General features: G+C 45.9%; 86 protein-coding genes across 86 annotated transcripts in view; 47 read left to right on the forward strand and 39 right to left on the reverse strand.

Moving 5' to 3' along the window:
- Positions 1–5,701: 5,701 nt before the first annotated feature.
- F5Y00DRAFT_96270 (uncharacterized protein) lies at positions 5,702–8,013 on the reverse strand. Its single transcript, XM_048014377.1, has one exon. The coding sequence runs from the start codon at positions 7,766–7,768 to the stop codon at positions 5,852–5,854; it is 1,917 nt and encodes a 638-aa protein (XP_047863906.1). The 5' UTR covers positions 7,769–8,013; the 3' UTR covers positions 5,702–5,851.
- A 906-nt stretch (positions 8,014–8,919) lies between these two features.
- Positions 8,920–12,803, forward strand: F5Y00DRAFT_270426 (uncharacterized protein). Its single transcript, XM_048012610.1, has 4 exons — positions 8,920–9,541; positions 9,609–9,801; positions 9,870–10,109; positions 10,179–12,803. The coding sequence occupies exons 1-4, from the start codon at positions 9,263–9,265 to the stop codon at positions 12,629–12,631; spliced, it is 3,165 nt and encodes a 1,054-aa protein (XP_047863907.1). The 5' UTR covers positions 8,920–9,262; the 3' UTR covers positions 12,632–12,803.
- Positions 12,804–12,856: 53 nt separating this feature from the next.
- On the reverse strand, positions 12,857–16,818 carry F5Y00DRAFT_270428 (uncharacterized protein; the record flags this gene model as incomplete). The annotated part of the gene is made up of 4 exons (XM_048012611.1): positions 12,857–13,191; positions 13,285–13,308; positions 13,359–15,631; positions 15,695–16,818. The coding sequence occupies 4 exons, from the start codon at positions 16,816–16,818 to the stop codon at positions 12,857–12,859; spliced, it is 3,756 nt and encodes a 1,251-aa protein (XP_047863908.1).
- A 245-nt stretch (positions 16,819–17,063) lies between these two features.
- Positions 17,064–18,712, reverse strand: F5Y00DRAFT_239531 (aromatic compound dioxygenase). Its single transcript, XM_048008086.1, has 3 exons — positions 18,225–18,712; positions 18,008–18,157; positions 17,064–17,955 (listed from the first exon to the last, which is right to left on the reverse strand). Exons 1-3 carry the CDS (start codon positions 18,448–18,450, stop codon positions 17,192–17,194), a joined length of 1,140 nt encoding a protein of 379 aa, XP_047863909.1. The 5' UTR covers positions 18,451–18,712; the 3' UTR covers positions 17,064–17,191.
- A 2,326-nt stretch (positions 18,713–21,038) lies between these two features.
- On the forward strand, positions 21,039–22,938 carry F5Y00DRAFT_270430 (polysaccharide lyase family 4 protein; the record flags this gene model as incomplete). The annotated part of the gene is made up of 6 exons (XM_048012612.1): positions 21,039–21,131; positions 21,194–21,231; positions 21,282–21,714; positions 21,779–21,966; positions 22,030–22,675; positions 22,735–22,938. 6 exons carry the CDS (start codon positions 21,039–21,041, stop codon positions 22,936–22,938), a joined length of 1,602 nt encoding a protein of 533 aa, XP_047863910.1.
- Positions 22,939–23,297: 359 nt separating this feature from the next.
- Positions 23,298–25,096, forward strand: F5Y00DRAFT_270433 (FAD/NAD(P)-binding domain-containing protein; the record flags this gene model as incomplete). The annotated part of the gene is made up of 3 exons (XM_048012613.1): positions 23,298–23,862; positions 23,919–24,316; positions 24,385–25,096. The coding sequence occupies 3 exons, from the start codon at positions 23,298–23,300 to the stop codon at positions 24,727–24,729; spliced, it is 1,308 nt and encodes a 435-aa protein (XP_047863911.1). The 3' UTR covers positions 24,730–25,096.
- On the reverse strand, positions 24,903–26,338 carry F5Y00DRAFT_239535 (isoflavone reductase family protein). The gene is made up of 4 exons (XM_048008087.1): positions 26,087–26,338; positions 25,751–26,032; positions 25,372–25,698; positions 24,903–25,304 (listed from the first exon to the last, which is right to left on the reverse strand). The coding sequence occupies exons 1-4, from the start codon at positions 26,177–26,179 to the stop codon at positions 25,059–25,061; spliced, it is 948 nt and encodes a 315-aa protein (XP_047863912.1). The 5' UTR covers positions 26,180–26,338; the 3' UTR covers positions 24,903–25,058.
- Positions 26,339–26,477: 139 nt separating this feature from the next.
- F5Y00DRAFT_239539 (NAD(P)-binding protein) lies at positions 26,478–28,031 on the reverse strand. The gene is made up of 4 exons (XM_048008088.1): positions 27,740–28,031; positions 27,024–27,677; positions 26,871–26,957; positions 26,478–26,778 (listed from the first exon to the last, which is right to left on the reverse strand). Exons 1-3 carry the CDS (start codon positions 27,845–27,847, stop codon positions 26,940–26,942), a joined length of 780 nt encoding a protein of 259 aa, XP_047863913.1. The 5' UTR covers positions 27,848–28,031; the 3' UTR covers positions 26,478–26,778; positions 26,871–26,939.
- A 160-nt stretch (positions 28,032–28,191) lies between these two features.
- Positions 28,192–30,847, reverse strand: F5Y00DRAFT_96356 (glycosyltransferase family 90 protein). The gene has a single exon (XM_048014378.1). It carries the CDS (start codon positions 30,453–30,455, stop codon positions 28,587–28,589), a length of 1,869 nt encoding a protein of 622 aa, XP_047863914.1. The 5' UTR covers positions 30,456–30,847; the 3' UTR covers positions 28,192–28,586.
- Positions 30,848–31,386: 539 nt separating this feature from the next.
- F5Y00DRAFT_239543 (exonuclease V) lies at positions 31,387–33,544 on the reverse strand. The gene is made up of 2 exons (XM_048008089.1): positions 32,920–33,544; positions 31,387–32,851 (listed from the first exon to the last, which is right to left on the reverse strand). Exons 1-2 carry the CDS (start codon positions 33,317–33,319, stop codon positions 31,608–31,610), a joined length of 1,644 nt encoding a protein of 547 aa, XP_047863915.1. The 5' UTR covers positions 33,320–33,544; the 3' UTR covers positions 31,387–31,607.
- A 224-nt stretch (positions 33,545–33,768) lies between these two features.
- F5Y00DRAFT_239546 (uncharacterized protein) lies at positions 33,769–34,971 on the forward strand. Its single transcript, XM_048008090.1, has 2 exons — positions 33,769–34,517; positions 34,631–34,971. Exons 1-2 carry the CDS (start codon positions 34,204–34,206, stop codon positions 34,863–34,865), a joined length of 549 nt encoding a protein of 182 aa, XP_047863916.1. The 5' UTR covers positions 33,769–34,203; the 3' UTR covers positions 34,866–34,971.
- A 381-nt stretch (positions 34,972–35,352) lies between these two features.
- On the forward strand, positions 35,353–36,344 carry F5Y00DRAFT_239547 (transmembrane protein 6/97). The gene is made up of 3 exons (XM_048008091.1): positions 35,353–35,588; positions 35,744–36,133; positions 36,189–36,344. Exons 1-3 carry the CDS (start codon positions 35,516–35,518, stop codon positions 36,266–36,268), a joined length of 543 nt encoding a protein of 180 aa, XP_047863917.1. The 5' UTR covers positions 35,353–35,515; the 3' UTR covers positions 36,269–36,344.
- F5Y00DRAFT_239550 (uncharacterized protein) lies at positions 36,345–37,638 on the reverse strand. The gene is made up of 2 exons (XM_048008092.1): positions 37,324–37,638; positions 36,345–37,270 (listed from the first exon to the last, which is right to left on the reverse strand). Exons 1-2 carry the CDS (start codon positions 37,473–37,475, stop codon positions 36,523–36,525), a joined length of 900 nt encoding a protein of 299 aa, XP_047863918.1. The 5' UTR covers positions 37,476–37,638; the 3' UTR covers positions 36,345–36,522.
- A 160-nt stretch (positions 37,639–37,798) lies between these two features.
- F5Y00DRAFT_239554 (S-adenosyl-L-methionine-dependent methyltransferase) lies at positions 37,799–39,369 on the reverse strand. The gene is made up of 3 exons (XM_048008093.1): positions 38,541–39,369; positions 38,398–38,485; positions 37,799–38,345 (listed from the first exon to the last, which is right to left on the reverse strand). Exons 1-3 carry the CDS (start codon positions 38,898–38,900, stop codon positions 37,870–37,872), a joined length of 924 nt encoding a protein of 307 aa, XP_047863919.1. The 5' UTR covers positions 38,901–39,369; the 3' UTR covers positions 37,799–37,869.
- Positions 39,370–39,459: 90 nt separating this feature from the next.
- On the reverse strand, positions 39,460–44,780 carry F5Y00DRAFT_239555 (nucleoporin-domain-containing protein). The gene is made up of 3 exons (XM_048008094.1): positions 43,975–44,780; positions 40,756–43,913; positions 39,460–40,665 (listed from the first exon to the last, which is right to left on the reverse strand). Exons 1-3 carry the CDS (start codon positions 44,303–44,305, stop codon positions 39,937–39,939), a joined length of 4,218 nt encoding a protein of 1,405 aa, XP_047863920.1. The 5' UTR covers positions 44,306–44,780; the 3' UTR covers positions 39,460–39,936.
- Positions 44,781–45,321: 541 nt separating this feature from the next.
- F5Y00DRAFT_239557 (NAD(P)-binding protein) lies at positions 45,322–46,744 on the reverse strand. Its single transcript, XM_048008095.1, has 2 exons — positions 46,437–46,744; positions 45,322–46,356 (listed from the first exon to the last, which is right to left on the reverse strand). The coding sequence occupies exons 1-2, from the start codon at positions 46,578–46,580 to the stop codon at positions 45,502–45,504; spliced, it is 999 nt and encodes a 332-aa protein (XP_047863921.1). The 5' UTR covers positions 46,581–46,744; the 3' UTR covers positions 45,322–45,501.
- Positions 46,745–46,892: 148 nt separating this feature from the next.
- On the forward strand, positions 46,893–47,678 carry F5Y00DRAFT_96438 (transmembrane domain-containing protein). Its single transcript, XM_048014379.1, has 2 exons — positions 46,893–47,019; positions 47,111–47,678. Exons 1-2 carry the CDS (start codon positions 46,957–46,959, stop codon positions 47,567–47,569), a joined length of 522 nt encoding a protein of 173 aa, XP_047863922.1. The 5' UTR covers positions 46,893–46,956; the 3' UTR covers positions 47,570–47,678.
- Positions 47,439–49,213, reverse strand: F5Y00DRAFT_96443 (galactose-1-phosphate uridylyltransferase). The gene is made up of 4 exons (XM_048014380.1): positions 49,033–49,213; positions 48,911–48,962; positions 48,722–48,857; positions 47,439–48,661 (listed from the first exon to the last, which is right to left on the reverse strand). The coding sequence occupies exons 1-4, from the start codon at positions 49,131–49,133 to the stop codon at positions 47,787–47,789; spliced, it is 1,164 nt and encodes a 387-aa protein (XP_047863923.1). The 5' UTR covers positions 49,134–49,213; the 3' UTR covers positions 47,439–47,786.
- Positions 49,214–49,846: 633 nt separating this feature from the next.
- Positions 49,847–52,417, forward strand: F5Y00DRAFT_239563 (transcriptional adaptor-like protein). The gene is made up of 2 exons (XM_048008096.1): positions 49,847–50,336; positions 50,426–52,417. Exons 1-2 carry the CDS (start codon positions 50,244–50,246, stop codon positions 51,917–51,919), a joined length of 1,587 nt encoding a protein of 528 aa, XP_047863924.1. The 5' UTR covers positions 49,847–50,243; the 3' UTR covers positions 51,920–52,417.
- Positions 52,418–52,722: 305 nt separating this feature from the next.
- F5Y00DRAFT_239564 (uncharacterized protein) lies at positions 52,723–54,312 on the forward strand. The gene has a single exon (XM_048008097.1). It carries the CDS (start codon positions 52,802–52,804, stop codon positions 54,206–54,208), a length of 1,407 nt encoding a protein of 468 aa, XP_047863925.1. The 5' UTR covers positions 52,723–52,801; the 3' UTR covers positions 54,209–54,312.
- A 194-nt stretch (positions 54,313–54,506) lies between these two features.
- Positions 54,507–55,782, forward strand: F5Y00DRAFT_239565 (Rhodanese-like protein). The gene is made up of 3 exons (XM_048008098.1): positions 54,507–54,769; positions 54,950–55,409; positions 55,464–55,782. Exons 1-2 carry the CDS (start codon positions 54,643–54,645, stop codon positions 55,303–55,305), a joined length of 483 nt encoding a protein of 160 aa, XP_047863926.1. The 5' UTR covers positions 54,507–54,642; the 3' UTR covers positions 55,306–55,409; positions 55,464–55,782.
- A 1,906-nt stretch (positions 55,783–57,688) lies between these two features.
- F5Y00DRAFT_96502 (aldehyde dehydrogenase) lies at positions 57,689–59,712 on the reverse strand. Its single transcript, XM_048014381.1, has one exon. The coding sequence runs from the start codon at positions 59,434–59,436 to the stop codon at positions 57,934–57,936; it is 1,503 nt and encodes a 500-aa protein (XP_047863927.1). The 5' UTR covers positions 59,437–59,712; the 3' UTR covers positions 57,689–57,933.
- An 811-nt stretch (positions 59,713–60,523) lies between these two features.
- On the forward strand, positions 60,524–62,589 carry F5Y00DRAFT_96506 (putative GMC oxidoreductase). Its single transcript, XM_048014382.1, has 2 exons — positions 60,524–60,894; positions 60,949–62,589. Exons 1-2 carry the CDS (start codon positions 60,651–60,653, stop codon positions 62,364–62,366), a joined length of 1,662 nt encoding a protein of 553 aa, XP_047863928.1. The 5' UTR covers positions 60,524–60,650; the 3' UTR covers positions 62,367–62,589.
- Positions 62,590–62,742: 153 nt separating this feature from the next.
- F5Y00DRAFT_239569 (DEAD-domain-containing protein) lies at positions 62,743–65,380 on the forward strand. Its single transcript, XM_048008099.1, has 2 exons — positions 62,743–62,951; positions 63,026–65,380. The coding sequence occupies exons 1-2, from the start codon at positions 62,823–62,825 to the stop codon at positions 65,315–65,317; spliced, it is 2,421 nt and encodes an 806-aa protein (XP_047863929.1). The 5' UTR covers positions 62,743–62,822; the 3' UTR covers positions 65,318–65,380.
- Positions 65,381–65,594: 214 nt separating this feature from the next.
- Positions 65,595–67,427, forward strand: F5Y00DRAFT_239571 (adenine nucleotide alpha hydrolases-like protein). The gene is made up of 3 exons (XM_048008100.1): positions 65,595–66,137; positions 66,275–66,731; positions 66,858–67,427. Exons 1-3 carry the CDS (start codon positions 65,932–65,934, stop codon positions 67,056–67,058), a joined length of 864 nt encoding a protein of 287 aa, XP_047863930.1. The 5' UTR covers positions 65,595–65,931; the 3' UTR covers positions 67,059–67,427.
- A 393-nt stretch (positions 67,428–67,820) lies between these two features.
- Positions 67,821–71,344, reverse strand: F5Y00DRAFT_96552 (uncharacterized protein). The gene has a single exon (XM_048014383.1). It carries the CDS (start codon positions 71,304–71,306, stop codon positions 68,133–68,135), a length of 3,174 nt encoding a protein of 1,057 aa, XP_047863931.1. The 5' UTR covers positions 71,307–71,344; the 3' UTR covers positions 67,821–68,132.
- A 1,890-nt stretch (positions 71,345–73,234) lies between these two features.
- F5Y00DRAFT_253588 (UDP-glucose 4-epimerase) lies at positions 73,235–74,604 on the forward strand (the record flags this gene model as incomplete). The annotated part of the gene is made up of 4 exons (XM_048010068.1): positions 73,235–73,263; positions 73,399–73,633; positions 73,687–74,137; positions 74,201–74,604. The coding sequence occupies 4 exons, from the start codon at positions 73,235–73,237 to the stop codon at positions 74,602–74,604; spliced, it is 1,119 nt and encodes a 372-aa protein (XP_047863932.1).
- A 1,042-nt stretch (positions 74,605–75,646) lies between these two features.
- F5Y00DRAFT_239578 (uncharacterized protein) lies at positions 75,647–81,959 on the forward strand. The gene has a single exon (XM_048008101.1). The coding sequence runs from the start codon at positions 76,094–76,096 to the stop codon at positions 81,638–81,640; it is 5,547 nt and encodes a 1,848-aa protein (XP_047863933.1). The 5' UTR covers positions 75,647–76,093; the 3' UTR covers positions 81,641–81,959.
- A 64-nt stretch (positions 81,960–82,023) lies between these two features.
- F5Y00DRAFT_96602 (uncharacterized protein) lies at positions 82,024–83,645 on the reverse strand. The gene is made up of 2 exons (XM_048014384.1): positions 83,051–83,645; positions 82,024–82,863 (listed from the first exon to the last, which is right to left on the reverse strand). The coding sequence occupies exons 1-2, from the start codon at positions 83,452–83,454 to the stop codon at positions 82,434–82,436; spliced, it is 834 nt and encodes a 277-aa protein (XP_047863934.1). The 5' UTR covers positions 83,455–83,645; the 3' UTR covers positions 82,024–82,433.
- A 119-nt stretch (positions 83,646–83,764) lies between these two features.
- F5Y00DRAFT_239581 (uncharacterized protein) lies at positions 83,765–85,610 on the forward strand. Its single transcript, XM_048008102.1, has 3 exons — positions 83,765–84,499; positions 84,562–84,684; positions 84,731–85,610. Exons 1-3 carry the CDS (start codon positions 84,159–84,161, stop codon positions 85,347–85,349), a joined length of 1,083 nt encoding a protein of 360 aa, XP_047863935.1. The 5' UTR covers positions 83,765–84,158; the 3' UTR covers positions 85,350–85,610.
- On the reverse strand, positions 85,602–86,875 carry F5Y00DRAFT_96635 (Mss4-like protein). The gene is made up of 3 exons (XM_048014386.1): positions 86,251–86,875; positions 85,964–86,087; positions 85,602–85,885 (listed from the first exon to the last, which is right to left on the reverse strand). The coding sequence occupies exons 1-3, from the start codon at positions 86,527–86,529 to the stop codon at positions 85,854–85,856; spliced, it is 435 nt and encodes a 144-aa protein (XP_047863936.1). The 5' UTR covers positions 86,530–86,875; the 3' UTR covers positions 85,602–85,853.
- A 449-nt stretch (positions 86,876–87,324) lies between these two features.
- On the reverse strand, positions 87,325–89,230 carry F5Y00DRAFT_96607 (uncharacterized protein). The gene has a single exon (XM_048014385.1). The coding sequence runs from the start codon at positions 88,946–88,948 to the stop codon at positions 87,434–87,436; it is 1,515 nt and encodes a 504-aa protein (XP_047863937.1). The 5' UTR covers positions 88,949–89,230; the 3' UTR covers positions 87,325–87,433.
- Positions 89,231–90,177: 947 nt separating this feature from the next.
- F5Y00DRAFT_262910 (carbohydrate-binding module family 1 protein) lies at positions 90,178–93,220 on the forward strand (the record flags this gene model as incomplete). Its single annotated transcript, XM_048011454.1, has 11 exons — positions 90,178–90,226; positions 90,281–90,480; positions 90,534–91,382; positions 91,435–91,927; positions 91,988–92,109; positions 92,166–92,259; positions 92,319–92,367; positions 92,414–92,505; positions 92,553–92,785; positions 92,835–92,877; positions 92,931–93,220. 11 exons carry the CDS (start codon positions 90,178–90,180, stop codon positions 93,218–93,220), a joined length of 2,514 nt encoding a protein of 837 aa, XP_047863938.1.
- Positions 93,221–93,866: 646 nt separating this feature from the next.
- Positions 93,867–95,314, forward strand: F5Y00DRAFT_239595 (uncharacterized protein). Its single transcript, XM_048008103.1, has one exon. The coding sequence runs from the start codon at positions 94,118–94,120 to the stop codon at positions 95,294–95,296; it is 1,179 nt and encodes a 392-aa protein (XP_047863939.1). The 5' UTR covers positions 93,867–94,117; the 3' UTR covers positions 95,297–95,314.
- Positions 95,315–96,868: 1,554 nt separating this feature from the next.
- F5Y00DRAFT_239596 (uncharacterized protein) lies at positions 96,869–99,575 on the reverse strand. The gene has a single exon (XM_048008104.1). The coding sequence runs from the start codon at positions 99,133–99,135 to the stop codon at positions 97,582–97,584; it is 1,554 nt and encodes a 517-aa protein (XP_047863940.1). The 5' UTR covers positions 99,136–99,575; the 3' UTR covers positions 96,869–97,581.
- Positions 99,576–99,885: 310 nt separating this feature from the next.
- On the reverse strand, positions 99,886–101,890 carry F5Y00DRAFT_239599 (HD domain-containing protein). Its single transcript, XM_048008105.1, has 3 exons — positions 101,270–101,890; positions 101,028–101,205; positions 99,886–100,970 (listed from the first exon to the last, which is right to left on the reverse strand). The coding sequence occupies exons 1-3, from the start codon at positions 101,295–101,297 to the stop codon at positions 100,388–100,390; spliced, it is 789 nt and encodes a 262-aa protein (XP_047863941.1). The 5' UTR covers positions 101,298–101,890; the 3' UTR covers positions 99,886–100,387.
- Positions 101,891–104,293: 2,403 nt separating this feature from the next.
- Positions 104,294–105,826, forward strand: F5Y00DRAFT_239601 (ferric reductase like transmembrane component-domain-containing protein). The gene has a single exon (XM_048008106.1). The coding sequence runs from the start codon at positions 104,542–104,544 to the stop codon at positions 105,808–105,810; it is 1,269 nt and encodes a 422-aa protein (XP_047863942.1). The 5' UTR covers positions 104,294–104,541; the 3' UTR covers positions 105,811–105,826.
- A 348-nt stretch (positions 105,827–106,174) lies between these two features.
- F5Y00DRAFT_270447 (uncharacterized protein) lies at positions 106,175–108,272 on the reverse strand (the record flags this gene model as incomplete). The annotated part of the gene is made up of 1 exon (XM_048012614.1): positions 106,175–108,272. Exon 1 carries the CDS (start codon positions 107,933–107,935, stop codon positions 106,175–106,177), a length of 1,761 nt encoding a protein of 586 aa, XP_047863943.1. The 5' UTR covers positions 107,936–108,272.
- A 1,170-nt stretch (positions 108,273–109,442) lies between these two features.
- F5Y00DRAFT_239606 (uncharacterized protein) lies at positions 109,443–110,526 on the forward strand. Its single transcript, XM_048008107.1, has one exon. The coding sequence runs from the start codon at positions 109,635–109,637 to the stop codon at positions 110,265–110,267; it is 633 nt and encodes a 210-aa protein (XP_047863944.1). The 5' UTR covers positions 109,443–109,634; the 3' UTR covers positions 110,268–110,526.
- An 821-nt stretch (positions 110,527–111,347) lies between these two features.
- Positions 111,348–113,148, forward strand: F5Y00DRAFT_253595 (putative MFS transporter; the record flags this gene model as incomplete). The annotated part of the gene is made up of 2 exons (XM_048010069.1): positions 111,348–111,764; positions 111,829–113,148. The coding sequence occupies 2 exons, from the start codon at positions 111,348–111,350 to the stop codon at positions 113,146–113,148; spliced, it is 1,737 nt and encodes a 578-aa protein (XP_047863945.1).
- Positions 113,149–114,634: 1,486 nt separating this feature from the next.
- F5Y00DRAFT_239607 (uncharacterized protein) lies at positions 114,635–115,890 on the forward strand. Its single transcript, XM_048008108.1, has 2 exons — positions 114,635–115,425; positions 115,515–115,890. Exons 1-2 carry the CDS (start codon positions 115,095–115,097, stop codon positions 115,859–115,861), a joined length of 678 nt encoding a protein of 225 aa, XP_047863946.1. The 5' UTR covers positions 114,635–115,094; the 3' UTR covers positions 115,862–115,890.
- A 295-nt stretch (positions 115,891–116,185) lies between these two features.
- F5Y00DRAFT_239608 (uncharacterized protein) lies at positions 116,186–116,777 on the forward strand. Its single transcript, XM_048008109.1, has one exon. The coding sequence runs from the start codon at positions 116,212–116,214 to the stop codon at positions 116,518–116,520; it is 309 nt and encodes a 102-aa protein (XP_047863947.1). The 5' UTR covers positions 116,186–116,211; the 3' UTR covers positions 116,521–116,777.
- F5Y00DRAFT_262919 (uncharacterized protein) lies at positions 116,617–116,931 on the forward strand (the record flags this gene model as incomplete). Its single annotated transcript, XM_048011455.1, has 1 exon — positions 116,617–116,931. The coding sequence occupies one exon, from the start codon at positions 116,617–116,619 to the stop codon at positions 116,929–116,931; it is 315 nt and encodes a 104-aa protein (XP_047863948.1).
- A 648-nt stretch (positions 116,932–117,579) lies between these two features.
- F5Y00DRAFT_270451 (FAD/NAD(P)-binding domain-containing protein) lies at positions 117,580–118,735 on the forward strand (the record flags this gene model as incomplete). Its single annotated transcript, XM_048012615.1, has 3 exons — positions 117,580–117,960; positions 118,025–118,085; positions 118,143–118,735. The coding sequence occupies 3 exons, from the start codon at positions 117,580–117,582 to the stop codon at positions 118,673–118,675; spliced, it is 975 nt and encodes a 324-aa protein (XP_047863949.1). The 3' UTR covers positions 118,676–118,735.
- Positions 118,736–119,203: 468 nt separating this feature from the next.
- F5Y00DRAFT_239611 (uncharacterized protein) lies at positions 119,204–122,471 on the reverse strand. The gene is made up of 5 exons (XM_048008110.1): positions 121,866–122,471; positions 121,657–121,775; positions 120,890–121,594; positions 119,765–120,831; positions 119,204–119,714 (listed from the first exon to the last, which is right to left on the reverse strand). The coding sequence occupies exons 1-5, from the start codon at positions 121,928–121,930 to the stop codon at positions 119,352–119,354; spliced, it is 2,319 nt and encodes a 772-aa protein (XP_047863950.1). The 5' UTR covers positions 121,931–122,471; the 3' UTR covers positions 119,204–119,351.
- Positions 122,472–123,295: 824 nt separating this feature from the next.
- F5Y00DRAFT_239614 (histidinol-phosphatase) lies at positions 123,296–124,806 on the forward strand. The gene is made up of 2 exons (XM_048008111.1): positions 123,296–123,745; positions 123,809–124,806. The coding sequence occupies exons 1-2, from the start codon at positions 123,584–123,586 to the stop codon at positions 124,583–124,585; spliced, it is 939 nt and encodes a 312-aa protein (XP_047863951.1). The 5' UTR covers positions 123,296–123,583; the 3' UTR covers positions 124,586–124,806.
- Positions 124,807–124,908: 102 nt separating this feature from the next.
- On the reverse strand, positions 124,909–129,878 carry F5Y00DRAFT_239616 (folliculin-interacting protein N-terminus-domain-containing protein). The gene has a single exon (XM_048008112.1). The coding sequence runs from the start codon at positions 129,190–129,192 to the stop codon at positions 125,551–125,553; it is 3,642 nt and encodes a 1,213-aa protein (XP_047863952.1). The 5' UTR covers positions 129,193–129,878; the 3' UTR covers positions 124,909–125,550.
- A 6,762-nt stretch (positions 129,879–136,640) lies between these two features.
- On the reverse strand, positions 136,641–138,564 carry F5Y00DRAFT_96944 (putative cation diffusion facilitator family metal ion transporter). The gene is made up of 7 exons (XM_048014387.1): positions 138,328–138,564; positions 138,222–138,271; positions 138,119–138,163; positions 137,903–138,050; positions 137,597–137,850; positions 137,228–137,542; positions 136,641–137,140 (listed from the first exon to the last, which is right to left on the reverse strand). Exons 1-7 carry the CDS (start codon positions 138,410–138,412, stop codon positions 136,736–136,738), a joined length of 1,302 nt encoding a protein of 433 aa, XP_047863953.1. The 5' UTR covers positions 138,413–138,564; the 3' UTR covers positions 136,641–136,735.
- Positions 138,565–140,208: 1,644 nt separating this feature from the next.
- F5Y00DRAFT_239627 (uncharacterized protein) lies at positions 140,209–141,376 on the forward strand. The gene has a single exon (XM_048008113.1). It carries the CDS (start codon positions 140,608–140,610, stop codon positions 141,193–141,195), a length of 588 nt encoding a protein of 195 aa, XP_047863954.1. The 5' UTR covers positions 140,209–140,607; the 3' UTR covers positions 141,196–141,376.
- Positions 141,377–141,467: 91 nt separating this feature from the next.
- F5Y00DRAFT_96978 (vacuolar membrane-associated protein IML1) lies at positions 141,468–147,694 on the forward strand. The gene has a single exon (XM_048014388.1). It carries the CDS (start codon positions 141,598–141,600, stop codon positions 147,145–147,147), a length of 5,550 nt encoding a protein of 1,849 aa, XP_047863955.1. The 5' UTR covers positions 141,468–141,597; the 3' UTR covers positions 147,148–147,694.
- A 2,878-nt stretch (positions 147,695–150,572) lies between these two features.
- Positions 150,573–152,426, forward strand: F5Y00DRAFT_262927 (Calcium/proton exchanger; the record flags this gene model as incomplete). The annotated part of the gene is made up of 3 exons (XM_048011456.1): positions 150,573–151,255; positions 151,311–152,332; positions 152,398–152,426. The coding sequence occupies 3 exons, from the start codon at positions 150,573–150,575 to the stop codon at positions 152,424–152,426; spliced, it is 1,734 nt and encodes a 577-aa protein (XP_047863956.1).
- Positions 152,427–153,850: 1,424 nt separating this feature from the next.
- F5Y00DRAFT_262928 (uncharacterized protein) lies at positions 153,851–154,839 on the reverse strand (the record flags this gene model as incomplete). Its single annotated transcript, XM_048011457.1, has 3 exons — positions 153,851–153,994; positions 154,166–154,309; positions 154,630–154,839. 3 exons carry the CDS (start codon positions 154,837–154,839, stop codon positions 153,851–153,853), a joined length of 498 nt encoding a protein of 165 aa, XP_047863957.1.
- A 1,277-nt stretch (positions 154,840–156,116) lies between these two features.
- Positions 156,117–157,997, forward strand: F5Y00DRAFT_239634 (MFS general substrate transporter). The gene is made up of 2 exons (XM_048008114.1): positions 156,117–156,540; positions 156,607–157,997. The coding sequence occupies exons 1-2, from the start codon at positions 156,279–156,281 to the stop codon at positions 157,929–157,931; spliced, it is 1,587 nt and encodes a 528-aa protein (XP_047863958.1). The 5' UTR covers positions 156,117–156,278; the 3' UTR covers positions 157,932–157,997.
- Positions 157,998–162,324: 4,327 nt separating this feature from the next.
- F5Y00DRAFT_270460 (polyketide synthase) lies at positions 162,325–169,554 on the forward strand (the record flags this gene model as incomplete). The annotated part of the gene is made up of 3 exons (XM_048012616.1): positions 162,325–162,520; positions 162,575–168,633; positions 168,687–169,554. The coding sequence occupies 3 exons, from the start codon at positions 162,325–162,327 to the stop codon at positions 169,539–169,541; spliced, it is 7,110 nt and encodes a 2,369-aa protein (XP_047863959.1). The 3' UTR covers positions 169,542–169,554.
- A 4,107-nt stretch (positions 169,555–173,661) lies between these two features.
- On the reverse strand, positions 173,662–175,796 carry F5Y00DRAFT_262931 (uncharacterized protein; the record flags this gene model as incomplete). The annotated part of the gene is made up of 3 exons (XM_048011458.1): positions 173,662–174,201; positions 174,355–174,555; positions 174,612–175,796. 3 exons carry the CDS (start codon positions 175,794–175,796, stop codon positions 173,662–173,664), a joined length of 1,926 nt encoding a protein of 641 aa, XP_047863960.1.
- A 5,533-nt stretch (positions 175,797–181,329) lies between these two features.
- F5Y00DRAFT_239644 (RlpA-like double-psi beta-barrel-protein domain-containing protein-containing protein) lies at positions 181,330–182,148 on the reverse strand. Its single transcript, XM_048008115.1, has one exon. The coding sequence runs from the start codon at positions 181,963–181,965 to the stop codon at positions 181,633–181,635; it is 333 nt and encodes a 110-aa protein (XP_047863961.1). The 5' UTR covers positions 181,966–182,148; the 3' UTR covers positions 181,330–181,632.
- Positions 182,149–184,340: 2,192 nt separating this feature from the next.
- F5Y00DRAFT_270464 (uncharacterized protein) lies at positions 184,341–185,838 on the forward strand. Its single transcript, XM_048012617.1, has one exon. It carries the CDS (start codon positions 184,564–184,566, stop codon positions 185,821–185,823), a length of 1,260 nt encoding a protein of 419 aa, XP_047863962.1. The 5' UTR covers positions 184,341–184,563; the 3' UTR covers positions 185,824–185,838.
- Positions 185,839–187,894: 2,056 nt separating this feature from the next.
- On the forward strand, positions 187,895–188,421 carry F5Y00DRAFT_262934 (uncharacterized protein; the record flags this gene model as incomplete). The annotated part of the gene is made up of 2 exons (XM_048011459.1): positions 187,895–188,326; positions 188,389–188,421. The coding sequence occupies 2 exons, from the start codon at positions 187,895–187,897 to the stop codon at positions 188,419–188,421; spliced, it is 465 nt and encodes a 154-aa protein (XP_047863963.1).
- Positions 188,422–188,746: 325 nt separating this feature from the next.
- F5Y00DRAFT_97059 (glycosyltransferase family 59 protein) lies at positions 188,747–191,473 on the reverse strand. Its single transcript, XM_048014389.1, has 5 exons — positions 191,080–191,473; positions 190,921–191,009; positions 190,300–190,868; positions 190,109–190,249; positions 188,747–190,051 (listed from the first exon to the last, which is right to left on the reverse strand). Exons 1-5 carry the CDS (start codon positions 191,299–191,301, stop codon positions 189,123–189,125), a joined length of 1,950 nt encoding a protein of 649 aa, XP_047863964.1. The 5' UTR covers positions 191,302–191,473; the 3' UTR covers positions 188,747–189,122.
- A 181-nt stretch (positions 191,474–191,654) lies between these two features.
- Positions 191,655–193,623, forward strand: F5Y00DRAFT_97087 (FMN-linked oxidoreductase). Its single transcript, XM_048014391.1, has one exon. It carries the CDS (start codon positions 191,765–191,767, stop codon positions 193,301–193,303), a length of 1,539 nt encoding a protein of 512 aa, XP_047863965.1. The 5' UTR covers positions 191,655–191,764; the 3' UTR covers positions 193,304–193,623.
- Positions 193,445–194,441, reverse strand: F5Y00DRAFT_97077 (ubiquinol-cytochrome-c reductase complex subunit-domain-containing protein). Its single transcript, XM_048014390.1, has 5 exons — positions 194,313–194,441; positions 194,149–194,198; positions 193,940–193,993; positions 193,655–193,802; positions 193,445–193,594 (listed from the first exon to the last, which is right to left on the reverse strand). Exons 1-5 carry the CDS (start codon positions 194,319–194,321, stop codon positions 193,586–193,588), a joined length of 270 nt encoding a protein of 89 aa, XP_047863966.1. The 5' UTR covers positions 194,322–194,441; the 3' UTR covers positions 193,445–193,585.
- A 235-nt stretch (positions 194,442–194,676) lies between these two features.
- F5Y00DRAFT_239653 (uncharacterized protein) lies at positions 194,677–196,197 on the forward strand. The gene is made up of 2 exons (XM_048008116.1): positions 194,677–194,890; positions 194,991–196,197. The coding sequence occupies exons 1-2, from the start codon at positions 194,743–194,745 to the stop codon at positions 195,836–195,838; spliced, it is 996 nt and encodes a 331-aa protein (XP_047863967.1). The 5' UTR covers positions 194,677–194,742; the 3' UTR covers positions 195,839–196,197.
- Positions 196,198–196,407: 210 nt separating this feature from the next.
- Positions 196,408–199,126, reverse strand: F5Y00DRAFT_239655 (Nonaspanin). Its single transcript, XM_048008117.1, has 3 exons — positions 198,933–199,126; positions 196,909–198,809; positions 196,408–196,853 (listed from the first exon to the last, which is right to left on the reverse strand). The coding sequence occupies exons 2-3, from the start codon at positions 198,785–198,787 to the stop codon at positions 196,786–196,788; spliced, it is 1,947 nt and encodes a 648-aa protein (XP_047863968.1). The 5' UTR covers positions 198,788–198,809; positions 198,933–199,126; the 3' UTR covers positions 196,408–196,785.
- Positions 199,127–199,368: 242 nt separating this feature from the next.
- F5Y00DRAFT_239658 (FAD/NAD(P)-binding domain-containing protein) lies at positions 199,369–201,575 on the reverse strand. The gene is made up of 3 exons (XM_048008118.1): positions 201,165–201,575; positions 200,135–201,111; positions 199,369–200,074 (listed from the first exon to the last, which is right to left on the reverse strand). The coding sequence occupies exons 1-3, from the start codon at positions 201,363–201,365 to the stop codon at positions 199,702–199,704; spliced, it is 1,551 nt and encodes a 516-aa protein (XP_047863969.1). The 5' UTR covers positions 201,366–201,575; the 3' UTR covers positions 199,369–199,701.
- A 34-nt stretch (positions 201,576–201,609) lies between these two features.
- On the forward strand, positions 201,610–202,764 carry F5Y00DRAFT_270468 (S-adenosyl-L-methionine-dependent methyltransferase; the record flags this gene model as incomplete). Its single annotated transcript, XM_048012618.1, has 3 exons — positions 201,610–202,174; positions 202,239–202,343; positions 202,399–202,764. Exons 1-3 carry the CDS (start codon positions 201,965–201,967, stop codon positions 202,762–202,764), a joined length of 681 nt encoding a protein of 226 aa, XP_047863970.1. The 5' UTR covers positions 201,610–201,964.
- A 1,585-nt stretch (positions 202,765–204,349) lies between these two features.
- F5Y00DRAFT_262942 (MFS transporter, MCP family, solute carrier family 16, member 6) lies at positions 204,350–205,892 on the forward strand (the record flags this gene model as incomplete). The annotated part of the gene is made up of 5 exons (XM_048011460.1): positions 204,350–204,526; positions 204,586–205,458; positions 205,519–205,612; positions 205,694–205,736; positions 205,790–205,892. 5 exons carry the CDS (start codon positions 204,350–204,352, stop codon positions 205,890–205,892), a joined length of 1,290 nt encoding a protein of 429 aa, XP_047863971.1.
- A 382-nt stretch (positions 205,893–206,274) lies between these two features.
- Positions 206,275–207,867, forward strand: F5Y00DRAFT_97158 (uncharacterized protein). The gene has a single exon (XM_048014393.1). The coding sequence runs from the start codon at positions 206,379–206,381 to the stop codon at positions 207,513–207,515; it is 1,137 nt and encodes a 378-aa protein (XP_047863972.1). The 5' UTR covers positions 206,275–206,378; the 3' UTR covers positions 207,516–207,867.
- A 352-nt stretch (positions 207,868–208,219) lies between these two features.
- Positions 208,220–210,077, reverse strand: F5Y00DRAFT_253603 (FAD/NAD(P)-binding domain-containing protein; the record flags this gene model as incomplete). Its single annotated transcript, XM_048010070.1, has 4 exons — positions 208,220–209,104; positions 209,196–209,271; positions 209,325–209,662; positions 209,736–210,077. 4 exons carry the CDS (start codon positions 210,075–210,077, stop codon positions 208,220–208,222), a joined length of 1,641 nt encoding a protein of 546 aa, XP_047863973.1.
- A 756-nt stretch (positions 210,078–210,833) lies between these two features.
- On the reverse strand, positions 210,834–213,505 carry F5Y00DRAFT_262945 (P-loop containing nucleoside triphosphate hydrolase protein; the record flags this gene model as incomplete). The annotated part of the gene is made up of 5 exons (XM_048011461.1): positions 210,834–211,483; positions 211,536–211,846; positions 211,899–212,806; positions 212,863–212,904; positions 212,960–213,505. 5 exons carry the CDS (start codon positions 213,503–213,505, stop codon positions 210,834–210,836), a joined length of 2,457 nt encoding a protein of 818 aa, XP_047863974.1.
- A 1,287-nt stretch (positions 213,506–214,792) lies between these two features.
- F5Y00DRAFT_239671 (putative protease inhibitor) lies at positions 214,793–216,117 on the reverse strand. The gene is made up of 2 exons (XM_048008119.1): positions 215,522–216,117; positions 214,793–215,457 (listed from the first exon to the last, which is right to left on the reverse strand). Exons 1-2 carry the CDS (start codon positions 215,643–215,645, stop codon positions 215,039–215,041), a joined length of 543 nt encoding a protein of 180 aa, XP_047863975.1. The 5' UTR covers positions 215,646–216,117; the 3' UTR covers positions 214,793–215,038.
- A 1,796-nt stretch (positions 216,118–217,913) lies between these two features.
- Positions 217,914–219,328, forward strand: F5Y00DRAFT_270475 (glycoside hydrolase family 61 protein). The gene is made up of 2 exons (XM_048012619.1): positions 217,914–218,901; positions 218,961–219,328. Exons 1-2 carry the CDS (start codon positions 218,272–218,274, stop codon positions 219,174–219,176), a joined length of 846 nt encoding a protein of 281 aa, XP_047863976.1. The 5' UTR covers positions 217,914–218,271; the 3' UTR covers positions 219,177–219,328.
- A 604-nt stretch (positions 219,329–219,932) lies between these two features.
- Positions 219,933–220,625, forward strand: F5Y00DRAFT_270477 (uncharacterized protein; the record flags this gene model as incomplete). The annotated part of the gene is made up of 1 exon (XM_048012620.1): positions 219,933–220,625. One exon carries the CDS (start codon positions 219,933–219,935, stop codon positions 220,623–220,625), a length of 693 nt encoding a protein of 230 aa, XP_047863977.1.
- A 462-nt stretch (positions 220,626–221,087) lies between these two features.
- F5Y00DRAFT_239673 (amino acid transporter) lies at positions 221,088–223,462 on the forward strand. The gene is made up of 4 exons (XM_048008120.1): positions 221,088–221,491; positions 221,592–222,103; positions 222,175–222,336; positions 222,392–223,462. Exons 1-4 carry the CDS (start codon positions 221,152–221,154, stop codon positions 222,959–222,961), a joined length of 1,584 nt encoding a protein of 527 aa, XP_047863978.1. The 5' UTR covers positions 221,088–221,151; the 3' UTR covers positions 222,962–223,462.
- Positions 223,010–224,797, reverse strand: F5Y00DRAFT_270478 (P-loop containing nucleoside triphosphate hydrolase protein; the record flags this gene model as incomplete). Its single annotated transcript, XM_048012621.1, has 3 exons — positions 223,010–223,405; positions 223,480–223,688; positions 223,747–224,797. The coding sequence occupies 3 exons, from the start codon at positions 224,795–224,797 to the stop codon at positions 223,010–223,012; spliced, it is 1,656 nt and encodes a 551-aa protein (XP_047863979.1).
- Positions 224,798–225,656: 859 nt separating this feature from the next.
- On the reverse strand, positions 225,657–227,133 carry F5Y00DRAFT_270479 (Clavaminate synthase-like protein; the record flags this gene model as incomplete). Its single annotated transcript, XM_048012622.1, has 5 exons — positions 226,637–227,133; positions 226,491–226,588; positions 226,136–226,429; positions 225,836–226,083; positions 225,657–225,764 (listed from the first exon to the last, which is right to left on the reverse strand). Exons 1-5 carry the CDS (start codon positions 226,984–226,986, stop codon positions 225,657–225,659), a joined length of 1,098 nt encoding a protein of 365 aa, XP_047863980.1. The 5' UTR covers positions 226,987–227,133.
- Positions 227,134–227,584: 451 nt separating this feature from the next.
- Positions 227,585–229,414, forward strand: F5Y00DRAFT_270483 (MFS general substrate transporter). The gene is made up of 5 exons (XM_048012623.1): positions 227,585–227,884; positions 227,941–228,341; positions 228,396–228,549; positions 228,614–229,097; positions 229,153–229,414. Exons 1-5 carry the CDS (start codon positions 227,673–227,675, stop codon positions 229,303–229,305), a joined length of 1,404 nt encoding a protein of 467 aa, XP_047863981.1. The 5' UTR covers positions 227,585–227,672; the 3' UTR covers positions 229,306–229,414.
- A 422-nt stretch (positions 229,415–229,836) lies between these two features.
- F5Y00DRAFT_253606 (uncharacterized protein) lies at positions 229,837–232,117 on the reverse strand (the record flags this gene model as incomplete). Its single annotated transcript, XM_048010071.1, has 3 exons — positions 229,837–230,725; positions 230,792–231,664; positions 231,723–232,117. 3 exons carry the CDS (start codon positions 232,115–232,117, stop codon positions 229,837–229,839), a joined length of 2,157 nt encoding a protein of 718 aa, XP_047863982.1.
- A 3,255-nt stretch (positions 232,118–235,372) lies between these two features.
- F5Y00DRAFT_97240 (NAD(P)-binding protein) lies at positions 235,373–236,759 on the reverse strand. The gene is made up of 4 exons (XM_048014394.1): positions 236,556–236,759; positions 236,191–236,457; positions 235,689–236,090; positions 235,373–235,625 (listed from the first exon to the last, which is right to left on the reverse strand). The coding sequence occupies exons 1-4, from the start codon at positions 236,634–236,636 to the stop codon at positions 235,395–235,397; spliced, it is 981 nt and encodes a 326-aa protein (XP_047863983.1). The 5' UTR covers positions 236,637–236,759; the 3' UTR covers positions 235,373–235,394.
- Positions 236,760–237,288: 529 nt separating this feature from the next.
- On the reverse strand, positions 237,289–237,591 carry F5Y00DRAFT_262955 (uncharacterized protein; the record flags this gene model as incomplete). The annotated part of the gene is made up of 2 exons (XM_048011462.1): positions 237,289–237,393; positions 237,475–237,591. The coding sequence occupies 2 exons, from the start codon at positions 237,589–237,591 to the stop codon at positions 237,289–237,291; spliced, it is 222 nt and encodes a 73-aa protein (XP_047863984.1).
- Positions 237,592–238,653: 1,062 nt separating this feature from the next.
- Positions 238,654–240,262, forward strand: F5Y00DRAFT_262956 (HAD-like protein; the record flags this gene model as incomplete). The annotated part of the gene is made up of 3 exons (XM_048011463.1): positions 238,654–239,369; positions 239,438–239,490; positions 239,553–240,262. 3 exons carry the CDS (start codon positions 238,654–238,656, stop codon positions 240,260–240,262), a joined length of 1,479 nt encoding a protein of 492 aa, XP_047863985.1.
- A 306-nt stretch (positions 240,263–240,568) lies between these two features.
- F5Y00DRAFT_239679 (U-box-domain-containing protein) lies at positions 240,569–242,328 on the forward strand. Its single transcript, XM_048008121.1, has 4 exons — positions 240,569–240,910; positions 240,971–241,163; positions 241,224–241,773; positions 241,832–242,328. The coding sequence occupies exons 2-4, from the start codon at positions 241,063–241,065 to the stop codon at positions 242,003–242,005; spliced, it is 825 nt and encodes a 274-aa protein (XP_047863986.1). The 5' UTR covers positions 240,569–240,910; positions 240,971–241,062; the 3' UTR covers positions 242,006–242,328.
- A 113-nt stretch (positions 242,329–242,441) lies between these two features.
- F5Y00DRAFT_97365 (putative aminotransferase family protein) lies at positions 242,442–244,422 on the forward strand. The gene is made up of 4 exons (XM_048014396.1): positions 242,442–242,498; positions 242,557–243,621; positions 243,703–243,738; positions 243,860–244,422. The coding sequence occupies exons 2-4, from the start codon at positions 242,712–242,714 to the stop codon at positions 244,276–244,278; spliced, it is 1,365 nt and encodes a 454-aa protein (XP_047863987.1). The 5' UTR covers positions 242,442–242,498; positions 242,557–242,711; the 3' UTR covers positions 244,279–244,422.
- A 1-nt stretch (position 244,423) lies between these two features.
- F5Y00DRAFT_97361 (drug resistance transporter EmrB/QacA subfamily) lies at positions 244,424–247,028 on the reverse strand. Its single transcript, XM_048014395.1, has 8 exons — positions 246,553–247,028; positions 246,363–246,496; positions 246,178–246,301; positions 245,900–246,106; positions 245,470–245,838; positions 245,057–245,418; positions 244,933–244,996; positions 244,424–244,881 (listed from the first exon to the last, which is right to left on the reverse strand). The coding sequence occupies exons 1-8, from the start codon at positions 246,774–246,776 to the stop codon at positions 244,623–244,625; spliced, it is 1,743 nt and encodes a 580-aa protein (XP_047863988.1). The 5' UTR covers positions 246,777–247,028; the 3' UTR covers positions 244,424–244,622.
- A 1,141-nt stretch (positions 247,029–248,169) lies between these two features.
- On the forward strand, positions 248,170–250,810 carry F5Y00DRAFT_97396 (Pkinase-domain-containing protein). Its single transcript, XM_048014397.1, has 5 exons — positions 248,170–248,248; positions 248,395–248,589; positions 248,708–248,842; positions 248,904–250,459; positions 250,522–250,810. Exons 2-5 carry the CDS (start codon positions 248,568–248,570, stop codon positions 250,726–250,728), a joined length of 1,920 nt encoding a protein of 639 aa, XP_047863989.1. The 5' UTR covers positions 248,170–248,248; positions 248,395–248,567; the 3' UTR covers positions 250,729–250,810.
- A 1,267-nt stretch (positions 250,811–252,077) lies between these two features.
- Positions 252,078–253,864, forward strand: F5Y00DRAFT_262961 (glucose-6-phosphate isomerase; the record flags this gene model as incomplete). Its single annotated transcript, XM_048011464.1, has 3 exons — positions 252,078–252,562; positions 252,642–253,175; positions 253,237–253,864. 3 exons carry the CDS (start codon positions 252,078–252,080, stop codon positions 253,862–253,864), a joined length of 1,647 nt encoding a protein of 548 aa, XP_047863990.1.
- A 2,792-nt stretch (positions 253,865–256,656) lies between these two features.
- Positions 256,657–257,379, forward strand: part of F5Y00DRAFT_270490 (uncharacterized protein) — a 1,954-nt gene continuing 1,231 nt past the window's right edge. The window contains exons 1-2 of the mRNA XM_048012624.1: positions 256,657–257,235; positions 257,336–257,379. The exon at positions 257,336–257,379 is cut by the window's right edge and continues 1,231 nt beyond it. Of these exons, the coding sequence (XP_047863991.1) occupies positions 256,689–257,235; positions 257,336–257,379 (591 nt within the window). The 5' untranslated portion in view covers positions 256,657–256,688. The remainder of the gene's footprint in view (positions 257,236–257,335) is intronic.

Genomic DNA, 257,379 nt, shown 5'->3' on the forward strand with positions numbered 1-257,379 from the left:
TATAATTTTAAAAAATAAATATATAATATTAATAATTTTTTATATATAAATATATAAATAAATAATTTAAAATAAAAAAAAAATATTTATAAAAAGTTTTTTATTTAAAAATAATTTATTATATATAAAAAATATTTATAATATAATAATAATATTTTAATAAAAGAATTATAATTTAAATTATAAAAACTAATTAATTTTATAATAAATATTTAATTTAATAAATAAAAAAATAATATTAAATTTTTAAATTAATTATATTAATTAAAGTAAATATATAAATATTTATTATTATATTTTCGAAAATTTTAATTAATTTATTATTATTATAAAACAACATTAATTATATAATATACCTATTATTACCCGTGTAATATACGAGGTTACGTATTAAATAAACTTAAATTATTTCTTATACTTTTTTTTAAATAATTTTATAAATTTTTATTTAAATCTTATATAATTTATATTATAATATAAATAAAAAAATTAATAAAATTATAATTTAAAGTATACATGATTTAAATTAAAATTAATTTAAATATGTTTAAAAATATAAATTTTAATTATAATAATTATTATAAAACCTTTTTTAATAATTTTTATTTTTTATAATTTTAATATTTTTTATTTTTAATAATTTTATAAATATAATTTTAATAAATTTTAAAAAAATCTTAAAATTTAAATAATTAAATAATTAATATTATAAAAAAAACCGGGAATTTTATTTATTTATTTTATAAAAATATAAATATTTTTATTTTAAATAATTTTAAATTAAGTTTTAATATTAATTTAAAAAAATGTACTTTTTATAATTACATTAATCTTTAATTAATTATAACTTATATAAACCTTTTAAAATAATATTAAAACTTTAATTTAAAGTTATTATAAATAACCGTTTAATAAAAAATTAACTTACGGTAAAAAACATTATTAAAAATATTAATATTATTAAAAATAATAATATTAACATATGTAAAATAAGTAATAATTAATTATATAATAATTATTAACTTTTTTATTAAATTTATTAATTAAATTTACGCGTTTTAAACCTTTTAAAAGTATTAAAAATGGTTATAACGGTCGTAACGCATTAACCGTAATAACGGTTATAACACCGGTCGCGTTAACCGTAATAAACGTTAAAGTTTAATATATAAAAAAACGGGAAGGTTTAATTAATAATATTATTAAACTATTAAAATAAAAAAAATTTTATTTTTATACGTTATATTAATTATAATGTTAATTATATTATTAATTATATTATTAATTATGTTATTAATTATAATGTTAATTATAACGTTTTAATATTTTATCGTTAATAAATTTTAACGTAAAAGCCTCGTATATAAAAACGCGATACCGTACGAGTATATAAAAAAAATAAAAAAATAAAGAAAATAAAATATTAATCTTAAATTATAAAAATAAAAGGTATTTTATACGTTATTATTATATAATAAATCATCGTAAACTTAATATTTGATTTTTTATTATTAAATTTTTATTATTAATAAAATGCGGTTTTATAATAACTTTAAACTTTAATTTAAAAAACGCTTTATTTTTAACTTATAAATATAAACATATAAATTAAAAGTTTCGTGACGTTTATAACGGGGAAAAGAAAAAAAGTAAACGAAAACGAAGCTTGTTTTTTAAATTAAATTTAAAACCATTTAAAATAAAAGTATTTATATATAATATGTTAAAATAAATTAATAAATATTAGTAAAAAAATTATTTTATATATATAAATATTTATTTTTTAAATATTTTAATTAATTTAAGATTAAATTACATATATTTTAAATTATAATTTTTATTATTTTTTTATATAAATTATAATATAATTTATTAATAATTTAATTAAAAATTTATAAAATTATTAAAGTAAACGTTAAAAAAAGAAAAGAAAAACAAGGTATATACTTTATTTTATTACATAAATAATAATAAACATATTATATAATTAATATTATTTAAAAAAAATTCGTAATATTTTAAAATATAATAAATTAAAAAATTATAAAAAACTTTATAAATAAATAAATAAAAAATTTAATAATTAAAGTTTTAATAATTTATTATACGTTTAATATTTTAATTAATTTTATATAATACTTTTAATTAAAATAATATTTAAATTATTTTTTTAAATTAAAATTTTTAAAATATATAAAATAATAATAATTTATTATTATTATTATAAAATTAATTTAAATAATAAATATTTTATTATTAAAAATACGTAATAAATACGATTTATATAATATAATTAAATTTAAAAAATTATAAATTTTATAATAATTATTTTTTAATTAATTTATTAAAATTAATTTAACGTAAAAATATTTTCGCGTACGTTATACGTAAATATTAAACTTTATTTATACGTTAACGGTTTTTATAAACGTTTTTTATTAATTTTATTATTTTATATTATTTAAATATAATTAAATAAATATTAATTAATATTAATTAACTTTTATATATTATATAATTAATTAATATATTATTTAACGCGTATATAAATACTTTTATATTATAATATATTATTATAATTAATAATATTAATAAATTATATATATATAAATTAATTAAAATAATACGTTGTTTTATACGTAAATTAATCACGTGTAACCACGTGATTAATTTTACGTAATTATTAATTTAACATTAATAACTTTTTATTTTTTTTATATAACGTAATTATATATAATTTAATTAATTTAATAAAAAGATTTATTATTAATTTTATTTATATTATTATATTATATATAAAATAATTAAATAATTTAATATTTATTATTTTTTTTAATTTAATTATATTATAACGTAATTTTAATAAATTAATTAAATTATATATTATAAATTAAAATAAACGTATTAATTAAATTATATAATTTTTAATATAAAATAATTATTTATTATAAATAATAATTTATTATTAAATACTTTTTAAAAAAATTATTAAAATTATTAAAAAATTTATTTTAATATATATTAAATTATAATTTATTAAAATGTAAATTACGTTTATTATAAACGTTTTAAACATATATAATTTATATATTTATATTTATAAATTATAATTTAAAATTAATAATATATTATATTTATTTATTTAAACTTTTTATATATTTATATAATATTACGTTATTATATCGTAATTTTAAACGTTAAAATTATTTTACGGTAAATAATATTATTAATTATTATTATTATAACCGATAATATAATTAATAATATATATAAAATAATTTATTTTATATTTAAAAATAATAATATTATTATTTATTTATATTTTTTTATTTTTTTTATATTTATATAATTTTATTACGTGTTACGATTAACGCGTTACGACCGGTATTATTACAACCGTTATTATAATTATTATTATAATTAATATTACGGTTATTTTTAACGTCGCGAAAAATATAAACATATAAATTTAATCGATAAATTTAATAATAAAATTAATATAATTATATAATTAATTAATATTTATTATAAAATAACACTAGTTACGTAATATGCCCATTATTGCGTGCGCAGTAAATGGGGTACGTACTTATTACTTTTTCCCCTTTTTTTAACGTTTACCTTAATAACTTTACGAATTCCGGTCCGATTTATATATAATTTACACCATAGTTTCAATAAGAAAATGAGCAAAATTCCGCTCTAGGGTGCACGTGATTCGGCCCCGAATTGGCCGAAATATTAAAGAAGTAAGAATTTATGTATATAAAGTGACTTTTTTACTAGTATTTACTAGTTTATTTTAGCTTATTATATAGAAACAGCCGTATCTTTACGAAATAAATCGTTAAAAATCTCGGACTTGCTTTATAATATTGACCGTTTAGTTATTTAAATATTGAAACTTTTCCGGAATTTATCCGGGTTGTATTGGTAAAGTTATTGAGGTTAAAAGATGTTGAGATTACAGGGGATAAAAGCCATTAAAAAGAGCCTTAAAACAGCCACTATAGTTAAAATTCATACTTTCAGCCGTATCCGGGTCAATATTGGTCCGAATCACGTGCGGCCGGGTTCATATTTTTGCTGATTTCGTTATATAATTTATAATGCTTTTTCCGAGAGATTTAGACGAGAATTCGTAAAGTTATTTAAAAAAGGATGCGGGAAGCGATTTAAAGCTACCCGGGATTATACCCCGCATATTGCGCACTTAATAAATAACACATTACGCAATTAATGTTGCTTTTATTATAAACGTATTAACGTTATTATTTTTAATGATTTTATTAATTAATTAATTATTACGGTTATTATTATTCGTTAAAAACATTTTTTACGTTAAAACTTTTAAAAATTATTATACGAAATTAATAAAAAAATAATAAAAAAATGATAAAAAAATGATAAATAATTAATAAGTAATTTATTAATAAATAATAAGAAAATTAATAAAAGATTTAATGTTTTCGATAAATTTTCACGTGCGAGTTTATAAACACGTGAAAACGTTTACGCGAACTTATAAATACATGCGTTTTTTTAAATTTTAATTAATGTTACGATTAATATTATAACCGTTATAATTACATTTAATATTTTTAAAAAATTTAAAACGTATAAATTAATTAATAAATTTAATAATAAAATTAATATAATTATATAATTAATTATTATTTATTATAAAAACGTATTAACGTTATTATTTTTAATAATTTTATTAATTAATTTAATTAATTTAATTAAATGATATTATTTTTTATAAATTAATTTTTTAAAAAACACGTGTTTAAAATAACTTTAAATTAAAAGTAAAATATTTTAAAAAAAAAGTTTTATAAGTTATAATTAATTAAAAAATAATATTATTATAAAAAATACATTTTTTTAAATTAAATATTAAACTTTAATTTAAAATCATTTAAAATAATAAAAAATATAAAAAAGTATTTTTTTATATTAAAATTAAAATTTATATATAAATATTATTATAAAATAATTATATTATAAATTTTATTAATTATATATATAATTATAAAATATAATTATATAATTAAATATATTACTTTTTTTATATATTTATATTAAATTTAAAATTATAATAAAATTAAAATTTAAAAAAACGTATATATTTATAAATTTATATAAACGTTTTTACGTATTTATAAATTTATACGTAAAAATTTATCGAAAATATTAAATTTTTTATTAATTTTTTTATTATTTATTAATAAATTATTTATTATTTTTTTATTATTTTTTTATTATTTTTTTATTATTTTTTTATTAATTTCGTATAATAATTTTTAAAAGTTTTAACGTAAAAAATGTTTTCGACGGATTATTTTTAAATTATAATAAAAAAGTTTTTTTTAAAAATAATGTTTATTTAATTTTTATATTATTTAATTAAACGGGATAATTATAAAAACATAATATAATTATTTAATTTTTTAATTTTTAAAAATAAGTTTTTTTTTATTTATACATTTATAATTAATTAAACTTTAAAATAAAATTATTTATTAATTAAAATATAAATATATAAGTTAAAAGTTTCGTAACGTTTATAACGGGAAAAAAAAGGTAAAAACGAAGCTTACTTTTCGAATTAAAGTATAAGCTATTAAGATAAGTCCCGAGCCGTGTCGATAAATGTTAAAAATGCCAGGTACTTAAAGTGTTAAAAGCGAAGGTGCCGGGGGTATCGAATGTGCTAATAAAAGTGCCCTCCAATTATGGCATGATAGTTCGGGTCGACTCTCCAATCTAAACTAAAATTCATGACAACAAGTACTGGGTTTAATGTTAAAATGTACTTATGAAATCAATAACTATATTTTCAACTGGCTTAAAACATTACACCTGCTCCTATCGACTGGAGAAGTGTGCGCTGGAACATTAACGCCAATTCTGTTTGTTGGTCATTATCAGAAGAAATCTGGAATTCTCCCTCGATACATTTTGCAACAGCCGTTGCATATCTAGTTCCCATCGCACTTGGTAACTTCCGTTTAGCCCATTTCAGAAGCACACTTTGCCACCCGAAAGGCGTAAAGTCTTCTCCCGGCGGAAGGCGGCCTCGGACGTTAGCATAAAGCTTTTCAATGAGCTCACCGGTACCTATTTCTAAGAGAACGAGCCCTAGGGAGTATATGTCATATCCCTTGTTGAACTTCTCTAACGGTGTCTCTTGCCTGTCCGGGTGGCGGTAGAGTGTATTTTCGTCCCATTCTCCTGAGAGACTCGACTTTGCAAGAGCCTCTCGAGAGGCCTCGAAGCCCTTGATGTATAAGTCCCAATGGGTGACCCTCAAAGTTTCGTCCCTCTCTTTGGCCACGGCGCATAGGATATTAGATGAGCAAATATTTTTATGCACCCAACCGGAATTGTGAATATTGAGGAGTCCAACGCAAACCCGATAAGCCAAACTGAAACGGACTTCTAGAGGGGACCTCGCAAGTTTCTGAATGGCCTGTTTTAGAGTCATAAATTGGGGAGAAACCATGCCATTTGGTGAACAGTACGCTGATGGGATCTCATACAAGAAAGAAAGTTCGCCTAGCTTGTCGTTGTCAACGAACCCTAGACAACGTAAGCTATGAAGGGAGTCGATGGTATTCGGATCCTTATCTATTTGGCTTAGAATTGCCGCAAGCTTCTGAGTTTGGACCTTAACATCCATGGCACGTTGTTTTTCCTCCGATGAAATCTCGTGAGTGCCTTGTTTCGGGGGATTGTATCGCCTATGTTCTACAATGACTGTCTGGCTTTGGAGTGACCCCGCTCGACCATCGGGTGTGTATTGGCCCAACGTCAAGTCTTCTCTGAAGCATGGATCGGAGTGTTTGGAAAATAGACGAAGAGCTCCCGGAAGAGGGGTTGCCGGTTGTAATTGCTTAGCAGAACGAAATAATTGTTGCTGGCGAGCGATATGGGCGAGTCCCGACTCTCTAAACGATAGCCCTGAAAAGGATGCGGCACTTGAAGTCTGGAGCATTCGCGACGACATCGTCTGCTGTAGTGTCTCAGTCAGGCGGAAGACTTTAGAGCCAAATTGGACGACAGTATCCAGTGGTTGAGCTTCGTCGTTCGTCATGTCAAAACTCAAGTAAGTCTGGATGGTGTGGGCCAGTTCTTCGATATCCCTAGCTATTAGGTCGACGTATTTTGAAGGGGCCTGAGTTCCGAGAAAGAAATCACCGAACTGATCATGAAGTAACGTATCACATAATCCAGACATCCTGACCAGCCCTTGTTCTATTGACCCGCGGACGTCTGACTCGGAGCTTGTCGCTGACTGCACGGCGTAACATAGAGTGGTTGATGTCGATGCTATGTTACGCAGCTGTTCGCGGATGTTGAAGTTCTGGAAGAGTCTCGGGACAATGATTTGGGCCTCTCTAATCGTATCAGCGATGGCATCTTTAACCCTGTGGTATGCGCTTCCTTCTTTGCGTGTTAGCTTGGCAATCATCGAATGATTCTCATTAATTGGTATCGTCTTCTCGTTGTCCCAACCCAAGCACGCGGACCCTTCGCGTACCATCATCGCCGGAGGACCACAGCGCTTCAAAGTCCCATTTTCTTGCTTTACTGCGGTGGGTGTTTCGCGGCGCTCGTGGCAGCTTACTATTTTGATGTCTTTATTTGCTTTCGTAAAGTCCTCCCTGAGGGCCTTCATAGTTGGTGAATCGGGAGTGAGATCCCGCACTAGATTTTCTGGCGGTTCGTCGATGACGGCTTGTAGCCAAGGCCCTGTTACCATACCATCATGTGGAGTGCCAAAGAATACGAGGCCGTATATCGCACGCCGAAGAAAGTCGAGGTTTTGGTCTTTCGCACACTTTGACCATGCCTTCCAGCGCTCTTAACATAGTGTAGATTTGCTGGACGAGAATTCAACCCACCTGTTTTATTATCAATCCGCCGAGGCTATGGCCGATGAGAATGAGTGGTAGATGCTATTGAGCCAAGTTAGGGCATAACCGCGCACGTTGTTGATATTTACTTGACACCGTCATACTCGTTCGTGGGGGTTTTCCTTCCTCCTAGCCACAAGACACCCCAAGAATTCGTCCGTGAAGTCAGACAGTACGGCCCTTGAATTGCTTGGCGATAACTCGGACTTGTATCCAAAAACAGAGATCCGAATGCCACGGATATCGGATGGTAAGTGGTCTCGCAACCACATCGATCCATCATCACCTTGCCATGATGCAAATGCTTTCCCTGCCAAGCCGGTTACGGCTACAATACTATGCCGCAATCATTAGATTCGGAGGGTATTTTACGGGAAGGTTACCATACTCAACAATTTTGTTCGCTTCGACATCATTATCGACGGATAGGGGTGTCCAGCCGTAGAAGTTACTGTCAATATGAGCGAGGGCAAATCTTTGATCCGCTATGTCAAAGAATTTCCGAAACAATCCATCAGTTCCCGAACGAAGGGACTTCAATTGTGGGGGTTCAGATGAAAAAGTAATTGTTGCGATCTTGCTGGAAATGCTGCCAATACCTATATGAGCATCAACCAACGAGACCCGTTCGATTTTCCCTCGCTCAGATAAGGGGAATAGCTGTCGGATTTCTTCAAGATCGCATTCACCAGGCAAATTCGTCAATCGGTATGTCTTCTGAGCGAGCTCCGGGGATGCCATAATTGCTCATAATGGGGTGGAATCGTAATACAACACGAAATGACTGAAATCTTTTTGTTTTAGGCAGACCTGCAGTGCCTTGTTTTGGCGCGGCGGAGCAGTGTGCTTAGATCACCTCCTTTTCCTCCTCTCCTGGAAGATGTTCCTAATACTCATGCACACGCCAAGTTTGATATGTGACATACGGATTTTACTGGCGGGAAGAACTTACCGTGCCGAACCGAATAGGGTGTCCCAGTAATATCTGGCGAGTAATATTACGCATAGGTAGCTCTTCTCCAAGGATATCTTGCAGCGTCAGCATAGCCACGACTGGTGCGGAGCCTTGGTCGAATAATTATCTATCGCTTTCGGTGAAAACATGAAGCCTCACTTGCTGGCTGGCATAGTCATCCTCTAGCGGAGGGGCTATTGGTAGACCACATTCGACCGGAGCTAAGTCGATGCAAGAGAAAATACCTACATATTTTATTCACACCAGCCCCGATGCTTATATAAATCATGCTACACCCCTCTGGGTTCAAAATTGTCTTAAACATGATTTTACTGAGGTAATATCTTGCAGGGTTTCATAAACTAAAAATCATGAACACCTTGAAATGACAGGGACACTTAGTATAGATTCTAGGTTATCAGCCATGAAACCCAAACCTCTTTATGTTGAACGAGCCCAGCCCTCGATCTCAGTCGATGTGATTTTGGAAGAGATAGAAGCCTTGGAGGCTAGTCTACATCGCCGCCCGCCGGGTGAAGCTATTCGTATGCTAACGCCACTCCTAAGTTTCATAGAGCGCTACTCGACTGTTGTAGATACGATGACCCAATATCAGGCCAATCCATCCAGTCTTATATGGGGTGCTCTAAAATTGATTGTTTTGGTATGTTTATCAGCCAAAGTTACGAGCCGATTTGGCGTAGGTAATATGGCTAATGGCTTGTTTGTAGATGGCGCGGACTCCAAATTCCTGGTGGAACAAGCTACTTATGATGCTTAAGAAGCTAGGAACCCAATTGATGATCTTTCGCGAATACGAGCAGATTTTCGGCGAATCCGAAGCGTTAAAGGGAGCATTAGCTTCCACGTACATGGATATTTTTATGTTCTTACGAGCAGCCAAACAAGAAGTTGGGCAACGAAGTCAGTCGTCTATACTATTGGACAACGATTCGATCCCGGATCAAGATCTAATGACTAATCTTAGATAGACACTCTTCAAACAATACTACATTGGAGCGCGAGTAGCTTTGTTGGAGACTTTGAAGAAACTTCTTCAAAACTGAATATGCGCCTCCAAAGCCTGGGCTCCCTTACGACCCTTTTACATCGCCGGGCACTTCACGAGGATCTGAAACTTCAGAAAGATTTTCGGGTCGAAGCTTCGCAGGCTCTAGAAAGAATATCAGCTTCGTTGCCGCCTTCACGAATAAACCATGTAGAGAATCAAGGTATGAACTCCTCCCAGCATTCAATTCCAATAGGCATACGAGCCACTACTAAACGATAGAATCTTGAAGAGCTCGCCAAGTGTATATCCTGGTTCTCGCCCGTCGACGTGTCTCTGACGTACCATCGGAACTTGATAAAACGAGCAGAGGGTACCTGCGGGTGGCTAACAGGCGCCAAATTTTTCCAAAGCTGGTTTAAGCCAAAGTTGCAAGAGGATGTGGCCCGTACACGTTGGATCTATGGAAACCCCGGAGTTGGCAAGTCTGTTCTCTGTGCCTCTGTTATTAGGCACATCGAAAACTGCCTCGGTGGAAGGGAAGAAGATCTGAGCATCGCGTATTTTTTCTTTGACCACTCTAACCAAGAAAGCCTTACTATTTTGGCTCTCTATCGGACTCTATTAGGCCAACTCCTCTATCATACACCATCTTTTATTGAGTACATCAAACCTATCATGGATTCGGCCCTGAAATACGGAAGGAACCGCATATCGTGGCAGGACAATCCGTCAGAGCTTCTGAAGCAAATAATACGTAAATCTGCCCGCGAAACTCTCCTTATTATAGATGGACTCGACGAGTGTGAAAACCTAAGCCAAGACCTCCAGGGCTTCCTCGAAATACTCCGGGTGAGCAACTCATGCCGCACGTTATTCTTTAGCAGGTCGAATCCAAATCTTCACGAATTTTCGCAGTCATTTCCCTCGATGCGAATTTCGTCGACGTCAACTAAACTCGATATCAACACTTATCTAGTGAATGCTGTCAGCAAGCTTCCAAACTTAACCCTTTCGACATGCAGAGAAGTTATAGCAGCGTTGAACCATCAATGCCAGGGAATCTTCCTCTTGGCGACAATTATGGTTAAGGAACTGGAAAATGCTACTTGTTTAGAGGATGTTGAAGAGGTTCTGCAAGGGCAGCCGAAAGAGCTCCATCTCCTTTATGACAGTATCGCCCAACGGATAACTCGACAGTCGCCGCAGTGGACAAAATTACGCCAAAATATATGGACGCTGTTATGTTGCAGCCCACGGCCACTTCTGTGGAGTGAACTACAAGAGGGTTTAGCGATGTTGAACTCAGGCCGTGTGCCGTCGAAGCAAGACCTAGCTAGGCGGGTCGTATACAAGTCGGTAGTACTCAAAGCCTGCCCTCCTCTTATCGAGTACGAACGTGAGACGGATACATTCCGCATAGCCCACTCGTCAATGTACGAATATCTCACATCGAATAAGAAACCCACGCGCGATTATAAACCTCGTGTTGATCTGGGCGTTGGCCACTATAAGATAGCAGGGATATGTTTGAAATATCTTGTTATGCCTGGAGTGTGTGAACAGCTAGAACTGGACCAGATGAGCTTTCCATATACGAGTTATGCTACGTCGCATTGGTGCTATCATCTGCTCAACTCAAAAGTCGATCACGAACTCCAGGCCAAAGCTATTGCGCTAATCTCATCTCCCGAGCATCGACGTCTGTCGTTAGCAACATGGCTTGCACTCGATAAGAGCGGATTTCCCTTGCAATCAATGCTCAAATCAATCAGATCGGCACAGCGATTAATACAAAGCCTAGAACGGACGAGACACCTCAAGATTGATGAATTAGAGGATATCCTAGAAGTTCTGCTTATTTTAGATTCTCACACGTCCGACAGCGGCATGGGGCACAGGATTACCAATTTTGAGAGGAATATACTTCTGAGGGAATTGGCAAGGGAATACTCTATAGCCGACCGGTTGGAAGAAGGGGTAGAAAAATTCAAGGCCGTTATCGGAAGGGTTAAAGAGGAACAAGATATGAAACCTGAAATATTGTCGTGGGTGATGAGCGGGCTTGGTCTTCTATACGACCAGCAAGGCGATGTAACCCTTGCAATAAGTACTCAACTTGAGGCATTAGAGTCGCAGAAGGATGCAGATGCCAACAGCGGCGTCGATGAGGTCTTGATCGTCAACGAGCTCGGACGCCTCTACAGGCATGATGGTGACCTCGAGAATGCAGAACTTATGCATTTGAGGGCACTTGAGTCGCTTCGCTCCGCGCTACCCGAGACGGACCCTCAAGTCATATGGACCCTGAACACGCTAGCGAGATGCCATCGTAGGCAAGGTCGGCTGGAAGATGCTATCAGACTTCACAGCCAGTCGCGAGAGGCCCAAAGCCGAACCTTGGGAGACGAGCATCCTCATACGCTATGGACTCAAAGCGACCTAGCTAAATGCTTTCGCGACCTAGGCCAGCTTGAAAGAGCCATTGATCTACAGGCGAAAACAACGAAGACCCGCGAGAAGGTACTCGGGCCATTGCATAATGACACACTATGGTCTTTGAATGACCTTGCCCTGATGTATGAACTCTCAGGTTGCTTCCAGACGGCGTTGAAGATTCACGAGCAGGCATTGGATGGCCAACGAAGAACCTTGGGGGATACCAGTCCTACGACTTTATGGTCCGAAGAGGTCGTGAGAAAGCTTGAGTGTAAGGTACGCTCAGATGTAGGCGGGGAGTGTTAAATTGCACCGTGTTCGCAGATGATCGACGCTTATGAGCAAGATTAAGTATCGATACCATCTAGCAAGGACTGAGACATTATATGCATCGTGGAAAATTTAACGTTATACGTATGATAGTTATCTTTGATACAGGTTTCGGTCTTATTTTCATTAGAATTGGCACCTTAGCCACCCAGGGCCTCTCTCCCTCATTAGGGCTTTCGTGCGTGAGCTACGTACCCCTGGCTAGGATGTAGGTAGCCTTTCAATAGTTGCATTTTTCATATACCGAGACAACAACGTGCTATCAGGATCAGACTGTGTCCAAAAGCACGAGCGGATTTTCTTAAAGACCCTATCGCAAAAATCGACCAATATCCATATCCACTTATCGTGTTCGTATAGTGGCTTCCATAGATCGTAAAATGGTTGTTTGTCCCTCACGAACCAGTCCGCTTTGTAAAGCTCAACAAAGTTCCTATCGGCGCTCCTAGGACTCCTGACCCAATAGCCGTGTCCGGTCTTAGCTCCCGCGTCAGCGAGGATACGAATAATATTTGGGTATGCAAAGTATCTTTCCCCTAGTATCAAAGTCAGCACGTCGATTTAAATTATTACTACATATCGAAGATAATCTGTAGATATTACTTAGGGAGACGGGCCTAGGCACTTACTGCTATTCGAAACCAGTCCTCTTACTTTTGCCACGTTTAGTACGTTTCTCAAACGAACAAGCTGGTAAACTCACCAAAGTGATCTTCCCACTCTGTCTCCACGTCAAACAGAAAGTTCTCTGAAAATTTATCCTCGGCCGATGGCTCGCCGATTCGATGCATCGCCCAGTTCCTCAGGAGTCGGCACCGCACCGCATTTCCCGATTCTAAAGCGTGATCAAGTGCCGTCCTCCCTTTTTCGTCTTCGGCGTTTAGGTCGACTTGGAGATCCAGCGCGAATTTCAAACATTCTACTAGAGAATTTTTCGCTAAATTCATTAACGCCGTAACACCTGTCACTGAACACCTCGACTGGTCTAACATGTCTTTCTGGCTTTGGGTCGAATAGCCGGACATGTACTGTCGCAAGAGGAATAAGCATTGCGCATCAGTGATGCAGTAATTATTAGTTAGCCACCAAAGGAAGTCCCTGTTGTAGGAATCCCGGAATACCCTTTGAGCACCTAACTCAAGAAATAGAGTTGTCAGAGCAACGCTTTCTTGGCCACCATCTCGTACATTTTGCAATGCGTGCGCAATGGGTGGGCAATGGTATTCGTCGAGGGCATTGATGCTCAAATATGGACCACCTGCTTGTAGCAAATTCGCGACTATCCTCTTGACGACTGTTGTTTTACCGCCATTCACTATAGCACTACGAAATAAGGAGTGTTGTGCTTGCTCGTCTAGAGATGCCCAATCAGTGCGTTGGATCAGAGCTGTCAGGACTTCAAAGTAATGATCAGGATAAGTCGTCATGAGTGGATTCTGGCCGCACCAAGTATGCAAGGCGGATTTCTTCCATGATATCGCGTCATCAACTAAGCCTGGAGTAACGCCAAGCTCTAATAGAGCAATAAGAGTAGCTCCGTCACCCGAGTCCGCTGCGTCAATTAGAAGCCGCTTACCATCAAAAGTCGCCCCGTATTTCCGGCATACTGAAATACAATTCCGAGATATACCTAGTGATCTTTCCCATCCGCCACGATAAACCCAGTGGCGGAGGAAGTTGCTTCGAAGCAAGTCACCAAAGGCAGAGGATTTAGTTAGCCAGTGGAGCGCAGTGGTTCCTGTTATGATCTCCTTATTGGGGTCGGCGCCATGCTCCAGAAGGAAGGATACCATTTCAAAATCGCCCTGGTATATGGCGGAACTCAAAGGGGTATGCGCATTGTTCAAAGGGAGTACGTCTCCTGCATCCACATCCGCACCTAGATGAAGCAGAATTTGCGCCATCTTTAAAGATCCAACGTGAACTGCCCAGTGTAGCGGGGTACCATGAGGCCAATAAAATGGGAAATGATCAGTGCTAATAGTTAGAGACCGATCCCTTCTCGAGTTCCAATCAGTCCGGCAATTCACACAGCCACCGCTCTGAATTAGCAATACAGCGATATCTTCCGCTTCGTTCTCCTCCATCTGAAATAACCAATGTAAGCAGGATATTCCGAATCGGTTTTCATTAATAGAAGCATCCGCTCCCAGTTTTAACAGCTTCCTAACGGTCAATGCGCTTCCATCTGCACAGGCTTTATATAGAGGTGTTTCTCCAGCATTGTTAACCTGGTCAATTGAGACATTGCCCTTCTCAACAATGCAGCCGATTAGGTCATGTCTACCCAACATCGAGACAAGGTGAAGTATTGTGTTCCCGCCATCATCGATCGGTTGGTTGCTAAGCTCGAGGGGGAATGACCGAGCAAAATCGACGGCCTTCAGGCCGCGTAGAGCTACCATTGGGATGTTCACGAATCCGTTCTCGGCCGAGATTCCCGGGAACGCTTCCATGCCAGCAACCCGCGCCAAAGAGTCAAGGCGCTCCTCGTTATAGCCGCCGCTACCTCTATGTAACTCACGACAGCTAGTTGATCGGCGGTTCCCCTCCTCTTCAAGCTGCCTCACTGCAAACCAGGAACCCGCACAGCCCGCTTTAAAAAGGATATCCTCAACGTCAATTTCAGCCTCCAAATTCCACTCTGGCCTTAGAGCGGCCGCCAGTCTGGGCAATACCTCGCAGGCAGCGCTACTAGGCGTATGTACACGGGTGGCAGCAACGCAACAATCCATAGCAAGATTGCGAAAGTCTGGCTGCAAAGTGGCGCTGTGAATAAACCCTATCGCCATTCCAAATAGAACATCGCCGGCTAGCTGGAGCGACGGGGTGTTAGGAGCAGTAGTCTTGTGATCTTCTATGAGCTGTCGGAGTACAGCTCTTCCCATCTTGGTCCAAAAGACATACTTGTCTTGCCCAGCAGGTGATCCCATTCTCTTCAAGTCTTTATACTCCATTGTAGAGGTAGCAGTTACCCTATAATAATATATAAGCCACCTTTTTACATGAATTATGAGATATTTTATCTAAAGATCTTACCAATCACCATATCCCCGGCAAGACGTATCCTCCAGAAGCTTTATTGACGCTAGCGACCGACAGCGTGGCTCTTCCGGAAGAAGTTTCGCGAAAATACGTCCCGAATGCCTCTCTAGCAGCTCCCTTTCATACAGTGATGTACTTTTACACTGACTGATGGCAGTTGAGGCCTCAATCAGTATAGCATCGGTGCCTCTCCGATTCGAGCCTCCTAGCGGCGATTTCCCATCAAATATTAACGTGGATAACGCAACTAGGCCATACGAGTAACTGTCACATTTGTATAGTAGTTCAGGTCCCACTCGACACCCTTTTAGACTAAAGTCTGTTATTTCTGGAGGCTGCCATCCCGGTGTTGAACGGTATCGCGAATACGTAAGGTCTTCCTTTGGTTCTATCGTAATGCAAAGCCCAAAATCGGCTAATTTAGCAAGATACGGGACTTTGTCGTGATTCCTCATGAAAATCAAAATATTATCTGGCTTCAAGTCCCCATGGACAATATTGCATTGATGCAGGCACTCTAAGCCGGACATGATATCCAGGCATAGCTGATATCTAGACATCGTGGAGAGGCCATTTTGGCACAATATATCCGGAGACTTTAGGAGGGTTGAGAGAGTACAGGCGGCTTGCTCAACGATGAGGACCGGGCTAGGAAACTGAGGATCTCGAGTTGGATAATCATAGCCCCAAGCCTTTAGAGAGACAATATTGGGATGCTGGCGGATTCTGTCGTGGCATAGAGCTTTAACTTCCACCTCCAGAGTTTTCAATCGCCTTCGGAAATCTTCTTTAATCTGAAAAGGGGATCGTTCAGTGATTTCTGCGTCGTTGAGGATTGCGCGCTTCATTACTACGTTACTCGCTGCTCCCCAGATGGGCTTGAAAACGGTAAATTGCGCCCCGCGGCCGATGTGCTTGAAGTAAATAGGGTTATCCAGATGCACCTCGTTAAAGTTGTCTGGACCTTTGATGTTGAACCTTTGCAACACCGAAACGAATTGAGAAACCGAGGTCATAACCGGTATAGATATGCCATATTGGTGGAGGAAAAAAGAGTCGCTAAAGGGGTTCTCTGTGGAAGAATTGGTAATACGGAAACTAAGACTGCCGAAAGACATGTTAAGGGTTTACTAACATTCTTAAGTAACATACAATACGAAATGACCATTCGGTACGGTGAAGCAATCAACGATTAAGAATCTTATGGGTTCGATCCTCGCCCGACCGGCGGTTAGAAGGTCCTCGCGTTTAGGGCGGCGGGGTCCGCATAAGCAACAAGGGGCGTGTCATTATAGGCGTGAGAGAGAACTTTCAGTAAAGCGCAACCAACTTCATATACTACGAAGAGGTAATTTTATTTAAATACATGTACTAAAACGAATGTGAACGCGGCCATACGTATGTTTAAACCGACCCTAGAGCGCACCTCATGAATGCATCTCTCCACGCCGAAATCTGTTTATCAACCCATTCGAATGTTTGTTAAATTTCCTACGCAGAGGTCGAAGCAGGCTGAGCGGATGTACCGCTGGGAATTCCGCCCGGCACGCCGCTTGGAGGAGCACCGCCAGAGCCGCCCGGACCGCCGGCACCAGAGTTGGAGTTGGCGACACCACCTTCCTTGTAGTAGAAAGCAGCCGGAGTAACTGACTGAGACTCAGTGGCATTGATACCGAAAGCGACCCAGGCAAAGAGACCGTCAGTGATGCTTTCGCCAAGAAGCGTGTATTCAAAGAACGGATCGACACCCTCGGTAGCCGTCTCCTCGCTCAAGATGCTGTCATCAGCATTCACGGTCAGCTCTTGAGTATTGGTATTGTAAGGCGCATTAAGCTCGACGGCAGTGATCAAATCCTGGTCAAAGAATGCCTGACCAACATGGCTGGCACTCACGTTGTTGCCAAGGGTCGAGTTGTCGAATAGCACAGCATTCTGGTGAACCATGATATGGATGTGAGTGGCGCGGCTCACATAGTGTCCAGGGAATATGGACTCGAACTGAGCGACGCCGTCAGAATCGGTTTTTTGGATGCCGCGGAGCCAGGTATTATTGATGTTAGTCTCATCCGAAGAGTCTCCGTTACCGTTTGCGACGATACCGCTATATACACCGGTAGCGTTACAATGCCACATCTCCACGTAAACCTCGGGAACAGGCTCGCAAGTATTAACGTCGATCACCTGATAGTCGAGGATGGTGTCAATTCCGGCCTGGTCCTCGATGATGTTCTCCCGGATATACTCGCCACCGACGTCTTGATGTGATATTAGTAACTATGACCCATTGGTACAACATAGGGTACTTACAGTAGGGACCCTGAGTGACATCGGGGGTTAAAAGGCAAGAATTATACCCAGAGAAAAGGGTGGTAGCGCTGGTAGAGGGCGTGTAGCCGAGGTCGGTAGCATTGTGGCTAGTAGCCAAGACGGAGCTGAGGTCGCGCTTTTTCAAGCCTCCTATAGGTAGTTCATTAGCATTTCTAGGTCAGAATAGGCGCTCAACACCCTTTGTTTATCTACGTACTCTTAGCCCGGGCCTTTTGAAGCATGTCAGCTCGGCGCTGGACATTACGATCTGCGACACCGCGCGCTTTCAGCTGAGCAGCGCAGTGGCTTAAGCTAGTGCGCTTAACAGAGCCGAGAAATTCGCGACGTTCTTTGATCTCCTCAGAGATGTCGTGGCCGGGATGGGCAGCAGCAGAGCCGGCTAGTAAGGCTAAGCCAGAGACGATAGAGGTATTGAATCGCATTTTCGCTGTAATCTGTAATAGGTCAAAGAATGATATAAATACTAGTAAACGAAGGGAGTATGTCTGATAGTCTTTTCGATACGAGAGAGCGATGGATGTTGGTGCTCATATTGTGTTAACAGAGTCGGCATCGTCGCCCTCTTATACTACCGCGCTTCTACTCCATGATGATATCTCATTCTTCTCAGAGGTTCTCAAACAACCTGTGGGTCAAGATTCATCATCGCGAGATCTTGGCGGTTGAGGCTTACGTATGTATTGGCGGTCTTGCTATTGGTCGCTCCATAAGGCACAGGGGTAAACATTTGGTTACACTGTTCCCAGAACGGCCTCGCCCGTGATGAGCCCGGCATTCGACATTCTGCAACCCACAAGCTAGCAGCTAGACCGGGGGTTATCCCGGTCTCCTCACAACGACTGCCGCCGGTTCCTACCAATAATAATTATTGTATATCAAATTCCGTCGGAAGAAATAACCCACTTTCTATCCTTAGACCAGAAACCCCGTAGAAGCTGCGTAAGCCTATCTTAAGGACTTTAAACCCACTTTCATGGACTAGCACTTTGACTTCTACTCTGGCTTCTTGTACGAAATATGAAAATGTGGGGTATAGACGCGCGTAAATATCCTCTTGCCAAGTCAATGTTGTCGCGTCAGTCAGCCTCTCCGTTCTAGACATCTAATATTACATGCGCTCCCTACTATTGATTTCCCCTTAATTGTAAATCATTCCCTGATGTACTGAGTCCCGTATGAGATGAGGTAGGTACATATTACCGCGTCGTGACACCGAGTCGGTAGTTAAAAGGCGTTATACCAACCGAGGATGATCCCTAAGAAAGGACAATAGCATAAGTTGTGACATCATAATAAATGCATCGGCAAGTCTAGTATATATATAACTATCCGTTAGAAAGAAGCAGCATTTAACTTCCCTGCTTTTCTTGCTTGGTCTGGTATTTGAGCTCTTCCTACGTTACATGTGGAGGGATGATAGTGCTATTATTCGTGACAAACTCGTTTCCGGAAACCGTATTCGTAATCAATAACCTGTTAGAATAGATATTTAAGTAGACGTCGTATTGGAGATGTATTTTTAGCTAGTATATGAGGGATGTATGAAGATAACACGATGTATCTATCAGGATTCTAGATGAGACATCTAAGACAAAGAACATATATGTATATACGAGCTGTAGGCTCACCAGATAGGTTAGGGTTCCTCGCGGAACTACGAAGTTGTTTCCATGTTGCTTGGTTCCACCTCGTGACAGTATCAAGGGGGGCCAACATGCTTGTTCGTCTTTTTTAATACCAGAGATTCTTCATGCCTTGTTACTTACTAATGAAACTAAGACTTCGAGTTTACTCGATTGAGCCATTATTATACCATAGTCATTGCTTAAGCGTGATACGTGGCTGCTGCCGTCATAGTAAACGAAGACGAAAACGAGGTGAGTCCTAAGGCCCAGTTCATCCAAGCTAAGTTCAAGTGGGAGGACATTGCAGCTAGTTCTTAAACTATTGTTAAAGGATGGGGCTTTAAAGAAGGGCTTCGGAAGCCTTCATGTCGCTCTCCACGTATGTTCACCGACATGTTAGAAATGCGCGCCCTACGATGCCTTCTAAGGATGCGTCCGAATTTTACTAAATAATAATCCGCTATATGCCTATCTTTATTGGTTCATATAGCATATGATTAGACATGTCGTCACACAGGTACCTAACTAAAGTACTTTCAGAACTCATCGAAACAAGAACTCTCACCGCATATCTTTCTCATATGTACCTAGTTAATGTATTACGTCCCAAATTAGCATGGTAAATCCAAGGCGTCATTATGCAAGACGATTTGATCACAACTTCACTCCGCGTTACCTACTAGTTTCTATAGAATCAGGTGGGTTAAAATACTGGCACTTGAGGGGAAAATTCCAGTTAGTTATTTCTTGGTTCCCATACCTCAATTTCTTTCCCCAAATCTCCTAACCTTGGAAGTGCTCAGGTATTCTTGGCTCGCAGAACGGCCCCATACTTTATAGTCTTAGAACTCCTCACGTTATCCTCGATTTCCACCCAGTCCTTTCCAGTCTCTTTAGTAATCGCTACCTAATGTATAAACGCAAACATTCAGTCTTAATCCAACACGTTCAGTTATGGTCCTTTCGGTCACTATTACCCCGAAAGAACATTTATGTCCGGTGGATACCAGGGTTGTTCGTTCTGCCGCCAGGTGAAGAATTCTGCCGGGCTTGCCGCTCTCCTCGATAGGTCAGGATAGTTGAACTCCGGTAACAGGATATTTTCCGTATTGGGGCGGAGGAAGAAGGGACCTAGTGTTCCCGGATATTAGGGAATTTGATTTTACACGACAGGATTTGTGCGATCTTTAAATCGCGTGCGCCGTAGCAATACCGCCCCGGTTTGATTGCCATTACATAGCTTCAGGCATGAATATATGCACTAGGTAGAAAGTCGGGATTCGAGTATATATGAATTTGCGAAGGCTGGAATATTGTGAACATCAACATACGCCTTATATGTATCTCTGGCTCTCTTCGGCATCTTAGTTGATATACCGGTTACAATGTTAGGCGCATCCGCCGTCCTGGCCTTAGCATGCCTCAGCAAGGGCGCCCTCGCCGCATTCGGACTCACTACTACAAGTAACAGATATAAGGTTCGCTAATTATTATTTTTAAATACCTTATATTATACAATACCTGATTGTTGCTATACTAGGTTGACACAAATGGCGGATTGGTATTCGAGGTCGACAGGTCCTGACCACTACTCTAGTGATATGACCAGCAAAGCTAAATAAGTACAGAGCCAATGGAGATATTACCAGTTTGGTATTCAACGGGGCCGAGTACCAGGGAAAGGGAAAGGCTTCGGGTATCAACTCAGGCCTCGGAACGTCGCAACTTTCCGCGGAGACGATAAGCGACCAGTATATCAAGATAACAGCGAAGGCCAATTCACTGCCTGTAACACAGTACTATATAGCGAAGCCGGACGATCCGACTATTTACATGGCAACTTATATCACCGGGGAGGTTGACCCGGGAGAGCTTCGATGGCTTGCCCGCTTACGGCAGGAAAATTTACCCACCGGTGTGCATGGAGACGTCGGCAACACCATCGGCTGCACCGCTTTTGAAGGCAAGGATACGTTTCGATGCCCGAATCAGGAAACTCGCTGCAAGATGTACACGAGCGATCGTTTTATCGACGACCAGATACATGGTGTCTCAGGATCTGTGAGATTCCCCGTATAATATACGACCCGTGTAAAGAATCCTACTAACTTCGTACCTACTGCAGAACGCGGCTGTGTGGATGATCATGCCTGGTGTTGCGTACGAGACTTCGTCGGGAGGGCCATTCATGCGTGACATAAATAGCCAGACCGGTAGCAGCGATCAAGAACTATATTGGTACATGAACAGTGGACATGTTCGAACGGAGGCGTGGCGCTTTGGACTGATGGGACCATACGCCATGAGGTTTACGTATGTTTCCAAACCTTCTATCCGAAAAGGAAAAATTATCTTATAAACCTAACAATTTTACAGCGATAAGGCAGATATGCCTTCTTCTAACTTAGACACGTCCTTCTTTAGTACTCTCGATATCCAGGGCTACGTACCAGATAACCAGCGCGGCTCCGTCTCCGGTACAGCTTCTGGGGTTCCGAAAGATTTCGAAGCTGTCGTCCACTGGTACAACGACAAAGCGCAGTATTGGACTAAAGCTACTAACGGAGCTTTCAAGTCCCCTTTGATGAAGCCGGGCACGTATACTATGAAGCTCTACAAGGGTGAGTACGAGGTAGCCAAAGACACAGTGAATGTTACGGCCGGGAGCGATACAGCCAAAAATATCGCCTCGGCGGAACCAAATCCTTCGGTCGTGTGGCGTATCGGAAATTTTGACGGACAACCCCTGGAGTTGAAGAATGGAGACAAGATTGAACGGATGCATCCCAGCGATGCTCGTATGGGATCTTGGGGAGGTACTTATACAGTCGGCCAATCCTCCGCGCGCGATTTCCCTATGGCCCTCTTCTCAAAGACCGGCGGCAACGCGAAGGTGAACTTCAACCTTGCCGCCACCCAAGTTCGAGATCTCACATTGAGGGTGGGGACCACACTTTCATTCAAGGGTGGTCGTCCATCGGTCGCTATCGGAAGCTGGACCGGAGAGGACCCAGGCGCTCCGGTAAGTCCGCCCAGACGAGATTGCAGAGTGTTCTTGGCAAAAGCTAAATGGTATCTCAGAAGCTAATCGATTCTCGCGGGGTCACTCGCGGAGCATATCGCGGGTACGGCGAGGTCTACACTTGGACAGTTCCTGCGAGTGCCTTGAAAACGGGGCAGAATACCCTCACACTTGGTGTATATGGCTCCGGTGATAATGACTTCCTCAGCGCAAATTATATTGTCGATGCCGTTGAGCTTCAAGGCCCGGCAGAAGGTAATTGAACTATTATTATTATGAGGCAGATAGCAAGTCAACCATCCATTGAACTTTCTTCATGTTCACTTCTAATAATTTTGGGAAATAAAATACCAAGTATTTGAAGATGAAATTCTATTGTGTTTTTATGCTCCCTCCGGTAACAATTTGCGTATTCTTATTGTCCATAACGGAACAGCTAAGTGGCACTATGTAGGATATATTACACAGGCCGAGGGTTCCCCACCACAAGAGCAAATATGCGGTCTTGATGGCGTGCTTTTCTCATCGTAGAACGACCCAGCATCACATGATTAGTATCACTTACAAGTTTATTCGGACAGGAAGCTAGCCTTCAATTACATCCTACGTGACTATGGTTGAAATGGCTAATCCCGAATCTTTCAAAGTTATCATAGCTGGTGGAGGCATTGCTGGTTTGGCCTTGGCCAACGCTTTGGAGAAGGCCGGTGTTGACTTTCTTCTGCTAGAAAAAAGAGAAATTGCTCCTCAAACCGGGGCCTCTATCATCATACAATGCCACACTGCAAGGATATTGGAGCAGTTGGGCATTTGGAGAGAAATATGTGCGGCAACATTTTCGCTCGAAGGTCGCCTCCATTTCGATGAACGTGGAAATCTGTTTGACAGCTCACCCATTTTCAAGCTGGTAGAAGAAACGACGAGACGACCAATCGTGCTTATTGAGCGTCGTTTCTTTCTTGATACGCTATATAATTGTCTTAAGGACAAGTCTCGAGTTCTCACGAATATCGGCGTGGCGTCTTTTTGGGAGGATGAGCATGGCATAACAGTCATAACCGACCACGGGGATAGCATCAGGGGTAGTATTCTCGTAGCAGCTGATGGTGTTCATAGCACAATCCGCGGTCTCTTAGCTAGCGCGGTATCCGAGACCGATCCTGAGAGATTCCAATATCTTACTAAAGGTACGTCAACTTGTTCTCGTAGGAAGGGGTCACCTTTAGGTAACATATCCCATAAGGGTTCACTTCTAGCTACAGGGCAGTCTTCGGTACGTCGGCAAATGGTCTAAGGGACGGTTCGACGAGGCCGCTACTACCGGAAGGAATAGTTCACCATGTTTATCACAGGAATGTTTCAGGACTCGCAGCAGCAGGAGCAAAAGGACTCCTTTTTTGGTTCCTATTCATAAAAGAAGAAAACCCCTCAACAACGCCTAACTGTCCGCGGTACACGGAGACTGACACTATAGAAACTATTGAGAAGTACGGAAATCTATTTGCGTGTCCAGGGTACACATTCCGCGACCTCTGGGGGGCTAGGTCTCATGCAGGCATGGTTTCCATGGAAGAAGGAGTGGTTCAAGGGCCTTGGAATAACGGCGGTCGGGTTGTACTTGTTGGAGACTCCATATGCAAGGTAAGACTCGAGTCACTTTTAAAGTCTACCTGCGTAACTAGTAGATATCAAGTTGACATTTGTTACAGACAACAGTCAATTCCGGGTTTGGGGGTAACCTAGCTGTTGAAGGGGTCTGCAACCTTGTTAACAGGCTAGTGTCATTGCTGCAAAGAAATCAAACGCCCACAACCAAAGATATCGTAGCTACCTTTGATAGATACGAGCAAGCACAACGTCCGAGGGCCGATATTTCTGTAAAGATATCACACTCTACTACCCGGTATGAGTCAATGGACTCACTTTGGTTACGATTCTTGCGGTGGCTTTCTCCTTGGGTCCCTCTAAGTTACCAGGTTAAGAGATTTCTAAGTTATATGAATCCAGCACCTATTCTAGAATTTCTGCCCGACCCCGACTCGGGCAGACATTGACTTTGGCTAATTCGTTTAAGAATGAAGAGTAGGAGTTTGAGATATAGGTATAACAGACTAAGGCTCGAGAAGATAACAAAGCCAACCCACAAGAATCTACCCAGTTGGGAATGTTAAAGACCTCTTCACTAAATTCATTTTCACGAGTTAGCGGATACACCATGAGTGAAATAACTGATTATTATTATCAGCAGCTCTGATTCCGGTTCGCGTAGTCTTTCTTACAAGGACCCATTCATCTAGATGTCTAAAGAAAGCATATTGAGAGACTACTTAATCTACTCAAATTATCCGACCTAACTGCGGGATAAATCATCCGTATCCAGGTATCAATTTCCATTCAGGATCTCTTGAAGACGAGCTCGTACCGTCTTCCCTTTAACATCCGGATACAACTCCTTGAAATCCAGGTATCCTAGATACGATGCCATCTCAGGAGTATTGTCTCCTCGAAGTCCCCATGAATCTATGTATTGATTCAGAATGAGGTTGAACTTAGCAGTTGGTTCGCCAGGGTTCTTTTGTAGGGAAGATCGCGCCGAAGCAATGGCCTTGTGTACCTCGTCTGCGCTCAGCTGGGGCGATGTTATATCAGCTTCACTATTCGTAGAAGGCTTCTGGCCCTCAGCCCATTTGACTCACATAATTCCTTGCGACTTTTTCTCCGCTGAGCTCCTCCAACAGGTCCCTCATTTGGATTGCATTGATTGTTTCAGTATGCGCAAAGACCTTCTTGTTGAGAGTTCTTGGGTCGGCAATAATTTTTGCCACATACGTTCCGACGTCTGGCAAGTTTGTATACGCCACGGGTACCGATCCGTCGCCAGGAATTATGTCGAGCACTTTGATACTTACGTGATCTGTTCGGCCTGAAGGTATGGCCGGTACTGACTGGTCGATCCACCACCCAACATCTATCACAGTGTATGGCAAATACAGGCGTTGGATAGCCGCAAGGATATCATCTTTCTACGACCATGGTCAGTTTGCCACCAAAATTACTGTTAGTATGGGAACATACCTCGTCATACATATCCATTACGCCTCTTGGTGCTGGAGTGCTAAAATTGCATGGCACAAATCTCTTTACGCCAGCTTGTTTCGCTGCCTCGGCCAAAGGTATCTGATCACCTAGGCTAGAGAATACTATGCACGATATTACTATATCAATGCCTGTGACCGCTTTAACAAGATCATCCTTCGGACCGGTCAAGTCCGCAGCTACGATGCGAACGCCGCGGCTTTTGAGTTCATTATTAGCCTCGCTATTGACGGAGGTAGGCCGTGTAAGAGCAGTAATATCCTGAGGATTCTGGTCAGCCAACTGGAAAAGGATCATTGTATGAAGGCTTCAAACAAATTGCGTCTCGGAAGCCAGCAACCCGTTCAATATTGAGCTTCCTGTTCGACCAGTGGCGCCTACTATGCCAACCCTGATTGCTGTAGACATTTTTGCTAGGTTCAATTCGACGATTTCGGGTAGAATGAGAAACTTGGTACCTAAATATCATGTATCAATATAGTTCCAAGATTCTTCCGATTTCGTGGATCTCCTCGGTACTTTATATTCCGATACAATCCTGACTTGGAGTTCTCAGATCATTATTAATTGATGGCTTGTATGAGTGCGAAGATAATGGAACAATTTGATGGGAACCCCTTAATTGATAAGCAACACGAGAAACCTCACAGAGGGCATTTGTCAGCAAGACAATGTAAGTTAGGCGGCAAGTAGTGAGTTTCTAATCGACGGAACTATAGATGACAGAATAACGTCCACATCTCCAAATATGATACGCTAAATAAATAAAAAAGCGGTACAGTCAGACCTTACCATAACTACGGAAGTCCCCTTCAAAAGTTCTGTCCATATCAAGCGCCCGTCAACCTAAAGACTTCGAAAATAACCCTGTCTGGTTTGGAGAAGATAGTTCAATTCCTCCCAGACCCATATCATTGACTCATTAATGGCAAGATCAGATAATCATGTATTCCGAGCGCCTCGAGATAAAAAGCACGGATTAAATGATAGTAAATTTCATGAATTACCTATGAGAAGGTCAATATCTCCGTCATAGATAGCAACAATAATGCCAGTAAAGCGAGCAGGTGGAGTAATTGCAGGAAGAGAAAATGCCTACCTAAAAGATAAAATATATTGAGCAGCTAAACTGTCCTCGCGAGGAATTCGGAATGCCCAACTGGTAAGTCTAATACATGGCATAGCCCTACGCGAATGAGTAATTAGTACTAAATAAGGCCCAGAATATAACGCAGGCAATAAGTCAACCTACTCCAGAGGCGCTGATCGTTTGGCCTGTAATCCAATCCCCGTCCTTGCCAGCCAAACTCGCAACTATATTTGCAACTTCAGAAACTGTTCCTATCCTGTTTTCGACCGCCGTCAGAGTCTTCTGGAGTTCCACGAGATCTTTTGGGATATTGTCTAGCATGTCGCTCTGGACGGGTCCTGGATTTACACAGTTGACCGTTGTTCCATTGCCACCTAGCTCTTGGGCCCATGTCCGAGTCAAACCCTCCAGTGCCGCCTTCGAAGAACCGTAGAGGCAAAATTTCTTGAAGCCACCTCTCGAGGCGACGGAACCGATGTTGATAATACGTCCATGGCTATTCAGGTGAGGTAGAACGGCCTGAGTCAAGAGCAATGGACCGCGCACGTTCAAGTTGTAGACGGTATTATAATCGTCAACGGTCAGCTCAGCTAGGGTGCTCGAATTTTCCACACCGGCGTTATTAACGAGTATGTCGACCCTGAGATTTTGCTCGCTCCATGCGAGAAGGTCGTTAATAAGAATTTGGGGGCCTTCAAGGGTACTAAGGTCAACTCGACAAGCGTGAACGCGAGGCTTGTGCGGAAAAGATTCAATAGTTCGGCGAATTTCCTCAACGAGGTCCTCGCTGCCTTTAGACACGTAGGTCAAAACTACCTTAACTCCAAATTAGTCATTCTATATTCTTTCAACGAACCATGATTCTACGAAGATCATACTGTTGCTCCTCGGCGCGCGAGCTCCACTGCGATTCCTTTCCCAATACCCCTGGATGCTCCGGTCACGATAGCAACCTTGTTAGAAAGCGGAAGATTAAATTCTGACATTTCAGTGATTTTAGATGCCTAGGGTAGCTACACTTCTAAGCTGTTTTGTACTGTTTAGAGAAGGACTTTTATCTCCTAAAGCTAACTTAGAATGCCCCCCTTCTAAATATACACTTTGGAAAAGATTGCCGTCATATTCTGATTCGGCTTTGATGTACTAAACGCCGATCAGTTCCAATATCCGAATAAAGTTTATTGCCACCAATGTCCCTCGTTATCATGCTCTATCGTAGACATCGAATAGGTGATAACTAAACTTATCTCCGCGTGGCCAAACACACCGTTGACTCATACCTAGTATCATATGACGTTATACATTATGAATAGAAACCTGAGAATTGACAGTCGTGAGAGAAAAGAGCAAGGAAAATAGACAAGATCATATTTAATTCTTTCTCTACCTCATTTGATACATAGACGTGTCCACTATATCGTGCTTTCTGTGAGTGGGCTACCCACTAACCTGGGTAGTAGTTCGAAGACGACGCAGCTGGGCAGATAGAAGGTGCCTAACCTAGGTATTCAGTGATTCAGTGAAAACAGCACACAGAGAGCAAACTTAAAAGGGTCGATTTCATCTACAATTTCCATGAACAGTAGTAAAAGATAGAGATATAATTTGAGCTGAACGTGTCGCGCCACGGCACCGATTATCCCAATAAAGTCTCTAGTTAAGATACGTCAAGAGGAAATAAATATACACAAGCTATGTCTACACACATATATATACATATACTCATTACACCGGTCTTAAATCATTTATATATCCAAGCATATCCCGTTTCTCATCACATACGCGTGCAAATTCGAGCAGTAGTCTCCAAACATAAAGCAACATGTCTTCTCTCCTGAGTACCTTTGAGCCCCAAGATCTACCTTCTTCGGCAATGAAGCGCGCAGAGACGTCGCCTTTTCTATCCCGAGTAAAATAATCGAGTATGGCGTATAGATCCTGAAAGGTGTTATCCATAGGAGCAAAATGTAGCCACGGAACCAGGCGGTCGTCATGCCATTCTGAGTATATGGTAGCCTTGAGCGGAAGGGATGTTGACAGCAGAAACCCTCTAAATCTCGCACTGAAACTGTTCCCGTCGACATCGGGCATGAACTTATACTTATATTGCTCCTTCATGGGAATACTCTGCACTTCAGAGAAGTAAGGTCGGACATAAGTGCAGTTGGAATCCGCTGGAAAGCAAAGTAGATTGACAAAACCAGCGTCGGAAAACTCTTGTAACCAAGTGCCAACGGTTCCCTCGCGTCGTCGGGGGAAATCATACTTTTGCATTGATGGCATCTCGAACGTCATGGCGCGGGAGCTGTGCTCCTCTATTCCTGACACAGTTGTTCCGTTTAGCATCTCTATAAGTCGATGCCGCTGAAAATGAAACCAGTTCTCTTTCTTGTTTCGACCCCCAGATGCGACACCTCGCCATACGACTCCATTAGTCTTCCTCCGCCAAGACGGCCCGTGAGTATCTCCGCCGGAATAGAAAGGGTCGTCTGTCAAGTACATAGCGCCAGGGATAAGTATCTCGTTATTTACAAGTAGCTTACATCCACCAAATAACGGGATAAGCTCCTTGCTCGTTGACATCGTGAGGGGCTCAACGAACGTGCCGTGCATGCCACGGAGGTGGGGCTGGACGCAGGGATCCGTAGCGGCCGTAAAGTTTCGGACATATCCTTTGTATGAGTACTCAGGTTCCCAGTCTTCTGGGAACACAGGCAGTTCCTCCAAATTTTGAATTGGTGCCACGTTACGCGATGGAGAATCGGGAGCACAAGCCACTCGTGTGAGGTCCCAGTAACTTCCCCCAAGCCAATTCGGATTATAGGGTGAGGCATCGTCGGCCTTAGCATCAACCTCAGCAAGGCCGCTATATTTCGTCACCACCTCGCCAAAAGGCTTTGCCAAGCGGCTTGCCTGCTCTTTCTCCATCAGAGTCGCCATGTCTTCCCAAGGAACAATCAACCGAGATTCGTCCATATAATTGATAGGCATATCGACGTCCGGCAACCACGGCGCAGCTTCGGCCACCAAGCCAGTCCATAGTTGTAGCCAAGGAACCTTGCCTTGTGTGTTGCCTACACCGCTAGCGACGCCTTTGCGGACGCGTACGACGTAATCCCACGACGCGGCTCGTTCGGCAGTCGTCCGGGGGTCGAGTCCCCAGAACGGCGCAATGTCAGCATATATCCTATCGAAGAAAGACTCGACGATTATCGCCTCGTGTTCTGTCGCATATTGAAACCAGGCATCAAATCCCGGAGGGGGATGTCGCCCTCGTCTCTCGCGATAGCGGGCTGCAGCCGTGGGAAGGTCGAAGCTCCGCTGCTTGAGCAAGTTCTCGTGAAAAGTGTGCGCATCGCTGATAAGATGATCGATGGGATGGTCCGCGGTGCGATTCCAAAAGTATTCAAAGTAATGGGATCCGGTATTACGGAGAAAGCCCTCGGGACGGCGGAACAAGAAGATACCGGATAGGGTTATAGAGACGACAAAGGCGACGGCGGCATAGCGAAGTATAGATTGCCATCTTAGAGAACAGATGCGACCGTCTGGGAGGCTAGCTAGCCTTTCGCGAATATTATAAGTGCTTAACATCGAAACTTGTCGGTATGGGAGAAATTTTTTCTTTTTCTTCTTCTTTCGTTTTTATTTCCCACTATCTCGACTAATTAATCAAAATAGGTATAGACTTGGCAGACCTCATGATGATGGCTACAGTTCGAAGCGAAGCGAAGCAATTTATCAAGTGGAAAACAATATACAAGATCGTTAGGAGTGAAAAGAATGGAATGAATATTTCACGTGGTGAATCAAAAGACACAAAAATCCCAAGCTCTCATTAACGCGCCTCGTCGATGCCACCATGCCACCCCCTAGTGGCAGTACTTACGTATGCCTAACCCATCAACCAAATTTCATGCCGCTCGTTATTGTAACTACACTACTAATGATGATGTTAGTCTAGCCCAGATAGACTTTTGAGCAGCACCAATCGAGCTGGACCGTTGTGGTCTTGGCTGATTCCTTTACCCCAACTTCATGATAAAGAGGCATGTACTCACTACACTCGACGAGTTCAAAGCTGCCGATCATCGATCAGATAACGAAGGACCATTAGGTATTAGGTACAAAACTATTGACTCGGGCGAAGCGAGAGGGATGGGAACCATGTTTAAAGTAACCTATTTTAGAATTAGTCAGTCGCCATCTCCGCAGGCTTCTCTCATATGTATGTACATTCCTAGCCACCTTGGCTGATCAGCCAGTTGTATGCTGCCGTTCAGCTATTTGTTTGCTCTCCACTCTCCAGTCTAATCGTGGTGACGGAACAGGGGTCTTCGTGAAGAGTCCCCACCCCTTTTATTCAAACATACCAGATACTCGGAAATTAACTAGATCTTATAAAGAAGCATATCAGCGTGCATTATCATATCGATTACGAATACATTTATGACTCTGTGGAATCATGGAGCAAAGTATGACGGACGCATACAAGGTACTTGGTACATATCAGGCGTATTAGGCATTCAAAATACTCATTTCCTTAATATCTATTTGCGGTATGTTCGTTTTAAGTTTTAAGCTTCGTATAATAGAGTTAGCTCAAGACTGTCAAGCTCCTAGGGTCTTGGAAAGTTCGTCTGAACTTTTAACTTAGTGAAGCTGCTATATATACGTTGAAGTTTAAGCTATTATACAGCCCACCAAATTAAATACCAACGTCAGGCCAAGCTAAAGGCCAAAATGTTAGGTCCTAACACCTGTGGTGGCGCCCCTTTTCTTCCGTAAAAACTCGGTCTCTTTGTCCTTTCGCCATTGACAACTTTCCGCAAACTCACATGACCTACACTTATAAGTTTCTTCGATGGAGACACCTTCAGCGTCCCTCTCGCCGCGCCACCACTTGAGATTCTGTTTGAGGTACCCTTCTAAAGCCTCGGGATCGTTAGGAAACGAATTAATACCGAGAATGCGACTATCCTCCCTATGGCGATACTGGACAGCGAGAAGTTCGCCGATAGTGGCGGCGCCCTGCGGGAAGGTTTCGCGCAGTTCCGACTGTAATAGCGGAAGTATCTGTGTAATGGATCGATATCTGATTAGATCCTGAGGAAGCTGATCTGAAGATGAATCCGGCCAATCGGTATCATCCCCACTACGCGTAGAATAAGACGACGAAGCGCCACCAACATCCGAATCCGCGTCGTAAAATATTTCATCGTGTAAGTCGCCTACCTGAGCCATGAAAGCATCGGAAAACAAGGCATCGGCTATAAGGCCATATCGATCCAAGATAGCAGTAAAATCTACCACGCCGGAGGCCATTTCGCCCAAAAGTCGATGGTACAAGAATAGCTGGACCCTGGCGGGCCTGAGCGCGACGCCGGTAGGCAGTCTATCCGAACCTCTTGTTTTGACATCAGTCAAGTAAAACTTTTTACGGGGCGGTTCCAAAAAGTCTGTCATGGACGTCTGCTGTTTCGAATAGCTTGTGGTGAAGCCCTTGGATGATTCGGATTGGCTGAGCTCTTGCTCAAAGTCAGCATTCGGACTATCATGGCTCACTTCGTCTATGATGCCGTTTACCACTTGACCTTCGATGATCCCCCATACTTCAAGCTCTCTAGTCATGCCAACATCCCGGAGTGTACGTAGGCCCTGGATGACGTTCCATATTCGTAGTGCAAACGCCTCTTCTTTGGTGGTAATGCTGACTTGGACCGTGGTGTGCACCTGATCTTCTAAGGTTTGATGGACACGAGTGCCACCCCGCATTGCCGCCGTTCTCGTCTTCCTCCCTCCGGGTAGCAGGGTAAGCGTGTACCAGTACTGTAGCTCGCACCAAGCACCAGAAGCCAAGTCGGAGACCGTGAGCGGCTTTTTGGGAAAGGAACGAAAACGCTGCAGGGGAGAAGGGGCATCTTTCGGAGGCTCGGTGGGTTGTAATTTGGACGTTTTATTAGATCTAGAATCGGATAGGATACGACTTACTGGGCGCTGGTAGTTAGTTAGACGTGCCATGTACTAGATACGAATATATATTGCTCGGAGAACTCACGATCCGGGTATTGGACGCCACCTAATGGCAAAGACGATGTTGCATACGGGTTCGAGTCGAGAGATTTGTGAACAGTGGCGGGCTCTTCGATCTTAGTGGGAAGGGAACCGTTGGGGCGAGTACATATACTCGACGCATGATGCTTATCATCTTGAATAAGTAGCACGGGTGGAATATCTAAGCTACTAGCAGTCGTTACAGTGGTGCCAGCGGGTGAGGCGATGGGAGAAACGACGAGAGAAACAAGTTGTGTAGAATTGGGAGCGGTAGTTGTAGTGTTGCTTTGCAATGGTGTATTATCCCCCAAGTCCTTTAATAGCTTATTTACAATATCTTCCTCTCCTATCGAAAAGTCAGATCCGTAGTCGCTCTCGCCGTCGTCGCCCAAGGTTGGAGCCATGAATATCAGCTATTCGGCAAGTAAACCGACCATCACGATGTATTGAGCGTTAAAGTAAAGTAATAAGTAATATATAAGCTATTAGCTAGTGCGGTTATAACATAGGAAGTCGAAGTCGAGTCATGGTTGACTCAAATTCTTTAGAATGTTGACAACATTTAGAGTCAACAACAATTGGAACACGTTGATGATTTGATTGTTTTGATGATATTCCAGGTATTGTACTTAGTACCTAGAGTGGCGGGGTTAAGGTACCTGTAAGAGAGCGATAAAACATACCTATGAGGTACATATGTATTGTACTTTATACACGTGGACATTCCCCCAGGCTCTCGACGCGCTAAAGCAGCCTAGGAGGTAGCCAGTTGCGCAGTCGCGTCATCACATGGCAATTAGTAGGGCCATTTAGGCAGCTACCCGGAGCAAGAGGTAACTCTCAAGTACTACAACCTTTAAACTCATTTAGATCTCAAGTTTAATCCAACTAATTTTCAACTCACTTATCCTTTCGAATAGTCTTGTTGCCTATATTGCATCGACGCCTAGTGATTATATCGCCACTTAAACTATACGTCTACTTGCGCATCGAGCGAACAAGCCATGCTGGACCCTCAAAACAAAATAAAGCTAAGCATTTAGGCAGCAGGATGATACAAAGCAATTGAAATTTCTCCTTCGTGTTCAGATGCAATATCCAGCAGTTTCATTGGGAGCGTATTACAATTGTCTTCTCTTTTTTTTCCTCTCTTTTTTTTATCGTCAACCGGTTGGCTACCTGGGTCTATACGGGTATCTCTTGGCAGGCTCATACTCCTATGGCCACCTAAACACGCCAATCCGATAGTAATCTAACCTTGACAAGAGAATTACAACCCGTCCAAACAATGGACATTACCTACCGTGGTCATACGTTCCAATTAGGCCTAGATGGAAAACCTGTTACTAGGTCTCCCTCTAGCGGGGCAAGAAGCTTTGAAAATTTACCACCAGAGATACATCTTCTAATCAGTCGACACCTCACGTATCCCGATGCCTTATCTCTAAAACATGCCAGCAGATACTTCTACTGCCTTGTTGATACCGGGCTTAAGCTCAAGGTGGATTGGCTGATCGAGCGTCGGAGCTTGCACTTGGAGTGTCCGAACGATCGTCGCTGCGACCTAGGGAGCGACTTGAAGTTCTGCAGAGGTAGCGTCAGGTAAGGATTGTGCGGCGAACTTAGGGACGAATGCGCCAAGGCAGCAGCCTCATATCGTCCTGGGTGAAGAAATGGCGTTAAGAAGTAGCGTTACTAAATAATATTGATCTCAGGTTACTCATGCAGCGGCGTCGCGAACACGCAGAATGCGAATCTCGTCCCGGTTTAGGGTGCCTCGTATATGGGACGGCAAAATGTGCACATCGGCGCCAGCTGAAATGGCGCATCAAGCGATGGCTCCGTTCCCGTCTTACTATCGAACTCTGGTGGTGTCTAGTGCCTTTAGTTCCCGTTCTCTTGGGATGCCTATGGGTGGCAGAATTCGCAAGATGGCACGCCAAAGAATAAGTTATGTTTAGAGGTTTAGGCATTATAATACTGAAATGGCTATTTAGCTATCTTATATAATTTCAAAGTCCGATACAGATATTCTGTATGTGGGAGTAAACACTAAGTAATGAAGGTTACAAACTTACGCCCTGGTGATGTTAATATGATATTAATGAAGCTACTCGAAACATATAAATGAGAAGCTACTTGACCTTCCACCTATTTTAACATTTCAAAGCCTCGACAGTGAGAGAGCTGACTACCCAATGTGTATTAAGTCACCCTTAGATTTAACATCCCGAGATTGACAGCGCAATATATACTTGTCTCGGTAGATATCATAGAGAAATTCTAGGTTGATTGAGGGGTCTCCGATGGCTCATTATACAAGGCTACTCAGGTTGGCTCAGTGTCTTGATATCACTCATGTTCATGAATAGGGGATACATTACACAGTACGAACAGACAGTAAATGTACCACCACGCACATGACATTGATATGTATTTTCTAACCTATAATTTTAGCTACAGTCTCAACGATGTTCCCACTCAAACCTGCGATTTATACCTGAACTAATATACCTTTATTTGGTTTATATACCGTGGCATGCACCTTTATTGCCAATTGTATTGCTAACAACTCCAAGGCCTTCGCCTACTGCTCCATCATGTCTTCAACGAGGCACTGGTTGGACAAAGTCTACCTTGTGTATTTCCTTATCCATCTACCCGTCTTGTTCTGTAAGTATATGATCAAATATTTTCACGTCTCGTTTCTGTTGGATTGTTTGGATAAAAGCCAAGGCTTTCAAAATAAATATTATGATTTTTAGCAACACGACAACCAGATACCATGTGTTCCTCCAGCTTATGATCCTCCCATCTAACATCCGCAGGTGTTGACCTCGTACCACTCTACCCAACATCTCTCTGGGTACCACCTTCGTCCCCATTTCACTTTCTATACGAGTTGCGGGTTTATTACATAAATACGTATAATGATCAGTTCTTCGCACCACCGCCGGCAACCATCCCGAGCTTCTTCCCGTTATTCGCTTTCCTAGAGCTCGTCTTCCATCTACCCGTGTCACTATGGGCAGTCCGTGCGCTCTCTACCGGCGGACTAAACGGTAATGCCGAATTGCTGCTCCTCGTATACGGAATCGAGACGGCATTGACTACCGCGACTTGCATGTACGAAGCATTCCTCTGGGACCCAGCCGTGGTGACCGCTGAGCAGAAGGTGGTACTACTAGGTGGCCTGTACGGAGGATACCTTGCCATTGGTAAGTTCGATATTAATCAATTGGATGTGCCCAAGGCATACTAACTGCAGAGTAGCTGTCCTGTTGACTGTCGACATGTATACACGCCTGCTGAAACGTATCAACTCGCTTGAGACTAGGAAGAAAATCCAGTAGTAACCAGTCTAAATTCGAAACGCAAAGGTGCTAGTATCACGAGTGGACATTGCGGAATAGAGGATATGGGTATTGACGTTGTTTATCAATTGTAGCTACCTTTTCCCTTCATTTGGTATCATCGCCGTAACTATATTTTAATACAACCGATAGCCCTCAAGGTCATACATAACGACGCGCACAGCCCCTCGTCGTCTTCATGATATTTACAAGATTCCGTAATTTTCCGAGTCGAAAAGCTATGCTAAACGACTTCAATCCATTCTTTTTGAGTAGCCCCATCCGTTGCCTACGCCGTTTAGCCCGTAAGCTAAAGGCGTAGCACCACCGAGGCCGCGACCCTTCAGTCGCTTAGGCAGGATAACGCCAAAGAAATAAACGCCAGAAACCAGAACGCCGGCAATAAATGATACGAGGGCATAAAATACGGTGCTAGCGTAGATATGCCCACCCATGCCCTGCCACTCGACTTTACCCTCAGTCTTGGGAAGTGATGGGGTTGGGAACCACCTAACGCTAAAACTTAGGGGTAGAGGATCTCCAATGACCAGTCTCTTGGTAAAGCTACCATCCATATGGCTAAGTGGGCTCGTGCTATATGCGGCGCCGCTATCTAGGACACCGCTATCATGGGGGTGGATGTGATGCTTTGGTGTGCTGTGCAGGAGGATATTGAGATGGGTGCTGATATGCAGATGGCTAAGCTGCAAAGTGCCGGCCAAGGCGAATACGAGCGGTATATACTCTTGCTCGTACGGCTTCTCGCCGACTATCTCAATGTGGGCAGGAGGCCGAGCAGGAAGACGACAAGCAAGGGGAGCGTCGCTATGGATATAGAACTCCAACAGATGGAAAAAAGGGTCATCTATCATAGGGATAGTACAGTTCATCTCGTCTTCGACACCGTAACTGAACTCGAGAGACTTGCCGGTCTCGTTGCAGGTTGGAAAAGGGATCCATTGGATCTCGTCCTTAGCATTCTGGATATGTTCGCCGGTCTCTCTGACGACGTTGGGTCAGCAAGTGTCGGTCGGGTCGCGCGCAAATAAACTTACACGCTCCTGTTCATGCATTCGACGGCGATCGGTGCGCCATAGTGGTAAGATGGTAGACCACCTTCTTTAAGACTGGCGCTCGCTGTGACTATGGAGACTATGGGGAAGAAGAGCGGCAACGCGCCTAGGATCAAGCGCGCAATTGAAGGCATAATTCGATTGCCTCGGTATTAATATTTCAGCCGTCGAAAGGACATGTCGAGTTTTAGACTAATGGCTGTCTACGCCTATCGGGCGAATATAGAAATCATAGAAATGGAAAAAAAAAAAGGACAAAGGGCTAACTTTAAGTATGTATTAAACGGCGATCCGCTGCTACGGAGCTGCTGCTGCTATGTACGACGAGTTTAACGGTCTTATCGATAGATATCCATCCGTTTACACGCATATATTTTAGGAACTATTGAATGCAGGATGTAAGGTACGTAGGTACGTAGGTAGTCAAAGTATAAAGATCAATACATTGTTACTTCTTCATCTCATACCTACTAATACCGTTAATAAACACACACATAATCATACCCTAACCATCAACACTCCATCGTCTCACAATTCAAGACCTCCTTTTCGCGAACCCGGCTTCAGACAAGTAGCTAGAATCGCTGTCCAACTTAAATCCCATCCCTCACCATTATACTTCTCTTTAAGATGATTCACGATGTGCTCATCTAAAATGTCTTGCGCTTTTCTCTTACTCTCTTCGCTCCAGTACGTATTAACCATCCAATCCTTCATCATTCTATAACTGTAGAGATAGTCCTCGGCACTATTCACACGAACCACCTGAGGCACAGTTTTAACTTGAACATTATCAAACCCATACGCTTTCAGTTCCTCCTCTATACCCTTCGGATCCGTCCACTGGAGCTTCCCGTGGATTGCCATGGGTACCGGGTCAGGCATAGGCGCGTCGAATGGCAGCGCCTTGAAGCACGACCTCATATCAGGGGTCCATCCCTTAGTGTCTCTGTGCCAGGTGCTAAAAGCTAACACGCCACCTGGTTTAAGGATCCGCATCGTGTCTGGAAGTTTGTTAGAAACAATTCTACCGTCTTATCTTCACTAAGAACATACCCGCTAACACGGCCTCCGGCTTTGGGATTACGTGCATAGCAAAATTGAGGGTTACATGAGTGAAAGACTCTTCCAGAAAGTCCGAACGCTATTGGAATGAGTCAGGTATCATTTGTTACGAATACGGTCGTGATCGAACAAACCTGAGCATCAACGACGGCTGCCTCAACGTTTGTCCAGCCATACTTGGTAGCACGCCTCTTCAATATATTCACAAGGTTTTCATTGAAGTCGGCACAAATCACCTTGCTCTCTAGCAACACTTTACGGTCAATATGGTCCTGCAAGTGCGCCACAATAGGACCGGTCCCGCAAGCATTGTCGAGTAGTGTGAAAGGCTTGCTTGTCGACTCGTCGAGGCCCGCTTGTGTGAGCAACAGCCCAGCAGGACCTCTCATGATTCGTTCCGAGCCTGCAATCGTCCGCTCCAAGTCATCATCGGTAAGGCCTCCGGCAAAGCTTCCGTATAGCTTCTGTAGCTCTTTCTGTTCAGCACTCGTCATGATGAGCAACGGATGGCTAGTGATAAGGAGAAGTATACACGCTTTGGGTACTAATAAGCAACGTTCTTAGCACAACAAGTCTACTTTGCTCTGGGTCATATTATTTAACGACCGTTCCTCGTGTCTAATTTATAAACGCCGGCAGGCTGTGTCTACCGGGATTATGTCCCCGGAAAGTCTCCGAGTTGGGGCATTGGTGGAAAACCTTGAGGGCTAACAGTTAATGAAGTTTCTTTATTGGAGTCCTAGTTCTTCACGTGTTGGGGGTCGGTATATAGCATTTAAACATGTCTCATTGCTCATTATGTGATACGTGGCAGCTATGACCCATTGGCGACAATGTATACATTTTTCATTATATTCATATTACCTACGCTGATTAATTATGAATCAATACCTAGCATTGGGTCATAATCGCAACACGAAGGGTCGCTACGTAATTAGGAATATATCCGACCTACCCTGTAGCCATATGTTTTAAGTCTTTGGAACTATATCATGATAAAGCCATTTATTTACGGGAAAACTTTTCGACAACGCAACTCTGGTGAATTCTTGATAATACCTGAAAACCACATGCCCAGGTTAACCCAGAATGTAATTGATTGCAGATTTTCTCAACTAAGAAGCTCGAATCGATCACTTAGAGTTGAGTTATGCGTGCCTCGCGGTATATTCATCCATCCAAAGAACGCTACGGAAACATGCTCCGCGGGATCCCGTAGCTACTAATGCTGCCTATCCTACTCCCCATAGACACTAACCGGCATCGTAATATCACCACTGGAATATCTCCGCCTGTTGATTCGATTGCATCACCGACAACAACTCGCTTCGGCCAAACCAGGTCTGACCTTGCTAACAACACGTTGAATGCACAGTATTCGTATACTAGAATGCCGAGACGCCTATTATCACTTTCTTTTTAACCCCATTGTATAGAGCCTTGCTATTCAAACACCCGGCACATAACAAGCCGCCTAATATCTCGAGCTTCCAAATTCCGAGCAACCCCTCAGACTAGGATTACCCTTTCTCAATAGAAACCCATACTCCTATTAGCTATTGGTGATGCGACGAATCCCTCCACAGCTCGCTTTATTTCTTTCACGCTGCGTGCAATATCTCTCATGTCTGCACCGCCATCATTGCTAGTTCGTAAGTTCGTAGACACCCAGCTTTCGCATTCCAGAATCAAGTCATTGATCCAAGGTTCCAACCTCGCCTCTGGGCGACCATTCCTATTTAAATCGCGGATCCACTGACTAACAGCAAACGTAATCCATTCGACGATTCGTACGCGACCAGGGCCCCGGAAGGGCACTTCCTGTGCCTCGAACATTTGTTCGAGGACGCGAACTACGAGGTCGAAGCTCACTCCCAGATTAAGGAAGACGATTACCGGCCAGTTGACATCCGCGGCGATTCTTCTATCCTGTGCATTCTCAAAGGCGTAGCGACAGATCTCCGGTAACAGAGTAGGGACGGGGAATATGAAAGAGTCGTTGGAAGAGCGGTGACAGATGTCCTGGATCTGCCCAACGAGCACTTCGTACGGTTGAGGAGGTGGATCTCCTCCCTGTGCTCCACGCTTGCGGCGCTCTATGTTATATGCTGACCACTGTTCCGCGACGTTCTCGTGAGTTTGCTGAATAAGACTGCTCCACGTCTGAGCGATGGTGGTGGAGTTTCGGAAGTCGGCAACGTGATAAATAAGAAGGCATAGATCGTAGTAACCAGCTTGGTCGGCGTAGCCGTTGAAGAGCTAGGTAACAGATGTTAGCGACCCCGAAACCGATTTGTAACCTTCAAACAGCGCGTATATCTGCACACAAGAGGAAAGAAAAATACTTACTTCGGAGAGAGGTTGAATTTGACCATCTAAGGTCTTCTCAATATCTGGTTGGCGTTCCGCTGGGATTCTGCTATCCACTCTCAGCCTCTCTAATAGGTCGTCCTGGATGTGAGCCACCTCGAGAAGCTCCGTCACCTCATGATTGAGGAGCTGCTGTTCTTGCCGGCTAACGCCAGCGGTCATAACACTAGCGTTAGTCTTCGCTTTACTGAGCAGGGTAAGACGATCTTTAATAGAAATTGGGAAGTCGGATTGCGCGAGTTCAGCCTGGACCTTAGCAGCGTCGAAGTACTGCTTGCGCATGGTGTAAAACCTGCAGAGGAGGTCTGCATGCTCGACATCCTTGGAAGCTAGACGGCGGAGGAAAGTTGTTACATGCGGCGAGTCGATGTTGAGAAGGCGATCGGTCCACCCTTGCTGTATATACCACTCATATAGGTCAAAATGGAAAACCTCGTCTGACGAGCTGCTGACGACATCATAAGCCTCTGCGCGCTTGGTTGCTATCAGTGTCGGTTTTCCGTCGATCATTTCGGGCTCCCGGCTGGAGGCGGCATCCAGATCCTGGAGAACGTGATGAATTAAGTTGTAGCAGACTTTGCGCTCGTCAAAGAACCTTGCCCTGGGGTCGCCGACGGGCTTACCATCGTTAACCCAAGAAAGTGCAGCGTTGCCCCGATCCTTTTCGCTGGCAACGACAAGACAGAGCTGAATAGCTCCGGCGTAGTATCTCAAGCTGACATATTGTTCGATCGCATACTCGAGGTTTGCTTGCGTGAGGCTTTTTGCAACTTTCTGGAACAACCTCAAGCTCTCGTGAAGAAGTGTACGGGAGGTGTTCGGATTCAGAGTCGGTTCCGACGCTCTTTTTAATTGCTCCTGGGCCTTAAATATGACTACGTCGTCTGGGCTGCAAAAGCTACCGCATTTACGACGTAGCGCATCTGCTACGGTTTCGACATTGGATCCGTTCTCAATGTTCCGATTGACAATAGCCTTGACGAGGATCTTGGCGAGCTCCTTTCCACTGTCCTGGGAGAATAGTTGCTCATACGTGAGATCGCGAAGCTGTTGCCGCGATGTGTCATCAAGACGAGCGAATATATCTGTAACTCGCTCATCGAATAGGGTCGTAACGAAAGATATGCCTTCAGTAATACCCATCATCAATGTCTCCAAGGCGCGCATAGCTTGATGCTCACCCTGAAAGCCAAGTTCCTCCTGCTTGCTTCCAGCTCTGCGTAAATCTGCGGGACCCGAGAGACCTTGGATAAACGACCGGTTCGCATCTAGGAAACTCCTCAGACCCTCTACGCTCGCCTGAACTTCCTTTAACTTATCGATTGGAATGACGCTGGTTATCGCCAGCGCGCCGCTCGCATCGGTCCCCAATCCGACGATTCTCGAGTTCCATAATAATCGGACAAGCCGGCTAAGGTATAGAGTTAAGGCTGCGTGCCGGGTCGAAGGCTGTACCATCTCAACCGTCGCTGGCTGTCCATCCTGCTCGGGAAGCCTAGGGTTCCCGCCGAAGTTGATATAGACTTGCTTTGCTCGGTCTTGGGTGGCTTGGTCGATGGCGCCACGGGCTATCCCAGGACGCCCATTATCCCCTTGGCGACACGCAACGGCTAGTGCAGCAGTGATAGTCTCGACATGGCCATAAGCACTGCGAAACTTGCTCACCTCAGTCTTTACACCTTCATCTCCTGCAGCCGCCCTAATAGCTGAGGCGAAAATGTCTACCAGTCTTCTGCGACGCACTAGATGTATTCCTGTATTTGTCAGAATAGCAAACTCGCTTCCGTTCGGATCGTCGAATTGGACCGCTAATTCATTCCCAAAGCCTTGAGGTTGGTTGGTCGCAGCGAAAGGCCTGGTAACAAGACCGACATCTTCAGCTCTACTACCAATTTCGATCCAGTTGGCATGCTCATAGTACCGCATATTCTGAGTCTGGCGTCCATGATTGATTCGACCGCTGTCCGGGGCCGACATGAACAAAAGATCCCCGTTGGGTTGTTCCGTTTTAGATACAAAATCAAGAAAGTAACCCGGAGCGAAGCGGATTCCTCGCCGACTCGTCTCGAGAGATTTTGAGTGAATATCGACCTGGTCAGCAAGGCCCCCAAACCGGTCGACCCTAGACCTTCGTTGGTCAGCCGGAGGGAATTTGATGCATTGGAGCTGCATGCTCTGAGGCGCCTGTTCCGAGGAACCCAACATATAGGAGGCAGCGCTAGTAGCGCTCATAAAGAGACGGCATCCCGTATTTGTCAGGGCCATAAGGTGAACCTTGAAATCTTCAACGGCGGAGATGGGGCTAATCGACACGATATCGATGCGCTCGTTAAGCAGAGGCGACACAACGCTAAGCACGTGGGCGATATCGCGCAAAAAATCATCCTTGGTCTTTTCGATAACCTTGGTGAGCTTATTCGGCGGCTCCATGTGATAAGTGCGTACGGTCGACGTATTAGAAAGGGAGTAGAGAAGGCTTCTACTATCATCCACCACGATATCCACGATGTGCTCATCCGTAACCTTACCCCAAAGTATTTTTGTCGGATTAGGGACTGCGTCACGCCATGGACGATATGAGTGGTTGATCTTCTCCGTCCTGTTGGTAAACCATTTCTCTTCTTGCTGGTATTTAAGCTCATAAATATCGCTATCCGACTGACCGGAGAAAAATATGCGGCCGTCTGCGGAACCGGCTATAACACGCGCTTCTGTACCTTTTAGGGGTAACGACATCTTCGTACCGTAGAGATCAATGCTCTTTGCGCCACCTGGAGCATCTTTGGCCGCGACCCCTAAGAGGAATATCTCTGAGGTCGTAGCTACAACCAATATGTGCGTAATGACCTTATTGAACACGTCGGGCTTGGGGGCGACGAGTTTCACGGCGGTAATGCTATGCTGGCTGTCTTCGTAGCCAGTAAGCTCCGGATTTGGGTGAGTATAATCCCAAAGGTAGAGACAATTGTCAATCGTCACCCAGGCGTGGTTCAGCTCGGCGAACAGCCCCATCATCGTGGATACTTCGGCCCTGTTATACTGTTCGAGAACGTTTTGAGGAATGGGATACATATTCGTTTTCTGGAAAGGTGCCCAAGCGGAGTCATCTCTAGTGACATCGTAGTCGGAGGATATTTCTGCGGTAGGTGTACTCTTTAGAACTAACCCTGTTAATAAGAATGTATAGATATTACTCACGTCTACAGTAGGAATCAAGCTGTGGATAATCGCCATCTTTAGCCAGAGCATTGTTGATATAGGAAGCAGCCTTAGCTAGTGGAGGCTGAGGAGTCGTGTTTTGAGCTTGTAGTCCTGCTCGCATGATCTGTTCTTCGCCGGGCTGGGTGGGAGCATTAAGCCCGAGGCCATGCTCTTGACCGAATCTAGCGACTTCACCGCTAGGAACTGAATTATCCCGAAATAAACGGCGACGAACCGGATCTTGCTGGGCGTTGAAGCGCGATGCAATAGCAGGAGTATGCAAGAAAGCGCCGGGCAGTGCATGAGATGGCGTCTGCGGAAAAGCCATGGCGACGATGCGTATGGGTATTCGTATGCGCCCGAATATAATAAGTCAGGCGCGGCAACGAGGAAGGATGAAGGGATTGGTCAATTAAGATTGAAAGGAGAGAGAGGGCCAATGCAGGCGGGCAAGGCACCGAGCTGCTATCGGATCATCAATGGCAACGTCGAAGCTTGGTTTCTTCTAGAATGCTAACAGACGAGGGCGCAAGAAGATGAGAGAAGGGAACCACGGTTATGCTCCCTCTTTTTAAATTCCGTCCCTAAGTCGCCCAAATTTCCCAAAGTTAAGAGAAGTTTATCTTGGGGGGGAAAAGGGAGCTACCAGCTATTAGCTATTAGCTGTCAGCTTTGGACGGGGCTTAGTTTTGAAGATGAGGTATTAGTGTTAGAGAGGGAGAGAGAAAAAGGCTGGAGTTGGAAATATGCTTCTTATTTTTTTCGAAATTCGAAAGCGGGAAGCTTTGACGACACGCGCTTCAAGTTTCGTTGCTTGGTTGCTGAGGTTGTAGCTTTGTCCATTTTTTTCCCATGTCGCGACTTAATCGTTCTAATCCCAATCAAGCTTCAAGCTGGGCTAATAAGTGGGACTACATGCTGAGTACTGCATACATGTACCCTACTTTACGCAGGTATCTAGATACTCTGGCAAGCAAACAGCAACGTCATTGGCTCAAATCATTCTTTGACATTCACTTCTATTTTCCAAGCACAATGCCATTTAAGACATCAATAACTTTGTGTTACCATAACATAAAATTCCTGGCTGCAAGCTGATAATATTTAGGCTACCCAAGGTAGTTAATGCTTAGGTATAAAATAGCTATAGTGACTAAATGATAGGTAATCTTATGTTGAAAAATATTGAAGCTTATTACATTAGGTACAGACCAGGTAGCAAGTCATTGAATATGCATATTAATACGGTAATGACGTATTAACTCCAATAGAACAAGCCTAGACGTACTCAAGGCAATAAAAAAATGAGCCTTCTCTAAGGCCTAAGAGCGAAAAATAAGAATATCAAGTGAATATCAAGTCAAATATAAATTAGATACTTAAAGTACGATGCCAGTCATCTCTTTACCTCTATAAACACAGGCAGCTCCAACAGCAACTCTTTCCATTAGGTACCTAGTTATCCCTACACCAAGCCTACGACTGTTCCTTTTCAGTTCCTGGAGAGCTTTGCCTCGGACTTGATCATTCCTTCTTAGCGTTCCGGGCTGCTTTCTTCAGATAACGGTCCCGGATATCCATTTCCATCTTCAAATTTACCCAGATGCAAAGCCAGTGACCAACCCCAAGGGTATTCTCAATAACCCAGGCCATCAGCGCATGACTCCAATGCGGTGTATAAGTATATGCCACGCTTTGCCAGCCTCCTAGTCCCACCTTGCCTAGAGCAGCCCGCACAAATTGTTTTTGGCTAGGGATAAGTGCGCTAGCCCGTCGTACCTTGCTCATTGCTGTCGTGACAAGGTAGCTGAGACAGAGTTGGACGTCGACGTTGCTCGGCTTAAGCTCCGCCGCAAGAGCAGAAGACCAATACTGCAGGAATGCCTTGCTACCCGAGTAGGTGGCCAAATAAGGGGTCGGGATCCATCCGCCGAAGCTACCCATCGTAAGAATCAAACCACGTTTACGGGCCTGCATTCCCGGAGCGACAAGCTGTGTGACCTTGAGAGTGCCTAGGCAGTTGATGGTGACAATATCTTGAAGCTCCTTCGGCTCGGTGAGTAGGAAAGGAACAGCGGTGTGGTGACTCTGGCCGACATTGTTGATCAGAATGCCTATGTCGAGAGCGGTGATCAGGTTGGCGAGACGAGCATAGTCGGCCTCGTCGTCGGCGGAGAAGTCCATGCCGAGTACCTTCGTCTGTAGTCCCGCATATTTTGTTTCTAGCTCTTGCGATAGTGCTTCTAACTTGGATAAGGTACGGGACACTAGGACGAGGTTGAAGCCCTTGGCAGCGAGTTGAGTAGCAAATTCTTTTCCTAAGCCATCAGATGCGCCCGTTACAACAGCCCAGGTACCTTTCTTTCCATATTTCTTAAGCTAAATCATGGGGTGCCCAGGCGTTAGACGAAGAGATAGCATACACGAAGGAGTAAAACAGTATATAAACAGAGACTTACGTTGGTCCCACTAAGGATGAATGTGCTTGAGAGTAAACGGAGAAAGCTTAACGCTTTGAATGTTGTAAAGAGAGCTCCCAGTCCCGCAAAGGTTAACAGCACACTCTGTGGAACAGAAGCGAGACCATCGCTAACAAAATCCATATTGGATACAATGAGATATGACAGGTACCTCCAGTATGTATCAGTATGTATGGAGCAAAAGTAGGAAGAAAGGAAGAAAGGTAAGATTTAGGTAGAGTCGATAGTGTGCTAAAGTAAGTGTGCTGTTAGGGTTTTCCGAGTGCGAGTTATAATTAATACTAATTGGAAGCTAAGGTGTTAAGGTGCTACGTTAATACCTGATAGGTTAGTGGCGGACCTCGGAGCTTGGTGGAAGCTAGGATGTACCTAGTCGATATAAACACCTATAAACTGCCCATACCTGCATCTTGACGGCCTCTCTCTATATTTATATTTATATCAAGCATCCCCCGTTTACCGACCGGAGTTTTTAAGATCCACAAAAACATCAATCATCATGGATTTCTTGAAAGACTATCTTCCGCCCGCCAAAGGCTATCTCCCGTACTATATGATGCTGGTATGCGAAATTCGCTTTACTTTACCTTTCTAGCTCTCCCCCTTTTTTCTTCTTCTTCTCATTGTTTCTAGCTAACCAATCGAAACCATAGACTTCTGTGCTCGCTGTTGGGAATGCCTTTCAGAATTATATAACACTACACTTCTCCCGACGCCTCTACAACGGCCAGTTCGTACCGAACCCCTCCCTATCTCCCAAGTCGGCTACCTTCGATCCGGAAGACTCAACTCGGAAACTTGTACCTGCATCCGCAACGTCCAATCCTAAAGCCGGACGTACCCAGGACCAGGTCACCCCCCTCGCTGCCAGATTATTCGGTACTTATACTATCGTTTCGGCTATCGTGCGCTTCTACGCTAGCTACAATCTTCATCTGGCTCCCGTTTACCAAATCACCCTGTGGACCTACGTCGTTGCACTTGCGCATTTCGGCTCCGAATTCGCTATCTATAAAACGGCGCACATGGGTCCAATTGCGTCAACCTTCTTCTTTGCCACCGTTGGTATCGTATGGATGACCAGCCAATATAACTTCTACGTCGAAGTATAAGCCTGAAGGGATAGACTTTTCGGGGGGAGAAAGAAGCGTAATGGGTATAATATCATCAATAATATAAGTAATCAGCATACATAATCGACGAGTTTGATGTGGAACGCATCTATAATACCAAGGCCATGAAGTTCTGCCCATGTATGTTGCCAACTATCCGGTATAAATACCTCGTCTATTGCTATATTGTCTTCGCCATTCGCTATACGCCCCCCTATCATTGGAGTTTTTTCCGATATAACTCTCCCGCGCAATCCCTCAACCTCGCCGAGGCTTGTTCGGGGGTAATGTCTCGTTGCGGCTCGGCCATCAATTCATATCCAACTAAGAATTTTCGCACGGTGGCCGACCGTAGTAGAGGCGGATAAAAATGCATGTGGAACCAACTGTTCTCGATTTCCTCATCTGTTCCGTCTAGCGGAGCTTGATGAATACCAGAGCTGTACGGAAAGCTTGTCTCGAACAAGTTGTCATATCTCCTCGTTACCTCCTGGATCGCATCCGCAAACCTAAACCTCTCTTGTTCGGTCAGGTCTACTAACGCTCGCACATGCCGCTTGGCGATTATCATAACCTCAAACGGCCAGATAGCCCACCACGGACAGACCACCAGGAAGGACTCATTCTGGTACACGATACGCTCCTGTTTCTCTAATTCTAGCTTGACATAATCCTCCAGCAGGTGTCGCCCTTGGTGCTCGGCTCTGTATTTGGTCAACTGAACAATTTCTGCGGCTGGTTCTTCCGGCAGTGTACTGGTTGTCCAGATTTGGCAGTGCGGGTGAGGGTTTGAGCATCCCATTGCAGCGCCCTTATTCTCAAAAATCTGCATATATCGCAACTGCTGCGAGGGCGGCGGCACGAGTGACTCTGGAGGTGCTTCGCGATTTAGGAGATCGAGCTTGGCGGCGACTTGAGAAAGGGGGTTGCTCGGCGCGAGGTGGACAGCATAAATCCTTGTCCACGTCTCAATAATTGGGAGAGTCTCGGCCGCAGGCATGTCGGCGAGGGTGAGGTTGTGCTTGGGTGAAAAGGTAAGGACAAAGCATTTGCCTTTGACACCCTCAGCGCGAAGCAGCAGTGAGGCGAGATCTACTCGGATTAACTAAGCTGAACCATAAGTTAAGAGGCGGTAAGGGGCAAGCTTATTACCATGACTTGAAGGCTCTGCCTCATAATCTTGCTGTTGTTCCTTTACGGCACTATAGTCATTTACAAACACAAAGGTTTGCTTATAGTCGGGGTTCGCATCGCCTTGCGCTCGCGGGTTTCGAGGACAGAGGTAACACTTGACTCTATTAGCGACCAACGTCTCTAGTATTATGGGGGAGTATCGCTTGCCTTCGGGTCGTATTCAGGCAGTGTGATGATTCCTGGGGCTTCTTGCTGACCCCTGGCCAAGAACCTGGTGAGCAACTCATTTCCTCCTCATACAAAGCATAGATATATCACAGCACACTTACTGCCAAGGTCTCTTCGTCCTGTGAGGGGAGACTAAGAGCCATGACCCCCTCAGTGGATTGTAGCGCCGATGGGAGATATCGTCGAGAATCTTGTCAGGCATAGCGACTGGAGGAAAGATTGAGCCAGGCTATAAGGACGAAGTTTGATAGATGTATATAATAGATGAGAACGCCCTTATCGCGCAGAAAGCGACGCAATTCGAAGCTTGAACTAACACGATGGAGGAGTATTATTTATTCTATGAGGAAGATATGCAAGTAATTACCTCACAAAAAAAGAAAAAAGAAAGCAAGCAGATGTGAGAATGCGAAGAGGCAAGGAGACGGATAGCTGCGGTGTATATTGTATTGTATGTACCTGATTATCGGTCCACATGGCATTACATACCTCATGTATGTAGTGGGTTAAGAAACTACAACCCCGCCTGGGGTATTCTACATAGTGTACCTGGGTAAGTGCTATGATGCAATTGGACAGCTGCGAGGTATCTCGGTGGTTACGTCGGCCGAATAGCATGAACAACATTTAAAACTACATAGAGAGGTAGTTCCTACCTTTTACATCTTGGGAAAATACCGCGCTTTCTTCACTCGTACCTTCCACAAAGGGGAAAGGAGAATTACGAGGTAACACAATAGACGTACACGTGCACCTAGAAATATTGAATTTTCAATGTTTGCAAATGCATTAGTTTAGGTACCTAAATATGTAGCTTGCATGATACATCTTCCCAATATTGGGGTACTTCGTTAGGTTAGGTACTTCGTACTTGCCCGTCAAATAAGTAAAGCATATTCACGTGACTAAAGAGCCTCAGCCTTTTTTGCGGGTTAAAGCAGATGATACTATTTGTCAAATCGGTGCGACGCACTTCGCATCTGCAACCTCTGATTAGGTACCTACCTACCTACATACCTGGTAGTAGGCATCCAACTATTATCCACTATCACCGACTGACCTCCATTACTCGTCGCCCAACATCAAATCAACAATACTCTTCGTCGGACACTTCAAATAAAAAGAATAAAATAAATTATCATATCTTCCGCTCACTTCAAGTACGATATCCTGTTGATACCCCTCCTTGGTATCTTTCTCAGTCGTCGGCCGGCGTGCATTTATCAGTCCATCTCAACCACAATCTGATAATTAATTTCGAAGTCCTTCCAAACCGGACTTCGTCATCCCGAACTTCACACTGGACGACAACATGGGTGTCATCCGCAAGAAGACGGCCACCAGGGGTGGTGAGAGTGGTGTTAAATATGTTTGCGATGTTTGCTCGGCAGACATCACCTCTACAGTACGTCTTCGTCGCGTCCCTACTATTACTACTTCTCTCTTCACCTATCTAGCTTTTCTATCAGTGCTAATTGAACTCTATTCCTACAGGTCCGAATAAGATGCGCTCACAGCGCATGTAACGAGTACGACCTCTGTGTCCAGTGCTTCTCCATGGGCGCCGCGAGTGGCTCTCATCAACCAGCTACCCATCCTTACAAGGTCATCGAACAGAACTCATTCCCTATTTTCGACAAAGACTGGGGTGCAGACGAAGAGCTGCTGCTTCTCGAAGGTTGCGAGACTTACGGACTTGGATCATGGGCCGATATTGCAGATCACATTGGCGGCTACCGTCACAAAGATGAGGTTAGGGACCATTATCTCAAGGTATACGTTGACTCGCCATGTTTCCCGCTTCCGGAACGCTGCAAACCATCAGACATGGAACTAGCGCAAGATATATCCCGCGAAGAATTCCAGGCGCGCAAGAAGCGACGCATCGAAGATCGCAGGGAGGCTCAGAAGAATGCACCCCCGATGCCGCCCAAGACGAAGCCCACGGCCAGTGTGCCTTCCTGTCACGAGATTCAAGGCTATATGCCCGGCAGACTCGAGTTTGAGACTGAGTATGCTAACGAGGCCGAAGAGGCAGTCCAACTGATGCAATTCGACCCTGGTGACGGTATCAATCCCCATACAGGAAACCTAGAACCGGAAATGGAGCTCAAACTCACGGTCATGGACATCTACAACTGCCGATTAACCCAACGCGTGGAACGAAAGAAAGTGATTTTCGAGCACAATCTGCTAGAATATAGGGAAAATAGCAAGCAGGAGAAGAAGAGAACCAAGGAAGAACGAGACCTTTTGAGCAAAGCCAAGCCTTTTGCGCGCATGATGAACCATGATGACTTTGAGGCGTTCTGCCAAGGTTTGGTTGACGAGTTGAATCTTCGGCAGGCCATTGCCCAGCTGCAGGAATGGAGGAACATGAAGATTGGTGATCTTCGTAGCGGGGAAAAGTACGAACAGGAGAAAAGTCAACGCATCCAGAAGGCTATACCGATGGGTTCGATGGATCGCGAACGACTAGCTTCGGCGCAACGATCTAAGCAAAGCATTCAACCGGAACCACCCAGTGGAGCCGCTCTGCTCGTAGCGCCCGAGCTCCCATTCAGGCCTGCTACAGCTGGGACGATATCTCAAGACGCCCCAGATGCATCAACAAACGGCGAGCCCAAGCCGCTCGCAAATGGGCACATGAACGGAGTTCCTAACGGAGTTACGACCAACGGGACACTTGCATCGGGGAAGCAGAAGTTCATCTCGCAGCCTATTTCGGGCGTACAGCCACTAGCACTGACCCAAGACAACGCCCCAGACTTACATCTACTTACACCGGAGGAAGTAGAACTATGTAAGGTTTGTCGACTACAACCGAAGCCGTATTTGATGATAAAAGAACAGGTATTCAAGGAAGGTCTAAAAGGCAACGGAGCCTTAAAGAAAAAGCAAGTGAAGGAGATTTCTCGGCTAGACTCTCAGAAGGGGAGCAGGATATTCGATTTCTTTATCAACTCGGGTTGGATTGCTAAAGCTTAAGCTTTTCCGGCAGCAAGTGTAGGAATACTATCAGATGCTACCGGCCCAGCATCCTATAATAATTTGGTGGGGCTTTCCCTGCGAGCATGTTGGAGTAAGGGGTGTATATCCTCCAACCCTGCCAAAAATAAAGACAGAAGGGGGAGGGGGTGCAAGTTGGCTGATGACATATGCAGCACATTCATCGCTTCAGCCAGGCAGGTTCTACTCCGTAGAGCTTGAACTACGGTAGAATCCGTGATTAATACAACGGCCTGGTCCTTTGCATTCATATGGGCGATGATTTCAGTTAGACAAGCTCTTGCAGCACGAGTCACCCGAATAATGTAATACAACGTACCATACGTTAGGTACCTTAGGTAGTTAATGATGTGTATTTTAACTGCGACCAAAGAGCAAAAGAGCAGGAATAAGTGCATGACATGATAGTAGCTTATGCAAGGTTACAAGTCCCTTCGCCATGTCTCAATACAGTTTTCTTTTATAAGACAACTCTCGGTGCGTGTTCAGCACAGCGCGAAATTACCCGTGTTAATGTATATACCTTATGTTAGGTAGGTACCTGTTAATGCATTACATACACAGGTTACCTAGGTACCTAGCCCGGTGTAAGATACCTACATACAGGTACACAGTGTATGGGAAGAACATTAGTTATGTACCTAGGAGGCAGGTACGTAGGTAATTTTAGCTAAAGTTTGGACTAACATGTTCCTGGGTTCCGAAACAAAGCCGCAAACATAAGCCACAACCTACACTCCACCCTTCCCCCTCCCCCCCCCCCAATTCTAATCGCCTTAACCGCGTTCTAACCGCGCCTAGACCATTCCTATTTCTACCTACCGGTCCGCGCCCTGGTGCGACCGTTTCCCCCCTCCCACGATGGTAATTGGCTATCAAACAATCGTAGGCTTCATGCCGCGCCGAAACCTCCTCCTCCCGACCATTTGTATAGTCCTCCTCATTGCGGCATGGACCTTCCGAGCTCCAAGTCCCTCTATTGAAAGATGGCTTGATACATCCACCATACGAGGTACTACGCCGACAATACCACCGAACTCATCGCCTCCCCTTTCATCTTCAAACAGTCCTCCGACCCAACCCCACAGCGATGTCGACCTATCCTCTCCCGACGCTCCCTTTATCGGCTGGCCGTTACAAAGGGTATGCAAGGAGGCCATATGGGTAGAAGGGTTAGTTTACATCTGCGACAACAATTCTGGTGGGATTGGTAATATACGAAATTACATCCAGACCTGTATACGGTACGGTCTCGAAGCTGGCGCCACGGGTCTCGTTATGCCCAAGATCCGAAAACGCAATGAGACAGATCTAGCCGACCTCTTCACTGACTATCTACCACTCGATTACATGTTTAACGAGGAGCACTTCAAAGATGCCTTTGCCCTCAGCTGTCCCCAGATCACGCTCTACGATAATATCAAGGATATACCTGGCATAGGCAGCAAGCCTAATATCGAGCATATCACACCCAAGAAGTTTGGAAATCGCGAAGGCTGCGATTGGCGAGATCAAAATCGTCATACGGATCGTTTCGGTGATAGATTCCGCAGGTGGTTGAACGATCCTAAGAATGGACAACTCCCACCGTCGAAGGATCACCCGCGCTTAATACGTTTTAATTGGGGTGTTCTCTGGGACTGGCAAATCTATCGTGATGGCCCCGAATTTGCGAATACGTTCGGTAACATCTTAAAATTCAACGACCAGCTACTCCGCTTAGGAGAGGTTACGTTGCAAAAAATGCATGCGTATGCGAAGGCCAACGGAGTCGAGAATGGCAAATTCCTCGGCGTACACTTGAGAACAGAGAGTGACGCCCTAAGTTTCTGGCCGACGTACACTACTCAGACAGAAGCCTATCTAAAGCAAGCCACCAAACGAGGCTTTGAAGCAGCGTATATAGCCACGGGAGACCCTCTCGAGGCGCAAAATTTTGCAGGGGCCGCCATCGAAATGGCGCAGATGAGAGTGGTTAGCAAGACAGATCTATTAGAGGACGAAGATCTGGAAGAACTGGAGTCATTGAGCTGGGATCAACAGGGCCTAATCGATTTGATCGTCCTCCTAGGAAGCGACTACTTTGTAGGCACAATGCCGAGTAGTTTCTCGATTTACATAGCGATGAAGCGGCACTTAAAGACGGAAGGTATCTATACGAGACCTTATAAGGTCGGATCGGAAGGGGATGGGCTGTCGTATCTTGTGGGCAACTATGAAAAGTACTGGGAAGGTTGGCTTTACATGTGGGATGGTATGTGGCCTTGAGACATGTCTTTAGTAGAGTAGCATCTGTTTTAGATGCGAGTATCGTATAGAACAAATAGAATCATAACAAAGGTACCTTGGGTACCTACAATTTACATGTGAAAGGGGTCCCTTAGGTACCTGCATGCGTATCCAAAACATATTCTCTTTATGTGCATATGCCTACCTACATAATGAATTATTTAAGTTACCTACCTAAGGTACATACCTAGTAGGCATAACCGTACTCTAGTAAAGACATATAGTTACATGTACCTAATCTTCATGGTTCTAATAAGCAGAAACTCAAGCAAGAACTTAAGCAAGAACTCAAGTTTACAACCTCGACATCAATTTTAAAAATTATCTTGACCAGCAATCGTTTGGCTCCAAGTTCACTCTTTAGACAACTCCTAAGCTACTCTACACTCAGATAACTTTCCACTACGTTCAAGATGTCAATGGTAACCATCTCTAGCCTACAACGCATCACTGCGTCAAAGCTAGCTGAGATGTTACTTGTCACCGCGAACCCACCGTCTTCAGACGGAACCATAGCCATTGTAGACGTGCGAGACGACGGTATGTATTGCTCTCACTTTATGCCACATCGTACCCCGGCTTCCTTTTTAAGGCTTTGACTTTTTGACGAACCTAGAGGAATGGCCCGTTGACTAAATTTGGCTTGGTTTGGCATAACCTCCCCCGTCTCATTTATTATACCTAAGGGCATACTAATATAAACTCTATACCGGCGCACAGATCACATAGGCGGGCACATCAAGTCATCGCTGCATTTCCCTAGCCGCAGCCTTGACGCTACCATGCCCACCCTATTGCGCAAGCTCGCCGACAAGGACATAGTTATTTTCCACTGCGCCTTGAGCCAGCAGCGCGGTCCTAGCGCCGCCCTCAGATATATCAGAGAAAAGGAAGCGGCAGCCGCTGCAGTAAAGAGGGCTGCGGAGGAGGTAGAGGCTAAAAAGGAGGGTAAAGCGGCCAAGCAACAGCAAGTCTACGTTCTAGATAGGGGCTTCGTCGGCTGGCAGGAAGTCTATGGCCCTGATGAGCGTCTCACAGAGGCGTATAGAAAGGAGTTATGGGAGAATGGGTATTAGACCAAGGCCACGACCAGAAAACCGTAGCGTTAGAGATTGGCGTTTTTGTCAAGATGGATCAAGAAACATGTCTAATTGGCGAGTGTGGTTGTGGGTTATATTCGGTAAGCCTGTTCTATCACCTACCCTGGCAACTTCTTCCACTCACAAATGCTCAGAGGAGGGGCCAATTCCTTCACGCAGCTACATGCAGCCCTCGGGATGGCGAAATAGAGTTCTAGACGTCAAGATCAAGACGTGACATTCCATTGTAGATCAAGCATAGTTTATTTAGTCAAAACTTTGAACCTCAGTACGCATTGGCCCCTTCAGGTGGCGCTTAGCTCTGTACAGGGTTCGTCTTTTATCATAAAACCAGATTTTTGGGCCTTAACGCTCGGGGCTTTATACCTTGTATAGCCCTTATGGTGCGGACATACACAGTGATTCTCTTTAAGAGCTGTGGAATAAGATTTGATTTTACGCAGACAGTTGAAGTATATTTGAAGTTTATCATGTTAGCAGATCATAAGAGAATATATAGACGTTGTTTATATAAAGTTGTTTATATTTTCCATGTTAATATAGTATTATACTTTTATATTTGGAGCATACCAAATGGCTCTATAAGCAACCAGCCAAGGTTGTCTCACCATATGAGTTCAATTTGAATTTAAGTAGGTCTCGGCGTGTCTTAAAATCTACACGATCGTTTCATGCTTGCCGAGAGGCCAGAAGCTTTTGGCCAGAGAAACCCCATTCTTAGATATACAATAAAGACATAGTTAAATAAGATCGAGAGGATTTGAGTTCTCACATTGACGCAAGGGGAATTCTCTAATATAGGGCAGAACTTTCTTCGGTAGGGGATATACCAACATATATAGAGCAGCAATTGTCTTTAGATATACCATATACTTCCATCTAGTAGCTATTTCGGATAGCCCATCACTCCCTTCCTGATCCAGCTTGGAAAAAAGAAAAGAAAATACCCCGATAGACTCCCAGCACTCAGCATCTCAAATCTGAAGTCATGGTTCGCTCACCCACCGATCGGGATGAACTACGCCGTCGCGTATCCATTAGTACACTTCCAAGGTTAACCCGAGCGGGTACATTCGAGATCGAACTGCATTATTTCATGAAGCACCTCCGCTATCGAGCCCGGAAACTTACAAAACTCTGCAAAAAGCTTGCTGGGGTTATGGGTAGAATCCTCAGATATCTCGCGATCGCTCCATACCTTCCTTGTGTATGCTTCTTCATCATTGCAGATAAATTCGGAGCGTCTACGAGACACGAATCTGCAACAGAGCCCTTAGACAAAATTACCTATTTTCCACATCCGAAATACTCCGGCGACGACAATTTCAATGTGGTGGTCATAGAGACATGGGAGGTTGAAGGCTGAATGGTGAAGCTTTAAACCCACAAGGCAACAGCCGACTATCTCGAGCTTTAAGACAATGGTGTCCTCGCTCTATGGGGCCTAACTAGGACCCAAATGGGGATTGATACCGAGATTTATGAAGTTTGAGATATGGAATAAATATGCTTTATTTCTCTCTTTACAATGTACCTAATTAACCCCTAGAAATAAAAATGTCAGATATTTTCACCACCTCTATGATAGACTTAGTGTATGTGATAATAAACCATAACTATACTTAGGTATATAATGAGGTTTCCAACATGATATTAATGTGAGTTAGTAGTAATTTAAAAGACTCAAATTATATGCATAGGCATTTTATGGAAGCTCGAAGACGATTCTCATGATAGAATAGCTCGGAGACTTGAATTATATATACCTGCAATCTCTTCACTCTGTAGTTTTCTGGTCCTTTGAATATTTATTAATTCTTATAGGCTAAATTCTACGTAGAGTGAACTTGTGAGGCTAGGATGATCTTTAAAAGTACAGAAATCAAGCCCGGCATTAATACCTTGTACCTTTCTACGGAGTAGTTCCTATATAACGCTATATTAACCTTGACCCCAGGCCTCAGAAGTTTTTTAATGAATGATATTTTACGGCAAAAAGTAGAAAATGTGTTTATGTTGTTATATTAAGTATCAGGGAATTACCTTAAAGTTGTTCAGTGATTTGAATCTGGCCCTAAAACTCCACTGCCTATTTCACTTACTCTAGGTTTTAGCACAATACCAGGGGTTATTTATTAGGCCACCGATGTATACGTAGGTTAAGCAAAGAGTTGATCTAACTGTGCTATCTATAAGGGTTATGATAATAAGGGATGCAATCTTAGGTACGCTGAGGTATGTACTGTTACGACATTAATCTTGTGCCCCCCCCCCCCCAAAATAATGTACTAGAGCCTACGATATGGACACGGGCAACTATTTCTTTAACTGAGCTTTGAACCCAGTTGTAAGTGATCAGCCCTTTTTTATGTTCAATAATATCTGAGAAGACGGCTCATTGTGCTTTTCATTAAGCTTTGGCCTGGTGGTAGCAATAAGAACTGGTTGATATGTACAAGAATACCACGTAATGAATAAATGTCTCCTTTTCAAAATGTCCCTCATAACCCCTATTTACTTCCAATCCCGAATAATCAATGTTAACCGCCCTGTCTCCGCTCGTATTTTCACATTTCACGCATAACCCATTTCATCATTCGATGCTTACAGTTTCGAGAACGAAGTCGGCACGCTCCCGCCCATCTCGACCAATGTGCTCTTATTCCTAACCCACGCCTCGAGTCCTCTCTTCCCGTTTTCGACTCCGATGCCGCTTAGCTTCCAGCCGCCAACTGCCATCTCGGCAGGACTCTCGCCCCAAGTATTTATCCAAGTAATACCAGCCTCGAGTTTCGAGATAACACTGTGGCATAGGTCGATATCGCGACCCACCACGCCGGCCGCAAGTCCCAGATCTGTTGCGTTGGCGCGCTGGACCGCCTCATCGACTGTGTCGTACGCCAGGATTGTCATCACAGGCCCAAAGATCTCTTCCTTCACGATGGTCATCTCATCAGTGCAGTCTGTAAATACTGTCGGTTGGACCCAGTAGCCCTCTTTTAATTCGGGAGGTATGTTGGCTGGCTGCTCTAACCCGCCGCTTAGTAACGTCGCCTTATCTTGCTCGATGCCCTGGCGTATGTATCGAACCACTTTGTCGTAATGGATCTTGCTACTAAGAGGTCCGAAGTTGGTTGTCGGATTAAAAAGGTCGCCTGCTCGGACGAATTGTATCTTCTCGAGCAAGGTGCGCTCAAACGATTTTTTTATCGAATTCGGAACAAATACCCGCGTGCCGTTCGTACAGACTTGGCCGGTACTGAAAAAATTTGCCATCATGGCTACATCTACGGCTTGGTCCACCGCCGCGTCTGGGAGAATAACTAACGGGCTCTTGCCACCCAGCTCCATGGTCACGTACTTCATCCCCCCGGCAGCAGCGCCGGCTACCTTCATCCCGGTGCTGACCTGTCCAGTGAAACTAACCTTCGCGATGGCAGGGTGTCTCGTCAGATAGGACCCGACGTCGCCGCTGCCATATACGACGTTGAAAACGCCGTCCGGAAGACCAGCCTTACGATAGAGATCAGCTAGGTATTCGGCGTGTAATGGCGTGTACTCGCTCGGTTTGTAAACCATGCAATTTCCCGCAGCCAAACAAGGCGCAGACTTCCAGAGTGCGATTTGGATTGGGTAGTTCCAGGCCCCGATGCCGGCGCAAACGCCTAGAGGTTCTTTGGACGTGTATACCATAGCCGACGGCCGAAGGCGGAAGGATTCGCCATTTAATCCACCGCTGGCTACTAAGCTTGCGTAATACTCGAGAACGTCCGCCCCCGTGGTGATATCCACTGTTGAAGTTTCCGAGAAAGGCTTCCCGGTGTCGATGGTCTCGACACGCGCGAGAGCATCGTTGTACTCACGCAGAAGAGCGACAGCTTGGTGTAGAATACGTGCCCTTTCTACGGCGGGAGTGCGAGACCAGGAAGGAAATGCTTCTTGGGCCGATTGGATTGCGGCATCAACAGATTTTGGTGAAGAGCTATGTATCTTGCAGACGGCCTTCCCGGTTGAAGGGTCGATAGACTCAAAACTGCCCGAGGATGGTGCTAAAGGCCGCGGGTGTCCCGCGTAAAATGCGTGTCGGTCTAAATCCCTGAACTCCATGATATATATAGACACGCGACTGACTTGATAAGAAACAGCAGTGAATTTGTAATTCCGGTTGAATCTTTAGGTGGTTAGTAAGTCGTCTTCTCTCCTACGAGTAAAATGTGAGGCTTGATATGAGTGGCTGGTAGTGATCGAGGGCTTGATTAAGGCCCGGGAGTAGGGTGTGTTTCTATCTTGGATATCAACAGGGAACCCCTTGATATAAGATATTGCTAGAATATAAACTAAAGTAAATTCGGTGCGTAGATACGAAGCTATCGGTGTAACTATGTAGGACTTGAAACACGAACTTCGGACGTGGATATTTATTGGGTCGGCTCCGGGTAAAATTCACGTCATCAAGTGGAGATGGAAAACACGGTGTTGGCGGGTATTGGGCAGTGTTGGCAATTTGCGGCTCCCGAGCGAGGCTCCGCCAGTTTGTTCGAAGCTGACGCCTCGTGACGGTAGAAGGTTTACTATGTATTAGACCTTAGTTCCCTATGCACTAGATAGCCCCGACTCGTTGAATCACAAGTCTCAGCTGGATCTCGGCTGTTTTCGTATCTAGCGTAGATTGCGCCTTTGATATGTAGACTCGAGATAAGAATCGAGGGGTGGCAAGTAAACGTTCGAGCGCGGGTAGGTTAACTTCTTAAGGTATGTAAGTTGGTTGTTAGCCAAGTAAAGTTGGTGGGTTGGCGAGACTAAGAGGACTATCTTTACCCAACTTAGGATAGCCCAAACCACCAGATCGACCTTGTTCTGCTTGTTCCGTTTTGTACTCCTCCATAGCGTATGTGTTCTTTGCCCGGCAGCCCGGCCACGATTCGGACGAGTCAGATAAGTCAGGCCATTTAGCGCATTCACCGCTCTGCACATAAGATTTTTTGCTGCACGTATACAACTCATGTAACCGTGGACTAGCAATACTAGTGGGGTCGATTGTGAAGGATCAAGCTTGTCAGGGTCCATATCTCGAAATTTGTACAGCGCTTGACCGAGTCCCGAACCGCCTTGGCAACTTTGTTATGGAATTCGCCGAGGGGTCTGAAAGATTAATAGACCCTGACTGCCACATGGCAAGGTGCTGTCTCGCTGACTTGTAATATCACAGGATCTGCAGCTAAAGATACGTGTTTTAGTTGATCTCCAGTTGTTCCAAGTCGTTCCAAGTAAAAAGAAACGTTTACGGGGAAAAAGCCACAAGAAAAAAAAACCCCCCCAAGATGACCACTACGCAGCTCCCAGTATCGGATTCCGACAAGTATGATTATGTAGTTGTTGGTGGGGGTACCGCGGGCTGCGTCGTTGCGGCAAGGCTGGCGGAGTATCTACCGCACAAAAGCATCCTTCTCATTGAGGCTGGCCCTAGTGATTTTATGGATGATCGCGTGCTCGACCTTAAGCAATGGCTAAAGCTGCTGGGTGGTGAGCTCGACTATGATTACGGCACTACCGAGCAGCCTATGGGTAAGTTCTTGTACTCTAAATTAAACTGGTCTCTTATCTTACCGTAACTTATAGGCAATTCTTATATTAGACATTCGCGAGCCAAGGTTTTGGGAGGCTGCTCTTCGCATAATACCTTGATCTCTTTCAGACCGTTTCAGTATGACCTGGATATCTGGCAGTCATTGGGAGCACGGGGCTGGACTTTTCCCATGTTCATGAAAGCGTTGGATAGACTGAAGAATACTATTCAACCAGTTCATGCGAGACACCGCAACCAATTGTGTCAGGATTGGGTTGATTCGTGCAGCTCTGCCCTGAATATTCCCGTCGTTGATGACTTCAATAAGCAAATTTCGCAAACTGGTTCCTTAAAACCTAGCGTTGGATTCTTTTCAGTAAGCTACAATCCGGACGACGGAAGACGATCCAGCGCTTCCGTCGCATATATCCATCCCATCCTTAGGGGCGAAGAGAAGCGGCCAAATCTGACGATCCTGACACATGCGTGGGTGTCGAAAATCAACGTTAGCGGAGATGCTGTTAGTGGAGTAGCTCTGACGTTGAAAGATGGCTCCTCACGTATTATCAAGGCGAAGGCCGAGACGATATTGAGCGCAGGGGCTGTAGATACCCCTCGCCTTATGTTGTTATCAGGTCTTGGGCCTAAGAAGCAACTGTCAGATCTTAATATCCCCGTCGTCCGCGATATTCCAGGAGTCGGTGAGAACCTTCAGGATCACCCCGAAAGTATTATCATGTGGGAATTGAAGAAACCCGTGCCGCAAAACCAGACAACGATGGATTCCGACGCGGGAATCTTCTTGCGTCGCGAAGCACCTGGTGCCGGAGCTAAGAAGTCAGCTGCCAATCCACAGGGTCTTTCCGATGGAGATATTGCGGATGTCATGATGCATTGCTACCAGATCCCATTCACACTCAACACCCTCCGATTGGGATATCCTGATATCCCAGACGGCTATGCTTTCTGCATGACGCCGAATATCCCGCGGCCGCGCTCCCGAGGTCGACTATATCTTACATCGGCGGATCCCAAGGTTAAACCGTCGCTTGATTTCCGATATTTCACAGACCCGGAAGGCTACGATGCGGCTACTTTGGTATACGGCATGCGAGCAGCACGCAAGGTAGCAGAGCAAGCACCGTTCAAAGACTGGATCAAAAAGGAGATTGCACCTGGGCCGAAGGTTCAGTCAGATGAGGATCTTAGCCACTACGCGCGTAAAGCAGCGCACACGGTTTACCATCCCTGCGGAACAACCAGGATGGGAGACACAACGAAAGACGAGATGGCTGTTGTTAACGAGAAGCTAAAGGTCAAAGGACTGAAGAAGCTGCGCATTGTCGATGCTGGAATATTCCCAACTATTCCTACTATCAATCCTATGTTAACAGTATTGGGTGTTGCCGAGAGAGCTGCTGAACTGATTGCCGAAGAAGCTGAATCCGAAAAGGAGAAGGCTAAGCTATGATCGGATATAAATGTTGATTTATATAAGACGGGATTCCAGCGTTATGGAAGCTGTATTGAATTGTTGCTGAGGTTGGGCATGTAATTAAAACATCTAGAAACTGATGATTTTTGAGCCGGGTTAGAAAGACCGTTGTAAGAAAATATAGATGCTTAAGAAGGTTAAGAGAAGAAGTTGCTCTTAATAATTTCCAAGATCTCCCGAAATTTGATTTGACATGATGGTTACAGCGATGGTTACAGCGATGGTTACAGGCACCTAGGTAGGTAAAGCCTCTGTGGCTGAAAGGCGGTCAAGAGATAGCGCGGTCAGTGGATCAAAACGCGCTAAACCGTACGGAATATGTAGCTTGGGCAGAATCCCCGCCAAGTCCATTTTTTTTCTTCTGAGATTTACAAGGTGCATCAAGTTCAAATTCATATTTTTGTTATAAGTCATCGGTAATTAAAAATCGCAATGCCTGCAGTTCGTGCTGGGAATCGTGCGCCGAAAAAGCAGCAACTACACAAAGAAAATACAAAGTCGCTAAAGAGGAAAAGGGATCAGGAAGATGTCCAAAAACTACAAAATGCCGTAGACGAGCTTGTAAGCGATACTCTTACTTGAAATGTCGTTTCGAAGAATAGAGCTGACAGAATCTTTTTCTTTTTCCTTTTTAGGACCTGAAGTCTGACGACACGTCTAAGTTCTCAACGCTGCCACTTTCGAAACCCACTGCTTCTGGTCTCGAAGCGTCACACTTCCAAAACTTAACCGATGTCCAGGCCCGAGCGATTCCCCTCGGCTTAAAGGGTCGCGATATTCTCGGCGCCGCGAAGACCGGTTCCGGCAAGACTCTTGCTTTCCTAGTTCCCGTCCTCGAGAAGCTTTACCGCGCGCAATGGACCGAGTACGACGGACTAGGAGCTCTTATTATCTCTCCTACGCGCGAGCTTGCCGTGCAGATTTTTGAGGTGCTACGTAAGATTGGGAGATACCATACCTTCTCTGCCGGTTTGGTCATCGGAGGCAAAAGTCTACGCGAAGAAGCTGAAAGGTTGGGGAGGATGAACATTCTAGTTTGCACCCCGGGTCGTATGTTACAACATCTGGATCAGACGGCCGGATTCGATGTCGACAATCTACAGATACTAGTCTTAGATGAGGCCGATCGAATAATGGATATGGGGTTTCAATCTGCTGTGGATGCACTTGTAGAGCATCTTCCCAAGTCGCGGCAGACGATGTTGTTCAGCGCTACGCAAAGCAAAAAGGTCTCGGACTTGGCAAGACTAAGCTTAAAGGATCCCGAATACGTAGCCGTTCACGAAGCTGCTGCTGCCGCAACCCCTACGACACTAACACAACACTACCTTATCACGCCCTTAGCAGAAAAGATGGAAACTTTATATGGCTTTATAAAAGCGAACCTCAAGAGTAAGATGATTGTATTCCTGTCGTCAGGAAAGCAAGTTCGTTTCGTATATGAGAGTTTTCGCCATTTACAACCTGGTATCCCGCTGCTACATTTACATGGAAGGCAAAAGCAGGTGGCGCGGCTCGAGATTACGTCGAGATTTTCCGCGGCTAAATATTCCTGCCTCTTTGCTACGGACGTGGTTGCACGTGGTGTGGATTTCCCCGCTGTTGATTGGGTAGTACAGATGGACTGTCCTGAAGATACTGACACCTACATTCATCGAGTTGGGCGAACTGCGCGTTACGAAAGAGATGGAAAGGCGGTACTATTTTTAGACCCGAGCGAGGAGAAAGGCATGCTCAAGCGATTAGAGCAGAGGAAAGTGCCGATACAGAAAGTTAATGTACGGGATAAGAAGAAGCAGAGCATCAAGAACCAGATCCAGGATATGTGTTTCAAGAACCCGGATCTAAAGTACCTTGGGCAAAAAGCCTTTATCAGTTACACCCGTTCCGTTCACCTACAGAGAGACAAGGAAATCTTCAATCTGAAAAAACTGGATTTGGATGCGTATGCTGCCAGCTTGGGATTGCCCGGTGCGCCGCAAATCAGATTCCAGAAGGGTGAAGATGTGAAGAAGTTGAAGAATGCACCTCGTGCTGGGTTGTCTAGCGACTCAGAATCCGAACTCGACGATGACAAGAAAAAGCGAAAGAAGGGCGAAATCCGGACGAAGTACGACCGCATGTTTGAGAGGACGAACCAAGACGTGTTAACAAGTCACTACAATAAAATGATTGGCGACGAGGAGCAAGCGGCGAGCGATGACGACGACGACGGTCAAGATTTCCTTTCCGTAAAGCGAGTACTGGAAGGAAACGATTTAGACGAGGCTGAGGAGGGCAATGGACTGGCTCCCGGAAAGAAGGTCATCACAGGTCTTGGCGGCGAAGAGCCATTCGTGGTAGATTCTAAACGTAGGGAAAAGATGCTCAAGTCTAAGAAAAAGATGCTCAAATTCAAGGGCAAGGGAGATAAGGTGGTATTTGACGATGAGGGGATGGCACATCATCCGTACAGAATCAAAGGCGAAGAAGACTTTATACAAGACGGATCTGCAGAGGCTCAGCGACAGAAATTTGTGGAGAGTGAAGCGATTAAGGTCAAGGAAGCGGATATCAGCGATAAGCAGCTCGCCAAGGACAGGCGGCGGGAGAAGAAAGAGAAACGGAAAGCTCGGGAAGCAATGGAAAATGATGAGGCGATGGGTGGCATGCCCAGACTCTCGGGTGGCAATGACGGAGAAGATCCCCTCGCTCTTATGTCATCTCTACCGATGGCAGGGGAAGGGGAAGGGGAAAGCAGCGGTAGCGAAGCGCCCGAAGAGAGGCGTCCAAAGAAGAAAGCGAAGAAGTGGTTCCAAGACGACTCAGAGGACGAGAGACAGAAGGCCAAGAGTAGAAAGGGCAAAGGGAAAGTTATCGAAGTTGGCGAAGCACCAGATACCCTGGAGGATTACGAGGCGTTGGCTGCAGGACTGCTCGAAGATTAATGTATTTAGGAGGAGGTATATAAATATTAATATATTAAATAGGACGATGCGGTTACAGTTCTATGAAATTGTTTGGGTTAGATTAATTATTTCTAGCGGTGTCCAAGGTTTTAAGGATATCACAAGCTACATGTAGCAGGAGATGTATGTGATTATCGATAAGTCAATTGAACTACATAAGGTATGTACCTTAGGCACCTAACCTAAGGTATATGTACTACCCCGCGACCCCTCCATGCCCCTTCCCTCCATGCTTAGCTGCCTTGACCCATAAAATTGTCAAGTCGTCTTACTGTAAGGAACGTCGCATTCAATCATCCAACTCTCTCAACCCCCAGCTCTCGTCAGCCGCGACAACGAGGTTCCACATTTACATAGTACTCTACTCTTACTCATATAATCTCGTCAGACCATAGCTTGTTTGTGTCCCCGTCGTCTCGGTCCGATATGAGAAAGACGACCTTCCCCTAAGGTTCCTAAGGCGTGGCATGGCAAGCGATATTCCATGAACAACAACAACCCCTGCCGTTCTCAGCCTCGAGGACATCTAATTCTACAAACGGTCAAATTAGAAATAATAGAATAGTAGACAGCCGGAGTATACTGAGACGGATATGTCGACGCTTGAGAACGGGTCGGCTCCGTCCCATCCCCGTACGAACGGCACGACGTCGAATGAACTAGAGATTCTATGCCACGGGCTCAAGGCTAAGGTGGACAGCTTTCTCGATACACCCACAGAGGATGATATACTCAATTCCGTGAAGAATCAAATAATTATCGCAAGAGGTGTTATAGACGAGGCGCTACGGCGATATAGGTGCACAATCCCCCTTTTCCTTTTTTTTTCTTTTTTTTTGTTTAATCTTCTTTCCTTTCCTTTGCTTTGCTTTGCTTTGCTTTTCTTTCCCTTCCGTTTCCAAGTCCAATTTTCCCGAGCTGACTGCCATACGATAGACCCGAAGAGCTATCTCTATCTTATAACGGCGGGAAAGACTGCCTTGTCCTATTAATACTAATTCTCGCCTCTCTTCCCTCATCCGTTTCATTACAACCATCCTCGTCACAATCCTCGGCAGTCGCCCAACCCGAATCTTCCTCGCCTCTGTCGTTCCCGCGCCGACTACAAGCCCTTTACATCCGGCCGCCTCTCCCCTTTGCTGAGGTAGATGAATTCGTCACAACGACCTCGTCAGTTTACCACCTCGATCTCACGACGTCGAACCAGCCAATGAAGCCTGCTTTGACTGAATACCTGCGCGACCGCCCTGAGGTCAAAGCCGTGTTTGTCGGAACGAGGAGGACCGATCCACACGGCGCAGACCTGACTTTCTTCGATGAAACAGATGCCGATTGGCCTCGCTTCATGCGCATACATCCCGTCATCGATTGGCATTATCGCGAGGTTTGGGGCGTAAGTTCCTCCCTTCATTTCCCATCAGTTCCTCTTTCCATTCGGCAGTTTCCTTAGGTAATGTTTAAATCGGAATAAGACAGTAAATCAGTTAGCTTATAGACAAATACTAAAACGAGGGATTAGTTTATACGAGCTCTGGATATTCCATACTGCCCACTTTACGATATGGGATATACTTCGTTAGGCGGCATAGACGATACGCACCCGAATCCGGCGCTAAAGGAGGACGGGAAAGGGTCCAGCAGCAAGGTAGACGGGGAACACTTCCGGCCGGCCTATGAGTTAACGGAAGATAGAGAAGAAAGGCTAGGTAGGGATCGATAGCGTTGTCATGTTTTTACAAGGAAAATAAGTACCAAAGCAAACATCGGAATGACTGTCGCTTGTATGGTTTACAATTTAAAACAGCGGATAGCCCACACGAAATCCTGGCGATGACAAACATTAGGTTGGCGGATTCAGGACAGCATTCTACATAGGTCTATATCTATACATACATATGTAGGTACTCCCACGCGGAGGCAGGAAAGCTTGAGGATTCGAGCAGCGCGGACGGGTTGGTTAGATAAAGAGAGGATTGGTTACTTACTTACTTACCTTAGGTACTTATTTAGTTTCCTCATAGATATTTATCTCCTCTTACTTTCTCTAGAGTTACTGGAAGAAGCAATAGATAGGCATATGCGCTCTTTATGAGATTTGGTTGACTTAAACGTAATAGATGGGTTTTATGTGCTAACAGTCTAGTAGGCGTAGGGGATAGAGAGGCCTATTAGTTACGGGCGATATAAGACGGGATGCTGATTATGTATGAGAGGTTTGTCGGGATAAAATGGAAAACGTCCAATATTGAACGATCTTACGTGCGGAATTAGTATTCAAAGGCTTACTATTACCTCTTTTCAACACCCCTTTCTGTCATAAATAACATGCCGTACTTGGAGAAAGCCGCCGCCTTCAAGGGAGATGCAATTTAAAGCAATTATGTGGATTCGAATGGACTAAGACAGCTACCTGTTGATAGCATTCGTTTAATTAAAGTATCAAAATGTGCATGCACGTTTTTATGATCGATAAGAGAAAACATCAAGAGAAAAATAAAAGCTAAAATTGAGCAAAAGATGATATATTTACAGCTTGGTATCATCACATCAATCCCTTTGACCATTGTCAGCCCTTCTTCGCTCCGACTCCCTGCCGTTCGTGCGAAATACCAAGAATCGATACCGAAACTCCTTAAGCTTTCTTTCTTGTTGGGTCGTTGGCTAGATAAGCTAACTTAACCCGTCTATTGTGTCTGCGTGTCCGTCTTGTTCACTTTCACTTATATCGTGCTTGTGTTGCTACCTCCTTTCCCCACCAGCTGACACCAAAATAGGCGTCTCAGACTCCTTATTCTTAACGGTTTACCCCCCACGATGTCGCTTCCACGACCTCGCCGTAAAGTCTGAGGCGGTAGAAGCACGTGTGATCCGCGCCGTAGTTCGTTACCGCCTTGACTATGATGTGGCTGGTAGCGGCGCGCATGCGCGTAAGCTCGCTGCTCATCTTAAAGATCTGAACGCCATCGCCGTAGTTCCTCTGTTCGTACGTGAAGTGGCCAATCTTGACGAAGCCCTCCGGTCCCGTGGTGGCCTCGGCTGCGAGAGGAATGGGCATGTGGCTCGCTGAGAAGGCGCGTACCTCGTCACGCAGCGTTACCTCTTCGATATACGCCCACACCTCGATATCCTTGGGCATCGCGCCCGGGTCTAGCGTCGAACCGGGCAGGATATGCTCTACAACTAGGTGCTGTGGGATGACGGTCCGGCTTGTCATGACTCCAATCGCATTAGCGACCTGTGGCACCCCCCTGACGGTCTTCCCGGCGCAGAAGCATTCGCCTTCTTCGCTCCAGTAGGTTACGGCAGACGATTGGGGCTGGGGCATGTAGCCGTCGCGTCGGTACCACTTCTTAGATTTCAAGGGAAAGAAGTCGCTGGGGGGTTCCCAGATTGATGAGCTGGTATGCGGATCAATAACTGCGCCGGAGCCCATGCCGAAGAAGTTGACCTGGTTTAAGAGCATATCATTCGCGTGGCCGCGTATACGGCCGCTGGCCAAGGCGTCGAGTTTAGCGTGCTCGATGGCTTTCCGTATAGCCCCATCGCAGATGGTCCTAACTTCCCTTTCGGTCAAACCTCCATGTGTATTGATGGCCGAATTACGAAGCTTGGTCACGGCATCCACGAGCTCTTTGATCCGAGCATCCTGAGCTACGAGCTCCTTGCGAATTTCTTGTTGATAAGATTTAATTTCACCTCGGAATAGTTTCATGAATTCTTCCCTAGAGACGGCAACCCCACCCACCATTCTCTTCAATGCTTCCTCATTCTGACTCACCCAGATATCCCAGGACCGTAGGAGTGATGCCTTATCACCTGGTGTTCCTGGTGCTGCATGCTCTCCCGAGGAAGTATTTGGCCCAGTTTGTAACCCGAACCCGTCCTTGCTTAAACGTGATTTTATCGCGAGCCAGTGCGCGTTCGAGATTTCAGGGGCCGCATTTTTGACATTTTCCAAAGTCAAAATGATATCATCTTCCCTAATCAAGTCTCGTAGAGCGTGCCAGAAATCTTGTGATATCTTAAACTTACCCTTTGCATCCTTCTCGACGAAAACTTGATCAGGGATTTTTGGTGTGAGGTTATGGGCGAGTTTTGTTTGCGTATCCCCCGACTTGAAATCGATAGAACTTCCGCCCCCGTCGACATTTGAAGATATAATCTTACCAAAGCTATTCTTCATGCTATCCCAACTAGGCCATCGTGCACCAGTGTCAGAAAAGACGTGGTCTCGTGATGGCGTGGAGGCTCCACCGATAAGAGTTAATAGAAGCCAGGCCCAGAATAAGATGGTTAGAAATACGAAGACCGTACTAGCCCAGGCATTCGGGCCTCCAAGTGTCGTCCAGCTAAACAACGAGCGACGTTTCCGAGGGTGACGTCGTTGTCTCCGATGCTTTTCGTGTCGATCGAAATCTGATTTGCGAGTTTGTCGAAAATCGAGTCCCGAGTCGCTGAATGAATCATCTACGGCTTCGTTGGTAAAATTCGGATTATGCCCTTGATTACCATGTTCGTCGTTGGCTACTTCTTCATATTCAGCCGCATCATCGAGCCCGTTACTGAGAGGATCCAAATCTTCCGTTCGTTGGGCCGGAGAAAAAATCTCCTCGGGAATTGGATAATTATTATTTTCATCAGCGTTTGTGACAGTTTCCTTATCGGCCGCATTGGAGGCATCTCCGTCGGGAATAGTTTTAACGGTAGGTATATCGTGGGTATTGTTTGCATCGTTAGATTTGGCAGTAAACGTTTTTGCCTGTTGATCGCGCTCGGCGCGCTCGGCAACTCTGTTAAACTCGGCCATGATTTTTGCCGTCGTTGCCTGATCGTTACCCATATCCTGTATTAAGGCCCTTATCGCCCGGATTTCTCGTGGCGTCAGATGGTCTAATGTGTAAGTAGGGGCGGAAGCCGTGTCGAAACTTGGGTGCCGTGGCGACGTTCGCATGTCTCGGATGAGATTTTCCACCCTCTGCCATTGAGCTGGGGTCAGACCTGGCTCTTTAGAAGGTTCTTGCAGCCCCGAAGGTGTAGGGTTATCATTTTTAGCGGGAGGATAGACGGAGGTCGTGGGATTATTCCCATTCGGAATCACTGTATACCCCGTATTCTGGCTCGTATAGTTGTCGCCCCCGCTAGGAATAGGCTTAGTTTCGTTTACCGAAAATCCAGGCGCAGGTACCTGGCCGTCTCTGCTTGAGGGTGTCGTGAGCGTTGCGTCACTATACAATACATTCTCGGTAGTGAAGCTCCTTGACGAGTCAAGACGTATAGGAGCGCGTGCAGGAGCAACAAATGATGATGTAGAGGGAAAGGGGGCACCTCGCCCTGTTGGCACTCCGTAGAAAGAGCCTCCAGGTGGAGAGGGTGCCGATGGATGTGCATTGTGGATAAGAGTTTCAGGATCAGGGGATCTATACTGAATAGGAGCATACGGTGGTTTCTGCCCGTCCCTCCCCTTGGCCGTGAACATCCGGCCTAATTTAGTAACATTAGGACCCTTGTAATCATCGACGCGTTGAGTGCGTGGTTTCAACCCGTGCTTTGGATCGTATTGATAGGAATCATCCACAAGAGCCATGCTTGCCCCTAGCTCATGTCCTTCGTTGTTCGTTCCCTCGTCGATCCCGTTGTCTTTTTCGGCTTCCTCAACCGTTTCCCCGACAATTCTTTTGAGATCGTTCTCCATAGTATAACGCTTACCGTCTTTACTATTTATCCGTCTGGTAAAGCGCTTATCTTCGTCATCCTCATTAACGAATCCGGGTTTGGTCTTTCTACCCCGACCCTTCTTTGCAGAGTCGAGGTTTATATGCGTATTGACGCCGTATGAACCATCATGAACTGGATATAGACTAGGAAGATCTGCTGGTGGCGGTTCAGAATAAAACTTTTGGCGCGAGGTGTTAGGAGTACTGCTTGTGCCAGTAGCACGACTTCTCGCACGAGTGCTACGTCCAGACATGATAAATTAAACCGGAATGATCCCGGCGAGAATACTAAAGAGGACCAGGTTAGCAAAGTATAGGAAGGGCTTGTAATAATGCGTAACACTCTATGTGCGAAGGAGTCAACGCAGCGGGCTTGAATGAGACGATGTGAAATATAACATGATTCTCCGCCTCAGCCCTCTTCACGTGAGAAATGATAAGAACTCGCGAGGTAACAATTAAGACAGAGATGAAAATTGCGCTGCTAGAACGTACCTAAGCTCACCCCTACCCCAGAATTTATAATATAGGTTAAGTCACTTCACAGATCATACGCAACTAGCCTATCGCCGAGACGGTTGGTTGATCTGAGGGATCACGATGAAAGATGAAGGGATAATGTAATGTTGATGAATCCTTTTTTTGATGGAGGTAGATGTAGATGAATGGATCTGGATCTGGTCATTCTCCCGTTGTCCTAGCCACCTTGCCCAATGCCTAAGACCTCACGCGATGATGTGAAGCTGAAAGCGTCCGGGCGCAAAAGTAGTACTATGCTTTGTTAAGGGCTACTAGGGTTACTAGAGCTACTACAGCGCACAAGGGCGGGAGTCTACCGGGTCCGGCGACACTCTGTAGGTGTAGTACTGGATGCATAAAGATTGCGGGCCGGAGTTGTTAAGCAGGGAAGAGACTTGATATGAAGTTTCCGAAGACGGCTTTTGGGTAGACGGCTTTGAGCATGAGGTGCACAATGCTTTTCTTTGCCCTTTGCTCTTTGTAGTATATCTAATGGTGCATTTAGAATCGTCAAAGAAACGATCGGAATGGAATTGTCGAATTGGTCAAAATGCAGACGACATAATTGATAACTAATCGTAGATTTCAAGATCGGGAATAAATTAGGAAGGGGGATTAGGGTATCAGAATTCCAAGTACATGTAGAATTCCAAGCTTGAAGTCATCCGGTCGCGTCGCGCCGCGCACATGGAACAGGAACAAACCTATTTAGGTAACAATTTAACAATGTACCTACAAGGCGAGAGAGCGAAAAGTCGGGGCTTCCATGAAAATTCACGGCGCCACACATAAACGATAAACGCGTAAGCCACGATTTCTTGGCGGGCTATATTCGAATATTACCTAAGCTGCTAACCTTAGGTACAGGTACCACTTAGCATTCCCGGCCGGATGGAGCAAGTGGGGTGAATTACCTAAAGTACATTAGGTATGTACCTACCTAATCCTCTAAGTTTAGCTGTGTACATATGTAGTTCAATCATTGATCCTTGGTTTTTCATCTGATCTATATATGTACATAGTAGACGAACGGTTTGGATTTCCCTTGCATTAATTATAATAGCATTAGAATTTATTTTTAGAAGCTACTCTCTTATTAGATCAACTGTTTATACCCTTGCTTATGCTATGCGACTGTTGGTGATAAGCGTATCTCATATTACTGGTAATTATCCAGGAGCTCATAGATCGTCGACGCATCGTCATTACAAAAAGCTTATGCGGTATCAATAAATTACCAGTCAAATTACCCATGTTAATGGCGACACAATGTATGGTGTTGATCTGACCCGTTTGTGTGATAACTTCTAACAGACTACCGACTGACTGATGGTTAATAACCCATGTCCTCTAATGTTTTCATACTGTGCAATTCCAACCCCGCTACTGCATCTTCTACAGTCCCAATAAGGTTTATCTACTGTAAATACATCTATCGGACGGAGGGGCAAGCTGCAACCCCTCCAATTTCATTCCGATTTTAAAATGGAGATCGCTGTTGACCGCCGCATCCCCAAAAGTCGCGACTCTATCGCATATCTATCGCACATCCTCTCCTCCCCCCCCTCTATAAACAGGTGCCCCTCTATAAGCCTCGATTTGTATCGCCGTTCGTATTCCCTATCCTTTCCATCCCGTCAATTGGTCTCTTCAAAATTTAAAGATGGCTGTAGGAACCGTTCTAATTACTGGGTAAGTGAAGTTTATTTCGATACTCGCATGCCTCTTCGCGCTCTTCGCGCCCCTCCTTTATAATTATTACATCTCAGAACAAAGACAAGTCGTCAATCGAGTTATATGTTCCTACTAATAAATATGCGCGCATAGTGGCACTGGCTACATTGGATCCTTCACCACGCTTGCCCTGCTTGAGCATGGTTACGAGGTTATCATCGTAGACAACCTATATAATTCGTCCGAGGTTGCTCTCGACCGCATCGAGCTCATTTCCGGCAAAAGACCAACTTTTTACAAGGTTGATCTTACAGAACAAGATGAGCTCGACAAAGTCTTCGCTGCTCATCCCCAAATCGACAGCGTCATTCACTTTGCCGCGCTCAAGGCAAGCTCGCCGACTCCCCATCGCCTATGCCATGTCGCTGACTTACAAATCAGGCTGTCGGCGAATCTGCCGAGATCCCTCTCGAGTATTACCGCGTAAACGTTGGTGGTACTATCTCCCTCTTAGGTTCCATGAAGAAGCATGATGTTACCAACATAGTGTTTTCCTCCTCAGCAACAGTCTACGGTGACGCGACTCGTTTCGAAAACATGATTCCCATCCCTGAGCACTGCCCTATCGGGCCTACAAACACTTACGGAAGAACCAAGGCCATCGTCGAGAACATAATCGAGGACTTTATCGGTGCGCAGCGCCAAAACTTGAAGAAGGCCGACAAGCCGTTTGAGCAATGGAATGGCGCCAATCTGCGGTACTTCAACCCGTGCGGTGCGCACCCCAGCGGTATTATGGGTGAGGATCCTCAAGGCGTACCATATAACCTATTGCCGTTGCTGGGTAAAGTTGCGACCGGTGATCGACCGAAAATTTTAGTCTTCGGAGATGGTAAGTCAGGCTTGGTCCCAAAACTTTGATAATATGGAAGACACTAATAAAAATGTTACGTAGACTATCCATCCCGAGACGGAACTGCCATCCGCGACTACATCCACGTCGTCGATCTTGCAAGGGGCCATCTAGTTGCGCTAAACTATCTTCGTGAACATAAGCCCGGCGTCAAGGCATGGAACTTGGGTTCTGGCAGAGGTAGCACCGTTTTCGAGATCATCAAAGCATTCAGCAAGGTTGTCGGCCGCGACCTGCCATACGAGGTAGTGCCACGAAGACAGGGCGATGTGCTAGATCTTACTGCCAACCCAACGCGAGCGAACCAAGAACTACAATGGAAGACAGAGCTCACTATGGAGAAGGCATGCGAGGATCTATGGAGATGGGTGTCGAACAACCCGAAGGGATACCGACAGGAGCCTCCAGCCGAGCTGCTGGCCGGCGTCAAGGGCAAGGCCTCTTGAGATGCATGAGCAGATAACTACGCCGAGTCGCATTATTGGTGAGAGTTGATTAGCAACTTAATTTGACTGGGCAATGCAATTTAATCCTTGCACGTTTACCTATAGAATAGACGAAGGCTCCGCCTTGATACCGAAACGCGAACCGCCTCCCGTTGACAGGCTGACAGGTTAGGTGAATAATGTTAAATGAGTTGAGATAGTGATGGAAGTATACGTTAGTATTCAGACAAAAAATTTAGGACCTTCGTGCCCGAGCCGAGCCACTAGATGATAACATCAAGGTGTCATGAAACATGAATTAAAGGTAACCCAGCTGCTTTCCGATTTGTCATACGTGGTGAATTCTGCCTCGTCGTTCCCGATATCCCTGCAACTTCGTTTATCCAAGACTTCTACATACAACCCGAGATATCCTGGTTACGTACCTAAACCCGATAGATAGAGTATGCACAGCCACTCTACTCTTCGAGCTACCCGTCTACCAAGGCGCTTGTCTAGAAAGACTGTCGAATCAGCTGTTAAATTCAACGTACTTGTACTCGCTACCACCATGAGGAGGTTGATCGGTTGACAACATGAGCATAGTACGCAGCAAACTGCAGATAGTTGGTTACAACATGCATGTTCCTGCCTGGACGCGACGGCAGCCCACATACTGTAGGTCGGCAGGCCGGTAAGCGAATCAGAGACCGAGGGATGCGTGGCAGTTCACAACAGCGCGATGTTAGACGATGTTACTATTAGACGAGGTTAGATGGAGAAATACCGGAAATGTTTTAGATCAATCGAAGATTGACTTTCGGGCAAGATTTGACGCGCCGTCAGTTGCGCAATGCCATACCGCCAAGGCAGTGCGGGGATATCTGTACGAATGTACTCTGGTACTACGTAAGAACCTTAGCTGCTTATCTGCTCATCTGCTTAGGTTAGCTCCACACGTTTCCCGCTCGTAGATCCACCCAAGGCCCCCTGGATGTGGCTTAAGCTCTTTCTCTCCTGGACCTGGCGTGTCTCATACCTACCTAGGTACCTACCTACTTTTGAGGCGTACTTTAGCTACTGAAACATCTCATGTCTTTTCTTCTCTTTTACTCGTATCTTTTTATTCTTATTCGACATCACATTTGTTCTTATTATTATCACCCGTTTGCCTCGTTCTAGGTAAACAGGTAATAATCAATTATCTACATTGATTGAAGCATAGCATTGTATTTCCCGTTACCTAATTTCGTTATCCGTCGTATCGTTGGCCACGATTTATCAACTATCTTCATCCTTTTCCTTTTCCTTTAGTACAGAATAGCTACCAAAAGGCTATGAGATAGATATCTAAATAGATATCTTCTGAATTTACTGGGGTGCATCTGCATTCATGACTACGCTCGTAGCTTATATCAACATTGACATCCTCGGGGAATGGTATTGTCCTGTGTCTCCCTAAAGGAAGATCTCACTCGTTTAATGCTACGTGCCTAGTCTCGTCTATAGCATGGAGCGCACTTATATCCAGGAAAATAAGCAAATGCGACTTCAAGCACTAGGCGAAGAATGGGGTATAACTAGCCGATCTCCCTCATCACCCTTGCCGAGGCCTGATCAGCCGCCATCCTACCGGACGGATAACGATGAGTTTATAGCAGAAGAACTACTTAAGAGACAGCGCATCAGCGAATCCCAAGGTCACCAGTCAAAGGGGAGTATCTCGCGTGCCTTCACAACAAAAAAAAAGACGTGGGAATACCGAGAAATTTACAACACCCTCGTGGCTCATATTACCAATCAGGGATCACCAGGCGTTGCCGAATGCCTAATACTTAAGTTAAATCTAGCCGGAGGAAACCTCAACTTGGCGCAGAAGAGTCGAACCAGTTTATTAAGCAGAAGAAAGAGTCTCGACCTGGCTGAACGTAGCCAAGTACTCCAAATAGCCGTCAAAAATGGTCATTATGAAATGGTCGAGGTTCTTTTGCCCTACGCCGATGCTTTAAGCCTAGATACCGCATTGCCCACTGCGATCCGTGACGGAAACGCGGCGATTGTCGAACTTCTCATAAGATATGGCGCGAGTGTAGCTCAGACTGCTGACGGACAAGATGCATTTCGACAGGTATGCGCCATTGGTGGCCAGCCCGATCTAGTCGCGCTTATTCTGGGGTCCCACGGCCGCCCGTCATTGTCATGGATGTCACAATCCATGGTTGAGGCAGCGAGGGTTGGGTGTCTGGGTACAGTAATGCATCTCGGCCAATCGATAGCAGACGGCAATCACGATGGTGCCGCGGCGTTGAAAGCTGCTGTAGCTCTCGGTCGGAGAGATATCGTCCTCGCGATTGTTCTCGGTAATAAGCCACCAGCTCAACCCGGCCTTAATGAGGCGTTTGACCAGCTCATGTGTCACCAAAATATCAACCCCAACGAAAAGATAGCCATGGCGGAAATTTTGTTGTGCGCCGGGGCGGAAGGTGATCTGGTATCGAAAGCCCTGCTACAATCGTGCGCCACTTACTTCCTCGAAATGGTGCACCTCTTAGTCTCTTATGGTGCATCAATCGAATATCAGGATGCGATCGCTGTTCGCAAAGCCGTCTCAAATGGAAAGGTCGACTTGGTAGAAGTTATGTTAAGTGGGAAATCCACATTCAGCTCTCATTACGCATCTGAGTGCGTAGAGCTTCTTCCAAAAAAGTTGAGATTTGAAGAACGTCACTCGCTCCTCAATCTGCTGCTTCGCAAAGGTGCATCCGGAGCGCCCTTGAACGAGGCGCTAATTGATGCAGTGGAAGCCGGCGATGTCGAGGCGGTTAAAATACTTCTCACGCCGTTGTTCCCCGAGGGTAAAATTGTCGGGGCTAAAGATATTCGGAAAGGTCCGCGAAGTATGGTATTTGAGAGACATGAAACTGCGTCGACAGACCATAAAGGTGCCCTAGCGTTGCAGATCGCCGTGAAGAAAGGGGACGTAGCTATTGCAAACTTGATTCTTTCGAGTAAGCCGCCCAACCCCGTTGCTCTCGCTCAGATCTTCCCTAGCGTGCGGAATCTACCCCCCCTTGGGCGGTATCAGATTTCAGAGTCATTCTTAAGAGCTGGACTTACCGGACCGTCGGTTCATTCGGCCCTCGAGAACGCTATTGACGAGCAGCCACCACAGCGAGATGAGAAGCTCATCTCACTCTTCCTCCGTTATAATGCAGATGTAAATTTTAACGAAGGCCACACTATTACGGCAGCTATTTCACAGAAGGATATCCGACTCTTAGAACGATTGCTCAAAAGCAAGCCCACAATCCAGGTAGCAGCCAGAGCGATTCCTAGGGCTATGGAAGTCGATGACGGCTCGATACGGTTTCAAATGGTTACCATGCTCTTAACAGCCGGCGCATCACAGGGGGGACCTGAAGTATCAGCAGCTGTTGAGGCAGTGATACAGATTGATCCGCCAGATAAACGACTACTTAAAACATTACTGCAGCAAGGGAATGCGGATGTCAACGTTAATGGGGGGGTAGCCGTAGAGCGTGCCGCGCTACATTCTGACTCGGAAATTCTAGGAATGATTCTATGTCTGGGGCAGCCTAGTGCTAGTAGCCTAGAACGAGCTTTAAAGAGCATAGGAAATCTTCCAATGTCCACAGATAAAACCGAAAAGCTAGATGTGATATTACGCCGAACGCAGTCAAAGGATGCGGTTACTAAGCTGCTCTTACAAGAAGTGTTGGCTATTTTAAAAGTACCTCTCCACGAACAGAATTTCTCTTCAATAAAAGTCCTACTAGCAAACGGCGCCGATATCAACGCTATGAATGCCGAGGCGTTGTGTCGAGCGGTAGCCGCAGCAAACATGCAATTGGTAGAGCTTTTGTTCACGGCTAACCCCACCCCTACTTCGATGGCATTCGCTATGCCTCACGCTCTTCGCATTCGTGAACTGATGGATAGATTAACGTTCGCGCAAAAAATCCTAGAAGGCGGTATACCGGCAACTGAAGTGAATAGAGCTCTCGTCTTTGCTGTCAGTACTTATCCAGACGACATACCGCTTATCAATACTCTCTTAGCCCGTGCAGATACTCAAGACGGTCTAGCTTTGATCGAAGCTGTTAAAGGAGAAAAGCAGGACGTCGTAGAGCTGATTCTAGGCAAGAAGACTTTCCCCGTTGAGATTCTCAACACAAGTTTTGCCCAGGCAACGAAGAGCAAGAACAAAAGATCGAGAAGCATGTCGTCTATGAGTTTACTAAAAGCCGGCGCATCAGGAGAAGTAGTATCGGATGCGCTATTAGCAGCCGCATCAGATGGCGACGTAGAGTTCGGAACCATCTTAGTACAGAATGGGGGCAGCGTAGAACATAAGAATGGTCAGGCCATCATAGAAGCTTGTAAGGCAGGGGCAGTCGACGTCCTCGCAATGCTGCTAGCAGGCGAATCAAGAGTCGCCCAAAAAACGCTACAGAGAGGATTTCAAGCCGCTACGCAAGTTGGAGACTTAAAAAAGCGAGCAGAGATCTTCAAACTACTCTTGCAGGCAGGAGTTTCCGGAGAAGTAGTCGATGCTCAACTCGTATCAGCTGGGAGGTATGGAGACGCCGGGAAAGATCTCGTCCGACTTCTGCTAGTGTACGGAGCGAGTCCTGATTACAACGACGGAGATGCTGTCGAAAAAGCAGCGAGGAGCGCCTTTTTGGGTAACTTGGAGATGCTATTAGGCATCATTGAGGTTGGTGGGCGTCAAAAACGACCATCTTCTCACACCTTGGTCCGCGCGATGGATGCTTGCTGGGACCTAAGCAGAGATACGAGATATGCCATTATGAATTGGGTTTTCCAAGCAGGAAGGCCCGTTCCCAGCGCTCTGCATTCTTCTCTAAACCGTGCTGTCAACGAAGAAGATCCCGACGAGAGACTTATCGAGCTGCTTGTGAACCACCGTGCTTCTACCACCGCAGATGGCTGCCAGACTTTAATTGATGCGACTACAACGCTATCTCCGTCAGCATTTTCCAAGCTCTTAGATACTAAAATCGCTGTCGAGGACGCTTCCTTAGTGTTTAGTAGGGCATTTGCACCCGATCGCGTTTCGTCGTGGCTATCTGGTCGAGGCTACGAGATTGCCAAATGCCTGCTAGAGAAAGGCGCTGCCGGTGATGGAGTTGGATCAGCATTTGCCACGATACTTGAGTTATACATCGAGACACATGCACAGCTAGCAAACGACTTTGTGGATTTACTCCTCAAACACGGCGCTGACGTCAACTATAACCACGGAGAGGCGTTGCAGAATGCGGCTGCGCAAGGAGACCCCAATCTTCTTAAAAGACTCCTACGCGAGAATCCTAACCCCCAAGCGCTAACTTTTGCGTTGCCTCGTGTATTTGACGCTCCTGCATCCGAGGAGGACATATATGATCTTATTACATTATTCGTCGAATACGGTGACGGACAAAACCGGATGGATGTTGCGTTCATCCAAGCTGGTTTGGAGCCCATTCTCGTCAAAGCTCTAAACCAATTCCCACGATCTACGAAGATTCTCGGGGCATTATTAGATGCCGGGTTCTACCATGACCAATTAACGACGTGCAGAGTAATGCAGGAGATAGAGGAAGAAGAGACTGTTACCCTGCTCATGTGGGCCCTTATTCAACCTCAGAAGAAAATCAGTAGCGGAGTTATCAACTTACTAATTGAAAGGGGTGCTAAAGTTAACTTTGAATCGCCTATTTCTCGTGTTACTCCTCTCATGCTAGCTATACAATGCCGCCGGCAAGACATTGTGAAGTCTCTCCTACTGGCAGATGCTGAAGTTGACGTTACAGATGCAACAGGGAGGTCCCCCTTGTCCATGGCATCTTCTATCGGCGGTGATTTGGCTATCACCATAATGTCCAATTTACTAGCGGCAGGAGCTTCGAGAAACGATGGTTCACTTCACAATGCAGCGCGAGAGCTTAACCTGCAAGCCATGCAAGTATTGGTGGAATATAGACATGACCCTGACTTCCCGAGCCCTCTGCATGGTGGGCGCAGTGCACTTGGTGAGCTATGCCTACACGCAGCTGACTTCAGCGAGATGACGCCCCGCCGAGAGAAGGCAATGGAAAAGGCAATGAATTTCCTCATTCAGAGCGAATCCGATATCACGCTACAATCCGATGGGAAATCTGTCCTCCTTTTGGCTCTCGAATCATCTGATCCCTTAACCACAACGAAAACTCTACTGCGGGCCGACATGTGGAGATACATCAATAAACCATTCAACTACTTTAACGACGGCAAATTCACTTACTCTCCCACCATGTATGTTCAACGCGTGTTGCCAGATTCGGATCACAAACCACAACTCTTAGCACTACTAAGGGCAAATCGGGGGACTGATGTATACTATTCCAACTCGGGTCCGCAGCCTGACGATGCTATCGGCATGCCGACTAATATCCAGCTCGAAGAGCAAGAACGTAAGGCGCGGTTAGCCCGCCTCCAAAATGATAATGAGGACCACATGCTCGCAATTCAGCGGAACAAGGAGTTAGCAGCAGTGCAGGCGCAGATATCGGCTAACCAGGCGGAGCTAGAGGAAGCGCGCAAAAGGCGGGCGCACAGCGCAGACCTATCCGCGATACAGGACCGCGCGCGTGTCGAAGAAGAGCTATTCAACAACGCAATGCGGCAGCAACGCACACGCCACGTGGCCGAGGTCGAGCACCAAGAGGCACTAACGCACGCCAGTTTAACACGCGCGCAGGCCCTCGCCGACGCAGAACTTGCCATCGAAGCACAGAAGCAAAGCCGCATGCTCCAGTGGGAACGTGACGTGGGCAACGAGCGCGTCGACAACGCAAACCAGCTAAGCAGCATAAGACTCCGGGAGAGGGAGGAATTAGAGCGCCTGGACCAGAAGGCAGATGCAAGACTGCAGAATAGAATACAGAAGCAACAGAAATTGGTTGATAGCCAGAGTGCGTTGGCTGCGAATATTGCGGCCGCGGGACCCAGGGCGCAGAGGCAGATTGGGTATGTGAGTGGTGAGTTAGATTAATTAGCACGTAAATGGACATTGGCTACCTACCTACCTTTGAGGAGGTTGGAGCAAATCACGCAGTTTTCGGCGTCGACGGCGTAAGGATTATTCGATCAAAAAAGCCGAGTTTTGATATACTTGGCGTATTTTGGAGAAGGTATTCTAGTATTTTAGTTAATTAAAGATAATGCCACAGATGTAGTACGTGAGAGGGATAGAAAGCGAGCATCTGCAGTTGTAGCCTTGGTTATCCTGTGCTATTCTACAAACCAGATTAAGGCAGGTCTTGATCAATTAATGTTACGACCTAATATAAGACTGCGAATATTTACCTAAATACCTGTTTAGGTGCCTAATTCGTCCGCGAAGTTTATTTATATGAATTCAGTAAGGTTGCTAACTTGATTAATAAGGTTATTATATATATATTATGCGCATCTATATAATCACGGCGAATCTATAACATGAGTTTGAGACACTAGTCTAGTTGAAGAACTCGTAGTAACCCAGTTCTCCCCTTAGCTTTTAATACCTAATAAACAACACTTTATAACCAATCTTGAGTATCCTAGTCCTACCAGGCCACCAGAACACCCTCTAACAGCAGATCTAGTGACGGATATAAGATATGCCAGTATGAAGGGGTTTTTTATTAACCGATTAACGTAAATACCAATCCACCTCTACACATGCTAGTAACCCCTTTGTTGGTATTAAGCCGTGCACGTTACAACGCCAACCATAAGTCTAGTCTATCTCGTCCCTGAATCCGTATTTTTATTGGAAATTCGCAAAGAAACGCACCTTAAATTCACGCTGTTATTCGACGTTTCTGCGCATTAAGCTGTAAGGCCGTTGCCTCAACAGCAGGCAAAGAAGCCACGGCCGTTCCATGAGCCAGTTCCTCCTGAATCTCGGCCTGGCGGTTCAGATAGCTCAGGTAAGTCTGCCAGCCGACGGCCACGACGCCCGAAACGACACTGCGGTACTCGATCGGGATGAAAGTAAAGGTAAACGCGGTAACCGCAGGCCACAGCTTCCAGGCGTTGAGCCAGCTGATGGGAACAGTGCGACGAATTCGGTCCCAGGTCTCGGCGAGAGAATCCCCGGATAGCAGCGCTTGGGCGCCAAAGAAGTAGCTATTGAAGGTGGGCGTGAAGACAAGTTGGTTGACGACGATCTTGACGCCGAGGGAGAGGATGTGCGAGGGGTAGTTGAAGTGGCGAGAAAGCCAGACGAACCTAGATACCGTATTAGTTCTGATGTTTGGCTTCTCTTTATCATATACCTAACGTATTAAACATAGACATGTATTGCTGGCCGAGATATACATCAAAACACAAAAAGATAACATTCAAGATCCATGACTACCTAAGGTAGGTACCTAACCAACCCAAAGGAAAGACAAGTAAAACGAACAGAACTCACCAGAGGAAGGTCGGCACAGCAGATACGCCACCGATAACCATATTCCTAGCACTACGCTCAGGCACGTAGTCCTTGCCGCTTATGCGCTGGGCGCTAATGTCGGCGGCTAGATAGATGACGAGCGCAGAGACGATCTGCGTAGCCCAAGGTCTTTTCTGCTGGGCGCGACCATAGGCTTCACCGGCGCGTGTTAGGGGGCCGAGTCTCTGCCACAGAGGTACGGGAGGAACCGGCGTGCTACCTACCGGGATCGGATCCCCGGTTGGCGGTTTGGTCTCGCCTCCGTTGCCGGGATTGCTGGACTGGAAGCGCCGGGGCGCTGAGCGTGGGAAGCGTCCGATGCGTAGGTGCTCTAGGCGCTGCCGCAACATGCTGCTCCGCAGCATGGACGTGGAAAGTGGCATGGTAGCTTAATTGAGACGGGTACACTTATGCTGAGGGAAGGCGTCTAGGGATATAATCTAGGGGGGGAGACGCTTATTCACACGAGAAGGGAACGAGGGATTACTGGAATATTATGATTGAAGGTGGGATCTATAAAAGAATAAAAATAAAAGTATAGAAACGCCGGAGTCTTTTGCGAGAGTAGGTATTGATACTCCGAACGAAGCACATATCCGTACCTAATGCTAAATTTAATGACGTCGGATTTGTCTCGGCCCTAGTCGGAGATCCGAGTTCATAAAATCGAGTTTTGGTCTGTCAACTACCTAACCGCTACACTACCTAGGTACTCGAAGGTATTTTCGTAATGGATTTTTTTATTCTATTACATTATACTATATATGTGTCGGACAGTTACGTCCGACAGTATCTACAGATCTGCTAATGGCTGATCGACGTAATGTTAGGTTGGCCTACACCGTCATGTGACTCTATATTTATTAATTAACAAGACCGATCCTACATTTGGTTTACTGCTTGACCCCTCGCTGCCAGTCCTGCTCCAACCCCTCTTGCAGTCCGCTCGAGTAAGACCAGCGGATTGCCAAATTGGGCAGCAGACTCACGGCAACTCCCGAATATATATGCTTCTATGAATTCCATCTCTATTTCCTATAGGCAATGCCCTTAGAGACTACCAAGAAATCCTACAAAACAAGTAGCCATGTCATTTGTAGGTTCTGCCCAAGGGCCACGAGTTGTTAAACGGTCAAGGCTTCCCCAGCGAAGACGGGAAAGTGACGATATACGTCTGGGTGTTCTCATCCTCCAGTTCAGCTACGTAGACCTCAAAGGTCTAAACCAAGAAGCGAAGCAAGTCAAGGAAGCATTCGAATCTATGGGGTATCTATGCGAGATATACAAAATCCCAAATAGTGATTCCCAGAATAAGGCAGAAGAAAAAGTGAGAACCTTCCTAGATGGGGAGGGACAAGAACTACGAATCGTCTACTACCACGGACATGGCGGATACCCGTCCCATTCGACCGGACTGGAATTTTCTAGGTGAGGACTTGATCATATGATGGTATCCTAGACCTTGGAGCTCCAAACTCACATTTCATAAGTCACAACATACCTACAGGCGAGGGGGCGTCTCGCGATGCCAAAAGATTCCGGGACGCGATTGAAAGCGCCTTAGCTTCCAAGAACTGGAAGGAGCTTGAAGCCATCAGGGATGATCCACAATAGTAGGTGACGAGACCGAATTTACGGACCAACTAACTGGTCAACTAGCAAACGGTACGATGATGTCTCTTGTGTACAATGGGACCCCATTGCGAAGATTATCATGGAATCAGATCATGAGGTACTGGTGATCCTGGACTGCTGCATGGCTGGAGGGGCCTCTCTATCGTTACTCAAACGTGCTGTTAAGGCTTTCGATAACAAGCCAAGAAAGTCTAAGGCAGCTAAGGAACTAATTGCGGCAACTGGATGGTGGTCGGATACGGACAAGTATATGAGTCCAGCTCTATGCAGTGCGTTAAGGAAAATAGGCAAAGACCGTAAAAGTATTCCAGAGCTAGTCTTGATGATTGACGAGGAACTCGCGGAGAAGACCGCCCGTGAGAAACAGGAGCTCTCGAAGAAGAGGAACGAACTTGACCGTAAATGGGACCTGTTAAACCAGCAGTCGAGTGCAGCAGATAGAGGACAACTAGAGGACCGTGAGACCCAAGAGAAAGCGCTCAAATGGGATTACTTAAAGCTCGACGAGGAAGATCGCCAGGTTAGCGACGAGGAAAAGTTTGCCCAGCAAGTTGTGCATCGGCGTATACAAATCCCGACAGTACCGGGAAAGGAGCTTACACTTACGCATCGGACGTTAACCAGGAAGATTCGACAGGCTTAGATTTTCCGAATGTTCTTTCGTGTATTGGATATGGATTTTTGAGAGCCCAAAAGGCGGCATACAGCCAGACACGAACACGACACGAACACGACACGAATCTGGCACAGATAGGTGCCTCGCATGGAAGTTATGATCCCTTGCTCTAGTAGTGCGCAGATGCTCGTACTATCGTGGCACAGATGACTGACGGCCTACCAATCCCTCAACGAACCGTCTGTATCGCCCGATTGACATGTTACAGCGTCCGGGTTGGAATGAAGTATCGTTGCAGAACTTGATATACCATATATATATATATATAGATACCTAAATACCTACCTAACTTACTATATTTATATTATTATATCTCCGCGTTTATCTTTCCGGCATATACATTCCCGACCCCCTAACCCCTTTTCTCCCATATCCACAATTTCCATAAATTTAACCCATCACACTACAATAGAGCCTACCCAAATAGTACATCACCACCTACTCCTGCTAGGACCAGTGACACCTCTATTATCACTGCTTTATTTCCTGCTTTTGAAACAACCCTAATCCATCATGTAAGCAATCAATTCTCGTCATCACAGCAACAAAAAAGGTTCTCGGGCACGCAGGTACCAACTAACCTTCGACGCTCGGCATCCACGGATCCCGCAACTTGCAGAAGAACTCGCCCTTAGGCTCTACCTGGCCGCGAGCATGGTCGTCCATCGTCCCGTAGAAGACGTATATATTATCTCCCGCGTTTCCCTGCACACAATTCCCATCAATCAGTGTGACGTTTGCAAAAGAATCTTTAAAAATAAGGTACCTATGCAAGCCAAATAATAGGTAGGGGCGAGAAGCTCGAGTACCCATCGAGTGTAGGTCGGTACCTAATCAAAGAGACACAAATAGGTTGGGAGGTACATACCCCGTATTCCAAAAGCGACCCGCCACACGTATCGCAGAACTCGCGATGTAGCAACACGCCGCTCCCGTTGTTTGCTTCGTGTACTTTTACATGATCCTTCCCTTGGGTTATCTTAAATGCTGACTTGGGAATCTTCGTAGTGATACCATGCTCGCCGCCCGTGAACTTCTTGCAGTTACCGCAGTGGCAGATACTTGTGCGCGCCTGCGACTCCGGGTCCTCGAGCGTGATGGTGTATTTTATTAGACCGCAATAACAGCTCCCTGGAAGTGGAGTCATGGTTTTACTATACTATTTTGCTGGTGTCGTTGACTGATGTTGGTAGGTATGTAGAATCTAGATGGCTGCGAGGTTATGAGTTTGAGAAATTGGTGGTTTAGGCATCTAGGTAGTAAATAGGTATGTAAAGATATGATAGGTACTGAGAGACGAAGAGTCAGGTAACGGTAACGGTAGATCTAGTAAGTTTGATAGCTAGGGATAAATAATAAGATGTCGGCAGAGTTTGCCGCGGATTCTGGTCTTTAATCTGGCCTTTAACATAAGACGCCTCAACTGATAATCACACCATTGATCTCTTAGTATAGAGACTCGATAAATTCCTCACTTATTTCCAGAGTATGTATAAAATCTTCAATTGTAGTTATTTCACAATCTTCTTCAACGTCTTGGTAATCCTGTCCCTCTATGACGTCGAAGAGGCGTCATAAATGCAATCCAGTCAGATTGTTCGTCCCACTAGGCCGGGTCGGACGTATTAGCCGCGGGGGGTGCCGCTCCACGACACCCGGCCTACCCGGTCTTCAAGGAGAGATTTTTACCTATATTCGTGACATGAGCAGTGCATAATGGAGCATACGCTTCAGCCATGTTTATATACTTTAAAGGTGGAGGCCTCTTTAACAATGTCACATCATAGGATTTATTCCAGTCTTGGTTGCAACACTCTAGCGTAATTCTGAGCATATTACCTGGTACTTGTACTATTTTACTCTGTTGATTGTTCCAATACTAATATACCGCTAAAAGGCTGCTTATATTCGCTTGTTTTTATATAGTACGTTGAGTACAAACATAGTCACTTCGCTTACCCTTACGATATCAGCTACCATCAGCGGATAATCATTCCGGATTCTCTGTGTTTGAGATGTAGGTAGTCGTAACGTTCGCTGAGCCAATGTTGTTACTCTGATGCGACCTTCTCCAAAACTGGCTTACTATTCCTTAAGCAGTCTTGACAAGTTCTGCCAACAAAGTGTTCTTTCGAAGTTTTATTTTTCTTCTGTCCGCATTCTCTGCAATGAAGATGACATAGGTAGAAATTGCAATCTTTGGCGGGACATTCAACCTTCCATCGACAGTCTTGGGTGAGATGATTCCCTCCGCATGGACATTTCTTCAAGGAGCATTCTCTTCCTGAGTGACCCTTGATACCGCACATGCAGCAACGATAGGAGCAAAGCATGGCGTTCTTGTGGTGGCCTGAACCTGGGAGACTTGGACATCCGCATTTTCGGCTGCAACTAATATGACACTCGAAAGCTGTGTGGTATTGTGGGAAGGGCATGCATTTACATCGGTTGCTCGCCTTAGTTGGGCAAGCGTGTGCCTTGTGGGACGGCGAGTTGCAATAACCACATCCTAAGGGGCAGGCTGAAGAGCGATGACTACTATACTGAGAACAGTTAGCACACGGATTCCTAATCTGCCCCTGGACCCGTTTCTGCGTAGACTTCTTCTCAGACACTTTGGGTTTATTAGTGAACATTGCTCGAATGTGAGTTCGGCTTAAGCTTCTACGGCGTGATAGTTTATCCAGTTCAGACAGAGGACGTCGAGGGAAGTAGATTATCCATCCATCTTCGAGGTCACTCTTCCAGTCTTTTGTATTTAAAGCTGCCGTCCTCCAGGAATCAGGTGGAGGTAGACTGCTAGACCGCTGAGACTTCCCTCGACGCACACATAATGCATTGACAAAATGGAAGGTTTTGGCTGGACTTTTAGAATGGTTGCATGCTCGTGATGGGCTAGGGAGGGGCCGAAATTTTATAGCGCTGAGCCACCGCCTGCTAATAAACTGGGGATCGATAGAAAATTCGACATTAGAGGAGGTGTTGATTCTCAGGTGGTGGCCGCCGGAAAACAAAAAATAACCGTAATGTGTTTTTGAAAATGGCCTGTAACTTTTGGCGTGCTCTTTCATATCTTTTGTCCAACCGGACTTATGTGCGGCCAATAAGTCTGGGTGAAGACGGTAGAGATGGCCAAGCCAAGCGCGCATAGAAGGTTCGGATTCGAGATAATACTGTTCTATAAGCCCCAATGCAACCTCGCTAATAGTGACCTCAGGTTCGGGTAACGGGTAGTATTTTAGAGTGTCAATGAATATACCAGTGGAAGGCAAGTAGAGAAGCTGTAGTTCTGCTCCGAGTTCTGCTCCGATGAAAGTCGTGTTGTTATCAGTACTGAGCATCCTATATAGAAGCTGCATATCAAGGCCGAGTTCTCGATCGCGACTTTTGATTTGATGGAATTTGGCATCGTGATGTCTCTTGGTATAGACAACTGCTTTCACTCTCTTTGGTGACATATATTCCTGCATAATCCGGTTGACTATGACATCGCGATCGGATATAGACCTATGCTCATATTTGGTAAAATCCAAGTCGATACCGTTGAGGGGATAATGCGTAGCCATGTTGAGAAGCAATGAGGCCTTGTATCTATTGAAGTTAAATCCTTCCGGTTCATATTTTTACAAAGAACCATTTGGTAAGATTGAAAAAAGAATTATATCACGATTTCAACATTGAGTTAGGTAAAGATAACTTATGAAAGGTGAAGTTTGAGTGTGTTGATGGTGGAAGATGCAACGATTTGAACTGAACCTTGGGGGTTAGGTAGTAGGTACCTAAGGTACTTAGTACATCACAAAGTTCGGTCTGGCTTAATGTGGCTTGAATGATAGCTAACAGATGGCTTATAAATTGTGGCTTAGGTATATATCTCTTTGTGTTACATAGGTTAGGAGGTATTGTACCTAGGTAGATTAAGAGGTAGTTTTATGTAAGTCCAGACCCGCCCATAGATGAGCCAAGGTAACATTACTAATTCCCCAACCCCGAATGGCCTTCTTCACGATGCGGATTCTAGAGCTTTTTTTTTTCGGCGGGGAATAGCTGGGGGTGAAAAAAAGGGAAACAAGCTCGTTAGCTCTCCAGTTCTCTAGTTCTCCAGTTACACGCTAATTTCGGCCCGTAGAGCAGAAAAGCATCCCTCCGTTTTACGACACTCCGTTGACAGAAGAGGCAAGTCGCTCGAGGCCAAGACGTCCTCGGTCTAACCTTCACGACCATATTCCTCCAGCCATACTACCTCCAATGCTGCTGGTTATTCCTGAGACCTGGAGGGGAATAGCTCTTATCATCTGCCACTAGGTTTCGTCCAAACGGAGATGCTCCCTTGCGCCTTTGTCAACATGCAGAGAAGCAGGATAGAGCACGCCCGCCGTTACGTCGCGGGATTGCGTCGAAGGTCCAGAACCTCTCATACAGGACTGTGATTCTGATCCTGGGAATCGGAGCCGCGCCCAGTTTCCAGGTTCTCCTAGGTACTCGCGCTCCACTTTACTACTGCGCTGCGCGGCTGATCGGTTCCCTAGGCCAATATTCCCTATGAGTGTCCGCTGCTCATGATATGAGATCAATAATTTCCTCCTATTAACTAGATCAAATTCGATCATGTATATGTCTACTAGTGTGTTTAGTCAGACCTCGTTCGGAATGAGTTCCCGTCAGCCCACATGTACTCATCAGCCTCATAATCTATTAGTATATATATAAGAGTCCTTTGGACGCGTTTCTTTCACAATGTCGAGTCCTCCGGTTCCTATCACGCGAGTACTTGGCATGATACGCCGATAAAACCATGGGTCGTCTCGGTCCTTTTGTATCACTGTTTCTAGCAGTCAGCTTCAGTGAGCTACGCTCCCTAAGTATACGCCGACGGTGGTCTTACTAACACGGCGTAGATGTCCAGAAATGTCTCGGTCAGGTAAGCGCACCAACTCTGTACCAGGACAGCAAAACCGGTATCATATTCGACACATGGGCCGTACCGGATAAGGCCGACGGTTCTGGTGGTGTGTCAGCCTGGGGTGGTCTAACCTTCGGTGTTGCGCTACCAGAGAATGCCTTGACCGTCGACGCTACTGAGTTCATAGGATACTTGGTCAGTATAACAAGTTCAAATCTAATATATCGACACGCTAATCCTCATAACAGAAATGCGGTTCCAACGGCACAACAACTAACGGATGGTGCGGTTTGTCTTTCGGCGGGCCGATGACAAATAGCCTCCTTCTTATGGCCTGGCCATACGAAGATCAGATCCTGACATCGCTCCGTTTCGCCAGTGGATATACTAGCCCGGACATATATACAGGCGATGCCAAGTTAACTCAAATTTCGTCTACCATCGACAAGGACCACTATACTTTGATCTTTAGATGTCAGAACTGTTTAGTATGGGACCAAGACGGCGCATCAGGTTCCGCATCGACTAGTGCCGGCTCCCTAGTACTAGGATGGGCTAGCTCACTTCAATCTCCGGGAAACCCGGCTTGTCCAGCGGATATTACTATCAACTTCCACAGCAACGGCCAAAGCATCTGGGGCGCCACTCTAGACGAAAACGCAGCAAATCCATCCTATTCAGAATGGGCCGCCCAAGCTACCGCTACAATTACCGGAAGCTGCGGAGGAGCAACACCCACGACCACCACATCCGCTACTACGTCAATTTCTACTGCCACTGGCATCCCAGTCCCGACCGGCACTTATGACTACATTGTTGTTGGCGCCGGTGCTGGCGGAATCCCTTTAGCAGACAAGCTGAGTGAGGCTGGAAAGAGTGTATTGCTCATTGAAAAGGGGCCACCTTCTTCAGGACGATGGGGCGGCTCGCTCAAGCCGGAATGGTTAGACGGCACTAACTTGACTCGATTTGATGTCCCTGGCCTGTGCAACGAGATCTGGGTCGACTCTGCAGGTATTGCCTGCACTGATACTGATCAGATGGCTGGCTGTGTGCTGGGTGGAGGCACCGCTGTTAATGCTGGTTTATGGTGGAAGGTATGTCATGTGATATGTTCACAACTATAGCGATACTAATGGTGAGGTTTAGCCATATACTCTAGACTGGGATTATAACTTTCCCGAAGGATGGAAATCTTCAGACGTGGCCGCTGCAACCAAGAGGGCATTCTCTCGCATTCCTGGTACTGACCATCCTTCGATGGATGGAAAACGATACTACCAGCAAGGCTTCGAAGTTCTGGCTAGTGGTTTAAAAGCTGGTGGATGGTCAGAAGTTACGGCCAACGACGTGCCAAACCAAAAGAATCACACATTCTCTCACTCGCCGTTCATGTTTTCTGGTGGTGAACGTGGCGGGCCTATGGCAACTTACTTGGTCTCTGCTAGCAAGCGCAATAATTTCCATTTATGGATGGGCACGGCAGTAAAGAGAGTTGTTAGATCTGGTGGCCATGTTACCGGTATTGAGGTCGAGCCGTTTATAAACGGAGGATACAACGGTGTTGTCAATGTTACCTCAGTTACTGGCCGCGTCATATTGTCTGCGGGAACATTTGGGTCCGCCAAGATCCTATTACGAAGTAAGTTGCCTACTTCAATCTCAGAAGCCCTCCTATGCTCTACATTACTGACTAGCCCAGGTGGAATCGGACCGTCGGATCAGCTATCTGTTGTCCAGTCGTCAACTGATGGTCCGACCATGATTTCCAATAGCTCTTGGATTAATCTGCCTGTCGGTTATAATCTGGAAGACCACACAAATGTTCGATACCCTCTAACCAGTTGTACCTCTAAATAAATATGCTTACATCTACTTAGACTGATACTGTTATTACGCATCCCAACGTCGTGTTCTACGACTTCTACGAAGCATGGGATAACCCCAATGTCACTGACAAGAACTTATATCTAGGTTAGCTATGTTTAGTCCTTGTGTCGTATGATAAGGCCGCGGCTGACCTGTAACCACAGATTCCAGATCGGGTATTCTAGCTCAAGCAGCGCCAAATATCGGTCCAATGTAAGTTACCAAATCTTAAGTCCACCGGGATTCTAATCCCATGTAGGTTCTGGGATGAAATCAAAGGTGATGACGGTGTGGTTCGACAACTCCAGTGGACCGCCAGGGTCGAAGGGAGTGCCGGGACACCGAATGGATGTAGGTTGTCCCCATATCTTGAGGTTCGCACTCGTTGATAGAAGTAGATGCTATGACTATGAGCCAGTACCTTGGGCGAGGTGCAAAGTCAAGGGGCCGAATGACCATTACGAAGGCATTAACTACTGTAGTCTCGACGCTCCCTTACTTACAGGATAAAAACGATGTCCAGGCTGTTATTCAAGGCATCAAGAACCTTCAAGCGGCCCTAGCAAATGTTGAGGGTCTCACGTGGACCTACCCACCCTCAAACACCACCGTCGAAGACTTTGTCAATGATGTTAGTCGCGCTATATCATGCGATAAGAAAACAAAGCTGATGATTGTAGATGCTCGTTTCATACACCAACCGACGATCAAACCACTGGATTGGTAGGCTAGCTAGCATCGTATCGCTACTCGATACAACGACTAACAATTACCAGGAACCAGCAAGCTCGGAACAGACGACGGTCGGACAAACAGCGGATCGGCCGTAGTTGACCTCAATACCAAGGTTTATGGTACCGACAACTTATTCGTCGTCGACGCTAGCATCTTTCCAGGTCATATCACCACCAATCCCACCTCTTACATCGTTATTGCTGCCGAACACGCCTCGGAAAAGATCCTGGCCCTGGCATCACCCAAGGCACAACCGGAGTTTGCTCAATGCGGCGGACTACAGTGGACGGGCAGCTTCCAGTGCGCGGCGCCGTACACTTGCAAGTACTAGAATGAATACTACTCTCAGGTAAGTGTGTTCTCTTCAACGTCCGTCATGTCCAGTACTGATGACCCGGAAATAGTGTGTTTGAGTTACCCATGTATACCTACCTACCTGGGTCCTAGGTTAGGTACCCAACTATAGTGAATTCAACAAGTATCTATTTGGCAGCTTGCTCTATTAGGTTACAACCAGTACCATAATTATCTTTTGTGAATGCGTAGACGCTGCTTAGCAGGCCGAAGTTGACATATTTATGGCAAGCTAGGTTGGGAATGTTATGTACAAATAGGTAATTGGCATGTGCTCTTTGGGTCTTTTTAATATCCGTGCACGATATGTCGATCACACACCTCTCTGTGCCTTGTTGTACCAATAAGCATCAAGGCACAAAGTAGATTCGTATTACATACCTCTGGTACCGAAGTACCTATGTTGATATGAAGACTTAAATTTCAAGAACCGTATAACAGGTATCAATAATGGGTAGTGATGTCAACCTCTACTACCTATCTACATACTATGTAGGAGTCCTGATGATCCAAAGAGAACGGATATACGTATGCCCGGACTCCGCCAAACGGGAACTAGGTATCCCTTACCCCTTAACGGATATCCATGGATTTTATTGGTTTTAAAGCTTCCAAAGCTAACCTCTCACCGCAAAGCTGACTATCAGCCCAATCAACATTTGCAGGTCTAAAATGATAGTTGCAAATGAGATCCAGGTTTAATGGCCAGCTAAACTGCCACGTCAATAGAGGACCAAGCATAATAATATACGCACGCTTCATAAATGCCTTATTAAAAGCACTCCCGCCCCCCACTCTGCGGCCCTTGCTACAACTTACCCTTTTTGGTCACTACCATTAGAACATCAACACTATCATTTATCATTGTATCATTATGCCATCCGACCTCACATCATGGATCCCCGGAAACAAGACGAAGAAAAGAGTCATCCGCGAGGCTCTTACGAGGACTATCGGGACGGCTGCAGGAGTAGCAGCCAAGGCTAATCCAGTTGTAAAGACCATACAAGCAGGGTACAGCATTATGCAATTAGGAAATACGATCAAGAAGGCAAATGAAACGGCCGGTCATATAAATGAATTAGTCCCCAAGGCCACAGAATTGGTCGGGGCTGCACATCAGTTCGTCCCTTCGATTCAGGTGATGGGCCGGTCAGTTTGCGACAGTCTAAAGCTCTTTGGCTTATTCAGTACTATCGCAACTACTGTTGGTATCGGGTCTAATATGATCTTGACCTACCAGGGGGTCCAGGCGCTCAACCTCATCGCCACGAGGCTGAAGGACATCTCAGATACCCTTGCAGCGCAAACTGCCCTCATGGCTCAAAGAGAGTTTCCCGAATTGGTTTATTATATGATCCGTGAGCGATTGGCCCAGACCTCTCAAGACCCCGAGGTCGAACACTGGTTCTATGTCTTCCACCCAGACAACGATTGGTACCCCAAGTTCTTCCATCTTATCGAGACCAATCCGCTTGATCCCCGGTTTTGCGGCTACACGAACCAGATCGACACGGTCTTCGTCTTTATGCTCGCAACACGGAGGTATATAGAAAAGAAGAATGCGCGTTCTCAAAAACACGGGAAACCGCCCCGGCCAGTGCGCCTACATCTCCTCATCCCAGCCTACCAGCCCATACTTATTGCCGAGGCGCTCCAAATCCCAGACGACATCGGGGACTTCGTCATAGAAGGGCGCATTCATAATACCAGGGAGCTCGTCTGGTTTAACTTACCCGACGACCAAAAGCATTACACTATGGATATCGGACAATGGCTACCGCCCGAGCGAGGCTGGTGGTCCTGGGCCATGACGAAATTCGGACTGAAGGAAACGCCGCCTGAGCTAAAACAGCGCAGAATGTTAGGGACGAGACAGCGAGGACCAGAAGATAAGGATGAGAATGTTAATAATATTAAGGAAAATGGAGAAGATCATGATATCGAGTCGGACACCGCATTATCTAAACGTCAGGGAAACGATGAGAAAGGCCGGGAACAGGGAAAACCACTACACCACCGCCAACGGCCGCAAGAGAAGCGGCGCCGGTAGGTTGGCGTGAATATAAACATTATAAATAATTTAAATCTGTTTTAGCATATATATAAGAACATTTAGAAGAGATATCCTTGATCAACATTATAATTAAATTAAATCTTAGAAGTACTTGTCCTTTAATGTGTCTGGATTAATTCAATTTTATATTAGTAGCCTTCCTACCTATGAATGCATGCTGGATGATAAGTAACATTCCATAGGAAATACACTGAACTTTCTGGAATACGTATATTGTAGGTAATTAGCCTCACAATATTGAAAGCTAGTGGAAATTAAACTGCAAGAGCTCCTTCTCCTACATCTGGCTCTAGCTCGCCCGTGTGTCGATATCTTTCTACCGAATCGGTACGTCTTCGGCCATGGCGTCTCGAGTTATGGTTCCTAGAATGGTGGTTTCTGGAGCGGTGGTGCCTAGAGTGATGGTGATGTCCCGAGTGGTGACGACCTGACCGATGGTGTCCCGAACGATGATGATCCGAACGATATCCGGAGTGATAGTATCTCGAGTAGCCACTACTGGGCTGGCTAAAACAATTACCCATCTTACCTTCGTCGTTACAATAGAAATCCGACGGAAGATCTGGGGTACGACGCTTGATTTCGTTAGATATGACCACAGCTGTATTTTAGTCCCCTAATAGAATAGCAAAAAAGAAAAACAGATAGGTACATTAAGATGAAACTTCCGATGGAAGCACCCATAGGGCTTAGAATTATATACCTAGGTTAGGTAGGCTGTCTACGAACTTGACAATTATGTACCTACCTACCTACGTAACGTGTTTTCGCGTAGATGACTCGAACGCCTGACAAAGAATGACTGGTGGAACACGTACGTCAAGGTGACTAGAGCGAAAAAGGGTGTAACTGAAGAAATGATGCATAATGGAATTATGATCTAGTAAGCTTTGATAGCATATCATAGGAGGAGACCAACAGGTTAGTTAAAGGCTTAAGAATCAGATTAGTTGCGCAAAACACGGGAATAGTACCACGTATATTGAAGAAAATACATTCTACATTCATTAAAATGACCTCAACAATCCGCCATTCTAACAGGTAGATACCTACGCAGTATTAGAGTCTTTATTTCTCACAAGATAAGGTGCCAAATAGACACTCAAATTACGCCTATGCTAAGTTTCCGCGGCGAAGATATTCCTTTATCTGGCAGATTCCATCAGTCCCCGGAACTAATAGAGGGCCGTTGGTCAGGGGTCCTTTTCGCCTCCCGGGCACTTGCGGATCGGTACAATTCCATCAGACGTTGACGTCGCCGGCTTTGATGCCTTGAGTGGTGATAACGTTTCGGGCGCCGACTCCTCGAATGTCTAGGCTTAGGCTGGCTAAAGCACTGGCCCATTTTGACTCTGTCTTTGAAAAGGGGAATGTGGTGGGTGGCGCTGAGATTGACCGGTGGTGATAGCCGGCTGCGTGAGTATAGCGTTTGTAGTATTATCTAATTTGATCTCCTTGTTACCTGGTTGGCATCTCGTCTACTAGAGGACTCCTACATATCCTATTATATTATAAGGGTGTCTTATAAACTTATCTTTCTCCTTCCCCGTCTATATTTCAAGTTTAGAAACGTCATAAAATATGTATCTACAACGTACCGCGGCTTTTGGCCTGTGTCCCAAGAGGTAGAAAGTGACAACTAGATGTCCCATCCAGTTTTCCCCTGACCCGGTAGAAACACTACTTGGAACCACGTATGTAAGTAGGCCGCAAACCTTTATTCAATGACTTAGATTTAACCAACACTTTGTAAATTAGTGCTGATATATTTAATGCCCCCCAGGTTATATCCTTGGGCCATCCTCCCTTCCACCTTAGTAGACGAACCAAGTTCAAGCCACGATACTTCAGGTCGTTAATAGTCACCAACAAATACATAGGGGCATGACGAAGAACAGGGGCAATCGAACACACGCAGTTATCCTACGACGTACGGATTCCGAGGTCTTCGGTGACAAGTTAATGACATCAGGCATTCATTCAGTAGTTCGTAACGTGATCATTATGTATTTATACAAGATGATCCTCCTAGACCCCAGACCCGTGCCAATATATGAATAGGTGCTGTAATCCCAATGGAAGCAAAAAACATGAAACTGGTATCAAGTTGGCGTTGAATCGTTGCACCCAAAACAGAAACAGAATATATCCTTAAACGCCCTTTTATTGGACTTGAGCCACGCCGTCGGTTTCGTAGCCTTACCCAGTTGTAATTGAAAAGAAGAGGAAAATCGTTGAACTGCCGCGCTTCACCCCGTCATTTAGGCGTCTTCCCAAGTATCCACACCCTCCATGTCGTCATGTATCTCGATATCCACTTTCGTCCCGAGTGCTTCTTTTCCTTGGCGTATCATATCCCTTAACCGAGCGTTGAAGTCATTCATCCGCATGTCAGCTTCTATTTCCTCCTGGAGTCTCTTAGCAGCCAGGGTCTTCGCCTCGGCATCCAGTCGAGGGCTGTAATCCCTAAGTTCCTGCGTAGAATCCCCTCTTCTTATCCTGATAGAGGACGTACCAGATGCTGCTGATGCCGTACTATGATTCCTCCCGTGACTACGCCTCGGGTGAATACTAGGACTAGGAATAAGAGAAGCTGGTTGTGGAATACGAGAGGCCGAGAAAACGCTGGGTGATTGCGGTTGGCTTGGGACGGGGATTCTACTGGGAGTATGCAATGATACGGCTGGTGAGTGAGCTCGAGGAGAGGCAAAACTTGCCGGCTCAGTATTGGATACAGGCGTGGTTCCGACATGGCTTATCCTATTAGAATGGCGTCGAGTGGCGCTGGTTGTGTTTACGCGGCTCACGGGTCGACTAATACGTCGACGGAGAACGGGCGGAAATGTTTGTTGTTGAGATGTACGGACTGTTGAGGTTTGAGAAGCTCTGCTCTGCGGTCGTGTCTTTTCGGGTGATTCCCGGACCATGACCCAATTCCGGCGCAGTTCATCTCCAGGAGCTCCGGTATCAATCTGCCGCCGTTTTGCTGCAGGAGGGGGCGGGGATTCCGGCGATCCTTCTCTGTAATTAGATGGGAAATAGTGAGACTGGGGAATCTCGATTGGTCCTGTGCTAGAGCCGAAATCTGGAAGAGTAGGAATATCGTGCTCATTACACCAAACCTGGCCGTTTGTAGCTGATGGTTGCCTAGGTGGTGTCTTCATCCCGTATCCCCTACCTCCACCGGCATAGAAACCACGGAACACGCCCGTTCTACAGAATTGGAATACTTTTCCAACGACTCCGCCTATAGTACTCAAAGCAATAGAACCCCATCCGCTCGTTTGCCGTGTTCGAGGGGGTGATGATGATAATATAGTAGACGTAGCATTAATAGCGGACGGTTCGATCTTCGCGGGCGCACATTTAGGACCTAAATTGCGCCTGTAATTGACGTCGGAATAAATGCTATCTTCCATCGCGTCCATGAAGGCTCCAGGAGCCACTCCGTTAGGAGCTTCAGTTTGACCGGCTAGAACATACTTCCTCCCCTCCCCCTCAACCAGCCCGTTGACTTCGGCCTCCTCCTGGTATTTATTATCGGTGTTAGATGCTGCATCACCTCTATTCGTACCCCAGCTATTAAATAGGCTGGACTCGCGAGGTCCCCTCCGTTTCCTCTTCGCATTAAGGCCTAATGTTGATGCATCCGAGTGTAAGCTGTTGGTAGATTTATCTAGATATAGAGAGCTCGAAGCGGAGGGTGATATAGAAGGTCGAAACATTCCCGGATGAACGCCAGACAAGGAGCTACCGTCGTTAAGAGGTTCAAAGTGGAATGCGCCCGGCAAAAGGACCCGCGGCCCGAAGGACATGGTAAGATGCCCGCAAAGGAGTCGAAACGAATGCGACCGGAGCGAAAGCGAGTGTTGAAACTATTAAATTAGAGCCGATATTTGATTGAATGGAATAGCGAGTGTAGCAGGCGAGAATATATCAATAGAGAAAGATAGGCGTAACTTTGTATCCTCGGAGCTCTTTGAAAAATGAGACAGCAAGACAATCCGTTTGTTATGTCACCATTTCAAGATTTCCCAACAATGGGTTGCCTCGCCTTCTTCAAAGATATTCAAAAACACCTATCAATCAGAGCTATCGGTGCCTTTGTCGATACTGGACGAGTCTTACTGCCAAAATCCCCTTGATGCAGCTTGTACGTCTGTTGTTTTCAAAGGTTATCTCAGAGTACGCGAAGCAGGAGGAAAAAAAGGTAGGTAGGATATGATGTAAGAAAGGTGGGATGGGTTTTAGTACTCGTGATCACAAGCCTCTTTTTTTTTTTTTTTTTTTTTTCGTTAGAGTTCGCGTGGTGTCAAGTCGCTGGCACGCGTAAGAAACTTGGGGATTTGGGGACTTTGGGACCTAGCGACCAATAGGGTCAGCTCTTAACTATACAGCTCATTAGCTCATTAGCTCATTGACCCCTGTCAAACTTTCAAGGTTCCATATCCGTGTCTGCCTACATAGGTGGCTGGAAAAAGGCTTAACCACCTAAAGTTTAATACGTAAGCACAATTTGAAGATTTTGCTAGGACTTACATCTTGTAAAAATTAAAAACAATAACTTTCTCAAGTGCTTATGCGCTGTATTAATTCTAATTCTAAAAAGTTGGAGTTGTTGATTATTAAGTTTAATCATCACACCCGTTACTAGGTCAAAACAGCATAAAAAGTCAATAGAACAGCAGTCGCCAAGTGGCCAAAGAGCCAACCCCGGGTGCCAGTCCCGGGTACCGGATTCGATAGCGGGTCCTCAGTTAAATGTACATTATTTTAACACCTTCCCCTCCGCGCCTCTTCACCGGTGAAATAGAAGAAGCGGTCGGCAGCGTTGCAATATTCTTATCATTATTGGTCATAACCATATGCTCCATTTTCTAATGAGGGTTGTATGCCGTCCCGAACCCCTAGTGTTTTCCCATTCTACCTACCATGATAATGTGATAATGCTCCATACCTGACATGAAGCAAAAAGCGTAAACGACGAGCAAGAATCTTTTAATGTCGGCGCAAGACTGCAATACCGCAATATGTTTTGCTTACCGCCAATAGCAGCCCATCTCCTTTTTAGCTCTCCTCTTTAGAGTAATAGGCGTCTTGATCCTGTGTCGTCGTCTTTTTCACACCGCCATTCACACCGGCTTCTCCATGAACATGCGGTGCCGAACCCCAAAACTCGTCGCGTTCCTTAAGGATGTCCTTTGCCCACTCCTGCGTTTCCGGAAGTACAACCCTGGTCGCAACGTAAGCGAACTCGCCCAGGTCCAGGCGCTTATCCGCCCGCTTCTCGTACTCCACCATCTGCAACAATAATTCCATCTTGTCTACGTCATGGACAAAGAGGCTTTCGGGTGTTTTGGAGTCCTCATACTCCTGCCAGATCGCTCGGATCTCCTGTCCGGCAACCCCTCCATACACCTTGCCCAGTAAGTTCTTGGAAATATAGTCCATTGTCTCGGCCTCGCGACGGCTTTTTTCCGGTTTCGGGACACCATCTACCGGCGTAATGTCCCCGACGATTGATTCGGCCATATCGTGGATGAGGCACATCTTCATGCATTTGTTAAGATCGAGCTTGGATGCAAGCGAAGGGGGGCATATGAAGGTCATTAAGGACATGCGATACATATGATCCGCGATCGATTCGCCTCTGGCCTTATTGTAAGCGACTAGCCTCTTATCAAGTTCCGAGGGAGGGATACTCTACCTCTTGATTCCGAACCGCCGCCATCCTTCTCGCTTGCCCGTCTTTAACCGCTCGAGGATATGGAAGAAAGGAACTGGTGAGCTCGAATCCTCGGCAGGGGCTTCGGGGTGAATCTGTGCTAGCACCTTCTCGACCGCCCATGGTTCAGAGACCTTGGGAGTTATTACAACACCGGGCTCTGCAAATATAGCCTGGTTAGTTGAACCTACTTCGTCTGATGCTCTAGAAAATGCTTCACTTACCAATGCCTTCCTGGTTATTGGAGGACATCCCGCCTTTAAGTACGGGCAGGATAGCTCGTCCTTGAAGGAGATGTTCGTGGCCGCGGCTGGTATTTGTACGGAGTGGTAAGCTCTAGGGATGTAGTTGGGAATCGAAATGGGTAACACCAATCAGTTAGAACCTGCTCCTGAATGAGGTGAAGAAATGATCCCGAAATATGACTTAGGTATATGAAAAGGGTACAAACAAGAAGAGGTGAAGAAACATTTCAAAGAAAGCGCTAGAGGGGGGACCCCACGACACACAACATATCTGCCCCACGTGGCCGATAGACTGATAGAGACCCAAACGTTCTAAGTTCCGAGCTTAGATACTACCTACAACTCCGTTTAGGTACTGCTCGGGGTTGTAATTGTCAGCGAACATTATCAGATTTGTAGCTGACCGTCGCTGCCTCTTAACCCTGTATGATGTCAGTCTTTCGTTTTCGAGTTACACAGCAGTACGCCACGTCAGTTACATGTACTACGTATCGTCTTTGATATGTACCTACCTAAGGTAGGTACCTACATGTACTCCCTTTCTTATTCTAGACCCTTAATCTAGATCCCTGTTCCAGAATTCAGCACCCTGGTCTTGCAGCTTTGGTTTATAAAGTAGGTACCTAGGTACCTACGAATTATATCCTCCCCCCTTTTTCTCGGATACATACTTCTAAACATGGACGGGCATTCCTGATCAGCAATGATTGTCCCTGAGAGTAAACGGAATCTCTCGTTAGCCAACACCTCCATATGCTTGTACTTGTTTTCTACACTTCGTGGGCGGCCGAGCCATCATTTTCTTCTGGTAGCCAAGTGATTTTGTCCTCCCATAGTAGTTCGTCTCGTGGTCCGATGTCAATATTCCACAATGACTTATCATAACCATATAAGATCAAATCTCAATAAGGAATTCCACGGGTCAACGTCGAGCACGTTCGAGCAAGTTTCGCCCCTCCGTTCACATGAGCATCAACTAAAAGCTATTATTAACTACCACCTCTAACGTAACATCAAGTTCAACTAGTCTTATTCGCTCATCTGTCTAATGTATGGAGCGACAAGTGAAGAGCAAAATAAGCTTGTATTGCTTCCGTGTACATAAATTCGATTACTTTTGCTCAGCCTCGGGGGCCGAACTCGATCACATATACTATGTTAAGTCGACCGGATATTACGTGATATATTGGGTAGGTTGTTCGGTCGTAAATACATGCTAGGTCCTCTATCTGTGCGGAATTTGGCCGCAATAAAGCTAGAGATATTATCCCACTGTGAGTATTTAACTTTTATCTATATAGCAGGTAGAGGTCAATATTAAGGAGCTAAATTTTGGGAACAATTAGAGACTTCGCTCGACTCCATCAGGTTTGCCTAGCCTGCATAGCTCGCTAGCTCGCAGTGCCTTATACCACAAACGCAACCTCGGTAGTACCATCGCTATGGGTCAAATAATAATAGCTTCATCGAGGCCCCCGAAGAATAGACAATCTTATGGGAATGCAGTTCATTCAAGGGTCATCACGAATAACCCAACACATAGCGGACAAGTTGACGACTTGGTGAACCACCCAACACTATAATTTACAGCGTCCGTCAATCGTCGTAATCTATAGTAATCAAGCACAAAGATGAAAGGACCCTATTCTATTAAGTCTTGGTTCTTGAATAGATAAATATGTTAACTAAAACTACCCAAGTTTATGCGGACTATTTATTTTACCATATCGTATTTTCAACACCTGCCAAAATCCACTTAACCCATTTCTAATTAGTAATCGTAGAGGGAATATTTATAATGGCCCAAATTAGTTGTTTGTACTACAAGCGAGCATGTTTGTCACATCCTGCTTGGCCTATAAGATGTATCGTACAGGGAACCCCCCTTACCATTGCGTTACTTAAGTATTACTTAAGTAAGTTTGTCAATATTTACAACTGCATCGTCTTGCCTTTTAATCTCTAGTGCGTAGACTAAAAAGCACCTATACACAGTTGTAGGAGTTTTTCGATATTACGGCCCGATACTAAGCAGGGCGGAAATATTGAATAGGATCATATTTCACGAGGAACCTTCTATATTCACTCGGTTCGGCTTGAAGTCGCGGTGATGAACACATGTGTGACTCTGAGATGGAGATACAAGTATTTGGACTTGGACTACTATTAAATATAATCGTACGGATATGCTAGTCACATCTATCATTAGAATCACAATACTCGGACTAAGCGGCCTAAACCGTAGGTATTCTTCTTTTGAAGGAGAACTGGAAATCAGGATTTTTATCCCTATAGCTTGATTCCTTCATGATAGGCTAGCCCCTCTTCTTCGATTTACTTGTCCTGACCTAATTACTCCTATAATCTGAGCCGTCGATATGAAGGCCAGTTTGATAATCCCTATGGTGGCTTCGTTAGGGGCAGCTTCGAGCCTGAGGGGACATGGTTTCATTGGATACGGTATATCTATCTACGATCCGATCTGTGCCTACGCTTGCCACAATGTTATAAGTCCATATCAGCTTAGCTGCTCTACCACCATGGACCATAACAGCATGAAAAGGCACCACGATCGAGGATTTACGACTTCGGACGATTGCTACGCAACAGATGATAGTTTCCTCCGCAGCGTTGCCTACTGTCTCAGTACTCACTGCTCTGGTACTCCTCTCTCTGATATCGAACATTACTGGGCCAACTTCCTCATAGGCCGTAAGCCTGGCCAAACTAGCCCAAAGGAATCGTACTCGACTACTATCGCTCATATTGATCCGCCACCGGCCGTCGTGGTCAACCCTAAGTCGGTGTTAAACCAAACTACATTAGTTACTGAGGAAGAGTATTTGAGCGAATATGATCGTGTCTTCTCTTTCCAGCAGGTGGAAATTAGACAGACCGAGTTTGGGTTTGTTTGTTACCAATATCATCTTGAAATGCTTAGTGCTAACTCGTACTAAAGACTAATTCTTCTGATCACCGGCGCAGCTATACCCATAGCATGCTCCCTACTCCGCTTCGTCCCATTCCCCAAGAAATTAGCAAGCCTATTTAACGCGTACTTCATTGATCCGCCAATAGTCGGCCGCAGACATCGGCAGCCATTTCATAATCTTGCCCTTGTGCCTACCCGTGGCCAAGCCTCACTGATAGTGTACTTCATACTCATTAATGTGGTATTATTATGCATCGACTATCCACCGATTTCGAACGACGATGGAAATGACGAACTATTGCGATGTGTTGCCAATCGCATGGGCGTATTGGCCTTTGCCAACTTTGCGCTCCTTGTGCTGTATGCGGGCCGGAATAATATACTCTTGTCTATTACTGACTGGTCTTACTCAACATTCCTCCTTCTTCACCGCTGGGTCGCGATAATCTGCACTCTCGAAGCATGCATACATGCCTCTATATATTTAAAGGCATACATCGCCTTTGGCGAGTTTACAGATGAGAGCAAGAAGACTTATTGGATATGGGGAACCGTGGCGGTTTCACTAATGTCCGTTTTACTTCCCACAAGCTCGCTTCCCTTACGGCAGAAGTTCTACAACCTCTTTCTCACTTCCCATTTCGCGTTTGCTTTCGTCGCTCTGATCGGCTGTTACTTCCACGTCTATCACCGATACATGAATCAGTGGGGGTATGAGACGTGGGTGTATATCGCCTTCGCTTTCTGGGCTTTTGATAGATTTATGCGCTTTGTTCGACTCGCGCGAAATGGAGTAAGAAAAGCTAAAATCAGCATTATAGACGAAGACCACATCCGCGTCGATATTCCAAATATTACCGGACAGGGCCATGCATACCTGTATTTCCCTACTCTCACTTGGCTCGTATGGGAGAACCATCCGTTCTCCATCCTAGGAACTATGATGGTTGACAAGATACAAAAAGCACCTAGCGTGGCGACGCCTAGTGAAGACACTAGTATGCCTTTAAGTGATATAGAGAAGGCGCCCGCTCACACGTCCACCGCTGCCGCGGTCGATTCAAGCGGTTCAACCTCTCCACAAGCCATGAGTCAATCGTTCAAGCCAGGCTTAATGTTCTTTATTAGTACTGCCGGAAAAGGTCTGACTGCCGCTCTTCGTAAAGAAAAGACATTGCCCGTTCTGGTCGAGGCCTCTTACGCCGCTACGTCGCTTGACGAACTCCGCATGGTACCAAATTGCATCCTCATTGCCGGAGGTGTAGGAATCACGGCCGTGGTCCCAGTGCTCCGTTTCCGTACCGGCCGTGTGCGTCTTTTTTGGGGTGTGAGAAATAAGTCGCTAGCTGAGGCGGTAGAAACTTCCTTAGGCCCAGGTATCCTAGTACCAAATATAATAGGGGAGATTGCGGTCGGAAGGCGATTAGATCTACGAGCAATTCTGGAGCGCGAGGTAGTCGGGGATAGCGAGACAGCAGTCGTCGTCTGTGGGCCAAACAGCATGGCGGATGAAGTACGATCTATTGTCTCTGAGCTTGGGAGAAAAGGCAGAGTGGTGAAATTAATTGATGAGGCGTTTAGTTGGTGAATGAAAACAAGGTACCTGAGTGTTGATGGTATGCATTCCATAATTACGAGTACCTAATACATGAGGTACCTAGGTAAGGTATTGTACCTAACGTAATGTACTTAATTTAGCAAGCTCCACGTTTCACACTAACGTTTTATACCTCCTACATCGTACAAGTTGACATAACCAATTTTGTCCCTTTTCCTAACCAGGACATTCTACATCTAAATGCCACGGTTTGGATAATTTTCGGCATTGGTAAAGCTAAACGCAGTGCTCGCATTATTTTGTCCATCGTTATCCTTCCAAATGCGTGGGATCGCTTGGATTTAATAGGCCGTGCTAGGTTAGTTACTAATTACCTAGGTACCCAGGTACCTACCTAGTTAGACTCGCTACCGTCAATCTCACTCCAGATCTCAATTTGATCGATGTCAAACTCCAGTACCCAATCACCACGACTCGGGTTTGCCTTGTAAGTCACTTCTCCTGCTCGGCTGTCCGCACCCGAATTTATACCCACGTCGATGTCTCTACCCTGGTGTCTGACTTCCCCGCGTCTTAAACCATCCCGAAGGATAAGCACTACTCCCCCCCTTCCCCCTTCAATATCGTCAATACTAGTAGCACGTCCAAATATGACACCCTCACTACCGTCAGCACCGACGGCGGTACTCCATCCCACTGCCCCGGCAACCCCCTGGTATAACTCCTGCCTGGGCGCAAGCTGAAATAACGTACACTGTTGTTGCCCCTCGGCGTTAGGCCTGAAGTCTGCACGAGCTAGGATATGGGAGCGGTCCTCTTTGGGCTTCGGACTGAAAAGCCCAAAGACGCAGAGTTCCCCTTTTGTCGGCCCGGTACCTGTGGTCTGGCCGGCAAATAGCACTATGGCCTCGTCGGGTACGTCTTGGATGGCTTGTGCAAGGAAGGTTGGTGTAGGTAAGTTTGATGGGACATAATATTTCATACGCCGCAAGTCTGGACCGTACGCGGAATGAGCGAGGAACGTATTGAGCTGACTTGCTCGCGATCGAGTGAGCACCGCATCAACTGGGATGCGAGGAATAGGTTCGGATGAATCAATAATATCAAAAGTGCCAGGCTTATCCAGAAGAGCGAGTGTGAGCAGCCGGTAGAAAGGGTAGAGTAGGTACGGCGAAGATGTTTCTAGGGCTTGGTAATATGAGGGCCAGGTTATAACCCCAGATGCGTCCGAGTTTAAACCCTGGGGTTCGTCCTGGTCCTGTATGAAAGCGTTACAGATGCACCGTGCTGCGTCGTCAAACTGCGATGGCTCGACAGCATCCTGTTCAGAAGTGACAGGCTCGAACTGTAGCGCCAACATGACCTTCACAAATGCCTCGAATCGCGGTACCGGAATCGAAAGAGTATGCAACTCTGGTAGTTTCTCGTCCACTTTGATCTGCTTTGCGATAGGCCGGAACTTGTCCCGCGGCACGTTTGCTAGTCCTGGAGGTACCTCCTCCTGTGTCGAGTATATTACTTCTAGTAGGTCATGATAAATCTCGTCGCCGTCAGCGTCGTTGTTCAGCCCGCAAAGATCATGATATAACTCGTCAACGTCGAAAAGGTTGCGGTGAGCGAGCTCGTTCACACGCCGCCGCACCTCATCTTGCATCGTGGTGGGAACAGTACTGTTGGCTAAGCTCTGAAATACCAGGCGTTCGTGGTCCGATCGTGTCCGCATCCGCGAGTGGTTACTCTCATCAAAGATATACTTAGTCCTGTCCGATAGCGCCCAGGCTAAGGCTCGAGTGATCTGCGCTAAGGTGAGACCCCCTGATTGAAGACGGTGCGGCCGCGTAGGAAATGGTAGAGTGCTAAGATAAACAAGCATCTCATAGATAATTTTCCCAGCCTCGACACCCTCTATGTTTCGGGGAAGACCAGCCTTAGATTGTAGAAGAGAGATGAAGGCCGATTCGGTCAAGATGTCACCATCGCCTGAGGGAGAGCGGCTAGAAGCCGATGCGAAACTAGCTTGAAGGGTCTGCTTGTCTTCTGATCTAATTGCGTCCCTTTGGGCGATATTGTCGAGGCGTGACATAATACGCTCCCTTGTCAGCTCACCTTGCGCAATCCACCCATCGATTTTTGCTAGGTCGTAGTCTCTCTCCATTGCGTGTATAGAATGGAACAAACAAGAGAATAATCTTCCAAAGGGGGGGATGGTAAAAATAAAATTGAAAAGGGGGAGAGTTGGAAGAGCTGATTATTTGCTTTTATAACTCCGCAGCTTCGATATCATGTCTACGCGACCATTTCAGCTCAATGAATAGATGTCTTTATTTAGGTACGACGAGATGGTCCGCCATATTAGAAATACTATACTCGATAATACAGGAGAGGATAGAGACTTAATGTAAGCCACTGTGTATAAGTGGGAGAAAGTAGTTTATTCGAGGCGATGTGACCCGTGGTGTTTGGGTGTCACTTAGCAAGTTACTCAGGAACCATGATCAGGAACATAGTGTAGTTCTAGACAGCTCTGTAATGTAGGGCTTCCGGGGTTATTTTTAGTACTCTTGGCACCCTCTTCCCGGACCAAGGATCCCAGATCCAGTGATCGGCAGTAAGTTTAGCCCCAAATTCTTGGTTGGAAGTTCCCATTCATCCTACTCAGTGTTACATCCTTGAGTCGTTCTGAAGTTTATATACCCGCTTGTGTATTTGGGCCATGGTTTTATGATAACGTAACCTAGGATATATAAATCAAAATGATTAACCTATAGAATTGAGAATAACTTCACAGTCAAATCGACTATCTTGAGAGGGCTGAACGACATTGTATTTACTATTTACTTAGAAACCCACCATTAAAACGGCTTAATAGAGGACCTACTCAGATTGCCCAAAAAGGCAGGTAGATCAAGATGTTGTTTTGTACGCTACACGCCTTCGAGAGGCGCGGGTAATCAGGCATGAGAACCAACAGCAATAAAGGTCATCTATCTATGTTTAGAATGAAAGCTTAAAATAATTTCACGCTTAACCAGGTTGAAAACAATGTGGGCAGTTTCAAAAAATGTTGGTATCAGCAGATAATTATTCTGCTACCAACCCGACAAAATTATATGAACGTTTTGGATTTTCATCGCGGGGTCTATTATGTAGGATTAGAGCGGCTGATCAAGCTAAACCCGCCACAATGTTTCATTTCGCTACAAAATTACCTATGCGCTTCGTGCCGCAGATGCCTTTTCCCCTAACCCACCTACCTATATGAAAGATCCCTCTCAGTGGACACCCGTTGACGATGATCAGCCCTAAACACTACCTCTCTTTAGGTTGCCATCTGCCTACATTAGGTAGTTGAAAAAGTCGTGTGGCTCCTTTTCGTTCATAGCGCATGGAGATAATCCTTCTCAACTGACCGGCCGTACACTCGATCAACCCACGGTTAATCTTCAGCGCACGCTTAAAATAGTACTCGTGATTCTTTACCCGAATAGCATAGCTGGAACCAACAGTCTTTCGTAGTTCAATTGTCAGCATACTAGCATAGTAGTATGCTAATTCCTACCTAGGATACTCCATATCATGTCTAAGTTAAGTAGGCGCAAGTGTATCAGTTATAGACCAAGCTGCCGATAATTCCGAGGGCCTAAGCCAGCGAGAGGAATGGAGGGATTAATATTTCAAGAATATAACAGCTACCTACGTAGAGAGAAAAGGAAAGTATATATTCGCTGTAATTTCCCTTCATTGTATAACTCGAATTAATATAGTATCATTACTATCGTCGACTTCTATATAGACGAGCATTCATTTCCTCAACCACTCTTTACAGTTTTCTGCTACGCTCATTTCAATCCACGATGAAGTTCACTTACTTGCTTTCTGCCTTCTTGGCTACGTTAGCCGCTGCCAGCCCCATTGCCACCATATCCGACCCGGCTGAGAACACAGAGCTCGTCACTCGCACTGATAATGCAGTAGAGAGCGCAGAGCTGGTTGCTCGTTCTCCGACTGTGATAGAGTCGAAGGAATACGAGGCCATCAAAGCTAAACACTCGAATCTAAAGAAAGACCACTACTATTACTTTTACTTAACATGGCCGCGTGGATCATTGATCGACGGGGACCATGAGACGAAGGCTGAGGTAGAAGAGCTGAGAGACGCTCTGGGCTTCGACCATATCGGAATTATAGTGGGCAAAGTAACCGAGAAAGAAGGCGGCACGAAAAAGAAGCCTACCCTCAAGAAGAATTTCGAAGCCAGATTATACCACATGGCCAAGGACCCTTCTGGCAAATCTGTACTCAAAATGAATACCTGGGATAAGAAGGACAGCGACCATAAGCCTATCCGCTTCGGTGGTGAGACAAACAAGAGAAAGCACGATGCAGTCCAAAGAAATGCGCAGGAATGGATCCATGATCACCCGACTTACAACGTCAGAACTAACAACTGCAACTCATTCGTTCACAATATCGCTGCGTCGCTTTAATGAATGAATCGATATGTACCTAGATACTCATAGATTAGAAGTGGATGGCATACATCGGAGGTATTGGCCTGGTGCTGACCTGGAAAAACATACCTACTTCTCATTCTTGCATGTAAATTTTACATTGGGCCTTGGCCGGGATATTGGGACAGGGACAGGAACAGGAACAGGAACAGGGGGTAAATAGAGGACTTGCTAGTACATAACACACTCGCTTCGTATTTGGTTTTCGGACTTCGAAATTTGACATCTTACACTCAATATGGCTTTGCCTCCTGTGAACTGCCCGGCCGTAATAGCCTGGTACCTATTATGCGTCTTGGTGATATCTTTAGAGTTATGATATAATAAATAACAGGCTCTTATAATCTAATAAAGGTAGGTTAAAACTTACCATTTGCCTACAACTTGAAGGTCTTGCATAAGTATAATATAATACGAAGCAAGCTCATTCTAAGGTCATAAGCCTATTGACGATTTCCCTCCCTTTTCACCTTGAACACTATACGAGTTTGTTTACCGTAGGTTTGGACAGGCAGGTAGGTTTCCAGAATAACGTCAAAAAAGATGGCGCACCTACCAGCATAATTGTTAGTAGACTGCGCCAGTTATTTTGACACTATTCTGGTTGCTAACTACGGCAAATAGTGCTAAATAATCTAGTATCCCAATTATGGTCTATTGATAATGATTCGGTTCCGTTTTTGCCCGACCGGAATCAAGGAGAGAATTGACACACCGGCCCACCAAAATAGACGAATGAAGACTCAAGAAAGGGTTCACAAATGCCTATTAAAGAACAGTACTGGTAGCTCAGCCAATGAGATTCAATTAACATAACAGGTACTCCTCAAAAGGTACTGTAAAGTTAAGCGCACCGGCTCCGATAATTCAAGTATATTGCTAACTGCGCTTCATATATAACCATAGAAATAAATGTAGAAAATAAAACAAACACTAAGCTCCGGAATGTTACATATAGTAGACAGAAAATTACCTTCTAAAGCTTACGCTACATATAATTATATAATTTGACGCCGTTAACCCTCCCAAACGTGTAGCCGATACATGTCTTCACCCATGACCGGCCCAACAGAAAGCCAAAGTCATGAAACTAGCGAGAAACATGGAAATCATGATGCTAGAGACAATGCGGCGTTCACCATTGAATCATTGGCTCACCAACCACCTAATGCAACCTCACATCCCCATGAAACCGACGATATTCTTCCAGAACCTTCACATGAGTGTTCAGTTATAACTGAAATTGAGAAGAAAAGCGCTGGAGGAAGCCATGTCGCTCCCGAAGAGGATCCGCCCGAACCTCCATATAGTGTTCTTAGTGAGCCTGTTAAGATCTCGATTATCCTTACTGCTTCTTTCGCCGCCATCATTTCGCCAATATCTAGTAGCATCTATTTTCCAGCCCTAAACTCGCTTGCAAACGACCTTCACGTGTCGGTATCCTTAATCACATTAACGATTACTACGTATATGGCAAGTAAAAAAGCCCTCGAGTCTCTTCTATTTTAGAAAACAGTAACGCTTATACGATTTCCAGATCTTCCAAGGGATAGCTCCTTCCCTCATCGGAAATTTCTCAGATATAAGTGGGCGGCGCCCAGCCTATATCATCTGCTTTTCTATCTATATATGCGCCAACATCGGTCTGGCTTTGCAAAATAGCTATGCTGCTCTGATGGTACTTCGTTGTCTTCAGAGTTCTGGCAGTAGCGCGACTATTGCCTTGGGCAGCGCAGTAGTTGCCGATGTATCGACGCGAGCACAGCGCGGTAAATACATTGGCTACGCATCTATGGGAGTGACGTTAGGCCCAGCTTTAGGTCCTATCATCGGAGGTCTCCTTGATCATTACCTTGGCTGGAGGTCTATATTCTGGTTTCTTACAATATTCGCGAGCGTTTTCTTTGCGATTGTTGTCGTTGCCATGCCAGAGACCTGTCGGGCAGTTGTAGGTAATGGGTCTGTGTCGCCACCTACATGGCAGCTCTCGTTATGGCAATATTTTCGGCACCGAGGCAAAAGAGGAGAAAATCCGGACGCCGATGTACAAACCATACAGAGAGGTCGGAAGCGTCCTAATCCTTTAACTTCAATAAAGATTGCGGCCCAGAAAGAAGCGGGTATGATCTTGTGGTATGGCGCACTACTATATTCTGGCTACTTTGTAGTCTTAAGCACTCTGTCAACACAACTACAACAAAGATATGGGTTCGACTCGTTGACAATTGGACTATGTTACCTACCATTTGGGGCGGGTAGCCTGACTTCTCGCTGGACGGTGGGCCGCATCCTTGATAAAAATTTCCACCGGCTTGCACGTCTTCGCGGCTTAACTATTATCAAAAACCGACAACAAGATATTAGCCAGTTCCCCGTAGAGTTTGCTCGACTACAGATATCTATCCCGATTATATATGCAGCATGTCTCGCCATTGTCGCATATTCCTGGGTTATGTATTATAAGACTAACCTGGCTGGTCCCCTCGTTATGCTCTTTTTCACGGGGCATTTAGTAACGGGCGCCTTCAGCTCGCTTAACACACTAGTAGTAGATATAAATAGGGAGACGCCGGCTACCGCTGTAGCAGCGAATAATTTGTTCCGCTGCCTCTTAGGCGCAGGCGCTACCGCCATCGCGAATCCTCTCATTGACCGCATCGGTATAGGTTGGACGGGCACATTCGTTGCCTTCCTCTGGGTTCTGTTTAGTCCTTTACTCTGGGCCGTGATGAGATTTGGACCCGAATGGAGAGCTGAGGCACATGCCAAGGCAAAGGCGAAAGCGGAAAGGAAGACGGAGAGAATTGCTGTGGCGGATCTTGAAGCTGGTATGAGGAGAGAACTTGGTCTCCCATAAGAGAATGACGAAAACCCATAGTCTTACTAGCCTACTGCTCATACAGATATAGTTGGATGGAGCTCGTTGTTCACTTTGTTATTCTAGTTTGATAGGTCAAAATGTCGTTCCTAAGGAAATAGATTGTCTATTAGTTCATGTATGATAAAGTATGAAATGCTGATAATATAATACCTAGTTGAAGGGGTCGTTCTGGTTACTACCCGCCCTATCGAGGAAACGGGATGATGGGCCGATCAACCTAGATATAATGATGGGCACGAAGCTAAACCCATTCTCCCATAGCTTCCTTTTCCTGTCACTATTTTCCCTGTGACCCAAGCAGAACATTAAACGGGATATTTGTGGAATGAATGAGCCAATGGCCTTATTATTTCTCTGGTGTATGCTTTGGGGCACCTTCGCCGCATTTTATATGTTTGCATACTAAAAATGGACTTGCATCGCACTCGATACAATTGCCTTTCCAGGTGTCCGAGTATTCTGTACCGCAGTGGTAGCAAGGTATGAGCTTCATTGTGAAGTATGGTATTGTATTCAAGAGATACGATACGATATTGACGAATCTAGTTTGGTTGGCGAAGTTACATTGGAGGGAAGGGTGATGCTGTTGGCAAGAGAAACACGATCAAGGGGATAATTTGATATTTATATATTCAGTTGGAATTCCACCTAAGTAATGATGGTCTGTAAAGAGCCCCAGCTATTGTCTAAGCAGCCCAGTCACATTGTTTCGTGCTACATACTCGTCATTTATGACTGGTAAATGATTTGTGATGTAGGTAGGGCTACACAATATGAGTATGTCTAATATGAGTTCGGATAATTATATCGCAAATGTCTATAGACTACTCAAGTAGGTAGGTATCTGCCTCATACTATGGTATGCTAGGTGTTCTAAGTAACTAAAACGGGAGGTGTTGGCTGATATAGAGCCCGGAGCAGCGCACACCATTAATTGGTATAACCGGCTCTCACCAGTGCCCATCTTGTTTACTGCTTGTTAATCGCCTTTCAAAGACAGGTACCTATGCAACCTTTTGGGGTGAATTTCAGTCGTATATCCTGACAATTACGATTACAATTATCAGACATCTTTCAATTAGGATACAAAACTCTTGATCGCCTCAACGCACTCAAAGCCACTGATATTCTCCGACGAGCTGTTCATGTCTAGTTGGGGTAACATCTCGTCATCAGTCATTGCTATATCTCTCGCTTATGACTTGGCCGAATTACTTCGCGGATAGAACTAGTAATTGAACGACTTGTTTTCCTAGACCTTCGATAATTTGATGAAATCAGAAAGATTATTTCTTTTCCATAAATGTGACCATGGTTTGTTTCTCGGCCTCCTGAATACTCTATTTAGATAGGGACCCCTATGCTGTGAGACGATGTAACTTGATCGATACGGTTAGATCGATCCGCGCAGGGAGCATATTCGTATCGTCCCGTCATATTTCCATGGATCCTAGCGCGTGCGGTCCAAGCCATAGCGTCGCGGGGGTAAATCGTCTCATCATTTACGAGCTAACCAGGGATGAGGCGGGCAATCTCCATGTGCTAAGAATTCACACCCTACTTCACACGCATCGTGAGACGCCGCCTACCCAAAATCGGCCTGGGAAACTCATAGCAAGCTAAGATGAGACGAGCTTAACAGGTACCCGGGTAACTGTCTAAAAGAGTGCTCTCCGTTGTGCCTGACGATCTAAAACCCGAAGCCATGGATACATCTTACTCCACTGTCATGGCGATCATTTGTATAAATACTTCGTATTAATCTCTGCAACCCAGTGCTTCATCCGTATCATTCAGTTCTTGACAGAAATTCGTTTCGATCTTCTCATTATTATCTACTTCTTCTTGGCTGGGCCATATAATTTTCTTTAATATCTCTAATAACCTCTTGGCTACCAACTAGTTACATCTATCTGTTCACCATGAAGTTCATCAATGTCCTTTTTCTCGCTGCTTCCGTGTCGGCTGTTGCTATTGATCGCATATACGTCGGTTCTGTGAGATCGACCGACCTGGAAGAGGCATCGTCCCTGCTGGCCAGGCACCATGCGGGCCGGTCAATAAACAACCAGGGTAACAGAAATGGAAGTGGGAAAGCTAGCAAGGCGAAACAAGGAGGTAACTCTAACGCGGGCGCCGCCACTGGTAATATAAATAACGGTGCGACTACCGGTGTCGCTGCCGGCAATACCCTTGTCTTGAAAGAAGTCAACGGCGTACCGGGCAACGAATGTCTCACTTTTCGCAATAATGGTATGCTTTCCACCATGTATAGCTATTTCTAGCGAGCAGATACAATCGCTCTTTATTTTTTTGCCCTATTTACTTACGGACTTCTATAGGTGAGATTGTCGATGCCGCTTGTGTCAATACCGCAGCCGACCGACAGATCACACCGACGACGCTAAACGGCAACTCCGTCCTAAGCGTACAGCGTAGCTTCACCGCCGGGTTTCGCCCGGACCTTGTCGGCGTTAATGCTTGCGTCGGTTTCAATGGCACACACTTCCGAGCTGAGGACTGCGCCGCCTCCAACATCGAGCTTGTGCAATTTGACGGGACAGCACTACGGGCTCCTAGTGGCGCTTGTGCTCAGGGTCATGACGGTGCTGCTCAGATGGTTGTCGATACCACAGGTGCTAGCTGCGCGACTTTCCAGAGCACGACTGTTACGCCCACACCTCCGTAAAGGGCGAAGAGGAAATTTTGTTGGGTCAGTGATAAAGTAATTAAACAAAGTATTTATTTAATCGCATTTCCTAAGATGCATCTTATGTAATCTCTTACATGTGCGATATATACACCTTATGAAAATGAGATCTTACAAGTTGTCGATGTTGATGTGCAAAACGTAGGTGACAGATGTATCAACTAAAGAAAAAGTCTTAATGGTAGATATTTCTATACAGCTATTCGTTGACGTCATGACGATTCATGATACATTCACATATCAATCGGCTACGATACGAAATACAATAGTAATACACATGCCCCTTCGAGTATTCCTTACCATAATTGCTATCTGATTACTATCCGCCAATGACTATATCTCCCCGCCTCTTAAAGGCTGGAAGGATAAGCCCCAAGCCTATAACGCAAGCGTTCGTAACGAATCAGCTAACAATCGTGGTGGGTTCCGCCACTTCGCACTCAGATACAGTAACCCATCATCGAAGACGCGAGAATCATAAGCCGAAAATCGACATCCCTGAAGGAAAAGAGGCTTACTACGTCCTAAGTTTGCAAACGAACGCCGCACATCATCGGGCCACGTGCGTCATGCGCGAGCAGTACTTCCCATCCTCCCTTCTCCGTGTGGGCGCCCATATCTCTCTATTTCGCGCTTAACCGGCTTCTGGTCTTACATCTCTTAGGGAAGATATCACATCAGCAGCAGCACGTATAACATCCTCCAGGATTTGGGCTGTGGGCCTGCCAATCACGATGGGGCGCGGAGGTGTGGCGATTCCGGTGCTAGGTCTCGAGCCAGTAGAGGGTTTAGTGAGGGAGCTCCGGGAGAAGTGGCGTAACGTGTTAAGTCGGCAGGACTGTGGTGCGTTTCGTGGTCACTACACGGTGATGGATAAAGTAGATGATCCGGAGACAGTAGTGCGGTGTGTTGAGGAACTACGCTGCAAATTTCAGCCCCAAGGGTATCCGGGAACAGCGTTAGGGCTGAGTTTATGGTGGTATGATCATGGCTGGTGGCGCCATGAGACAGACTTCCCATTTTTAAAGGCTGAAGTAGGGGATTCGTAAGAAGGGATAGAAGTTGAAGATATACTGTAGTTACCTAGCTACTTTATTTATTATATACTCGAATTCATATTTACTCCTTGCCCCCCAATCCTTATTTTCAGGCGGGGTGGCACACCAGTATATGTTACGAAGCGATGCTTATTCTCCAGGCCGTTGTGGGCTCCGATAAGTGGATCCTCCGGTCGGAGACTTTACGGGCTAGCGGCGGAAACATTTAAGGGCCCCCACCCGGCCGCTAAGCCAAATTGGCGGGTAAGATAGAATCGGGATGTGGTGCCATCCGGGGCTATTCGTGGGTGTTTTGTACATGCTAAATCGAATGGGAACCTAAACTACAAGAATTTTAATAATATCGTTAGCGCAAAACGCGAGCCCTCCTCAAGTGCCCAAGCCAAAAGTCACCGATAGGTATATGTCTCCGATAAAATACCGCCTCTAGCACGCCAACAGGTAATACAAGTGCAATGAAGTAAATCAAAAGGCACCTTTTCGGAATCATTTGTTTCGGTTGATAGTATAAAGCTCACTTCATACAAGTCTTTTTTAACAATACCACATGATTTCAACGACTCCCATCTATCTCTATATTAGCAATTTCAAAACCAACATAATACGAAGTATACGAATATCATAAGCCTAAAGATAGCCATGGCTACCGCACCCATAGTTGACGTTCTAATTCTCGGCGGCGGACCCGCAGGGCTCGCATGTGCCGGAGCGATAACGCGACAACTACACAGCGCCATAATCTTCGGCAACAATACATTTCGTAACGCGCGTGCGCAGCACATGCACAATGTTACCGGGTGGGACCACGCGGACCCAGCGGCCTTCCGTGCTCGGGCTCGTACTGATCTGATCGAGCGGTACGCAGGCGCTGCAGGTATCCAGTTCCGTGACGTCAGCGTCTCGAGCGTGCGGAAACTAGATGATGGTGAGCGAGGAGGGACTAGGTTTGAGGCCGTAGATGTCGAGGGGGCTAAGTATCTGGGAAGGAAGGTTGTACGCAGAGGTGTGGGGTTATGGGATGTAAGCCCCCCTTTCTCCCTCGATATACTCCTATGTTTCGACTCACGAGTCACGACTAATCAAGAATATTAGCTTCCACTGTCTTTCCTGCCACGGCTTCGAGGAGCGGGGTCCCGCATCCGCAGGTGTTCTGGCGACAGGTCCTTTTCTCGGAGGCTGAGGTGACAACGGCGCACCACTAGTGGCTCCCGTCATTTCGCGCAAGGCCTCTCGACTCGCGGGCCATGTCACCATATATACCGATGGTAATAAAGAGCTGGGTGCACGCATCCGGGCACAGCTCAAGAGCACCCAGAAATTCAAAATCGAGAACCGTCGTCTCGCACGCGTAGCTAAAGGTCCAGATGTAAAAGGCGAGGCGGGTGTGCTTGTTAGGCTAGAGGACGGGAGTGTCAACAGGGAAGGGTTCTTGGTGCGATTTAGCCTCTTCCTAATTTTCATGTGTAAGTTCACCAACACAATTATGAATGAACAAGCTCATGCTCCCGTCCTTGAGATAAACGGCCCGTTCGCGGCAGACTTGGGTGTGACACCGACATTGCAGGGCCATATCGATGCACAGCAGCCGTTCTACAGTACCAATGTCCCCGGCGTTTACGCGGCGGGCGACTGTGCCACGATGATCAAAGCCGTACCAACAGCTACCATGATGGGAGCCTGCGTGGGTGCGGGCCTAGCCCACGCTCTGCAGGCCGAGGATGATGTAGAGGATTAATACAGGAAATAGCGAAGAAAATGGAAAGTTGACGTCTCTTCCGTCCACCAAATAAGGGGCTAAAAGTATAAACTTATAAGAAGCTTGATCTTCTTCAAGTCCTATATTGAAGTTAATATGATAAAGCTGACCAGTTGCTTGTATAATGTTAGGTTTAATTTGAATCGAAGTATATTTACCTACTATTTGCCTGCATTTACCCATAGATAATGTCGCAGAGGAAGCACAGAAGATTTACATGTCCGTGATCATATTTGCTGTATTGTCTGTGGCTCCAATGGCTAGACTAAAGCTGCATTTTTATTGAAAACTAAAGATTGAACATTCAAATATTTCTCCTAGGATATGACTGAGAAGCGACGCAAGTGCGGCATCATGTGTGTATGGAGCGTAATATGAGCGCAAATTCATGTTCCAACCTAGCTAATTCATGACTTGTAAAGCTACCATAATATTGAGTATTTTACCCATCATTGGGTCATGTAATATTATGGACGACGGGCATTGAAGCATTATAATAGTTTATCATATTTTGCAATCGGCTGACCAACCATTGGTAGCTTGCTATATTATTCTCAGTAGGACATACCAACGCTATAATGCACAGCATTTCTTCAAAATTAGTATACATCAACATTAGTATACATCAACATAACTGCGGTTAGCGCCTTTCCACTTAGGAAATGTCCCAGTCCTCTCCAGCCTCGTAGTCCATATCATGCTGATCGCGACCGTGTGCATTACTGACTTCTCCTTCCTCTAGCCCGACCGTCACACTACTATCTTCAGCGCTGGTCTTATCTCTGGCCCCTTGGTCGTCTTCTATCCCATTCGTCATAGGTACATTATCATCGGCATGAGTCTTCGTTTCAGACTGAGGTGCAGATGTGGCCCACGTAATTTCGACCTTGTCCTCAAGTCCGGGAATCGCGTTATTGGCAGACACACCCATCATAAACTGCTCTGCTGTTTTACGGTCCTTGAACGTAATATGCGTTGTGGTCGGATCAGTGTGGATTTCCTTGAACTCCCCAATACCCTATAACGGATTAGATATTAATAGTAAATATAGATCTCTTTGCAACTCACAAAAAGGTATTGTCGTAAGGCCTCGTCCTTCTCCGAATTTGTAAAGTCTACGCCAGACAGTGCGATTATCTTGGGCCTGTTGTCCAAAGAATACGCAGCATAAGCTGCGTGTCTAGCTTCTATGCCTCCTCTGCCTTGGTAGCTATGTCCGCCCCTGGTAGCTCTCGCGGCGTAACGTCCACGGCCGCGATAGCCTCGGCCACCTCTACCACGACCTCTAGCAGACCATGATGAGTCCTCCTGAATGGCGTCCGGATCAATTCCTAGGACGTTGGCCTCCTCTTCTAAAGCTGCTAATTGGGCTCTAAGAGCCTCCGTCTGTGACGTAGGCTTTTTAGTAGTACCATCTGTTGCTTCTGAAGACGGATTTTTTCCAGCGAGTTTAGCCTGAAGCCTGCGCTTCTCCTCCAGTTGTCGCGCACGAAGTTCTTTCTGACGTTCTTCTAATTCTTGGCGTTGACGCTCTAATTCTTCTCTCTTCCTGGTCTTTTCTTCGTGGGCTTTTTGTGCCTCTTCCTGTTTGCGCATGAATTCATCCATGTCAAAGGGTTCGGTAGGCGCACTCTCTTCAATGAGCAAATTGCCATTGGTAGTTCCATTCTTTGCCCCATTTCCGACTTTCCCATTGACCGAATTTGGTCTAGACTCGACATCGTCCTTGTGCCAAAACACCTTCACAAACCGGTTATCAAAGATTACTTTTGGCGAGCTCCAGGCGGCATGAGCTGCATCCCAAGTATCAAACCTAACAACCGCAAGGCGGTCAGGTCCCTGTATTGAAATATCTGTGATATTGCCAAATTGAGAAAAGTATTCACGCACTTTCTCTTCGGTAAAATATCCACTGGGAATGTTCTGGACTACGATGGCGGTCTTGGTCTTGTCATGTATAGGGCCGCTTGCCGTATTAGGTGGTCGACCCTTCGTCCGTCTCGACTTGTTATGTTCGCGACGGTTGGCAGGGGCTGCTGTGGGAAAGGGGGGTAGATTTATGGGCTGAAATGCCTGTGGTTGGTGTTGATTCGCTAGGAGTGGCATTGGGAAAACGGCATTGTTAGGATCATATTCTACGACAAGTTAGCGATGATTAAAAGGTTAAGTCATGTTCCTAGGAAATCTACTTACCATCATTTGCCGAAGGTGGAAGTGAAGGCATCGTTAAAGAATCAGAGCCATGCTCGAACTTGCAATTGCTCCCTCGAGAACAGTAGCCCCGAGTCTCATAATCCCTACACTTTTGTCTTCTCCGACGTGGCGGAGGAATAGGGCCCGAATAAACAGGTTTAGGAAGGTCAGGTAATTGAGGAATAGGAATATCGAGTTGATTCATCCTCTGGATATTTTCCATAAGGTTGTCCAAGTTTATCGGCGGCATACCTTGGCCATGCGTAGAGGGTTGAAATGACGGTGGCGGAGGCAGTCCAAAACGACCATTAGACCTAGAAGATGCCGGGTAAGGACCAGGAAACCCATTTTGATCTCTTGGCTTGTAAGATTCATCGAATCTCCCACCACGCTGTGAGAAGCCACCTCCTCTACGAGGTTGCTTGTAGGGCTGAGCTCCGGAATAAGAACCTTGGCTCGTTAAGATGATGTCCACGTCATTATCGTCTCGATCATTATACGTGCGCTTCCGCGAGCCGTTCTGGGGGAAGGCTGGAACCGTCGGTGTTGTGTTATATGGTACATGAGGTTGATATGAAGGTATTAAGGGCGCAACTGGAGGAGGCGCAAGAGCTTGACGATCGCTAGGAGGCGCAGGGGGAGCTCCTGGCAAATAAGAACGATACTTGACGGCTTGAAAGACGTCACTTGTAAAGGCGGCCGCGTCTGTGGTATATTAGATATTTAAGACACAATGTGAACTTGTTAAAATGAGGAAGATATTATACCTTCTCTGAGAAAATCAGGAATTTCTTCCTCGAACATCTTACGAATGGACTCGGCGTCGCCATCGTGTCGCAGGAGAGCTAGGACGTAATCGGCAAGTACATCTGCATCTGCATCGGATCTAAAAGTAGGGGAAAAGATATAAAGGTTAGTAATAGCGATATAATAAGAAGTTCAAGAACAGAAGTCTAAACGAGGTTAGAAAACATACGTATTGGCAAGACGCCTTATGATCCAAGCTCTAAGAAGAGACGCGTCGCTCTCTGGAAACAACATTGTCAATTGGAAGCTTAGATCCCTATCTCACCATTGAAGTACGTTTTCCCCGACAAAGGAAATAAAGTGGTGAAGTTAACCAGTCGTGAATATTATGTGTTAGGAGCTGATGTTGTATCGAGTAACAAAAAGTCGACAAGTTTCTTGTCGGTGATAAATGATTTACAATCGCCGTTGATCTGATCAAGCTCCCAAGACAGAAAAAAAGGTACAAGGCTGAAAAGGATCAATGCGGTTCCAGAAAAATTCCACTGACGGGCGCGATGTCATAAGCGGGCAGCCCTGGTCAAAGGCAATAGGCACGTCCTAGTACTTTTTAGCGGGTCCACTACGAGTGTAGTTACACAATGCATTCGCGACTGCGAGATGTCAACTTGCGCCGAGGTAAGCAGTCCGCAATTCTATTGTAGGTACACGTGGGTAAGGGTCTTTTTTATATACCTTAAGTACCTAAGGTAGGTAGTTATAATTGCAGTCAGCGTATCCTTAATTAACGATTTGATTATATAATTACGAACTGGCTCTTTCATCAATAAACAGAGGCATTGTATAAACAGTTATAGTTGGTAGGTATATACAAGGTACGTACTTTTTTAGGTACTATTGAAGTAGGTCTTACATCTTGACCGGTAATGCACCTTAGTACATACTTACATAAAGGCAGTGTGAATTCACCAATCACAAATCATACATTATACGCCAATAGATTAAATATCCTTATAACAATCATATGGGTTTAAGAGAATCTTTTTTTTTTTTTTTTTTTTTTTTTACAAGGTTGAACTTATCTTTTTCTACATGTATAAAAGTAAGGCAGTAACCAGGCAGAAAGGCGTCAGAAAAAGTGGCGCATCCTACCAGATATACTGAAAACACACTAACTTCTAACAGTTATAACTTCATACGGTCGACTCTAGAAAAACAATAAAATACATTGTATGAAAGCCCCGAGCATGGCCTATTTAACCATATATTTTATTTAAGATAGGGTTGACATATGGTGTTTTAAACAGAGGTGGTTTTTCTTCAATATTTAATACTTTACATTAATAATATCACTTATACGTATACAACGAATTAAATCTCAAAAAATAATTAAAAATCATTTAGTTGATACTTAAAGGCATTATTTTATTCTAGTAATTTTTCCAAATTTCTTAAAGCTGCGTTTAGGTGTACAATTACGTTTTGAAATATATTGCTTTTGTATGTGCTGGTAGTGGTGCGCCAGCTTTTTTGACGCCTTTCTGCCAGGTACCTGGCTATCCCTTCCCGCCGGAATCCGGGGGATAAGATAGAAGGTATGTACATTTAATACATAAGTTACCTAGGTACTTGGTATATTCTCGAATTAGTCGAATCAATTTTCACGTATGTACCTAATACCTTGACATTCACATCGTCTTATTTCAAATTACAAATGTTGCTTAAACGTGTTACCGGAATTTCCATATGATTAAGACGTGATATTACGATTCTTTAACATACAGATATAGCATTAAGCTCTCAGATCCTTGGGTTTGTTCTATAAATTAATCGTTTGCACCCAACCGCCAGCCATAAATAAGCGCTGCCCAAATCCCATACCACGACTTATCCTCCAATCCTGCCGAGTAACACCAATCACTATCGAGATTGTACGTCCAAGTAATCATGGCTTTCACAATGCATTCCCACTCGGGCCAGTTCTGCCCTGGCCATGCAAAAGATCAGCTTGAAGACATCGTCAAGCACGCTATCGGTCTCGGTTACACCACCCTCGGGCTTACAGAACACATGCCGCGGACCGCGCTTGAGGATCTATACCCCGAGGAAGTAAGTTAACCCCCTGCAGATGGTTAATCCGTATAAATACAAATATATACCTAACACTTCCAGCTTGACAACCCCGAAGGCTCCCTCGCAGAGCTCTTTCCGCGGCACGAGGCATACCTCCTAGAGGCCCAACGCTTGCAGATCAAGTACGCTTCTCAGATCCATATCGTGATCGGCTTCGAGGGCGAGTGGCCGCGGCCCGCCTACGCGTCCATTGTGACGCAGCTTGCTTCTCACCCTAGCATCGATTATTTCGTCGGTAGCCTGCACCACATTGACGGGATTCCTATCGACTACGATGCCTCGTACTATGCGCGGGCCATCGCCTCTGCCGGAGGGTCTGAGGAGCTGGCCGCAGAGCGGTATTATGATCAGCAGCACGCCATGCTCATAGCTCTCCACCCGCGCATCGTCGGCCACTTCGACCTCGTTCGCCTTCTATCCTCGGAGCCGGGACGCGACATGCGGACGACTTGGCCGGGAGTCTGGGACCGGGTGTGCCGTAACCTGCGGGTTGTAGCCGAGTACGGCGGGTGGCTAGAGTGCAATAGCAGTGCTTTACGCAAGGGGCTTGCAGAGCCGTACCCGGCACGACCAATCGCTGAGGAATGGCTGCGATTAGGGGGGCGGTTCACGCTCTCGGACGACAGCCACGGCATCGCACAGGTAGGCACTAACTACGGTCGCGCGCTTGAATACCTAGCTAATCTAGGCGTAACCAATTTATGGACCCTACGGCGGGAGCCTCACCCGGGACTCTCGGCCAAGGGCGAGAAGGTTAAGTTAGTGGAAGTGGAAGTCCCGCTGGAGAGTATCAGGGCCGTAGTAAGCAAGTGGTGATCGGCTAGGATCAAATATGACTAAAAGAGCCGGGAGAAAATACATATTTATTTAAAAGGGCCAAGTTACATCTGCGGGATTCGTGAGGTCTAAGAAGGTAAAAACGGCCCGGAGAAAAGGGGGTCAACTGGTCGGTCGTCTATATACCCATTAATAAAGATATAATAAAGGTAAAGCAAAATCTAGACTAGTTTCCTAATAGATTTTTTGTTCCGATCTTACCAAATGGGATTGCTAAAATCTGTTACAGAGTTCGTAAGTCCTGCTGGCGATTGCAAACCTCTCAGCTCTCAGGATCACTGATTACTTAACACCTAAGAACATACTGATTACCTCGTAAATTTATCGCGAGCATTGCTTAAGATGTGATGGTCGAAGGAAATGAACATAGCATAGGATATAAATTACATCGTGTAGCATTTATAAATAATAACGCTACCATCTCTATATGGTATCGCGTCATCTAGTATCCCAGCACTAAACACTTGAGTGTCGACCTACAAAATCACTCCTGCCTTACTAAAGAAACACCCATTCGCCCACCGTTTACTGAAATTCCGGATAATGCATGGAATTTCCATCCATCAAATCATTCCGTTGGACTCCCCTGGTGTTGACACTCCCCTAAACCGAACGTGAAATGCTGGAACTGGAAGGGAGGAAATGTATGAAATACCATGTAATAGTGCATGCATTAGGTACTTATTGGGGTATCTTTTGACGAAAAATGCGTCTTTCTAATCTTCCCTCCCCTAGAAATGAGACCTGTGTTGGTGGTGGTACATGTTCGTGTATTTCTCCGTCGCGACGCCACGCCCCATTGTGTGCCCTCAAGGCAAATCAAACGCAAAACGCAATAGAAAATAAAGTCGTTAGTCATTATCATTAAATAAAAGCTTCCCCTTTATAGACACTAGAAACGAAAATGTCCTTCTAGAGAAGCCGCAGATTTGGAATTCGGGAAGTTATCCATCAGTGAGCTCCACATTATCAAGCCATGTCCTAACCGCGGCTCGTAATATGCTCTCCTTTTCGCGGTTTATTTGGTAAGGAATAGTCGGGTTCGGTATTTGGCTTTCTCTCTCCCGCTGGTCTACAACGTCCTGTACAACTCCGGATAACGCAGATAAGACAACCATCTTACATTCCGCGCGTGGTACTTCCTGGAAGTCAATTTGATACGTCGGGACCTCTTGCTCTGTCGTTCGAGAAGCTTCACTATCCCTTCTCTCTCTCCGTTTGCTCGCTGATCGTGAAGACGTAGCTGAACTTCCCTTGCTCACATCACTACTATGGGCGATGACTCTCTCCACGGCGTCGATAAGTGCTTCATCGAAATTAAAGAGCTCCTCTTCTTCGATTTTATCCTTAATAGGCTGTTCGTAAGGCGAGAGCGCTGGTGTTATCAAAGAAGAACCATACGGCGATAGGTAACTAGCCGTATTGCGGTCAAGCAATATTTTGGGCTTGACTAGACGGCGATAGCGGAGCCGTTTAATGGTAAAGTTGGTTGTGTCGGCGATAATAGCACTGCTTACGTCAACCCAGTGTTCCGCAGGCCACTCTGCTGGTATCGAATTAAGATGCATTGTAGGGGTCGGTTCCGCGGCTAGAGATTCTCGAACTTCATCTAGGAGATCACCCTGCGGTGGGATTGCCTGTAACGTAAAATCCGGGTGAAAGCGTTTTAACCACCCGGCAACATTTAAGGGAGCATCGCCATCAATAGCCAGTCTAGAGAACTGTTCGAAGCCCTCGAGCCCACTACCTAGGCCAGGAGTCGAGAGATAACCACTACTAGACGGCGAACTGACGGCGGTTTCAAACGATGTGAGGTAGTCTGGGAACTGTACATCCACGTCGATTACTCCGTCATCGTTATTAATCGACGTCTTCACGGGAGATTCGTATGCACCTAAGGGATCTGGTGTTCTCGACTGAGACTCGAGCTGCTTACTTTCTAACCTTCGAGGGGTATCTGGTTCTTGAAGTGGAGTATGTTCACCTTCCGCCTGTTGCTTAGTGGATGTATCGAGTAGCTGAGCTTCCCGAACCATTTCTGAAAGTTTGTCCCTGCCGCTAACCGTTGCTTGAATAGGCGATGTGAGTGGACTATCGGGATGACCGAGAATATCCGATGTCTGCGACGTGGTAGCGGTTGAGTCTCGTCGTCTAGTACTCCACAAGCCGCTAATCACACTTCCCCATCGGGAACCTTGACGAGAGTCAGTACTCGCACGGCTAGCGTGGCCAGTACTATCACCCCTTTTGAGTGTCCGCTTTAAATCATCCGCGGCAAAACTGCCACCACTGTTTGGTCGGGTGCCGCGGCTGGTACTACTCCGGTGCACTGTAGAGAAGTGTGGAATAGCCGAGTCCGGGACGATTGTATTGGCTGTCGCGGCGCTGCTCTTTCGCGTGTTAAGATCGTTCCCAACAATAGGTAGGTTCGCTGGCTTGATGAAATCCGACGATCGACGTTCTTGGTTAGAGAGCTCCATGCTGAGATGCGCGAGCTGTGCAGGAATACCCGTTACAGACCTCGTTGTAGCTTGCGACTGTATACTAAAACTTCGCGTATGAGAAGCACCTCTCTGCCCTTGACGCCGATTGATTTTCCGGCGTAGAGACTCTTCCTTATTGATCGGTACTATGTACGATGGTGGCGAGTGGCCAAAGGCCGCAACTGATGCGGAGGTTGCTGGGCGCTGGGCACGGACTGTGGGTAGCTGCTGGTTAGCAGGCAGAAAGGCGGAGAGTAAGAATATCAATCTCCTGGCAGCCATTTTGTCCTTGGCGATTATAATCGTGCGAGATGGTAAGGAGGTATCTTCTTCGTTTTTTACTTTTTGTTGTTGATAACGTCGCCTCCGGTACCAAACTGGACTTAATGCTTGGAGCCATTCGGTGTGCGTCGAAAGAAACGCCGTCAACAGATTGAAAAAGAAAAATCCCTGCTCCCTAGTCCCAGCCCATTTTGCAACCCATCTTGCCTCCTCCCTCCACGGTCCCCAACGACCCTGCCCTGTTATAACTCTTGTAGCTCGAAGACCAGACACAATTCGTATCTTAGCGTCGTCAATTTCTTGGCCAATGCGTGGATCTTGCGCTAAACAATTGGGAGGTAGTGTTACGAGTTTTGCATTCGTCTTAGACGGTTTCATCTGAGATGCATCCGAGTCTCTTCGACTCTTCACTGATGATGTTCGAGCGATCTGAGCAGCTACGTTCGAGGGATATGGATCTGGAGCTGACATATCCGCCTGTTTCAGCATCGGGATCAATGTCGTGGCGACTATAGATTGCAGGTGGGTGAGGGTCCTCATAATGATGTCCCAGTGCTGAGTGATCGCATCCATGCGATCCTCGACATCGTTACTATATGCCGACTCAAATGATTCGGAGCCGAACCCGGAACCGATCATCGTCCACCCAGATCGGCGCGCAGATCCGAAAGAGGAAGGAAAAAAGTCCTGTTCATTATAAGAGCTTGGTCCTCGAAATACGGGCTTCGACGCATTTGCTGGTGCGGCATTAGGCGGGTTTGAAGGAAGTTGAAGAACTAAAGCGACGGCATACATCGGCGTCCTCTTCTGTATCGGCTTCGACTTTTTCTTGTTAGGCTTAGAATCGTCCGGGGAATAAGGAAACGGGAATCCTCCGCTATCCTCGGAAAAGCGGCTATGGGATGTTGTAGCCTGAGTAGGCGAATCAAGATCGTCATTTGGTAGGTTGACTGGAAACAGGCGGGTCACCAGAATCTTGCTGCGGTCCTGCTGCCGGGGAGGCGCGGAAAACGCTTGGAAATGTGCATTGGCCGACTCCGACGTAAAAGATTGTGCTAACCTGCTTGATCTCATACTGGATCTCCCCATCGATCCTCGCCCATCTCCCACGTATGAACTAGAGACGGCGGATGGCCGCGGCTCGCTTGGAATGATGTGAACCTTTGTCGATGTCCCCTTATAAGACATTACTTCAGAGTTAGCAAAGATACAACTGGAGAAGCTGGCCAACTCTTCACGATATTCCCTAGCAGCTTTTTGGGACTCAGTCTCCGCAGCACTATAGGCGCGGGACTGGGCGGATCCACGTCGATCAAATGCACCTTGCCGGGGTTGAGGACTGCCAGGCTGGATAATTAGTGGCCTCGAGGTTTGTCCGAGACTACTCTTCCGCGGCGATGTAGGAGCACGTCGAAGATCCTGCATGAGCGACTGGGAGGATGAAGCTGCACTCGATGGCTGTGGGCGATCAACTGGTGAACTAGGTGATGGGACTTGGTGGCTATCAAACAATAACGATGGACTAGCAGAGCCTAAAGCGTCTTGCATGATTATGATGCGAACATCGCGCACGTCGATATCAATATCGCCGTCATAGTCGAAGGGGCTTGCGGAAGCCCCGGGTTGAACACCAGACGTGGACGATAACGGAAACACCTGATCGTGACGATAATAGAGCGCCTGCGTATCCGGGAACAAGAGGCTCCGCGTATGAACATCTTCCTGTATCGACTCGGGTGACGGTTTAGTCGGGAAAGAATCTTCTTGGGAATTTGTACCTCCAGCCGTTCCCGACGTCAGATTAAACAGCTTGCCTAACATTGTTGTTTTGGGTACTTTCAAAGCCTAATATACCGGATATATACCTAACCTAGGTAAGTCATCAACAACTCTGGAGTTGTAAAAACTGCCGATGTCTTAACAAGCACCCATCCAGTGGCGAGGGCCCTCCGCGGCGTTGACCATGGCGTAGAAAGACATTGAAACAGGCGCAATGAAGTTATCTCTGAGTGATGTAGGATAACACGATGGTGAGAGTCAGATGATGTAGTTATGGCGATAAACAAGAAATCGAATCCACGACAAACTGAAAGCTGAATATGAACAAGGCAACTGTATCCAATCTAAAGGAATGTCGTAGGCCACGAGGCCATGGAGTGACAAACTGAGTACAAGTCGCACGCGTTTAGTTGAAGACTCGTAAGAGCGTGAAAGTGTAAGAGCACTGTAATAATGTGCGTAATCGGAGATGAATGGATACGACGGACAGGGGCGCAGAGTTGAGTCGCCTTCGAGGACACGTTGTTACTCAATGAACCGTTTTGCCGAACAAATTCAAGTAGGCATATGTAAAATCCGGGGATGATGCAAATGAATCTTAGAAGATTTACGCGTAATGAGGTAAAAGGATGCGAACTGTGAGTAAGAGAAAGGAAGTGTCTTTCTGCGAGTAATGCGTAAGGTACGATACATAAGAGTTGTTGAATCGTCCCTCTTTCGAAGCTTACATTAAGTAGGTTAGGAAGGTACATATGTATGCATATATGTATGTAATAGGTACGGTAAGTGGATGACCGCTTCCCTCTTATGTTAGGTAAGTTCAAGCTACACTAGTGTACTTCTTCAATGTTAAGGGTACCCCAGCTATTCGGTACTTACGACAATGTACATAGTATAAGTGAAAAAAAAAAAAGAAGCATAGCATTGCCGATTTATGACGTCCAATCTCACCAATAATACAGTGATTGAATACACTTACCAATACAAAGTGCGACCAAATGCCAAGAAGAACCTGCGCTTGCATGAACATCTACATACTTGCCCTTTCTCGACTTCTTCCCATAAGAGCGCAACAATACCTAAACACAATTACTATGGTATATACTTGTGGGGTTTTCGATGCTTCTAGTCTCCATCTAATTATTCTAGCTGAATTTCTAAGCAGGGTCCTAGCATGTACAAGAGGTAGTTATTAAATATTCGAAGCTTCTTTGTCGGGTACCCAGATATTCCAAATCGCATGGAAGATCTAAGAAATGTATTGTGACAGTACCCTACATACCTATCAGCCTACCAATAAGTAATAACCACCCCAGACGACTCCAGATATTCCAGGCATAACGCAAACGCAGACAGACCCAAAACTGGAAACTAGGGTGGGAGAAGACTGCAGATGTGTCTCTTCCCAGACAGTTGGTTCCGGAGTCGGTCTGAAGGATTCGATGCGATCTGGCGGTGAATAAGAGAGATGACCTATTTGTGCTTGGGTTGGTAATCAATCAGCTTTAACTGTTCTATGTATTCTGTTGTTGCACGACTGTAGCGGACGCTAGCCTGACCTGCCAGTCGACCTGCCAGCCTACCAGCCTGCCAGCCTGCCTACCTGATGTGCATCCCATAGCGCCCTAGCCCTAGAGAACAGCGCCCGGTGGATCCCCAGATAACCGTACTTGCGTACAGAATAGACCATTACCCACAAATAGGCGGGTACGCATGCAAGTGCTGCATTGGATGCTTTTCTTAGCTCTTCTTAGTTTTGTCACTTATGTACATGGTTCAATGTTCGGCTTGTTATATAGTATTGTACAGTACCGAGGGTCTTTCTACATATGTCAGCTTAACGTCCCGAACTAACATCAATAGAGCAAAGAAGTAAAATAACCATCTGGCGAAAAGGCACACATATGTATGAAGGTAAGTTAAAGATAGGAAACTAATAATTATAGGTTAGGTACCTAAGGCATATCCTCCCGATATATCTACAGCTCAACTTGACTATCGATTACCTATTTGTACAGACAGTCACGGTACCTCATATACATATTCGGCCGTGCATGTGCTGATGTTAGGTTAGGTTAGGTACATAATGCAAAGTAGATCGGATACAGTATCTATAAGATATCTCATACGGTGCGTAAGGCACCAATGCTGTTCCAACTTTTTATCTGTCTTGTCATTGGGCTTCATCGGTCCATCTGTCCATCTGTGTGTGGCTTGCAGACCGGGCTTAAGTTCTATCATTTATCACGATCCAATCCAACAGCGTTCCAGCGACATAGTATTCAATTCCATTTCTAGCAATAGGTATTCCGGGAAAAGCGGTCACAGCTCATCTCTGTTTCGGGAAGAGCACACGCGACTACATTCTTGTTTCTTTCAACAATCCTACCATCACCTCCTGTAGGTCTCCTGTATGTACCGCGCATATGATGATATATGCGCGCTCGTCACTACCTTTTCCATTGTTTGAGACCCCTCAATTTCGACTCTAGCCCCTCGCATACAAGTTTTACTATGCACATGATGCTCCATCGATATTCCCTCGATCGGACGCATCATTTCCGGGGATACCTTGATTCAATATCTCTATTGAACCATCGTTATTCGCTGGTATACGCATGGTATACCATTCGCATTTAGTTCTGTGGTTTTAGAGGTTATAGAATTCCAGCTGTCTGTAACTGGCATATGCTACCTTCTCGTAAAAGTTGGCTAAGTTGTGTGGGCGATACGCCGTCTGTCTATCGCTCTCCCGTCTCTAAAACGACTAATTCGAAGTACCGGCGGTGAGAACCCCAATCTCAGGATTCGGAAGATAGCAAGGGCAGCAATGCAGGGCAAAATAGGAGCTGCCGGCCGATCATAAACATTTCTCTATGCTACACCATGCCAACCCCAAGGGAGGATAGATATCTTGCATTTAAACAACACCCGCCACTGACGCGGCTGTCGTACTTGTGCTACAAATAAGCATGGTCCAAACGGTCCGGGATGAGGCTCAGCTTGCTAAGAAGTCCGAAACCAAGCCGTGGTGTCGTATCCGACGTAACTCTCAATATATTTCTATTTTCATCTAATAACGTAATGGAGACTAGCTAGCCACAGGGCTAGATCTCTAGGCCGGCACCAAGAAAGGGATCGGAAGGAAAAGGTCACGCTACTGACTAATTAGCATACGATTTAGCATGCACAAATTTCGATGCCATAGAGTTCGGTTCTATATTATCGAGATGGTTCATCCCAGCCGACGTAAGATAAGTACCGTAACGCAACGCAACGTCCGAATCAAAGTTAAGGCAAGTCGAAGTATTGGTAAACGGTCAGCTCCACTACAACCACTCATTAACTCCGTCTTCTCCCAGCTTGTGATAATTTACCGTCGGCAAATGCTCATCTTGATTCTTGGCTACTTGGGTATTTTATCCAGTTATGTTTAACGAACACGTCTCCCGATCCCATCTTACGTCGTCTTAGCACTCAAGTCGCCTCGACTATATGAGGGAAGTTCCTATTACTAGTTCTTCACGTTGCGGCGTCAACAGGCTAAAGTTTGTAGCTAATCAAAAAAAAAAAAAAAAAAAAAAAAAGAAGCATTACGTATCTAAAGAGCTATACGTATACTCACCGGCGCTACTAATCTCGTAGATCCACGTAAGGGAAAAGGTTGACATACCGCGGCCACGCCGTAATCAAACAGCCTGGATTGCAGTTTCTCGGCTAGTCTTCAAGTGAATAGCGCTGCGCGATTTGAGTGAGCTCCGCTCCGAGAAAGAAAAAAATCGATTAAAAGTATACGTTCTTGTTAGTCTTAGTTATTGGACACCGAGAACGCTATCATAGGCTCCGCGCTTCGAGTACTGACCTAATACCGGCAGCCTATTAGATGTTAGTTCTAGAAGCTCTAGCAAACGGCAGCTTTAAATGCGCCATTTTCTAGATGATCATCCGATGGAGAAGGTACATAGAGAGTATGCAAAAGCTTTTTTCCTCACATTGCCCCTCTTACGCTGCCGAAGCGCTTTGACCAGGCCTGTATTTCATTAAGCGTGTCTTCCTAGTCATTTGGATACCCTTGTCACTGGGTCGAGATACTTGCATACATAGTATGTCATCCTAAACAAGATCTTCATCTCTTGGTTACTCTCGCTTGCTAGCCACTCGAACTACCCCAGACCATCATAATCATCATCATCATCATCATCACCAGCGGAGTCGTCAATAACATAGTACAAGCTTTATTATATTGCAGCCACTTGAGGTAATCTGCTCCCCTCCAAATTCGATCGGTATGTAATTTGAACCGAAGATCTGAGGTGAGATCAGTGCTACCGAACCTAGCATTAAACCAGTCTCTCAATATCGAGCATATGGGACCGTCTCTCACCATTTCTCTTGTCTATTTAGTTCAACCTCTCATACTACCTAGAGCCGGGATTTCTTGATGGATTGACCGTGCGCTTAACTGCGCCGCAGATCGTCAAACTAGACTAGTATATCACAGCTTGAGACTTCTTAATTTGATACTAGGTGCCATCGGTAGTTATATAACTAGCTGAACAGGAACTCATAACTTCATGTCTCCGCCTAACAAAGTCATTGGTCGGGCCCTAGCGAATAGCAGTTTTCTAGCGACCTCTCGATACGCCCTCGACTACCCCATAACGTATGTCATACGTATTCGGCCTTTCTAGATGTTTGAAATTTTCGGTTATGCCGTATCATCCTTATATCTTATTTATATTTTCTATGCCTATTTCCTTCCATGGGAGTCAAAGTCTAGACTCTACCAATCCCCTACATAAGAGCAATCGGATTTGCTTATGCGGAATAGCGCCGTCCAGCAACAAATGCATATGACTCGCTAACCTGATTGTCTCTGACTTGGCCATGGTAATAACTTCGTAGCTTCTCTATTCCGTGGAAATAGGTTGTCCTCGCTAGCAGGTACATTAAGATCATCCACATGTTCACGTTACAGCACATGGGGACGAAGCAATGCCGGATGTCATACTACGATGAGTTATAAAATCAAGCCCGGTGATTAAGATTAATGACTTCATAGATAGTTACTTTGCTGCTTTGTACCAAATACATGAGCATCTACTAGACTAATTATATAGATGATCTATTCACCGTCTTTTTGACTATTTGCTTCGGAATCATCATAACAGACCTAGGGCTTAAACAAATCTCCGCCATGGTGAAAGAGAGCCACACCCCCGCTTCCAGGTTTGACGTCAGCCTTGAAATAGTTTTCTTACGTTTTATTGCCGAAATCATTTCCGCCGTTGTTATATGCATAAAATATCATCTCACAGGTACGAGAAGTAAATGGGGCAGAGCTGTTGTTTCATATTGGACTTAAATGGCATGATGTCTTGGGGACGTGCTTCGTGACTTCCCGCTGGACTGGTGTCCACCACCGGCCGGAGTGGGTCTAACAAAACGCGCCCGGGTCCGAGATACGGGTCCTCTTCCGGTTTTATGTACACCATTTCTGCTTTGGTAGATAAAATAAGACTTACCTGTAAGTGAAAGATGTAAAAGCCTCATGCGGTGGATATTAAGACCGAATAGTTTAGGTAGTAAGCTTCGTTGACTGAGTAAACAAAAAGAGGTAGATTGTTATCAACGGGTAACTACGCCTAGCAGAAAGATTCTGAACACGTCATATTGGTCTTTTAAAACTCCTCGTAATAATCCGCCCAACTATAATACTAGGCAAGGTTCATAATCGATCACCACAAGCTAATTCCGGAGCTCTAGTGGCCGAGGCAGGATATCGGCGAACTGGTATGCATCTTGGGCAGCGGACAAGGTCAATAGTGAATACATGACACCTGCATGGTAATATTGCACGAATCTATACATCATCCAACGCTGCACAACAAGGTCTCGGATATTGGGACTTCGCGTGTCCTCAAACAATTTATATAGCGCTAAGGAATTGGGGTTTGATATGGATGTGTTCGTGACATAGATATGTACCTAATCTATTGACAGCGATTGGACGCTATTCCCATATGACTTGTATAAAAAGAATCTGTGCTGTGCAAGATGGAAAATAATCTTCCACGGGCCGGACCCGCCCATCTACTTTGGCCAGATATCTCGCATTACTAGGTACTATATGTATGTACCATACACGTAGAGATACAGACATTACTCGGTTCTAGTTCCGAAAAGTAAAGCCATGTTCCGGTAGGGGAGGGGACGAGAGAGGAGGATCATGCAGACAGGGTATTTCATTCGTAGGCTACCATCCGCGGAGCTGCATGCACCAAGCAGGCCGGTAGGTAGCACGCATGAATGTTACCGCGGCAAGGCTGAAAGATTGCACGCGGGGGAGGGACTAAAAGGAGACAAGGTTCGAAAGAAGGGGATGAAATTGGAAATGGGTGTGGTTACTTAGGTCGGCTGTACTTACGGAATGAGGGTCTTATCGTGGCTCCGTCGCTCGGGTCCTTTCCCGACTTGAGAAGGTCGACTGAAATATTTCCTTGTCAACCAGTCAGCTCATATTTAGCGGTGACGAACTATGGGGGCGGGAACTATCACACGCCATCTTTGTCATACCAAACAGGCTCGTCTCATTGCGTGCTGTGCGCGTAGATGGATGGATTGATAAGATTAGGTGTCTCTCTACCTGAAGCAGATCATGTGAAAACGAAGCCGACGTCGGAAATGAGACCAAGAAAACTTTTGGTCAGAATAACGAAGCTTAATACGTCATTGTCATTGTGGTTGCTAATAAGATCTTGTGTATACGTAACATGTATGCACATGCCTGATGAGGTAGGATGGCAGTCCGGGTATGCAAGAGTTGCTTTCTCCTACAGTTGACGCATGCAAATTTACGACTCCCGGCCCCTTCCTTCGTAGACTAATGTATGCGTAGGTAGGTACCTACCTATGTAAGTGGGTAGATGCGGGAAGAAAAGATTACGATTTTGAGGAGTTCGAAGCAGCAAGACCCCCACGTTTCCGACCCCTGACCCCATGCTACCACCCCACGACCACGAACATCCAGAGGTGAAGCTGAAAACATAGTTTCCTGTCTGGTGCGGGGGATCTACCGCAACTTAAGCTAGACCTAGAGCTGAACCCCGTGGACCGACACCCCCAAAGTGCGTGGATATATTATATCGCAAACCGGGACCATGGGCCCGGGTTTGAGGCTAGCAGATGGTGGCAAAGATACAGGACCTTCATGTTCGACCTTAGGCTTTAGTAAAAAGTAACGGCATTGAGAGTTGAATGGTGGCCCATAGGCATTCCGGATTGTGACAGAATGGGTGGCAGCTACAAGACGTAACTATTACGGATATTTCAATAAGTAACAATCGCGTGTTCTCTAAGTTTCAGGGTTAAAGACTGGTATGTAGGTTATTTCGCTATTATAAAGCTCGAAGATGGTGCCCAAGTGTCGTAGAGGTGATCGATCAACTTACTTAGGTAGGTAATTTAGTTATACAAATACGAATTCAGCATTGCCAATTATAAGTCTAAGTAGTATATGGTCGTCTCATAGCTAAATCTACCTAAATAACATTGTGCAACTTGAGGACCATTACACTGTTAACTCTTAGATCCGCATAGCACCTGTATTGCAACAGGTCAGGTTTTCGCATAGGTTCCCACATGCTATCTGGCATGGGGCCGATATCTCGGGGCGTCGCCTTCTAATCGATGCCCCTGAGGATGCTCCAGTTCCAGCGGTTGCGGCCGCGGAATCTTCCGCGCCAGTAGCTATGTTATTACGGCTACTATTGCTATTGTTAGTGGATAATGCCGATGTTGGTGTTGCAAGCTCGGGTTGTAGGGTCGCTGAGTGGATGCCGTAGGCGTGTAGACACTCGCCGACGGTCCGCGCGCGGCTCATAAAGTCAGTCATATCATTGTTTGATACCACGACATGGGCGGACGCGATGGCTTTCTTCTGGTCGAGGCGCCAGATGTGTAGTTCGTGAACAGATTGGATACCGGGGATCTGTACTCATCATGTCATGTTAGTCTATGCGAAGTTTTTAGTGATCTAGTGTCCTATAATCACGAATAACTCTCTCGAATGACTTGCCTTCTCTAGATCGTGCTTGACGTCGTCAATATTTACGCCCTTCGGGGCGCTCTGCATGAGAATCTTGCCACTGTTCTTCACAAGTGGGATGGATGTCACCAGAATCATGATGGCAATGGCCATGCTTATGCCTGGATCAGCATAAAATCGACCCTCGGGTGTCGTAAGCCAGATGACGAGTGCCGCGATGATGACCCCGACGTTATTACATGCGTCACCAAGGACATGGAATAAGACTCCCATCATACCAAGGTCTCTTCCCGAAGATTGAAGGTTCACGATGGTATGCCGGTGCTCGGCATGGGCACTTATAGGCTGGATTTACCTTAGTAACGGGAGATGAGGGCAAATAAGCTGATAGCAACTTACGGTTAAGGGAATCTCGTCTTGATCATAGTCGCCTGAACTTTCTCTTGACTGCCCGCCAGCCTCGACATTAACATGGCTGTGGTCGTGGTCGTGTTCGTGGTTCTCAGCATGTTCATGACCTTGTGCATGCTCATGACTATGGCCATGCCCTCCGTGGTCGTGGCCGTGATGCTCATGCAATAATGTCGCACTGATGATGTTTAGTGCCAACCCAACACAGCCCATAATAAGCACGAGCTCGGGATTCTGAACATCTGTACGGAGTTTTTAACGTATAGCAGCATCTTAGGACGGGTTATGACTTACGTTCAAGGCTTATGAACCTTTCAATCGATTGGAGGAAAATGGATACACCGAGGGCAAGCAGGAAGACACCATTGAAGAAGGCACCGAGTAGCTGAGCGCGTGCCCAACCAAATGAAAAGTTGTCAGGAGAGGTTGCGCGTTCCGAGATCTGATGTTTGGGTTAGTTGATCTAGTTACGTACCTAAATATACTCTGATATGCGCTGGTTGAACTTACGATGATAGCGGCTAGGGCAACAACGAAACCGATGAGGTCGTTCATCTAGTAGAATAAGTTTAAGCATAGCTTCGGTGAACATACAAGCAGATATATGACGTACGTAATGGAAAGCATCTGCTAGGAGAGCCAGAGATTTGGTAGAAAAGGCCACTGTGACATGGTTAGCCCGAGTTTGGATTCCGGAAAAAATTGCCTCCATAACATACCGATCAGTTCCGCAATAAAAAAACAAAAGGAAATGCCGATTATGGCAAAAAGCTTTTGCTTTGACGAGAGTCTGAACGCGGCCATGATCGGTAAACGTCGTGGAAAAGCGGGTTTAGAGTCGGAAGTGATGTCGTCCGATGAATCGTTGATATTAATTAGGCTACGGCTACAACTTATATTTGGGTTGCTATGCGGTTAAAACTGAAATATGTACTAATTCTTGTGAACCGAGATATTTGGCGGAGCTAATTGATTATCAGATGTCGATTCGTCCGTTGACTTATATAGAGGATGAGGAAGGTATCTGTTTGTATGCTCAGACTGCAGTCACTTGCGAATCGTGAATGTATGACACTTGAATCATCTAATAGGGCATAAAAGAACAAAATCATTCGAACGTGGACCTTGAGAAGAATTGTTCGCTTATCAATTGACTGGAGTATTGGACACTCTGCCGTCGATCATGCTGAAACCGTTGATCACCCCTGTTCTTTCGAATCAACAGCGAAACATGGGTTGCTCCAATTGGGGATAATCTCTGCACTGACAGTAAGAGATGATATGAGCAAATGTGTGATATCTTCTTTGTCGCTAAGGAAAAATATTTGGTTAATTTATATAGGTTATATAGGTTAGCCCCGTAGATCGAATGTGGCAAAACAAGAAAGTGACATATCATTAGGGATATGTGCGCGACGTGCTCTTATGTTCGATTTTTATGTGATATCCCGAGAGTCATAGCGGACCCTGAGAAGCATCAGTAGTGTCGTGGCCTCTCACAAATTCGTCGGACGGTTCCAGCTCACCGGATCGGTATAAATCGGAGACTGCACCTTACAAACTGCCAGATTCAGCTGCAGGTGCATCTAGATCTATATTTCCCGAAGATAGAGGATGATTACATATTGAAAATCAGAGCACGGGAGCACCGCATTTGTTTTCTTCTCGAACTAACCTACCTTAGGTACCTAGTGCCACTGTCGTGCAATACAAGCATTTCAAGGGTCACATCAGATACATACCCACTGTAGATGGAGACAGGTAAAGAAACACTCAGAGGTAATGGTCTGTGCATCTGAACGGGAATAAAACGTTAACAATATAGCCATTGGAGTCTATTCAACTGTAAGAGGTATTATCTAATATCGTCATTCAAATGTATTCAATCCTAACACCGTCCCTAATATTCCACGGAACTAGGAGTCTTAGGTTTTGATTCACTACTTTAGGTACATAAGGTCAAGCAAGACAATATGTGTTATTCTGGTAAGCTAGATTAATAATACTACGCTATTCCGTACATTTGTGACGTAGGATACCTAGACGACAGTACCGAGTCAGCACGTCATGTTGAAGCGAAGCATGTAAAAGTGCCAACAACAAAATAATATCAATAACACAAAATGGGGGTAGATGACGGCTTGGAAATAGCAATGCTCATAGAGCAAACTAGTCTTCTCTCTATGAGACTGGATGATATTGTTTAGAAAGGCGGTTGACCAGGTGCAATCTATCGTGATTTGCAAGTACTTCTATAAAAAATTGTTTACGTTCAAATGCAGGCTTCCTCATACATGTTTGGTAGTATACTATCCCGAGCCTCTCCGGCCCGCCCCGTCGTGTATCGTTTGAGCCACTTGATCTATTCACCGAGAACTGACTCAAGTTTAGCAACTTTTTCGACGTAGGCTACTCGACAAGCTACGCCGAGACGGGGAATACTGTTAGAGGGTATGAAGGCCATCAAGGCATGTCCCCATGGCTTATAGCGGATGGCTGCATAATGGCTATCTCCCCCAATACTAGGAATAGAGAACTTTGGAGGATTTCTGTTAGTTAATTGATACTGTCACTAGAATACTATCGGAGAAAACTTCGGTGGCAAGGCTCATGACATTACAACCCACCCTTTCAGTTTGGACCAAGTTCCTGACCTGACGGGAAAGGTTGCCGTAATTACAGGCGGGAGCGAAGGTATCGGCTATGGCCGTGCTTAGGTATACACTGCTAAAGCACAACGTTGCCAAAGTTTATATCCTTTCGATATCCGACGATGTTGCGAAGGGCGCTAAGGAAGCCATCGCGAAGGAATTAGGCCAAGAGGTAGCGGATAGAACTATGTGGATGCAGTGCGACTTATCAGATCGGGAGAGAGTAAAAGAGATGGCCGAAGAGATCACGAAGGAGCGACATATTAGATATCCTGATAAACAACGCTGGACGGGGAATCATGACCTGCCAGCTCACAGACTATGGCGTCGATAGGCACATGACCGTTAATGATATTTGGCCATGTGATCCTCACATCTCACTTACTTCCACTAATGAAGCAGACCGCAGAGAAAGTCAATGTTGTTCGCATATCCAACCAGGCACACAACGTGTACCAATCGACGCCCAGCGACACAAGATTTGAGAGCCTAGAGGAGTTGAACCGCGACCTTGGTCCTAATGCACAATACGGATGTAGCAAACCTGCGGCTATCTTGTACGCTAGATATTTTGCTCGGAAGGTGACGGACGCGGGCTATCCCAACATACTCATGAATGCGACCCATCCGGGATTCGTGAGTACGAAGATGAGCAAAGAAGACATCTTTGAACCTTTCCCGCTGGGCGGATATGCGATGGCTGTCGGCCTTGAGCCTTTTAAAAAGGATCAATTCCAAGAAGCCGTATTAACCATGTTTGCCGCGACATACACACAGGACTCGGGCCAATACATTTGCCCACCAGCTGTGCCGGAGCCAGGAAGTAAGCTAGCGCAGGACGATGCACTCGCGGATAGGTTAATTGAATTGACCTGGAAAGTGGTGACGGATAAGATGAAGAGCCAGGTTGTTGATATATTGTACCTACGAACATGAAGTATTTCTGAACTACCTTGTTAAATAATGCAAATGCTGAACTGGATTGTGATGACAGATGAATGTTAAGGTGGAGGTGGAGTGAAGATTGTAAATTCCATCAATGTTCCTGGGATGTATTAGGGGTAATAGGTACCTAGGTACCTGGGTACTGCTTTGTTCGCAAAAAAGGAAAGCGGTCAGATTATTTTAGGGAAGCCGCTCGATACTGCCGACATTATTATGCGGGGGGCAACTTTAGGTTTCCTAACGTACCTGTTAGTTATTTATTTCCTAAACTTCCATTTGTAAAATTATCATCATTTTCTACGGCGTCGCTGCAATTTCTCGTAAGGGCGACAGAAATTCAACTTTCCGCAATGATGCGTCTCAATACATTTGATATTGGATAATAGAGGCACAATGTCTCGGAATGCCGCTCCTTCGCCATCGGCGCCACGTCGAGCATCACAATGGACTTCGCATTTGCGAAACTTCAGCAAGTCCAGCTTCGACAGGACTTCGGCCGAATCCCCCCTATCCCCAGATGATGTCTCTGTTCGTTCCACCACCCCTCGAGAACAGTTGCATCCCAAGCGAGTAAATGAACGAATATGCTCTGTCACTATCAATGAGTCTGTCATTAGTGATGAGGTCCTCCTGAACCTTGACCTATTTGGAGGAGCTGTGCAGCCTGGAGCCTTGATGTCCATCGCTCCCATAAAATCCGACCAGGATAGGATGCAGGGGTCCCAGTATAGTACATCGAGGCAGCCGTCTTATCACCGAGCATTCACGGCTACTACCCCAAGCGATGACGTTCCCAAGTCCGAGATTGATGCTGGCCGAAGATATGTCTTTGTCGCAAAGGATGTGCCCAAGGAGCTGAAAGCTAGACATCCTAATATAGAGGTGTACGTTTCGAAACAGATTGGTGTCGCCTTCAATATGAGAAAGGGAACCCAAGTCGTACTTGCCCCGGTCGATAGCCTTTCGCCTGCCGTCGAAGCCTCTCACGTTGAGCTCACCTTTAAAGATATGTACCTGTCCCGTGCGGATATGTGGAGACTTGCAGTTGCCGATTTAATAGATCGGACTGTATATAAAGGCCAAGTAGTATACTTCCTGGGAACCATTAAGGCAACCGTCAGCACCGTCTTCGTCGAAGGCCGCAAGGCCCACTCTGCCTTTTTCAGCCGCAACACTCGCCCAATCTTCCGTAGCGAATGCGCCAGATACGTGTTATTCATACAGATGGCACGAGAAATGTGGGACTTTGACTCTGACGGTTCAGGTGAGATTATGTTCTACAAAGTTGTGAATGGATTCTTGCCAGCCCTCTTCAAGAAATGGGCCTTGATGCAAGTAAAGCATCTTGTCAGTATTGTACTTTTTGCGAGGGTTGAGTATGACACTGGGTTGACCACCGAGTTTGCAAACTCAGCTCTTGACAATGATTATTATACTGGGTTCCAAACGTCCGGAGAGAGGCGTCCATTTAAGGATTTTTACCGTGTTGTCGTGAGCGAGATGTCTAGTGGCGAGTGGACTAAGATACTACACCAACTGAAGATGGAGTTTAACGTCTTCCGTCGTGATATTAGCCTTCATCACCGAAATGCCATGGGTCACGACACGGATGCCCCCGAGGATTCCTCGGTGAAGGGCACTTCCTCTAGTAAGATTAAAGCAGTGTCCTCTCTAGCCATGTACGGAAATTTTCTCGAAGCTATCAACTTGGCGTCTTCTTTGTATGCACATGATTATATAGATCGGGACCTTCTGCGGACCGGCATTTCTATAGTGGTCATCAGCCCAGGTCCGGGTGTCTTTGAAGTCGAATACGAGTCTTTGCGTCGGACGACAGAAGCCCTAGTTGGCAATGGAATTGGTATCGACTTAATTTGTATTCCGAACATACCGCTGCATTCCGTCCCTTTGTTTCGTTATCGAAATCCTCATTTTCTCGAGGCGCACCGAAGATCGCAACCCCGGCCGGTCAGGAGTCCCGGGAGCACACCGAAGCAGCCTACGCTTCTTGCCAGTAGTTATACGACTTTAGGCGAATCTGTATCTCCCACAAAAGCAGCTGACTTGGCCAGCCGTGTTGATTCAGCAAGTTCTACGCTGTATACTGATGAGTGGGCCTTTGCAGTTCCCCAGTGGTTACATATCTCCTACTGGACTGGGAAGTCGGAAGAGACCTTATCCTTTCAAGGTATCACTCTGTCTGCATCGAGCCAGTCCCCCAGCGACTGCCAAGATGATTTTACGATTCGATGTAGACTCTACGACCTCCAGATGAGGAGCGTGCTCGAGACTAATGAGATCGAGACTATACCCTTACATGCTGATTCTGCCTATCCAAATACTATCGGCAAATTCGAAAGCGAAAAAGGACTTTTAGGTGGCGACGGTCGTATATCGACGTCTGTAGGGAATCGGAAGGTACCCGAAACATTGTTCGAGCCCGTCTATGGTTTCCTCAAGTTCATCCCGGACAAGTTGACAAAGGCTGGGGAAACATTATTATGGAAGCACCTACAGAATTTTGACGAAGCCAGAGCTCGGCTTCCGGCGCATCGGCCCTTACCCCCGAACCATCCCTATCGAGAACTAGAAGAAAGCACAGGTAGACTAGTAGAAGTTGTCGACCTATTCGGCACTTCGGTAGGAGAGAGTAGAATAGCTGGGTCGTCAACCGGGCTTTCTTCAAGTGTGGCATCATCAAATAGGGCTGGATTGGGAGGTTTTATATCTACTAATGTTTCCCGGCGTAACTCTACAAGTCAACCTAAGCCGGCACCACCACGACCGCCAAAGTTCATGAGGCAGATTAGTCTTGGTCAGCGTGGATTTGGTATCGCGGCTCCTAAACTAGCGACAGCTGAGTTAAGAACGGAGAACGTTACTAGAACGGAAGCTCCCGGCTCCGGACTCCAGACCCCCTCAGCCCCTAAGATAACTCCCAGAACAACCCCTATGACACCCATTAAATCTACAGCACGACCAAGCTCTTCGAAGGCAGTAAGCACCGGGAGCATCCTACAGACCATTGATCAATCGGATTCTACGATGGACTTTACGCAAGCAACACCAAGCCGCCCTATTCAAATTAGGAACCCTATGCAAACCCTTGATCCCATCAGTACACTAAGGTCTGGCCAGATACCAGCTACACCTATTTCTAGAAGCGCACGACCTGATGATCGAGACTTGAGATATTCGAACGCTCTTAGAGAGGAGGACCAGAAAAAGCTGTATAATTCGAAGTTACGAGCAGGAGGAGTGCCGGAATTACCCTCTACGCTCTCGCCTACTACCGCTATGGCACCATGGTTAGTTGTTCTTAACCCGTCGAATCCGAATGTGAACAAGGTCGACGATTCGATTTTGTTTAGCCGGTGGCAGCACGTGTTCCCACGGCCATCCGAGATGAAAGTTATGAAATGGAAGTCCTTATCATACCCTGCGGCCGTCCCCTTGACTACAGAATACTTCCCAACGCAAACACAGTTCAATACCGAATACCAACGACAGCCATACAACATCTCCCAAGAAGTAGAAGATGAAAATACGGATCAGCCTAGGTCACGTGTAGAATTTTTGCGAGAACTCGTTAGTGCCCGTTTTGCGCATGGATTTCAAGTCGTGATCGGTCCATCGGTAGCTAAGGCGTTTGATCAAAAGGCTGTGAGAATAGCGGACGTCTTCTCGATAGACAAAACTGTCGGCGATGGGACAAGTATCTTCATGAGCATTGGGAACACGATTCATCAACTCTCGTGTGTTAACGGCACCGAAGTTGAAGTTAACATTTACGTGCGGAAACCGACCGAGTCATTGTCGCAAATTGATCAGCCGTCCCTATATAGGCCCGCTATTCAGACCCTGCTCGACGACACATACCATACCGTCAACGTTGATATCATGACCCCAAAACCGGAGCGTAATTGGAATTATATAGATTCGTATCTTGCCGGGCACACGGACGAGATGACAGAAAACCTCAGGTTTTGGCGGGCACGTTTCGTGCTCATACCAATGTATCCCCGGACATCCTCAGCTCCAGTGGCACAGAATGAAGATGACGAGGAGGAAGTGCGCCTGGAGGGAATTAAAAGACTAGCTCAACTCTGGCAACGGCATCGGTTCTTATCACCTTCGGAACGCCAGTTTCAAAGCTCCGGTGCGAGAAAGCGAGATCCTAACCCTCTTGATATTGTCTACAAGACTGAAGACCCCTCCGTAGTAATTGCCGCCGAGGTGGAGACGTTGCCACTATTCGAGAATGTCGAATCGATAAATCGCAAGGGCTTAGTGTCTAACAAGGAACGCTTCTCAAAATCCAACTTCAACGTCGCTGCCCTGGCCGAAGCAATCCAACAGCCGGTCGAACTAGGTGGAATTCGAATGCAAACACGACGATGGCATTTTCGGATCCACTATTACTGTTTTATTGGATCAGATATGACGACCTGGCTGCTTGATAATTTCGAAGACCTCGAGAGTCGAGAAGAGGCGGTTGAGCTTGGAAATTCTCTAATGGTCCTTGACGACGATAAGTCTAGAGATAGGGATAAAGATACTAGCAGAGACGCAAAGAAGGATCGTGACCGAGGGATTTTTATCCACGTTGAGAGGAGGCACCCCTTCCGTGATGGCCAATTCTTTTATCAGATTGCTGGCGAATATGCGAAACCCCATCCCCAGGGTTGGTTTAATGCGAGGAGACGAGATGTATCTGTCCCCTCTACGCCCCTATCGGAGAATCAGTCGAAGGGTTCACCTCGACCCAATCAAGTAGCAGCACAAAGACCATTATCAATTCATGAAGAAAACTTACCAGTCTCGGGTAGTACAACACCTACTTTAGGGACGACAGGCGGGAAGAAGCCTAAGGTTGTTCTTAGCAAAATGATGAAATACGACGTCGATCACCGCAAAAAGTCTTATCGCCCCGAGAGGATCAATTTACATTATGATAGACTTCACAATCCCGATAATTGCTACCACATTCGTATCGATTGGATGAATGTCACGGCGAAGCTCATCGAAGACGCCCTCAAGTCTTGGGCTGCGATTGCAGCGCAACACGGCCTCCGCCTTATTCAAGTACCAATTGCAGAGGCTTTTCGTATCACAGAAGTCAATCCATTCCGGAGACCCTACCGTATCAAGCTTACACGACCGCCTCCCACCCAGCGTCCCATGACATATTACGACCCTAACTCTTTCGGACCACAAACACAGCCAGGCAAGTTCTACTATCAAAAGGCCTTACTGCGAAAGTTCGACTATGTCCTTGATGTTGAGGCTGCCTCCAATTTTCCAAGCAATGTGGATGTTAGCTATTCTTGGGGCAAGCCTGATTTCAAATATTCCCAATATATTCATCGCTCAGGCATGACATTAGTACAGATCACCGATGAGGGTGATTTTTTAATTCTAGCAAATAGGTTATGCTGCAATCGGGCAGCAATTTCCCAACCCACTGCAGCGCGACCTGAGGCAACGCCAAACGACCGCATCTCTCGCCTTGCGAGTGCGAGTGTATACACAAATTATGGTTTAGCCGAACCCACGCCCATTGCATCGCCAATGTTTAGGCCCGCGCTCTTTGCGCCTCGAGCACCGCCTGAGCCATTACATAGCACCGTGACAGGCGGTCCTAAGGACCCCACAGCACCCGCCGATTATAGTCTTGGGGAGCCCGAGGCCCTCAAGGACAAACTTGAAGCGTTCTGTAACGATTCAAATGCCCTTGATGGGTTTTACAAAGAAACGCTGGAAAGGGGAGTGACTGGTACACCTATGGCCGGAGCATCACTTGGTCCCGATACCGTACCCGATGCGAACATCCCAACCCTCGTTCTTGGGGGCAATGCAGAACTAGGTACCGCTGCTAACCCTAGACCGGCGCCTAACCTAGCAGGCTCGCTACTATTTAGGCGAGGAAGTATTCAGTATTAAGAAATTACAGCCTAAGCAGTGCTGGCCTTGCGATCCAATGCTCCTTTCTCGGTAGGCTAGGTACGAAAAAGGAGATAGGTCCTCTGTCCGATTCTGCTTGAGATATCTAGAGTTTAGTTACCTCCCGGAGGGTTGTCGAGATATTAATCATTCAGACCTACATATCAGCTCACCCCATCACGAAATGGCAGTGTCTGACGCCAGGAAACAGGTGCTTATATCACATAATGTAATACTTCCTCTCTTGTTTGGCCTTTTCTGTAATCAATAGGAATATTTAACATCCTGATATATGCTTACACGCGTATATGCAGGACTAAGCTTCTAGAATAGCCGTGGGAGTTGACAGGCGGTGAGAAGTTGATCACGACAGATCGGTTCTCCGTAAACGACTTGGCGCAGCAATAGGATCTTTGGGACTACTACTTTCCCCAGCACAGCCTCATGTCAGTTGTTAATTCGCCATCCCCTGGAAAGCTACGGCGACTGGCTTCGCCCTGTTCGTATGTAAGGCACCAGGTCCTCTTGGGTTCTTCCGGATGCATTATGTACGTTGAAAACACATGGGTGGCATGAGGTCGATATTAGGCACCCTTACGAGGACGCGCGCTGTGGTGCATCCCATATATGCGCAGTGATCCGACGTCGGGCAGTCTTTTTTGAACCGTTATAAAGCCTGAAAAGATGGGCATATCGATATGTATATTGTTGGAAAAAGGATTTGAGAGTGGAAGGGACGTTTTATATGAGTAGGTGGTTAATGCATTTAATCCTCTTGAAAATATAACACACCATCATCGCCAGATAATCATTGAGCTTACGCTATCCCTTTTATTTCGAGAAGACTATTTTGTAGTAACTTGACTGTACTTACGGGCAGTTTCTACACAACTACCCTTTTCACTAGTAATAAGAAGCCTACCCACCCGATTACCACGTACTCCATATAATAACTAGTGTATAGCAGCGTAAGCCTAAAGTGCCCAATATCTACACCCTAGATCCGTTTGGTTGCACTAAGTTAACTCGTGTCAGGGGTTAACTTCCAGAATTCAGGCAACTTGACCGTGGATTGGAGGAACAATGTTCAAGATTCACTGCCGGAGTTTTTTATGTGAGGGACGTGGAACGATATTCTTAGTGAATTCGTCGATTGGGATGTGTCGTATAATTTTGGGTCCTACATAGAGGAGATGATGCTGATGATATGATGCTTGCCATAAAAACTTGGTAGTGAGTCTAGCATTGGTAGATATTAAGCATTGCCTAGTACCTACCCTAGTTAATAGTCGATAACTTGATATAGTTTAGTTAATGACCTCAAACTGACCAAAACTCTAGCGTTGGCGATTTTAGGCTCTTGCCGCTTAGCGTCATTAGTGTATGCGTCGGCCGGGACGTGAAAGGACGTGTTAGAATTATGGCCACCCACGTCAAAGACAGCTACAACTGGGAAAACTTGTGAAACAATCCAAAACCTTGATAAGAATCTGCCGACTGCCACGTATGGATACCATGTTTCGTGCGGAAATCAAGATTCCAGAAGTAGTTGTCGAATGTTTCCATGTGAGAGTTTATTTGCGAATTACGCATTTGTTTTGCGAATGGCTTGTCGTCGCTTGCCGTCGCTTTTTTGCGTATCTGCAGCGGAGATTTACAGGAATGTAAAACATCTATGTGAATACCTACCTACATCATTACAACTTCAATAGAAATATACAAGGTACATAGGTACATACAGTATAAATTACCTAGGTACCTACCCTTGCTACACGACACAATGGCGCCAATCTTGTGGGCCCGCTAGACCTTATGTAAAGCTTGATTCCTAAGGGCCATTCTTTGATCAGCTTGATTTAAAACTTGAGACTGTACCTTGATATAAATACAAATATCTTGAATAAACCGGTAAGACTAGCATATCATCAAGTCCAATTGAATTGGAGAGCGAAAAAATAAAGCCGCGTACGTAGCAGCCAGCGCTTCTACGATGCAACTTGAGGCCTCCTGGAATTTATAAATGCCCCTCAATTTGCCTTACCTACCTACGTTGTACGACCTACAAGGATGTGTGTACGTATACTTTAGTACATGTGCCCTACTGTGGAGAAACACTTAATTCACCAATGTTTACGTACCTTGTAGGAGGTACCTTAGATACATGATGTGTACTGCCCGGACGTTAATCTTAAGTAAATCGTAACCCCTAACATTAGTAGGTAATACCAATAAAGGGAACAAGATTGATCGCGCCCTCGATTAATATTCCAAAGCCTCTTTTGGTTTTTCCAGTTGTTTAAGCCATTTTAGCCATCAAGTCTGCCTTACCATCAACGGCTCCCTCAACGACGACAACGCGACATTTAGTCTTCTCAACACTCGTTTTCTATTGTTACATATTAAATATTAACTCTTGATTTCTATTCCGGTGTTCTCGTCGCCACCCTGCGGTCTAACAAAACATCAAAATAATATTTGACGCCACCAAGAATTCATCTTGACACACGATTTCCCCGGATTACTCCAGATCTATGAAAAGGGCTCGATTATAGAGCTTGCCTAGGCACTAAAGGGTCACATCCAATAGCAAAGGCCACAGAATTACACGCTCGAAGGCGTACCTTTCCAAATTGATAAAAAGGCGAGCCGATTGCCGAGATACGTCTACCAAACCCCATAAACGGCCCCCAATCGTTTCTACAAGGCAGCCGTAGAGCCTGTCTACCGCGAGTACCCATATTTTAAGAAGGCTGAAGCCTACATCGAAAGAGCCTCTTCAAGATGGGCGACGAATGTAAGTTGATCTTTGTTGCGTTGGAATTTGAACCCACAAAAGCCCCGTGCGCCTTTCAATTTAGGCGTGAACAAAGAACGCGGCAGAGCAGGGCGACATGATGAAAAGGATAAAGGCACAAATTATTTGCGGAGTCACAAAGCAATTCACTGTCTAAACCTCATTTATTATTATTGATAGATGAAGGTGGTGACTCGATAATCACGGATATTATGGTCTACTCCTATTCCATCATCGTCATCCGATATTCATCTAGTGACGAACTCAGCACTCTTCCACTCTTCCGTCAGGATTTCTACGCTACAATTTTAGCGTCGAACATGCTTCAGTCCATCTATCATAAATTCGACCTGCCTATTTGTACAGCTTACAATACTGTCTCGAATCTATTCTTAACTTGCTCTGCCACGTTCCTCGCCAAAACAACACCATCAACAAGCTATTGGCATAAAGGCATTGATCCCGTCTTCAATAGCTACATAAGCTTCATTTGTATCCCGTTTACGCTTTCCCCTTAATCTTTGCTTGCGCAGTACCACATCGCCAGCCAAGCGAGCAGAGCAAACTACTAGCAAAACTAACCCCGTATTATTGGACGCATACTTACTTCATGGATTGGAATACAGTGAATATGAGAAAAATCAAGGCAAAGGCTCACCGTATGAGTCGGCGCGATTCTGGCGGCAGTGCTCGCTTCAATCCGTTTAGACACATAGCCTATGGAACGCCGAAGCGATCAAGTACGATAGATGCAGCTGAGCGAGGAATATTAACCGGCGATAGCGATATAGCGCACTTGGGTCCATCTACAAGCGCACCAGGTCGTCTTCTGACGCCCGTCAACCAGTCGGCACGGAATAGTAAGGAGCTAGAAGGTAGCCACGCGGTCGACCACGCAGATCAGGGCGAGACATTTGCATCACAGGCGACGACTGTTGGAACTGACCTCGATAATAGTAGTGTGCGACATCGTGGTGCCCAGGAAAATACCCTAACTAAGCCCGAAAATTTTGAAGAGGATGAGAAGCCCAAGAAGACAAACACTGGCGGTTTCTTTAAGCATGTCGAACCCTCCGAGCCTTTCACCGTTCGGAATCAAATCCAGCGCGTATTTTTCGGTTCCCCGATCAACATACTGATACTCGCCGCGCCTGCGGGTATTGCTCTACACTTCCTCAACTTTGACGGTAGAGTTGTATTCGGTGTTAATTTCGTCGCCATTGTGCCTCTCGCCGCGATGCTAAGCAATGCTACTGAGGAGATTGCGATGCGAACTGGAGAAGTCCTTGGAGGACTAATAAACGCGTCTTTTGGGTGAGTATAAATATCTTATAGAAAATTGGGTTCGAGGTGTGCTAATTTGAACAAGGAATGCTGTCGAGCTGATTGTGGCCATCATCGCTCTCACGAAGAATCAAATTAAAGTTGTGCAGACGTCTCTAGTGGGCAGTATTTTGTCCAACCTACTTCTCGTCCTAGGTTTCTGCTTCTTCTGCGGTGGCATTAACCGTCGAGAGCAATACTTCAACACCACCGTAGCCCAGACTGCTGCCAGTTTACTTGCTCTGGCCGTGGGAAGTCTTATCGTGCCTACCGTCTTCGCACATACCGACGATTTAAATGAGGGTTCTATCCAGCTAAGCCCCAACGCCGTCCCGAACATATCTCACGGTGTCGCCCTTATCCTACTAATCGTATACGCCTCGTATCTTTTCTTCCAGATGAAGACTCACGTAACGTTGTTTAACGAGGAAAGCCAGAAGGTTGCAAGCAAGCCGATCTTTAAGAAGGGCCTTCCGGAGGGTGCCGTTGCTTCCGGGATTGCGAGAGCAGGCGCTGGAGCTACCCACGCCGGTGTTCACGACGAGGAGGGCAAACTCAGCGAGATAATGATGAACCCTCTTGGGCATATGGATGATGATGAGGAAGAAGGACCCCAGCTTAGCTTTGTCGTCGCTTTTGCTACACTCATCGGTGCTACCGTTATCATTGCGCTCTGCGCGGAGGGTATGGTTGGTGGTATCGAGGCCATTACTTCGACAGGTGCCGTCAGTGAGGAATTTGTCGGTCTTATTCTCCTCCCGATCGTCGGCAACGCCTGCGAGCACGCAACTGCCGTTACTGTCGCCATTAAGGACAAGATGGATCTTGCCATTGGTGTCGCTATTGGGTCGTCTATGCAGGTTGCCCTTCTTCTCATCCCACTCCTGATTATTATCGGTTGGGGTATGGGTAACCAGGATATGACCCTAGCTTTCGATACTTTCCAGGTTATTGTTCTTTTCGTTTCCGTCCTCCTAGTCAACTATTTAATTGGTGATGGGAAGAGCCATTGGCTTGAGGGTCTTATTTTAGTATGTCTGTATGCGATTATCGCTACATGCGCATGGTGTAAGTTTTATTCCTACCTGTTTTCTTTTTCCCTTCCACGCACTGCATGTGCTAACATGATCTAGTTTACCCTACAATCCCCGGGGATGTGTAAGCATAATTTGCAGTTCGGGCCATAACAATCGTTACATAATACAATTCCCCATTGCCACGGTCTCGACGTTACTTTAATTCTCTTTGTATTATTTAATTCTTTTCGGCTGTCCATATTCTAGGTCAACGAATCTACTCTGGAGAGCCCGAATGACCTTAATTCACAGACGCTTTTTACTCTACAGATCTAGAAAACTGAGTCACCTCCCTCGTTGTACTAATACGATTCGACTATACCACCACCTAAGCCAGTTACGTTTTAGAATCCGATTTTGATATTTGGCGTTATGGTCCAAGGGGAACAGACTCAGTGGGTGGCGTGAAACCGCAACTGGTAGTTCATCCTGAGTTTGATGTTTCGTTGTCCTCTCAAGGCAGAATGGGTTGATCAGTTTAGGTAGCCTCTATTGGCAGTATCTTAGTCTTTGTGTCATATTTCCTTTCTTGGGGGGGTATACCTTGAGATGGATAACTGCACTGGAGTTACATCTAAGTTCGATAAGGATGGGAATGATCATCATGACTAATTAAATACCTTAGTAAAGTTGAGTGTTGTATGTGTGGTTAAAGTTGCAGTACCAAAGTCGCAATACCTATGCGTTGTACCGAAGTTATCAGGATGGAGAAACCCAAGATCATCTGAGAAACCTATACTAGCCTTTCATATTCGGTCTTGGACTTATTCGATTGCCTATTTGTGCTTACCTTGGCTAGGTTATCTTGATAGTAAAATAGTAAACTGGTCACTAAGTACCTAACTTAATTGTCACTCGTTATTTTATTTCACGCTATATTACAATTAATACTAAGAGTCAACGGCTTCCTGCGCCATCTACTTACACGACCGCACGGGTTTATGCAGAAGCCGTAATTCGCTCCGCTGCACAAGCGAGATAGCAGCGCGTAGGATGTGGCCCTGGCCGGCGGGCCCTATACTGTATCAAGCAAGCGCAGAATGATACAAACAGGGAAACAGGTCAAACCTAAGCCCCTGGAGCCAGAGATCGGGGCGCACAGCCGATGACGTGTTTAGGACTGGGGGCTCGGGTGGCTGCTTGACGCGTGGTTTTTATTCTACGACACAAGCATGCTAGTGATTGTTGTAATATATTTACCATGTGATTGCAATGCGCATTTGGGGCGAAGTAAGAGGGGGAATGATATGGCTTCGTTAGAACATCCAGTTACCTTCACGGTTTATGGGCTGTGCTATCTACCTAAGTAGGTAGCCAGTGTGAAAAACGAATAGTGGGATTTACGACATAATTCTCAGTTAACGCCGCCATGATTATATTGGACCGAGGTAGTAAGTTAAGATTGTTGAATAATTACTATCAACCCTAGTTTGTAAAGCCGCCCCCCCTAACCAAAACCACATATCCACGTTCTTAAGTACTAACTACGAACTAAGAGTTAAGGTAGAGTCTACTCCTTGATCTTAACTAGGGCTTTGCCGAAGCTTTTACCCTGATACAGCTCTCTGAAGCCTTCAGGTGCGTTGTTGATACCGTGGGTGATGTGTAGCTTGACTTTGAAGCTACCCTCGACAATCCACTTCTGCAGGGTCTCCTAATGTTGTTGGAAGTACGCCGGGCTGAAATCTTCATCAGTTGCAACGAACCCAGTCAAGGTCAGGCGCTTGGAAAAAAATTTCAATCGTATTATTCACACCATAGCGTTGCTCGAACGGGGTGTTGTACCCCTCAATCACGCCGCACACTACCACACGGCTTCTCTCACGGATGTGCTGAAGCGCTGCTTCCAAGTGCGAGCCTCCAACATTCCCTCACGCTTATCCAGCTGCCCGACCACGGAACCGACGGCACCGCCGGCGGAACTGACAAAGATGATATCGCCCTTCTTGGGCTTGCCGATTTTGTATACCTAGTGATGAAAAGGCCGTGAGCCCGACCCCTCCAAGCGGGCCCGTGAAGTAATCCACTACAAATAATTAACGTTAGTAGCTCTTCTCTTAGAAACCTCGAGAACGCTCGATCAAAGGAAGAGGAAATGAGCTTTTGATATCACATATAGTCTAGATTATAAGGATTATCGATCTTAATGGCGCCTTAGAGTCCCTGAGGGGTGAGGGAAGCGTATTGTGAAAAGGGCAGCTCCACGTAGATGACATCGCCAGGGAAGAACCGGCTGTCATCCGACCTTAGGATACTTCCGATCACGATACTTTTCATTGCTTTACCTACAATATAGGGGTCACTGAACATAGAGATACTAGCGTCGCGCATCCGGGTTCTCAAATACGGATCCAGTGACACGGACAGTACCTCGACTATGGCACCACCTCCTGGAACGAGATCAAGACCGAATGGCCGGCCCTCAACTTCGAAGCGCACCCCAGGCATCGGTAGTCCGGCCGGGATCTTCTTAAAGACGAGGGTTTTATTAACGACCATCTTGGAGTTATTCGGTGTCTCCAGCGTATCTTTAGGGGTTAATAGGAGACGTTATTGTTAGCCGAAATCTATCATTCTAGTTTATACACATCATCAATTCCTAACGAAGAGATCTAGGCACATTTGCATACAGCTAAGCCTGAGTCTTACTCGCCAAGAACCGTAATAATGACCTAATTACATGATTGAGATGATTGATGATACCCCTCTCTTTAGCCCGGCACCTCATGGTGGCTTCTAGTGACATCCACACTCGTTAAAAATCGATCAGTAATGCATCTTCGTTATGCGGCGCATAGTACATATAACGACTTGGTTGGATATGAATAGCATATAGGCATTACGATTTATTTCAGGGGGGTTTCCTAAAGAATGGCGTTGCGTCGAAGATTGATGCATGGGGTAGTTATGCTTTATATGGAAGTCTCACTGTTGCTTGTTGGCAATTAGTCTTATGCTGTTGGTTCTTAACATAAATAATACTGATTTCAAATCAAGAAATCTTGATAATTCATTCAAGTTGTTAGGCTAGGTACCTAATGTAATGGCATCATGACAAATAGACATTAACTAGTATTACTGATACTTTCCATGATCAACGCTTTATGTTGAGGTGGTTGATTGATCAGTTAAAAAGCACCGGCTAGCGATTAAGAGGCATTATACAATACACCCATGCTATTATTAGATAAGTAATGACTATTTATAACCGGGTAACACCGCTATAGTAGGTTACATCACTCTTTTATAGCAGCAACTACATGTAGTAAGCTTAAATCAACGATATAATATAGAAACAATACGCGGGGCGCTTCTTTTTCATGTCACTTAACTAATTCTATCTCACAAGCAATAAAATACTTATATCCTAATAGGTACTACCTTAAGTACCTAGTTATATGAGATATAGGTGTAACCTATTCACGGCATTATGGGATCTTTCTGAACTTCATGGTAAAATAATATTCTATTCGGTATTTTGTCTCGCGACGTCCTAAGTCTTAAATCTTCTTATTTAGGTAGGTAATTTCTCTCTTCCAAGAAGCGCCCTAATTCTTACAAAAAAGATTTTCTAAATCGCGACTACTAGTACATACTATAATATAATAGTGGTAGGTCTGTCGTTAAACGCTAGCTCATCGCGATTAGCAAATTGGTTACTTGGAATCCTTGGCAGCCTCGTGGCATCATCAGCCCTCAAATGACGTGCTCAGAGAATTATGCTATTTCATTGCACAGCACGAAATCAATGTGGGTAATCTATCTTATCAAGGTAACACTTGACGAGCTGAAGCCTTTTTCACCTCGCCATGAAGACATCGCACGCCTTTAATTTAGCCCAGTCGCGTTTTCAAAATTTTCATTTATTCGTGTGTTGATTTTGTAATTTCTCACGATCCCAAACTTACCGCAACGATTCGATCGTGCTTGTGGTCGAGATGGTGGATTCACACGAAAAAGATAGAGACGTCCTGACGCCGGGGATAGCCGAGGACTCTACTCAAGCCAAGTCGAGCTCAGAGGAGCATGCGAACCAGTCTACCCCGGTCAGCGTACATAAAACCTTCAAGTCCGGTGCTGATGCGGCTCTGGAACTTCTGAAGGAAACGGGTGGCGTGCATCAGGTTGCCGGTCCTGAAGTTCATCGAAGACTCGTTAGGCGTATCGACTGGCATGTCATGCCGCTAATTTGTATAGTTTGTACGTAACTACGATCGCCGTGCTTGTCCTCCTCTCTATTGTCTGCCTTATACTAACGTATAGCAGACTTCCTCCAGTATATCGATAAGACTGCCATCTCATACGCCAGTGTTACCGGCATAACGGAATCTATTGGACTCAAGGGGAATGAATTTAACTGGGTAGCATCTATCTTCTTCTTCGGCCAGCTCGCTTTTGAGTTTCCGACGATTCGCTTGATACAACTATTCCCTCTTGCTAAGTATACTTCGATTAATGTTACCCTTTGGGGTGCTACTCTTGCTTGCCTCGCAGCTTGCAAGAACTACGCCGGGTTATTAGCATGCCGGTTTTTTCTCGGAGTTTTAGAGGCAGCTGTGGTGCCAGCATGGGTATTATTCACCTCTCAATGGTATACGAAGGAGGAGCAGGCCTTTCGTGTGGGTATATGGTTCTCCATGTGCGGAGTAGCGCAGATGTTTGGTGGCTTTTTCGCGTATGGCGTGGCCACACATGTAGGAAAAGACCCAAACGCAGCCTTAAAGGGCTGGCAAGTCATCTTTTTATTTCTGGGTCTATTCACCGTAGCCATGGGAATTGCGTTTTGGTTCGTTATGCCAGATTCCCCCGCCGTTGCGGGATTCCTTGATAAAGAGCAAAAGGGGCTTCATCTCGAACGCATTAGGCATAATGAGCAGGGCATCGGGTCGCAAACTTTCAAATGGGACCAAGTAAAAGAAGCGTTAACTGACACGATGACTTGGCTATACGCATTTTGGATCTTTGCGGCCAATATCCCTAACTCAATCGCCACATCCTTCGGAAACATTTTGGTAAAGGGTATGGGTTACTCTAGCGAAGAGTCTCTGTTATTAGTAACTCCACTCGGTGCTTGGGAGGTGGTGGCTTTAATTGGGCTTACCTACGGCGCGATGAAGACGAGGCAGAGGCTGTATTTTTGTATTGCTGGCCATATCCCTGCGATAGTTGGTGCCATTCTGATGGCCACGACTGAACGGGTGCCTGCTTTGATCGGCTACTATACGAGCGGTGGTATCCCAATTGGTTGGACCACAATCCTTGGGCTTCAAAGCTCGAACGTGGCAGGATCAACGAAGAAAATCACGGTTGCTTGCATAGGAACGATCGCCTATACCGTTGGTAATATCATCTCACCACAGACTTTCCAAGCTCGGGACGCACCACGCTACCTCCCAGCAAAGATTTCAATTTGTATTATCTATGTCCTTGTCACTATTGACCTGGTAGTGATGCGGTGGGTATTAGATAGACGGAATAAACAGCGAGAACAGGAAAGGGCGGCACTCGATGGAACTTATAGGCCTGAAGAGAACCACGAGTTTTTAGACCTGACGGATTTGCAGAATAGGGAGTTCCGATATGAAGTCTGAATGATCCAATACATAGGGGGGGATATTGTGTAATGTTAAATTACCTATAGAAGAAGAAAAGAAAACTTGATCACGGCCTTAGTATCATTTAACTTACTAAAGCCATGTTTGGAAAACTTTGATTATTCAATATAAATGGCAATAATTACGAATATCATGTTAAAGACAATACTTTTCAGCCATATGTGGAATTATTCGATAATTCTACCAGAAGTAATCAAATAATAAGCGTCGGCTTGTTAATATTAGGCTTCGATGATCCAAATTTTGGATATTATCGTTTCCTATCGAACAAACCGCTATACCACTAAAAGGTTATTTGGTAATAACAGATTTTATTCTATTACATTTTATATAATTATATCGGACAGATAGTAGGTAATATCTGACATTTCCTAGGCGGGGTACCAACAAAAGCTATCCCTTGAAAATAGAATGAAGTTTAAATTTCTATTCAGGAAGGCTAGTCTTTGCTTGCTCTACGAAGTAATCAGTGTCTAGCTATTTGTCTTGAGAACACCAGCAGGCAAGTCTCTTTCGTAAATTATAAATGGAATGCGCATATACTCTACTTCACTGCGGCTACCATCATGGCTGATTTCCTATGATTTAAGCAAATTGTGGAGTCAGGGGCCAATATATAACTGGCACCGCTACGAAGAACTCGAATTGAAAGATATGGCATCAACACCATTATACGGATAGGTTCAAGCTGGTCTTACTATTAGAACTGTTCGTTGCATAGGAAATGTTGGAGCATTGCCGACAACTGTGGTCAGCAATGAAATGATTTAAAGGGGTAAGTCGGAATCCTAACCAATCAAACGTGCACGCCCTATCCAGCCAATTATAGTCTCTTCAAGCACATAAGAGTATAGTTCTTTTATATCTTAATCACATAATATCTAATGTCAGAACTAGAACCGCCGCGTCTCACTTACTTTCAATAAGCTGCATCAAGCCATGCTTGCTACCATGTACCGAATCGAATATGCAAAAGTGCCATAAAAGAAAAGATGATTTCCATACATGGTCGTTAACGATTCCTGCTTCCGAAATCGCGGATAAATCCATGAAATTAAGGCCGCGGCGATAACAGCTTAAAGTCCGCAGCAGCAAGAGTTGCTACCAATCGGCGATATGTAGATTTTCTTATTGCATAACATGATTTTCTCGTCAGTGACTTGATAGCGCAATATCAAGTGTAACGCTGGATGAATACGTCGGTCATTTCTAGATGCGAATTCGCTTGCCACATGCTGGCTTTTGAGGGGTTGAAGTTGTGTAGTAGTCCTAGCATGAGCCTGGTAAAGTTTGAGTACTCCATCTGGTCTAGGTTGTTGATGCTCGACCAGGCCAGTCCTTACAAGGGTATGCCTATCTTTCAAGCTATCGTCGCTCGGTATTATATGGGGCGGCGGCACTTCAAGAGGTAGGGAAATGATGGCAACCTGGTTGACGATCAGTACGATTCTACTAAGCGCGCGTCGTGTTGTGTGGGCAAGTTGCCATCTAATACGAGAAGTGTGGACGGGGGTGGGGGTCTCGAAGCAATCACTGCAAAACAACACATAAGATATATAATACCACTATTTAATTTGATAGTATATTGAAGGCGTCATGATTCTAGAGACATGAAAAAGCAACCCTGCCATTAGGCGAAGAACTACGGGCTTATCTGGGACTGGAACGTTCATGCATCGTAAACTCTTTGCTCTGGGGGTCTCAGTGGTTCCAAAGTAAGCCTTCTTACGGATGGATCAAGACCCCTATATGTAAGTGGCCGGGTATGGATGCATATCTGATCGTCAATATTGCGTAGATATCCAGGTAGGATTGCACCGTTACATACCCGGGGGTAGGTAGTTGAAGATTCGAAAAGAGGTAATCTCTGGCGCAAAGAATCCTGAATATCGGTAATCCAACGAGACACAGTGATGTTGGCTTGAATTCCATTAATTGTGGATAGTTATATGCCGGATGTTCAACTTTTCATAGCTTTTTATAGGAGGACGAGTTCCCCCCTTATTTGTAGGTTGCCTAGGAGGTAGTTAGGTACCTACTAACCCAATTATTTTATATGATCAATTTTTACGGGAACCTGTAGGCTTTTTAAAATTGAATTATTGGAATCTATTGTGCATGTATCATTAACTCCATCTCAGTTACTGGCCCGTCGTATTTCTTAACCATTAAGGCTTGATTGGTACTCACTACATTGACGAGGTATAAACATTGTTACCTATACACCGTAAGCCGTAAGTAAAAAATTATCATCGAAGGTACCCAACTTAGAAGGCGAAAATCCGAGTTCTAGATAAGTATAACTAAATGATACCTTAGTAAATAGCTTATAAATATATACTTGCAGTATATCCCTAGATTCTAGATGTAAGAAATGAGATACTTACTAGTGAAAAGGAGCCTTTTGTGAATCTTGAGCTAGGTATTTATTATTTCATACATGTGGCAAAAGATTTCGTTTGAATTTATTTGATTGATGTCGATGTAGAGTAAGAATTGGGTTTATTTCCTGTTTTTGTGTGCTTGGTTATTTGCTTGGTTTGTATGGGGAGCGGCCGTCTCGACCGGGCAAATGGTATCATTGGTTGTACTGTGCGCATATGGTGCGGCCACGACGACCGATGGAGACTCGTGATTGGCCAGGCTTATCTACAAGAAACATCAGAGACGACCAACCTTCCCGAGTAATTATGGCGATATTTAATTTAACTATTGCAATAAGATGACTTTGGCACATATTTTTACGGCTTGAATATAAACTACCGAATCACTTATCTAATGTAATGCTCTGATAAGTTGTAACAGTGCGACTTAGGAATCAAGTACCCAGCCCAGCCGTGTAAGTGATTTGGTTTGGTTAGCTACCTACCTACCTACCTAGAAAGGCTTGAGCAGGATTATGAAGCTCAAGTTGCCTCTTTAAATATTATCTTAGGTACCTACCTAACTTATCCTGGGTAGCTATAGTTTGCTGAATTCTAAAATATCTTCGCAAGGCGGGTTTTCTCTAGGTATTATGATGTCTCATAAATCTCATATGACCAATAGAATATACCAAAGTCACATACAAGGCAGTATAAGGCTCATTCATACTTAGATCAACATTCCTAATCTCACATAACTATCACATATTACATATCACGTGCGTGAACTCGAGAATCTCTATCCTTTTTCCCGAAAAGTCACGCCATCCTGTCATGCATATGCTGCCCGGGAACCCTGCATCACTGCGGCTAGACGTACGGAACCCTGGATAACATCGTCTCTTAAATCAGGACCAATCGGTTCTTCTGCGTCCCTGGTTATGGTGGCCAAGGGTATCCAAGGGTCTAGCGCGTATTGTACAAGGATGGCACTTGTCTGTCGTTAGCGACGATCTCTCTGCCTGCGGGATCGGAGATTTCATCGAAACCCTATCGTAACTTCTTAAGAGGCTGGGTCCCGTCGCTACGCAAACGTAAGCCACTCTAGGCGCCTCTGTCGTAACATATGTCGGTGGCAATGTACGTTCGAACAAGGTATCCTGGGGTTCTAGACCCAACATAGCATATACTATTCGGAGATCCAGCGGCAACGCAGAGTGAAGTTCGTACTCGATGAAGGAATACCCAGAAGGAGACTCATCTCAAAGGAGATAACTAGGTAGGTACATTAAAAAAAATAGTCAATGGCATTGTAGTTGAAGTTGGTTCACGCTGCTCTTACTACCTATCGTACCAATAACCAATACACGCCGTTAGTATAACCAAATTATGATAATCAACTCTGGTACACTCCATAGTTAAGCTATATCTAAGTCGTGGAGTATAATTAGTTACCTACAAGGTAGTTAATAGATTTACCAGGTCCCATGTAATTGCATTAGCTGCAAATGATTGCCGCGATGAGTGGATCAATCTGGTCCGTGTTTGAGATCCTGTTAGGTACTATCCTGTACTTCAGTCTATCATAAGCAAATCTGGTCGTCCGCCCCCGTCGGCCGTGCGGTGCCAACGGACCAACGCCTTGCATAGGCTTGTGTGGTATTTGGACGATGTTGCAGTTTATTGTTTCATCATCTAACTGCAGTAAGACGCGCGGTGGACCCTCCTTTTCTTCGTGCGTTGGGCGAGACGGAGGTATCGAACCCTGTCCGGCATCGCGGCGGACCAACCGGACACGGCCGTAGGAGAAACCGCTGATAGAGACGGTTGATAGACTCTTGATAGAATCTTTGCTGGCCTTGGATTATACTTAAATAACAAGCTCGCAGGTCCTCTGGTCTCGTTCCTGTTTCTTGTCTCATTGTGCTCACAGTGAATTAAGCAAGCAAGTCTTTCGATTCACTACTCCTTGATCCCAAGACGAAATCCACAGTCAAACCATCAAGATGCCTCACTTCAAAGAAAGTTCCTCGTCGAGCGCGTCGGATGTCGAGCTCGAATTCGAGCTTGGCTACAACGCCCCAGCTTCCAATGCGCAAGGCATAGTCGACGACGAGGCATATGCAGGTGCTGGATTCTTTGAAGGATCATCTGAGGCGCCTCTAAGCCAGCAGTTGGAGCCCATCGCTGTAATTGGAATGGGTATGTCTCCTTTCTACTCTAACAAGTGAAATAAGTCACTAACATATGTTACAGGTTGCCGTCTGCCTGGAGACGTCGGATCACCAGCGGAGTTTTGGAAGATGATGATGAACAAGCAAACTGGACAGACTCCTTCCGTCCCACCTTCGAGATTCAACATCGGTGCCCACCACCACCAGAACAATGACCGTCCCGGAAGCTTCAGCGCTCTCGGAGGTTATTTCCTTAACGAATCTCTTCTGGAGTTCGACCCTAGCTTCTTCGGAATCACCCCGGTGGAAGCTATGTGGATGGACCCTCAGCAGCGGAAGTGTCTGGAGGTCGTCTACGAGACGATCGAGTCTTCTGGTATTCCCCTGGATAAGTTGGCTGGTACCAACACTGCCTGTTTCATGGCTACATTCACGGCAGACTACCAGCAGATGCAGTTTAAGGAGCACTCTTTCCGTCACAGTCTTTCAGCAACAGGTGTAGACCCTGGTATTCTCAGTAACCGAATCAGCCACGTCTTCAACCTCAGGGGCCCTAGTATCGTCGTCAACACTGCTTGCTCTTCATCCGTCTATGCAGTTCACAACGCGTGCAATGCGCTGCGCAGCAAGGAATGCGGCGCAGCCATCGTCGGTGGTAGCAACTTAGTTCTCACAGTGGACCAGCACATGAACACTGCTAAGCTCGGTGTCTTGTCTCCTACCTCTACCTGCCACACATTCAACAGTTACGCAAATGGTTATGGTCGTGCCGAAGCCATCGGCGCTGTGTTCCTGAAGCGACTTTCGGACGCCATTAAGGATGGCGACGCGATCCGAGGTGTGATCAGGTCCAGCGCGACCAACAGCAACGGCAGAGTCGAAGGTGTCGGTATCACATATGCCGGCTACGGAGGTCAGAGGGCAGTTATCACGCACGCCTACAAGCGAGGTGGTAACCTGGACCCTCGCCTTACCGGTTACTTCGAGTGCCACGGTACGGGTACCGCCGTCGGTGACCCGATCGAGGTCAACGCTCTCGCTGATGCTATGAACTACGACCGCACTCCCGCCGATGGCCCTCTACGTATCGGCGCTGTTAAGACTAACATCGGCCACAGTGAGGCAGCTAGCGGGCTATCTGCCGTCATCAAGGCTATCCTAGCCGTGGAACGAGGAATCGTTCCCCCCACACGAGGAGTAACGGACCTCAACCCTAAGATTGACTGGACGGGCAAGCAAGTCGCCGTTGTGACAGAACCGATGCCATTCCCCAAGGAGCTTCCAGTTCAACGAGTCAGTGTCAACTCTTTCGGATATGGTGGCACAAACGCGCACATCATTGTCGAGAGCTCTAGGAGCCTCCTCACGCAACCTCAGACTTACAAGTTCAACTCTGAGGAGCAGAAGAACAAGAGGAAGTCCGGCAGGGGCCGATTCAACAAGAACAGGCCCCATCTGCTCGTCTACTCTGCCCACGACAAGTCAGCATTGAAGAGGAACATCGCGGCTCACGGAAAGGTGGCCGCCGACTACGATCTTATCGATCTCTCCTACACGCTGGCTAACCGCCGCACTCACTTCTCTAGCAGGGGTTTCGTAGTCACAAGCCTAGCTACCTTAAGCAAGGCTTTCCAGTCTGAAGAAGACTGGAAGTTCGGCGAGAAGAAGAACCCCAGCGGCAAGGAACGAAAGATCGGTTTCGCTTTCACCGGACAAGGTGCCCAATGGGCAAGGATGGGCGCTGGTCTCATGTCTTACTATCCTACCTTCCTTAAGACCATCCAACAACTCGACGCGGCTCTTGATGATCTCGCCGATGCCCCCAACTGGACTCTTGAAGACGTTCTCCTAGAGCCCGAGGCTACTTCCCGCGTTGGCGAGGCCGAGTTCTCTCAGCCTCTATGCACTGCTGTCCAGATTGGTCTAGTTCAGCTGCTACGACTCTGGGGAATTAAGCCCTCCGTCACCTGCGGTCACTCATCTGGTGAGATTGGTGCAGCTTACGCTGCAGGCTACCTCACTGCTACTGAAGCTATTGTCTTGGCTTACTACCGTGGAAAGGTTGTTGGAAACATCAACACGAACGGTGCCATGGCTGCCGTCGGCCTCGGTGCTGAGGATGTTACCCCTTACCTCGCTGGTTACGATGACGTCGTCATTGGATGCCACAACTCGCCTTCCGGTGTCACCCTCAGTGGTAACGCCGAATCCTTGAAGAAACTTCAGGAGACTTTCAACGAGAAGGGAGTGTTCTGCAGGCTGGTCAAGACTGGTGGTAAGGCTTACCACTCATACCACATGCAGCCCGCTGCCGACAAATATGAGGCACTCGTACGGGGCTCTGGAATTGATCTCCGTGCTAAGGGCCGTCCTGTGCTTGAGAAGGTGACGATGGTCTCGTCTGTGACGAACAAGGTGCTTCCCGAGGACTCCGTTCTGGATGAGACTTACTGGAGCGCCAACTTGCTCAACCCTGTTCTATTCAACCAAGCCGTCCAGACTATTGGTAACACCCCTGAGTTCTCCGACATTACTCTGATCGAGGTTGGACCTCACTCCGCCCTCTCTGGTCCGATTAAGCAGATCAAGTCCGAGCTCAAGCTTGAGAAATTCCAGTATCTACCTACCTTGATCCGAGGCCAAGACTGTGCCACCTCCGTCTTGAAACTAGCTGGTGAGCTCTTCCTTGCAGACTACTCGATTGACCTGGCGAGAGCCACTTCGGTCGAGGAGATGAGCCCCAGCGGAAAGATTCGCGCCCGCAGCGGAGACTACATCGTGGACTTGCCCCCTTACCAGTGGGACAAGTCTAAGAAGTTCATTGCCCAATCGCGTGAGAGCAGAGAGCACCGAGAGCAGAAGTACATGCGCCACGATGTACTTGGAGAGTTGGTCATCGGTAACTCCCCGGCCGAGCCGACCTGGAGAAACATTCTCCGCATCAAGGATGTGCCTTGGCTTCAGGACCACAGTTTGGGTGGTGAGGCCGTGTTCCCTGCTGCTGGCTATCTCGCAATGGCTATGGAAGCCATTACGCAGCTCGATGAGCAATCTGAGAACCCATCTGTAATTGAGGGCTACGTGCTTCGAGATGTATTGATTCAGCAGGCACTTGTCACCCCTGACGATGACAACGGTATTGAGGTCTTCCTAAACATGCGCCCGTCCGCCCACAGTGGTGAAAACCAGAAGAAGTGGTGGGATTTCAACGTCTGCTCAGTTACTGAGGCTGGTTTCCAGAAGAACCACATGCGCGGAAGAATCGCCATTAACGCTCGCGACTCTAGGGCCAAGCCTTGGCCAGTTCCTAACTTGCCCCAATCAGCAACTGGTAAGTCGTGGAACCGTGCTCTCAGGGCCGTTGGATTCGACTATGGCCCAGCTTTCCAGGAGACCGACAGCGTCACCTTCGATGCCAAGTCGTACGCCACGCAAGCCACGGTTGCTTTCAGGAACACGGTCGAGAGCATGGTCGGCGAGTCCCGCTATGTTCTCCACCCAGCTTCGATCGACTTGTGTCTCCAACTCTTCATTATTGCTTTCTGGGGCGGCAGCACTAACGCCATCAAATTTGGTGTTGTCCCGGTTCAGGCAGAAGAGATCGCCATCTGGAAGCCAACTGAAGCCCAGCTTGCTGATGGTAAGGGTAAGGCGTTTACCTGGGTCGACTCCCGTGGTCCTCGCTCAGTGAAGGCCCACAACCAATTGGTAACCAACGATGGCCAAGTCTTGGTAGAAATTAATAACATGCAATGTATCGGCTACGAAGCCGCACGACCCCAGCTTGCTGAAGAACCCGCCAAGCCCCAGCCATACGGACGCACACTGTCCAAGCCGGATGTTGACTTCCTAAGCGGAACCCAGAAGCTTAGCGTCGCTGAATTCGTCGATCTCGCCGAGTTCAAGAAGCCCGGTCTCAAGGTTGCTTCGCTCGACTCTGCGGAAGCCGAGTCGCTTGCGAAGACTGTCCCTGCTTTGGATCTTACTGTTACCTACGACGTGCCCGAAGAAGAATACGCTGTGCCTGGTGAGCTAGGAAGCTCCAAGAACGTCAAGTTCCAGAAGCTCGAGGCTGCCGCCGCGGGCTCTTTCAACCTTATTGTTGCTAACGTCGCATCCGCTGATGCGCTAACCAAGATCCGCGAATTATTGGCTGAGGGAGGCGAGGCTGTTATTAAGTCAGCAACTCCTCTAGACGAGGCAAGCTTGAAGAGTGCCGGATTCTCTGGAGTGAAGGTCACGCTTGAGAACGGTGCCGTGGTTGTACCCGCCGCCAGCTCCGACGAGGCGACCGCTGAAGAGACAAAGCCTTCCACCTCCAACAAGGTGCAACTCATCTACCGAAACAAAATCTCACCCGCCTTCTCTGAGTTGGCTAAGGGTCTCGAAGGCAAGGGCAACGTGGTCGAATCGATCCAACTTGGTGCCCCGACTTCTCCCGAAGCTACTATCCTCATCCTTGCCGATCTTGAAGGACCCTTCCTAGCTACCATCACCGAGAAGGAGTTCCTCGACTTGCAGGCAATTCTTACCGAAGCTACCAAGGTCTTGTGGGTGACTCGCGGTGGTATCCTGAAGGGTGAGAACCCTCACTATGCCATGGCCAGTGGTCTTCTCCGCTCTCTTCGCTCTGAGCAGATCAAGTTGAACGCTTCCTTGTTGGACTTCGAGGGCGAGGTTCCTCTCACCGAGTTTGTCAGCTTGACCACTTCTCTCGCTACTAAGCAGATCAATGGCGAGGCCCTTGAGACCGAATACTACGTCTCGGACGGAAAGGTCCACATCAACCGTTTGATTCCGGATGAGCGCCTCAACGAGATTCATGCACACGACGAGGACGATCTTTTGGATGCTTCATTTGACCCTGCCAAGAGACTCGTAGGAAAGGTACGCAGCGGTGTAGTCATCTTCGAGACCGAAGAGGAGCCTGCACTAAGCCCCGAGGAGATCGAAATCCAAGTTGTGGCCACCGGCCTCAACAAGGAAGACATTGCCGTCATTCAGGGAACTGAGACTACTAGCGATATCAGCCACGAGATTGCTGGTGTCGTCACCAGAGTCGGCTCCGATGTTAAGGGTTTCGCTGTCAACGACCGTGTCGTCAGCTTCACCTCCAGCGAATTCGCGACCTTCCAGCGCGTCAACCACAGCTTGGCCCAGAAGCTCAACTCCGACGAATCGTTCTCTACTTTCGCCAGCCTCCCCATTTCCTTCGGAGCCGCCTTATACGGCCTACGAAACCTCGCACATGTAGAAAAGGGAGAGTCAGTCCTTGTTCTTCCCGGCTCCGGACTCATCACTGCACCGGTCGTCCAGGTTGCCAAGGCTCTTGGTGCCACACCTTTCGTAGCTGCGCGCAACCCTGCTGAAGCCGAGTTCATCACCAAGCAGCTCGGTCTACCAGCTAGCCAGGTTGTTGAATGGTCTACTACGTGGCAAGAGCAGAACAAGCCCGATGTTGTATTCTCAACTGACTCCGTTGACGCTACAGTCGCTCAAGAAGCTTGGAGGCACTTGCCCGCATTCTCGCGATTTGTGAACCGTGCTAACGCCGAGGCTGCCTTCTCTAACGTGCTTGACATCGTCCCCGCTACCCGTGGTGCAGCCTACTTCGCATTCGATCCTATTAACCTGTTCAAGAAGCCAACCCTGTTGGCCGGACTACTTGAACAAACCGTCAAGCTCTTCCGTGAGAAATCTATCTCTGCCCTGCCCATTACCACCAAGAACATCACCGAACTTAACGAGAGCATCTCGGCCTTCTCGGACGACCTTCAGAGTTCCAAGACCGTCATCCTTAACGAGCCTTCAAGTGGCACATTGAAACTTGTGCCATCTCGTCCCCATGCTCACCTCCGAGCGGATGCTACATACCTCCTAGTCGGATGTCTCGGTGGTCTAGGTCGCAGTCTCACATCGTGGATGTTGAAGAGGGGTGCACAGAACTTTGCCTTCTTGTCACGATCAGGCACAGACTCTCGCCAGGCTGCTGCCCTTGTTGACAGCCTCCGAGCCGCCGGTGCCAACGTACAGGTATTCAGGGGCGACGCTAGTATCAAGGAAGACGTGGAGAAGGCCGTCAGCTCTATCCCCGCTGACCGCCCGATTCGTGGTGTTATCAACGCCGCCATGGTGTTACGAGTAAGTCACTTTCTATCATTACCTAAGATTTTATCACTAACATATCTACTTAGGATGGCATGTTCCACAACTTGACCTACGATAGCTGGGTAACCTCCGTCAAGCCCAAGGTTCTCGGAAGCTCCAACTTGCACGAGGTGACAAAGGACCTTGACCTAGACTTCTTCATCATGACCAGTTCAGTATCCGGTACCCTAGGTACTCCTGGTCAGAGCAACTATGCTGCCGGTAACGCCTACATGGATACCCTTGCTCGTCTCCGACACACTCAAGGCAAGCGTGCCGCTGCCATTGTCTTGCCCATGATTCTCGGTGTTGGTGTCGTTGCTGAGAATGCTGCCCTTGAGGACTCCCTCAAGCGCAAGGGTATGTACGGTGTCGACGAGGATGGTCTCCTTGACTCATTCGAGGTCGCCATCGTCGAGCAGGCCAACCCTGAAGCTGTTGACTTCGACCACGTGGTTGTCGGACTTGACCCATCGCTTCTCGCTAAGGCCAAGGCTGAAGCCGAGGGTGACGTCGATGTCTTCTGGGCTGTCGACCCCCGATTCTCTACTCTGCTACACGCAATGGAGTCCGGAAGCAAGGGTGACGTTGGTGGAGGAGCAGACTCCATCCTTGCCAGAGTTAAGAACGCAGCAACCCCCGCAGAGGCTGTTGCGGCCGTCGAGGAACACTTCATTGCTAAGCTTTCGCGTGTTCTCATGCTTGACTTGGAGGACTTTGAAGGAGAAGGCCGATCCGTTGCCAGCTTCGGTATCGACAGTATGATCGGTGCCGAGCTGAGGAACTGGATCTTCAAGGAGCTTGGCCTTGACATTGCCTTCCAGCAACTGTTGGGACCATCACTCACCATCAAGGGCTTTGCTCAGCTGGTGGTTGCAAACCAGGGAATCCAGATTGAGTAAACATCTCATGTATTACTCACTCCCTCCCACAATACCAATAAGAAAAAAACCTAGAAAAGGATGGATTAGGTTTCTATTTGTTTTACCAATACTGTATATAGAACTCTACTGGGTGTCATGAGTTAGTATGATTTACTTAGAAGATTAGAGTGTTAAGATAGCCAGATCAATACATGATGGCAATAAGAATCAGGAAGTCTTTCGCACATCAATCAGTGATACTACCATTACATTTACTATGGCATGTCTATGGAAGTAGTTATCTCTTCACACGCTTAATTATTTTCAAAGCAAAACCACATTTGTATAGTCGACAATGATTTCACCAAGTTCACTTTACTTAGGTAAGGTATGCCATTTTCCGTAACCGTCACTCAAGTTTGAATAATGAAAAATTCTAGCATGTAATAAGAATCTTATTCGACTTGGTTGGTCAGATATTGCTGACGGATTTTCCATATAGGTACCTCCTTGCCTTATCCATGCCTACACGCGGGAAACCGATAATATCACAAAATGATCTGCAACTTACATTCGAAGGATTGTGATTGCAAGTACGATTCTTAGTGCTCCAAAGAAAGTCGCCAATAGTATTTGACATGTAGTATTTGAAATAAGACTTTCACGAGACACTAAGTAGATTCAAATTTGCTATGAGCGGTTCGGAGACAATTCCGGGCTACTCTCCCAGCCACTCAGAAGTGTCTAAACAAATGGTTGCATGTGTGTATACTAAACTCATTGTCCTGGCTTGTTAGGCCCATAGTCCTTCGCGCATCGTATCGTGCGATAACCGATTTCCTTCTACTGCCGTGTCGTATTGGTAAGAGCAAAATCCGGTACGGTATCTCCCGGACCAAATATGATCGCATAATACTTCTATGTAATCATCATCATCATCGACTATTCCACTAAACTGGATTCGAGTTCTCTACAGAATCATGTGATAGTGAGGTGCCGGTGCTACGATTACAAGCGCAAATAGCTCCTCCGGATTACGCCTAAAGAGATTAATAAATAAATTATATTGAAGGAAATACCATCGCGACGGCAAATTCGTTATTATCACGGGGGATCAATACCGAAGGTTCGCCGATCAATCTACTAGTTTCGGGAACGCTGGCCGCTGTCCGTATCCGGCCGAACACCGGCCTCCTTCCCCATTGCCTATTGCCTCCCTTCAGAATCGCGGGACTAAGTCAAACAATGGTGACTCTCCATGTGTTTCCAATCGGGAAGGGCGGCCGATCCGGTGCAAAACTTGGTCAACACACGGGAGCGCCATGCCAGTACCGTTCCTAACATATAACAATAGATATTTCATTTATTTCATTGAATTAACACATAAGATATAAGTTGATATAGTTCGCAAGAATCGCTTCCAAAGTAATCGCGCTAGTCTTTTCTAGATGGAATTATTTAATTTCTTGTAGATCCTACCTCCGTATAAGTGCCTAGGGTTCCTCTTGGGGAGGCTTGAACTGACTGATTGGCATAGAGCAATATTCAGTAATCGACCCCCTTATCAACTCGATACATTGGTCTCAATATCCCATATTATCTGCGTTAGGTGGGGGGCGTTTTGTCGTCGTGGGCAGCGTGTCTGATTGATAGGTAGGCAGCGTAGCGCGCGCGATCGCTTTTGGAGAGAGAACTCCCCGGAGTTCCTAGTCTAGCGAAGTCTTTTTCTCCAAGAGAACCTCGACGAGTCGTTACGGTCCTTATGCGAAGATATCAAGACACCAAGAAACCAAGACCAAACGGTGAGACCGCGCGTCGACTCTCCCCCTTAACAACGGCCGTATCGTAACAACAACGAATTATTATGCTTAGGAAGTTGACTCCAAATAGCCCCAGCCTGCTCCAGCCTGGTCCAGTCTACCTAACTTAAGCCTACTCTAGCCTAACGTTGAAAAACTTGCTATCTTGGCCGTCATCCTTTCTAGTGCTCTAGTGCTCTAGTGGAGGACGTTTACGATCAAAAGAGACTTGATTACGAGACCCTCATTTACCCTCCTTTACCCTTTAAGTATTAACCCCCCGCCACCCCACTTAGTACATAGCTTCAGTGGGGCGATGGGAGGACCTGTGGGGAACTTTACTTTACCTTAGCCATCCTGCCATCAAGGCCAAAGCGAGGGGATGGGTCTTTAACATGGCTGCTCCGACGCGGCACGGGACGGCTCGCCCTGCAGGTACGTTTATTTATACGATGAAAAATGTCACTTGCCGTTTCGGCGCCTCGGTTTAAAACAGTACGAAAAGTGTTCATGTTACAAAAACTTTTTTTTAATGTTATTATAATAAAATAAACGTATAAACAATAATATTAATAAAGTTATATAAATATTTATTATAATTAACTTAAATATTTAATTATAAAATATAACATGAAAAGTAAAATGATGAATAAACATTACGTAAACTTTTATATAATTATTAATATAACGTTATAAGTCAGCCAACTTTGAATTCGGCGTTATTTTTCCTCCTTTCGGGACATGTAAACCGATCTTCGTAAGCTTGCAGATGTGCAGGCGGCAGGGCAGCGTCTAAGGGTCTTACTCATACATGCTTGTTAAGCTTGCATACATATGTAAAGAGATGCATGAATGAATAGGCTGCAGAAAAGCCCATGGGGAGTCGTCGTAATCGTACAAGGGCATATTTCCCCCTCCTCCTTCTGCCCTATCTGCATTACGTGTGGATGTCGACGCATAGCATATAGTAACATAATAGCAGAGTAGCAGAGTAGCAACAATCCCTCTGGTGGATCTGCTGCTTGTTTCGACGGCACTATCATGCTTATCTATCCCTCATGTCTGTCTGCCGCATATCCAATCCTACGTCATGAGCGTCTGCAGTCCACAATCAAATCAATAGGCTCGCATTTTACCAGGGCAACTTTAGACTGGACTAGACAAAATGTAGGCCGCCATGGACTGACTTACCCAATAGGGAGGTGGATCAACACTAGCCTCCGTGACATAGTCTACATGGACATGAATCTTTTAGGAACTATTATTCGTACATATACGCACGTAGCGTATGTCCCTGGGCATGTAATGTACATATGCACGTATGTGTAGAAGGACAGGGAAACTCGAAAACACGAGAGGAAAGCAGAATTACGTATCCCTGCGACACCGGAGTGGCGGAAGTAAATCTTAAGGCCGTCAGCGACGACGGCGATACTGCTTAAGGGTTAGATGCTGCCGTGGAAGTGCACGATCTGTCTTTCTACCTCAACTTCTGTCTATCTCTCCTTTTTTTTTCTTTCTTTCCTCTCATACTACGTGATGTAGTAGCGTGGTATTTTGTCCCTTGGGCTCTACCTGGAACAGGCTTCAATACAACCTGCCATTCGGTCACTCGGTATTGCATCATATTATATATTTATAGCTAAGGTAATATACACGTTGATAGGTACCTAGGTAGGTATTGGTATGTAGATAGATATATTGAGAGATGTGATAGACCATCACGATACATTATACTTACTCCAGTTCGCCGGAAATCACCGCACCTCTGCCTAAGATGATTAGGGAATCTCCGCTTGTTGAATGATAGAGACGGTGATTCACACGTGATTTATTGTTAGGAAGTCCTAGATTCCACTGTGATTACATCATGCTATAGAATATTAGGCATGCAGCTCGTGATGGAGATGGGATGATCGTTGAAGGATTCCTAGTGCTTAGCAGCCCTATACATCACAATCGAGATAATCGTCACAGTATAAGACACCTTATAGAAACATGATAGTTTGAACCTTTTTCTATTTTTAGCCGCCGCATCTGAGAGACTCCGGCGACGACCTGTATATGCGTTTGTCTACATAAAATATGCTGCTCTAGCTAGGGCTTGCTTGGGCTGTTCAAATAGCCAAGCGGGTCTAAATTGCATAAAAACTCCTGAGGTGATGTTTTCCCTCCTTTCTATGCTTAGCGCTGTATCCGTTATCCATGCTGCTAGCAGAGCGGCTCGGCTTTGACCCCAGTTGGGATGTGAATATCCTGTACTCCTTTCTTGCAACAAAAACAAAAACAAAAAGATTCCTTTACAATGATGACTTCACCTGCACGTGTAAATATCCATCCCATACCTTGGCCAAATAAAATCATATGTCACTAGGGTCATAGCCGCTGGTCTCGTCCCACTCTTGCAGCGCCGCCACTATGTTAGCTGTACACCGATGCCAGTATCCATCTGACTCCTCAATATAGTCCAACGCGGCTCGGAGTAACCGTAAAGATGTCACTGCGCTGCTCGTACTTTCGCTCTTCAGTTGTGTGGAACCTTTGAGTTCACGGCTGAGAGCCTTCATGGCCATCACTACCGGCCACGCGAGGAATGTGGCCTGCAGGTTGAGGATATCACGGTCGAGCTGCTGACAGGGCCAGTTTAGACGCATAGTACTCGCAACTTTATAGGCAGCGGCCATCGAGCGCTTCTGGCTCTCAGCCGCGGCTAAAAGCGGATATCCCTGCTGTTCCACCAGCTTGACGGCAACCTCGTGGAAGAATATTTCGGTACCGCGTAGGTTCATGTAAACGCTGAAAGCTATAGGATCCTCGCGGACCGATTTGGCGTTTAGATGCATATGTAACATCGTAAAACGCTCTTCTATTACCCTCACCAGATTGTAGTGACTGTCCCACTGTGATAAATAAAAGAAAATGTCAGTATATGCTTCATTTTGTAAGGGGCAATATTACCGGAATTTGGAAATATAAACCACATATTTGAGGCTTATAAGGAACTGGGGTTTAGAATTCCGATTATTTGTAGTAAATACAGGAAAATAACTTACGAAACCATTTCTTGTTGATGCGTACTCCGCTAGTCGTCCATGGTCGAAACATTTAATAGCAAGCTCCATCATCAAAACGCAGCCTGCAAATGATGATAATTCGGGACAAGGATCGGCCGTTAAATTACCTAGATAAGGCATTTTGGTTGGGGTGAACTCGGACGTTAGTAAGCCGGGCGACGGGAGATAGATGCCAAAGCCCTAATTCGTCTGGTTAGTCGTCGATCCTGATATTAATCAGTTGTGGTTTCACATACATCGGCAGCCCCCAGGTCACACTCCATCCCAGTACGCACGCGAACGAAGCCCTCAAATATGTATAAGCCCCAGAACGAACGTCTCCGTTCCTCCATGAGCATGGGGTCATCTGTGGGCGGGAGGTAAAGCCCCATGTCCAAGCCCGTATCGTCATGCTTGATATTTTGGTCCATTTGGTGTAATCCCATCAATTTCGACATTCTCACCGCGCGTCCCAGCGTCAGCCAGGCCCTCGTTAGTTTATGATCCATGATTTCGAACCTTATGATGAAGATGAGCGCCTGGAATAGGTTGAGGTTTGCTGTGCCTCCTTCTGCTGCTTCTCGTTCACATTGCTCGGCATAGTTGCGAGCCATGGTATAGTATGTATTTTGTAAATGATGATATTGTAATGAGATGGTACAACCCATTAGGGCCACTGCATAACTTAGAGCACGAAATGCGGGTGAATTTCCATTTGTGGAGAGTTCCGCAGTAAAGCGTTCTTTGCTCAGAAAAGGCAGATAATAATAAATAAAGTCAAAATAGTTCTGATGTAGCGCAGCCAAGTCCCACGCCGGTACCTCATCTTCATGGCTGGAAGATGGCATTATTTGAGGCGGGAAGGATATGCTTGGCGGTGTTAGAGAAGTCGGGCTCACGGTGGGCTCGAGGAGCGGGAGTGATAATGTTGTCCAGTCTAACGATAAACCGGAAGTGCTTTCAGGATAGTCGTTACAGTTGGTAAAAAGGTCCATATCGCTTCCGTCTATAGAAGATAAACTTGTCTCACACGGGAGAGTAAGATCCATGTCCATAGCACTGCTTGGTTGGTTGGTAGATTGTGATATCTCCGTGATGGTTGGATCTATCATAGTAGGTGTTGGGGGTTTTTCGACATGCGGAGGAGTAGGAATTGTATGGCTCCTAGGCATGGAGAGGAGTGCTTCGGCCTTGGCTAGTCGGTCCTCAAGCTGTGAAAGTTGCGCTGGCAGATCATCTCGAGTCGAACGCCGCTTGTTATCGTAACCGCATCGTAGGCTTAGACGAGTACATCGTCCACATCTAGGTTCGGCGCGATCACATCGAACTTTACGCTCTCTGCAAATCTCGCAAGCCTGACGGCCAGATTGTGTCCCCGTCCCAGTGCTCTCCTTATTACCCCACTGCGGTGTCATAGAGCCTCTCCGTGCTATATTTGCCATCGTCATTGAGAAAGAAATGGTCGGTGCAATTTTAAGGTTGAACAAGAAGGTAGGGGGGAGAGGGGTATAGAGATATAGATGTATAGGTGTGTAGGTGTACAGGTGTATAGGTGTATAGGTGTATAAAGGCACAGAGATCAAGAGGTCTATGTAGAGGCTCAGAGATCTAGATGTATAGAGGCCTAGAGGTCCAGTTGTATACTGAGGTATAAAGAGCTTTGATAACTACAAACTACAAAACAACTACACGATTACCTTATGTATCACGATTAGGTATGTATGGCATTTAAATTAAGCTTAACTGGAGGTTCGCATTTAGCGTCGACCACGATCAATTGTACCACAACCGACATGCAGCCGATGCGTGTCAGCGAAGCATTGCAGATTTACAGACTAACCCTATAGGCCGCCAACATGCGTTCAAGGTTGCTAATGTGTTTACTTAGGAATGCTAGGCAGGAGGAGTACTTTCTACCGGAAGTTCAACACTGCCTAGATGGGTAAGCTAGTGTCATATCGTTCCCTTCCATGGCTATATCTGGGTCGCGGGATATGAAACACATCGTTTCTGAAGCAGATCTCTCCTGCGGGTATGACAAGATCCCCTAGAACCTCGATACGCGGACAACGACAGGGGAAGAAAAAAAAAATCAGATAAAATTAAGGTTAGTATACCTAGGTATGTATAGTATATTAGGTATACATACGTAAGATAAAGCTCACCGAGGTGGGAATAAAAATATTCTGATTGGTTCAACCATCGAGCAAAGTCAGATGATGCGCATGCTTGATGCTTCAAGGGTTGTTATAATTTAACTTGCCGAGCCGTAGGGCTCTCTCTTTTGTCTATCCTACATGTGGGCTAAGTCCAAACCCCGGTATATGAAGACGAAGGGTCTCGTCAATGTTTGCATAACTACCTCCTAACCTAGGTACCTAAGGTATCTAACCTAAATGCTTAATGAATAAAACAATATGCACCTGTGGCGTTGTGATATGACACTATTCCGCATTAAAAGCGTAGATAATGTCATCACCAACTATATACTGAAGAAGAGCTTAGGTATCAATCAATATAATCGCCACCACATGGCTTTTCTTATACGGATTTATTGGTTAAATAATAGTTTTCTTTTCCCTTTTGATAGTCGCCGTTACGCCCAAAGAGCTCTCAAGTTAATATATAACTATTCAAGGATAAAATGTTATACCTATATTTCATCATACACACGCACACATGTAGTGTAGACGCCCTTTGCACTTGGCTACCCACTGTATTAAACTCAATGAAAGAGTCAAGAACTTCGTAAGGATCTGGGATGCCGGTACCCAGTCTATGTGGATAAGTATGTAACGATAAAGGTACATGGGCGGAATGTGACAAGTGGGTCTATGACCTTGCGTTCGACGTCCTGCACGATATCGACGAGCTGGTGTCGTTATTCACAGATAGCTGGCGAACCACAAGCGAAGTTAGATGGCTGCTTCGACGGATGGCATAATAATATGCACAGCAGCAACTCTTCGCATCATGTGGACCTACCTTTACTCCCTCATCGGCTACTCAAACGCAGCCACTGACTGCATTCATGATCTTTTAGAAAGATCGCAGCGCTCGTAGCGCTGACCTAAGCGGAGACGAGCATCTCAGGCAGATGAGAGCGCTTTGTATGCTTTCTCGGCGCTTGGCTTCGGTTTCGTTAACCTATGGATCTGTTAACCCAGCCTGGTGGCAAATACGTAGGTGGCTTTCCGTAAAAGTCAACCTATAGATTCTCTCTGGCACAGCTACCGGGGTCGAAGCCAGTTGTCACGTTCGTGAGGAGGATTCCAGCCATTGAAGCACCTGGCGCAACGGCTAAGTCATACATGAAGAGATTAAGTGTAGAAGGGAAGGTGAATACCTAGATCGGCCAGTCCTTCGGCACGGGGATATCGTGGGCGCGAACTTAATCCGGCTCGAGATGAACGAGATCTCTACAGGGTGGTGTGGAGATTGTACTTTGTGATAGTGTAGTGTATGCATAGCCGTAGCCGAACGTAGTCAAGGATTATCATCATAGCGCCCGTGGATCTTCTGCACAGCTACTTAACCCCGTACAACCAGATATAAGGAAGATGCGGATAGCCAAAGAGGGATCGTTTAGGATTGGGAAAGGATCTTCTCAAGGAGTGGCAAGCCGAGAACAGGTCTGGTATGCTCTTGATATGTAGCAAGAGGTCTAGGCTTTGAAGATAGTAACACTGCGGCATCCTATAAGCTGACACGAGGCAAGATATCAGGTAGATTTACAACTGCAGGGACGTGATTATAGTTTTGGACGGGACGATCCGATTGGATCGGAAGATATTACTTGCACAAAGGTTCGTTCCTATAAAGAGCCCTTGTATCGTACCTTGTAGCTTACCATTCTGTAGCGGGACACTATGAAAGCAACCCCGGTTAGCTAACCCTTTTGAATAGTAGAAAAAAGAAAAACGGGAAAAAGAGTAACCTATCTACATGGTATAGCACATATGTACCTAACTATAAGAAATTCGTACCTACCTTTTTTTGGTCGAGTAAATGGTCCTCTCACCCGGCGATGCTAGGGGCCATGAATATGTTCCCCATAAAACCCATCGACAGGGATATATAACCTGGACGCGTCCAGTCAAAATATAATAATATACATAGGTACATACACTAAATAAAGTGTATTACCCTATAAGGAATCTCCAGTCCGTCTTGAGCCAATCGGACTTTTTGTATATATTTTTAAGGGTTTAGTTATGTGCCTCACTCGCGCTTCGGGTGATAACGCACTAGTATCTCCTGCTGTAACTTTTGCTGCAACTACTGCATCCACGCTCCATTCGCCCAGTCGCCCAGAGACCTTGTCAGTGACCTTGCACATGTAACAACCTTGCACGACCTTATACATACCTTGCAAGGCCTTGCATATCCCCTGCCCACGGACAAAAAGTCCCTACTTTTAGGTAGCAAATAAGGAAGGTCGGGACCATTTTTATAGGGCAATCATTCATACGAATTAAGCAATTATCATACCACTTATATGGGAACATGATTTTGGAAGGAAAAGGAAGAAACTACTTTACATAATTATTCTTCATACAGTCTAGGTTACAGCCTACCTTGGTCCACCCCCAATACTGCCAAGCACGCAGCTCCTCTTCCCGCGCAAATTCCTTCCCAATGTCACTTACCAGGTTCTTTCTACCCATAAGCAGCTCATGCATGCAAATTGCCCAACAATAATTGGTGCTTACGGACCACATTTCCCTGTCAGCATCGAAAGGCAAGGAGGCTCACCAAGTCATCGACATTCACGTGGTTCGTTGACCCAGACTCCACTCAAATCCTGATTCAGAGATTGTTTGCAAATATCCGGCTCGCCCCGACATTGGTGTCCAGTGTCTTGTAATTTCATCTGTCGGGAGTAGACTCTGCCAGCCCGCTCGACCAGCACCGAGAAGATGTGCCCAAGCGTATTTCTTCGGCTAGTGGGAACCGAAACGTGCCCCAGATGCACCGAAAATCCTCGATACCTAAAAGTTCATCCGCTGAATCCATTGTTAGCGACAGCTTCCTTTCTTGACCCTCGCGGTAACTCGTCTCGGTTGTTCCACCGCATCCAAGCATCTAAGCATCCAAGCATCCAAGATCGAGCCAATACGCCCCGACCCGAGATTCGAATAATCATCCCGTCCCGTCTTCCCAGTGACCACTGATTTATATTGCTTATATGGACAGATTCCCATTGTCACGGCATATTATCAAAGCATATTATCAAAGCATAAGTCTTACAGGAACAGCTCTTAGTGAGTTGTATGCCTCAAACTTTTAGTTAACTACTTAATGCAATGATCATTTAGTGCTGATGCTTTCTTTCGTAAGCACCATAGTAACATGTGGGAGGATCCGGCAGAGATCACCCAATCCGGTCGAATAACGGACGGGAAACACACGGCTTCTTGATTACGAAGGAACAGTATACATGAGGAATCGCTATAAAACGGGCGATATCGCTTGTCAGAAAAAGTCCCACGTGACTCGGCTGACAAAAATCTGCTTCCTCGATTTACCTATGGACGACTATCAGACGAATTAGGTATTTCTCTGGGATATCGCATAATGTAACCGTGGGGAACTGCTCAGATGTAAAGCCAAGTTCAATAACTGGTAAACTCCCGATTCTCTCAGCACTAGCGACAACTCATAGGCTGAGATACGAATTTCAAGGAGCCGCTATTTGGTCGGCCCCCAAAAAAGGGAGCGCTACGAGATTATTATGCCAACAAACACGGATACCGCGATGTGACCAAGCAGTGGGAAGGCAACCAGGTTTTGTCGCAGGGAATCAAGAACCTAACTTAATCCGGACTACTGGCCTATATGCATGTAACTCCTTATCCAGGTATCTCAGTGGCCCACGGCGATTTTCCCAACACCAGCCGTAACGTCAAGGAAACTTACGAAGTACGACGTGGATTGGCCCCACCTAATCATGGGTAGACAAGCCTGGATGTCCGTCTCGCGGATGAATTTAAGGAGAGCACATGATTTAGCAGCTCTTGATAACGCTTCTATGACCGCATTGCTGGCAGATCTTACGGGGGGGGCCAGTGGCGATGAGCATCCGCGAGTACGTAGACCCTTGAAAGTATAAGGAGTCTATCCTAAGCATCGAGATGGCTGGATGAAAAGAGTAACGTGGACGTCTCTCCATAGTCCCACATTAGCTCATGTTGCTAGTTGTTCGCGGGATGACATACCAGTTTTCTCGGTTCATGACGGAGCGAGCTGGAGATATAAATTTCCAGCTGTGAAAGAAATATGCATGTATTCGCTGTACGTACCTATTCGACGGATAGGGCGTAGGCTTTTGTTAGATCCAGATGACGTGAGTGCGTTCACATTCGATAGACCAAGTCATCTTCAAAAATCATAGCCATCTAGAGATAGTCGTTAAGAAAAAGAAATGGCGATATAGCAAACTTAAAGTTTCCCTTCATTGTCCAAAATAGCTATAGTCTAGGAGGTGTTTTTTTTATCCAGTCAGAAAGGCCGTTTCATAGAAGGAAGGAAGAAGAGTATCAACATATAGGTACTCATCGGGAGACATGTTGACTTTCCGTTTCCTCTCTGAATAACTGAACCGAATGACTGTCAATGATTAGTCGGCATTCCATGATAGACTAGGATCGTTTCGAATAGTAATAATTACCTAATATAGTGGAATATTGTTGTCTCATTGTAAGTGCATGTAGGGTAGATTCATAAATATACGAACATTCGGTGAGTTGTAGAAAGGCCCTTCCACAGCCTAGCTAAGCCTGAATATACGCAGTATGATAGAACTAATAAGAACGGAAGCACCATTACATAGACGCGGACTGTAATATAGTTATATAAGAAGTTAAGAAGTCTTTCGTACACAAGTCATTAGACCTCGCCTAATATTACAAATGCAACATCTCTACTAGATACCTGGAGTCAACCATTACATATAAACACAAACGAAGAACAAGAGGTAGGTAGTATTGAGCATGCAATGCAAGTCTATATTGGTCTATGAGTTTCCTTAGCTAGTATATCCGGTTCCTGACCGGTGACCACGGAAACGGACAATAGGCCGGCCCATCATGACAGTTCTGAGAGTCGCCGACTCCTCCAATTCCGTTTTCGCAACCCCTTTCTATGCCAATGACAATGCCCCAACGACAAGAGAAACGAATATATGCAGGTTATACGTCCCCAGCACTGCTTTCGAACCAATAATATGTACAAGTCAATTGCACCGTGGACACCATCTAGGCAACTCTATCCGGCCATCTAGGCGTACTCCCAAGTGACCTGGACACGTCCCGCATCCAAGCTTTCAAGCTGCTCGAAGACAACGGGGGACACGTCAATGCTGCCGACAGGACAACCGGGACATTCATCCACAATTGTGGCACTGGCGGTCTTGCCGTTGTAGCTGATGTTGATTGTCCTTCCACAGTTTCCGTCCTGGCTAGAGGACACGGCGACAACGGCATCGCTCTCTGTGTTGACGTTACCGCATGCACCAAGGCCTGGAGCATAATACGTCATGTCACCAGAGAAGGCAACGGATGGGGCAATAAACGCACCCAGAGCAATGACGGCTTTGGCGACAGTGTACATCGTAGATAAGACTAAGTGGTATGTCTTCTGTGCTAGTGTTATGGGTCGGATAATAGTGATGTCTAGACGTAGAGTCAAGGAATGAATGGCTAGTTGCTGGTAACTCTTGGTGCTCCTGCCTGAGGTAGAAGAAAGGAATGTGATGGTATTGATGGTACCGATTGTGTTTTGATGGTAAGGCTCTTCATTCAAAGAAATAGAGGCGGGAGTGAAGGCTTAAATAATTTTTCAACTAAGCTTACATTGTTATTCTGTTCCATCACTAACCAGCTACTTACTCAGTGTACTGCTATGTTTAGCTATTGTTTTGCACCCAAGTAATTACATCGAAACACCTCGGACGTTTGCTGACGTTTGCTAGCTACAACAGGGGCATTTGGTAGGACAGCAACGTTGAGTTACTCTATTGTAAATTAAGGTCATTCAGACTGGGAACCCTAGTCAGCTCACTGTCAAGCAAGCCCATTAATGTAGATGAGTCTGAGTAGTTGACGCCATCGCCTATGTTGTTGCATGGGAAGCTCCCGGTATAGGCAGGTACGTGTGTACGGCTTACAATCCGGGGCCGCACATGGGGTGTCTATTTTAAGCCGCCAAGATGATGACCGTAGGGCGGTTAGTAGGAACTACGAGATAAACAGGAATCGTCACAGGGTAAAGTTGAATATTATTTACCGAAAGAAAAACAAATATAAAAGAAATAACTAAGTTTTCGTAATTCTATGTTAGGTTAACAGGTACACCTAGGTAAAGAATCAACCATCTTTAACTCCGATGGTAAGGAAGGGTAAGTGAAAAGAGCCTCAAAGTCGATGCAAACTTACTCGCGAAAACAAAAAGAGCTTCATTAAGCGTGAAAGGGATTGTTCGTATCTCATCGGTCTGTTACTAAATTGTTGAACAATTATTGATGGGATGAGCAGGGTCAAATCCTCCCGTGTTCCGTGTTCGGGAATACTAAGCCACATGTCCGGGTATGCCGGGCTAACATCATTTAACTCCAGTTTCTCCTTTTAGAAGCTAGTAGCTAGTTCCCGTTCATTACAAGGGTTAAAAAAGCTTGATTGTGAGATTCCAATTGATTGCGCCACGTTCTCCTCAAACCCGTGGTACAACAAAATAAACATCGGATTCAAATGCTTGGCGATCGGCACTCGTCTACTTTAATATATATTGTTGCAGAATTAGTGTTCCATGTAACAACCTGGTTTCATGTAGGGACAATCGTAAAGAGTTTAATATATCCTAAGATGGAATTTCTCTGATTCCGTCACCGAGCTTAATTCAATATATTAAAATAGCGCTTGGAATTACCAACTCTGGTGCAAACTTAGAGCAATATGCTAGGATTTTAAATAGATGTACACTTTTAAATTTTGTATTATCACTGCCCATCCGTCAGAATTAGGTAACTAACCTAGGCGTTTGATTATGTCCAATTATGCTTAACTCGTAAGTTGGTTGCTAATGCCAACTAAATAATTGGAGGAGAGATTGTTATATTAAAGGCCGTGTGCTTGAATGAGAAAATGCATTCCTTGTGTATGGGTAGTGGCTCATACCTTTTTGGCCCTATCTTATTATTCTTGAAACGACACATAATATGCTGTGGTACGTTTGCTGTAGTACGTTTATTGGCGTTGAAAGGATTCACATCTTACTGCTGGAAAAATAGGAAATGTAGTATGATTCGTAGTCCTATATTTTATACTGAAACAATACCACGAATCTTCCCAAGAAGAAAAAGAAGAAAGAAAAGAAAAAATCGGTTAGAAGTGCATGCGCTAAAGTTAATAGGAATACTTAGTTACCCTTTACCAAACCTTTATTACTCAGTATATAACTCGTACTCTAAGATTGTCTTTTAATCGTGATTGTAATACACCTTGAAAGGTACTCGCTAATACCACGTAATCGATGCGACAATAGCAAATTGCATCTGTTATGTAACTATAAAATATCCGTAAGTAAATATGCGGCCGATCGGACACCAAAACACAAGCAGTACCGCATTTGACACGGGAGAAAAGACTCATAATCGGTAGGTAGTAACACGGCGCCTACAGGACCTTTTTGCAACACACTAAATCATAGTAGCTATTACCATCTACTTGACCAGTACGTATTATTCTACGAAGACTGAAGGACCTTACGAACTCCCTCAACACCCGACGAGGGAATAAGCAAAGGTAATCTGATTGAGATATCGTCATATGGACGGGCTTTGATCATGCAACATGTGGATAGAGCCACTAGGTTAGGCACCTAAGGTACCTCTTGGCAGCTGATGGCACTAAATAAATTTGCGGCTGAAAACTAGGACTTGCTCCTGACGTGGATTGATGTGGACTGTTTTCTAATACACCAGGAACATATTCTTTAATCATTTTATCAGGATAGCTGTGAGCGAACAAAAGTTATTTCCGGGGAAACAGTCTTTGTTAGCTACTTGTGTGGCTGTCTATTATAATCATCGAGGCACGTACGATTTAATTTTCCAATCAGATAACAACTCGGCACGACCTACAGCTTATCTACAATCAAGTCAAGTTTTCTGCCTCAAATAATATTTTAAGATTCACCTGCACATTTAGCACAATGTCCTCAAAGAGCGGTCAAGCACCGACTATGGAGTCATTAGGCCTTAAGGAGTCTGGGCTCAACTTCCCTACCAGTGCAAATAGAGTCATCAACTTTCCACCAGATGTAATCCGACAAGACGCCTTAGATACGCGTGTTGTCGTACACGACCGCTTCCCTGAGCTTGTTGAACGTTTTCTAGCTCATAAGCGCGAACACGGAAGTTCTATAGAAAAGCAGCTATACGGTCCAAATTGGACCTGGCCGCAACAAGTAATGAGACTTATCGAGAAGCGACCCCTGTCTTTTGTCGGTCCAAACGACTCAACTCTACTACGTACCGGACAATCATTTCAAATGGGGACCAGGTTCTGGGATTCAATAGGCGCTGAAGGCACACCTTATGAGCCTCTTCAAGAATATTTGACCTACGATGAGATCATGCTTGGTAGTTTGATAGCAGTCAGCAGTCCAAGCTACTTTATTAACGATGGCGCCCGGCATAACAATGCTAGGCCCCAGGAGGCTGGAACATTTGAGCCTAGGGGAATCATTATAGGATTAGTTGGACCGCGGTTTGAGCGGTTAATGCATATGGACGCTAACATTGTCTTAGACGGTGTGGTAAAGAAACAACAACATCCCCAACTCACCAGGATATTTTTGGATTTCCTTGGTCTCGGGGAAAGATCAGAATTACTGAGAAAAACGTTCTCTGTAAGAGCCTATACCCAGCGTATACGCATTAATGCCGACATCCTGCTTCTCGAGGCGAATGAACGCGCAAGGGCTGTAGGCCGAAACGCGTACGTCTACGTCGTAGGCCTCGGCCTCGGTGCATGGCTATACGATCCGTTGCAGCCAGAGCTCTTCATAACTGCTTTCCAAGAGTCATTGATGACTCTAGGACCGAAGCTGACAAATATTGGAACACTCGACTTCGCATGGATTCCAGTGTCAAGGACGATCCAGGAACAGATCGCTGGTATCACATTGGGTTTAGGCATTACTGTCAGATTCTCGAAGCGTAATCCTGCTGAAAAGTTGGAAGACAACAAGGCAAACCAGCTTCTCGTCGTATCCTACGCGTGGGATGGTAACTCATTTCCGGGCAACGAATATTGGGAGGGAGATCTAAATGGCAGTGGTGATCCTGCAGCAGCGTGTATGAGTACAATCGCTGAGCTACATAATCCTCTGGTCAACCCGAACTTTACCAGGCGAATATTCGTAGTCGACAGCTCAGGGAAGCGAAGAAAGCAGAACGATCCATACTAAACTTCATACAAGGGCTCTGATACTCCGGGCTGATACTCCGGGCATTCTTCGTTAATAAAAAAGCGTAGTTACAATCAGAAGATTTATGTAGCTCTATAAACTCATATTTAATCCCTACACTTTTATGAAAAAATGATCTTAATAAAATTTGAAAATTTGAAAAGTTATCAAACTCTTCACAAATCTATTTTAGCAAACCTCGACGCTTCTGTGGAAAACTACAGTTAAGGTACATAGGTACTTATCATGAATAGTATCTTCTTAGATTTGTATAAAAATACTCATTGGTTATGCCACCTTTCCAATTATCTTGTGACATCTGTACAAATCATAATTCCTGCGTCGGCATGCATTTTATTACCTACGCCTGTTGTATACCTATAGTTTAATGATCTTAATGATGTATATTAACGAAGACCCCTATCTCCGAAGGAATTCGACGGTATGCTTTGTAGCCGTCTGCATTGTCCGTATACTATAGACATGCAGTTTCTATACCAATCACTCTACTAATAACATTGTATACTCAAACCAGGGCTGCCCGATGGCGTTGGGACGGGAAGGAAGTGCATGTCCACATCGAAAAATTACCTACTCAAGCGATTTCTCGTCGCCAAGCCCGCCTAAAAAAATATACATCGATCGACACGGAGTGCCTACTAGGGTACCTAAGGTTAGGCACGTCGAAAGGATTAACTAATTTGCATATGAGTTGCGTGATGGAGAAGTTTTCTTGGAAAGGCGGCGCCGCTAGAATAAACGGCGCTATGCAAGCCATCTTGGGCGACATTCTACATTGCATGATATTTAACCTTGGGTCGAATTTATCAATGATGCATAATTGTATTACTTACCTCTTGACCTCTTTCCCGGCGAGTGATAGTGTGTGGCTTTTGCCCAGTCTTTCCTGTTAATAAGAGCTTACTATGCAATGATTTCGGGATAACAGGAAAACCTAGGTAAAAAAAAAAAAAAATCTATACTATGCCGATGGGTTGCAGTTCGCATCGTCCCACGTATTACTACAGGTATCAATTAGAAGAAGATTTCAGGGGGTTGGATCGGGGACAACCCCGCAAAAGCTACTAGTAGAGGATGAAGTTTATAATTATTTAGTGTTCGGCGATTCTCGGCGATGGGGAAACATAAGAAAACATTCGATTCAGCTGTCAGGGCTGACGAGCGGTGGGGAAGAAATGGAGATAGTGAAATCTGGGGAAGCGTGGGTAAGGAGCACCGGAAAAGGGGGGACGAGCGGGACGAGAAATAATGTGCCTCGGATCGGCGATGGATCGAATTGGTTTTTTATTATCTTATCTTTTCTCCTGTCGACCTAGCCGCATGGACCGGAGTACGGATGACCGCTATGACCAATACAGGTACCTAATAGGAGGCACCTAACTTAGGGCCATAAACAACTAAAAAGCGCTGTCCTTACCTAGGCGCAAATGACTTGGGTGTTCGGAATTCCCTTTGGCGCTGTAGCTAACCGGAAGCGAAAGGGGGGGAAAAGAGCCTATCAAAACCCCTCCATTTGCAAAATGAAAACCCCACTAAGCCATTCTACCCCACCTGACTAGCGGTTGGTGCAATAACATTACTCATGTTACCCGGGATTGGCCGAGGGGTTGTTACTTGCTGGCAAGCCACTGACCCTTCAAGTATGTGCCTCGACGTCAGGATTTTGAATCTTTTACCTCGCACACACAACTTGATGACAATACAATTTCGACGTAAACATGTCAACATCACACTCTTAAAAAATAGAATAAATTATTTAATTTATCGTTGATTTGCGATAGAATAGTTTTCTTTTATTGAAGAACTGACTACCTCATTTTTTATCCATCTACGAATACCTAAACCCCCTCTTGTCTGATTCGACACGCATATTACTACGATAGATTGCGTTTATTTTCACCGATCTTCGGCTTCACCATCAGCGCTGGTCGCCTTAGCCTACGGCACCTTTCCGTACACGGCGACTTCTACACTGTGATCTCCATCATCACGTACTTCCCGTCCATCCATCTCCACAGTTCTTCTCGCTCTCTTCTCGCCTATCGCCAATATGCCTTCGTCTCAGCGCCCATTCTTCCTATCTTCTTTCCTCGCCGCCTTCCGGCAACAGACACCGCCGGCCCTCTCAGCAACGTCACAACCTAATAAGCATACCTCACAACCTGCATCGGGTTCCTCGCCTTCGGGGGCGCGGTCGATCTCGTCAACGTCCCATGCCCAGGCCCAATCACCATCACAACAACAATCTCAACAACGAACAGGGGGTGTCATGAATCAAATACCCTTACAGTCGCCACCTCGACACCATCACTCCCCCCAACCACATCGCCCTGGCATGCCTATCCCGGCTCCCGGCCGCCGGCGTGGTAGTGACAGTAGTAGTGAGGGCTTCCGCGATGTACTTGGTGCTGATAAGTGGTACATTGGAGGTCGGACGGCCGGCGGTGATGAGCGATTCTTCAAGTTGGGTGTTGTAAAGCGGGTACGGAGTCAAGACCGCTTGAGTTTAGACAGGTTAAGTCTATAATCACTATCATAAAACAGTTCACCGTCGAAACCGGGCCGAACCATAGTTAGGGATGGGACGATGGCGAACTCATAATCTACATATCCGCCTATCCCAGAACTGAACGTATTTAAACGGGCTGTCCACTTACGGGGACTGACGTTCGGGAAGGGTAAACATGTGGAATACACGGCATAAATCACGGTTGCCCTCAACGAGGCATTTAAAGGAAGGGTGGACCAGGGTCAAAGCCATGCAAATTTGCATTAGGGAATTGCTGGATACTGTATATGGCACGGCACGGCGTTAAGATTTTGTTATTTAGGAACGGCGTTCAGGCGGCCTGGATATATGGTTCACAGCAAGCATACTAAAGACCAGGAGAAAAGAAGAGAATTAAGAGAAAGAAAAGAAGTCGGCATCACCGGCTTGAAACCGGACATTACCATCTCACCTCATCACACAACGATACGGCATCATATATGAAATTGACGCATTAAGCGACGACGATAAGAATCTGACATTCGCTGCATAGTATGCGAAGATAGTACTAGAAAAGGAGGTCATATGCGTACTTCAGAGGAATTCCCAATCCTATTATACCTCGAATACTAAGAGTACAAGTTCGGAGGGCAACATTCTGACCATTCTTTCATTTTTGACCGTGTGAATACTCCACTGGCAAATGCCTGTGATTGCAGGTCTATTTATGTACTAGCTATGGAAAATGCAGGAATGGTGTCGATCAATAATTATTAAAAATAGGGTAGAATTACCACATAAATCTTTGTACATTCCCACCGTCTAGCATCTCGCCGTCTGGTCCTCGCCAATAAAACGGCCGAGTAATAAATATGTACATAGTTGCTACGTTGATTAGTAGAAACCACACTGTCTCAAGGAGGGGTACGAGGTGCCGGGAGATTAATGAAGTTGATCCCAACCATGGGAAGGCAGATCGCGTTGGAACGAGTAAGCGCCAGAATACCCACGGGAGTATGAAATAACGCGGCTCGACTAGCGGTGCCGTTACAAGGGAGATAGTGGCTGCGAGGAGAATCAGCGCGGTCGATGTAGATGGTGGTATTGTTGCCGTATCCACTGCTGCAAGGGTCACGTCTAAAGACTTTTTGCTGGTCGGAGGTGGTGTTAAGGCTAAAACCTTGGTGCTGAATGGCGTTAGTATCCACTGGCGCTTCTGAGCAGGTGGTGTGGTTGAGGGGCTGCCTTGCAGAGCGACCCAGCACAACCAGCCGCAGATTATGTAGACCGGGACGAGGGCGTATCTTATCCACCATGATCTCAGGATCGTATATCGGAAGATGTAGAACATGAAGTGCCTATTGTCGGCTAGTGTGAATGGATGGATAATAGTGTTGTATCGCACGATTAAGGTGGTGGTCACTAGAGCGCCGGCGAGGACAAGGAGAGAATGGACGGTATGGCTCGATCCGATGTGGTTGAATGCTTTTAGGACTGCGGACTGATTGGGTATACTTGTTACCCTTGGGTTACTCTCAGAAACACGGGGTTTCTCTGAGTGTAAATCTGACTTAGTAGAACCAGTGATGACTTGTAGAACGTATATGGCTAGATCTATAAGCGATGGGATAAAAAGAGGTGCCGAGAAGAATGCGAATAGAGGCCATATATATAGCATCTGGGCTAAGTGTAGAGTTGCCACGTGATTAGATTTATCCCCTATTCCCGGTCAATAATAAATTCTCGGCAAAGGATGACTCTACTGGGTCAACTTACCTAGAACAACGCCACCATTCCAGACGACAAATCCAACGAACGCCCCAAGGACTATAAGGTGCGGCCAAATCTGCCTACGTATAATAGTCCCAAGGTTGCAGATTCCAGCTATGGCAATACTGACGGCGGAAAGGACCAGGTCTACTTATTTGGTTAAAATGATAGCCTAAGGGCGTGGGTTCGGGACTTACCAATTGGGTATGCTAGGTTTAGGGGTGGATCATGGATATCGCCAACCGAGTACCTCCGAACGTAAAAACTGATCTGTTCGGACAGCGTTTGAAATGCCGGAGCAGCTGTGGTTTCCGGACAGAGAGTCTTGATGATATGAACGACTTCCAAGCCACCCATGTATACCACAACCCAGAAGATGTTGGTCTGCCTCACGCTCAATGCTAGGAGTCCGAGAAAGATCGTACGGACGTTACTTGCTGTGGAAGGTCTATCCGAATACATGCGACCCAGGTGGTTGATGTAGGCAAGCAGTACGGCAAACGTGGAGAGGACATCCGTGTAGTACAAGCCTGAGAAGAAGAATAGGACCGGGAACAGAGTGACATTGATTCCTATCCAGAAGGAGTCTACCGAGTACGGACTTGAAGTTCGCGCATTGCTTGCTGCCCTTAGCTGTCCAAGCTGAGCTCTAGACGCGATGACAGCTATAGTCAGATAAGATATGATCTTTACGTTGAACTCTCGGAGACTGTACACCGAACATGCAAGCCCTGATAGTCTCATTTCCAGGATCGTTAAAATGTAGCTTTAAGTTATCAGTTGTGAGGGTAACTAGGGAAGATGTTGTGTGAACTGACAGTCCAGGAGGCGTAGTGATCTTGTCATCCCATACACCGAATTTGCCATCACAGTAGACTTGGGCTTGGGGGACATGGAATACTTCGTCCTAATTTTGTATTAGATCCTAATATGTCCATAGAGAGTTTTAAAAGTACAGGTTTATTATGTATGCTTACCAGATACGGGTTCGAGGCATGTTCACTGACGAATGATAGCCAGGTGTGACCGAGGAACCGAATAATTATCAAGGATAAGAATATGCCCAGCCCTGTGCGAGGAGATGCGATCTTATGGATGGCGTAGATATATGTGGCCGTGGCAATGAGACTGTAACCGGCCAGCTGGGAGACCCAAGATTTGGAGCTTGGCTCCAACCAGGGAGCCATTATCGATCGCATCCACGAACTAGGAAAATAAAGAGGTCTTAAAGAAACCGTAAAATGACTATTTTAAGTTGAAAGGCATATTTAGTACCTGAGATCTAGGTCTAGGATACGGGGGTTCGCACGTGGTATTTATCAATGTATAATTTTAGAAGCAGAATTAACCTTCAATTGAGCAGTAACTGACAGATCTTTGGACGTTCCACCCCTGACAACATCTTTGCACTAATACATGTAGACCGGTACGTACCTACCTATACTTTGTAGACCCACCTATAGTGGGCATTACTCTGATTGGGTAAAAGGTGACGCTTGCCAAGAACTAAAGTTTCTAAAGCTTCAAACGTCCCATCGATTTACACATTGAATTTACACAATACCAAGTTTTAATCTCTCGGCCTTTGATATATCCAATATCAAAATTCTACCCTAACCACAAGCCATTGAGGGCTACTATGCCCATCACAAATCCTTCGCGATGGCATCTTCTCATCGAATAGCTCGGCGCTTCCTCAGCTCGCCGGCCAACCCGCTATCTTCTTCTACACGATCTCCCGCTCAGCTCCGTACCCGAATCGCTATCCGTAATGCCTCAACCTCCACGGACTCTCTACCCATGTCACGGTTTAAAACGGCGCTCTTAATGACATCTATAGCTGTATCCGGCTATGTGGTCTACGTTTACGGCACGGATACTCGCGCTTTCGTCCACCGTTATGTCGTACCCCCGCTGCTCCGCTTTCTCTACCCGGACGCCGAGGACGCGCACGATGTTTCCGTCTCTGCTATGAAGACACTATATAACCTAGGCTTTCACCCGCGCGAGCGTTTTAGCTCATCTATTTCTGGTGGCCCGGATATTACTGTATCCGTCTTCGGAGAGCAACTGGCAAACCCTATTGGTATCTCTGCGGGCCTCGACAAACATGCTGATATCCCGGACCCGCTGTTTGCCCTCGGCGCCTCTGTCGTTGAGGTTGGTGGTTGCACTCCTCGGCCGCAGGAGGGTAACCCCAAACCGCGCATGTTCCGAGTCCCTACACTGGACGGTCTGATAAACCGGTATGGACTGAACTCGCGTGGCGCTGACGATATGGCTATGCGGTTACGGGATCGGGTTAGGTTATATGCTAAGACAGTTGGGTTAGATGAGGCAAGTGTGCTAAACGGTGAGGCCAATGTCCCCCCGGGTAGCCTGTTGCCTGGACGCTTGTTATTGGTGCAGATTGCCAAGAACAAGGAGACAGACGAACGTGACGTGGAAGCCGTGAAGCGGGACTACGTATACTGTGTACAACAGCTGGCACGGTACGCGGATGTCCTCGTTGTCAATGTGAGCAGCCCGAACACGCCGGGCCTACGCGACTTGCAAGCCGTGGAACCCCTTACGCGGATATTAAGCGCGGTAGTCGACGAGGCGCGGCGGACGGACAGGAAGCGGGCGCCCAAGGTCATGGTCAAGGTTTCGCCGGATGAGGACGAAGATACTCAAATTGAAGGCATTGCGCAGGCGGTGTGGTTGAGTGGTGTCGATGGGGTCATCGTGGGTAATACCACGAAGCGCCGGAATGGACTGATCCCAACCGGTGTGAACATATCACGTAAAGAACAATATACTATGACGGAAACCGGTGGTTACTCGGGCCCGACGATGTTCGACCGGACTGTCGACTTGGTAAGACGGTACCGGAAATTGCTAGACGGCCAATCCTTTCACCCCACTAAGGTGGACAAGGCTATTGCCAACGAGGCGGTCGATGAGAGCATAACGGGAATCGAAGGAACCGTCACTGGATTTTCCGAAACCGAGAAGAAATCTAAAACTAACCAGCCGCAAGAGCCAAAGGTCATCTTCGCTACGGGAGGAATTACGAATGGGCGGAGAGCCCTGGAGATTTTGAACGCTGGCGCGAGTGTCGCCATGATTTATACAGGTCTTGTCTACGGAGGTGCTGGAACCGTTACGCGCATGAAAAGCGAAATGAAGGAAGAGTTGGCTGCGAAAAACAAGTCATAGATAGAAGAGAAGAGAGGAGAGCTTGAAGGTGGTATGACTTGTTTCAAAAGGACTACTGTATCACCACACGTATTAAATAGATACATATTAGATGAGGTTGACCGAAGCGAATACCATGTAAAATAGAACTACGTCAAATACAAAAAGGTAAGGACGGGGTGTCTAAGGACTCAATGAGAGATCTATTTGGATGTCATTTTGTACGGAAGTTCGCAGTATGAGCTCTATTCTAGCATCGCGCTCCCCTATCTGTCTAGTAGAAACCACCAGCACGATCCAAGTTTAGAAGGGCTAGATATAATGAATTAGCGAGGCTTGATTTAAGAGCAGGGGGCTGTGACGGAAACTTACGTTGTCTGACGCAGGGATCTCATTGACGTAGTAGGTACCGAGGTAGGGAATTTTTTGTAGGATATCCTTCTTTACTCTGGGGATGCCGGAGGCGTAGTAGATAACAGCGAAGAAGGCTACACCACCAAAAGCGCCGGCCTTAAATCCGCTATAAGTCGGTTTGTTAGCATACTACTGTCGACAAATGTGAAGCTTTTTAAGCCTGTGCAGATAGCATGTACGCCTTGCTAGGGGTAAATCTAGCTCTCTGAACCGGTCGAGAGTGAAAGTAAACGGGTTGCTTACAGGCGGGCGAGCTGCTTAGGTGTCCATCCTGCAATATTCGGTTGGTAATGGTACCTTTCGTTCGTTCATCCGTTAGCCAGGGCTCGTATAGCTTTCAATGTTCTATCCTCCAATGTAATTTTCCCCAGTCCACATAGCTTGCACTGTTGACACCGCATACAAATTGGAAACCACGTATCTGGCTAATGAATAATCGGATGCGCACTCACTTAGGTCCGTAGGGGCTCTTGTAAGACGGATATGTTTGTAGAAAAGGAGTCTATAGTCCCCCCAAGTTAGCAAAACTTCTCGCCAAAATTCCCACACGAGCTTAGAGGGTAAGGATGCATAAATAATTAACACCGAATATATTGGAGACTGTCGTATATCGTACCTGAGACATCTTGACTTAGAGTCGAAGAGTATATCGGCGGGGTGACTCAATGGCAAGGAAATTAATTGACTTGATTGTGATGTAATTTTTGGTGACAGCTTCAACTTCAATTCCGGATTTCGATGGAAGCTGCGCGACATTCTTCGGCTGACATTTCGGAGGATTCCGGTTGGCAGCCCTGCTGTCAGCCACAATAATGCACAAGCCACAAATACCTAGGTACCTATCTATATACATATGATACATAGAACGCAGGTCCCCACTCCGATAGACGTTTTAATGCATTTAACCGTTTTAATTGATTACGTACCTTGCATATTATGGGAACTTAGCGCTAGTTAATCGCAAAAGTGAATGTCGAAAGCTTCAATCTTTCATCTTTTTTTATTCTTATTTCTTGGTCCCAATAGAACAATTATCTGCGCGCAGAATGGATAAGCAGCTCGACGTATGCTTTGATCGTGTCGAGAAGGCATTGGGCACGCTGGTCGACTCGATTGCCAAGTATCATCCCTCCGTCGCCCAAGTTAACGAACTAGGACTCGCCGACGTTGAGCTCAACAAGGGCCTCGAAGACTGTATGTTCTTCTTTCCTTTCTTCCCCGTTCCGCGACTATCCTTTCAACTCTCCCCTCCGAACGATAGTTAGATAGGAACTGATTTATATACTTCCCCCAGTACAAACCCACCAATCTAACTATCGACGGATTCAGGATCTACGAGCAGCAACAACTAGCTTCGATACTCAGATCAAGGACACATTGCGCCTACTAGCCAACACGCGGAAGGAACTTGTGAACGCTCCTGCCACCGTCTTCCCATCTGACCGCCCTAGCTACGATATCGACTATGACGAACTACTCGCCTACGCTAGCCGGATTAGCAAAACTACTATCCCTCCCGCTGGTGCAGCGAACAGCCTTCCAACTGAACCCAAAGCCGAGAATAGTGGAGGGCCAGGGACGGAGACGGCTGTCACAACACCGGCGGGAGGGACACCCAACGGTGCCCCAGCTGGCCCCGTGATGACACCTGCGAACACAAATGGAGCGCAACAACAAGACCCCACGTCGCAGTCCCAGCAGCTCACTACTACAGGCAGCGGCGATGCGATGGCCGCACAAGAGGAACTGCCATGGAAGCTAAACCCATTCAGCGACGTCGAGTTCGTGCCCTGGCCAAGCGAGGAGTCCGTGCGTAAAGGAGCGCTAGTTACCCTAGCCTTCCTCTCGGAGAAAGGCATCGACCCGGAGAACTACGACCCTGAGGAAGAAAAAGCGCGTAAGGAGCGCGAAAAGGAAGAGCAGCAGGCAGCAGAAGAAAGAGAGAGGCAAGAGCGTGAGGAGAGGGAGCGCAGGGCCAGAGAGGAGCAGGCGCGACTGCGGGCCGAACGCGAGAAAGAGCAGAGGGAGGCGTGGCGGCGGGCGAGTGTTACTGGAGGTGCGGGGCCGAGTCAATCGTCGCCGGTGGGAGAGAAGAAACAGTTCCAGTTTATGGCTGATGATGATGAAGATGACGACGAGTGAAGTATTTGCTAGTAAGTCGGCAGGAATGCGTATTGCTATGGGGTATACGAAGCATTACCTAGGTAGGGGTCTTATGGTGCTTAGCATGGTACGCATACGGCTCATATGCCTTGATTGAATAGTCAGAACTATCCTTAAGCACCATAATCCGCATCATAACCATATCCTATTAAGGGAACTCCATGGTTAGTCACCCTGGGCAATATAATAGTCATAATTACCACCTAAGGAATAATAGGTGATTTAGGACGCTAACTAGGCTCCTTAGGTCTACCATTAAAAAATAGTCATCTATTTAGTTATTGCCTTAATCAAATCAAGTTTTATATAGACATTATAATATAATAAATTGACTCGAATTGCTCGACATACGTTTCCGATAGGACCGCAATCAGTATGAGATTTCCCTTCAAGTACGATACGGCCGACGGACCGGCCCCACTTCGGGCTCCGGAGGTTTCAAGGTTCTCATATTGCGGAGGTTCTTCACCCGAATATGAGGGTTTCGTACTTAAGAGGTAGTCACGTAAGGAGAAGGATCATCACACCGATAATAACATCAAACTAAATACATCGCGTAGGTAGACTTTTATTCATAATTTTCTAATACGTACCTAGATACCTAGGAAGGTTCCTACGTTCGTTTTGTGCCTATCTGCTCCGCCGGAAGCAGACTAGACAAGTTTTCTTCTATTCTACAGGTTTCGCGTGAGCCTCTTCTGAACCTGGAAGAACGCCTCCTAAAACGCCAGGCCCTTCGGAACTCGCAGGCCACATTTATGCAACTCGTTAAGTTCAATCCCACCTCATGAAAGTGGACTGCGAAGACGGCATGAGGAAAAAAAAAGATGTTGGTCGTACATTCCGTATAGTACAGATTTTTCGATTACTCCGAGTTACTCTCCTTTCCGACTCTCCCTCTGTCCGCCCGTCGCAGCTTGTGCTACTTAGTCGATCTTAATAGAGCGGTAGATCTTGTTAACGAACCACCAACTAGAGAAGAACCCAATGGACCCTAAAGTACGATATTAGTATAGTTCACGATATCTATAGTTAATAGAAATAAATACCTGTTAAGATAAAGAAAAGGAATGAAAGAAGAGCGCTGTATCCGATATACAAGACAGTGCCGGATAAGCCACCCAGAGATAACTTGCTGATTAAGTATATCAGGGCGTTAGCAAAGATATAGCCCGCGCTCATACCCGCAGCCAGGAAGGATCGCCACTGCCAGTGGTAGTTCTCGGCGCACAGTAAGAAGTACACCATCAGAACCGTAACCGCGGCACAGGTTATGATCATGAGACCATAGCAGAGGAAGAGGAAGCCGAACATGTAGTAGATCTTACTAAACCAAATCGAGCTCATGATAAAGTATAGCTCGACGAAGATAGCGCCGAAAGGTAGGATACCAACCAGCAGCATACTCGGGATCGGCTTCAAATAAGTGGTGGCGGGAGGGATCTGTCGCGGGATCTGGTTGGTTCGGACAGGAGGTTCAAAAGCTGCCGCACGGAACCCAAGCCAAGAGCCAGAGACCGAAAGGGGGATCGAAATGATAAACCAAATACCAATGATGACTAGCATAGTGGTAAACGGGACGGCACCGGCAGCTCCATTGGCCCATAGGAACAAGTTGAGGAAGAAGAATGTCGTGAAGACGATGCCAGGAACCAGGAGGGGAGTCAGACTAATATTCAGCTTCCACTTCTCGCCGTTCATCGACTTGTAAACCCTCGCAGAGACGTAGCCGCCAACAAAGCTAAGGAGCGTGTATAGGATAATCATGATAGTTCCAAGGGAGCCGCGGTTAGATGGCGATAAGAAACCCAGCAAGGCAAAACAGATAGTAAAGCCGGTCATAACGAACAACTGAGCACCATTACCGAGGAAGATGGAGAGGAGCAGAGGATGCGCCGGGGTTCTGAAAACATCTCCATGGACCAACTTCCAGCCGGAGTCCTCCTGAACGCCATCCTCAAGATCCGTTGCACCCGAAAAGTCCTCCAAGTTAATCTGGTCCAATCGGTTGTATCTCGCAATATCCTTCTTCAGAGCCCTGAAAAGAACTGAGGCAACCGTGACCGTCAAGAAGATAACGACAACAGCGGAGTTGACGAGGGAGAACCAATGGATTTTAGGGTCGAAGACATGTAGATATTTATCCCATCGTGTAGCCCAGGCAGTGGGTGATTCGGTCCAGTATACGCTATAGGTAAATGTGACTTCGGTTTGGGAGCCTTCATTTTCAAGAAGGACTACTGGCGGTGTCTGGTTGTCGTTACATTCTAGATTATCGCCCTTGTATGCCTTGGAGGCTGGTTGAACGATTACACCCACCACCCTCAACTGGTCTTCCTTTCCGTTGACCTTATGATATTCGACAACGATATCGTAGTGGTTATTGAAGAAGGTCGGGCCGTCAGGATCAGTCGTAGAGATAGAGCCCATAGCAAAACCCGGGCTATAAAACGTGGTTCCGGTAAGGTCATCGAGGAGATGCTGTCCCGCCGGTAGCCCGTCCACTAGCCAGTTTAAGGCGTAACCCTGCATTATACGCTTGTTTACGAAGTGCGCAGCGGCCGTGTCGTACTTCGAAGTGCATAGCTTCTTGCATGTCTCATTCTTCTGCATGCTGAGGTCAAAGGGTGAAGTCATTATTCGATCGCCAAACAAAATACTTCCGAGGCTTTCGGACACGTATGATGGGCCGCCTTCGGGCTGGCAGAACTGGAACATCTCGTTATAATAGTCGTATGACATGACGGAATGTAGGAGCGCATCTTGGCCAGCAACCGGTTTGATGCTATTCACGTAAAGAGGGACTTTATCGCCAGGTTTATAGGATGTAGGCGCGACGCCGGGAAGGTAGAAAGCAGTCGCAAATTGGGGAATAGCGAGCAGCGCAGAGCAGAGCGCCCACGACGGCGCAAAAGTTTTCGACTTCATCGTTGGTATTTATGACATCGAGCTTTGTTTAAGAGTTAGCTGATATCCGTATCGCTACTAGAGGGCGTGTTGGAAAAGGGCTTGGAAGAAAAACGAGGAGGCAAGCAAATAATGGTAAAATAATAATAAAAAGGTGTCAACTTACGTACCACTGAGCGCCGCAGAAAAGGATTCAAGACCAATCACAGAGCACAAAGGCTCGTCTCCTTGAATGTATCTTAGAAGAGATATAAAGCTAACGAAGTTATTTCGTAATAATTAAAATTGATTGATAGCGTCAGGTTACTTGAGCACAGCTAATGACGTTGAGGAGCGCGCGTACCTATCAAATTATTTTAGTTTTGACGATTGTTTCAATATCCGGTTGATAGCGTACATCCTGGGTGGTACTGTACATATGTACCTCAGGTACAGAAAAATTACGTAGATTTGACCAGGTACCTAGGTACGTACCTACTTCCTTGTCAGAGTCGCGCATGCCGATTCAGATTCCTCCATTCGTCACACGTGACCTGCCACCTCCTTTAATTATGTACAATCAGTAGCTCCTTTTCAGAATCCACTTTATCACTCAACCCAATGGAAGCTTCAGCTTCAGTCACCAGTGACTCGATCTCGACGTCAACTCTTCAACGGTTAGGGAAAAGATAGGACGAACTACCGTTGCAACAAAGGCTGGCGATCTAATTAGTTGTATTGGTTCTTTAACAGTCGATTAGCTCAGCCGAGTATAGTAACTCAGAACTCTATTCCGAATCTCCTGCCGACTACGGCTGCGACAAGATATTAGAAGAAAGGTCACCAACCATTGTTCATGTCACTGCGAGAAACATTAGGAAGGACTGGAGCCTTAGCATGAGGTTTGCGGCTTAAGTTATGACTTCTCTGCTATAATAAGATACTACGAACAGATCTCACCGGCGCTCGACCGTCCAGTCTGACCACTTAATAGCCGAGATGCAACGACTCCACCAGAAAGAGAATTGTGTTCCAGGCCATATTAGAGTGTTCTTCCCAGTTTCCTTCTTAATGTACCAAGTACTGACATCCTTCGAGTAAACAAGTCCTGAGATATCGTTCTGAATTCTCTCATTGAAGCGGGCTTCAGCTTCAGCTTTGACCATGATGGATACATCATCAGTCCGTCTGCCGTATCCCCATGTGCCGCGCAGGACACGCAAGATGTATATAACAGAACACTCTATTCCGTGCAGTGTGGAGTTGCCGGAAGGAAGCGTATTAGGGCCGGCGAGCATGAAGAAGTTAGGGAATCCACTAACGGACACTCTATAGAAACGGTTATAAATATTCGCTCAATATTTCGTATGCTCCATTGGACTAACTTACCCCATGTAAGCCTCTGAACCTCCTCGCTGGCGCCAAATGTCTCGAAGATCCTGATCATCGATCCCACGAACCTCCATTGGTGTCAGTAAATCCTGAGTCTTGAACCCATTCGCAACAACCACAACATCGACCGTGTGGTAGTTACCAGCCTCGTCAATAATAGTCCTGTTGTTAGGTCCTTGAACGGCAACTATGCCATTACATTTGACAAGCTTGAAATTCGGTCGATTCGTGGCTTCCAGGTACCCGTGATCCATAACAGCTCGCTTGGCACCTAATTCATAGCGTGGCAGCAATATGTCGCGATAGGCGGGGTTCGCAACGGAGGTCATATACGACTTGATGCCTTCAGCCGCCAGTGTACGTGCCTTTGCACCTGCAGTAGTGTTACGATACATCACAAAGTTATGGTCCAGCTGGTATGCTGTCCAGAGACGCCTGATCTTCATGAAAAAAGGGATGTATTTGCAGCACCATTTTGTGAACGCAGAAATCTTGAAATTCCCCTTTGGTGCCACCCACTGTTCGCTTCTGGCGAGTTGGACTAATGACCGTGGTCGCTGATTATTGAGGATCCAGGGAATAATTTGATTGGCAGAACATCCGTTGCCAATTACCATAACTCGTTTTTCATCGAAGTTAATCTCGCGCCATTCGCCGGTATGGAAACACTGGCCGCCAAAAGATTCAAGCGCGCTTAGTCCATCCAATCGATTTGGTATGTTTAGGACGCCGGTGGCCGTGACAACATATCGAGACTGCACCTCAAAAGTCTTGTTGTGATGTTTATCGCGAAGAGAGATTATCCACAGCTGTTGACTTTCGGACCAGGAGATAGATCTGCATTCGTGCTGCAGACTAATATGCGAAGCGAGTTGGAAGTGATGTGCGCAGTTGTGGATGTAATCGAGAATCTCTTGCTGTGAAGCAAACTTCTCTGACCACTCAGGGTTCTGGAAGAATGAGAATGAATAGAACTAATCACAGTAATCAGCAATCTTATAACTACTATAGAAAGCTAAGGGCTCACCTCGGAAGGCACGTCGCAACTCAGGTTTGGATATCGATTTCGAGCCCATGTACCACCGATGTCGTCGCCTTTCTCATATATACGGAAGTTGTCATGTCGTAGAAGCCTCTTCAGCTGGACGGCCATGGCAATGCCTCCCAGCCCACAACCAATGATGGCGATCATGTCGCTGGGCTGTATGGCATTCCCGGACTTGTCCATTGTGCTTGTAGTCGCGGTTAATCCGGCAGGGTGCGAAGGTGACAGAAGTAGCCACCGATGGCCAGAACTAAGGTCGCAGTTAGAAGAGTACCCAGGAGTAGCGTATAGGCCGTTTAATCTCCAAACTCGTCGTAATCGTCGATGTAGTATTTCGATATTTATTTTATGCTTTATTTTTAAAATATGAAATTTTATTTATTAACCTTTGGCTTTCGGTTCAATAACCATAGTATTACGACCGGATGCACAGAGAGTCACTAGTCAATTCCTATTGGCTAGTAACTTGACCGCATTATGCAAATAACTATGCAAACATGTACTCTTGAACCTGTGAAGGTGGTGTAATACGCTGCATGTGTCGAGAGTCTCTGTTGACATCCTCGTTCTTCTCGGTCACACTTCAAAATTCCCTCGGGATGGAAAGAATAAACTGTGCCATATCCCTAAGCGATAGGTTGCCAGGATTGGGTATATTCCGGTGCGATGGTGTAAATTTTCACCTACTTAATTTACAAGTGATCGGTTGTCTGTATATGTCTGTATATGTCTGTGTCATCACTGGCGACTATTTGGCATAGCTCTCAACGACGCTTAGCAATATGTCACTCACTGAGCTCCAGGACGCGAAAGTCGCTAATGAAGTAGAGGCAGCCTATAGCTTCCGCTCCCAGAATCCTATAAGCGAAGGGCTTCGTCAGAGGATCGCAGCTGCACTAGGCTATAAGCCAGCTGACTTCAATGGCGCCGCTGCAATCGCTAATATCGGCGAGGGCTGTGGTAACCCTCTGCTTATTGCTAATTTGAGGGCGGTAAGAATAAAATACCATAACTGAGTACCTGTGATAGTTCAGGAGCACTAAGTACGCATGTTAGGGAGAGTTTGTTGTTGATCTAGGAAGCGGAGGCGGGTTTGACTGCTTCCTTGCGGGTGAGCAGGTTGGGCCGACCGGCAAAGTCGTCGGGTTTGATATGACGAGGGTACAGTTTTTCTGATAGTATAGCATGGATACAGGCTGACCTCGGTGTGAAATAGAATATGATCGATCTCGCCCGCAAGAACGCCGCAAAGATTGGACTCACGAACGTAGAGTTTACTCACACAGATATCAACAAACTACCACTCCCGGATAACTCGGTGGACTGTGTTATGAGCAATTGTGTTCTGAATCTGATCGTAGACGACGAGAAGCTTCAAGTTGTCCGGGAAATACACCGCATTCTCAAACCGTGTGGTCGTTTGGCCGTGAGCGACTTCCTAGCGCTCAAGCCATTGCCTCTTCATATCAAGAATGATCCGGCGTTACGTTCTGGTTGCATTTCTGGCGCTGTCGAAGTGTCGCAGATGCAGAAATTCTTATTCGACATAGGTTTCGATGGCATGTCACCATATACTCCATGATGTGCCACCCAGTTTCTAATCAACTACAGATATCCTACTAGTGGACACGAAGAAAGATCTGGCCTTATATAAAGACGGCGAATCGGCCAAGTCCGTGACACCATGTTGCGTAGGCGGTGAAAGTTGCGGCGGCTCGGCATCATCGATCACGGCCTCAGGAAGGCAAGAGCTTGATTATGACTTGAACGAATACATTTGTACGTGCGATTGTCTTATTCCAATGTTGCTAACCCTCGTGCCGTACTTACTTAGAGGTGAGAAAGTGGCTAATATAAGTCTCAAAAGCTGCATTCCAGATATATGGTCATAAGTGGTGCGGAAAGACTGAGCAGAACAAACCACAAATTTGCTCCGTCTTAGATAGCGCGATGAAGTATCTGGACAGCAATGCTTGCTGCGTAGGTGAAGGTAGTTGTTGTTAAGAGCTCAAGCGATATGATGAACGATGTGAAGCTTCTCGATAGTTTAATTTTGTTTTGTCGAAGGGGATGTTAATCTTTATATGACGTGGAACTCAGGTTAGATACCTGGATACCTAGGTACCTAACTCAGGTAATTGCATACGCCCCTCTTATTTAATGCATGTAACGTGCACCAATATGCAACATTGAACTCTTGATAAGCGCTCGTCGCCTATAAGTTCCATACATCTTGCGCCAGAATACCTACAGGCACTCTATGTCGGGATTCATTTTCGATGACGACTCTACTGCATTACCATGTACATACATTATGGCACCATTGATGGTGGATGAGTCCTCGCATGAAATTTATCATTCCTGCAGTACTGTATGTGCTAATAACGATTACTATAACTGATATGAGCGACCACGAGAGAAGCGTTGGTCATCGGGGGCAAGAGCGCTGCCCCCTTGCATATAGACGAGGCTCTAGCTTTCGGGATCATCTAGAGACGATAGCTATTACTGACGCTATAATGCGGGGGAACATGCAGAGGGCCGAGAGACCTTGCCAGCTTGCCCAATGATATTACGGCAGTGACACAACCGGAACTGCTTATCGTATAGTGCGCTGTACGCAAGGATCATAATCCATGTTGCAACAGCAACTATCAGACGCGTTTGAAGGCGCTGAATTTGAACACATCGGACTGCTATGATCTTCAGCATCGGTGGTAGCCCCCTTTATGCGGCTCAACGGCGGGAGGTTTCTTGTACGAGCTGGTCTCCACCGAGAACCTGATGGCGTATTCGGAACCGCAGAGCTGCAAAGCAAAGAAATGTAGATACGGAAAGTGGTTAGACAAGTGGTTAGGAAAGTGGATTTTAGTTTTCCTCGAACCCGAGTTTGTTTGATTCTTGTTAAATGGACCCGTGGCTCTTCATACTTACTATGTAGGCACTCACTCCCAAACTCAACAGGGAAATGTCTTAGGAGCCCTATGTAACACAATCAGGGCCTCGCTGTCAACATGATCAATTGTCGTCGCAAAAAGCTAGGTCTGATGTCATTCTTTGTGCGTTCTGCGTCTTTCTTCCCAAGGCCTGAGACTCAGTAAACTACCATTGCCTCCTTGACATTTATTTAAGATCGGCTCTTTCCTATGAGATCGTTGCCAAAGATCATGTCCTCTGAGGGGCGGGCTACCAACACAGCGGGTGCGGCCGATTCACTACCCCAGGATCATCTTGCAGCAGACCAGCGTCGAGAACCTCCTCCTCCACCCCCGGACGGTGGCTATGGGTGGATTTGTGTGTTAGCCCAGTTCTTCATCAATGGCTTCACTTGGGGCGTGGCCGCGGTAAGACTTCTTGGTTTCTTCCTCATAATTCCTCATAACCCATGCTAATGGCTATTCAGAGCTATAGTGTCTATCTTGCTTACTATTTAACTCACGATATCTTCTCTGAAGCAAGACCGATGGACTATGCATTTATTGGTGGCTTCAACTTCGCATTCGCCCTGCTAGTCGCCCCGCTTGCGACGTTGCTCATGCGACTGTATGGCGTCAGAACTCCCATGTTCTTTGGAGTTGTATTACTGCCTACCGGATTCGTCTCGGCGTCTTTTGCGACTAGAGTTTGGCACCTCTACCTGACGCAGGGCATCTGCGTGGGAACCGGCATAGGCCTCATTTATATCCCAGCTACTACAATTATCCCCCAGTGGTTTAGCGAGAAGCGGAGTCTGGCGAATGGAATTTGCGCTGCTGGTTCTGGAATAGGAGGCCTTTGTGTCTGTTTTGCTACCCAAGGTATGCTCGAGGCTACGGGACTTGCGTGGGCTTTGCGTATTACGGCGGTGATTGTTTTCATGGTGAACTTGGTCGCGACCCTGCTGATTCGGTCGCGTAATGAGGAGATCAAGCCTGACCTGAGCATATTCAACTTTCGTCTCCTTTCATCTTATGAAGTGAAACTGCTGCTAGGGTGGAGCATTATCCTCATGTTTGGGTACATTACGTTGATGTTCTCATTGTCGGATTACGCTATTGGGATCGGTCGTTCGAGACAGGATTCGGCAACGGTAGCCGCAGTATTGAATCTAGGAGCTGCCATAGGCCGTCCCTTTATCGGCTATGTAAGTGATCGGTTTGGAAGAGTGGAGGTGGCCGGAGTTGCCACATTCAGTTGCGGCGTCCTCGTCTCTGCTCTCTGGCTACCAACTACGAATTACGGCGTGCTCATCACATTCGCCTTGGTGAGTGGAGCGATCCTGGGTATCTTTTGGGCTGTAAGTCGCCCAATTCTCATCTGATCTTTAATCCGAAGACAGCTGACAACCTCCGTGTAGGCTATCGCTCCATTAGCCGCCGATGTAGTAGGCCTGAAAGAACTCCCAGCGTTCTTGAGCATTGTATGGCTTTCCGTGGTGTTGCCAAGCGCTTGTAAGTTCTATACCTAAACTGCCTAAACTATCTACCTAAGGTACATGCACCCTGCTTCGCCGAAGCTGACGAATTTCACAGTTGCTGAGCCGATAGCACTTCAATTGCGGCGCCAGGACTTTGGGTTACGATCGTATATTTACGCACAAGTCTTCACCGGTATCTCATACTTTGTAGCGAGTTTATTACTTTTGGAGCTGTGGAGAGTACGAAGGAAAATGAGAAATATGGAATGACGAAAATGCCCTCCAGTAATTCTCGTGCCCTAAGCCAGGACTAGCCACTGCCGTCCCCCCTTCATCTTTGAATTGTTTGTAAGCTGTTGGAATACAAACCGTTTCCTTAGGCTACCGTAGAGGACGAGGACTTTAATCCTCGAGCCGGTTCTTTTGAGATCTTCCTTAACCATACTAGCCGCTTTGTTGAGTGCGTAATGTGTAAAGTGAGGACAATTTCATATCTTGTCCAATACCTAGTAGCCTTTACATGCAAGCTTTTCGCATAACCTACGCAATTGGCTTAATACATAACTTAATACCATAATATCTCTTTAACGATGTCGCTAAGAAATCCTGGGATCTTAAGCAAGACGCTAGTTATGTAGGTACATAAAAATAAGAATGCAGGGATATCTTATCGTTATCGTTCAACCAAAATAATATTTTTTTTTTTCCGTCTTGTTCAGCGCTGAATCATTTCAATTGGCGTATTCTTGGAGGAAGTTAATACTACATCGCAAAAACCTCTTTTTCTTCCGGACCCAGCCATGGCAGTCCCGGCATCCTTACCAGCGTTACTGGACTCCTTAACGAACTCGTTAAACTCAGCATTCGAAGCCACTCCTAAAATATCCGGTATCGAGCCGACCAAAGACGGAGTATCTCTTCTCGACGTCAAAAACGAGCTTCTCCTTTCCTACCTACAAAACCTTGTCTTCCTAATTTTACTGAAGATCAGGAATGCAAAAGAAACCAGCTCGGGGGAAGTAGAAGAGCCGACCGGATCTGACCTCTCGGACACGGTTGTAAAAAAGTTGGTTGAATTACGACTATATCTTGATAAGGGAATTCGGCCCCTCGAGGAGAAATTGCAATTCCAGCTTGATAAGATACTGCGCGCAGCTGATGATGCTGAGCGCATTGCTTCTCAGGCGTTAGAAGATGCCGGGTCAGAATCAGAATCGGATGAAGGAGACAGCGATGGAGATGCTTCTGAAAACGAGGCCCCATTCCGACCTACAATTAGTCTCTCGGCCAAGCAATTTGGTCCCGGCTTCAACAACTTTGCGCCGCCTTCAAATCCTGTAGGAATGGCCGCCGTTACAGCGACGGAAGACAAGACAGGTGCATACCGCCCGCCCAAGATCACCCCGACCGTCATGCCCACAGCCGAGCGGAGGGAGCGGCGCGAGCGCAGACCCATGAAGTCTGCCGCCGTCGATGAGTATGTCGCGAATGAGTTATCGCACATGCCAGTTGCAGAACCGAGCATTGGAACGACGATCGTGTCTGGGGGCAGAAGCATGAAGACTGCTTCTCAGCGACAGGAAGAGGACCGTAAACGTGAATATGAAGAGTCTAATTACGTGCGTTTGCCGAAGGAAAGCAAGAAAGACCGCTCCAAACGCAATAAGGCTGAGGGACGAAGCGCAAAGATGACATTCGGTGGTGAAGACTGGCGGGATCTTGGCGAGGGCGTAGATCGAATCGAGCGATTGACCAGGCGTAGAGAAGGCGGCAGTAGCACCAAGGCGCTACTCGAGAAGAGTCGTAAGAGAACTAGAGAGACGGTCGATAGCGCCCGTGGAAGTGGCCATGCCATCGGAACTCGGGATATAGGCGATAGGTTTAATAAGCGTCTCAAGGTCATGGAGGGCGGACGCAGAGACCGAGGCAAGCGTTAAGGATATATACATAATGTCAACTAGGTAAATATCATTGAACCTGGACTTATGGCTGGCTGTCTATAGGTATGCTAAACTCCAAGGTTCGACTAAAAGTATTACAACAAAGTGTCAACCCTGATCTGATTACGGCTTTTGAACAGCTAGAGTTTTGTATTCTTCCATATAATTATATAGTTCCCTCAAGCCCTGTCATACTCATTACGTATCCGACACAATCTAGCAACTTGCCGCCAGATTCCATTCTCAAAAAATAATACAACGAGGATTGAACCTCCTTTACACAATTGAACTTCAACAGCAGGTCGCCGAAAGCAATCGCATGCAGGGGATCCCGTACGAGCGTCGGAGAAACTATCTCACGGTAGTCTTATCGAAAGGGGTTCTCAAAGTACCATCGATAGATGCGGCACGGATTTCGTAACATGACGTCGTTTCTTGCAATTCAACTTGCAATTCAAGAGGGGATTGCTGTATAGTAAACTATCATCAAGATAGTTATAACAGTCGCATCTGCCACGTCTGTGAGAAATGACATCGCGGCCATCAAGATTTGATTCCAATATGGCGATCGTACGTTGAGCATCTAGGTAGTCTGACCAGCCTGACGAGTCTGACACCGAATTTCCCGAGTCAGAGGTTTCTTGAATGTCACGACAGTCCGACCAATGCCCGTATAAGAGCTTTCTATCATCAATGTTTTCCTAAAAACTTTTACCGACGTCTCTACTTCTCTCATCGGCTTCAGCATGTCCAATACCGTTTCGGACCTGGTCCTCCGCGGCCACCACATGTTTAGGCAGTGCAAACCCCAAACCGAAGAAGACGAAGAATGCCCACTTCCATCGGAACGGGTTAATAGTAACGCAGAAGAAGAACCACCAGAGCAATTCAAGGTACGTAAAGAAGTCAAAGGCACCAGTGGGAGCTGTGGCTTTCAGGACCCTGGTCATATCGATCCAGCGTTTCATCCAGAACGTGGATGGGCGCGTTAAGGGGTCCACGAGAAACATAAGCAGAATCCGAGTGTAGATGCCGATATGCCAGTTACCAACAGTACCAATAGCCGATAGATAAGTGCAGTTGATGGCCGAAATGGAAGGATGCTGCGGAGGAAACGTTTGAAGATACCAGTTTGGCGGGCCATACGGCTCGGTAAAGCAGTCATCGGGAAGGAAATCCAATGATGGCCTCTTATATCCGGTCGCCATGACTACCATGTCGCCTTCGATATTGACCTTTCGACCAGGGCCTCCTTTCGGCACTCCTTTATCTCTCTTATTCACCAAGACTCCTGTCTCGGTGAACTTTTCGATATCACATCGTATCCACTCGGCTTGGCCAGAACGGAGTTTGTCCATGACATCAGAGTTGACCATCGGTGTGTCCATAAATATGCCCTTGTCGGTTGGTGCTAGGTCTTGTAGGTCCCGGTAGAAGAATTTCTTCAGCAGCGCCTCGGGGATAGCAGACAACGTAGTCTCCTGCCCCCAAATATTCAAAGAAAGTAAGATATCAACAACCCAGTTGCGAGGAATAATCCACTTGTCGCTGCGTGATAAGATATATATCTTTGATGCCCCCTCGTCCTATAGGTAACATTGAGCGTCAGTTTATATTCCCCTAGACCTAAACCTCTTCAATCATATTTTTAGGGGGTATCCTGAGGGTATGACATACAGAAGCATATTCCAAAGCTTCGACCGCCGACGCGCCGCCGCCGATAATAATCATAGATTTCTCTTTCGCATCAACCCTTTTTTTCCATTAGTTAAATGATTCGTGAAGTAACACCGCTTCGATACTTACCCAGTTAATTGGCTAGAATGGTAAATGGGATTCTTGAATTTATCCATGCCGTCTATCTTGGGCATCTTGGGCTCTCCGCACGTCCCTACGGCCGCTATGATACCTTCGAATCTACCGTTTGCGGGATTGTTGATGATCCAGCGGCCCTTTTCATCTTTGTACACTTTTTCGACTGGAGTGTTGAATTTTGTTTTCATGTCTAGTCCATATCTCTCCCAGAGCTGCCTTACCTGGCTGACAATCTGCTGTCGGTCTGGATAGCCATGTTCCCATTTGACGGACGGATGAAACCTATACATAAACGAATGGATTTGCAAGCTCGAGGTGTTGTTTACTTTCTGTCGTACGGATAATCGTTAGTAATTGGAGACTCGATTAGTTAGTGTCTAATGGAAGGGTTAGAATACGTACGCTCCAAATACCTCCTAGGCTATTTTCATCGCCAGCCTCGAATATCACAACGTCGAATCCGTGTCCAACGCAATGGGCTGCCGATGTCACGCCGGTAATGCCTGCACCAATAACCGCAACCTTCGGCCTCCCCAACCTCGTGCTCGGCCCCGGAGGTGTCGGGGAGAATAGCTTGTCTGCGAACCATTGAAATATGATGAAGCAGAATTGGAACTGCCATTGAATTATCTTGGATATAAAACGAAATGGATGAATGAGGGGATTGTCTAAGTCCTTGAGCCCTCTTCTAGTTTCGGCTCGAAGGTCGGACCAAGCCTCGGAGGCTTTCTCCTGAGGAGACATAACGGACTACCTCGTAGTTTAGAAAGTCAAACGATGAAAATAGCTTAATGTGTTTGTATACTTCGTACAAGCTTAGGTTAGGTACCTAGGTAGGTAGCATAACTTGAACAACAAAGACAAGAGAGTCAAAATCACTAAAATTCAAATCTGCTTGAGAAAAAAAAGACAAGGCAGAGAGTTCTTTCTAGTAAGTAAATTAATATAGCAATTGATCCAATTTGAACAGCCAAACAAGCTAGGGGGGTGGTTTACAATTGACGCTTCCATGACGATGAGCTTTGTCAGGTTCATGGGTATAAGCTGGTATAAGTCGAAGCATTCCGAGTAACCCTGTCCATTACGTCACTTAGTAGCAGCAAACAAGGGAAAGAGAAAAGCTCTCCGTTGACATGTGAAGGAAGCTATGCTTATATGCATTTCATGCATGTGCCGATGATAGCCCGACAACAATAAATAGCGACATCATTGACATTACATTACCTGTAAAAGACTGGAAGCATGTATTTTTTGTGTGTGCAACCACACATCCCACATCCCATATCCCAAAGTCCGAGTCCGAAATTGTTAAGAAGAGAAAAAAAGAAAAAAAAAATGAAAACATAAGAAACGTTACTTGGTAGTCGACAGTAAACAGTTGGAGCCCAAAACCCTTTATCATACACCAATATTCATGATCCTAAATATGCGTTTAAATACCCAACCAACTCACCAATATCCTACCTCATGCATTTCATGTAATTCATGTCACTCATGTAACTACCACGAGTACTTGAATCCCAAATAGCCGTTGGTTCCTATAGTATCCGACAGAGGGGACACTTCCACCTCATTCTCCTCGTTCGTTCCGACCTTGTATTTGGTTTCAGGCTGATCTTCGCTGAAGTCGTCGCCGTCTTCCAAGTATAAGCCTATCAACGGAGTCGCAATGACCGAATCAACACCACGAGCGATACTCCTGGCTCCGAGTTCGGGTAGGTAGTACTCCTTCGCAATGGCAGAGCATACGGTGGCGTTATTCGTGATCTTCAGTTGGACATTGCCAATGAGATTCTCCTCTTCGGGGTCTACCGAGTTGACTACGGGTCCAGCAACTCTCTCTTCCAGTTCCATGATGTACTTGTCGGCCAGCACTAGTTGCTCGTCTGCGTTGAACGTCAGGAAGGGAACAATCTCAGTAACCCGGCTAGTCAATCGAGCTCCAAAGCTGGCGATGCAATCATGACGAAGTTGACGAGAGAGCTGTTTCTTGAGCGCAAAGTGCTCTAATCGTAGGTCGGAATCGCGTAATAGTTTGCTATTCGCCTCGCAGAAGCTGCGAATCGTGTTGTCGAACTTGTCTGTTGACAAGATCCAGATAGTGTCGGCACAATCGATCTTCTGGCCGTTTCGACGATCGGTGTATTCACCTATCAAGTTTAGTTTCCATTCATATCAATCTGAGCCAATTGCTTCACGTACCTAAGTCAAATGGACTCAAAAGCGCCTTGCGGATGTCTTCGCTTGTCTTCTCGAATTCTTCGATGAACACGATACTTCTTTGTCCGGTCTTTCTAGCGAGGAAGTTGTTCAAAGATGAGCCCAGTTCATGACCCTGCTCCGGTGCTTTGGGGCCGAATAGCTCGTCCTCGCCATTGATGTGGGTATAGTCAACCCTCTCAATATCTAAGGATAGAAGACGCCCCAATTCATTCACGAGATCACTCTTTCCGTGGCCTTTAAGTCCACCGAAAAAGAGTACCAGTGGCTTCCTGCCTGGTATGGCGAGATTGCTATCGAGTGTTAGTTCAATGGATTGGGGACGGCTGGATTCCTGACACTTACACCAAGAAGCTCTTCTTCAAAGTCCATGCCGCTAGTCGTTGCCCAATGATGGTTTGCTCCAGGCCAAGGATCTCTTCCGCATTTCTTCGCAGAGCTAGCGTTCGTTCACGACCAGATGGCGGTTCTAACCTTGATGCTCTCCAAAGTAGGTATCGCTGTGTTAGACTCAACGCGGCGGCTAATTGCGGCCGTATCTCAGGTGAGCACCAGAGTCTCTCACCATCTACAATATCTTGTAGCTCTTTCTCGTCAGGGCCAGACTCCGGAAGGTCACGATCGAATGGGTCATAGTATGCTGCGGGAATGACAAGAGGCGATGCGCCAAGCCTGAGCAAAGTCTCTACGGTTTTAGCTGCTTGCCGACGGGGGCGAGCGCACCGCAGAATCGCGAAGGCCAAAACGGGGAAACGAAGAGGTCCATAGGTAGCGTTCGGATCACCACCGTATTTGATCCAGTAGCGAATAAGCTCCGCGTCATTGGTTTCGACAACAAAGAAAATTGCCGGGAGTCCCACGATTTCTTCATTAAGACTGTCCTTTAATAGATCTGCGTCAATCTTGTGGTAGTAGCTCAGATATTCACGCAATTCTTCGGCCGAATACCCATTCTGGATGGTCCCAATAACTCTCTCGAGGTCAAACCAGCCTGTGTTACGCGGTTCTGCTCCTAGAGGCTGATTGGGGGGAGGGATACGGGGCAGTTGGTCATAGTATGAGATCTCTTGGACTGTCTCTGGCTCGCCGGTATTATGGTTCTCGTAACCCTCGTCAACCGAGAACGCAGAACTAGCGTTAATCTCGACAGTTAATCCTACGGATGGATTCCGTTCACCGTCATCATCCGATATGTGCGTAAAGCCCGTATCGGAGAAATGGACCGGGCTTTCTTTGCCGTTCGGTTGATAAGCCTATATTGCATAAGTTACCTGGACGCGTTGATACATATGAGAAGCTAGAAACCTACCCAAGTTTTACCGGTCGCATCTGCTGAGTCTCGATCATGATTCTATACCAAATTAGTCAGTCACATGTATTTGAGAATGAGCGTTGGAAGAGCTTACCCTGATGAACTCGCCTAACGCGTCAAGAGTCGAACTTGGGGCTGGTTCTGCGTCGTGGAATGAAACCGGATGTTCATAGTCTTGCTCAACTGATCCCGGCTCTGGCTCAGGTGTTTGATCCCGCGCAAGATCTGGCAGTAGGTCCGGTTCCGGTTCTTCTAGTGGCTCCGGCTCCGGCTCCGGCTCTGGTTGCGGTTCCGGTAATACTTCCTGAACTGGTTCCAAAATTGGTTCAGGTTCTCGTGCCCATTCAGGTTCGGGTTCGGGCTCGGGATCGGGATCTCGCGCCCATTCTGGTTCCTCTTCCTTTTCAGGTTCGGGTTCTGGTTCTGGTTCTGGTATCACTTGTATCGATGGTGGCTCTGGTATTCGTTCTGGAATTGGTTCTGGCTTTGACTTTAGGTCTGAGGGCAATTCTTGTACTGGTTCCGGAACCGGCTTTGGCACTGATACTGATTTGGGAGCACCATCTGGCATTCGATTCGGCTGCGCTTCTTTCCCTGCCTCCGGGGCTTTCTGCGCGGACCTTCTCTTCTTCTTCGCCATGTTCAGGAATGACTGGCTTGGCTTTCTATGGATTAAATTAAGGATATAAGACTCAATTTTGAAGGTGAAAGAATCCATAGAATATATACATAGGTAGCTCTATGGTGTTTTGGATTTAAGCTGGGAGTGAGGTTTCTAATTTCAGCACATCCCCAACAAGAGGGAGACACGCTCTTAACGGCTCCAGATTTATGAGCAGCGCATTGATTGTTTTTGGCGCCAATGGCACTCTCGATACACCGACGAATGGCTCGGGCGGCATCCATATCATATTTTTTTTCCTGTCGCCGCTGCAGGTCCAGCAATGTTGCATCAACTAGGTTAACAACTAGGCCAGGTCGGTTTATTAGGGGTGTCCACATAGAAGTTGAAGTAGCGACATATTATTACCTGCTTCGTTATACCCGACCGTAACCAATGACAGTCGGACCCAAAACGTACAAGATCCAATAGCGCATCTAAGGCGGTCTGGGGTACACAGCCTTGACCGCCGAACACCACACAAAATTAATGCAGCTGCTGAGATGCTGAGAATTAGGCTTCAAACCCAACTTGTGCGCTCTCCAATTTCATGCATACCGCTCTGCAGCTTTCCGCTCCTTGTCCCAAAGAACTCGACGAATGAACATACACCCGAGCTCATATGAACACGTGCTCTAATACCAAACTTATAAGTACCTAGCGGGTTGAGCGTACCTAAAGAACGACTTCTTTGGGCGTGCATGTTGGGGAATGATCGTATCTCACATCGAAAACATAGGGGTTGTCTATGTCGTCTATTTGTCCCCCAGTTTGCCCCGGTTTGCCCCGTTCAATATTGCGGTGCCAATACTTGCGACAACACAGAGCTAGCAAGACGATTTAATATGATACACGACAACCTGTCAGCAGTGACGTGGTGGTCCCGGTGAGCTAATAACGAAGCTGGATGCAATTCCTGACAGCGCTATTGGTCTATTGTATGCCGCTCATTCTGATGGGTATGGGATGAGTATGGGCATATGCGTGATGACGGAACCTGGATTGGGTATTAGATGAAGCCCCCAGAGGCCCAAAAGTAAATACCCAATCTCGAGTTCTGGAACAAGTAATACTGGAGTCAACATAAAGACACCCGTAACGTGGGCCATGGTAGCAAATGGGTAGATGTTAACCCTATGTGGCAAGCAACCACATAAATCTATTTCACGGCCTGACACGAATGCGAAAAAAAATGCAATCCAACGAGTTTTGATTAGCAAATTGAACCAGAGAACCAGAGCCGCTCGGGCATCTCCTTTGTAGCCAGTAAGAATTCCGACAATTCAGCATTGGGATCGATATTGTGGGTATATGGGTATTATGAAGGCACCGAAATTGACCTAATAATATCGCAATCCGGCCCTGTCCGTCACCGCTCCAGCCCAAGAAAAGAAAAACCAGAAAAACAAAAAAACAAACAAACATTTATTGTTCCATTGACCGAGGATAGGTTGTAAATCTCTCCGAGAAAAAGATCAAGATCACAGATGCACTTTAAGCTGTAGTGCCTAACTAATTGCTATTGAAGTAATTAACAGCGAGCACAGGCCCAAGCTTAAGCTCTTTCTCCCATCCATCTAAGTCGAAGCGCATGCGGCGCGAAACCCCGACAGGCTTCCCGCCGGCCGGTGCATGTTTCTTGACGTCGAAGCCCTCAGGCTGCTCGTATAAGAAGAAAGCATACCGGTGTGGCGCGCTTGGCGGCGGCGGCGCAGGGCCAATGTAATTTACTATGAAGGGTGCCGTAGACTTGAGGACGAATCCGTTACCGTCGGCGGCTGGCGTGGCTTTCAAGTCCGACTGGATCCAGTGGAGTACCGGACCTAACACGCTGAAGGACGGGAACGGAGCGTCGAGATCGAGGTTTATTATTATGTAAGTTTTCTCGGGCGACGCCGATGCGAAGCTGATTTCTGGCTCTGATTGAGCGTCTGAATGATTTGAGTTAGCCTGGATTTTTTGTCTTTAGGTAGGTAGCCATCATCTATTACTTACCGGCCTTTGGGATATATAGCCCGGGTTCGACGCTGGTATGCTTGCCGACACTTAAGCCTAGAACTTTGGACTTGTCGTTCTCGATGAGCGATAGCGCCGTCTTGATGCTGTTGTTGGCAGGCATTTTTAATGCTTCTAACTGGGTATGTGATCGGATGATGTAGGTGTTAAGTTGAAGAGATACGTCTATGATTGATGATATGAGTCTGACGTAGAAATGTTGGGACGGTAAGGTGTCTTAATATTTATTCTTCACTGCTTGACTTAACCTAGTTAGTATATCCGGACTCTTTCCCATCCAACATAGGTAAAGATAGAGATTTTGTTATAGAGTGTGATTACTGGACGGAGATTAGCGGAATTGACTTGATAAAGTCCGCCACTATTGCGACTCTAATAATGAGAAGTCTGGATATGATGGGTCTGAATTCCTAGTATTGTTTATGTAACTGCCATCAGCGTTCGATACAACGTGATTCTTTCTGATAGTTATTATAATTGACTGACATCTCTTTAACCCCTATATCCGCATAGGAGCATTATGAGCATGGCAAAAGACTTGATGGCTTTCCCCTAGGTATAGAATGTAAAATACCTCCATAATATCCTACTGAAAGAGTTCATGTTCTAAGCTCTGCGTATGTATATCTCACATCTTCTATTCTCCCCTTCTCCCCGCCCCGTGAGCCGCCTTCGGAACCTTTATGGTTGCGATCGCCAGAATTACCGCCCCACTCGCTCCGAAATATGCGTTTCGGCTCCGGCAACACAACATCGGCAAATCAACACGGACACGGATAAAAAGGTAGACTTAAAACAGGCAAGAATATGTAAACGTCGATATTACCTACCTAGTTAAAGTGAGTATTATAATATTAGATATTAGACTAACTTATCCAAGTCCTTACCCGAGTATAAACTGATTATAACTATACTAACTTTTAGTTGCATACCTACCTGTACCTATTCCCTTCCAATAGCAGTGAAATGTATGTACGATGTTTGATATTTAACCTGCGTTTCATAACTCGGGAAGGGAAAATCAATATATTTAAGTCCCAATGTAATGAATCCGTTATGGTGATGCTGTTTCTTGACGATGTTGTATGTCCTCAAGCGCGAGAGTGCTACACAGTAAACCTTTTCCGGGGTATGTCCAATCACATTACTTATATCCAAAAATGTTTACTGTGTAGCATTCTCGCACCCTCTCACTTAAGGATATATCTCGAATTCTTTTGAGGCTCAAGTGCTAGCGGCAAAATCCATATTGCTTCCAAGGACTTAGTTGTCGACGAGACTCTCTCAGATAGAGCAGGGAGTAGGTAGACGATTGGTTTCCTGTCGGGTCCCCATCGGGACCTGTGGCACAAATTTCTAACAGGGATTATAGTAAAAGATCGTCAGTGCGTCATTGGTGATCAAGTGGATTGATTTCGATAACCTTTACCGAGTGCTTGGCGTTAATGGCGGAGCAAATTCTGGAGAGACTTGATAGTCAGGAACAAGGCCTAATTTGGGTTAGTGAGGTTGAATCTTAGGAAGGGCGGAATGGCGCTACATAAAACCCAACTAATAATTACCTAGTATGAAGCCACCCTAGATCCTTTCTCACTTGCTATTTTGAATACCTTCCTCATATCTATCTCTAGGCAACCAATTAGCTAAATATGAATACGCCTACGGATGCTTCGCATGCTCCTCGGCGCCAAGTACATCTCACCACTAAGAACAAAAGATCCTGGACGGGGTTGAAGATGTCAAATTGAGGCCATCGTTGTGGATTAGTTATGCGAGGTATTCCCTTGTTGAACTATAACAAAAGCCGGTATCCTAGTAGTAGAATTCATGGCATTGCCCCTGAATAGGTACAATACATATTACTTCCAATTTAGTACAAATAACTAGCGTGAAAAATATTCGAGTCGTCAACTACAATAAAAGAGTTTGCAATATGCATATCATAATAAATGAAAATTACGAAGGTCAACCTCGACACATTTAGAGTTATGAGATGTGTATAGTCCATAACTATTGAGACTCTTAGATAGGGTGTGTGAACTTAAGAGTTACGAGTGCTAAACAGTTTACCTATGTAACTGGTAAGCACTATAATCCAAACCCCTGTCCTAGGTACTTTGGTTTCAACATGTTCACTGTCACATTACACATTATACATTACACACCAACAACCTCCAACCTCCAACAACCTTCATTACAGGGAGATTCAGATTTATGATCACGATTTGACAGGTCATTGAGAGAAAGCCCGCGGAAAGCCCGGAACGAACCTCAGAAGAATATTCTGAGGAGGACGCCACATGTGATGGTGAGTGTAAATGTGGAGTATTTGACCCCTTTTATTAATAGATAATTCTAAATCCTCAAGCTAGGGATTCCATACACCTGCCATTTTTGGACGCTATACCTGCTTTTGAAACATGTTTCTATCATGCCAGTATCGTATATGATATAACTCGAGCTGTATCTAGGCATCATGGAAAGCATGCAGGCTTGGCGATGTTTCGTAGAGGCGCGACGCCTTCGCCGTCATCGTTATTTGCAATGCCCTGAGTCATGTATTTAAGAAATGGACAATAACGTCTTGTTTCCATGACGAACTTTCGTTTCCACGGTAAACACTAGGTCGCAGGTGCCCATTTACACATACAGCAATTTCGAAGCTGGCCTTCTTTCTTTTTTCGAACCACTATCGTTAATATCAAATACTAAACTTGACATTTCCCAATATGCCTTCCTTGAGCACAACACTTTTGGCTTTGGCCGCATCAGCACCGGCAGTCCTAGGCCACGGCCACGTTCGAAGAGTAATTGTTGATGGTGTAACTTACCCGGGTTATGAGCGTTGGTCAAACGAAGATCAAAGTCAAGCTGTCACATGGCAATTCACAACGGAAGACGAGGGACCAGTTCCGGTAACATCACTCAGCGACCCCGATATCATCTGCCACCTTGGAGCGACGAACGCCCAAGCCTCGATCCCAGTAGCTGCCGGTTCCCAGTTACAGGTCGTGCGTTTTAATACGATAGGCGGCTTCGAGCACCCTGGTCCCGAGATGCACTATCTCGCTCCGTGCGGTGATGCTGGCTGCGCCAATGTCGACAAGAACAACCTCCGATTCTTCAAGTTCTTTGAGAACGGTCTCGTTCAGGGCGGCATGGCGGATAGCCCTCAGTGGGAAACCCAGAAGTGGGCTACTACTGAGGTCCACAAGAACGTGCAGCCGGAGGGAGAAGGTTTTGTTGATACATTCACCGTCACTATTCCTGAGAACATCAGGCCTGGCCCTTACGTCCTTCGACATGAGATTCTTGGATTGCACAAGGCCCATGAAGGTCAAGCAGAGTTCTACCCCCAGGTTAGTAGGACCTTTACCCCGAAACATATTCTATGTGCGCATTTACTGACTTAAAATAGTGCATCAACCTCGAGATCTCGGGCTCTGGTGACCAGCAACCGGAAGGCGTGCCTGCTACCGAAATGTATCACAGTAGCGACCCTGGTGTTGCTCTGGATATCTGGGTCGATCTCGAATCGTACCAAATTCCTGGACCGGCAGTCTCTAATCTTTCCTTTAAGAGGGACACCAAGGCGCGCGCTACCAAGCGTCACCCTCGAGACCTCAAGCACTAAATTCTCTCGCCGGTTACTTGAAGTAGACTTCCAGCAAGCCTTCTAAAGTTATGTTGCGAATTTTGCTGTATTCTATTCATTTTTTTTTCTCCACCTGCCCTGAACATACTTTACATTTCGCATGGACAATTGATTAAGATGTATATACTTGCCTTTTCTATTCGACTTGTCGAGAAAGATCTTGCTCTTTCTTTATACAATATATAAATATCAAGAGCTTTACACAACACTCTCATACCAAGTACCACGTATTTTATTAGTAAACCGGCATGCTTGATTTCCGCCCTTCCCAAGTCTTGTACTTCTTTGTTGGGTCTTGAGATTATAAATAATAGCAAGTCGGAATTGCCTTTAGGATCGCAAGAAACAACTACGTTGATCTTTTACTAAAACAGGTAGTAAGAACAGACTCAATATCAATACAATTCAAGATCCATCGATTCGGATTAGCTTTCTCGCCGCACACACTATCCATTGTACTTTGACAAAGATTCTACTCCGAAACAACTGTACAGTGCGGTCGATTATTACTGACAAGGAAACGAATATGAGATTGATAAACATATCTTTGTTCCTGTACAATCCCACGTATGATGGTCGTGCCTTTGTGAGTGTCTCGTGGCATTATACTACTAGGTTATTTATCATAGTTATCCCGTACTTAAACCTTTCAATCTAGAAAGATTCCATCGACCGTATCAGTGCAAGTCCAACACCCGATTTAGGATATTGCATTGTAAAAACCGTAAAAGCGAAATGGATGCGTCAGTTCGTCAGCAGCCCCGGCGTGCCGCCCGGGATAAACATGGACTGAGTAACCTACCACTAAAGAGCCTCAAACAAGAACATATGTCGGGTCCAAGGTCGCCGAAGAAATCACCCAGAACTGAATCGAGGTACCGTAGGAAGAAGGGAGCTATTTCCTATGCGAAAGCAAGAGCATTGGCGACAAAGGCTCTCGAGAAGAAGGTATCGTCAATGGATCAGGAATCTGCATGGCTGGAACAGAGTGGACTTCTTGGTGCCTTACCGCCAAAGTCCCCTGGTATTCAAAGCCTACCATCCCCTAAATTACTCAAAGCCAAGCGAGGCCGTGGTAGGAAGAAGAAGTCGGAAGAAGACATGTACATGGACGACTTCCTGCTTTCCGACGAGGAAACTGGACATCCCGGCGGCCTTCGGAGAGCGGAACGCTGGATCCCTGAAATGGAACACCGACGGCGGCCAGGCCAGAAGCCTAGAAATATTCCCTCTCAGTTATGGATGTCGTACTGCCTCATGGACGACTACATATATAGACAATCTCTGACCGACGAGGAGGTCCTGGCGCATCCCCTTATGGACGACGTTTTGGAGTATCAACAAGGCGGTAGCAGCGCTAAGGTAGTTCCACCGCCTGGCTTTCAATGGAACGAAAAAAGGAGATTGGTACCTATTCTAGAAAATTGAGTAGGAGAAGTAGCTAAGATGGCCCTAACAAAAGTTCTTGTAGTTAAAAGTTATTGTGGTTTAGTTCGCTTGGCTGTGTATGAGTTTTCAATAGACACTTATAGTCATGGTTTGGGTGATTCTTGTAAATTGTGAGATATTGACAATTGTGAAACTTATGCCACGATATGAAATGGTAAGACTTGTATTGCAAGGAGGTACCTACCTCCTAGGTACTGTGCTTTAGCCAGTGAATTGAATTCTAGCTTTTAATATGGTAAACGTAATAATAAAAATATCATCTTCTATAAAGTCTCAACTCATTAGAACTTTATCTCATCAACGGGGATGAGACTTCAGTGAGAAGAAATAATATGTTAATAATAGATGGCCAAAAAAAGGGGGGACGCGGTTAACCTCCAATTTAATGCCCCGCGTTCAAGAAGAGAATTGCGTGATTGATTTAACTCCGCTTCAACATTCCCTCATCAACAATCATTCAAGATACACTCGAATAATTGATCTATGATCAATCCGCCTCAGCAAAATGACATCGTCATCGGAAATTGAAGACGGTGCCTCTAGGCCTCTCCTTGCCGATCAAAGAGATGAGCGGGATGCTGATGCTGGCTCAGCAGATGGTGATGCCCCGCCACCAGCTCCAGCTCGGGATAGAGGCACATTCACAAAGAACCTCGGCGCTCTCGAGGCTTTCGCTATCATTATCAGTATTGTTATCGGTAGCGGCATATTTACCTCTCCCGGATCTATAGACACCAATGTACCGTCTCCGGGTGCTGCCTTGATTGTTTGGCTAATTGGCGGTGTCCTTGCGTGGACTGGTGCCTCGACCATGGCGGAGCTAGGAACGGCGATTCCCGGCGAAGGTGAGTCAATCTCATATATATATATATATATATATATAACATATATATAACTTATCCTGTACGTGTGTAAATAAGATACAGTAGCTAAGTTATATTATAGGCGGGGTGCAGCCGTATCTTCAATACATATTCGGAGATGTCTTCGGCTTCCTAGCCGCTTGGACATGGATTGTGGCTGTCATGCCTGCTACCCTCGCCATTCTCAGTATCGTGTTCGTCGAGAGCATTTACTCCGCGATGGGTGTAACCGACCAAGCTGGAAAAATCGAACATAAGCTATTTTCTATTCTCATTCTAGTCGTCATTAGTGTCGCCAATTCTATCAGTACTAAAGCCAGTACTCGTCTCAATAACTTCTTTGTGGTTACCAAGTTCGTTAGTATCGCGGGAATCGTGATAGCTGGAATAGTAGTTGCCATACTTCAGGCCATCGACCCGGAAAGGGATATTGGAGGCCGAGACTGGTTCAAGAAGCCTTGGTTTCGCAATCGGGAAGTTCTTAACCCCGACGGGAGCAAGACGGATTGGAATGAGCTCGGCGAATGGGAGATTATTGGTCATTATTCTGCCGCGTTGTATGGTGCATTGTGGGCTTACTCTGGATGGGATAAGGTGAGCTTCTATTCTATTCTATTCTATCAATTTTGGTTACGATGGGTTGCTCAAATAACTTCCAATCGCAGGCAATTTATGTCTCGGCTGAACTTCGATCACCGGCGCGTCAACTTCCACTCGCCATCAATAGCGCCATCCCGACGATAATACTGTGTTTTATCACCGCGAACGCTGCCTACTACATATTACTTCCATGGGACGTAGTCTCGACAACAGACAGTGTCGCTGTGGTAAGTACAATATCTCTAATATGATATGACATCTAGGTACTAAATTGTTGATCAGACTGCTATCACCCGTCTTCTAGGGCAAGGGTTTGGTATTGCCGCCGCCGCTCTTATCTGCCTAGTCGTCGCCGGCTCCCTTCTTGGTAATTCGTTTGTTGCCGGTCGCATGGCGGTCGCGGCAGCAAACATGAACTGGTTTCCTCGTATTTTTGCCTCTGTTGGCCATATCGGATCGAAACCCAGAACGGAAGATGAGCAGGGCTCTCCCAGTACGGCCCGATCGGATGCTCCCATCAATGCCATCTTACTCTCAACCATCCTTTCGGCCTTGTACATCCTTCTTGGGAATTTCCGTGCTCTCTTGACTTTCAATGGGCTGGGCGAGTATTCCTTCTTCTTTCTAACTGTTCTAGGCGCTATTGTTCTTAGATTTCGCGAACCAGAACTGCCACGACCATATAGACCACATATTCTGGTCCCGATTGTATTCGCCCTTGTCAGCGGGTTCGTGGTGATTAGAGGTGCCATTTTCGCGCCTGCGTTAGCACTGGTAGTTATAGCTGTGTGGATAATTGGCCTTGTATTCTACTTGGTTAGGAAACGAATGGCTTTAAGGCAAGAAGAGTAGTTGATGGGCAATTCTATGATTTTACAAGGGCGCTTATTTCTTCCTAGCCTATTCGCGAGAGATCGATAGTTCGCGATCCTCCCCCGTTGGATTCAGCTGTATTACATATCGTTCATGATCTCCTTCATCCATACTATCGCCTACAAGGTCATCTGTGTCGGCGTACTTCAAGACGAACTTGCGTCTTAATGCCCGAACGCCCTTATAGATGGAGGGCGCCCCGAGCCCTTCCTTGTACCATTTCCTAGCTACCTCCCCGCAAACTTTCCCGTCTTCAACCATGCGGATTTTCGTGTGGCCGACCAAACGGTTGGCTCTTTCGTTGATAGGGCGCCGAATTTCATCTATAAATTCAAGGAGGAATTTGTGAGCGATGACAGCCTGCTCACCCTTGTTGAAGGGGAAGAACGGTGCAATTGCGTCAATACGGTTGGTGATTGCAGGCTACAAAATAGTCAATATGGTGTAATGTGAGGCCTTTTCTAGTGTAAAAAAATAAAAAGCAAACATAAACGAACCGGAAAATGGCTCATGTAAAGTTCTTCGAGCTCGCTTTGAAGGGGTTCAATCGATATATTAGCCACGTCTTCATTGCTACACTTAGCAAGGTATTGCGAATGGAATCCAGAGATAGCGTCATTCCCTAAATTCGTAGATAGGATCCAAATAACTCTTCGGCAATCTAATTCGGCATCATCAGCCCCCCAGCGACGATCGCGGTATGTGCCTAGGTAATATGTAAGTTCTTCATATGCCGCGAAAGATACGGCTGTGTAAAGGCGTACCATCATCCATGACCTTCAGCAGTGCATTCAGTGTGTTATCGTCCGCCTTGTCAAACTCGTCTAAAAATACAACGCACCGTTTTCCGTGGTTATCCACTAGGAAGCTATTCAGTGGCGTGCGATTAGCATTGCTCTCATCTCCAAATATGCTACCGAATTGCGCCGTCTGGGAGTTGAAATGAGTATAACCAATGGTAATATTCTGAACCGACAGCAGAGAGCCCATCTGGATAGCGAGTTCTGTCTTTTCGTGGCCAGTAGCACCCGCAAAAACCATCACAAGAGGCTTCTCAGTGTCTTGCGCCATATGAGTATAGACTGTGTCTATAACTAGCTTCACAGCTAACTCTTGACCAATGATCCGAAAAGGTAATCTCAGGAGTGCTGTCATTTTCGAGGCTTCAGCTATCTGGAGCATACGCCTTGCCGGCTTTCTGAGACGGCTGGCCTTCCAAAGATAATACCGAGTTGTCAGATCGAGTTCCTTTGCTAGTGCAAATCTATACTTGTGAACACACCATCGCTCAGAGGATGACATTTTATCGCTGTTATAGTTCATCGCGATTGGTGTGTTGACATAGTCCTTCCACATTTCTCTAGGTATCACCAGAGGGTTCGCTCCGTACGATAGCAGTAATTTGATCATTTCTAAGCTGGTATGTTCATTTCTTCTAACGCGCATAATAGCAAATGCTAATAGTGGGACGTCATCGAAGTATTTGGAACTGGCGTCGCCGTTATACCCTAGGAGTAGCTGAACGATCTCGACGTTTTCAGTGTCAACTGCGTAAGCCATAATACGAGGACCCTCGGCGTGATGTTCCAGAGACCTACTAACTTCCTCTCGAGGAAATTGTTGAAGATATTCTTCAATACCTCCCTGGCTGCATTTCTGGGAGAGTCCAGTGGTTAATCTGTCGGCAGAAAACCCAAACCCCTCCCATATAGTAAGCGCAATATCTGGGGAGTAATCGCAATGATCGAATTTCAACTCTGGAAGGTAGAATGGCGGATCTGCCGTATGGGGAAGAATGAAGCTGTCCTGGGACATCACGATTTGCTGTGCTCGTATAAGTTACCTACCTAGTAAATAGAATGATGTATGTAAACATTTCATTTTTAGATTTCCAATCACTAGCTAGTGATGGGCACTAACATCGGTTGAAAGAAGCAATGATATAGCTTCGTTTGTCTTAAAATGCATGTATCCAATGTAGAGTAGGTCAACTACAAACGCCGCAAGACATACATGAGTGCTAACCGGCAAGGCGTCCGGCCATCAATGCCCTTGGCCGATCATAAGTTGATAGATCATGTTGGTCTCTATCAGCGTTTGGACGGTAGCCAACACCTCCGTAACCATTGATAAAACTTCCAATACCTTCTACCGTCTAGTTCGTTTGCCGTATTACCCACGGTAGGTACATCTAGGTATTTCCTCGTCGTTCGGGTTAGGTACTTTCTACGAAACGTACTAATGTAGCCTCCCGTCGTTATTAGAACTCCTTTTCCTGATGCTCCGTTTGTAAAAATACTGGGCTGGTTCCTTCTCGCATATCAGGTAGGTAATCCGTTACTTGGAAATAGTTGCCATCGATCTGTTACGCGTCCTATCAGCCCCGAGTTCTAGGATTGCACGAGCCAAGCGGGGTTGATGGCTGATACGAAAAACACGTCGTCAAAGAAGGGGGGAGGATTCCCGAACCTCACTAATGGTCGCGTTATTTATACGAGGTAGTTTATGAGGCATGCATTTAATAGCTGGTAGCGGTGATATATAGGTCTCACTAGGATTAACGCTGGTAGGCTTACTATAACATACTCGGTGACACGGTGCAAATTATCCCTAACACTGAATACCTACATACCTTAGGTACTTTCAGCATTGTAGTTGATTCCGAACCGGGAACTCAGCTCCGCGGATAGTCACTGATTCGCACTCGATTATCATCCCATAAGCCTGCTAGTACTATCCTCTTGCCCGTCCACGGAGAACGCGAATGCATTACTGCGTAGTTCTATTGGCACATCAGGAAAATGATCGAGAATTTGGTTGTGACAGGTATTCTAGAAGAAAGGGCATACATACGTCAAGTAGGACAATATCTCCAACTTGCCATTCAATCAATACTTGGAGAGATTCTGCCAGAGAGAGTGCTAAGTCGAGGTACTCTTTCTCTATCGGCGTACCATCCCCATATTCAGGAGGTGGGTGGTATGAGTCGTCGTCGCCTCGGTAGGGAGGTTCTGTCGCTCCATGGTACTTGCTTCGGCCCCATGCACTCGTAAGATTACCAAACCATGTAGATAGACCGGTATCCTCGTGCTTCCTAATAACTAAGCTCATCATCAGCTTCAGAGTTGTAGACATATGAAGCGGGAGCCTTACTTGGAACGATATGTGTCACGCTCAGCGACCCATCATCATGCCATTGGAAGTGGTTACTATGCCGTCGGACTTCCTTTTCAATTTTCTGCTTAATAACCTTCTTATCGTCACCTGGATTCACCTGTTGGCCGTATGCGCCGAGGACACTCGCCCCCGTATTCGATTTCACATCATCTAGCCCGTATCTATACACATACTTGACCCCTTTTTGAAGCAACTTCTCGATAAATTTAGGCGCTCGCCTCTTCAATGCGGCTGCTAGGCCAAGACTAGAGATAATTGGTGTCTCACCCCCTGAAAAGCAAGTTAGATCACAACGGAATTAGATAAGATGTTAAATATTCTAATTAAATACCTGACTCAGGTGCTTGTAGACAAGCAAATGTTAGCCACGAGGGGTTTATCGTCGACCAGCCGTACTCATTATGAGGCCAAATAGGAAGTTCCGGCGGCCTCAGTGAGGTTAGCAATATCACTAGAACAAAGGTTGTCATACTTTACCCTTCATTCGCTGTTTTGATATTCTTAGCCAGGACCGTCCGCAGTGGCGGTCGGCCAACTTCCTCGTGAGGAGGAAACCCGAATGCATGAGCTACGTCACTATATTCTTGTGGCGTCTTAATAGGTAGCCCACGAATGAGAACCGCGCCGCCATGCTCCCTCAACTTATCGAATAAATCGCCAGATTCCGACAGTTTCTTTATAGTTAATATAGACTCTTCTAATGTAGGATTCCACTCGTTGGTTGGTTTCAGTGCCAATGGGAATACTGTGTCGGTGTTCAACCCAACGCTGGCTGTCTCTTGCTGGCCAGGAAAGGTAAAAGCTTCAAAACGATCATAGTTGGGCATCTTGGACGAACACACTTATATTGCAGAAAGCTGGGTTCATTTTTAACATGGCGTAAAATCATGTATTAATAAATTTACCAACAATTATCGTGAGATCTGAAGCTTTGTTTCCTCCACGAATCGTACCGGGCTCAAAAGACGTCAGTGACATTTGAAATGTCGCAACTTATATATCCCCGCAAATATCCTCAAATAAACCTACTTATTGGTTATTCATCTTCAAGTTATGTCGTACCCCTCGAATATATAGCGTGCCAAGCTATCTAGCAGCATTAGGTATTCCATAACTCTTATGTGCACGAACTGAGGATAGACTTGCTTTTCTTCTCGGGAGATGACTATTAGGCCAGGTAGGTAGCCATGCTATTCATGATTGGTCAATTAGATATTCGGGAACTGCCACATGCGTATGTCTCGTCCCAGGGACCAGGTTCAGGGCACGATGCAGCTTAAGAGATTAAAGTAATACAAAGCCGATTCGGAGCACGCAATTGCTAAAGTTCTAATCGAGGGGCTGATATCACCGTACTATTAGACATTTATATGTAGTAGGTAATTCCTGGACCGAGAGGGACCAACCTTGAGGTATCTATAAGAAGCTATAGGTAGCGACCTATCTTCGAAGAGAGTCAGACTCATACCTAAAATCTGGCGACATTTCTATATAAATACCCTATCGCATAAATATGTCTTCAGACGACGATATAGCAACGCGTAATCCTACCAAAGGATCACCGCCCAGTGAGGAAGTTGATATAAGCCCACCGAAATACTCTTGGTACCATGGGGTCTTTTTCAACGCCACAGTTGTTGGTATTTCGGCATTTGCGGCGCCGGGATTATGGAATGCGATGAACTCGGTTGGTGCTGGGGGGCAGCAGACGCCGTATCTCGTCATGTAAGAGTCTACCTAAGGTAAAGGTGGGCGTCGGACATAACTAATGGAATATATAGGGCGGGCAATGCTATTCTATTCGCCGTAATGACACTGACGTGCCTGACTGGGAGTATGATGGTCAACAGGTTCGGCTTGCGAAACTCTTTAGTGGTCGGCACAGTTGGTTATGTGATCTACTCGGCAGCTCTATACACGAACAACCGCTACGGTACGGAATGGTTCATATACCTAGGCTCGGCAGTCTGCGGCCTCTCAGCAGGAATTTTCTGGGCAACAGAAGGCACTATTATACTGAGTTATCCCGAGCCAGAAAAGCGTGGCAGGTACCTGGCATATTGGCTCAGTTATCGCAACAGCGGCTCTATACTCGGTGGTATTATTAACCTTGCCTTCAACTACCGAGGAAGAACGACGGGTAAACTCGACTGGAGAACCTATATCGTCTTTGTTGCTCTACGTTAGTTCTAACTGTGCTTCTGACAGTTACCGAAATGTCTAACCTATGTTTTAGAATGCTTGGGGCCAGTATGTTCCTTATTATTAACCCCGCCCGAAAAGGTCGTCCGCAGAAATGGATCGCGAGTCCAGCTATCAGATAGGATACCAGACCTTGAAGAGCTAAAGGCCCTGACGCGTGTTCTGTTGCGAAAAGACTTTCTCTTGGTGTACGTGTTGGCGATTACTAAATCTAATAGGCACCTAATTTCATACTGACCGTGGGTTTAATAGCATACCTTACTTCTTATACGTCACATGGGAGCTCCCGTATATCAGTTCCTACTTATCCCTATATTTCTCAGTCCGTTCGCGCGCTTTGGCTTCTCTTGTCTCCGCGATTGCCCAGGTTGTCACGACCCTCGCGTTCGGCGCTTTCTTGGATTGGACGAGAGTAAGCTTGAATAAACGAGCTAGATACGGGTATATAACTATGATGACTCTCATTGGTGGCTGCTGGATTTGGGGGGCCATCATACAAAACGAATACACGCACCATAAACCAGCCCTGGACTGGGACGATGGTGGGTTTGGGAGAGGCTGGGCATTATACATTTTCTTGCAGATCAACTTCTCACTTACGTATAACTTTGGCTTCTGGCTTATCGGTTTCCTAGCCAGGGAGCCCAAAGAGATCGTGAGGTATATGTCGCTTGCGAGAGCTGCGGAGTCAGCTGGACAGTGTATCTCGAGCGGTATTAGCTCGACTACAGCACCAGTAAGTAAATACATAATCGGCCTGTCTCTATACTCATAAGCTAACTACTTCACAGCTAATATCAGCTTTGGGTGTTACCTTTGCCCTATGGGGTATTGCTGTCATCCCGGCATACTGCGTAGTTCGTCAAGTGGGGGTAATTCACATTGGCCCTGAGAGATTAACCCCAGACTCCAATGAAAATGATAGGGGATTAGAAAGATCATAATGCTATTTATAACTATTTGATATTAACTAGTACTTCTTTCCTCTAAACTCTGTTAATCAATAGGTATCCCTGAATACGCCAAATACAGGGCTGTCAGGGAATAAGTGGGCAAGGGGTAGATTCAGGGGTAGATTCAGGGGTAGGTCGACCTACCAGTATTGGTTATATAAAAGGCGCACGGCACCATCGAAACAGGATAAAAGTCTAGAAGTTAATAGTTCAATTATAATATCCTGACATTTATTCTATGTATAGCACTAGTCAAGAGCATCAATCTAACAAGAGCAATAAGCTGAGCTGTCAGGGTATAGTGGGTTCGGCCTCCATGAGCGGCGGCAAGCAGGCCAACTTGTTCTGATCAATCGATGCGAAGGTCGAATCCTGGGCCTCAGCTTTATTTATTTATATATTTTTCTTTCCGATGACCACGACTAGCTCATTTGCAACTTAGAAGTGAAATAAAAAATCATCATACTTTTAGTTCATTTACAAAAATACCTAAGGACCATGGTCATCTCGATATACCTTCTTCTACCACTTGAAAAATATGCGACTTGCCCGTTTTCCTGATGTTGTTAGAGTGGGTAGTAAGTACCACGATCCAGCCTTTGGTTGTTCAAGGTCGATAGCAGTTGAAAAAACTATCCGGCCCTCTTTGACTTTTGTTATTTCTTCCTCACCGTTCTTACTCTCACCCTCAGACACGACACCTATCCTGACAGGAAATAGATGAGCATCCGAATCCCCTTCTGGCCGCTGGCACATTAGACTAATACCGGAACTGCTCATCCCTATTAGCTGGAAGCCAGCTGGAATATCCCGAAATTTCCTGGCAAAGCTATTAACCATGAGAACCAGCACTAAGATTGCTCCTAAGGTGATAGCCAAGAGGACCCCTAAAGCGGAATATCCTCTAGCAGAGACATCGAACTCCGAATGTCGCTCGCCATTAGCTCCCGGACCGAAGTAGCTGGTCTGCACAACGAATATTCCCTGCGATATGAACCAATGTAATAGAATGGAACCCATCATAAGCAAGATGGAGTATTTCAGAGGCAAAGAAAGGAAGTATGAAGACCTCTGCATGCCTACAGGCGAGGTCACGCGGAGGGGTTTCTTCCCCTCGGGCCGGGTAAAGCGAGTCCATTCGTCCGCCACCAACTGCCTTGTCAAGATGGAATTGTAGAAGAGGTATATGAAGCTCACTATCACCTGGGGCAAGTTGGCAACGAGGACGTTTCCAATCAGGTCTACACCCCCCTCGCCTTGGGATTTCCAAAAAGAGTGGCCTATCATCGATGGATTGACCTCGAATCCCAACCCCCATATGTCAAAAAATGATAGACTCATGCCCTCACTTTTGAGTCTGTCAATATACTCTCCAATGAGCCCGGAAGGCACTGCTAGGCCAATACTGAAGCTAAATAGCAATTCTCATTAGTTTAGACTTCAAGGGTGTACCAGAATGTAATATAGAAACACTAACAGAATAAGTGCTACTGTCCAAGTCCGAATACTGACAGCTGTGAACCAGTAACTTTGATATTCGTTCCATTGCGTTAGGCGAAGTTGGTAGAAGTCTCCTTTCGCGGTGTTCAGACCCTTTTGGCCTTCGCATTCTTCGTTAGTTTCGGTACTGGGCTCATGTAGAAAATCAGCGATCGCGTCGCCGATGGTAATCATAACACGTCGACGTCTTCCATTTTCCCCGGATGCGTTATATTTGCGAAAGGATAGGTTTGTCCAAAGGACGAGCAAGCACTGCAGAGAAGAGCAGATGCAAACGATAACCATAATATGCAAGCTGTAATGAAGCCCGCATCTTTCCTCATTGTTACCCTCGTCGCCAACCAAACAATGATCAACGAGGATGTTTGGAAATCCAGCAGACTTCCCCACTACCCAACCATCATCCAGCGTATTAGCCCATTCTAAGTTGCATGCTTTTGTATACGCTCCCGAGTCATATGCCGAGCATAACCAGTAGTTACCAGCGTCCCAGTAGTCCCATCCACTCATCCAACCATCGAGTAAGGATGAACCATTGTTTTGTTCGGCTGTAATATTCTGAGCAACGACCAAGACAGCTCTTGTGGACTTCAACGGATTCAAGTATTCGTTGACACATTCTTTAGGGTCTAACCGCGTTAAATTCGCTGCATTCGTTTTCATGGTATAAACTGGCGCTAGATCGTATTTGACGGTACCCCATCTGTCACCGGATGGAAAATTCCACCACCAACGTTGTGGTAAGGGGTCGCTGGTGGTCCAGTTATCTGGTGCCGCTTGGAAATCAGCTGTGGCTAAGGCGCGTGGGATTGACACTATAGGCAATGACGTGAATATGACCGAGTTCCAACTATCAATGTCCATCAACAACTTATAATCGGTCTAGCCGCGTAAATGGGGGGACCTACACGAAATGTAAAAGAGCTGCTGTGACGCCAAGAGACAACCATCCAACCACTCTACCACGAGAAATGTGCCGCAGGTTTGTAACGTTAGGAACGCCGATTCTTAGCGATATTCCCCTCGAATGTGCCTTGTCTATCTCATATCGACTAGGCGAGACAAGCAACTGCATGCAATAGTTTCCGGAGCTAAGGAGTAGACTGGAAAGGATATTCATTGCTGCATGAATAACACTGTTCAGCATGCTCGCTCTGGAGCAGTTGCCGGAAAAATACGTGCCCACGCCACGATAATTCGGATTATACGTGACTACTGACCAAACTGTCATAGCAGTACTCACTGCAACTACCAATGATGCGATTATCAACTGAATCTTCAGCATTGCCGTTTTCTTAGCCATCTTGACCCTAAGGGTGATGGCCCGTGGGTCTGACGGGTTCAGCTCCGGTATGTACTTGGACAGCATATCTGTTTTAGCGTATCGTGGTCCCGCATCCTTCTCTTGGGAGAGGAGAGGCCTAGCTTGGTTCGCTGTCTCTTCATTATGTGTCGGTGTCGATCCTAGATCTTCTGTTGTTGATTCAATGCTCGTGCGCGACGAGGTATCCGACATTGTGTTGTATAAGCGCCAAAGCACCCCTCAGCCCTACAAGGCACCCAAGTAGCCTAAGTAGCCTAAGTAGGTATTGGGGATAATATTTGGGGTACTATGTTTCTGGGGATATTGAGTCCAACTATATAAAACGCATAGGCGCCTAACATCCTATTCAGGAGGCCACCCCTGTCTCATGGGCCCAATCACGGTCATACATTGTCATCAAAATAGAGGCGCTGAGGCGCAAGCATCAGACGGGAATTATTTAGTCGATCTCTTTCACATACGTGATTTCTGTCAGAATTTACCAAGTAGTTATTCATATAGTGAAGAGTATCGTTTCTTATATGATGAGTCTATCGGGTAGGGAATGTAGGCAAGTCGCTTCGCTTCTGATCGTAGTATTAGGGATACTTAGAGAACATGTTTTAGGGGTCTATGAATGATACGTTCTGAAATAATGCCTAGTACGTATTTGGATAATGATAGGCTATAAATTTAACATGCCTACCGTATACTATTAGGTAAAGGTCAGTCAATTATGTACGGTTCAATGTAACTACTAAGCCTTGCAAACCTCAGCTTTGCCAGCTAAGCCACAATATAACCACTCATAGATTTTAACGACAGGGGTTGTTATTGGTGTATTAATGAGTTAATAGACTATGTAGTAAGTAGGTTTTCTTAAATCATTTTCTATCGAGGGTTACGCTTTAGGATGTTTGATAGGTTCAAAAGGCGACGAGTCTCTTCCCCTAGGTAAGGTAACTAGGTATTTTATGTCGTAGGTATTTTAGATGGTATTATCAACTAATCTCGATGATACTCCAGTACAAGTGGTATAAAAATCCCTAGCTAGACCCTTCAACTATGAAGTTAGACTCGACTCTAAGTTTACAGGACAAGCTTCTAAAAATGATGCGGGGCTCTTGGTTGTTTGGAGGTATCCGAAGTTTCTATGTTGTTCAAGGTTAGGCCTTCTTCCATGGATCTATTACGAGCCTCGCTTGCCTTGCTGTTTGATGATAAGAGAAGGCGTGTAGCTAACCCGCGCAGCTTAGAGAAGGAGAACCTCAGAGCAACTTGATCCTGGATGGGACGAAGGATTGGGAGACATGCGCTTAACACACCCACATGAGTCTCGATGATGGTCCAGTAGAAAAGTTGCGCGTACATCCCTATAGCATTTTTAGCATTTTATACTCCTATACTCCTATATCCGTGGAGCATTGGACTTGAAACAACGTACAAGTAGCATCTGTCTTGATATTGTCTTCAAGGACAGAGTAGATTTGGGTTAAAATGCGAATCCGAATAATGCCAACAATACTAACTAAACCACCAAGAAGGAATATGCATATGACCAAAGTCTTTCGCGCAAATGGCATCTGTAACAGCCAAGTTTTGTAAATTGGCAGAAGAAGGATCGTAACTAATACATAAATGAGTTTCTGTCTAATAGGTAGGTAGATAAGTAGCATGGCGCCATGAACGTGGCTTACAATCTGTAGCAACATCTGTAGCTAAGGCAGTAATAGAGAGTGCCACCTGGTTGATACAAGTGGACTCGAGCTCGAAATTCCATTGGGAAGCAATTGGTGTACATGAAACTAGGATACTTGTTAAGTGACTAACAAGTTCCTAAGGAGATGGGTACTTCGTCAAGGGGAAAAGACGTACACATAAGGGCAAAGGTGAATGTTATCGTCCAAGTGATTATAAGACCAACGAGAACCCAAGTCATTGTCCTAAATCTTGAAGTTGTGAAGATACGTTTATACATCAGGAGGACACTGATTTTAGTTAGTCCTACTGCCGGCCATGTTAATATCTCGAGTGCATATGTCGTCTACATACACATAATTAGTTATTGCGTAACAATATATAGGCTGATATAATATTAAACCTAGTAACCTACCTTGTTGAAGATTACTATGGATTCGGGATCTAGCGGGTATCCGTCATCGTCATACTGTTGATGGGCCCCCAGACCACCTTGCTGAGTCACTGATAAGTTGTACCTAATGTATTAGACTATTGATGGATTAGAAAGATGGCATTTCACCCTACTGATGAGAATGTCTATTGTGACACCAATGCTAAATATCTAGAAACCCACATATTAGAAATGGTAACACCGGGGGCTTTATGTGGTAGAGAATCCCACCAGAGCTACAAGGATAGTCCAATCATCAGACTCCAACTTTTGGCCTTTGATTCGGCGAGCTTGAAACCTAAGAATAACAGAAATGATAGAAACAATAGGGAACGTAATTCCCAACCCCCATATCGTTGGCTGTTGACTTTGAACCATGGTAACACGATTAGAAAAGGATGAGAGATGGTTCTGGAGAAGAGGGCAGCAAGGAGTGTCATTTAAAAAGTGAAACCACTTCGCTATTGTATCACCAATTTCTTTTTGTTGATCAGGCTAACCGATAGTAGGTATCGAATTAGTTCATTTTCCGAAAGCCCCCAAACGCCACCATAATAATTCATCCTCGGATTTGCCTACCGAGGGTTGGCACACTTTCGGCTTGCGAACATGGTGGGCTCTATGGATATGGCACAAATATAGCTATGAAGAGGTGATGTCAGATATGATTATCTGTCCGATAGAACATATAAAGCATAATAGAATAAAATCTATTACCAAATAACCTTTTAGTGGTATAGCGGTTTGTTTAACAGGTGATACGGGAATATAAATAGGTGTAACAACAGTACAGCCGACACCTGCGAGATCCTCTACTAATCACGTCTCTGAGATAAAGTCTGAAGATATGAATGATGTCATTCAAATGTTGATGGGTGATAGAATCGTCCTCTCCCCTGGAATCCTCGCTGAGCTAAACATGCTTCCCGAATCCAATCTAAGCTCGACGGCAGCCTTAGTAGATAGTGTAATGGCTCAACATAACAGTGCAAATATCCTTTTAAGAGAAATGTACGTAAGATTATCACGGAAAATATGGGAAAACTATTCCAAAGCTAGCTACCTAAACAACGATATTTCTCTCACTGACCTAAGTACCTAAGATAGCGGACCATCGCCAACAAATCCCTACTCATCCCGTCAAGTTTACGCAAAAGCCTCAGTCTGCTTACGGCACCATTCCACGAATTTAGCTGCGACTCCTGTTCCGCCTTCAGATTCTCCTTTTATCGAAGTTTCGACGCCTGCCGGAAGACTACCAAATCTTCCCCAAGGATAAACATAGGCGCCGCTCTTATCAGGTGTCAACTCAGGAGTAAGTGCTGTCCAGAGTTCTGTGTACGCCCCATAGACGGCCGGATATAGCATGAGCTTGTCCTGCAATAGCAATAATTGTCAATATATACCCCAAGAATAGCCACAAAACGCAGCACTACTCACAACGATCCAACTGTCCGGGCCTGTCCAATGCCGCTGCAGCTCCGTGCGTAAGTTGCCCGGGTTAAAAGCCGCGTGTACAACACCGGTCTGAGGTGTCGCCTTGGCGAATTCCCGGGCGAAAAAGACGTTACCAACTTTGGTCTGGCCGTAATTGGGTTTCACGCCTTGGTCTGTGGGAGAACCATCATCATTGATGATCATCCCTTGTGGCTGCGGTGCGGCAAGGTGCACGGCGATGGAGCCGGCCCACGTGACGCGCACGGAAGCCGTCGGAGAAGTGGAGGCGGTTTTAGTAAGGAGAGGGAGGAGAAGCTGATAGAGTAGGTATGGGCCCAAGCAGTTGGTGCCTACCTGCATATCGTGCCCTTGCGCGTCGACGCTCCCCTTCGGAGGGAACATGACCTACAAGCGGAGACATGTTAGGTACATGGATGAAGTAGGCGTAGTTACATAGGTATAAAGCAAACTAGTTAGAGAAGAGAAGATCGGAAGAGAGACGTACACCGGCATTATTCACAAGAACATCAAGGCGCTGTTGTTGAGCAGTGAAGGATTCGACAGCGGGTTTGATGGTTTTGAGATCAGACAGGTCAAGATAAAGAAACTCTACGCGACCGTTGCTGGAGGGCGAAGCATCTTTGATACTCGAAATGGCCTTCTCGGCCTTTGATGCGGAGCGGCCCGCAACCCAGACAGTTGCGTTGTGGGCGTAGAGGATCTTACACAGTTCGTAACCCACACCGACGTAGCCACCTGTCACAATGAAGACCTACATCAGATGAAGGTATGCGTCAGCGATATGAAAAGAGGTATATAGGTAGGTATGTAAGAGAGAACTATACAGGTACTTAGAATCTAGATACTTACTCGTCCGGTTTGATCAGGACAATTCTTCTCCGTGAGAACCGGGGCCGGAATGAAGAAGATTTGGCTAAAGATGTTCCCCATGATCAGCGATTTCGAAAAGTTGAGTCAGGCAAAATTAAAACCGTACGAACTTGACTGCTTATAAGTTAGGTCAAATGTATTAGGTTTTGAAGTTTACCTGGCCATGCTGCCATGTCGTCGAATTGACCTGGATGTTCATCCTTTACAAAGCCACACCTAGCCACAACATTAGCCACAATGCTAATCACGTCAGCTAATGAGGGCTATTTATTAGCTTTCTCCGCTTCCCCACCCCCGCATTCCGAAGCATCGGATCCGAAGGTCCACACACTAAGGTTATAATTACTATGTACCTGTACAACTTTTTATTGGCAAGCCATCTTCATCATTGTGCTGCCATATCATGCATCACAGTCTTGGATGCAAAAATGTAATACGCCCAGAAACTTGTCTGCCAGCCAACATATTTTAGACCGCTAGTAACAAGGATCACTCGCAATTTATAACCAACCTCGTTAGCAATATTCAACGGTGCAGCAAAGCCAAGGTTCTCGGGGTATCTTTTCATAGTCCTAGATACTAGATGAGTATCATATGAGGACTAAACTATGCAGCCAGCTAGCAACATGTCGTAATGAGTCGGCTGACATGCTTCTGCATCATAGGCTCTTGTTCGAGAAGCGAGCGATACACGAAAACGCGAAAGCGCTGTTCAGCGAACAGGGATTGCATCCTCATCACTAACAGGTGTAATGGTCTCCTTGCTGAGCATCATTCCATTGTAGAACCGAGGATCCTTAGGGAGGTCTGCTTGGCCCTCGCCATTTTTATTGTATCAGTATATATCGGTCCAGGCCTGTGGCTTGATATACGAGAGCGTCCCGGGAGCGATGCGAACAATCTCCCCGAATTTGTCGTGGGCGGCTTTAAGCAGATATTGGCTTATTCCGATAAGTGAGAAAATGGCCAATAGGATATCAGAGGCGACGAGATAGAACGGGATGAAATAAGACATTGTAAATTAGTTTAATTGCTACGAGGAGTACACACTAGGATATGAGACTTAGTTAAGGTAACCGTACTACATGCTTACAATCGCCAAGCAGGCAAGAAAGCGAATACTTACCGAAATGAATAAATATAGGTAGTTATCAACTTAGGCGTAATTTCGAAGTAAACTAAGGCCTGGCTGTATTCCATTTTAAGTAAGATGCTATTAAGAAGAGAGAAGGTTGAGTGAAAAAGGAGATTGCAAGATACCTACCTCCTAGGAAGAAAATATACAATAAGCCGATTAGTATGTATTATAAATCGACTGCGAGACTTAGCCAATTAGACGTGGATGATCAATGTGTCTGTATCTCACTCGTAATCGAGGGCATATACATATGAAGACTATCTGGTTGCCAATGTCAAGGCTGAGGTAAGAAGTTGACTGCATACCTAGGGGTACGGATTCCGTGAAACCACAATCTTACCCCTACCATAATGATAAGCAAGACTGTCTTTGAACCTCTCCTCAGAGGCTCTTATCTCGTCAATATTGGCGAGAGATTTGGGATTGCACACTGCAGAAGACCTACATAGATTATCTTGTTAATACAGGAATAATTTAATAAATGGACGAGTGTATCGGCCCCTTTCCTCTCTCAACATATTTAAGGCCATATCTATAGATAGATCCTTTGCTGGACTTGCTATTATAAGAGCCCAGTGTTTCCCCCTGGTACATTTCAAAATAGAACGATCGGAGATCAGGGGTTATCGCAAGAAACAATTACACTTAGTTGTTCTTCCCGTATTAATACTATTTCTCAGCAGGATATTGGGACTTTATAGTTTGTTGCTCCTTAGCTAGGGCAAATCAATAAACAAGTAAGCAAGAGGTTCCCTATTCCCAATCTGCAGGGGTTGACCCGCATTCGATCCATGAGAATACGAGGTAACCAACCAAGCGGGTGATAAAATAATTTACTCCTTAATGTCAGTGTAGTAGGTAGGAGTCTGCAAATTATCCTGTTACCGCTTGCCAACTTACTTTCTTAGGATTTTAGAGCTAAGCCGAACCATGAACAAAATGGATTCCTTGCAGCCACGCCCTCGAGGCATTATCTTCGACCTCGGCGATGTCCTCTTCACATGGTCCGCTAACACGACGACGACTATTCCAGCTCGAAAGTTGAGAGAAATCCTCTCAACGCCCATCTGGTGCAGTTATGAGCGTGGCGAGATCACTCGTGATGCCTGTTACGAGCTAAGTGCTCAACAATTCTCCCTCTCAGCGTCCGAGATTGCCGAAGCGTTTTCCCAGGCACGCGAGTCTCTACAACCCGACCATGCCATCGTCTCCTTCCTTCACAAGTTGAAAAAAGATCCTACTATTCAAGTATATGCTATGTCGAATATAGGCAAAGAAGATTTCGAGGAACTTGCTACAATAACGGACTGGCATCTTTTCGATCGAGTGTTCACCTCAGCCGCGGCAGGCATGCGAAAGCCGGAGCTGGGATTCTACCGTCACGTCCTGGATCATATTAACTTGGTCGGAAACCAGGTCGTCTTCATTGACGATAAAGAAGAAAACGTCGATGCGGCGCGAGCAGCGGGTATCCGGGGACTTGTTTTCGGGAAATCAACAATTCACATATTACATGAACTGCTAGATAGTTCAGTGGGAAAAGGCTGGCGATATTTGTTCCAGAATGCGAAGCAATGTGACTCGATCACAGACAGCGGGGTCGTCTTCACAGACAACTTCGCGAAATTGCTGATTGCGGATACGTTGCAAGACCAGTAAGTCGATCCCCAGGCTGTGCGAATAAATGTTAGAGGGAGCCTGTAGCTTAATACAATGGTACTAGGACTCTTGTCGATCTCTGTTGGGGGTCTAAGAAGACCTGGAATTTCTTCGCCGGTAAGAACTTCTCCAAACACTAGGGCATGGCGAGAAAGTGACTGATGAAGACATGTTATCAGGCAAACCAGCACTCATTCCAGGAGATTATTTCCCTGATGATCTTGATACCACAGCACTCGCACTCCAAGTTCTTCGACCATCGCCGACCGAAGTTGCCTCGCCTATTCTCGATATGATGGCCGAATATGTCAAGGATGATGGCGCTTTCCAGGTGTATTTTGACCGTAGCAGAGAGCGAGTGGACCCTATTGTCAGCGCGAACATCCTTGCTTGCTTTTATTCTTATAACCGTGGACAAGAATTCGAGCATACCCTCGAACTCATACACACATTTCTCTTAGACCGTTCCTACGCAGAAGGTAGTCGGTACTACTCTTCCCCAGACTGTTGTTTGGGGTTTATCGGACGCTTACTCCGGTCGTCAAACGACGATCGCCTCCAAACAATGCTGGGTCCGTTGTTGAAGTTGCGAGTGCGTGAACGCCTCGGTCTAAATGGCAGCGCATTGGATTTAGCTATGCGCATCGCCACGTGTGCCCAAATGGGAATTGCATGCGAGGATGATCGCCGGGCTTTACTTAGCCTCCAATGTGACGATGGGAGTTGGGAAGGTGGTTGGTTATATCAGTATGGAGCTACAGGGGTGAAGATCGGGAACCGCGCTGTGACTACAGCAATGGCTATTGCAGCACTTTCATCTCATGGTATTGTTCCGCAGTGGAATGACACAAAGTTCAGTGGTATAAACGGTAACCAGGTATATATGTAGTTGTTGAAATATACACTACTGACTACTACTAAGAGAAGTGAAGAGGTAAAGATAGAATTTCGGGTCAAAAAGCGGATCTACGGTGGCTGATTACCTAAACTTACTTGTACCTAATGGAGGGACCCACGTTGTCATGCTTAGTCTGCATTAGGTGCCGTTCGTTAGGTTGTACATATGTATATTGGTACATTGTCACTCGCTAATACATGCACATCATTCTGGAATCTTCGTCTGACAAATGGGGCTATCCCAGCTAATCAATCAGGGGTCTTGTACTGCGTAGTACGTTATTATCTTGTGACTGAAGCAATAAGACGGAAGTAACGAGCATCAAGCAACAACTGCCAATTCAATAAGGCTGAAACTTTCGAAACAGATGGAAACTCGAAATGCAGGTGTCTCGTTTATTCTTTAACATACAATCACCTTGTCAATTCTCTCATTCTTCTTACGTCTGTACTTGCTCGCTTATCCTACAGCCTAAGTATTATCTGTCTTTTCTATAATACGAAACCCAAATACCTTCCACTTAATACAGCTCATTCTCATCCACACCTGTAAACTCATCCACAGCTGTAATTGTATGGGCTAGTAGCGCATATCTCTGATTTGCAGTCCTACAACTATCCGCCACCTTTTAACAAAGAAGTCTTCATCCCTATCTCCCCGCCTTCTCTCTGCCTGCTATAATTCTCATCGATAGCGTAGCATATACGCCGTTATCTGGGTCTAAAGCTTGAAACCCTTCGAAACAACAAGACCTATCCTTCGACCGAGTTCACTAGCGAACACCAGCAGCAATGGGGAAGGACGTGGAAAAGTCAATTAAGCTAAAGGAAGATGGGAACCAACACTACCAATCCGGCGACTTTATAGGCGCCGAGAGCCTTTACTCCAAAGCGTGAGTTATAAAAGGCACATCGTTTTGCGCTCAAAATTAATCGTCCTCGGATCTTTATAGCATCATCGCGGACGATACGAACCCCTCATTGTACACAAATCGTGCTATGGCACGGCTTCGACTCGAATTATACGAATCGGCCATCTCAGACTGCAACGAGTGTATCAAATTAAGTGGAGGCAATGCAAAAGCATACTTTGTCCTTTCCAAGTGCCAACTAGCCATACACGACTACGACGCTGCCCTCGAGAGCGCTCTGCAAGCCCACCGCTTGTGCGTTGAGACGAACGACAAGTCACTTGGCTTAGTTACCGACCAAGTCCTACGCGCTAAGAAAGAACGTTGGGACGAGATGGAAAAGCAGAGGGTCCGCGAGGGGCAAGAGTTGGAGAATGAAGTCATCGGCCTCTTAAAGCGCGAACGTGAAGATATGATCGGTTCTTGCGACAACGACTTCGATAGAGAGCAGGTTAGGCAGGAGTGGGACCACAAGATCGAGTTGCTACGATCGACATTTGAGAAGTCTAGAGCCGCGTCGGAGAAGAAGCGCGAGGTTCCTGATTGGGTAATTGATGATATTAGTTTCGGTATCATGATCGATCCAGTAATTGTAAGTATTACACTAATATGGGAATTCTTCGACATGTTATTATTAACCAGGCCGATAGACCAAGACCGGCAAGTCATACGAGAGGGCGTCTATTATGGAGCATCTTCGAAGACATCCCACCGATCCCCTGACAAGAGAGCCACTGCACCCGAGTGAATTACGGCCAAATCTTCAACTAAAAGAGGCCTGCCAAGAGTTTTTAGACCAGAACGGATGGGCAGTTGACTGGTAACCAGGGAGTGGTAAGCGAGATACGGGGGATACTCGAGATGATCCGACGGTAAAATAATCGATACAATGAGACCAGGGAGAGCGTAATGGTATGGATAAGTATTGGGGTTTTAGCAAGCTCTGCATTGCACGGCGTTTTTCTTTTTCTCTTCCGGATTAGCCTAGTTGCGCCATTGTAGGATACCCAACATTCGTATGAGGAGCGAATATTTGAGGTTACGGTTATGAGAAATGAATACTAGAGTATTGCTTAAGATAGCGCGGTTGCTGTAAACTAGATAGGGGTTATGAAAGATAAATCAACCATGGTAATAAATTTTGAAATCTCAGTCTCGATAGAAACTCACTAGCGACATGTCAGGGCGACAATCTATTGTCGATTACTTTAATACCTCTTATAGATGCTAAGGCTCATGGCCGACGCAAGCCGATACGAACCGGTAGACAAGATACTCCCAACACTTCAACACTACCTTATCTACTACTACCTACATGTATGTAAGGGTATATGTAAGGGTACCTAATGTAAGGAGATCCGCTAACTCCAGCTAGATTATGCTAATAATGGACTCAACTCCCGCCGACAAGCTTCACCCCAACCCAAAGCCGCGACGAGACTGAACTTTATCGGCACACTTTACTCTTCTGAACCCTATCCTTTTTCCAATTCTCATCCTTGTCCTCATATTGTCTCATTCGTATCCATAATGACGATTATATACCATCCCGAAAGGGGAGACAAGTCGACAATGGAAGCAGCATCTTCCTTCGCCCAAGTCCCCTTCGGCGCCGCCTTCCGCAAGGCACACTTTGCCTTCGGCCCGAATTACACGCCACTTAACCACGGCTCGTACGGGACCGTGCCGGTGTCGGTGCGGCGCGCCCATCAGGGTTTCTGCGCCGAAGCCGACGCCGCTCCGGACCCGTTCATCGCGCTCGAGTTCCACGACCGGCTTGCGCCGCAGCGGGCTCTCGCGGCTCAGGCCTTGCACTGTCCAGATGTTGATGAGCTTGTGTTCGTGCCTAATGCTACGACTGGGTCCGACACCGTGCTTAAGAACCTGGATTGGAAGGACGGGGATGTGATTCTCTGCTACGAGCGTATTTATGACTCCCTTGGCCGCGGAATATCCTGGATCGAGGAGACGCGTGGGGTCAAGGTGCATGTTGTGCGTGTCGTGTGGCCGGTGTCGGATGATGATCTCGTGCAGGCTATGGTCGATGCGGCAAGAAGTATCAACGCGGAGCCGGGACAGAGAGTACGGCTTGCCGTCGTAGACACGGTTGTAAGCATGCCTGGGTTCCGGGTCCCGTTTGAGAGGTTGGTGCCAGCGCTTCAGGCCGAGGGGGCATTGGTATTGGTGGATGGCGCGCACGGGATCGGACACGTCGATATCGACCTTGCGGCCTTGAACCCCGACTTCTTCGTCACGAATCTGCATAAGTGGTTTTTCGTGCCGCGGGGGTGTGCGGCGTTTTATGTTCCCAGCAGGAATCGTCATTTGATTCGGACGACGCTGCCGACGAGTCACAAGTTCAGGCCTCGGAAAGAGTTAGGCTCGCAGTTGGGAGATGAGGACGAGGGGCGTCTGTTTGTGGAGATGTTTGATTTTACCGGTATGTGTGCACTGCGGGTCGGGAGAGTGGCCTAAGTAAGAAGAAGTCTACGGGTATTGATGATGTCTTCCACCCATGTAGGCACGAATGACTTAACCGCTTGGCTCTGTGTTCAGGGTAAGTACTATTTCCTATTATAGTCTCCCTACCATTTGATACCGTGACCTAGCTATAGTAATATGGCGTGAGCTTAGTAGTTGTTAATTCTAGGAGGCTTGCTAACAGTTCCTCTTCATAGCCGCCATCGACTTCCGCGACAAGGTCTGCGGTGGCGATGCTGCTATCAAGAAGTACTGCCACAATGTAGCCCAGCGCAGTGCTGAAGTAGCGGCTGAGATCCTAGGCACCTCTATCATGGATATTCCAGGATCTTGTCTGCGAGACTGCTTCTTCGCCAACGTGCGGCTGCCACTCGAGCTGGGCACTGATGGTCCTGGCAAGGTTGATCCGGCGCATGCGGGCGGGGTCTGCGACTGGTTCAAAGAGACCGGAAGCCGTGAGAGTGGTATGTACTTCCAGACGGAATTCTATAGGGACATCTGGTGGTGGCGTATCAGTGGCATGGTTTACGTCGAGGTGGACGACTATAGAAGGGGCGCAGAGGTACTGAAGGCACTTTGCGCGAGAGTTAGGAACGGTGAGCATGTTAAGGGATAGAACTCAATTCTAGAATATAGATAGAGAAGCCAACGATGGAGATTTGGTCATTCTTGGATAGCAGTATGATCGATTTAGTAGTCCACAAGGGGCCAGGTTGTATTATCAAGATGCCAAAGGATAAAATATCCCATGATACACTTGAACGTCCTAAGAAGTTTACTGATACTGAATTTCAAAATTTATATAAGAACTAATGGTGAGGAATGTAAGCTAGGTAAGTATTTGATAACCATATCAATTGGCTGAAGGCAAGAGCTCGCAATCGGACATGGTAATTATGCAATCGGGTTAAGATATTACCTTACGACTTACCGATGTAAGGATGGTATCAAAGAAGATAATCAATAGCCTTCAACATTTGCGGCGCTTCTCAACTTACGCTCCCAGAGTGTTGCTGCGAAGACCCAAACCGCCACACTGAAATACATCATGACTCGCATCTGCGAGTTGAACCCATCAGCGAAGATTTGACGTACCGCATCGCGGGTTGCGTCCGGGAGTGTATTGATATACTGCACAGAGTCCGAGATCTGCTTGATGTCTGCCGGATTGAGAAGGGCAGGCAGAGTGGAGGAGAGATGATTGTTGAGTACCGTTGAGCTTCTCACGCATTAGTATATAGTTCGAGTTAAGTTCGGGTATATCTCATACCTGATGGCTAACCCTATTGTTCCGCCAAGTACCCGTATCTGAGTAATTGCTCCCATGGCGACAGCTATTGTATGAAGAGTCAGCGTACAAACAAATGCAGCTTTATAATATATTAGTGACTTACCCATGTCAGACCGTTTTACTACCATTGGTGTGTATATCAGCAATGAAACGAGGCCCATTCCAAACCCGAAGCCCATTATTACCTCATATCCATACATAGCGTTACCACTTTTAAACCGTACCGAACTCGCCAGTCCGATTCCTAATAGCTGCATGGATGCCCCAAAGAGAAGGATATAAAAGGGGGGCACTTTAAACTTGGCTGCAAGTTGCCCAGCGACGATTGTAGCAACGGGAGAGGCAAGCAGGAGAGGTAAGAGGTGAGTGCCAGCTTCAAATGGGCTAAGTCCGTCGACGGCTTGAAAGCGTTGCGGAAGATTGATTATCGCGGTCATAAAGGGCGGCCCGGTGCAAAAAGCAATTCTAGGTTATGTTAGAAAATAAGTAAAATACCAAGATTTGGGGTAATTTTACATGGTGAGAGAGCTAACTAAGCGGTTCTTCATCAGTCGAAGTGGGAAGATGGGTTCTTGAGTGGCTCTTGGTCGATCTGCAACTTTTTCCCATCCGAGAAATCCGATGAACAGGACACCGCCGACGATTATAGTACTTAGGATTGTCGGATTTTGCCAGCTGTATCGAGATCCTGCTTCCTCGAAAGCGAATACGATTAGAGCGGACGAAAAAAGCAACAGTATGGCTCCAATAATGTCAAGTCGACGAAGTGATGCCCGCGATATCTTGCTGTGAAAGCTCATTAGGCCCGCCGAGTCGTCAATATTTGGGAATTGAGCAGGCATAACGAAGGCTATTAAACCAGTTGCAATTACTCCAGCCGGGGCGCTATTCTCAATATTAGCTAGCCACTTCAAGGGTTCTCAATTCTAAATGGGGGTATGCTCACTTTAAAAGGAAGACCCATCGCCAGGAGGAGTGGTTGTTGATTGCACCGCCGAGTATGGGACCAAGGACGGAACTGAGGACGGAGACCAGGGAGACGACCGCGATGATGTTCCCCCATTTCTCAGGCGGGACAAGTTCGGGCTGGATACATGTTACCATCGCGTAGATTCCGGAGCCACCGATACCCTGCAGAGCCCGGAACACAATCCTATAAAGAATTTAGTATATATGCTCTGCCGTTATGTTGTAATACTATCGTGCGAGGACTGATGTACGCACAGCTGAGTCATATTTGAGATTGAGCCGCAGACGATCGAGAAGACCGTAAAGAAGGCTATGGCAACTAATATCAACAACTTGCGCCCTAGGATATCGCTGAACTTGGCATATACGACTAAGAAGCCTATGATCTGGGTGGTCAACGGGGTAACCTCGTTATATATTTGTCAGAACCCATATCATACCTGTATAAGTGATGAGATAGGAGGTGACCACCCAATCTCTCTGCTCAAAGTCTCCCAAGGCATTTGTTATAGAGATGAGCGATGTACTGACTATTGTCGTTTCTAATGTCGATAGGAATAGGGATAAACATAAGCTGGACGTCGTTGTTAGGTGAAGACTTAAGGTGTAACTGAACATTGGGGGTCATACGAGGATATCATAGCGTATAATCTCCATCCTTCCATATATCTACGAGGCGCCTCAGAAGGAATTGCTTGGGTAGTTTGGCCATCATCTTGGATGTGATTTTGTGGCTCCTTCAACCCTGTGGGGCCAAGCATGATGCCGCCATCTTCCACATGGCCGCCGTCTGTAGTTGTACTTGTAGTTGTAGGTTGGTTTCCGTGCTCTTGAATTTCGGGAACAGATGCCATCTTTTTCTTCTTCTTCTTCTTCTTTTTCGGACTCTAGCAAATCCAGAGACCGAGAGACTACGGCTGAGACATGATTCTTAATAACAGGTTTTCCTATTCATTTTTAAGCATAGCGACAGTGAGGACAGGTTTCTTCAATCGTCAACCCCGTAGATTACTATAGCTGCGCCACATTAAGCATGTGATTTGTGATCGTCTCCAGTAGTTTGGGACGAGCTGAGGTTTTCGCGTCGTGCCGTTGCAAGCGGCCTCTTTCTACCCCTGTATAGTTGTATTTAACATGACTGCATGAGCTTCTAGACTCTTTGGATGCAACCGACTAAGATTCTTATTGGTTTAATAATCTTAGTTTGATAGAGGTATTATCCATAAACTCTGCAATAGCCCAATTGTGATAGCAATCAACTTCTTTAAATTGTTGGAACGATTCATGAACTTAACTCACCATTATCAGATTATATTTGAAAATCTCTTTTAGATAATACTACAGCTGTGCTAGATTCTTGCCTTCATAAATATGCACAGAGTAATAATGCTCCGTATTTTAAAATGAAATTCGCTTGGTAGGATCAGGACAATTGGGGGGCTTGTCGACGGAAGCTAATACAAAGTCCTATACGTATGCGACGTCGGCAATTGTCTCTATCCGTAGTCTTTATTTGATGAGCCAGAGTATTAATTTGAAATCCTACTTCGGTAACTGCCCGTATCAAAAATAAACATAGGTAGTTACTCAGTTGTGTGTTAGCGAGCTGGCCTGATATAATTAAGATACTGTAATTTACCTGGCAGCCCTTGGATGCAGCCCCTGAAGTGCTCCGCCACGCTCCGCTCAACATTGTCAAGGCCATTGGACTAAGTGGATTACCTAGTGTAAACTCCTTAATGTACCTATGTACCTCTTAGTAATAGACTTCATCACGTACTTTACCTGTTGCGTGTAGAGTTTTGTAGAGGCGCATGCAGTTGGGCTAGATTGAAAGTTCGTATTCACTGACTTAAAACAGACTTAAAAACTAAAATAAAAAATAGAACACGAGTCGGGATGGTACATGTATAAAGGTATCACACTTTAATGTTGTCTTACTTTTGGAAACCGCGCATGTGCTACCCCGCCTTTGTGCTCTAATACATCAATGACACCCGTATGAACTACTATATTCGAAGTACCTTATCTTTAATAAGGGATGCCCCATACCGTCAAAACGCCAACTCTACAGCAGTCAGACAGTTAGACAGGACCCCTCCATAAATTCTATAACCCCCTAAAAGTCACTTACTTTTTGTCGTATCAACCACCTGTTGTACGCTAAAGATTGAATTTATTGCTGCGGCGAAACCGCCCCCCTTCTTAAACCCCCCGGTTAGTCCGCGCAGAAGCCCATGAACCGAAACATTGACCTGGTCAACTTCAGATCTTTGACCTTTTCTAATTGATTGATGATCAACCCAACTCAATAAACCCGTCCTAGGTAGAAATTCGACATCATTGCTTCTTCCTCAGCCACCTTTTTTGATTCCTTCTTTCTTCCCCCCCCTTTTTTTTTCCTTTTTACTTTTAACTTTTTTTCCTATCTTAGGTACCAATCTTTACACTATCTCATCAATCATTACCTAGTATCGCAACTCCGATAAGGAAACGCCTCTCCTCTTCGATACCTAAATAACTTATCTCCTCTTTTACAACTTGTCGTGTCTCCGACCCTTTTATTGCGCGACCTTCACCGACTTCCTCCTATTCCTCCTACTTGACACCTATCTACAAACTTGTCATAGGGGAAGTGTTGGAAAATGTCGTGGAAGCTCACCAAGAGTAAGTTTTTAATTACCTGCCATGTTCCTCGAATGGCTTCCTTTCAGCCCAAACTTCGCTTCTTCGCTTCAGATGCACGACGATCGTATGTGGTTCTGCTAACACGACGTCCCATCAGAGTTAAAGGATACCCATCTAGGGCCCCTTGCGAATACCTTCTCCCGAAATCCTTCCACGTCAACGATCACGGAAAAGGATGAAAAGAGTCCTATCCCAACATCCGCTACTCCTACTCCCAGTGATAATGCCATCGGTTTGTAGCCACGTATGTATACTATTCTTCGGGGAAAGTTGCTCACACATCCTTCCTCCAGCTGCCTCGGAACACATGGTACAAGAACCTGTTGTAAAACCTCCGAAACCCGGTATTCTCGTCGTAACTCTCCACGAGGGCCAGAATTTTGCTCTTCCCGAACAGCATCGAAACGCATTCTCGCAGCATGGCCAGGGCTCCATGTCAACAGGGAATGCCCTTAGCTCTAGCTCCGTGCGACCAGGGTCCTCCCAACGAGCGGTAGCAGGTTCTTACACGAACGGCAGACCCCAAACATCAGCGGGGGGTTTCACTGGTATACCTTCTAACCACGGTCGGATCTCTAGCAAATATCTGCCGTACGCATTGTTGGATTTTGATAAGGTCCAGGTTTTTGTCAACTCGGTCTCCGGTAACCCGGAAAACCCCTTGTGGGCTGGTGATAACACCCAGTACAAGTTTGATGTGTCTCGAGTAACGGAGTTAAACGTACACTTATATATGCGTAACCCTACCGCGCCGCCGGGGTCCGGTCGAAGCCAAGATATCTTCCTAGGAGTTGTCCGGATCAACCCTAGGTTTGAGGAAAAGCGGACCTTCGTCGAGGACCCCAAGGCCAGTAAGAAGGATCGCGAGAAGGCCGCGGCCGAATTCCACAACCGAGAACGCGAGCTGGGACACAGTGGCGTTGATTGGGTCGACGTACAGTATGGCTCCGGTAGACTTAAAATCGGTGTGGAGTATGTTGAGAACCGGGCGGGCAAGCTTAAGATCGAGGACTTCGAACTTCTCAAGGTGGTTGGTAAAGGTAGTTTTGGTAAGGTCATGCAGGTACGCAAGAAGGATACCAGCCGAATCTACGCGCTCAAGACGATTCGTAAAGCCCACATCATCTCGAGATCCGAGGTCGCTCATACTCTAGCCGAGAGATCTGTGCTGGCACAGATTAACAATCCCTTCATCGTGCCCCTTAAGTTTACCTTCCAATCTCCCGAGAAGCTTTATTTTGTACTAGCCTTCGTCAACGGTGGAGAGCTGTTCCATCATCTTCAGAAGGAGCAGAGATTCGACGTCAACCGGGCACGATTCTACACAGCCGAGCTACTCTGCGCCCTGGAGTGTTTGCACGGATTCAATGTTATCTACCGAGATTTGAAGCCCGAGAACATCCTGCTTGATTACCAAGGTCACATCGCGCTTTGCGATTTCGGCCTTTGTAAATTAGATATGAAGGACGAAGACAGGACTAACACGTTCTGTGGCACACCTGAATACTTAGCGCCGGAGCTTCTTATGGGCAAGGGATACAATAAGACGGTGGATTGGTGGACTCTGGGAGTTCTCCTCTACGAAATGCTTACGGGTCTCCCGCCATTTTACGACGAAAATACTAATGAGATGTACCGCAAGATTTTGTCGGAGCCCCTGCATTTCCCAAGTGCAGACGTCGTGCCTCCTGCGGCCAAGGACCTTCTCTCTAAGCTACTCAACCGCAACCCAGAGGAGCGATTAGGAGCTGCAGGCAGCGCCGAGATCAAGGCTCATCCTTTCTTCCACGCCATCGACTGGCGCAAACTATTACAGCGCAAATATGAGCCCACATTCAAGCCCAATGTGGTAAGTAATCTTTGATGATACGACTGCTCCTTTCCAACGTGTGAGTTCTAACATGGACCCAGACCGATGCTCTTGACACAGCGAACTTTGATCCTGAATTTACTTCTGAAGCTCCGCAAGACTCGTATGTCGAGGGACCAGTATTGTCAGAGACGATGCAAAATCAGTTTGCGGGATTCAGCTATAACCGACCGATCGCGGGACTTGGCGACGCCGGCGGTAGCGTTAAGGACCCGTCTTTTGTTGGCAGTATCCAAGACAGGCGATAAACACGCGATCGTCTTTTATCGGATGCACGTCTAGGCCACGGCGATATAACAACATACGCCCGAATTCATGGGTGGGAGATTGACTAACAAGATGGAAATAGGTAGAGAACAAGTCGGCGTAGTTCGTAACTGGAAACACTGGATGTGATTTACACATGTAGTGATGGTGTCCTGCGTTGTGTTGCTGTTGCTGTTGCGATATATTACCGGATTCTGGACCAGCCTAGAAGCACTTTCATATGGAGTTTGGCATGAGTTATTGACGATGCCTCCGAGTTTGCACTTTCTGGGATCTCAAAAAGGAGAACAACTCTGTAGATAGACGAGATTGAGGCCGAGGAAAAGACGCCTATTGCCAATACCTTATCGTATTATTTATTATCCGGTCCTGTGAGATATGTCGTTTATAAGGTCTTTATGGCTACTACTAGGTAAGGCCGGGTCCTTTATTATTACCCGAAGCTTACTATTACTCTCCATTGTGAGACTGGGTCACTCTTATTACCGCAATTGTTGGTCCGCGTAAGAGAAATAATCGTAGGTACCGGTTTGCGTATGGAAATTGTGGAAATAGTTACAATATTCCAAGTCGGGGTTACCCGATACCTAGCAGCTAGGTACCGGTAAGCAGGCACCTACCCAGCAAGCGAGACGCCGAGTCTCCCGGTCCCGCTTCGCGTGGGCTACACGGGATAAAATTTACACACGCCCGAGTATATCCACCAAATGGAGGTTCCGCAGCTCTACAGAAGGTAGCTACATACATGCATAATGCCATAGGTAAGCATCACGTCACTAGCGCGGGGTAGATGGGATGACAATAACGTGTAGGTACATGATGTAGCTTAGAAAAAGTTGCGCAGTTAGTTTCAATGGTACCTGAAGAGGTACATCTATCAAAAGAAAATGAGAAGCTTCCAGCTTCCGAAATGTCTAAATGTCGCTCACTCATCCACTTTTAACCCCCACTACCTCTTTTTCTACCTCCTGAGATACCTTAACAAACACATACATACGGAGATTGATTAGCTGTTTATATATTGAATATATACAGGCTACTTCCTTATTCACGACTCCACGATCTCGTGAACTTTGATACTCTTCCGATGTAAGTGAAACACAATTGTGACATAGCTACCTTAGGTTACCTACCTGGTATCCATACGTGTTGCCCCGCCGCTCGCATTACCGCATCACCACTTCACCACTTCACCCCGCGCCGTTAATTCCGTCGCTACCTACCTACATTATAATAATACACGCATACTAACAACGAAACTGCTTGACCTAGTTAGCATTAGCATACCTTCGTTTCTTCTTCCAGTCTCGGGACAGACTCTCAAGAGAAGATGCCTCAAGCAGTTTCTTTGCCCACCTGGGCTGCCCTAGAAGAGCACTACAAGACCGTCGGCAAGACCTTCGTCTTAAAGGAAGCCTTCGCCGCTGATCCATCCCGTTTCGAAAAACTTAGCAAGACCTTCCGCAACAACGGCACAGATATCCTATTTGATTTCAGCAAGAACCTCGTCACCGAAGAGACGATTAACCTACTAGTAAAGCTCGCAGAGGATGCTGGCGTCGAGAAGAAACGCGATGCTATGTTTGCGGGTGAGAAGATCAACTTCACCGAGAAACGAGCTGTTTACCACCCGGCATTGCGGAACGTGAGCGGCTGGGAAATGAAGGTGGACGGACAAGATGTCATGGGCGGCGTAAACGCCGTCTTGCAGCACATGAAGGTATTCTCCGAGCAGGTCAGGAGCGGAGAGTGGAAGGGATTCACTGGAAAGAAGCTAACTAATATCATCAACATCGGCATTGGTGGTTCTGACCTGTAGGTATAACCCTTGCGCTATTTTTCATCGCAACCTTCCTCCGCAAGCCCGTGTCGCATTTTTCTAACCGCTTATTAGGGGACCTGTTATGGTTACCGAAGCTCTAAAGCACTATGGTGCTAAGGACATGACGTTGCACTTTGTTTCCAACATCGACGGCACTCACATTGCGGAAGCCCTTGCTAAGTCCGACCCCGAGACGACTCTCTTCCTTATCGCCTCCAAGACTTTTACCACTGCTGAGACTATCACGAACGCGAATACCGCAAAATCGTGGTTCTTCGAAAAGACCGGCGGCAAGGGCGAAATTGCCAAGCACTTCGTTGCCCTATCTACCAACGAGGCTGAAGTCACCAAATTCGGTATCGACAGCAAGAACATGTTTGGCTTTGCGGACTGGGTCGGTGGCCGATATTCTGTCTGGAGCGCCATCGGCCTTAGCGTCGTCCTATATGTTGGCTACGACAACTTCTACAAGTTCTTGTCTGGCGCGCACGCAATGGACAAACACTTCCGTGAAACTCCTCTTAAGGACAACATTCCCGTTCTCGCTGGTCTATTGAGCGTTTGGTACAGCGACTTCTTTGCTGCACAAACACATCTGGTTGCTCCGTAAGTTTCTCAAGCCAAGTGTCTTCAAATGTCGTTCATTAGTCCGCTGACAATAATATAGCTTTGACCAATACTTGCACCGCTTCCCTGCCTACCTACAGCAACTTTTTATGGAATCAAACGGTAAGACCATCACCTCGGATGGCTCGCCTGCCAAGTATACCACTGGTGCCGTCATCTTCGGTGAACCTTGCACCAACGCCCAACACTCATTTTTCCAACTCCTCCACCAAGGTACCAAGTTGATTCCCACCGATTTCATTCTCGCTGCCAAGTCCCACAACCCCGTCTCCAACAACCTGCACCATAAGATGCTGGCATCCAACTACTTTGCGCAGGCTGAGGCTCTCATGATCGGTAAGACACCCGAGCAGGTCAAGAGCGAAGGTACACCTGATGAGCTTGTACCTCATAAGGTCTTCCTGGGCAACCGGCCCACTACCAGCATCTTGGTAGGCGGCGTAATTGGACCTGAAGAATTAGGTGCTCTCATTGCCTATTATGAGCACGTAACCTTCACCGAGGGAGCAGTCTGGGATATCAACTCCTTCGACCAGTGGGGTGTCGAGCTAGGCAAGGTTCTTGCCACCAAGATTCTTAAGGAGCTAGATGAGCCTGGCAATGGCGAAGGCCATGATGTTAGCACGGGTAGCCTCATTGGCGCGTTCAAGAAATTTGCAAGCTCTTGAAGGTCAGAGCCGACTTGGCGGCTAGGAAAAGAATCTAGGCTCTGAGTCATTACAGCAGGCGGTACGACGTGTTCAGGTAATACGCTGGGGTAGGTCTCAAACTGTCTCGTCCGAGTTGCTAGGAAAGTGACATAAGTCATTATAAGTAATAGACACAAATATCAAATACGGAATCCATTAAAAACGTGGAACTCGAAGCATTTGCAATGAGCGTATTAGGGTCCAAGTTTTCAAGAATGTTGTTAATTACCTGAGTATCAATGTGCTCTGAAACAGGGCTGTTGGATGAGTAATAAGAATCTCAACCAAGTAGCTGTCATATATCAAAAATACACCGCAATTATTCACTTATATGTCTTAGGTACCTTGTCGGGATATAATAAGGCTACCCCGTATGACAGCCGCCAGATACTGGGTCTACATAAGGAGGCTATGTCTCTACCCCTATTCTTTGGAGGGCATAGGTTAATACAGTCACCAATATACCTGATAGAAGTACTATGATTTGGTAATTAAGTAAGCCCCTAAGTTAATAAGTAATATGCCCTACTAAAGATAATTTGAGGACCAGTGCGGTAGTTCCTAGATGTCGAGCTCTCAGGCCTTTAGCATGAACCCCTAACACCCCGGAAAGTTTATATTTAGACATGTTACCATTGCTACCACCACTACCTACTTACGTATATAGTAAATAACTTTGGTAGTTGTAACACCTTAGACCTCACACTTGAACCCACAATACTATTCTACATCTAACTACCACTCTTTTCAATATTATTTGATGTTGTGGCTAAGGAGTTCTGGTAACTGTTTTAATACGATTAGTTAATATTTAATTTACAAATTTCTTATGAGAACAAGCTACTCCGCCGTTAAACATATCATGAATCAAGTTGCTTACATTTGTCTTATTTTAGTAATTGGGTGGTCAGTAGTCCACTATATGATTCTGGATACCTTTGACTTCTCCTTGTCTCTAGATAGGCTCTCATTACTCTTAGTATGATTTTAACCAGTATATGTGCGGAATATTGGCAAGTTATGTTTGCCCAAGCTTTATGCGTCCGTACAAGTGCACGATTTCTATATATTCCGCCCGTAATTATCACTCCACGGGACTTTGACAAATATAAGCCTCTTTTTCTGAGCTAGGTACATAGAATTGTATTTGTCTATCTTTGACCTAAAGAGTGACGTCCTGTTACACGGTCTAGAAGGCTAGACTGTTGTTTTATATATTGCTGCCATAATAACTTAACTCTTCGTTAGTCTTGGGTAGGTTAATACTGTGTCTTACAGCAAATCACATTGGTGATATCCATACAAACTTTCTCGGCATAGCTTTGGCTTGGGTAACGGTGTTTGTTTGGATCAATATTAACTCTTTGGTAGAGAATATTGCGTTTGTTATCTTACATGGCTTCTTTACTGGTGTAGTCGTAGACTTACCAGTTATTGTACTCAGCTCGTCCACTACTGCTTGGGTACTAGACTGGGAATGTCGTCGGTCTTGAACAGTATGGCTTCCTCGACTAAGGCACCCATTGGGAAGTGTACTAAGTTCTGCAGACTTACGTTGGGTTATACCTTAGGTACCTAAGGAGCTATTCACTAGCTTTCTCTTCATGGGACAGCTGGACTCATTAGGAATCTACATGTTGTGTCACAGGGAAGCAACTGGATGTGAAGGCTTAGGATGTGCCTAAGGTAATCTTATTTACCTCTTAAATATCACTAGCCCCGTATCCTTGGTGCTCTTGTATTTTGTAGGATAAGCCCTACCTTCCCATGTGAGCATGAACAGACCACGAGCAGATCATGGCAGACCCACGAGAAGTGCCTAGAAATGTATTTCACCTCAGGAATCGAGGAAAGAGCATTGTTGTGTATGATCTTGTGCCAATAAAATCCAAGAACCAACAGAAAGAACCGCCTCCTGCACTACAACTGGTAGTATCCTAGCAGCCAGTCCCTTCCTCCCATTCAACTGCTTCTCGCGAATAGCTTCCTCAACAGTCCTGCCTCTTTCCCCAACCTCTTTCCCCCTCCAACCTCTTGCCCTATTTAAACCTAGTCTTGCCCTTGTGAAAAATAAATTCATTCTCCCTACAATTTTCTTCATAAAGTCATACAATAATAATAATACCTCTATTTACCTCACCCTAACCTAAGCCCCTTCCTAACTTCCTTCTCGAAGACACCATCACAACAGGTTATAGAAGCTACAACTCTTCCTCAGTTGTTGACACCAAGAACACTTGGCTGTTTTCTACCTCACATCAAATTCCTCCACCACCTACTTTTTTAAATAATTTTCTTCTAATACCATAACCTACCACGCACACCACCAGTTACTGTGCTTCTACTACCTCATATTTATATCACTTCCTTCCTCACCTACCGCATAACCTAACGTGGTAAAGCATACCCGCACTACCTCCTGCCTTTAAGTCCTCTGGACATTTACTGCTTACTACCCTAACTCCTGCCCTAACGCTGGTATATACTTTCTCTCTATCCCGAATCGGGAAGCTAGGCTATCCACTCACCACTAGAGTGGTTGCCTCCGGAGACCTGTCACGGCTCCTTCTAAACTTGGCGGCAGCGACGCCTTTGCACATATTCTCACCTAACAGGTATGTGTATTCCTATATAAAAAACTTGCCACCCCTCGCCGTCCATCACTCCGCATGAACCTGAACTTCTTGTCATTCATATTTCTTATATCAAACTTCCCTCTTGCATAATCACTCACCCTCTTATATCGACCTCGCCCCTCCTACACACATTACTCACGTCTATCGCAGCACCCTAAACTACTAAGATGGGAGCGCCACGAAAAAGTCGCGGTGCTGGGGACCGGGTCCCTGAGGGCAACGACGATGTCGCCCTCAAACCCTGGATGCTCAGGTTTAAGACTGAACTTGACGACGATGATGAGGACATCAAGGTTTTCATGAAGCAGGAGGATCAGGACGTCAGGGCCAATGACGGAGCTAATAATATAGAGGCCAATATTGAGGCCGCTGCAGATGGAGGCAATAATAACCCCATTATAATTGAGGAGGAGAACCCCGATCGAAGTAATATTAACGGCAGCAACCACGAAAAAGGTCATGGCTTAAGGGCACAAGACGCGCCACCGGCCAATAAGGAAGCAGCTGATGAGGAGCTTGAGCGTATCGTGATGGCTATTGATGGGCGACATTGCGACAAATATAAGTGGTTCATAGAACGCTATATACGTCAGATCCATGAGCCTCATGAAATCTTGTCAAAACAACTTTACTATCGACGTGTCATGGGAAAGCACAAGACAATCCAGATCCGAGCTGACCCTAAAGGCAGGGAGAGATGGGTTGTGAAAGGTAGTAAGTAACATCAAGAATTCCTTTATATTCATCCTTATCTTGTGTCGGAAACTAGCACATCCTTACACAGATACGTGATTGCTAACTTTGTCCACCATAGTGCGACCGGGTGCCTGCAAAAGACTAGACTATGAGGCTACGCGA

Source organism: Daldinia vernicosa, assembly GCF_022497035.1.
Source record: "Daldinia vernicosa strain CBS 139.73 unplaced genomic scaffold F5Y00scaffold_29, whole genome shotgun sequence".
NCBI classification, from domain to species: Eukaryota; Fungi; Ascomycota; class Sordariomycetes; order Xylariales; family Hypoxylaceae; genus Daldinia; species Daldinia vernicosa.

Excerpts from the sequence above, each read along its gene's own strand:
- F5Y00DRAFT_239571 (XM_048008100.1), top strand. The coding sequence starts at position 65,932 with ATGTCGACGCTTGAGAACGGGTCGGCTCCGTCCCATCCCCGTACGAAC. Across the intron at positions 66,138-66,274 it reads GAGGCGCTACGGCGATATAG|ACCCGAAGAGCTATCTCTAT; the intron begins GTGCACAATCCC and ends GCCATACGATAG. Across the intron at positions 66,732-66,857 it reads ATTATCGCGAGGTTTGGGGC|TTTATACGAGCTCTGGATAT; the intron begins GTAAGTTCCTCC and ends ACGAGGGATTAG.
- F5Y00DRAFT_239550 (XM_048008092.1), bottom strand. The coding sequence starts at position 37,475 with ATGCCTTCAATTGCGCGCTTGATCCTAGGCGCGTTGCCGCTCTTCTTC. Across the intron at positions 37,271-37,323 it reads GAATGCATGAACAGGAGCGT|AGAGACCGGCGAACATATCC; the intron begins GTAAGTTTATTT and ends CAACGTCGTCAG.
- F5Y00DRAFT_239557 (XM_048008095.1), bottom strand. The coding sequence starts at position 46,580 with ATGGATTTTGTTAGCGATGGTCTCGCTTCTGTTCCACAGAGTGTGCTG. Across the intron at positions 46,357-46,436 it reads TCATCCTTAGTGGGACCAAC|CTTAAGAAATATGGAAAGAA; the intron begins GTAAGTCTCTGT and ends CCCATGATTTAG.
- F5Y00DRAFT_96552 (XM_048014383.1), bottom strand. The coding sequence starts at position 71,306 with ATGTCTGGACGTAGCACTCGTGCGAGAAGTCGTGCTACTGGCACAAGC.
- F5Y00DRAFT_239644 (XM_048008115.1), bottom strand. The coding sequence starts at position 181,965 with ATGTACACTGTCGCCAAAGCCGTCATTGCTCTGGGTGCGTTTATTGCC.
- F5Y00DRAFT_239658 (XM_048008118.1), bottom strand. The coding sequence starts at position 201,365 with ATGGACAAGTCCGGGAATGCCATACAGCCCAGCGACATGATCGCCATC. Across the intron at positions 201,112-201,164 it reads GTTGCGACGTGCCTTCCGAG|TTCTATTCATTCTCATTCTT; the intron begins GTGAGCCCTTAG and ends TACTGTGATTAG. Across the intron at positions 200,075-200,134 it reads GGTTCAGAGGCTTACATGGG|AGTGTCCGTTAGTGGATTCC; the intron begins GTAAGTTAGTCC and ends CCGTTTCTATAG.
- F5Y00DRAFT_96607 (XM_048014385.1), bottom strand. The coding sequence starts at position 88,948 with ATGGCTACGCATTATCCCCTCAACGGTATCGACTTGGATTTTACCAAA.
- F5Y00DRAFT_97396 (XM_048014397.1), top strand. The coding sequence starts at position 248,568 with ATGTCGTGGAAGCTCACCAAGA. Across the intron at positions 248,843-248,903 it reads TCCCAGTGATAATGCCATCG|CTGCCTCGGAACACATGGTA; the intron begins GTTTGTAGCCAC and ends TCCTTCCTCCAG. Across the intron at positions 250,460-250,521 it reads CCACATTCAAGCCCAATGTG|ACCGATGCTCTTGACACAGC; the intron begins GTAAGTAATCTT and ends ACATGGACCCAG.
- F5Y00DRAFT_96443 (XM_048014380.1), bottom strand. The coding sequence starts at position 49,133 with ATGCCTGACAAGATTCTCGACGATATCTCCCATCGGCGCTACAATCCA. Across the intron at positions 48,858-48,910 it reads TGCCTGAATACGACCCGAAG|TGTTACCTCTGTCCTCGAAA; the intron begins GCAAGCGATACT and ends AATAGAGTCAAG. Across the intron at positions 48,662-48,721 it reads GGCAGAGCCTTCAAGTCATG|ATCTCGCCTCACTGCTGCTT; the intron begins GTAATAAGCTTG and ends TAATCCGAGTAG.
- F5Y00DRAFT_239543 (XM_048008089.1), bottom strand. The coding sequence starts at position 33,319 with ATGGCTCCAACCTTGGGCGACGACGGCGAGAGCGACTACGGATCTGAC. Across the intron at positions 32,852-32,919 it reads TGGCGTCCAATACCCGGATC|TAAGTCGTATCCTATCCGAT; the intron begins GTGAGTTCTCCG and ends ACCAGCGCCCAG.
- F5Y00DRAFT_239608 (XM_048008109.1), top strand. The coding sequence starts at position 116,212 with ATGACTATATCTCCCCGCCTCTTAAAGGCTGGAAGGATAAGCCCCAAG.
- F5Y00DRAFT_96270 (XM_048014377.1), bottom strand. The coding sequence starts at position 7,768 with ATGGTAACAGGGCCTTGGCTACAAGCCGTCATCGACGAACCGCCAGAA.
- F5Y00DRAFT_239611 (XM_048008110.1), bottom strand. The coding sequence starts at position 121,930 with ATGTTGTTTCCAGAGAGCGACGCGTCTCTTCTTAGAGCTTGGATCATA. Across the intron at positions 121,776-121,865 it reads ATAAGGCGTCTTGCCAATAC|ATCCGATGCAGATGCAGATG; the intron begins GTATGTTTTCTA and ends CCCTACTTTTAG. Across the intron at positions 120,832-120,889 it reads TCCACCTTCGGCAAATGATG|AATATGATCCTAACAATGCC; the intron begins GTAAGTAGATTT and ends AACTTGTCGTAG.
- F5Y00DRAFT_239627 (XM_048008113.1), top strand. The coding sequence starts at position 140,608 with ATGATATTTGGCCATGTGATCCTCACATCTCACTTACTTCCACTAATG.
- F5Y00DRAFT_239546 (XM_048008090.1), top strand. The coding sequence starts at position 34,204 with ATGGACATTACCTACCGTGGTCATACGTTCCAATTAGGCCTAGATGGA. Across the intron at positions 34,518-34,630 it reads TTCTGCAGAGGTAGCGTCAG|GTTACTCATGCAGCGGCGTC; the intron begins GTAAGGATTGTG and ends TATTGATCTCAG.
- F5Y00DRAFT_97059 (XM_048014389.1), bottom strand. The coding sequence starts at position 191,301 with ATGCGATCGATAATGGCTCCCTGGTTGGAGCCAAGCTCCAAATCTTGG. Across the intron at positions 191,010-191,079 it reads ATGCCTCGAACCCGTATCTG|GACGAAGTATTCCATGTCCC; the intron begins GTAAGCATACAT and ends ATACAAAATTAG. Across the intron at positions 190,250-190,299 it reads AAACCTAGCATACCCAATTG|ACCTGGTCCTTTCCGCCGTC; the intron begins GTAAGTCCCGAA and ends CCAAATAAGTAG.
- F5Y00DRAFT_239679 (XM_048008121.1), top strand. The coding sequence starts at position 241,063 with ATGGGGAAGGACGTGGAAAAGTCAATTAAGCTAAAGGAAGATGGGAAC. Across the intron at positions 241,164-241,223 it reads GAGAGCCTTTACTCCAAAGC|CATCATCGCGGACGATACGA; the intron begins GTGAGTTATAAA and ends GGATCTTTATAG. Across the intron at positions 241,774-241,831 it reads TCATGATCGATCCAGTAATT|ACCAAGACCGGCAAGTCATA; the intron begins GTAAGTATTACA and ends CCAGGCCGATAG.
- F5Y00DRAFT_239563 (XM_048008096.1), top strand. The coding sequence starts at position 50,244 with ATGGGTGTCATCCGCAAGAAGACGGCCACCAGGGGTGGTGAGAGTGGT. Across the intron at positions 50,337-50,425 it reads CGGCAGACATCACCTCTACA|GTCCGAATAAGATGCGCTCA; the intron begins GTACGTCTTCGT and ends CTATTCCTACAG.
- F5Y00DRAFT_239601 (XM_048008106.1), top strand. The coding sequence starts at position 104,542 with ATGGGCGTATTGGCCTTTGCCAACTTTGCGCTCCTTGTGCTGTATGCG.
- F5Y00DRAFT_239535 (XM_048008087.1), bottom strand. The coding sequence starts at position 26,179 with ATGTCTACAGCAATCAGGGTTGGCATAGTAGGCGCCACTGGTCGAACA. Across the intron at positions 25,699-25,750 it reads TAATGGATATGTATGACGAG|AAAGATGATATCCTTGCGGC; the intron begins GTATGTTCCCAT and ends CCATGGTCGTAG. Across the intron at positions 25,305-25,371 it reads AAAAAGTCGCAAGGAATTAT|CTGAGCGCAGACGAGGTACA; the intron begins GTGAGTCAAATG and ends ACATCGCCCCAG.
- F5Y00DRAFT_97087 (XM_048014391.1), top strand. The coding sequence starts at position 191,765 with ATGGCATCTTCTCATCGAATAGCTCGGCGCTTCCTCAGCTCGCCGGCC.
- F5Y00DRAFT_270483 (XM_048012623.1), top strand. The coding sequence starts at position 227,673 with ATGTCTTCAGACGACGATATAGCAACGCGTAATCCTACCAAAGGATCA. Across the intron at positions 228,550-228,613 it reads CGAAAAGACTTTCTCTTGGT|CATACCTTACTTCTTATACG; the intron begins GTACGTGTTGGC and ends TGGGTTTAATAG. Across the intron at positions 229,098-229,152 it reads TTAGCTCGACTACAGCACCA|CTAATATCAGCTTTGGGTGT; the intron begins GTAAGTAAATAC and ends ACTACTTCACAG.
- F5Y00DRAFT_96978 (XM_048014388.1), top strand. The coding sequence starts at position 141,598 with ATGTCTCGGAATGCCGCTCCTTCGCCATCGGCGCCACGTCGAGCATCA.
- F5Y00DRAFT_239673 (XM_048008120.1), top strand. The coding sequence starts at position 221,152 with ATGACATCGTCATCGGAAATTGAAGACGGTGCCTCTAGGCCTCTCCTT. Across the intron at positions 222,104-222,174 it reads CTTACTCTGGATGGGATAAG|GCAATTTATGTCTCGGCTGA; the intron begins GTGAGCTTCTAT and ends TTCCAATCGCAG. Across the intron at positions 222,337-222,391 it reads CAACAGACAGTGTCGCTGTG|ACTGCTATCACCCGTCTTCT; the intron begins GTAAGTACAATA and ends ATTGTTGATCAG.
- F5Y00DRAFT_239555 (XM_048008094.1), bottom strand. The coding sequence starts at position 44,305 with ATGGCTTTTCCGCAGACGCCATCTCATGCACTGCCCGGCGCTTTCTTG. Across the intron at positions 43,914-43,974 it reads GCTTGATTCCTACTGTAGAC|AAATATCCTCCGACTACGAT; the intron begins GTGAGTAATATC and ends CACCTACCGCAG. Across the intron at positions 40,666-40,755 it reads AAATTCAACCTCTCTCCGAA|CTCTTCAACGGCTACGCCGA; the intron begins GTAAGTATTTTT and ends TCTGTTACCTAG.
- F5Y00DRAFT_239599 (XM_048008105.1), bottom strand. The coding sequence starts at position 101,297 with ATGTCCTCCAATAACCAGGAAGGCATTG. Across the intron at positions 101,206-101,269 it reads CAATAACCAGGAAGGCATTG|AGCCCGGTGTTGTAATAACT; the intron begins GTAAGTGAAGCA and ends CTATATTTGCAG. Across the intron at positions 100,971-101,027 it reads CGGCGGTTCGGAATCAAGAG|AGGCGAATCGATCGCGGATC; the intron begins GTAGAGTATCCC and ends CAATAAGGCCAG.
- F5Y00DRAFT_239578 (XM_048008101.1), top strand. The coding sequence starts at position 76,094 with ATGGAGCGCACTTATATCCAGGAAAATAAGCAAATGCGACTTCAAGCA.
- F5Y00DRAFT_239564 (XM_048008097.1), top strand. The coding sequence starts at position 52,802 with ATGGTAATTGGCTATCAAACAATCGTAGGCTTCATGCCGCGCCGAAAC.
- F5Y00DRAFT_97077 (XM_048014390.1), bottom strand. Across the intron at positions 193,994-194,148 it reads AAGAGCCCCTACGGACCTAA|GTACCATTACCAACCGAATA; the intron begins GTGAGTGCGCAT and ends AACGAACGAAAG. Across the intron at positions 193,803-193,939 it reads CCTAAGCAGCTCGCCCGCCT|CGGATTTAAGGCCGGCGCTT; the intron begins GTAAGCAACCCG and ends ACCGACTTATAG.
- F5Y00DRAFT_96438 (XM_048014379.1), top strand. The coding sequence starts at position 46,957 with ATGGATTTCTTGAAAGACTATCTTCCGCCCGCCAAAGGCTATCTCCCG. Across the intron at positions 47,020-47,110 it reads TCCCGTACTATATGATGCTG|ACTTCTGTGCTCGCTGTTGG; the intron begins GTATGCGAAATT and ends TCGAAACCATAG.
- F5Y00DRAFT_96944 (XM_048014387.1), bottom strand. The coding sequence starts at position 138,412 with ATGGCCGCGTTCAGACTCTCGTCAAAGCAAAAGCTTTTTGCCATAATC. Across the intron at positions 137,851-137,902 it reads AAGGTTCATAAGCCTTGAAC|ATGTTCAGAATCCCGAGCTC; the intron begins GTAAGTCATAAC and ends AACTCCGTACAG. Across the intron at positions 137,141-137,227 it reads TCAAGCACGATCTAGAGAAG|ATCCCCGGTATCCAATCTGT; the intron begins GCAAGTCATTCG and ends TGATGAGTACAG.
- F5Y00DRAFT_239671 (XM_048008119.1), bottom strand. The coding sequence starts at position 215,645 with ATGCCTGCCAACAACAGCATCAAGACGGCGCTATCGCTCATCGAGAAC. Across the intron at positions 215,458-215,521 it reads GCTATATATCCCAAAGGCCG|ACGCTCAATCAGAGCCAGAA; the intron begins GTAAGTAATAGA and ends CAAATCATTCAG.
- F5Y00DRAFT_239581 (XM_048008102.1), top strand. The coding sequence starts at position 84,159 with ATGTCATTTGTAGGTTCTGCCCAAGGGCCACGAGTTGTTAAACGGTCA. Across the intron at positions 84,500-84,561 it reads ACCGGACTGGAATTTTCTAG|TCACAACATACCTACAGGCG; the intron begins GTGAGGACTTGA and ends ACATTTCATAAG. Across the intron at positions 84,685-84,730 it reads ATCAGGGATGATCCACAATA|CAAACGGTACGATGATGTCT; the intron begins GTAGGTGACGAG and ends CTGGTCAACTAG.
- F5Y00DRAFT_239607 (XM_048008108.1), top strand. The coding sequence starts at position 115,095 with ATGAAGTTCATCAATGTCCTTTTTCTCGCTGCTTCCGTGTCGGCTGTT. Across the intron at positions 115,426-115,514 it reads TCTCACTTTTCGCAATAATG|GTGAGATTGTCGATGCCGCT; the intron begins GTATGCTTTCCA and ends GGACTTCTATAG.
- F5Y00DRAFT_239596 (XM_048008104.1), bottom strand. The coding sequence starts at position 99,135 with ATGTCCTTCGGGCCGCGGGTCCTTTTGCCGGGCGCATTCCACTTTGAA.
- F5Y00DRAFT_97240 (XM_048014394.1), bottom strand. The coding sequence starts at position 236,636 with ATGGGGAACATCTTTAGCCAAATCTTCTTCATTCCGGCCCCGGTTCTC. Across the intron at positions 236,091-236,190 it reads TTCTTGTGAATAATGCCGGT|GTCATGTTCCCTCCGAAGGG; the intron begins GTACGTCTCTCT and ends CTCCGCTTGTAG. Across the intron at positions 235,626-235,688 it reads GCCCGGACAGTTGGATCGTT|GACAAGCTCATGCTATATCC; the intron begins GTGAGTAGTGCT and ends TTGCTATTGCAG.
- F5Y00DRAFT_96356 (XM_048014378.1), bottom strand. The coding sequence starts at position 30,455 with ATGTTAAGCACTTATAATATTCGCGAAAGGCTAGCTAGCCTCCCAGAC.
- F5Y00DRAFT_270426 (XM_048012610.1), top strand. The coding sequence starts at position 9,263 with ATGACAGGGACACTTAGTATAGATTCTAGGTTATCAGCCATGAAACCC. Across the intron at positions 9,542-9,608 it reads CTCTAAAATTGATTGTTTTG|ATGGCGCGGACTCCAAATTC; the intron begins GTATGTTTATCA and ends GCTTGTTTGTAG. Across the intron at positions 9,802-9,869 it reads ACAAGAAGTTGGGCAACGAA|ACACTCTTCAAACAATACTA; the intron begins GTCAGTCGTCTA and ends AATCTTAGATAG.
- F5Y00DRAFT_96635 (XM_048014386.1), bottom strand. The coding sequence starts at position 86,529 with ATGACTCCACTTCCAGGGAGCTGTTATTGCGGTCTAATAAAATACACC. Across the intron at positions 86,088-86,250 it reads GGTCGCTTTTGGAATACGGG|GGAAACGCGGGAGATAATAT; the intron begins GTATGTACCTCC and ends AATTGTGTGCAG. Across the intron at positions 85,886-85,963 it reads GTGGATGCCGAGCGTCGAAG|GGTTGTTTCAAAAGCAGGAA; the intron begins GTTAGTTGGTAC and ends ATGATGGATTAG.
- F5Y00DRAFT_239634 (XM_048008114.1), top strand. The coding sequence starts at position 156,279 with ATGGTGGATTCACACGAAAAAGATAGAGACGTCCTGACGCCGGGGATA. Across the intron at positions 156,541-156,606 it reads GCCGCTAATTTGTATAGTTT|ACTTCCTCCAGTATATCGAT; the intron begins GTACGTAACTAC and ends AACGTATAGCAG.
- F5Y00DRAFT_239595 (XM_048008103.1), top strand. The coding sequence starts at position 94,118 with ATGCCATCCGACCTCACATCATGGATCCCCGGAAACAAGACGAAGAAA.
- F5Y00DRAFT_97365 (XM_048014396.1), top strand. The coding sequence starts at position 242,712 with ATGACGATTATATACCATCCCGAAAGGGGAGACAAGTCGACAATGGAA. Across the intron at positions 243,622-243,702 it reads GGAGATGTTTGATTTTACCG|GCACGAATGACTTAACCGCT; the intron begins GTATGTGTGCAC and ends CCACCCATGTAG. Across the intron at positions 243,739-243,859 it reads CGCTTGGCTCTGTGTTCAGG|CCGCCATCGACTTCCGCGAC; the intron begins GTAAGTACTATT and ends TCCTCTTCATAG.
- F5Y00DRAFT_239606 (XM_048008107.1), top strand. The coding sequence starts at position 109,635 with ATGAAGTTCACTTACTTGCTTTCTGCCTTCTTGGCTACGTTAGCCGCT.
- F5Y00DRAFT_96602 (XM_048014384.1), bottom strand. The coding sequence starts at position 83,454 with ATGCCACTTTCCACGTCCATGCTGCGGAGCAGCATGTTGCGGCAGCGC. Across the intron at positions 82,864-83,050 it reads GCTGTGCCGACCTTCCTCTG|GTTCGTCTGGCTTTCTCGCC; the intron begins GTGAGTTCTGTT and ends TACGGTATCTAG.
- F5Y00DRAFT_96502 (XM_048014381.1), bottom strand. The coding sequence starts at position 59,436 with ATGGAGTTCAGGGATTTAGACCGACACGCATTTTACGCGGGACACCCG.
- F5Y00DRAFT_239547 (XM_048008091.1), top strand. The coding sequence starts at position 35,516 with ATGTCTTCAACGAGGCACTGGTTGGACAAAGTCTACCTTGTGTATTTC. Across the intron at positions 35,589-35,743 it reads CCATCTACCCGTCTTGTTCT|GTGTTGACCTCGTACCACTC; the intron begins GTAAGTATATGA and ends TAACATCCGCAG. Across the intron at positions 36,134-36,188 it reads CGGAGGATACCTTGCCATTG|CTGTCCTGTTGACTGTCGAC; the intron begins GTAAGTTCGATA and ends ACTGCAGAGTAG.
- F5Y00DRAFT_239565 (XM_048008098.1), top strand. The coding sequence starts at position 54,643 with ATGTCAATGGTAACCATCTCTAGCCTACAACGCATCACTGCGTCAAAG. Across the intron at positions 54,770-54,949 it reads TGTAGACGTGCGAGACGACG|ATCACATAGGCGGGCACATC; the intron begins GTATGTATTGCT and ends ACCGGCGCACAG.
- F5Y00DRAFT_97158 (XM_048014393.1), top strand. The coding sequence starts at position 206,379 with ATGGCAGTCCCGGCATCCTTACCAGCGTTACTGGACTCCTTAACGAAC.
- F5Y00DRAFT_239655 (XM_048008117.1), bottom strand. The coding sequence starts at position 198,787 with ATGAAGTCGAAAACTTTTGCGCCGTCGTGGGCGCTCTGCTCTGCGCTG. Across the intron at positions 196,854-196,908 it reads CCTTTTCTTTATCTTAACAG|GGTCCATTGGGTTCTTCTCT; the intron begins GTATTTATTTCT and ends ATCGTACTTTAG.
- F5Y00DRAFT_239569 (XM_048008099.1), top strand. The coding sequence starts at position 62,823 with ATGCCTGCAGTTCGTGCTGGGAATCGTGCGCCGAAAAAGCAGCAACTA. Across the intron at positions 62,952-63,025 it reads AAAATGCCGTAGACGAGCTT|GACCTGAAGTCTGACGACAC; the intron begins GTAAGCGATACT and ends TTTCCTTTTTAG.
- F5Y00DRAFT_239614 (XM_048008111.1), top strand. The coding sequence starts at position 123,584 with ATGGCTTTCACAATGCATTCCCACTCGGGCCAGTTCTGCCCTGGCCAT. Across the intron at positions 123,746-123,808 it reads AGGATCTATACCCCGAGGAA|CTTGACAACCCCGAAGGCTC; the intron begins GTAAGTTAACCC and ends TAACACTTCCAG.
- F5Y00DRAFT_239554 (XM_048008093.1), bottom strand. The coding sequence starts at position 38,900 with ATGACGAGTGCTGAACAGAAAGAGCTACAGAAGCTATACGGAAGCTTT. Across the intron at positions 38,486-38,540 it reads CAGCCGTCGTTGATGCTCAG|CGTTCGGACTTTCTGGAAGA; the intron begins GTTTGTTCGATC and ends TCATTCCAATAG. Across the intron at positions 38,346-38,397 it reads GCCGGAGGCCGTGTTAGCGG|ACACGATGCGGATCCTTAAA; the intron begins GTATGTTCTTAG and ends ACAAACTTCCAG.
- F5Y00DRAFT_239653 (XM_048008116.1), top strand. The coding sequence starts at position 194,743 with ATGGATAAGCAGCTCGACGTATGCTTTGATCGTGTCGAGAAGGCATTG. Across the intron at positions 194,891-194,990 it reads CAACAAGGGCCTCGAAGACT|TACAAACCCACCAATCTAAC; the intron begins GTATGTTCTTCT and ends TACTTCCCCCAG.
- F5Y00DRAFT_270464 (XM_048012617.1), top strand. The coding sequence starts at position 184,564 with ATGTCCTCAAAGAGCGGTCAAGCACCGACTATGGAGTCATTAGGCCTT.
- F5Y00DRAFT_270475 (XM_048012619.1), top strand. The coding sequence starts at position 218,272 with ATGCCTTCCTTGAGCACAACACTTTTGGCTTTGGCCGCATCAGCACCG. Across the intron at positions 218,902-218,960 it reads AAGCAGAGTTCTACCCCCAG|TGCATCAACCTCGAGATCTC; the intron begins GTTAGTAGGACC and ends GACTTAAAATAG.
- F5Y00DRAFT_239616 (XM_048008112.1), bottom strand. The coding sequence starts at position 129,192 with ATGTTAGGCAAGCTGTTTAATCTGACGTCGGGAACGGCTGGAGGTACA.
- F5Y00DRAFT_239539 (XM_048008088.1), bottom strand. The coding sequence starts at position 27,847 with ATGTCAGAATTTAATCTTCCGCTTTCTAACAAGGTTGCTATCGTGACC. Across the intron at positions 27,678-27,739 it reads TCGCGCGCCGAGGAGCAACA|GTAGTTTTGACCTACGTGTC; the intron begins GTATGATCTTCG and ends TTTGGAGTTAAG.
- F5Y00DRAFT_239531 (XM_048008086.1), bottom strand. The coding sequence starts at position 18,450 with ATGCGATTCAATACCTCTATCGTCTCTGGCTTAGCCTTACTAGCCGGC. Across the intron at positions 18,158-18,224 it reads TCAAAAGGCCCGGGCTAAGA|GAGGCTTGAAAAAGCGCGAC; the intron begins GTACGTAGATAA and ends AACTACCTATAG. Across the intron at positions 17,956-18,007 it reads TGTCACTCAGGGTCCCTACT|ACGTCGGTGGCGAGTATATC; the intron begins GTAAGTACCCTA and ends TATCACATCAAG.
- F5Y00DRAFT_97361 (XM_048014395.1), bottom strand. The coding sequence starts at position 246,776 with ATGGCATCTGTTCCCGAAATTCAAGAGCACGGAAACCAACCTACAACT. Across the intron at positions 245,419-245,469 it reads TTAGTTAGCTCTCTCACCAT|AATTGCTTTTTGCACCGGGC; the intron begins GTAAAATTACCC and ends AACATAACCTAG. Across the intron at positions 244,997-245,056 it reads AGTAAAACGGTCTGACATGG|CTGTCGCCATGGGAGCAATT; the intron begins GTAAGTCACTAA and ends TTCATACAATAG.
- F5Y00DRAFT_96506 (XM_048014382.1), top strand. The coding sequence starts at position 60,651 with ATGACCACTACGCAGCTCCCAGTATCGGATTCCGACAAGTATGATTAT. Across the intron at positions 60,895-60,948 it reads CACTACCGAGCAGCCTATGG|GCAATTCTTATATTAGACAT; the intron begins GTAAGTTCTTGT and ends CGTAACTTATAG.